The 265,742-nt window shown below is 36.0% G+C and overlaps 1 protein-coding gene and 1 non-coding gene across 4 annotated transcripts; both read right to left on the bottom strand.

Annotated features, from left to right (window-relative positions):
* Positions 1-22,434: 22,434 nt before the first annotated feature.
* Positions 22,435-164,271, bottom strand: NOX4 (NADPH oxidase 4). Of its 3 annotated transcripts, none has more exons than XM_061202735.1 (18): positions 163,745-164,271; positions 161,311-161,406; positions 139,693-139,803; positions 138,033-138,117; positions 133,706-133,803; positions 130,308-130,335; positions 123,759-123,831; positions 121,740-121,820; positions 107,750-107,966; positions 105,112-105,276; positions 104,927-104,989; positions 87,571-87,631; positions 59,003-59,084; positions 40,703-40,822; positions 39,041-39,149; positions 34,668-34,736; positions 33,183-33,283; positions 22,435-23,053 (listed from the first exon to the last, which is right to left on the bottom strand). In XM_061202735.1, exons 1-18 carry the CDS (start codon positions 163,799-163,801, stop codon positions 22,933-22,935), a joined length of 1,737 nt encoding a protein of 578 aa, XP_061058718.1. In that variant the 5' UTR covers positions 163,802-164,271; the 3' UTR covers positions 22,435-22,932. The 3 variants fall into 3 exon arrangements, with proteins under 3 accessions (XP_061058718.1, XP_061058719.1, XP_061058720.1); XM_061202736.1 differs by having other exon boundaries at positions 33,183-33,280; XM_061202737.1 differs by lacking the exon at positions 163,745-164,271 and having other exon boundaries at positions 139,693-139,799; positions 161,311-161,377.
* LOC133100205 (U6 spliceosomal RNA) lies at positions 105,636-105,742 on the bottom strand. Its single transcript, XR_009702443.1, has one exon. It is a non-coding gene; the product is annotated as a U6 spliceosomal RNA (small nuclear RNA).
* Positions 164,272-265,742: the final 101,471 nt, after the last annotated feature.

The raw sequence follows: 265,742 nt of genomic DNA, 5'->3' as shown, positions 1-265,742 counted from the left end.
ATAGAATATCATTTTGTTTCTCTAGAGGCTCAAGTTATCTACTTGAGTAACAGCAACATCTGTGATAAAACCACCACCACATTCATTCTGTGGTTTTCTCAATAAGGTACCAAAACGACATGACAAATTTCAAGATACTTAGCAGTTTCATTAAATTCTAATCAACATTATATTCTGTGGCATTGTTTTATAGTGTGCATTTTTTGAATTGCTTCGTTTGGGCTCTGCTCTTTTTCCATTGCTACATATATGTCACATTTTGTTACAGAGAAAGAAATAAGCAGCTGCCACTCTTTTTGTTCCTCTTTCTGTGTTTTACTTTTTTTTTTAAAAAAAGAGTATTTTTAGTACCCAACTTTTCCAACAAGTCAAATATATAATTCTCCATCTGTAGAAATAAATACGTGATGGGTACAAGTCATTTCAACCAGTGTCTCTAGCAGGCTGACAGCTGGCATTGATTGTGAATGTTTTTAAATAGGCTTTTCCTTGTTTATATGGGCTTTGATTTGTAGGAACAGTTTTCTTTGTCATCATAAAAAAAGACCGCATGGGGGTCACCTACTGTAAACTTGTGCTATTTGGGGGGCGTGTCAGTAGAACAAAGGTCCACTCACCTTCTGATTTGACTCCTTCTGAAAGCTGCTAAAATGCAAGTAAAAAGAGCTTTTTTTTTTTTTTTTTTTAACTTTGTGTTGCTTATTTTCAAAAGCGTTTGCCAGTTTGTACAATATAATGAATATAAAATTGCCTTTGGCATCCACTGGAGGCCTTAAGGGCTTTCAAATCCTTCAGCTATTTAAAACCATATAGAAATATTTTAAGTATGTTCTTTTAAATAAAAGCCTTATTAAAACTCTATATAACCCATGTTTATCTAATGGTTTTATGAGTTCTTTTCTTAATAGCAGTGTAAGAAATTATTCTTGTAACTTCATGTTAATCTGCCAAGTCTTGTATGCATTATTATGGTGATTTCTAATTTCTTATTTAAAAATAAATAACAAAGATGTTAAATGCAGTGAGTGGTTATGATGTTCCAAGAACTGTGCTAAACACATCATATATGTTAATTCATTTCATCTTCATGTTATCAATATGAGAATAAGTATTATTCATGTTTTCAAATGAGGAGACTGTAGCTTAAATAGGAGATGCACCTTCCCTGTTTACATGTCTGTTCAGTAGTTTAGGTAATTTAGCTGGGATTTGCATCCAGTTCTTCTTCATGATTATAAATTTCATTGTTTGTTGTTCAATTATGTTGACATGTCATAATTTACCAATTCACTGTTACTGAATATTCAGGTTTCATCTACTTTTTAAATTATGGTTAGTGCTGTAATGAAAATCCTGGTGCATTTGGCATCTGACTTCACTTAAATTATTTTCTAGGAGTAGAATCTCTGGTCAAAGCATATGAAGACTTTCATGGCTTTTGTAATGAACTGCCATGGTGCTTTTGAAAAGGGTTGCATAGATTAAAGAATGCAAAGAGATGGAGCCTAACAATAAGAGATCAAAAGGAATGAAGAAGAAAATGAAAAGGTGAAGAACTTAGAAGAAAGAAGAGGAGTTGCAAGTCTCTTTGAGAGGAACTGAAGACCCTACTTGCCACTTCACGTATTGCTTCTTTTCATAAATCTATCTTTTTCAAATTATAACATTTATTTAATGAGCATTTTCTCTTATTAAAATTAGAAGAAAATACAGACTGAAGCCATTTCAGAAAGACAGGGAATAACACACATGTAACTTGGTTCTCAAATAAGATATGTGTACATCTTGTCCAGGTAGAAGCGTGTGAGTACCTTTCAGAATCATGCAGGAATAAAAACAGCAAAACCAGAAATCCACACTTGGAAGAATAAGCACAAGGCATCAAAATAGTCTGAATCAAAGCAGAGTCAGTGTCAGCTATTAGGACGGACAGGAGATCATGAGACAGGGGTAGGGAAGGCTGGAAAGGCCCTGAAGACCAAGCCCAAGTCAAGTTTGTACCATTTATTTTTAGTGCTTTTTGAGAAAGTACTACATTCTGCCTGGGATTTGGTCAGTCTTCATTATTGGACCACGTCATTTTAAAATACTCTTGCCAGAGGAATTATGAACAGTAGATGTGTCTGTGTGAGGGTGTATGTGTGTGGAGAGAGGGAAAGGGAGACAGCGAGAAAATACAGAAAGAATGAAAATTTTTCTCTTCTCTCTGATACTGGAGAGAACTTTGTTGCTGACTATACAGAATTTCTTTTGCTACTGCAATAAATTACCACAAACACAGTGGCTTAAATCACTACAAACCGTTATCTTGTAATTCAGTAGACCAGAAATCTGATATGGGTCTCAAATGGCTGAAATCAAAGTGGCAGTGAGGCTATGTTCTTTGTGGAGACTCCAGGAAATAATTCATTTCCTTGCCTTTGTCAGCTTCTAGAAGCCACCTACATTCCTTGTCACATGACCTTCTTCCATCTTCAAAGCCAGATAAGGTTGTATCACTCTGATCATTAGTCTGTTGTCACATCTCTCTCTGACTGACTGCAGCCAGGAAAAGTTTTCTGCTTTTAAGCATTCATGTAATTAGTTTGGGCCTACCTGGTACTCCTAGAGCCTCCATCCCAAGGTCCTTACCTTTAATCATATCTGAAAAGCCCCTTTTGGCATATACGTATTATAACATATTCACAGGTTCTGGAGACTAGGGTAGGGATATTTGGAGGGGAGATGGGGAAGAGCATCATTCTGCCTAGTACTGACCTAAAAAGTAGTAAGGATTGGCCAGCTGATAAATTGCTCTTCCTGTGTGATTAACATGCCACAGACTGTGATATTCAGTACATTAAAGATACGAGAAAACCTTTAACATATGTGGGATCTGAAGTCGGACTCTATGAATTCGATTCCTGGCTCAATCTCTCATTAGCTGTATGACCTTGTGTGAATTATCTTACCTCTCTGTTCGTCAGTTTTTGCGTCTTTAAAATGTAGGTAATAGTATTTTCCTCAACATAGTCGGAGGAATAAACAAAGCATTTACAATAATATGTAAGTATTCAGCAAGTGTGATTTAATAAACTCTCATAGAGCACGTTAACTTAGCAAAACTGCCTTTAAAAAAGAGAGATGAAATATAATCATACATTTTGTTTGTGCAAAATTGTTTTGCATAATCATGAATATTAATATAACATACCTATTTAATGAAATGATATCACGATAAATACAAGTGTATATCAATACATTTACGACAGAGAAACACTTGAGACATAGAAATACAAATCATGCCAGTAGCAGGCTCCCAGTTCACAAACAAAACCACCTGTGAATGTGGTACTGAACTTGAATCTAATAAACATGTTAGGCCAACTGCCCTAGCAGGAGAGACTTCTCTTTGAGTTGGACAGTAATGATTCATACTTTGTTTGTTCATTTATTCAATGAACGAATATTTATAGGATTTCCACTCTATGTTGGTACTGTGCTGACAATATGAAGGTTAATAATATTTGATCTCCATTCTCAGAGAAAATACCTAAACAAATTATTGCATAACAAGTATTATCACAAAGGAATATTGTAGGTACTTTAGGAATACTATAATTATACCATAGAGGTACAGCTAATATGATCATGGGAGGTATAGAAGATTTCGAAGATAAACTGATCATTGATTTGAATTCATCAAGTTCACCCATGAGATGAAGTGATTGATAGTCTCAACAAAATCATGGCATGGATAAAAGCAAGTGTGGACAAATGATGGCCCATGGCCTAAATCCTGCCTGCCACCTGCTTTTGTATGTGCAGTATTATTGGAACACAGCTGCACTCGTTCATTTATGTTACATGCTGTCTATGGCTGTTTTTATGATATAATGGTAGAATTGAGTAGTTGCAACAGAAACCATATGGCCCACAAAACCTACAATATTTACTATCTGGCCCTTTATTGAAAAGGTTTGCTGCCCCCTGGTCTTAAACTAAATCAAGAAATTCAGAGTAGCTGAAGAGAGATAAAGGTAATTATAAAACCATGAAAGAATTCCACCTTAACAATTGTGACAACAATAGTTCATTAGTGTTCTTTTTATTCCACTGTTTTGCCGGTTTATTAAGGTATAAAGTCCTTTGGTACAGATAGAAATATAGATATAGCTATAGATACAGCTATAGTTACAGGTGCAGATATATATAATATATACATGCAGGTGCAGGTGTATGTATATAAACATATACATACATATGTGGATTAGGAACTATTGATAAGGTGGCAATATTGAATTTTGTGAATAATGCCTATGAAACTGCGAAATAGGAAATCTATTTTTCTGCCAGAGACCCTATAAAAGTCCTGTATTTCAGTTTTACTCATATTTTTATTACCTGCTGTCTCCATGTATGTGTCCTTCCTGTCCCATCTCTCTGTAATCTTGGGATCCCAACCCTTCTGAACTTCCGGGGGCCTCTACTTCATTAGTTTTCCTCATCCTTTCCTGTGTCTTCAGCTCTTCCCACTCTGTAGGATCCTTACCACTTCAACATTTAGACATGCTGATCTTAAAAAGAAAATTGTTCTCCACCGTTATCATTTCCACACAGCTTTTGCCCTATTTCTTTTTTATAGTCAAGCTTCTTAACTGTTTTAAATTTGTGTTTGTTATCTCTTTGTCTCCTACATACTACTCAACCTACCCCAATCTGTTTTCTGTCCCCACCTCTCCATGAAACTTTTCTTACCAAGATCACTAATGGTCTCTATGTTGCCAAATCAGAGGACATTTTGTGACGCATTTACTTGATCCTTGGGCACCATCATAAACTCCTTACTGCTTTCTTCGTTAACACTTTTCTCGTGGTTTCTGGGAGATAATCCCCTTGTGATTTTCCTTCTTCCCCACTCCGGCTTTTCCTTCTCAGCATCTCTTATAGGTTCAACTCTTCTACATCTGAATATTGGAGGATTCTTAGTTGGGGTTCTCTGAGAAACAAACTAGGCAGAAATTTTCATGCAGGAGATTTGTTAGGAAGTACTTGCAGGATTAACACAGCTAAAGGAGTAAGGGAAGCAGGGTGTGGAAGTAAGAGAAAATGTGATACAATAGAGTCCTCAGCCAACCCTACAGGGAGCTCTACACCTAAGATGAATATCTATATCTATGTCTATATCTATATTTATACCTATACCTATACCTATATCTATCTATCTATCATCTATTTATCTATCTATCTATCTATCTATCTATCTATCTATCTATCTATCTATCTATCGTTTATTATAAGGAATTGTCTGACACAACTATGGGAGGCTGATGAAATAAATCTGAAGTCCTTAGGGCAAGCAGTTAGGAAGGGAAGATAAACTGGAACCCCAAGAGCATGAAGTGAAACTTGTTTACAAGGGGGAGTTTCTTTACTCAGCAAAGGCCAAACCCTGTTTAAAAAGCTTTACAACTGATTGTCAGGTCCACTAAGAATAATCTCCTTTTTGATTAACACAAAATTAACTGATTAGAAACTTTAATCATATCTGCAAAATCCCTTCACAGCAGCACTTAGATTAATGTTTGACTGAATAACTGGAGAAAATATATGTATGCTACAAAATGCTTCCTCTGATTCTTGTGAGAGAACATTCCTTTTGGTCCATACTAGAAAGGAGATTATGGGAACTATAGTTTATCATAGCCATGTTGACACAGCAAAAGACATCACACATGGTAAGACCGAGCCCTCCATACTCTGAACCATTCTCAAGCCACAGCTGCCGTACTTGTTAATTTACCATCAAATGGACAAACCAGCAGCTTCTTAGTGGTGAACCATTGGATTCCATGGTCATGTGCCCACTGTCGCATACTCTTTGCCATATAGCGTTAGTATACAATGATCCCCACTGGAATCAGTGATCCCAGTTCTAAAACTATATCTCCTACAATTAGCCCTGACTTAGAGAAAGACGCCACTGAGCTTCTCAGAAATACTGGTGTCCTTCTCATCAGCAATTCCTTATCACTTTTGTAAACAGAGGTTTCTTGAAACCTTACCATGCAACATAATCAGCAGGTGGTTTTCCACGCCTTATCTATGATATCCTTTCTGACCTGCGCTTCGATCCTTCCTTCACCATCAGCCATGGACATTCTGACATTGCTCTTTCATTTAGTGTGGGCCATAAATTTCTCAAATATCCAAGAGTGATCCTAGCAGTACGTAAGCACCATCTTCTGGGATTCTTTCAAAGATGTTAAATTCTGTGTCGTAGGAGATGTTCCCATTTCAATGAATTCTTCCTTATCCAACTTTACGGTTCTTCCCATCTTTCCAGTTCCCTCAAGATCCAGACCCATGTATATTATTCCAGATCTCCCTGGGTATATATTAGCTACACCCTGTATCTTTTCCCCCTTTTAAATGACCTAGTGACTTCCCCAAGTAGTTTATGTTGTCACTTGACCCTTCTTATTGGTCTGATGTCCATGAAGAGAATTGGGGGCAATACTGAAAGAGGTGTGTGTAGTCTTGCAAAGCAAATTTGGCATCATTTTCAAGCAAGAGGGGAGGACTAGCCCTTAAGAGGGATGAGTAGGTCACTTCTGCAACCAGAGGGTTAAAGGGAAGCTGATGGTTCAAGATTTCCAAGTGCATCAATTGTAATGTCTCCCTCTTGACTCAGGATCCCACTTTATTCCAACCAGAACCCTGATCTTCAGGTATCAGAATTGATAAGTTTGAAGATGTAAACTTTGTAGCAACTCAGCTCACCATATAATTAAGTCCTGGACTGATCATCAGGTGTTTCTCTCCTGTGGTTGTAGGAGATGAGATTCTCTTTATTCTGTCGAGGAGGATCTCTGGCTTTCACATTTCAGCTTAAGTTGTAAGGTCATTGGCTCTCACAAGTCACCTTAAAATAACTATCTCCAGCCTTTCATTGTCTTCTTTCAAAGTATCAACAGTACTTAACAAGAGCCATTTGCCTTGAACTTCTCAAACTCCTAAGTTACGCTTTAGTTACAAGTACATTCCATTCTACTGGCAGCCTATTCCAGTAAAGACTGGTGAAGTTTGTTAACAACTGCCCACTGCAGCATGCTAGGACCTATGCACACTTCAACCACTACTAGTGATGGGGTCTTCATTGCCAATTAATTGGTAGGTTATCCAGCAGCAAGATCCTATTTCAGAGGCTGCTTCCTAAGACCATGTCTGGCACCAACAGTCTTCATCTGATTTCCCCTCAGATCTTAGCTGATCAAACAGCTATCTGGAGCTGGGATAGTCCTTCAAAGGGGCTTCAGCTTTTGTTTTTCTCCACATTGCATGTGAGCTGTCCCAAGGAAAGAGATGTAAACTGGAACAAAGGATTCCTTTCTGTGAGCACAATTCCTGAGGAAGAACTCAGCTCTGAGCAGTTAATAGCCAACACTGACAGTAGCTGGGGAAATCAGTGCCTCAGTCCTGAAGGAGCAATCTGTTCACAGCATCAACTACACATTGATTCTCTTATCTTCCCATTCTACTTTTTTTTGGAGTCTTCTTTTCCAAAATGTTCATAATTGTTGATGATTCTCAAGTTTTCACCTCTAGGCCAAGCTTCTTTTCAGAGTTCCTGAATGATATATCTAGCTGCTTATTTTTAAATTTACTCAAATATCCTAGAAGAACTAAAACTTACATCTAAAAGTGAAGTCTTAATGTCCTTCTAAAGATTAATTCCTCCTCCAGACTTCCACAAGTCAATAAAAGTCACCTATACCCAAGCCATTTCTCATGCAAGAAACTTGAAATCCCTTCTAATACTTCATGCTCTTTTACAATCCACATCTAATCTGTGAGTGGTACTCTTGATTCTACCTTCAAAATACAGTAAGTTTGTAATGCCTCCACTGCAGTCTAACCTGCCCTTGGTATTACAGTAATCTCTCTATTTTAGTTCTGGTCTAAGCCATCATCATCTGTTGCTGAAACTACTACAATAACCTCTTGTCTGGATTCTACTTGCTTCAACTGCCTTTTTCTAATCCACATAGCAACTGAAGTGGTTGTTTTTAAGCATGTTTATAACCCTTTAGAAGGCAAACAAAAGCATAAAATAGATTTGCTGTTGCTACAGCCATGTAAAGATGTGTACACATATGGATGTAGGTTGGAAGTTGATCATGGAGAAATAAACGTGGTTTTCCTAAGGGGGGTGGGGGGAAAGAAGGTTAACTTTCCTCTCCAGTTAAATTCCAAATCCTCAACCAAGGCCTCCCATTTTGGTCCCTGCCAGGTTTTCCAGTCTATCTCATGCCACTTTGCATCTTACCAGAAGTGCTCTAGCCATATAACACGTTTTTAGCTCATTAAAAGCGTGATTCTTTCTGCCATTTTAGGACCTCCCTCTGACTTCACTCCAAGCTTGCCCCAAATTCTTACTCATATTTTTAGATCTCTTCTTAAGCGCCACTTTCTCCAAACAGCCTTCCTAATCTAACTCAGATCTTTCTTTTATAACCTCTCATTACGTATTTTATTTTTCTTTCATAGAATTTACCACACTTTTCATTATATACCTGTTTGTGTGTATAAAGTTTAATGTATTTTCTTCCACTAAACTATAAGCTCCATGAAGACAAGTCCTGCAGTGATTTTCAGACATGATATTTCTAGTGCCTGACCCCTAGGAAGCATGTGATGAATAGTAAATGGAAGAATGAAAGTGCAACTCACAAAAGTTAGGTTTCAGCAAATAGATAAAAATAAAAAAATAGAATAAACACAGTTAATACTTAGAAAATAATAAGATCAGCTCCACCTCAGCATATCAAGGACTTTCAAAAAGTAAGGACTGCTTACAGCACTGGATAAAGTCACATAAAACCTGCATAAAACTAGGGAATACTCCTAATAAAAGAAGATGGAGAGCTGAAGCTAGTGAAAAGAGTGACCCTGAGAAGAGAGAAATTGCTCATAGAAAAAAATCCTTGATAGGAGGTGAAAGCATAACAACGTGATAAATCTGCTAGTGGCTCTAGAAGACAATGTTCTTAGATGCAGATGGTGAAGATTCCCATTAGAGCTTCCATAGCATGATAAGTCATGATGAAAAGGCCATTAATGATAGACAGTAGTGGAATAATTTATTTAAAAAAAAAAGTTTAGTTCAGAACCATTCTTGGTAGAAAGCAATGGTTGAAAGCTTGCGCTGGAATTTGGCATCCCCAGGCTTGGATTTGAGGGGATACAGAAATGAATAGACAGAAGTTCTGTCCTTCAGATGCCTAGAGTCCAGGAAGAAATGTAAGAAGTACACATACAAACAATAAAAGTACAGCAGATTTGGCTTACGGTCAAAGGAGAAGAATTATAAAAGTTGAAAGTTTTTATGGACTTAATATTTAGGTAGAGTTTTATCTTATGACATGTCAGAATCTGGTGTTTAATGCATTTGATCTCATTCCACTGTCACTAAAATTCTGAGTTTAGTATTATCCTCACTTTCCTTGAAAGATAAGGAAGCTAGAATGCCAAGAGGCCATGCCCAAGGTCATACTGCTGGTGTGAAGTTGGGATCCAAACCTACATCTGACTCCAAAGTTCATGTACTTTTCTAATATACCATGTTTATAGCTATTGCCATATGTGTGTTTCTGTGTGTTGTGTATGTGTGTGCATCTGGTGGTAGCATCAAGAAAAGTTCAAGGAAGAAAATACATTTAAGGTAATCTTTCTGGTTATTTATATGACTAGTATGTCTTGAATCAATGTTTGAAGACAAGACAGAAAAGAGTGTGTTTGAGAATGTTAAATTTGTTTCCTTTGACAATAAGAGATATTTTCTAGCAAAGCAAAAGGAAACAATGCTCTCCTGCTCCTCAAATGACTATAGATCACTGGGATGAGCATCCTGGAAACTTTTCTTTGAGATGCATCCCAGTTGCTGCCTAAAAGAATTTTGAGTGTAGCCATTGGTATTAAGTCAAAAAGAAAGCCAAGAGCTAGTGATATTGATTTTTTAATAAAAATGTTTTCAAATACACATGGAAAAATCATTTCTATTATGTAATGTGAGCAGTCTCAAATTTAATGCTATTCTATAGTTTGGCCAATGAATCAATGAGCTGGTGTTGAGGTTGTATCTACAACTAAGATGGTGGATATGGGAAGAGAAAAGGACAGATGCAAGAAATTCCAAAAAGGAAAAATTAAGAGGACTTGCTGGCATAAGTAACGGAGAAAACTAATTAATATTCAAGTTTTTAAGTCTGATATTACCTTTTCCCTAGCTAGTCAAGTAATTAATGTGTAAGTGCTAAAAAATAATCTTTTGATCATATAAATTCTTAACTGATTCCTTCTAGCTTTTCTTTAGAATAGTTTTCTTTCCTGAGGACAACAATTTTCAGATTCTTTCTATGCTTGTAAGTACCTATAACAGTACCCAATATTTCCTATTGGTTATGCTCCTTAGTTGTAATAGCACAATGAGAACTAGATTTAATTTAGCAGTTACCGAGAACCTATTGAGAATCAGACATCTTGCTAAGAACCAGAATATAAAGATGACTAAGACCCTGAGACTGTGCACTTCATTGAAGAAATGAACAATTAGTGGAGGTTACAGGCAAGCAAATAACTACAAAATTGTAATGGAAATATAATCAACTCAGAGCAATATTTTAAAACACACTTTCATAAATAAGATAATACAGAAAAAGTAATGAATTATCCATGGTCTACTACCTGATTTCTTCAGGTTGGCCTAATTTCTCCCATAATAATTGTAATAGTTACCTCTTTATCTATTATATGTTAGACATAATTCTAAACTCTATTATTTTATAATTGTTAGTTCTCATATACCCTGAAAATGGATATATTATCTTAATTTTAATAAGGAAAAAACTTGAAGAACATAAATCTGCCCAAAGTTCACAAAACTAGTAAAAGTGTAGGACTAGGACTTTTAATTCATACCTGCCTGCTATACCATACCGTTTCCAGACCTTCATATTTATTTTTCTGTATTTATTCAAATTATCATTGTTATTAATAGCAATGAGTACTTACTTTGTGTCCTTAAATACTTCATATCTATTAACTCATGTAACCCTCATTCTACAGATAAGAAAACTAAAGCTGATAAAAGTTTTTTTAAAAAAATGGCACACATAACAGAGCTCACATTAGTGGAGGCAAGATTTTAACTTAAGCAGTAAGAATCTAAAATCCAGAGGGTTTGCCTCAAAAGGAATTCTAACTATTGCATTATACGGCCAATGCTGGAATTCTGTAGGTCCAGAAAGACACTGATCTATGAAGTCAGCTGAAACAAATCATCAGCCTTCCTCTTGACAGAAACCTAAAGGCTCCTTGATAAAGTATAATACTAAAAATATGACACCCGATAAGCAATCAAATCGTTATCACTGTGTTGTGTATTGACTCTAAACTACTGTCTCAGGTATAGTGATTCTTCTGTGTTGAAATAAACCAAATATTGGTGGGAAAACTAGTAAGTGGTAGTTTTCAGAAGTGTAATAAAGAATGACTGATGGAGTAAAATTTGTTTTTCTTGGGAATATAACCTGTTCTGTAGGTTATGGTTGGAATTGTGAGATTTGATGAAAAGTGATGGGCTGGGGAATGCAGGGAAGATAACAAAGAGAAAAAGGAATATCTTAGAGAACAGTTAATTCTACCAACACAGACCACATTCACCACGATCCACTCAAGGGAAAGATGGGAACAGATAGGTTGAAGAAGAGTAGCAAAAAGAGAGAAACAGATGACGCATATTAGGGTTTGGGGTAGTATTTTAATGGTACTTTAAAAAGGGAATCAAAGAATGTTTGAATCCTGCCCTGCCCCTGTTTTGTGTCAGGTACCCCTTACTTTTGTGTATCTGATATTATATAAGAGGTATATACAATACACAGCATTAGAAGAGGAGATAAAGTGGTATTAGTAACTAGGCCAGTGCCTAACCCCAATCTGGGGTTCTCTGGTAAACCTAGGTTGGTGCATGAAACTTAAGGAATAGTTCCAAATGGAACTTTCAGCTGTTAGTAAAGGATGAGTCCAAATCAGGGCTCTTACTGCCCTTGGTCTGTCAAATGGAGAAAAGATATCAAAGAGAGAAAAGAGACCTAACAAAGAAGACAGCAACCTGCTTTAAGGGCTCAGCCATATGAATGCAATACAAGAAATGGAAGGGAGGGCTGAAAGTATGGGATAAGGTCCTGCATCCACTTCCCTCCCAGGCACATAAAAGAACAGTGAGAGAACAGATACAGTGGTCTCTCAGTTTGACTGGGAGATTAGTTCCACGAGCCCCCATGGATACCAAAATCTGCAGATGTTCAAGTCCCTTATGTATAATAACACAAAACAATGGATACGGTCAGCCCTCCAAATCTGTGGGATATGCATTCACAGTTTCAGCCAACCTTGAGTCTAAGGCAATCTTGATTCAACCTTGGTTGAATCCTCAGATGCAAAACCTGTGGATAGAGGGCCAACTGTAGTAAAAGTCATGCAGATTGTGTCAGGGGAGCCTAGTATGACTTAGGTTTGGTGATTCTTGTGGAGGACTCACAAGACTCCCCATATAATTGCACTCACAGCTAAGATTTATTACAGCAAAAGGATACAAAGCAAAATCAGCAAAGGGAAAAGGTGTGTGGGGTGAAGTCCAGAGGAAACCAGGCACAAGCTTCCAAGAACTTTCTCCCAGCAGAATCATATAAGACATACATAATTCCTCCAGCAATAAGTTGTGACAAACTTTGTGAAATGTTATGAACCAAGGAAGCTCATTAGAGACTTGGTGTCCAAGGTTTTATTGGGGGTTGATCATATAGACACCCTCTGCCTAGCACTCATCAAAATTCCAGACTCTCAGAAGGAAAGTAGGTGTTCAGTGTAAACCTCACTGTTTGCACAAAAGTTTAGGTACGCTGAGCCACTCTCAGCTGTTAGGGTGGTGGGAATGCTCCTGAATCTATGTTCTCAGATGGCCAATCCTGCAAGAAGGACTTCCTAAGAAAAATAGCAGTCTCAGGCCTGGTATTCTAACATTTTCTGAACACAAGTGTATGGCACATGTTTTTTACACATAATAACCATATCTACTATTAATAAATGCTGGCCGATAAAAATTTCACACTCTACCCATGATGTGCCTTCTGGAGAATATACATGTGTTAGACAAGCTTCATTCAGGCATGAGTTATAGTGGTGTTGGCTGTGAATTCAACATTAATGAATCAACCATATATATTAAATAAGGTGTCTTCAATCAGAAACACACATAAACAAGGTCATGTATTGATTGTTTGATAAAAATATTGTGATCAGAGGCTCACAAGAACCTAATTGGGAGCAATGGTTAAATATTCACTAATTCAGTGTGTGTGTGTGTGTGTGGTCTTCATAGAACAGAACTACCAGAAAAAAAACAGGGCTCAATTGTACCTGCAGGCATCACTTCCTATGTAATTTAACTACCAAAAAGCCTGCCATAAGGACTCCTGTTTCTTTAGTACATTGGTATGTGATGGGCAGCTACAACAACCAGGGGCACAGAAGGGCTGTGACCGAACAGAGCCAGTGCATGGATGATTTGCCTAAGCCCTGAGGCAAAGGAAACCTCGGAACCAAGGATAATAAATTAATTCAGGAGCTGAGTGGGAAACAGACAGAAGCAGAGCCTGGGTTCATCTAAGGACCCACACAAATAGGCTATGCTGAGTATAGCATAGGACCACAAGGTTCTATGGTCTATAGCTGAGCTAAGGAACCAACAGGAAAAAATATATATACAGGTTTCCTGATACATGTTCCAGGTTAAAGCTGAGTTCAAGGAAACAGGTGAGGGACTTCCCTCATGGTCCAGTGGTTAAGACTCTGTGCTTCCATTGCAGGGGGTGCAGGTTCAATCCCTGGTTGCGGAACTAAGATCCCACATGCCGTGAGGCACAGTCAAAAATAAATAAATAAAATAAATTTTAAAAAAAGGAAACAGGTGAGGAAATGAGTTGTATTGGGCAACTGAGGAGAGAAATTGTAGTCACAGTACAACTTCGGAGTATGGCTGTGGCTCCCATGGCTCGTCTGCCAGCTAATCTAATTTGGGACACACTTCCTGTTACTAACAGATAAGGGTTAAAGGGTACAGGCAACTATTCCAAAGGCAAAGCTTAACAGAGCCTACACAGTTGTAGCACATTACTAGACATATTATTTCCATCTACTTTGGGAGACCAAATGTATTTTTCCCCAAGTATCCTGCTAGAGATTTAAATAAATAATTAACCATTTCTCACCACCACCATAAAGGAAACCCAAGGCAAATAGAGAGCTATTCTAAAAACTTGAAGTCTCAATTTGTTTACTAAACAAAACCTCTCACCAAAGTCTTTTGTCAGAACAAGCCTGGAATTTAATTTCAGAAATCACCCTGTCAAAATGCATAAAAGGTAACTTGGAAATCTGTCACAATTAACAGTCACTCTAAGTCAAAAATTATTTTTTACATAATACCTTAGGGTCCATATGTGAAATGCAAAACCAGGTTTGGATATTTGCTTATATCTCCCAGTTGATGACATATTTATCACCAAGCTACAAACAGGGCCTCTGCAACACAAGCCACTTAAAAAGATTTCTTATATATTTCATTGCCTAATAAAAAGTCTGATGAGAAACTTTTACTGTCACACATTTTCATATTTTTGAGCTCTGGCAAACACATTCCTGACAACAAGGTAATCAATATGAATAAGGGAAGGCATTTTAGAGCAACTTTTAATCTTCAGAATTGAGGTTTGCATCAAGTCTCCTTGATTTGCACACGCCCCAAAATATATTTTCCCAATTATCTTTTGTGTTCTTTCCCCACTGGCCACTGCTGATGAGTAATTTTACAACACTAATGCTATTAAAACATGCACTCATGACCCCATTGTGACACAAAGCAAATAATGCACATGGGGAATGCAAGCACATAACTGCTAATTTTGCTTTTTAAATGCATTTGAACTTGACCTATTGGAATGCCCATTACAGTACGCATGACAGCTTGGCAAAATACAGGAGGCAAGACACCACCTCAGGAAAGCAGATTCCCTGAAAATAAATCACTTGAAAGATTGTAACGTGGTAGGAATTGACTGAGAAAAATTCAGTACCATGTAGTGAAGTAACCTGCTTAAACCCTACAAACAAGTCACCACTCCTAAAAGCTCTATAAATTAGAGCACTGTGGCATCTTATGTGATCCACGAATGACTTTTAGATTAAAGAAGACAATGAAAAATAATTTAATATCAAGAGCATACATTTAGAGATGCAGATAGCATAATGTCTTTTACTCTGAAGCAAATATCTTTTCATCCTGCTGATGCAAGAAGTTTTTCCAATTATGCATACCTTAGGACCTAAATGTGACCATGATCATGTATATTGAAGCATTTTTACTCATTCTGTCCACTCTATAATGGAATAAATTCTGTGTTCACAGCCAACACAGAAACACAAAATGGAATAAATCTTAGAGAAAATTCTGGGGTGCATTTTTCTGATGGGGAGGTCACACAGCTAGTTTTCAGATGGTACTGGAACACAGGTGTAAAAAATAAGACAGAGCAAACGGCTCATATTCCACCTATGTAAATGTCAGACATACCTGTGAGTTATTGTCTTATTATTCTTTATTTTGTGTAATGCACAAATTTCAAAAAAAGGAGATGGTGATATACTGGAAAAAATAAACAAAATCCTTTAAGCAGAAGTTTCTATATAGGTGTAAATATTTACAGTATAGTCAATGTTTAGGTAAACTAGAAATCCTCAGTGATCAACTATGAAAACTCAACATTTAGAATTCATAATGAACATATTATATTTTATTAATTTTTATGAAGAGAAATATGTATAGTTTTGACATCTTAAAATTGTATAAATATTTCAATGTTTTAATAAGCACAATTATGAGATTTGAGAATAATACCAAAAAACAAAGAAACCAAAGATAAAATCCAAATCCCAAACCCAGCATAGTAAATTCAGAGATTAGAATTCCATAATTCCCAATTATACATCCTGCTGAACTGAAAGTTACAAGAGTGTTGACAAGCTTGTTACTACACCACGTTCAAAATTTTTCAAAGTGACATTTCTTAAATATTACTTGTTTATTATCTTCATAAGTAAGACTAGTGTGATCATTTGGTCTTTCATTAGGATGAAAACAATACTAACACACTCAAAATCCTGGAAAAATTCTTGATTATTACTGCCAAAGGTGAGCAATTAGTTTACAATGAAAGGAATTTTAAGAATATTTATCCAACCTTTATTTGTTTAGCAAAACAATGAAGGTTTTCTACAAACGTACCATAACTTTACAATACAATTACATATAAAAGTAAGTGTATTTTTTCCAAGTCTTTACAAATATTGAATCTGAGTTAGTGCTTCTTCCCCAGCACCGCGTAAACTCACACTTCCATTTAGCCCAACAAGAATCAAATGCCACACCTAGAATGCTGAGTGTCTCATGTTGTGATGAGTGGACTATGCGTCCTCCAATTGTGAACCTGCCACCATTGAATGCTTATTAATGAAAGATGGAAAGTATCATTACACATTATTGCAGAATGTAATTTTCATATAGGCAATTTTCCTTCAATCCATCGTAAAAATATTCTCTCTCTCACATACACATGCACATTCATAATTTAAATACAAATATCTATAAAATAGTGTAAGCTTTGATGAAAATATATGATACAAAGTATCTTTGTTAAGAGTAAGAAAAAGATAAATTAATTTATTTCCATCTAGGAAAAAATAGCTATGATGCAGTGTTTTTTTCTTTTTTAGAATTACTTCTAGTTCTAAGATAAAGGCCTTGGTTTTAATCCAGTAGGATGTCTCAAAAACACCTGCTTTTTTCTCCATCAAACCTTAAATAAGCAAGTGACTTACAGCATCCTCCAGCAATTCTTAGCTCAACTGTCATAGATCAATACAGCTATCTCCAGCCACATTGGGCCTGACCAAAAATAGTCAAGAGGAATTCAGAGGGCAGTTATACTGGACAAACAGGTGACTTTGTTTATGGAAATCTCAGAAGAACAAAGAGAGATAGTGGTGCCAGTTTGCTTGTGAGTACTTCTGTACCTGCCCTGAAAATACAGATACTAATTCTTTCAGTTACAATGGAGTGTGACTCAGAAAAGCCTGTGTTTTCACTCTCTTGGAGTAGCGTTTTATTTTGACTGTGCTATCAAAAAACCTGTTAAGAAAGATTTGCTCAGGAAGTGTATCCTTCTTCATCACCCTTTCCTCCTCTCTCCCACATTCTTGCCCTACTGCATCCCTGTAAGTTTAGCAGAGGTAAATATTATTCCTATTTTTGTGCACATGGTCTAATACTTTCCAGGGGTAAAGGCTACAAGTCTTCTGATCTCTAACCCAGGCTCCTGTTCACTCCACCCATTGGAGGTAGCTAAATAAAATGATGAAACTGGCGCACTCTTGGGAAGAACTGCCGCCAATTATTTCCACTTTTTAAAGTGCTTTCTACGTTTCCCAACTCTGAATTTAGATTCAATTTTAATGACAAGAGAAGAACATAAAGACAGTTTCCTGCTAACGCCATTTGGCAAGCAGATAATCGCCATCTTTAAATACGGATGTAATTGTACCGAGTGGGTACCAAGTTATGTGATTAAAGACGCCAAGCTGACTCAAGAGCTGGTATTTTCCTGATCTGGATAGTCCCTGGGAGTTTGTAGAATAAACTGTGTAGCACGTCTAATCACGGAGAATGGAGTGCAACCCAGGTCACATTCCACACATGTGTGGTAAGGTATTTTGCATTCCTTAAAGCTCAGCTGGAGAGGATGCCCTGGAAGATTTAACTGCTTTCTCCCTAGCCAGTGGAGCAAGCAAGGCTCCCATTTTATGCCTTGTGGATATTTCTCACCAGTAAAATGAATTATATAGTCATCCTAAAATGATAACTAGGTTCAGATGAATGTGCTGATATAGCTGAACAGATACACTGTTATGCTACAGCGGAGAGAATATCTTTCTCAGCATCTGCGTTGTTAGGAAGATTTCATTCCCTGGGTGGAAGGATAAGCACTGAGAAATATGACCTTGCAATGACAGACATCCATGTGCAGTGTAGGTAGCTGCGGCAGTGCATGGCAGCCTCCGCTTCTTTATTGCCACATATACTAGAGCATTTATGTGGTGCTGGTTCTCACCTAAATATCGGGGTGGTCTCCAGGTCCACCAGTAGCTCATCAAACTCTAATTCTTATAGAGGCCAAATATAATTCTGATCAAAAGTAAAGCTTCTGCTAAAATTCTAGTAGCAATGAAAATGTGAAAGGATTCCTAAAAACAAACCAAACACTACATTCTCTACATTTTCCCAAACCAGAGTAATAGTTAGTTTTGCCCACATTTGAGAATCTACGTTATGAAAAAAAGCATAATCGTGTCCTGATCTGTTAAACAATTTCTCTTTCTCTGACTCCCTTTTTTTTCCCTCCTAGTTTTGCTCCTATGAGGCATTTCCTGCCCTTACCGATTCTTAAATTGCAGTATTAAGATACTGCATTAACATTATTGGGGATTTTGCAACAGTGTAAAATACAATTAAAAAAATCTATTTTCAGATTCTATAAGCAAGAATATCAAACTTTTGTATAGGAGAAAATAAAAATTCTGTGTATTTGCTTCAAAAGAATTACTGGTGTGTGTTCTAAAACAACATTGCTTAACTCTGCTAATTTTAAGTGATTCACATGGCCTTTTTTCTCTTTTCCCTTAATGGACCTTTCTTTGCTAAGTATTGGAAGTCTGCTTCTTTTCTTTGCAAAACCTCATCTAGCTAGCTTTTGCAACTCTGTCCTTTGAGAATACTACAGAATGAAATAAAGAAGTTGGGGTAATGGAGGGGAGATTTAGACAGAAGGAAATGGCGAGTTCTCATTGTTCTGTGGTAGCTGAAGTAAATGTCGATCTCATTATGCTTGATTTCATTTATTTCTTGTCTCAAGAGTTTACAAAAAGTTGACTTTCTTCTCCTGAACAAGAAGCATGTTATGGTCATGTGAATAGCGAACAACAGTCATTTGTTTTAATATTAACATTTCCCTGGGTGGTTAGAAAGCTGGTGAGGTTATGACTTCTATCTATCAATCAATTTAAAATTACAATATTAGCGTTTCCTAGGAACTATACTATTACATATTTCTCCACTACAAACTTCTGGAGAATATAATCCCTTTATCACAATTGTCATATTTTAAAAGTGATTATCTAGAAATATGTTCTAATAAGCAAAACATATAAGACTAACAAATTATAATCAGACGATATATAGGGAAAAAGACTTATTTTCTGTATCTGAATCTGGAATTAACACTCATACTTTATTTTCCCCGTAGCACTAAATAGAGTTTATAGAAGATTCAAACTAACAGCTGTGACTTAATAGATGTTTATGTCACAGGGAGGGGGAAAGTCCTTTTCAGTAGCAGAGATTAGAAAAGCTGGACTCCAGTTTCCACACTGTGACAAACTCAGTGGATGACTTGAAGCAAGCTTCCATCTCCCATTGGGTCTCAGATTCCTCAACTGCAAAATAAGAGTACTCCCAACTTCAGCATTTTATGTTGCTATAATATAACCGGATATGAAAGTATCCTGGACAGCACAAAAAAAAAGAATCTGTTTGTCATGAGTAGCACTTTAAAAATGTGTCTCACGGTTTGTTTAGAAAAATCACTGTTCAGCTGAGTTTACCATCCTTAAGGAAAAAAGAAACAAATTTTTTTTTTTACTTAAAATTTTTTCTCCTTAATATAATGAACATTCTTTAGCACTAACATTATCTATTGATGACAACCATGGCTCGTTTACTCCTAGCAAGCCTCTTTAACAATGACTTATAATTTAAATCCATTACCTGCTGTGAATGCTCCAAGTAAACACTGATTTGGGGGATTACAAGTAACACGGACATATGGATTAAGTCAATTCAGCCTACGCTTTGTCTACATTGCTTTTATTTTTTTGTTTTAAGTGCTTGCACTATCACAATCACCCTACTGGCATTTAAAGTCACTAAATAAAAAAACTATCAGTCATTTTACTTTTAACTTGAATTTAAAAAAACAAAAAAAATTTAAAAAAAAACGAACTCCAGAAAACAAGCCCTAAATGTATGTCTGGGGTGTGTGTGTATGTGAATCTGAGTTTAGTATTATTATTGATATGTAAAAACCACAGCATTCCCTTACATAAAACAGGAGACCCAAAAAAAGATTAAAAACTGCATGGAAGATTCCATTGGATTCTTTGTTTTGGGGCATATAAAGAGAATTTCCTTTCCTTTGTCCATATAGCTCATGTTTTAGTATAATCCTATAAAAAAAGGATAGTTTCATCCAAAAAATCAGAGAACAGAAAGGCATAGGATAAAAAAAAAACATCTATAATGATGATTATTTGTTCAGAGTTTCTTAAAAAGGAATCCTTGCTTTTGGAGATTGTGGGCCCCCTAAAATTATATGTAATACTTTGTAGGTGTGTCATAGTATTCATTTTAATCAGGTTCTCAAAAATATACATTACTAAAAAGACTGCGACTACTGACCTCGTCCGAATGAGAAGTCTTCATCCCAGAGTGAGGATCAATTGCCACAGTTACACACTAGCCAGTGTCATCGACAGCCCCAGAACTGAGATCCTTACGGCCACTCATGCTAGTGCACACTCAAATAAATTATGTTTCTTAAACTTGTGTCATCTTGTGAAGAAACTCTGCCTGCTTTATTTGTTGCAAATGTAAAGTCAGCTTATAGAGATTTCAAGGATACCTTTTCAATTTTAACATTGATTGCCATTAAAATTACTGTGTTAAGATTGGTCCAACAAGAATTAGCCCCAGAGAAAGAATCCTTCAAAACAAAACAAAGCTCTCTTGTACATGCATGACGAAGTCTTAGTTTCATTCCTACTTACAGAAGCAAAAATTACCTATGTTTAACACTCAACGTTGGAACATCCACTAGAATTTAAAATAGGCAAAGAAGCTCATCTAGTATAGCAGACCTACTTGGAAAGATCATTCTTCTTGAAAAGTTTTCCACCAGTTTTACTAAAATGAGGTGTATTAATATAATCACATAAATAAATTATAATTAGTAAAGAGTGTTGCATATCAAGCCTGTACTAACTCAAGTTTCTTTTTACTAGTTTTTCCTGTTATGTGTTTTTATGAAAATTATTTTTATTTTAGAAAGTGTTGCCAAGATGTACTGGTTATTAAATATGCCTTCAGAGCTAAATCTGCAGGAACATTGCACATTTCCCATATCTTTTTCTGACTCACTTTCCTTCCAGAGAAGGAGAAGAAAGAGTTCCAAGGAGAGGAAGAAATAGCTGTAAGTAATATGTTCATGGGCATTTAATGCTAGATGGTTTAACATGCTTGATTGCTACTGGTGAATCAGAGCTAAAAAATGACAGTAGCATCTATCATGTTATGTTATATCATGCAAAATTTTAACAAAGGCACGACAAGCTACACTGCTGATTTCAGCAATGTGCTATATTTGATAGCAATTGATAGATGTCTACAAAAGAAAATCACTAAATTGTAAAAATGCCTTAATTTTTAAGGTAGTGAGTTATATTCTCTGAGCTGAGAATATAATGGCCGGGGAGCATAAACTGATAGGATCACACAGCACAGTCCTAACAGTGACTTTAAACTCAGTAATTCTTTATCGGGACCCAGAATACCAGACAGTGCAACAATAATATTCTTGATTCTGCACTTAAATTTCAATAAGCAAATAAAGTATTCCTTCCTGTATAAAGAGTAAAATATAGGTTTCCTATTCAGGGTTGTGACTACACTTTCAATGTCTCCAGCATAAACCAATGTGTGACAAAAGAGAGAGAAATTATATCTCAGTGACCCTGGCAGACATAACACCCTTTGGTCTTCAAAGTGCAAACTAAACAAAGCCCCTTAAGAGGCTATGATAAACTGCACTGGGAAAAAAGGTAAATAAAAATAATAGAGGCCAAAATGCTGAAAAAGGAAAAAAGTTATTAGTCTATATGTTCCTTTATAATTTATAGTAATGATATGTTCCTCATTAAAATGCAATAGTAATAGATTAAATAAACTGGGGATAGAAAGGACCGATTAAATCATTGTGTCTAACACATGCCAAGGGAGGGCAGATTTCCCTAGACTAAGGAACAAAGAAGAAAGAAAAATATAAAAATAGGTATTATATCAACATCTGCAAAAGGTTCATTGAGCATAAAGTCTACGGATATTAAGTAGAGGTATTAGCATCAGTAGTGAGCAAGATTAGATACTGACACAAAGTACCCGTATCAATGGCGTCCTGTGCTGTATTTTCAGACTTCTAGTATATTTACCTGGAGCTTTTCTAAATCAAAGCTTCTCTGTTTATACTCACGTAGAAAATGTAATCTGAGTTTCAATGAATTTTTAATTTTGTTCAATCTTGCATTTGTTCAACCAAGAACAATTAAAAGAGGACCAAAGCTATCAGCCTCTCAGTGAGCAACACCTTACTAGGGAGTTCTTGAATCTGCCATAAAAATCAACAGTGTGCATCTAATAGTTTTCTTTTAATTTGAGCAGTGAAAAGTGAATAATCACATCAAATATTCTTCAGGGCCTCTTTGGTTTCCAGATTAAACATGTAATGTGACCTGTCATCTTGCCACATTCTCTGCATTTCCATTTTAAATAATCATAAATAAGAAAACCTTGCTACTCTTTGGCATGACACAGTTGTTTGATCCAGCTGCATTTCAAAGTCTTAGAAATTGCACTCATTCCTTCTTTAGAGTCCTTGTTCATCTCAAAGTTTTTCAGCTGAAAGATTCTTTATTGTATTCAAATCTTGTCCCATATGAATTGTTTTGATTACTCAGTTTATGAAGAGTCTTAGAAATTGAATTAGGTCCACAGCAAAAAACACCAACTGTTTTCCTGGAAAGACAAAGGGAGAAAATGGAAAATCAGGTGGAAAATTAGGCAGAACATGACAAGAAGTATCTTTTAGCAGCATGTTTAAGGTGTTAACAAAGTTAATTTCTTGCTGCTTTGCATACAAATAATTTTCCAATTATTACCAAATATAAGTGACCACCGGGAAGATATTTTATTTACCTCATGCTTTTCATGCTAGAGATCAAGATCATTCAGAGAATATAACTATGAGCACGTATTTGTTTGTTATCAGACAGACTGAGCAGTCTGCATGTCATTGATGAGGGCAGAAACGAAGTCAAGAGCAGCAATTGATAGATGTCAACTGCTCCACATTTGACATATGAATAGATTTCTATCCACCCTGGACCATATCAGTTCTTCTCATGCTAAATGTTTTACAGACATTTTTTTCCCCCTAAAGATCCCATGGATTTTCATGGGAAGTGGTGAATAAGCATAAAGAAAGGAAAGCTATTACCAATTTGAAAGGATAATTTTAAGTGACTAATTTATATCTACATTAAAACAAAAAGCATACTAATCTGGATACATTTTCTTTTTTATTTATGTGCCACAATAATTGTAACAAATACCAAGCAGGTTTTATTATTTGCTAACATAAAATTTTGGTAGATAAATTATACATATCCCTAACAAATAGAATAAATAAATCCCACAAAATGATTACTATTTCACATTGATTTCCTGCAAAGTTTGTTGATTTGCATTGAATTCTTCCTATGATATCAAAATGATTGACAATTCTTATCATATCTTGGACAAATCCAGTATGTATTCATTATCTGAGAATAATTGTTGCTGAAAAAAAGACAGTGAATCCATTTAAATGGGTACCAAAATTTATAATAAATACTGAAAAAAGTTTTATTAAAACTTTTCACCTTGAAAAATGAAACGAAGAACTACAAAATAAACTTTTACTTGCAGCCATGATGGAGAAATAGGGACCAGATTTACCCTCCTGCATTAAAAAAATAGGACAAAACAAATAACATATGAAACAATTGTTTTCAGATACTGGACAACAGGCAGCACAGAACTGTGATTCCTGACAAAAAAAGAAAAAACAAGGTGAGCCCGACAGCTATCTCTTCTTGTTGCCTGAAGGCAATTTAGAAGCTGTAGCACAGAAGAGGGAAACTCATGCAGAGACTGGCGGTCTTACTGAGTTGAAAAGAAAAAGAATGGAGTTCACGAAGGCCAAAGCAGCTAGAACTTGATATCAAAAGAAAGAAGCTCTGGAGATCTGCAGAGGAGTATCCTCAAGTCTTTGGCTGAGTACTAATCTCCTCATGTGTTAGAGGAAACCATGTGAAACTGGGTAGAGAACTACCAAGGAGCAGTAGGCCGAACAACTCTGAGTTTACACAAGGCTGTCAACAATTCATATTCCCACAAGCCAAAATGGAAAGCTCTATATATAATACATTGGCAATGGATAGTGTACTCAAAAAGTTATCACCTTATTTGCAAAGGGTAGGGAGGATGTTGGTAAAATTAGCCCAGATTGGAGGCTGCTCTGGACTCATACTAACAAAGCTTAAAAGCAAGCCTTGAAAAGATCAAACTGACGGACTTCCCTGGTGGCGCAGTGGTTAAGAATCCACCTGCCAACGCAGGGGACACGGGTTTGAGCCTTGGTCTGGGAAGATCCCACATGCCGCGGAGCAACTAAGCCCGTGTACCACAACTACTGAGCCTGCGCTCTAGAGCCTGCGAGCCCGTGCTCCACAACAAGAAAAGCCACTGCAACGAGAAGCCTGCACACCGCAACGAAGAGTAGCCCCCACTCGCTGCAACTAGAGAAAGCCTGCACGCAGCAACGAAGACACAATGCAGCCAAAATAAATAATAAAATAAATAAATTAAAAAAGAAAAAAGATCAAACTGAACCCAAGTGACAAAACTGTATGCCAAAAACAATTCCAACAATATTGAAAAGAATAAATAAAAATTTGGAGTTTGATGTCTAAACTTCAAAGTGTATAGCGTTTAATAAAAAATTACCAGGAATGTGTATAGCAAGAAATTATGAACTATAACTAGAAGTGTTATGGGTTGAATTTTGTCCCCTTCCCCAAATTCATAGGTTGAAACTCTAACTCTCAGTATCCCGGAATGTGGCTGTATTTGGAGATAGGGCCTTTAAAGATGTAATTAAGATAGAGCGATGTTGTTACGGTGGACCCTATTGCAATCTGACTAGTGTCTTTGTAAGAGGAGGAAATTAAAGAGACACTAGAGATGCACATGCACAGATAAAAGACTGACCATGTGAAGAGGCAGCAAGAGGGTAGTCATCTGAACGCCAAGGAGAGGTCTCAGAAGAAATCACCCTGCTAGCATCTTAATCTTAGACTTCTAGCCTTCAGAATAGTGTGAATATAAACTTCTATTGTTTAATCCATCAAGCCTGTGGGATTTTATTATGGAAGTCCTAGCAAACTAATACAAGAAGAAAGATAATTCAATAGAAATGGGACGAGAATGACAGAAATGATGGAATTATTAGACAAGGTCACTGAAACAGTGATGAGAAACATGTTTGATATGTTCAAAGAAAAACATCGACATGATGAGAAAGGAAAAAAGATTTTTTAAAGGCCTAAGTGGAAATGCTAGAGATTAAATGCAATATTTAAAATGATAAATATACTGATGGGTTAACAGAAGAATAGGCACTGAAGAAGAAAAGATAAGTAAACTTGAAGATATAGCAGTAGACTATATCCAAATGGAAGCACACAGAGAACAAAAATTGGGCAGAAAATGAAAAGAGCCTCAAGGTCCTGTGGGACAATACCAACCAGTCTTTCATATATGTAATCATAGTCTCAACATAAAAGAAGACAGAGGGAAAGAGAAAAAAAATATTTGAAGAAATAATTACCAAAATTTTTACAAATTTGATGAAAACAAACAGATCCAATGATCTACTGAACTCCAAGGAGAATATGCACGCACACACACACACACACACACACACACACACACACACAACAACATAAGGCAAGTTATAATAAAACTCTGGAAACCAGTTACAAAGAGAACAACACAAAAGCAGCTGACAGAGGGTGGGGGCAGAGACACACTACAAATAATAAACAGAAGATGAAGGATAGACTTCTTGTCACAAACTATTTAAGTCTGAAGGCAATGAAGTGAAATCTTCAAAGTGCTGAAAGACAAAAAAAAAAAAAAGCAACTATTCTATATCAAGCAAATTCTATACCAAACAAAAATAACTTTCAAAACTGAAGATAGAATGTAAACTTTTCTAACAAAAGGTGAGGGAATTCATCACCAGCAAACTAGCACTATAAGGTATATAAAGGGAATTCGTCGGGAAGGAGAATGAAATCAGATAGAAATGTGAATCTTCCCAAAGCTATGAAGGACACCAAAATGGTGAATCTGTGAATAAATACACTGTATATTTTGTCTAATTTTTAATCTCTTTAAAATATAATTGATATTTAAAACAAAAGTAATAACAATACATTACGGAGTTTATAGTATATGTAGAAGAAAGATGGATAAGAACAACAGCCAAAGAGATGCAGGGTGAATGGAAGTACATGAGGTAGTATAATATTATTTGAAGTACACTGTGATAAGCTAATGGTGTACACCATAAACCTAGAGCCATGCTTCTCCAATTTCAGCTTCATCAGCATCACCGAAGGCACTTCACAGACCACAGATAGCAAGGCCCTATTCCTAGATCCTCTGATTCAGCAGATCTTGGATATGGCTCCAAGAATTTGGTTTTCCAACAAGTTGCCAGGTGATGCTAGTCCAAGGATTGCAACTTGGGAACCAATTCCTTAAAGAAATAACTAAAGTCAAACAGAGAGGCATGGCTAATATGTCACTTTAGGAGAAAAAGATGGAATCATAAAATAACACTAATTGAAAAGAAAGTAAAGAAAGAAAGAAAAAAGGAAAGAACAAATGAGATAAATAGAAAGCAACAGTAAACTGTTGAACTGTAACTCAATCCATAGAAGCCAAGAAAACTCAATGAGGAAAAGATACTCTCTCCAATTCATGATGTTGGGAAAACTGGATATTCACATGCAAAAGAATGGAACTGCACCCTATCTCACTCTACTCCCAAAAATTAACTCTAAAGGAAATAAAGACTTGAATATAAGACCTTAAACCATCAAATCTTAGAAGAAAACACAGAGGAAAAAACTCTTTGACAGTGGTCTTGGCAATAATTTCATGAAACTGACACCAAAAATACAAGCGACAAAAGCAAAAATAAATAAGTGGGACTACATCAAATTAAGAAGCTTCTGCATAGCAAAAGAAATGATCAACAAAATGAAAAGGCAAGCTAGGGAATGGGAGAACGTATTTGCAAACTACATATCTGATAAGGGGTTAATATGTAAAATATATAAGAAATTCATATAACTCAATAGCAAAAAAATAATAATAATAATCCAATAAGAGGAAACTCTTTCAACTTTTCACCATTGAGTAAGATATTAGCTGTGGGCTTATTATATAGGGCCTTTATTATGTTGAGGTTTGTTCCCACTATACCCACTTTTTGGAGAGTTTTTATCATAAATTGATGCTGAATTTTGTCAAAAGCTTTTTCTGCATCTATTGAGATGATCATATAATTTTTATTCTTCAGTCTGTTAATGTAGTGTATCACATTGGTTGATATAAAGATACTGAACCATCCTTGCAATGCCCAGGATAAATACCACTTGATGATGGTGTATGCTCCTTTTAATGTATTGTTGAATTTGGTTTGTGGTGCTGGGAAAACTGTACAGTTACATGTAAAAAGAATGAAATTAGAGGCTTTTCTCACACCACATACAAAAAGAATCTCAAATTAGATTAAAGACCTAAATATAAGACCGGAAACCACAAAACTCCTAGAAGGAAAAATAGGCAGAACGTTCTTTGACGTAAATCATAGCAATATGCTTTAGGATCTATATCCTAAGGCAAAGGAAACAAAAGTAAAAATAAACAGGACCTAATTAAAGTGAAAAGCTTTTGCACAGCAAAGGATACCATCCACAAAATGAAAAGACAACCTATTGAATGGGAGAAAATAATTGCAAATGATATGACTGATAAGGGGTTAATATTCAAAATATATAAACAGCTCATAAAACTCAATATCAAAAGAAAAACAAAAACAAACAACACAGCTAAAAAATAGGCAGAACAACTGAATAGACATTTTTACAATGTCTATTCATTCATTTTTACATTTTAAATGTTGGCGAGGTTGTGGAGAAAAGGAAACCCTTGTACACTACTGGTGGGAATGTAAATTGGTATAACCAGTATGGGAAATAGTATGGAGGTATCTCAAAAAATTAAAAATAAAACTATCATATGATACAACAATCCCTCTACTGTGTATATATCCATAGGAAATGAAATCACTCTCTTGAAGTGTTATCTGCACTCCTATGTTTATTGCTGCATTATCTAGAATAGTCAAGACATGGAAACAACCTTAGTGTCCATAGATGGATGAATGGACAAAGAAAATGCAATGTGATGTGATACACACACACTGAAATATTATTCAGCCATAAAAAAGAAGAAAATCCTCTTATTTGCAACAACATGGATGAACCTTGAGGGCATCATGATTAGCGCAATAAATCAGACAAAGAAAGACAAATGCTGTATGATCTCACTCATTTGCGGAATCTAAAAAACCCAAACTCATAGAAACACAGAGCAGATTGGAGGGTGCCAGAGGCAGATGGAGGAGGTAGGGGATGACTGAAGACTGACAAAGGGTTACAAACTTATAGTTACAAGAGGAATAAGTTCTAGGATGTAATGGACAGCATGGTGACTATAGTTAACAATACTTATTGTATATTTGAAAGTAGGGAAGACAGTAGATCTTAAAAGTTCTCATCACACGAACACAAAATTTGTAATTATTTGAGGTGATAGATATGTTAACTAACTTTATTGTGATAGTCATTTTGCAACATATACATATCAAATTGTTATACTGTATACAATATTATAAGTCAGTTATTTTTCAACAAAGCTGGAAAAATGAAGAATATTTTTAATCTATGTAATGATAAAATGTAATTTATTTTGTAATGAATGCAATATAATAGTAAGATGTAAATAGTTTAAACACTACAACTAAACCCTAGAACTAAAAAACTTCAAAATACATGTATCAAAAACTGATAGAACTGTAAAGACAGACAAATCTAGAATTATAGTTAATGACTTCAACACTCTTCTTTTGGAAATTGACAGAACAAGTAGACAGAAAATCAGTAAGTGTACTGAAGACTTAAATACCACTATCAACCAACTGGAACTGATTGATATTTATAGGGTATTCTACCCCAAAACAATGGAATACAAATTCGTTTTTAGTGCCCATGGAACAGTCACCAACACAGACCATATTCTGGGCAGTAAAACAGGTCTCAATAAATTTTAAAGGATTGAAATAACAAGGAGTATATTTTCTTAAAACCCATTTGAACCAGAAATCAAGAACAAATACCCCTATATTTGGAAATTAAACAACATACTTCTACATAACCAATGGGTCAAAAAAGAATTCACATGGTAATTTAAAAAATATTTTGACCTATATAAAAATGAAAATAAAACATATCAAAATTTGTGGTATGTAGCTAAAGTGGTGTTTAGAGGAAAATTTATAGTGTTAAACACTTTTATTATGAAAGAACAATGATCTAAAATCAGTGATCTACAGTTCCACCTTAAGTAACTAGTAAAAGAAGAGCTAATTAAACCCAAAGTGAGCAGAAGAAAGAAAATAATAAAAAAGTATGAAAATAAATTCTTACACTTAATAAAATTTAGGTTACTATCAAAACCAGAGCTAGACACAATGGATTACTTAAAATGAATAAAACTGAACTACTGAATTTATACCACCAAAAATAAAAAAAGTCATAGTGCAGTTTTCATTAAGATGAAAAGGGAATGAGACATTTTGGCTGTCTGTATACAGTCTCTGTCAACACTGCATTATGACAATAAGATACCATTATTTTCTTTTTTGGCTTTCATAGGGCAAATATAGAGTTAGATTTTCAAATTTTGCAAACTTCCTAAAGGCTTATCTTAAATTCTTCATAATAAAATCATTATTTTTAAAGCACCGTATATGATCATTTTCTTTTTTACATTTTGTTTTCCAACTATTAACTAGTTTAACTCTAGGAGATCTTTGCGTAATTTGAGGAGTTCCCCAATGTCACTTTCACTAACAATGAAATCCTACAACTTTTAATTAACCTTTGTAATTAATTTGCACTAATTTTGATTAGGTTGCTGCAATCCAACAATCATCTAGAGATTTATCTACAAAAACTCTGTAGAGATGGGTAGAGATAGACTTAGATGCTAGCAGAGAATGTTCTTTGGGGGCAGATGTTGGGAACTAGTTCCATAAATGTTCAACATATTGGTGAATATTTTCCTATTATACCGATACTCGTTTTTCCATTCATTTTTAAAGTGTGTGATCTCATATAATGAAAGCTTATTCATGCCTTAGGGATTATTCACTCCTTGTATTACAGATACAGAAGGGTCGAGTGACTTGACCCAGGGACACAGGAGCAAATGTAAGAGACCAAACCTAGGTATCCTTAATCTGTTTTGTTTTTAAAACACCATGTGGCAGTAAAATATAGATATATCTCAGACATCAATCCCAGAAGAGTTTTCCCTACTCCAAAGGCCACATAAAGTTCTTTATTTCTCCCTTTCCATGATGCATACATTCAACTAAGTTAACGTATGATATGCATTTTTACTATAAATAACAGGAAACTGGATCTCAGGTATAATAAATAATTTTTAAAAAGACATACAAGGAAGAGACCACTCTCATACATGTGTGCAAATTAATATGCCTCTCTTCTCTATTTTTATCTCTTTATATTCTCTCAGCAATTTATGTACATGAAGTTAACCAAAATTTTACATCTAAAATGAAGTCTTCTATTTAAATAGTGCCTTTTTCCAGTTAACAAACCTTAAGACGTTGATCCATTCTTTTCCTAGCTACGCTACATAAAAATCCTTCAAAAAATAATGCATTTGAGGTGCCTGCCCAGAGCAGATACACAAAATGAAAGTGTACAAAATGTCAACCGTAGATGGTGCACACTTGCTCTTCTTAAATAAGCTTGCTGTTTAAAGAAAATGAACAAACAACCAAATAAACATACAAAATCCCTCTCAATATGAACAGTATAACAAATGAGGACTCTTGAGAACTAACCAAAGAAACCAAAAATCCCAATGTAATTTCTTGCAAATGATCCTCTACTGTTTGGGGGTTTGGTTTCAGAATTGAGCAAAAACAAACGAGCAAAACAAAGAAACAAACTACCAAAGTTTTCAGCACTATACTATGAAAACTAATAAAAGAACGCTTGCCAGAAGTCAGTTAAATGTCATTAGGGAGGACGGAGTCTGTGGTGCATAGCAAGACCCAGGTGAGTATGACAAGATGATCACATCTAAGGTGGATGATTCTGGAGAAAGGGAAAGAAATATAACAAAAACTGGGTTGACTTTTTTCTTTATTCTATAGTTCACCTTTAACTAGGGCCCTGAATGTTACAAAGGACCTCTGCTTTCCAAATAATGCTTTCCTCTTTAACCCAAATTACTTCATCAAGGGAAGGAAATCTAGGAGTGCTTTCAAACATGGTTGTAATCTGAATTACATGGGTCACTGTATTCCTTTTTAGATTTTGCTTCTGGGGCTTCACACCATGATTCCTAAAACAAAATCTCTGAAGATGAAGCCAAACGCCATGATGAATCCATGATTATTTCAGTAGATCACATTCATCCATAAATTTATAAATCAGGGCTTTAAAAAAATTCTCCATCTAATAAGCTGCCTCATTCATTTACAATCAAATATCCTTTTTATATTTATCAAAATGTATTTTTAAAATTATGAATTAATCAAATATATGCTAATAATTGTAGCATAATTCAATCTAGAAGAAAACGATGATCACTGGTGCCTTAGAGTCACAGGAAATTTTAAAAATTAAATCTTCTGTTTATATACATTCTTATTGCAGGTGTGTTTAGTTTAGCAACAAAAGTATGATTAGTTCAAGTGTAAAATTACATTGAATTTTAATAAAATTCTGCAGGATAAACAGGATAGAAATACAAGTTCAACTAGACAAAAGAGTGATGTAAAATTTCTAACTGATAGTGAAAGCTACAAAACATACAAATATACGAGGTTGGTATCAAGAAACTATGATATTTAGATTCCAGTAGATATGTTTAAAAGAGTTACATTAATTTTAAAATGTCAATATCTGCAGTATGTTAGAAATTATAGCCTTTGGAACTATTTAAACTTATGTGTGAGTGGGTATATGGTTTTCAAAATGCTTTTAAAATTCTTATAGACCATTGCCCTGCACTATGATAATTTTACAGAAGACAAACAGGCTCCCTAGTCTGTGCCCCAAAATGAATGCTTTCCTTCAACTGTATCGCTTCAGATCATAGACATATAGCCCATAATGCTAGAATTCTTTATAGAATTATAGCTTCAAAGAAAAAAATATGTTTGGTAATATTTCTGATTTAGAGACTGCATATTAAAGAGTTTTAAAAACTAACAGTTTTAAGAAATGTATTCATTCTGGTAAAAAGGTACCAAAAATCTGATTTTTAAGTGCATTCACTGTTAGAACTACTTGAAGAGCTCCCTCGCTTGCTAACGTGATTTAAAAAAACTTTCCCAATGATTACCTGATTTATGCTATTGGAATAAACACCCTTTATAATATGGATCTATGTAAATTTAAAAGTAGGTAGGAGAGTCTAGTTCATAAATAGACTATTTTTAAGCCAAATTTTAAGTATTTGGCATTACAGATGCTTGAGGTGGTTCCTGCCTTGCTTCCTCCTTTGGTAGTGATAATTGAGGGTTTAAGTGACTCTGTAATTTGTAAACCCATTACTAAGTAATCTTTAAAAACTTCACGTGATGACTTGGGAATATTTTAATTTGATCATTAGCCACATAAATTTTTTGAGGAATAGTACTTACCCTCTGTTATATTTTGCTATTTCATTAAACAGAAGTTTCCACTGAGGACGTCCAATAAAAAGTCTCGAATTCAGTGCTTGATATTTTTCTCCAATTATCTTCTGCCAAAAAGAAAGCACTATATTTTATATGACACGGAGTTGGACAAATAACTCATTTCTCTAACATCATCTTTGCTGGTGCTGTGGCTTTCTAACAAATTGCTGTGATATAAAGAATATAAGTATCATATAGCAACCTATTAGGTAAAGTCATTTACAAGCATCATTTCCTCCCTCTTTCCCTTTAAAATCCATTACCTTCTTGAATGCCATTATTACAAATGGCTGATTTTCCTAGACTTCAGTTAGTTGCATCATTTTTAAGCAACTGCAGTGTTAAAGAATGCATTCTAATTGCCTACTCTCAAAAAAGCTGCAGCACATAAGCTTTATTGAAGCATTTTTGTACTGCAAAGTTATCATATTTGGCTCATTATATGAGTAAAATACTGTAAATTGTCACCATAAATTTGGGGAAATGATCCTGGACATGATAGCCTAAAACAGAAGAGCTCCAAATTTCGGATCTATCAAGAAACAACTTCTAATGTACTGGTGCTTGCAATTAACAGACTATTAGATCTGAATTGGTGATAAAGAGAGTGAAGTGAGAAGAGAGGAGAAAGTGTCTGAGTCCCAGGCAGACAAACTGAGAATCAGATGTAATATATGCTCTGTACCTTAATTACAGCGAAACCATGAGGAATAATGATACTGACTTGCTTCATGAGAGTATAAAATAAAATGTTTTTACATACCAAGTAGGGTAGAAATCTGACTAAAAAAATAGGCTTAGATTAGTTTCAAAGTAACTGACAAGCATTCATGTTTTGTATTCAAACTATTATAGAAAACGTATGATGGAAAATACTACAAGAAAACTTGTGAAAGCATTCATGCTCAGGTTTATACAGCCATACAGCTCTTCAATGTTGTTTGTAAACAGTTTCTTCATCTATGATATGGGGATTGCAAAATCATTTACCTCTTGAATATGTTGGAATTACATGAGATACTGTATATGAAATGCCCAGCACAGCGTCTAGCAGTGAAGTAAATAATGCGTGATGACTGTTACTTTATTTAGTTTCCCTTGAAGAGAAACAAGCTTAATTGTGTATGATCTTATCTTCTCTCTCCACATAAAACCTCCCCTCGATGAACATAATCACAAGACTATTCGCTTATGTCCTCATCTCTAGATGAGGCAACTGTGGAGAGAAGAGAGATGAACTCAAAGGTCTGTTCCAGCTCCCTGTGAAAGGGAGAATACGGTTGACTTCAAGGACAAGCCATGAGTTTGCTGGACACATTCCACAACAGGCTTTCCTCTGGGAAACGTCTCTTCAAACCACCTGCAGAAATTTTCTTCCACACAGCCCCTACAGTAAATCTTCTATTCTCAAGAGGCTTGTTTAATTTACAATAACATCCAATCACATACCTGTAACCCGTCTGTCTGACTGAGGTACAGCTGGATGTTGACATAGTCAGGTCTGTTCTCTTGCCAAAACTGACAGGACATAAAAGTAAATAGACATTAGAATTTGTTCTGTATACACAGACTCTCTCCTATCCTAACATATGTGATTCTACGATTTGTTAAGATGTATCGTGTCTTATCACAGCCAACATCTATGAGCAAATGTACATATATACATACATATATATGTACCACAGACATGGCAGATTCTAACATTAATAACCTGTCACCTACTGGTTTAATTAGTTATGATGGAGGAAGTGGACAGGATTAGTTCTCTGTTATCTTCATAGATACAAAATCAAACACGCTAAATGTTACCCTAATATTCCCCTAAATCCTCCCCAATTATTTCTTATTTGATTCCCTAAGAGCCTCTAAATTTTACTCAAAAGTTCACTCAGAAAGAATATGAATTTTTAAAAGTAAAAAGTGATATTTAATAGGCATGCTAGGAATCACAAAAAACAAAACAAACAAAACCTGGTTCCAGTTCCTACCTTCTTCCTATTCAGCACTGGTTTCCCTTGTATAAAAATGTATGAGGCAGCAAATATACCTGCCAAAATAAAATAGTCTGGAAAAGCTCTCAAACATTTTGAAATCTTGAAAAATAAACTGACAAAGAAAACTATCTGAAGAAAAATGAATTCAACAAAGGGGGTAAAAGGGTTTTGTCCCCATAGGCATCCTTTTACCAGAAGGCAAAAATGAATCTGCTAATGACTCTGGCCTTGCTCTGACTGAATCCTGACTTCTGAAATCTACATTTAAAAAAATATTATTCTTCTTAAGGCCTCCTTTCACCACCCTGAAATAAGGAGATGCTGAAAGATAAGGAAAAGGAGTCAAAAAGTAAAAAAAAAAAACAAACAAAAGGTAGAAGAGAAGGAAGGAACACAATAACCATGGTGTGATCTGGAGAACAGAGGTGAGTATCTGATGTGTAGAACCTGAGGAAAGGCTCAGAAGAGACCAGCACTTCTTCAACAGCCAAACTATTTCTTGAGCATCAGTGGGCGTAGTAGGTTTGCTGGAGATGGTATGGCTTTGCTGGACCTTATTGCAGCAAAAGGATCAACTGATTTCAAGTACTGTTTTTACAGAGTGTGAAAGTAATAATTTTTTAATGAATATATATTGGGGCTCAAAATAGAAGGTTCAGGAATGCAAAAGAAGTCATTTTGCAAACAGGGAGTAATTAAGTGAGGTTACATCACTCCTCTGGCACCCTTTATAATAGTAAGGGCACCTGGCAGGTGGCTAGAGACTTGTTTCTACTGCCATCACTGTCTGACCTTGAGATTTCTAGGGAGTTACTCAACTTATAAAGGCTTCAGTTTCTTCATCAGGACAATGATAGGGTTGAATGACATTATCCTACAGGTTTCTTCCAGATCTAAAACTATACATTTTCTGACAGGTGGCAACTCTAAGTTATAAAATCCCATTTTTAAAAACATATTTTACTTTTAAAGTGATAAGTGATGATTCTCAGCACCCATAATAGTCTTAAAATATAATCATTAAATTCCATACCACAGCTGCCTCAAGTTATACCCAAACACTAAAGTCATTTTAAAGTCCTTCAGGAATTGAATCAGGGTTTATGAATTTTAATTGTGAGGAAACAGGAATTTCCAGGTGCCAGTAATGGATAGCACCTCACAAAACACATGACTTGCATTGATTTTTGTCTTAAATGTCTACCAGGATGCTCCTCTGAGATCACCCCAATAACTCCTGCATCAATAACTGCTGTTTGGAAGTAAGATCATCTATACGATTTTTCTAGATTCCACATATATGCATTAATATACGATATTTGTTTTTCTCTTAACTAATGAGAACATACTGTATAGCACAGGGAACCCTACTTAATGCACTGTGGTGACCTAAATGGGAAGGAAATCCAAAAAAGAGGGGATATATGTCTATGTATAGCCGATTCATTTTGCTGTGCAGTAGAAACTAACACAACACTGTAAATCAACTATACTCCAATAAAAATTAATTTAAACAAAAAGAAAAAAAATAACGTGTTTGGTGCCCACAGCCTCCAGAGAGAAGTATGCAGACTTAAATAATGTATTTAATGATTTCAATGTCTCCATTTTAACTTACCCCTCATTGAAAACAAGCAATAGTATCTACTAAAGAAACACACACACACACACACATACACACACACACACAAACACACTGAACTTGGTAACTCAGTTGCAAACACAGAAAATAAAAAAAGACTTCTTTTTAACATCTTCCTCAGAGGCACAATTGAAGGACCAGTGTTCATCCTCTTGATGTGAAAAATCGAAACAGGTATACAGAGGTGTGTGTAGAGATAATCATCACCACACTATTTACACTAGTTTTAATCTTTTATATTATTTACTCCATGGAATCCTAAGGGTAAAGCATATCCACCAAAAAATTTGAGAAGAAATCTTAAGATTGAACTACTTCGAATGTCCAGCAATTTATATTTTTTTCTTTCCTTTATTCCTTTCCTGCCCTGCTACTTGCCTTATAAAGCATCTATTATTCAAATGTGCCTTTCCACATCTTGGATCCAATTATAGCCTTTTATTAAAAAAGTATAGGCTCTCTATCAGTTCAAAACAATTTTTTTAAACTAGAAAAACAGGGAAAGGTAGAATTAGGGAATCTGAGAAGTAATACAAGTGTTTGATAAGCATAGGGAGAGAAGTTCAATCTCACTAGCATTCAGGGAAAAATACAGTGAGACGCCACTGTTTAAGAGATGGATAGAAATTTGAAAGATTGGTAATATAATGTTTGGAATAAATTTCTCTTATATTCTCTGGTGGAAATGTAAATTGTTTTAGCCTCCTTGGGGGACATTTTTTTAGTATACATTAAAAATTTAAATTCACTCCCAAAGTCCTCAGAGCCTCCAACTCAGGAAGTCCAGCCTCAGGCATTAACCTAGAAAAAATACCCACACATTTGAGAGTGGTATGCTCTTCTTGAAAGATTTTTCTCCCTTACCTCAGGGACAGAACTACCTCTTGGTTTCCTACTACCTTACTGGCCACTCTGACCAATCTCCTTTACTGACTTATCACTCATCTTCTGCCCCTCTAGAAACTGCAGTACCCCGAGGCTTGGTATATTCACACACACTCTCAAGATGATCTACAATCATATAAGTATGCTCAAATCCAATCAATGGCTTCTCATCTCTCCCTTTTTTTTCTCCTGATTTAGCAGGCCCTTGGTGAGCCCCAGGAATCTGCACTTTTTTTTTATTGTGGTAAAATATACATAGCATAAGACTGATCATTTTAACCGTTTTTTAAGTATACAGTTGATTAGCATTAAATACATTCACATTGTTGTGCAACCATCACCACCAATCCATTTTCAGAACTTCTTCATCTTCCCAATCTGAAACTCTGTGCCCATTAAACAGTAACTCCCCATTTGTCCTTCGTGGAAACCTGGCAACCACCACTCTACTTTTTGTCTCTATGAATTAGACTACTCTAGGTGCCTTATATAAGAGGAATCACACAGCAGTTGTCCTTTTGTGTCTGGTTAGATAGTAATAAGTTTATAGAAAGCAATGTGCAGAACAATACAAATAGTATGGTAGAATGTATAGAACGCTTGTGAGTTACATCTGGTTACACAGATTGGGTGGGGATTTTGCTTCATGTGGATTATTAGAAAAATTTGTAGCAAAGATGCATATGTGTATTACTTGAATAACTTAAAAAGTAAAGATAGATACATTAATAGATAAGTAACAGGTTACATGTAGGATAGACGAAAATGCCTGCTTTCATCTCTGTAAGGAATAAAACTTAGAATTTGGGATTTTTGAAATTCTGTATACTGTGCGAAAAGTCTGCTGATGATCTAACTTGGAATATCAAAGGTGGAGATAAGAGACAAGAGCTACTAGAACAAAGGATGAAAGGTGTAATAGTAATTGCCTGTTGATGTTTTCCTCTATCTGTCCTCTGTTACAATCTCATATGCATTCACATTTGCATGCATATGTATCCTATATGCATACATCACCAGCCATATGCATACATTTCTATGTTAAAACATTCCATGTTAAAACGTGTTCTAGATACACACACAAATTCACAGATACCAATATCTGAAAAGATGTGTACCAAATTATTAACAGATGTTACCTCTTTTTTTTTAAGTTTAAGGGATTTTTTTTCCTCCTCACAACTTATCTGCATATTTTCTGGTTTATTCTATAGTGAGCACTTATTACTTTTACAATTTGAAATAAAATAATTTATTTTAAATTTAGAAAGCTGCAAAAGTAAAAACAAACCTAATTTTACCTTGTTATACAACACACATAGTAAGTCTGCAAACCAACGGAAGGATTGGATGTCTCTGCACACCCAAATAAAATACAGTCTTCTAAGCCTGTATGGTTTCCAGTCATCCCTTTAAAATTAAAATAACATGATAGTGGTTATGATGGCAAAAAAATTAAGAATCCCTATATACTTGAAATTTTGCTTCTCATTAGTAAGCAACCTATAGAAAAAACAGTCATTTACATTCTAGCATCTGACATACCACTTACTTTAACTCCCAAATTTATTTAAAATGCAATATACTGACTCAAAGATATGATATACTCCATGAATTTAAGTGTTCATGCTTGTGAATATTATATGCATATCACCCATTTCCATTTGAAGGCAATAAACTAAACTCCTGGATTAGAATAATATCAGCTCTGCATCTCAGGAAAAAAAAGTTCTCTATTTTCAGTGAATTCTATCACTCAACAGGGCTCCAATGGTCATCTTGCCCTGGCTTCCAGGCAAAATGAGCCAAAACCATTTCAGGAAGTTGGTTGTTTACCCCCTTCATAATAATTGCTAAAGAAAGAGATTTCACAACCACCTACTATGTAATGCATTCTAGCAACTCACAATTCCAAGTCTGGATTCCTCCTTATAATTATGAAGTAGGTTTGAGGTTAAGAAAATATTCTTCCTTTTTTTAAACTTTAGGTGTCCAAATAACTTGCAAAACGTTTTCAGAAACAATTTCTGGTTTGGAATATAGTTATTTTTCTAAGAACCTCCAAAAAAGTCCCAAATTTATATCAAGTATTTAAAATTGAAATAAAATATCATTCAAACACATCACTTCAACTTATTATTTCTTTTTTAGTACTTCATAAAACAAACTTTTAATGCAAATTGTGTTCTCTTGAAAAGTGAACAGAATAGATTTTGTTTGTGGCTTTCATGACAATTACTGTCCATTAATTTTTGCTTATAATCCTAGAACTAAAATAACTGAATAAGTATATCCTGGTTAAGCAATCTTACCTTTCAAATTTTTATTCTTCAGTCTGTTATAAATTTGCTGAGTAACAGACCAAGGAATGATGTGCTCATTTGTCACCTCCTCAGAAAGGCTTTCCCTGACCATACTTCTAAAATAACCTGGGCCCTTTATTTCTATATCCCATTAATCTCTCTTCTCTTCATCATAGTTCTAATATTTTCTGAAATAATGTTATTTATGAATTTTTCACTGGTCTATTTTCTTCCTGCCCCATTTGAATGTAAACTTTTTAAGGGCAGAGACTCTCTTTAGTCATTGCTGTATTACCAGAAACAGTAAGATCAATCAGCACATAGGTGCTCAAAAATATTTGTTGACTAAATGCATTAGTAATGCCACTTGCCCCTGATGAGAAAGTAAAGAAACAGAGGCTGGTGGAATGACTTTAACAGAGGAAAAGGACAGAGGAATGCATAATTGTGATATTGACGTTATTCTACAAGAGAACACGCTGAAAGCCATAGACCACGTATTGAGAATCACTCAGTTATTCCCCTTATCAGTCAGTAAATGGAGTTCCTTGAACAATAAGTAAAAGAATTCTGGAAGGAATTACTTCTTACTGAAAGAGAGCTGTCTGAAATATTGACAGTTCTCTACTTGGACTAACATAATGGATCAAAATGACATACAGCAGAGTGTTGAGTATTGACGCAAAAGGAGTTACTCCAATGCCTCCAGCCACGCAGAGGCTAACCTCATAGTTCAGTGAGTCTTCAAATGGACTTCCAAAGGGACCATCAATGTAGAGCCTGTGGACAAGGCAGACAAAGGTGGAAAAAATGAAAATGAGTTAAATTAAATTTCTATAATATGTGGCAAACGTGATAAATCTAGTGTCTAGGCTTTGTGATGGCTCGGGCCTCATTTCATTGTTTCTCATAGTGATAAGCTTAAAGGAACAAGAAGTGTTGTTTATGAACTGTCAATATTAACACAAGCACATCTGTTTCAAAGCATGCCTATCTTGAGGGAAACATTCATTTAAAGTGTAGGGAAATGTATATAGGACCATGATAGTTAGCTAAGGGCTAGTTAAAGCTTTGATCTATTTTATTACTATATTGGGCTAAATTAAAATATCTTGTTTTATTGTGTCTAAATTCAATAATATTATTCTCCATGGTAAAGACAGCAGCAGAAACATTTCCTGAAACCTTTACCATGTGAACAGAAAAGAAACTAACCCTGTTCCTCTTCTTGCCCTGGTTAGGTTTATTAGTATAGAAATAGCCAGAGCACAATCTCAAAGGAATCTCTGATTACTCTACTTGTGATTGTATATTCAAATGTATGTGTGTATGTGTGTGTATGTGTGTGAAATCCTTCTTAACTACAATGAAACTTGAAAATTGTTCACTCAATATTCATCCTCCCATTCTTTCTTGCTTTTTTTTTTGATTGAAGTATAGTTGATTTACAATGTTGTGTTAGTTTCTAGTGATTCAGTTATACATATACATATATCTATTCTTTTTCAGATTATTTTCCCTTATAGGTTATTACAAAATATTGAGTATAGTTCCCTGGGTTATACAGTAAGTCCTTGTTGGTTATCTACTTTATATATAGTAGTGTGTATATGTTAATCCTAAGCTCCTAATTTATCCCTTCCCCCCTTCCCCTTTGGTAACCATAAGTTTGTTTTCTATGTCTGTGGGTCTATTTCTGTTTTGTAAATAAGTTCATTTGTATCATTTTCTTAGATTCCACATATAAGCAGTACCATATGATATTTGTCTTTGTCTGGCTTACTTCACTTAGTATGATAATCTCTAGGTCCACCCATATTGTTATAAATGGCATTATTTCATTCTGAGCCATTATTCATGGCTGAGTAATATTCCATTGTATATATATACCACATCTTCTTTATCCATTCATCTGTCGATGGACATTTAGGTCTCATTCTTGCTTAGTAAGAAAACATTAACGTTATTCAGGGAAGCAAAGTGCCCAGCCAAAATACGACATTTCCCAGACTGTCTTGCATCTATTTCGGTTGTGTGACTATGTTCTGCTTAATGGGATATAAATGGAAGTGTAGTTAGGAAAACTGGAAGGCTCCTTGAAGGAAGCTGTCTCAGTTGAAAGTTGCATCTCTATCCTTGTCCCCTTCTTTCCTCCTTCCTGGTGCCTGAAATGTTGACTTGATGGTCTAAACACTTATCTTTGATGACTATAAAATTGCCATACCCTCTATGGACTGCCTAGTTCCAGATATCTTTATGTTAAAAAAAAAGACCCATATATATAAAACACTGCTATTTTAAAGTTCTTTCCTATTACAAAAAAAAACTTTCTTAAAAAATAGTAACTGTCCAGGGCTTCCCTGGTGGCGCAGTGGTTAAGAATCTGCCAGCCAATGCAGGAGACATGGGTTCGAGCCCTGGTCCGGGAAGATCCGGAGCAACTAAGCCCGTGCAACACAACTACTGAGCCTGCGCTCTAGAGCCCGCGAGCCACAACTACGGAAGCCCGCACGCCTAGAGCCCGTGCTCCGCAACAAGAGAAACCACCACAATGAGAAGCCCGCGCACCCCAACGAAGAGTAGCCCCTGCTCGCTGCAACCAGAGAAAAGCCTGTGCACAGCAACGAAGACCCAACACAGCCAAAAATAAATAAATAAAAAATAAAAATAAAAAAATTAAAATTAAAATAAAAAATAAAATAAAAAAATTTTAAAACCTAGCAATTTAATTTAAAAGAACAGTATATAAAGGTAAAAAAAATAAATATTTTTTCTTAGTTGGCATTAAGTGGATAATAAAACTGAACAACTTCATAGTGTTTTAAAGATTACAAAACACATCTCTATAAAGTTCTGATTTGATCTCAGATCAATCCTGTGTTTGGCAAAAATGGACATTCCTCCACATATTCTATCTGGGTTGATGTCAAAGAAAATGTTACTTTTAATGAAATTTCAGAATATAACAAGCCTCTGGGGTAGTGAGGTTTTTATAAGAGAATAGCTATCTTTGAACTAAATTAGACAGCCCAAGGATTATTTTTCTAACCAAAATAAATTTATAGGCCTAATCTTTCTGTTTATGTAAAGATACTACAATGTAAAACCAACAGCTTTTTCCTTGACTATTCTGACATCAATAGAGCTATGTGACTGGCACAGTGCTACATGCTTTAGCTGAATTATTTGTAATTATTAAACAAGAGTTAAGTGGTATTATTCTACTTCCTCTAGAAGTTTAAATATTTCCTCAAGGTCACACATCTAAGAAGTGGTTTATATTAACCACCAGAATGAACTCCATTTCTATTTATGAAACCAAACAAATCAAAACTGTCTTCTTAAAAAAGTTCATTCTAATCCTTTCAACCAGAGAAATAATGAATTGAACCCTTTTTTCACTGAATATTAACTCTCTTTATGTCTGAAAATATTTTTACCTTAAAGTCTATTTTATCTGAAACAATATTTCTTTGGTTAGAATTTCTCTGCTGTATTCTTCACCTTCTTTAACTTTTCAGCCTGTCTTTACCTTTATGTTCTGAGCAAATCTCTTGAAAACAGCTTATTGCCCTATTTCATTTTCTTATTCCAGTCTGACAGCCTTTTCCTTTGAACTGTAGAATTTAGTTCAATGATGTTGAATTACGTACCACAATATCACCTGTACCGTTTGTCCAACTTTTTGTTTCTTCCCCTCCCTTTTTTTTTTTTTTTGACTACTTTTATGTTAAGTGTTGGTCTCTGCTTTTACCTTTCTGTAAGTAAATTACGATTTTTCCTAGGGTGAATTTATTTTTATTATGTTGCTTGAGATTCATTGATATCCCTGAATTTGAGCTATTATTTCTTCAAATATTACATCTCCTTCACTCTCTCTTTTTCTCCTTTTGAACCTCTAATGTAAAGGAATGCATGAGCTTCTCACTCCATCCACCATACCTCAACCTTTCTTTCATATTTTCCATACCTTTGTCTCTGTGTGTTGCATTCTGGATAATTATTTCAGTTCTACTTGACAATTCATTATTCTCTCCATGGCTGCGATAAACTGCTCAAGTTTATGATATTATATCTCTCACTTCTAGAAGGTCTATTGGCTCTTTTTCAAAAGTGTTTTGAGAAATTTGATTGTCCTTTGTCTCTTAATCATTATTTTAATACTCTCTTTTATTTCTTTTGACATATTAAACATTTGTTTTATACTTTTTAAATATACAATTTTACTAACATGTGATTTGTTTCATTTTTTTTAAAAATATGAGCTCTTTGATGCCTCATGTATAGGAATACTTTGAGGATTAAAACGTGTCCCTCCAAAAGAGCATTTTCATTTTCCTCTTCCAGGCCACAAAGGGGCGCCATGAATCTGGAATCACTTTAAACTAAATTTTTGTCTCTGTGTTTAGTGGGCTATATACATATTGTGAATTCACTGTTTCAACTCAAGTGAGAGGGAGCTTGTGGTTACTAAATATCAGGGGAGATTTCTTTTCTAATTCCCCTCAGAACCAAGGACAAATAAGTCAATTATCTCTACCACCTCCTTCTGCCGAGCCAACTATTTAATCTCTAGTTTATCCACTGGGCCATTTGCAGGGGTCTCTGATCTGCTCTCCAACCCTCCTCAGAGCCCAGGACTTATCTCTTGTCCACCACACATATGGCCTGTTAAAACCAGCTCTAACTTTTGGGGATAAATACATATGATGTCAGGAGCAAATAGAAGCTTTAGCACTCACTTCACTTATTCATCTAGGTAGGACATTCCTTATGGGTTATGACCCCAAGCAATTATTTTTATCTCTTACCATATCAAACATGTATTAAAATTACTAATGTTTGTGTGTTTAGATTTTTAGGCTTTCTATACTAGTAAGATTATTATTGAGCATCTAGTATGCTATATTATGTTTATTTTTCACTCTTAAATACACACATACACATACATAAACATATAGGTGGATCCCCACTATTGCAATTAGTTCCTATAGAAAGTTAAGGAGAATTTGTTTTTGCCCTTTGATTTTGTTTTTTTTTTTTTATTGTGCTGGCTAACTTAGGCTTGATCTGCTAATATGTGACTTGAAATGTTTATTACTATGCAAAAACTAGTTCAAATAATATAAAAGAAAAGCTACCAAGCTTTTCAAACTGTGCACACACTAGGTAGTTAAATGGAAACACGAATTATAAGCTGACCAACCCCTAGTGAATCTTCAAGTAAAACACCTAGCCAAATTTCACACCCCATTCCAACATATATTTAAACCCAGCTGCAAGCCACACTAAAATAAAATTACCTCTGAAAGCTTTTAGAGGGAATATATTCAGTTAAAATAAACACTTTGAGTTTAGATCTTTAGTTTAGACTTTTATACTACATCAGCCTTTCCAACAAAGAGTGCTATGTTTTAAATTGTATTTAATCTGGAATGTTATTTATTAAGATGATAACCGAATCTTTTTATTTTCTGTCCACTTATCTGCATTTAGGTGCAAATATTTTACAATTTCTTTTTCTCAAACAAATCATTCCATCCCTTTCCTAGCTTTCTTCTTTTTTCCACATGGCAACTTATCCTCCTGCTGAAAGCAAGGTGTATAGTTCGCTGGCTTAGTTGCTGGCTAATTTTAGTGTGAATAAACTCTTAAACCTCAGATTTATTTATGCTATATTTTGTTTTGTCATTTCTTTTCCATTAGTGTAGAGAGCTCAATTCAATTAAGAAATAGAAGTAAAATGTCATTATTATGCATCTTGTCTTCACAGACCAAAAAAAAAAAAAAAAAAGAGAGGGTAGGGGAAGAAACAGAAAACGTGGGACAACTAATGAGCACAAAATAATTCTGTAGAATGTAATTCAACGTAAATGAACTAACATCTTCAGCTCAACGGGAAAGAATGTCAGACTAAAATAAGACAATAAAATTGTGTCATGGGTTTTTTCAAGAGACTCAGCTAAAAAATAGGGTACAAAAAAGTTGAAAGTTAAAGAATAAAGATATAGGAGGAAAAGTTATTCGAAAGCAAAATATTTGTAGTCAACACTTAGTGCAGATAAAATAGACTTTAAGGAACAAACATTGTTACAGATATGATGTTACTGATCATTGGTAATTCAGCTCGGTGGGGTGTGCTTTCAGATTTTCCTTTGTTATCAAAGATGGGTGACCATGAGGCGAGAGACTTCTTTATTCTACTCTCTTCTTTTCTGTTCAGCATGCTGAGCACTCCTCTCTTCCCTGGTTACAGATGTGATAAAATTTGACCTTGAAAGGAATGAAAAGCCTTCCATTAGGCTTTGACTAATATGTGGTATGTTTCCATCCAAAGTGTGGTTCTTGGACTAACAGCATTAATTTTATATGAGAACTTGTTAGAAGACAGAATTTTAGATCCAACCTCAGACTTACTGAATCAGAATCTGTGTTTTATTAAGGCCTCTGGGTGGTTTGTAAACACATTGAAGTCTGAGAAGCACTTCTCTAATGCGTCTTTCCAGAGAATTCCGTTAATGTTGATAATAAAGTGAGATTTTTCCCTCTATTTTTCTTTTGTATTCTGTGAATATTATCTTCTTCGAGACTTTATAGAAAGTGATGATTTAGTTATTTCAAGATCTGGAGGGTAATGTCTGCTACCTGAATGTGAATCTTCCCCAAAATTGTACAATCAATAAGGAATGCAAATAAAATCACACATAATTCATATCAGCATTACCAGGAGACAGAGAATAACTATTGTAGAAAAATGATCACTAAATACCAACAGAAAAAAAAAAGTGGTTGAAAAGGAAGACAGGCAAGTAATGTCATATACATATATATATATATACATATATATAACTGTAGACTCTGAAATCAAAACCAAAACAATGACACAGAACTATATTTAAAAATATAATCCAAGAAAGTAAGAGTTCAGAAATACCATCAACAAAATCTCAACCTATAAAGTTAGACAGCCTTTGGGAATTAAGTGTAATATTACCATATTTTGTGAGTATATGGATTTTAATGTTTTGTCTCACCTTCCTCTGCCATCATTTTTCTCCTCCCTAGGTGATTCTGGAATAACGGAACCCCAAAATGCTGGATTTCAGCTGTGACACAACTTACCAGCTGCAACATTTTTCAGACAGAAAGAAATAATCACTCTACTGCTATAAGTTTCTATCATTGTAGCTTCTATGTTTACTCTTTGATTGATTAGAGGCTTTTAATAAACAAGAGGTAGATTATATAAGATAAACTCATAGAATAAATGGGTTTAACAAACAAAATACTACACATGAAAGTGCTTTGAAAACAATAAAATGCCATAAAAATAAAACATATTTTTATAAATACAGCTAGCCCTATTGTCTAGGAATCACCAGATTTCCTCCTTGGGTTTTACTACTAACTCAAAAACCCAGGAAAACCAGGACACTGTTAAAATAGTTTAGCTCAGTCGTTATCTCCAGTTGCTGGCGTACAATAGGCACTAAAAAATTTTGGTTGAAAGAAGTACTGAAAGAATAAAATATGCTCAACACGTTCATTTGCCTTTAATTTAGAGACAATACGCTTGCAACCTCGTTCACTAGAGGGGAGAATGCTCACAGTAGGGTAAAATTTTCTGTTCCCAAAACTTTCACAGCAATTACTTTCAGTACAGAGATTTTAACAGCAAAAAATAGCCTTTTAAAATCCAAGTAGGAGGGAAAATTGCAACTTAAAAGAGTTATTAAAGAAAATTTAAGGAAGATGAATAAAACTATGTGTTTACTATATAGTAATATAGTAAATTAGAATGTAGCCTCTAAATCGAGTTTAAATCATGGCTTCACCAGCTAGTAGCTGTGTAACCGTGAGCAAGTTACCTATCACTTTGTACCTCAATTACACTCTTTATAAACAGAAGGTGATGTAAATAATACACACCTCACTGGTTATTGTAAGGATTAAATGAGATAATCCAGGCAAGGTAAAGACCACTGATTGTCTACCCTTTATCTGTTTTCTCTCCCTTATTCCCAATTGGTGGTGGCGTTACAGTAATGTATCCACTTAAGAAAAAAAAATGACTATATTTCCCACCCTTTCTTACAAAGACATAAGACCCACTTTAGGGTAATAAGATGTAAGACGTTTGGGGTTGGGGTTCTTAGCAGCTCCTTGAAAAGGAGGATGCTGACTCAGCTTGCCTGCACCTGTTATGCCCTTTGCTCTTCTTTCTTCTGTCTGGAAAGAGAATACAATGGCTGAAGCTGAAAGAGGCATCTTGCAATAGAGAGAAGGAAAGGGGAGTTGCAGACACCTCAGATGTAATATGCTGACCCTGAATTAATATAAGCCACCACTTACCTTGGTACCTCTTGTCACATGAGAAAAACAAGCCCTCATCACTTTTAGCTATGTTTCTGTTTTATGTAGCTGAATGCAAATATACTTGATAAAACTTTTAACATGATGCCTGGACATAGTAAGCGTGTGATAAATGTTAGATTTTATTATTAATAATAAAGCGTTATAATTTACATACATTTAATGCTGGTGCAAATGTACATTTCTGGAAAATTATTTGCCTTTGTTATCTTCATCTGATTAACTTTTACTTTAAAAATGATTCTGATTTTTAAAAAAATCAAAAACTATCTGAGACCCTTACCTCCCAAAACCTAAAATAAGGTATCATAATAATAGATACTCCTCACTGAACATTTAATTTAACCCAGGACCTACCTAAATGTTCTATATACACCTTCACTCCTAATTCACACAACAACCTTCACAGGAAGGTATAATCTCCCTTTTACTGGGGTGGGAACCAAAACTCAAAATGTTAAGTAATTTCCTCAAGGCCACGTTTCTATTAAGAAGCGTTACTAAATTTCTTGTAAGACTGACTCCAAAGCTCATCTTCTTAATGATCACATATTAATGATCACAGTCAATTAGAAATTATTTTGGTTAGGGATAATACATAAAGGCAAAACAAAATATGAAAAGGGCACACTGTGTCAAGGAACTCCTGGAAATTCCTGCTTTGCAGGATGGAAGGGTTCAGAGCCAGCCTTCATGTAACAGTTGTTTCTGGGAAAAAGGTGAATGTGATTGTTTCCCTGGAAAGGACAGTTGCAGTTTTAGACTATTCCATTCCCAGGAAGTAATCATATCAATAAGAACAACAAGGAGTGGGAGGGAGTTAAAAAGCTTGAGAAAGTCTTTGAAATCTTTCTTTCTCTAATGGTCCTCAAATGTTAGTGTGCATCAGAATTGTTTGGACGGCTTGCTAAAACACAGAGTGCTGGCCTCCACCCCCAGATTTTCTGGGTCAGTAAGTCTGGGGTAAAGTCTGAGAACTTTGTTTCTAAAAATATCCCATGTGACATTGATGGTGCTAGAAGAGCAGGTAAGGAGGATAGAGAGTGAGCTGGTGCAGGTGGGGATTTTAAATATGGTGACCCAGGCAGGCCCTTAACATTTAAGTTAAGACTTGGTGGGAAGTGGTGGGTAGTGGTCCACACTGCTTAGACTTTAGGAACAACTTAAGGAAGAAAACTTCACCAGTAGAGGGCTAAGAAGTCTCCGTAATTAACGAGTGAGTGATTAATACATAATACAATCTCATGCATAAATAAAAGCAACATTGTTCGAAAAACTGCTTTGATTGATGTCTGTTTCTTGGAGTTCTGAATCATTTAATCAAGATTTTCCAATAGAAACCGTTAATTAATTTAGGGGTTGCAAGGAGAAAAATTCTTTGGCAAGAAGTTCCCATAAAACAAGTATATTATCAAAATTATACTACCATAACCATTATGAATTGATTAATTTTTAACTGCTTTTTTAATATTCATTTTTACTATAGGTTCATAAACTGTTTCTAAAATCATGGCTTAACTTTGATAACATCTCACTCTTCTAGAGCTGAGAATATTGTTGAGGAGCTATATATCACCTTATGCAAAAAGGAGGTTGTTTCTATCCAAGGATGTTAAGATAGGATTTTAAGATTTTTAACAAAGGAAGAACTTCAGGCCACTTTCTCTCTCAACTGATAGACAATTTCTGAGTCAAAGACAAATAAGAAATTAAAAAACTAAAAACGGCTGATGTCTGAGATGTATGACAGCTGAGAATGCAAGATGAGGCAGAACAAAGAAAGTGAATAGCTCTCAAAGGCACTAGATGGAGAATCCAATATGCTTAACTTAATCTCCTAGAAAGTGTTTACTTCGTCAACTTGTTCTAAGATTTCAGCTGCCTGACCTCCCAGCTACAGGTTCATCTTGGCCCCATCCTTGAACCAGTTCTTATTTGAGTCCAGAACCAGTTATTCTCTCACTCAGCACTGAGGCATCCTTATTCTTTGTCCATTAGTCTTGCACTAACAGAGTTCTTTGACTTATCATATGTCTGAGAAGAATCTTCATAATTTCAGCAGTGCCTCAGTTTTTGTAGAATTGTTCGGTGTTTTTTTTTTTTGGTGGTCCACCTTGCTTTTGCAGTCCTGATGGCAGGGTTTTTACTTGTGAATCCCAGCCCAGGGGCTGGGACCTACTATCTATGGATAGATCAGCTTAATTTTGACATTATGTTTGCCTAGGTTCGAAAATATTCAAGAATTAAGAATCCTAAAAATATCCATTTTTTTAGATCTCCTGCCAGCCAGGTGTTGGAATATCATCTACTAAATAAAAGAAAACCTAAGTTTAGGGATGAGAAAATGAGAGACAGTAATCTTTTAATATTATGTACATTATGAAGAATGTTATGACTAGCTGTGATTGTGGAAACTACTAGAACAGCTGTGCATCCATCATAAGTGGGCCCACAACAGAAAGAGTCCCTTCCTGATTAATCACTCTGCAATCAGATCCCATCACCCAGAGCCATCATTGTTGGGCAGAACATGTCCGTTCTGGAAAGATCTAGACTGGAATGAAGACACTAAAGCAGACCATGGGGTAGAACCTCACCACCCTGCCCTGAGGTGAGGCATAGCTTTGGGAAAAGGTAGAATAGAGCTGGGAATGGGGATACTAATGAGAATTCACATTTGCAAAAGGTCAGGTACTTTACATCATTTTATTTAACAATCACAAAGCTTTACGAGGTAGAATTATGCCAGGCACTGTGTGTTCCTCAAAGCAACATTAGAGGGAAGGTACTTATCTATCTACCCACCCATCCCTAGTTCCTGACACAGAGCTCCTAAACTCTTGTACATATAGGTACTAGGAAAATCTTTTATTCTAGTATTTATTCTTTGACTCTTATTCCTGACACAGAGCTCCTAAGACCTTTGTAATTTCCTCAATGATAGGAGCATCTGACACAGAGTTCCTATATTCTTGGAATTTCCTGATTCTAGGAATGTCTCTTGTTCTGATGAGACAATTCTTGGTGGGCTCCAGGATGCGGATGGTCACCAGAAATGCCAGGCCATGATTAGAAACTTGGAAGTTTCAGCTCCACCCCTCTATTCTCTGGAGATGGGAGAGGAGCTGGAAATGAAATTAATAACTGACCAGGCCTCTGTGATGAAGCTTCCATATAAAGGGGTTTAGAGAGCTCCCAGGTTGATGAACACATCTACATGCCAAGGGGGTGGTGCACGCCAACTCTATGGGGACAGAATCTCCTGCACTTGGGACCTTTCCAGACTTCACCTTATGTATCTCTTCATCTGGCTGTTCATCTGTATGCTTTTTCATATCCTTTACTGTGTAATAAATCCCTACGTGTTTCCCTGAGTTCTGTGAGCGAAGGACAGAATCCAAGGAGAGGGTCCTGGGAACCCTGACTTGTAGCTAATTTGGGCAGAAGCTGTAAGTAACTTGGGAACCTACTACTTGTGATTGGCATCTGAAGTGGGAGTGAGTGATCATATGGGACTGAATCCTTAACCTGTAGGGTCTGCAACTAACTCTGGTGAGTGTCAGAATTGAATTGAATTGCCAGACACCCATCTGGTATCAAAGAATTGGCTAGTGCGGGAAAAACTCCCACGTACCTGGTGTTAGAAGTATTGTATGTGAGAGTAAAGGAGAAACAGGGGGTTTTTCCTGTAGTGCTAATATTGTATTTGAAATAGAAGGAAAAAAAATCCTGCTCAGAAAGACCCCCCACTTGTCCTCAGTCATGGGGACAGTAAGCCAGCATGCGATACAAGTGAAACTGCTTGAACTCCTTCCTTGAAGTCCTTCCTCTTCCCTCCTCTCCCCTCACCCTTTCATCCTCTCCCCCCTCTTCTTTTTGCCCAATAATCATCCCATTCTGCTGACTGTGCCTCCTAACATTCTCAGACATCTATCTGCTTTTCCCTATTACTATTATGACAGAATTGATCCTTTATCACTTCTCCCCTGAATATGAAATACGATCTCTCAATGAACCACCCACTTTCACGGTTCCATATGCTGTTATGCTCTTTGTTCCATCTATAAAAAGCCTCTTCATCTGGTTCCATAGCACTTGTCAAGATTTTCCCCAAAGGGAAAATTAAACTTTACATGAATTGCCTAGACAGGAAGGCACTTTATCTTCTCTTCTCCCGTTGAATTTAGTACTTCTCTATAATTTATAGGACTTATCATATTGCTATAATTAATTTCTCCATTAAACTCTGATTCTGCTTTTCCCCCACGGGACTCTAGGTCCCTCAAAGCCATAGACTATGTCCTAATCATTGTTGTATTTTCAGTAATTATGACTTCTGGTGCATGTAGTTTTTCAATAAATATTTGAGGAATGGAAAAATGGACAGATGAATAAATGAGAGGCAGTATAGCACAATTAGGTATAATTTGGGGGCCAAACAGACCTGGGTTTGAGACTCAGCTCTGCCATGTGACTTTGGATAAGTCACTTAACCCCTTTAAATTTTAGTCCCTTAATCTGTAAAATCTGTAAAATTCGGAAAATGGTCCTACCTAACTCATAGGGGATGGTAAAGATTAAATGAAATAATGCATATAAAGCACATAACACAATCCTGGCATGTAAAAAGTGTTAAATGTTGCTATTTTTTATTATGAATGAGAATAACTTCGCTCAGGTAACAAATATATTACAAATGTGCAGATTGAACAAAAATTACTGAAGTGGGAGGGAGGGTCTCTGGAAGAAGAGGAACTCAAAACTTTCTCTGGGAAGAGAAAGGAAGACAATTTGGAGAATAGATGACATCTGGAAAGGTCATCTGAGGCTCTGCAATTTAAGTATATTATTCAATATCACTGTTTTAAGCCATTTTTAAACAGTCCATTGGAAATGACATTGAGTTGAGACATTGCTTTTATTGTCCAAATAATCAAGGTTGTCCTCTGGTGGCAAACCAAGCCAAAAAGAAAGAGCTCTGAATTTTGTCATAAATAGTATTCCCCTCTCTAAACAGTTCTGACATTAAGCATTCCAGAGAATTTGATCTTTATGAGAACCAAATAGAGATACGTGACATTTTATTCCTGTTTTCCACAATATTTTTATACGTATTATGATTAAACTTTCAGAGCCATTGGAATATGTTTTGCTGGCCTAATTGCCAACATGGTTGCAAGTCATTTGTGAGTAAAATTATGCCAAATGTCTTCAACCATTTTACATCCTGAAGCTGCATTTACAAGGATAAGAATATTTATAGCTACCCTCTATTCTAAATACATTATAAACCTAAAGCCTTCACAGTTAATAACGATGATGACAGCTAAGAAATGAGCAACAAAACTTAAGCTCATTATCTCCATTTCTTTCCTCTAACCTATGAATCAATATTTACTTTGTATTAAGTATGCATTCATTTCCTGCTTTTCACTCATCTGTCTATTTCTGACACATCTATTCCTGCTCTGCGAATTTTCATGGTGCAGTGTCTTCCATGACATTCTGATGAGAATGGATGTGCCTGGTTTTGGCAATGGGTCAACTTTGAATTCAGGAATGTAAGAATGTGACTAATTAGCATTCTTATATTTTAGAACAATGTTCCCCAGCATCATCGCAGGTAACGTTTTTTAAAAAATGGCTTTCCCTTAAAAAACACACGTACACACACATTTCAAGAACTAGTCAGTTCTCTTCATGAATTTTTTCCCTAAATAAAAGACACCCTTTTCCATGTTTCACTATCTGTTAGGTGTCTCGATAAGATGCTCAAGATTATAGGGACACTATGCTCACTAGAGAACCCACCCCCAATCCAAATTACCACAGTCCATTTATCAGCCTATATTAACCAGTGTAGAGTGAGTCTCACTTAAAGAAGGTCAGCTACATTACCCTCTGTAAATATCACTCTGTGACACCACATAATATAGGGCAAATAAGTCACTTCTCAACCTATAGTTTAGCTCTTAAAACTTATTTCTCACAAATGGAGTCTATATTCAATGAGTCAGTAAAAGAATCAGAATAATCTTAATGAAGTAAGAATGTAAATTGATACAGCCACTATGGAGAACAGTATGGAGGTTCCTTAAAAAACTAAAAATAGAACTACCATATGACCCAGCAATCCCACTCCTGGGCATATACCCTGAGAAAACCATAATTCAAAGAGACATGTACCACAGTGTTCATTGCAGCACTATTTACAATAGTCAGGACATGGAAGCAACCTAAGTGTCCATCGACAGATGAATGGATAAAGAAGATGTGGCACATATATACAATGGAATATTACTCAGCCATACAAAGAAACGAAATTGAGTTATTTGTAGTGAGGTGGATGGACCTAGAGTCTGTCATACAGAGTGAAGTAAGTCAGAAAGAGAAAAACAAATACCGTATACTAACACATATATATGGAATCTAAAAAAAAAAAAAAAAAAAGGTTCTGATGAACCTAGGGGCAGGACAGGAATAAAGACGCGGAGGTAGAGAATGGACTTGAGGACACAGGGAGTGGAAATGGTAAGCTGGGACGAAGTGAAAGAGTAGCACTGACATATATACACTATCAAATGTAAAATAGATAGCTAGTGGGAAGCAGCCACATAGCACAGGGAGATGAGCTTGGTGGTGACCACTTAGAGGGGTGGGATAGGGAGAGTGGGAGGGAGACGCAAGAGGGAGGGGATATGGGGATATATGTATGCATATAGCTGATTCACTTTGTTATACAGCAGAAACTAACACACCATTGTAAAGCAATTATACTCCAATAAAGATGTTAAAATAAATAATATGGTTATATCTGTAAGTGCCAAAAACTTATCTGGTAGAATTCAGCAGCCAATTCTATGTTTATTAATATAAAAACATAATGTCATTTACTATAAAGCAGATCTTGCTGCTGAAATTTTAACGAGATACAAATAAATTAAACTCTCAAACAATTACTAAAAAAACAAATCTTAATATAAATAGGTATACTGCATTGTGAATAAAAGCAACAAATACTAACAGTTTGATTAAACTTTCAGCTTTCTAGAAATCTTTGCGTGTCACAAAATTACAAATTCCTTGTCTTTTAGTTATCTTCAATAATGAATAAATGAGAGTATATCTGAGAGTGAATATAAATGAGAAAAAATGAGAGTATTAAAAACCATGAATAATACAAAATTAGTTTAAATTAGGTCTAGACACAAAGATTCCCTGCCCACTTGTATTTACTAATTGGCCCTTACCACAACTTTCTCTTCTACCGCAACATTCTTTAAGTGGGCATTGCTTACACGCACAGAGTTTTTGCTCCTATGCCCTTCCCTGGACCAACTCAACACTGCCTAGGCACAGCACAAACAGAATTATATTATCCCTTCTCTGTCCCCCAGCATCTCCTAAAATTCTGCCAAACTAGACATTAAATCAACTATGGGAAGATGAAAATGCTTAATATTCTGTAACTTAAATAAACTAATTGTATTTAATCCAGAATTTTATGTAAATATTTTCAGCCCCAGAAACCTTTAATTAGCATATTTTCATTTGATAGTTCAGAAATCTGAAGCTCATAAAGATGTTAAGTGGTCACCTAAGCGGTGCCTCACATCAGCATCTCGCAGTAATTTAGAAATATTGAATAAATAGTACTTCCCTAAATATTAATAAGGGTGGGTTGACGAAAGTATCTTGGCATAAAAGCTATCCTGCAAGATAAATGAACAACCTATTTCCTACGGTGTTTGGAAACATGCAAATCTAGTTAATTCTAGATGCAATTTTAAATAAATAGCAATAAATAACATCTGCAGCTAAAATGCAGTATTTACTATGTGTCAAGCTCAGTTCAAAATATTTTTTTATTACTTCATTTAATCTTTGTATCATGCTTGAGTGGTAAGTATTATTATCTTCTTCCTTTCACACAGGTGGAACTGAGGCACAGAGGGTTAGGTCACCCAGGTCACCAAGTCAGCAGGGAAGGCAATCTGCTTCAGTCTGCACACTTAACTGCCGTTATACGGTGTGTGTGGCATCAATGGATGACTTTTATTTCTTTAATCTGCAGACGTCAAAAAGTATATCTACTCCAAGGGTTAGACACTGACAAAGGATTGTCACATGATGTCTGTTAAATATTAGAATGGATCACGTCACTATCAGAAAAGAAATCTAAGAACAAGAAGGATACTTGTGAAATGATACAGCTAAGGAAACCTAGGGAAACAACTGTAGATAGATTACCAGTTGAGAAACCATTGTAAGTCTCCTTTAAACAATGGTGCCAGTCAGAGAGTAAGCCTAAGAGGCAGAAAAGCAAGTATTACTGGCCTCTGCAAAGAGCAGCTGTGGGCAAAAATACTGATAGACATGCATGGATCTCTTCAGGCACCTCCATGCTCCTTGCCAACATGAACATGAGTAATGTACCCATGCAAGGCTTGTCCAGGCACATGTATGTCCCTGTGAGTACTGGGAGGAGATTGGAAGATTATTGCTAGAGATTAAACCTGGATTAATATCTGAAACAATGAACAGATAATTCAGATTATATATTTATTTTGTGACCAGAATTAAGTAAATATTATCATAGCTATGTAATCAGGGAAAAACTAACTCAGGTGAAGTTCAGTAAATACTTGAATAAACTGCCAAACTGAGCAAAGAATGAATCATTTAGCATCATGATGAGTTTTGATTAAATATGTGTAAACCAAACTCTAATTCTTTAATTTGGTGACCGTTTTTTCTATTTCAGATAATAGTTTATTCATTCTTTAGCCTGTTGCATACTAGCTAGTAAAGAGAGTCAGATTACTCAAAAAGTAGAGGGTACTCCAAGCTTCCACAGGAAGGATCAAGATACCAGCATACATCAGCTTTTAGGGAAGAGAATACCTAATAAAAGCCTGGTACTTCCTTATTCTCTGGGAAGATGAGGCACATTGCTTCAACCAATTAATACACTTGTGGCATCTAAGAAAAAGTCTATCCCATTTAAGAAAGAGTTATCAAGATGCTAAAGAAGAATAAATTCCTGAAATCATATCTAGCATGTGGTTATTTTGAAAACCACTTATTAACATAGGCAGAACACTCTATGACATAAATTACAGCAAGATCCTTTTTGACCCACCTCCTAGAGAAATGGAAATAAAAACAAAAATAAACAAATAAGACCTAATGAAACTTAAAAGCTTTTGCACAGCAAAGGAAATCATAAACAAGACCAAAAGACAACCCTCAGAATGGGAGAAAATATTTGCAAATGAAGCAACTGACAAAGGATTAATCTCCAAAATTTACAAGCAGCTCAATATCAAAAAAACAAACAACCCAATCCAAAAATGCGCAGAAGACCTAAATAGACATTTCTCCAAAGAAGATATACAGATTGCCAACAAACACATGAAAGAATGCTCAACATCATTAATCATTAGAGAAATGCAAATCAAAACTACAATGAGATATCATCTCACACCAGTCAGAGTGCCCATCATCAAAAAATCTACAAACAGTAAATGCTGGAGAGGGTGTGGAGAAAAGGGAACCCTCTTGCACTGTTGGTGGGAATGTAAATGGATACAGCCACTATGGAGAACAGTACGGAGGTTCCTTAAAAAACTAAAAATAGAACTACCATATGACCCAGCAATCCCACTCCTGGGCATATACCCTGAGAAACCTATAAGTCAAAAAGAGTCATGTACCACAATGTTCATTGCAGCTCTATTTACAATAGCCAGGACATGGAAGCAACCTAAGTGTCCATCAACAGATGAACGGATAAAGAAGATGTGGCACATATATACAATGGAATATTAGTCAGCCATAAAAAGAAACGAAATTGAGTTATTTGTAATGAGGTGGATGGACCTAGAGTCTGTCATACAGAGTGAAGTAAGTCAGAAAGAGAAAAACAAATACCGTATGCTAACACATATACATGGAATCTAAAAAAAAAAAAAAAGGTCATGAAGAACCTAGGGGCAAGACGGGAATAAAGACGCAGACCTACTAGAGAATGGACTTGAGGATATGGGTAGGGGGAAGGGTAAGCTGGGACAAAGTGAGTGGCATGGACATATATACACTAGCAAATGTAAAATAGATAGCTAGTGGGAAGCAGCCGCATAGCACAGGGAGATCAGCTTGGTGCTTTGTGACCACCTAGAGGGGTGGGATAGGGAGGGTGGGAGGGAGGGAGATGCAAGAGGGAAGAGATATGGGGATATATGTATGTGTATATATGTATAACTGATTCACTTTGTTATAAAGCAGAAACTAACACATCATTGTAACGCAATTATACTCCAATAAAGATGTTAAAAAAAAAAATATATATATATATATATAAATAAATCCTTACATTTAAAGGATAGAAAACAGGAAACCAGATGAGGGATTAGCTGTGAAGAGCCTGAGACATTATAGTGCAGGAGATGCTCTAGTTAGTTAGGTTAGGTTTTTCAGGCCTTTTCAGAAATCCTAAAAAGGAAACATTTTTTCTTTGCCCTCCCAAAGCTCTCCCATCATTACGCCCATTCCCTTCACAATACCTAGGGAACTCCTATTGCTTACTTGGGATAATTTCTAGATTGAATGAAGGGCAGAATCTCGGAGTCTTGACTAGATGGAGGAAGTAGTAAATCTCGAAATCGTTCTGTCAAAAGAAAAATAAACAACAGGCTATGAAAAAGGTCATAAAATAATTTCAAAATAGAATTATTTCCTATTCTTTTAATTTGTTAACTATTTTGACTGCATATCTTGTATTAGAAATTTACCCACCATTTTATGTACTACCAAAATAGGTTTTTATTTCACTTTAATGACTATGCATATTTTTCTAATTAAGATATCATAACAACTGCATATATAAAAATAGCAAGTATTCATTAGTATAAACTAATACTAAAATCTTATAATTGAAAGGTTAGAGGAAACATATATGACCAATAAATATACCAAGAGATGCACAAACTCATTAGTAACCTGGGAAATGAGAATTAAAACCACACACCATAAGATAGCATTCACATTATGTGGCATTCAATTGACAGAAATTAATCTCACAAGACCAAGTGTTAGGATTGTATCAACATAAGCTCTTATATAATTCTGGTGGAAATGCAAGTTGGTGCAATAGCTTTGGAAAACAATTCAGTATTATCTTTTAAGTTTAACTTTTGCATACCCTATGAGCCAATATTTCCTTCCCTAGGTATATACTCTGCAGAAACTTTCAAATATGTCTCAGGCAGCAAGAAAAATAATATTCATAGCAGCACTGGTCAGAACAACATAAATGGAAACAACTCAATTGCCTAGGAACAGGAGAATGGATAATTTGTGGTATATTCACACAATAGAATATTCGTTGAAGTGAAACAATGAATTCAGTTACAAATAAAAACACAGTGAATCATATTAGTATGATGTTGAGTGAAAAAAATACCAGCAGATTACATATAGAAGAATATTATTTTTTGTTGAGTTAAAAACTAACTAAGCAATGTGTTATTTGTGTATGTTATATATGAAACAAAGAAAACCAGTGAAAAAAGGGATGATATACACAATTCAGGACAATGGTTACCTTTTAGAAGGAGTGAGGGGATGAAATAGGAGAAAAGCAAAAAGGCAGGTGAAAGAAATTGTTAATAAAGTCATATGTATTCATTATAGCATCATAAATCAGTGAATGAATGAATGAATGAGAGCCAGAAATTGTCCAATGATGACAGTGGGTCATGAACCAAGAATTTGATTAATGCAATTCTGTACTCATGAATTCATAATGAAGGAAAGAGGGAGAAAGGGAGGAAAAGAAAGAGGAAGAGAAAGAGACAGGGAGGGAAGAAGTGAGACAGGAAACAGAAAAGAAGAGAAAGAAAAAAAGGAGTGTGGAGAAAGGAAGAATCCTCAGTTCTACCTTGGAAATAGTTATAACGAAAAGCTATCTGCACTGATAGAGTAATCTATCACTCTAATACTGATCCCACATTTCTAGGATTAGATAGTCACTAGCTCTAGAGTCATCCCTAGGGAAGGCTTCCTTGATCCCTCCTCTTTCTTTCTTTCTTCCTGCCAAATCTGGAATAGATGGCCCTGCTGGGTACTCCTAGTACACTCTGTGCTACGCTCTCATAGAATCTATCATATTACATTTTTACTGTTATATACATTTGTCTATCCACCCCTCCCCCTCCTCCTAGTAGATGGGTATTGTGCCACCAGGATGCAGAACACTATCTGATACATATTAAGGTGTTAGATAAATATTTGTTGAAAGACTATTTCCGATTTCCATTTTTACTGGATACAGAAAACTGTTTGCCAAGGTTAACCTTAATGCCTTTTAGAAGAGCCCCACTGGTCATCGATCAACCATAAAAAGCCAGGGGACCTGTACTCTAGCCTTGACGGAGTGACACCATCAGGCTGAGAACAGAGTACAAAGCTGAAACGCTGCACTGCAGTAAATCCATCACTAGCAGAAGGTGAGCAATTTCCACAAAATACTGAAAATCTACACTTGATGATGACTCACCCTTTCCAGGCTACTGAATAGCCAGACATTAAACATTTGTGAGTACAGTGGTTACCAAGTATGGCTGAGAAGCAGGATGTGGATTTTATCCTCATATTTATTAAAATAGATCGAATCAGATGTTTAGCTGACCTCTACTCTACATTTTGTTTTCACCACTCTGACAGTTCTTACAATACGCTTGGAGAGGAACTAAGAAAATTCAAACAGAGGTGGCTGTACTCTACAGTCCACAAATCCAAGAAAGCATACTTTATTGTATTCTCCTTTAGGCACACTTACTCTTTAATTTGAGTTCATATTTTTAAAAATTAAATTCTATTATTAACTGATATGCTGCTATTTTTCATCAACAAAATTAATGACTATTTCAATGAATGACTAGTAAATTTTTCTGATGACATGACCCATGCTTTTCAGTCTACTTCCCAATTTATGTAGCATCCCATTAAATGAGTGATTTGCAGTGTTTCTCTTTTTCCTTCTTTTGCCCCCCATTTATGCCTTTCCTAAAATGGGTCTTGAAAAATAAAACCAAAACCCAACAGCAAATATGAACTTTACACATCAAGTAAAGAACTGTTCAATCAAACAGCTATATTAAATATGGTATATCCTTGGGTGCTGAAAATTAATATCAGTTAAAGTTTTACTGAATGTTTCCCAAACTGATTTAAATGCAAAGAAAAACCAGAATTACTAATAAAAATAACCATAATATAATACAGCTATAGATTATCCTTGCTTATATAATCATAAAATTCATTTGATTGTAAATCTGGAAGAAAATCTCTGGAGATGACATTATACTGATAGGACTAAAAAACAAACAAAAAACCGCCCCCTACACACACAGCAAAAGTAGCATATAAGAGATCATTTATTAAGCTACCCAAACTATGAAATCTATAATTAGTATTCCTACATCTGGAGCATCCTTTAATCTGAGTATCATAAATTCAAGGAATACCAAGTGAACATGAAGAATCTTGAGTAGCTAGCACGACTGTTAAAAAAAAAAAAAGTTCACATATACACAAACAGAAAATATACACAGTACCTTAAAACTGTCCTTTTAAAATTTTCTATTTTTATACCATATTTATAAATTCCTAAATGAGAATAATTAACTTTTTCCCATAAAAGTATAATGATTGCTTATTTTTTCTTTATGTGAATAAAAATAAATGATAAAAATTATCTTTAGAAAAGTCCAAGTAAATGAAAAATTGTTTCAAATGCTTACATTAATCCTTCTTTAGTCTCCTAAATTTCAGCTATTTAATTAGCATCCCATTCTTTATCTGATGCTAAGGAAAAGACCAAAATAAATTGATGTTTCCTTGTTAAATAGCAAAAATTTTAAAATAATGCTTCTTTTCTTAGAGTAAAATGTCACACCAGCTGATCTGCTTTCTCAGTAGGCCCAAAGTCTGTTTCTTAAGAAAATGGCAGTTATCCAAAAACTAGAGCTCAGTCCTTTCACAGGGCTTCTTAGAACAATTTCATTAAAGCCACTGAAAAGAACCAGAGGATTTTCTGCAAAGTGATATTTTGATGAGCTGACTAATGATGTGATAATGTCTGACCATAATTTTCTACCAGTAGGGGATATATCTTAATTAACACAAGCTTTTGTAGCCTTTCACCCACTGTTTCTTTCTCTCATTCAATGAACAAAAGGATTCTCAGGCAACCAGACCTGGATGACATGCTGCACACAATTACATTAATTTGGGTTCCCTGGACAACCAACTGTGAGACAATATACTTATTTATTTGAAAACAAAGATGAGAAAACTAAAATACTCTTTCCAATTTTAACAAACTTTTTTGTACATTTACTGTGACTCAAATTCTTTATTTTTCCTTTAGTGGAAAATAGGCAATCTGCAATCCTCCCCAACATGCAGAATGTAACAAAAGCAATAAAAATTTGCATAGCAACAACAAACAGTATGCATATATATTCTTGGAATGAGAAAAAATAAAGTCTTCTCTCTACCACTATAATAATAAGGAAGAAAAAAAGCAAAAAGCACAGTCAGCAGGTAGCCTCCAGCTGTCAGTTACATCAGAGTCTGCCTTAGGTGCAGGGGAAATGCCTTTCCCAGAACAGCTCAAATCCAGTGACTGAACAAGGCAGGGATAGTTTAGCTGTACACAGGCAACTCTGATGGGCAAAATTTCCTCCAAAACTTCCTGCCACTTTGGCTGAGGCTTCATAGAGACTACATGGTGGTTCAAGTTCTTCCTCTACCCAATTTCACTGCCTTCCTCTTCCCTTCACAGGTGTTGATCCGTAATAAGCATTTTATATTCACAAATTATTCTCAGAATCAGTTTCTGGTGAACCCAACCTGCAACAGGTGGGCTTGACAGACCTCCACTTTGTACTTAGAGCTCGCAACTAAGAGTTTGCATGCTGCGACTAAGAAGTCCGCATGCCGCAACTAAGAAGTCCGCATGCTGCAACTAAAGATCCTGCATGCCGCAACTAAGACCCGGTGCAGCCAAAATAAGTAAATAAAATAATTTATAAATAAATAAACATTTAAAAAAATTAAAAATAAAAGTAAATACTAAATTTATTTGTCTTTTTCAAGAAAGTTGGTGATGAACATGCAACTTGAACAAAGTGTTTGTATTTTGCCATCCATCCTGGAAGCCATAACAATTTCACTGAACACATGAAAACACTCAAATCTGTTGATAATGAATCAGCACCTACTTCAAAAGTTATTCATTATTTTATGAAAAGACTGGTCCAATGATGATAATTTAACACATAAATATGTAGAAGGTGCAGTAGGTGATCAATGTCATGAAAAAAAGGTAACTTGACAATAACTGGAATCCAGGCGGCTTGGTCTTTGTGCATAGTGCCAAGCTATTCATCAAAAGATAATAAAGCTATTTTAATTTTATAGAATTGCTCAAAAACTGACCATTAATACATGGGAAGGTGAGTTGGAGTGAGAAGAGATTATATTCGAAGTGTCCACAAACATCTTAAACTCTCTTACCCTCCTTCCACTGATTGTCTATCTCAACATTCTCTACTGCAAGGCAGAGTTTATCCCCCAAGGGTCTCTAACTTGTATTTTCATGTTAGGAGGAACAGGTACTTGTTTCATTTTTCTTTTTCTCTCCTAACTTTCCTTTCTATACTCAACTTCCTGTTCTTTCTTCTTGCTCTTTTTTTAAAAAATGAAACTTAATCCCTTCCAATGAAAATTCTTCTCTCTCACTTCTCTAGTCATTTTCTACCCACTCCATTTACTGTAACACAAAAACCCAATAATATCAATAGTTCCCAAAGACATCCTTTTCTTTGGAAAGGAAATTATACAGAAGAAAGTAAGCTGGTCAAGTCCATGTTCTGGTTAGTGAGGTAGGGACTGGAGGCGAGCTCTTCAAACACATACACTTTGACAACTTTTATACAAATACAAAAGAATGGGGTCTACCTATTGGAGTTAAAGAAGAAACAATGGCATGGATGAAGAGGTAAATTTAGGACCAACAATAAGACATGAGAAATGTTCCTTTTTACCTAGAAGTACAAAACACCAAGAGTAAATTATGAAAAAAAAAAATACAAAAGAGGAGAAAAAAACGAGATTATATTGATAAGGGGATTCTGACAGTGGCTAAGTGTATTTATTCAATTCATGCATTCTGGAATTAAGGTGGATTCAAAGACCCACTGGGCCTATGGTGATACAGACTAAAGCCAAAATTATTAACTTCCTATAAGACCTTACTGGTCTACTGTAGTAAGGTTTTGGTTCCTAAGAAAATGGTGTCACCTTAGAGTCAATGTTTAGTTCCCCCAAAGTTGAATATTTCTTTCACCCATGCACAGTCATCCTGCCAAATGGCTCCAAGCACCCTGCCAAATGGCTACAGGGTAAGAGGATCATTTAATAGTTTAATTTTTGACATGTAGAAGGGTTTTTTTCTCAAAGGGACTTAACCATCCCTTTATTAAAGGTGTTCACAATCTATGAACTGACTCAGATCTAGGAATTGGATGAAGGGCTGTGACTCTCTACTGAGATGATTCAGGTTATGCCTCTGTTTGCCAATCCTTGAGTTTTCTTTCCATTTGTACAAATCAAGTAAGACTTTACTAGGCTGTCCATCTACTTGAGTCCTAAGGACACCATGGTCAGTCAACATCAAAGATCTCAACAGGTCAATCCATTCTGATCACTGCTCTGGACATGCTGCCCATAATGGTAACCACACCCAGCTTGACTTTATCAGTTAAGTGCTGCCTCGTAACCCTTGCCTCTCAGGGACCTCATCATCTCCACTGAGTTCAAGGAGCCCAATGATAGCCTCTCTCGTTTGTCATTCTCAGCCTGCAAACTGTCACCATAGAGCTTTTCAAGAGTTCTATAATGCCTATCACCAATGTATTTCTCAAAGCTGTAGTGAAAGAATCGTTCATGGGCATTTAGTTAAGGGGTTGATAGCCATCATACATAATAAGTTCTCTTCAGCTTTCCAATCTCTCTAAGGTATTGGATAACTTCATCTACAATATATCTAAGAAGTCTATAAGCATATATACCAAAGAGTTAAGAATAAATATGGTTAAGGATTTGAGATGGAAGTTGAAAAGGCATTAACTTTTATTTTATCTGTATCTTGTTTGTATTTTAAAGAGAACTTATATAAGACTAATCATTTTTAAAAAGATAGATGTGTATACTATCACACACACACACACACGCCTTCAAGGGTACTTGTCATTTACATTCCCTACAGTACAACTTTTGTAACACTATCCACTCCTCTACCTCCTGAGGAAGACATAACACTGATGCAGGAACAGCATGCATGCATGCATACACACATACATGCTGCTTAAAAAAGAAGGTACAAATTAACATTTCCCATAATATTTAGGAAGTACTACTTAAATATACAAACAAAATTGGCGTATTTGAAAATATTTTTTTCAGCAAACATTTATGATCATGTACTAAAAATAAGGCACCAAGTTAGGTCCTCAATAAACTACAAGTCTAGTAAGGAAGACGTATGTGTTATCAAAAGAGATGTACACTGCAAATAAATAAGTGATAAACGTGTACTCTAATAGTCCTGAAGAATAGAACCACCAACTTTGCCTGGATACATCAGTAATAAAAAGCAAAAGAGGCAGAGAGGTTTTATAAAAAAGTGAAAGAAACCAAAAAGAAGTCCTTCTTATCCATGACGTTAGATGAAATGAATAATTTTGCTAGCATTTTTGCTGTCTTCTATATAATCAGTTAAAGCATCCTTTATTCATTTATTCACTCACTCAACAAACTTCCATTAAGTACCTATTATTTGTCACACACTATGAACAAAACAAATTGCAATTCTCAAGGGCAGCCCTGTTTATCACAAGGAAATGCCAGGACAACAAAAGAACTGCAATGCAATTACAGCCATGATGGGGCTCAGGGCAGGCTGCCCCAGAGTGTGCCACTTTGGCATGTGGATTATTCCAAGCTGAAGACAATCAAGGCCCAACAGATGCAAGAAGAGCTTCTTACCTCCCCCTTAACTACCTAAAAGAATTTAGATAACAGGCCTTACCAGGAAGAGAGGTATTACCAGCCATAACTTTTTACATCAGAAAGACTTATCTGCATGGCATGGGAAACATTTATTTACCAAACATTTGCTCTTCCCATCTTCCTGTGAATTGTCTTCCTCCCCTTTGAAGACCCCTACCTGCTTCTCCTTAGCTCAGCATGGCATATAAGCCTCAATTGCCTAACTGCCAAGAAGCCTCATCTCTTTGGGGTTCCCATACATACGAAATTAAATTTATTTTTCTTGTTAATCTGGCTAAGGTCAATTTAATTATTAGGCCAGCCAAAGAATCTAGAAGGGAAGAAGGAAAAAGTTTTCCTCCCCCTATCTACTTGAAAAAGATTTTAGAATGTAATTACAACATTACTTAAAGAGGGAAAGAAAAGCTGTTCTCCTAGGGATTCAAAGAAATTAATGGTTTGTCAAAATTTGGTGTTTTATTTTCCTTAGGAAAAGAAATATGTACACTAATCTTAGAAGAAACAAATTACTTCAAAAAATGAGAATTAAAGGGCAAACTTAGAGAGAAGTACATCCAAACCAACTAGAAAGATACGGAGTATAAATTTTCCTTTTCTGAAAAGTTTAAATCAAGTAAATGTTCTTTATTACCATGGTAACTCAGTATTGAATAACAATAGTTGCTATTTAAAATATTGCTTTCAAAGCAACATCAAAGGCATTCAAATTAATACTATTTTAGATAAATCAGAAAATCTAGCTGCAGAGCAAGAATATTTTCCTATTAAAGATATAGACAAATCTTCTGTTGATAAAATTCAAATGGAAACGGACTGAGATTTTAGAAGAAAAAAACAATCAGCTGCATGCTCTGGTTATATAAAACTACCTTCTCCACAAATATTAAGGCCAATATCAAAGGAATACAAAAAAACAGAATCTTATACTTGTGTTATCCAAGGGGGGAAAAAACAAGTCCACACTTGTAACTCAGAAGATAAGAACATAGAGCACAATATATACAACCAGAGCTAATAAATGAATACGAACACTAATAGGTGCTAGAAAGAAAACAAACATAAAAATCCCATATTTGGCATTTATCCTCCACAATATTCCCTGTGAGATTTTCTCAACTATCCCTCAATTAATCTGTTATCATTCCTACCCTATGTGGAATTAAATTATCCACATTTTAGGATATATTTCTCTGAAAAGAATTATACAGCCTTACATCAGCAATGAGCTGGTAAATGAGAAAATTATATCAATGCAACAGGTTGTAGGTGAGGAAACTAAAAACCACACTGCCTGACTGACTGGCCCAGGGCCATATGGCTAGCAAGAGGCAAAGAGATTTAAAAAGAAAACAAAAACAGAAACAAAAACAAACCCCCAAAACTCACAGTCAAGTGTTTTTTCCACTGCATTATATTGCCTCATTCTTGGGAGAGAAAATACTGTACTCCCTTTCCTGGCCTTCCCCCTCTCTTATTTTCTTCTTGCCTAAGGATTACATAATAAGAGAAAAACGCAGCAAGGTCGTATACAATCTGTGTGCCTCCACACCTGGTACTTTCAACAGTGTAAGGTCTGGAGGTAGGCCATGCAGTATTACACAAAGAAAAACTATTTAATGGATGCTTTTATTTTCAGAGCAAGCCCAGTGATAAAAGTCTATTCCTTTAATATTCATTATTCTAGTTCCTACTTGTTAAACATACTATTTAAAAAAAAATCAAAAAAATCAGCTTTTGAAAGAACTGCAAACAGACTTGTTGGCCTCTAAATACATCAATGAATCAATGTCTGTAACTGGCTTTCTTATAAAATATGAGTTCTATTGCCACTGAAGCTAAATACAGAAATTGACAGGGTGAAAAAAAAAAGAACAGAGGTTTAAGGAAGGTGAAAGCAAGTAACAGAGGCATTTTCAGTTGCACACATTATTGCTACTAAGCTTTCCACAATCTACCTCTTAAGGAGAATGTTTTCTTTTCATTTGTCACAGCAAATGCACTTTTTTGACAACGTTGGCGTTCAACAAAAGAAACACCTCAAAGTGATCAAGGCTCAGCTTGATATTAATTCAGTCCCTGCTTTCTGCACAAACTCAATACCCCCTGGGTGCATATTCAAGGAGGAATAGGCAATTTTATCCAAAGAAACTGGAGGGTTTTTTAATGTTTTTATGAAGTTCTAACCTAAAACCCTGGGCAAACAAAATTACTGGCATGAAATACAGGGTCCTTTGAAACCTATCAAAACCAACCTTCCAGTGGGAATCTTCTCTGTTCTTAAATACAGGACCTCCTGGTCAAAGACCAAGTCTATGAAATGATGCATTAGGGAAGAGCAACAAGCAAATATATGAATTCACTTCCTTCATGAGATTGTTTCATTGGGTAAATTTGAGTTTCCCCCCTTCTCTCTGGCTTTTTTATTGCATGTGCATTCTCGATGCCAGGACTGCTTGTCCTTCTTTTAACCAAATCCTATCCAAGATTTCAGGACCAACTAAGATTCCCATTCCTTGAAGAGGCCTGCACAAACTATGCCTACCAGTGATAACCTTTGTTTTTATTTTCAGCATAATAAGGTTAGGTACTGGAGCAGAGATTCTTAATCTCCTGTGGACTATACAATGAAGTCTAATTTGTTTGGCTGGGTGTTGAATATTCTTTAAACAACTGGCTCCTACATATCTCTGCGGCCTTATCTCCTAATATTTCTAACTATGAATTCTAAGCTCAGCTGCATTAACATCTTATTGTTTGCTATGACATCATGCCTTTTATGGCAATGTGTTCTTTCTTCCAACAATGTCCTTTTCTGCATAGAAAGCTCCTACTTTAACCTCTGTGTTCCAGCCCAAATGCACCTCATCATGCCCACATAAATTTTCTGATTTCCTAAGGCAGAATAAGTTAAATCCTCTTAAAGAACCCTAGTTATATATCCATGAGAGAAAATGTCAATATTTTGCATCCTCACCAGCAATAGATACTATCAATAAAGAAAATCTTTGTTAATTGATAGATGAAATATGGTATTACAGTTATTCTAATTAACATTTATTTGAATATTATTATGATCTACTCTGTTCACATAGTTTATCCATTTCTTTTTGCAGCTTACTTCTTATTGAACTAAACAAGCTCTTTATATATTGAAGGTTTTAGTGTGTATTTACTATAAATTTTTTTTGGTTCAATTTCCTTTTATTTTTTGGCATGATTTTAAAATTTTTATGTAGTTAAATCTACTTACTTTTCTCTGTGAATTCTTCCACAATAGAATGCTCTTTCAGATGGAGAGTTTAATTTCTATATTTTCTTCTGATGCCTTTACAGATTAACATTTTTATGTTAAAGCACTTAACCTATCTGGAAGTAATGTCGTCTGAAGTAAAGATTTAATTTTTTTAAACAGTTAAGTGCCAAATGCTTTAACTATTTACAAACTAACACTTCATATTGATTTACGGAGCTTCCTTTATCATATGATATATATTTTCATGTATCAAAGGGTCTGCTTCTAGGCTATTTTCCTTTGTTAATATATTTCTTGTCACTTTTGCTCTAGTGCCACAGTGCTTAAACTTCTTGAACTTTATAGGAGGCAGTGTAGTAAATTATAAATTAGCACATCCTTTAGCATAATATGAGCCTGAGTTCAAATCTCAGCTCATCCACTTAATAGCTTCATGTTCCTAGGCATATTATTTAGCCTTGTAAATTCTTAGCTTGTTTGTAAAATTCATTTCACTTTATAACATGTTTAAATAGAGCCAGTCCTATCTTGTTATTCAAATTTTTCTAGATTTTCTTGTTACTCATTTTTAATTGTTTTCTTATTCAGTTTGTTTATGTAAAACTTCAAGTGCTGTCAAAACTTGAGTTGAGATCAAGGTATCAATTATCTTGTGTTTAGAGGTTAAATTTATTTTAATAAAAGTTGCAAATCAGTGGCTTAATCTTAAAAAAAAAATAGTCCTTCCAATGGTTGACATATTTGGCTATTTATTGACCTCTTTCACCTTATAAATTTATTTTTCCCTTCTGAATATTTATAGTAGTTTGTTTTCTAAGAACTAGGGGAAATTGTGCCAAGGAGACAAAAAGTGAAGACAGATGGATTTGTTTTCAGATATTCATGTGAGCCAGTAAACGTGGTTGAAAAAGTAAAAAAAAAAAAATATTATTTTTCTTCAAATAATATTTGAAGTTTTCTTCGAATAATATTATTTTTGATCTTGAGTTCTGATTTTAATTGAAATTATATTAAGGCTGTAAATTATTTTGGGAAGAATTAAGAGTTTTAAATATTTTGCCTTTATATCTAGAAAAACTGCATGTCCCTTTCAACTTTTCTATTCTTTAAAAAAAATCTTTAATTTTCTTTACATCACTTGATTCTCAGTTCTCACTGAAGTTATATCATTTCTTTTTCCTCTGTGACTTCCTCTTAATGTGGAAAAATAGTGAACACCAAATGGATGCCTTTGATAGGCTTAGGAAATTTTTTCTTAGAAGTTTACATCATACAGGCCAAGTCCTCAAATAAATAAATAAATAATAAATACAATTAAGAACTTCTTTTTAAAGGATGATTTGAAAAATATTGCCTCTGTTTCTGCTCTGTGGAAGAAACAAGAATAGGAATATTTATTTATGTAAATTGATTCCCAGGCCTAAAAAAAGAGAAAAAGATAAATTCTCATTTCTGTTGAGTTTGCATCTTAACCTTGTTTGTCTTTTCCACTATGTTCGCTGCAAACTCTGGAAGTCTGTATGGTTGAGTACTATATCTCAACCAGCAAGGACACGACATTCCAAACCACCACTGAACAGTCCACCATGCTAGCAGCAGCAAAAGGTTTTCACTGTTATTGTGAAATTTTAATGTCAGAGGAATACGTCACAAATAAGAAGAAGGGGCTGGGCGAAGAAAGGATGACAAATCACTTGACTCTTCCTGAAGGACAGTCTAACTCTTAAAATGTATTTTCTTATTTGCTCCAATCAGAGGCATAACTTTCTGCTAGATATTGTCATTGAAAATATTGGGATATGCCAAGTTTTCTATGTGGACCTTCTTGGCTTTCCCTTCCTTCTAACTATGTGGGTAGCCACATCTCAAGACATTTTACTAGTTTCTCAATACAGTGCCAACAAAAAATAAGATTGCCTTCTATTTTTAAGCTCTTCATCACTCTACGACAGACCATTTTAACTTTTCACTTTATTATCTATCCAAAGTACATTTCTTGGTGTTCCCTAGCATTCCATGTCCATAATTTGTCACCTCCAAATTTTCTCAAAATCTCATTTCATGGAAGAGTTTAGTTTTTCCATTCTATTTATATTTGTTTATGAAATCCCACCCTTCTTCTCTGTTAAAGTTCAAAAATCATAATAAGAGCAATAGCATTTTTACTAGACTCTATTCCCAAAGTTCCCTTACTTGATTGCCTTTGAATCCGTGGAAGATAAGTATATTCCTTTGGGATTAACATACTTAATGTCTTAGGTGTGTTCATTTGGACGACCCTAAAGAACACTGTCTGTGTGATTATAATCCATTAAGTTACAATTTTGCTTTAAAAATTACAATTTGTTTAGAACACAGGAACTATATTCGTTTAGCTTCCTTTATAAAGTGCTTAGCAATCGCATCAAACAAATGAGTACTTAAAAATGTTCCTCATGATAATGATAATGGCACAGAATCCTTGTCTTTTTGGCTTTGGAATTATTTAGTCCGTTACCACCAGACTAGCTTGGCAAAATGACCTATTCTTTCTTGACCACCCAGTACATTATTGTCATATTTTTGACATTGCTTAAGAAATTATGTTACCAAGAAAATTCCTCACTATTCTTTTTTTTTGTTTTTTGGCTGCACGGGAGGTGGGATCTTAGTTCCCTGACCAGGGATTGAACCTGTGCCCCCTGCAGTGGAAGCATGGAGTCTTAACCACTGGACCACCAGGGAAGTCCATCACTATTCTTATTTTCCTTAATATTATATAGTAAATCAAGCAGAAAATAGTAGGTAACAGAGAATCCAAACTTAGGAACAAACAGTTCATAATAAAAACATAACAATCCATGCAAAAAAACCACTTTGCTATAATAACTCTACTTCCAGGTCCAGAAATTATATTATTTGCTTATTTTCAAAAATAAGAAGTAAAACCTTTTATTGGATAAAAACCCCCAAATTTTGTATTTTCCCTATCTTTGGTGTTGTAAGATAACTGAACTAGAATAAAACTTAATTAGTAGTGAATTCCAATCACTTACTAAGCAATCTCTATATTTTCTGTGGCATTATAAGTGAACTATCATCTACTAAAAAATGACAGCATAGATTTCATGTTCATAAACCAAGAAACCAAGGGGAAAACAATTTATCCTCTCTCCTGAGAAAAGATGGGCATTTATATGGTAATACAAATTTCTCATTTCCCTGATAGAAAAATTTCCTTGACTTCTGAGACTATGAAATATGCAATTTAACCACAGCTCATATTTATTGAATGATTTATTATATTATGATAGCAAATGAGTTATGTTAAATTCCATTATATTAGCTAATTGATGGTCCTCAATGATTTCCACATAGACTTACATGGCGCTAGAGTTATAGTGTTTCATTATACAAATAATACATACTTGAGGACATAATATGTTAATAGATACTTCAGGGCATAATATGTTAATCTTCACCCTGCCCTAGGTAAATAGATATCTATCTATTTACCTAGATAGATACACAAGTAATTGCATATGTATTTGCTACTCATCACCCCCTGCTAATAAAAGGACAGATCGATATAAATTCAATCCCTATCAGAGTTCTGGGGCAATTTAGAAATAAGAAGAATTTAGAAATAGGCCCATTTGCTATGTGCTTCTCTTTGTACACTAACTCTCTCTACTTACTGGTCTCCACTTTACTCAGTAATTCACAGCAACCTCTATCATCCTCAAACCTCTTCTCTGCATTTTCCCAAAAAGGTGGTTTTTATCAAGTTAGCAGTGATGCCCTCCCACAGTTATTGTTCAGTCCTACTTCTTTGGTCACCATAGACCATTCCCTCCACAGAACTTTTTATCTCCTCAGCTTCCTTGATGCTAAGACAATCCTTTAATTTGGTGTCTTTGTTTCTAACCTGGTCTTTCTCCTTTCCAATCTGTATAAAAAACCAGCAGGGGCACCCATATAAAGTACAAATTTGATTTCAGTTCCTGTTTTAAACCCTTCAATTTTTCACCAACATCTTTAGGAAAAAAGACCAAGCTTCTTAGTAATTTCTACAAGCTCCTCCATAACATGACCTCTGGATACCGTCCCAGCCTGCCTTCCAACAGCATGACATTTTCCTGACTTTCCATGATAATCCACCCCTCTGTGCTATTAGTCAAGCTATTTTTCTCCCTAGAAAAATCTCCCACTCTAGACAAGTCCTATTTTTCCATTACACTCACTTTGGCCCAGAAAGCCTCCCAAATCTCCCTCCCAATGCATCTGCATCCTCCATTTTGGTGAATACAGTATGACATTATGTATCTGACCCCTGCCCCACTTACTGGTGATTTTCACAAAGCAGAGGATACACCTTCTTGCTTGCCTACCTGCCTTCTCCCCTTCCTTCCTTCCTCTCTCCCTCCCTTCCTCTCTTCACTTAACAAATATTTACATTTATTAGGAACAACAATTTTAATGGACCCTTGAGTACAACGGTGAGCAAAAGAGATACAGGTCTCTATCATGATAATGCTTAGAGTATATCGAAGAAAACTTGTCACACCCATGATCACACTTTGAATATATAGTTACCAATGGAGATAAGTGCTCTCAAAAACAGAAATACAGTGACGGCAGCATATAAGAAACAACACCCAAAACTGAGGTGTCCAGAAGGCTTCTCAGATGAAGTGGCTCCTGGGCTATGATTTAAAGATGCTAGGTACCTACGTGGGTAGGGGTGGGAAGAAGTGGTGGAGAGTATTACGAGTATATGGATCATGATATATATATGGTGGGAGGTAACAAGGGAAACAAAAGGAACAGAAAAGCCAAGGTGCTCTTGTGCAGAGAAGAAAAAACTGAATCAAGATAAGAGTAGGTCAGGGTCCAAGCAGGGATGCTTTTCTAGGCCACTGTAAGGGTTTTTTGCTTTATCCGAGGAGCAATGGAAAGCTATTAATGTGTTTGAGGCAAAAGCAGTGACTTCATTGGATTCATGCTTCGAAGTTTCTATGGTTACAGTGCAGAGAATAGATTGGAAGTGACAACTATAGTGAATTTAATCAGGAGTGGACCAATGCTGGTTAAATCCAACTCCCCACCTGCTCAATAGCTAATCTGAAGAAGTGGACCATGCCAGGAAAAAACTCACAATTATTCTGACTTCTCTCACTTTAAATTTTGGACCACATATCCCAGTAGGACTCTTGGCACAACTCAGAAAGGCCATCATGCTTCACTCATGAATTTACTATTTAAAATGATACATTACACTTTCTTCCTTCTCCTCAAAATTCAAAGTACTTCTCCCCTTCCTCATTCTCAGTGAAAACCTTACTATTTATTTCACTAAGAACACAGAATGAGGGACTTCCCTGATAGCGCAGTGGTTAAGAATCCACCTGCCAAAACAGGGGACACGGGTTCCAGCCCTGGTCCAGGAAGATCCCACATGCCGCAGAACAGCTAAGCCCGTGCGCCACAACTTCTGAGTCCGCGTGCCACAACTACTGAAGCCTGCGCACCTAGAGCCCGTGCTCTGCAACAAGAGAAGCCACCGCAATGAGAAGCCTGTGCACCGCAACGGAGAGTAGCCCCTTCTTGCCTCAACAAGAGAAAGCCCGCACACAGCAACTAAGACCCAACGCAGCCAAAACTAAATAAATAAATCAATTTATTAAAAAAAAAAAGAAGAAGAAGGAATCAGAAGACAAATCCCATTCTTCTCACTCCAAGTCCACCAACCAATCAGTAGCCATGCTCTATAACCATCTTCTCTTGTCTTCCTATAAAGCATGAACTGCCCAGCTGCCTTACCTGAGGTCAACTCCTCCACTTGTACATTGTAATCTAGTCCTTCTGGAACCCATTAGGAGACCCTCATGGGCTTTGCTCCTATAATTATAACCTCTATCTCTCCAGCATTATCAATGTTTCCATCTCTACTTTAATCTTATTATTCATATTGTCCTTAGCCATATATAAACATAATAGTTCACATTAAATATATAAGTGTATATATAAAAATATATAAAATACATGTATATATTTATTTTATATGTACTCCAAACTCATATGTGCCTTGTCCCTATATCCTCCGTCCCTTCAACTACTGCCCTATTTCTTTACTTCATTTTATATCCCAACTCCTTAGAATTTGTCCAGAGGTATTTTGGCAAATATTTAATAGATGGGTCTTTAAAAAATGTTTTTAATCCCTACCTTATGGTGTTTGTCAATTTCTATGGAATGAATACTCACATTGTGGATGATTTAAAGCTATCAAACTTGACTTCACTGAACGCAGAGTTGGAAAATAAGCACCCTATAACCCAGTGAGCTCATAGGAGCTGGCCCCAACACACTGGATTTATCTATACTTACCATCTCCAGTTCTTCTCTTACTATTATTATCTCTTGAACCCACCTCAATCAGGCTTCTGTTCCCAGCACTCCACTAAAAACACGGTTCCTAAGGTCATTAATTCAGCCTTCATTTTACTCCGATTTTCAGCAGCATTTGTTTCAACTGGTCCATTCCTCATTTTTGAAACACTGTCCTGTGGTGTCCAGGACTCAGACTTGCCTGGTTCTCCTTTTACCTTAGTGGCCACTCCTTCTTAGTCACCTTTGCTGAGCTCTACATGTTGAAATGCCTCAGGACTCAGTCCTCTGTTAGATTTCTTCTCTATCTATACACATTTCTTAAACTAGTTACTCTTGATGGAAGAATACCACCTCTTAGGGGGACTTTTGAGAGCTTGTGGAGGCAATTTGGTTCTCACAATGATGATGAGAAGTTACTGATGGTTAGAGAGTAGCGGTCAGAGACAGCAGACATCCTGCAATTTGTGGAGAATACTGTGCAACAAGAAATTGTCTCACTCCCCATATGCTTTTCAAATGACTTTCTGGACATTCATGTACATGAAAAACTCATTTATAATTATAAAAAATGCAAAGTTTTTGCATGATTTAAATATGCACTGGAATTTCTGGGATTGCAACTACCCTGTAAACTAAATATTATTGTACTCTATTGTGTCTAGAACTTAACCAAAAGATGTTCACCATTTTGGAAAAGCACATCATAAAAGAACTGGGGCTCACAGTATTTGACTTGCATTGGGAGCCTGCATTTAGAACTGTTTTATTCATGATGATTCTGTATATGGGTACAAGTCACCTATTTCTTATGACTTCTAGTGTAGTCATGCTTAAGAATTTAAATATTGAATGTAAATCATTTACTATAAATTATTTACATAGCTCCTTTATACTAAGGTATATTGATTTTTTATAAATCATTTGTGTATATAATACCGGTAAATTGAATTTTAAGAATGTAAAGTGGGCATATAAAATGTTATAAAACAAGGTGTTGGATCTTACACGATTGAGAATTACTGCCCTAGGTGATCCTGTCCAGCTTCAAGGATTTAAATCCATGAAGATACTAATGATTCCCAAGTTTAGATCTCTAGTTTAGACCTCTCAAATTTAAAATGTACAAAACTGAACTTTGAATGTCTACTCTTGTCCCCCCAGTATGCCACAGTGTTCTATATCTCAATAAGCAGCAACACCGTCCACTTACTTACTGAAACTAAAATCCTTGGAGTTATCTTTGATTCCTAACTTTTTTACACTCCACCTCCAATGCGTCCACAAAACCGGTCAGATACACCTTCAAAATACATCCACTTCTCAAGACCTAGTCTCTGTCACCCTATGCGTAACTAGCATTTCCTCTTGTCTAGACATCAGCAAGAGCTTCTCAACTTATCTCCCGATTTCCACTCTTGACCCCCCAACATATTCTCTACATAGCTGCCAGAATTACCATTTTAAAATATGAGTCATTCCCTAATCAAAATCCTCCAATGGTTCTCCATAACATTTATAATAAAATTGAAGTCTGCAAATGCCTATCATATCTGGTCCACGGGTATTTCTCAGACTTTATTCCCTATAACATTTCCACTTAGTTCCAGCAACACTGCACTTCTTACTGGTCCTTGAACGTAAACATTTGACTGCTTCAGGACTTTTACACTTTCTCTTATCTTTCCCATATATCACTCCTCTCAGTGATTCAATGCTTTGTTCAGAGAGGATTTGCTGACCTTCTAAGTCTGGGTCCAGCCAAAACCAGGAAGGGCTCCATATGATTTAATTGAAAGGAATTTGATATAAGGAACTCAGGTGAGGTAAGAATTGGGAAGCTATATTAAAGATAGGGGAGAAATCCAAAGAGTAGCAGGAAGCTACTACCATCCATACAAGCTAGTGGGATATAGGGTGTAGGTGAGGCTACCAGAACCCATAAACCAGGCCCATAAGGCAGAAGATAGAACCACCACTGAGGCGAGGCATCTCAAAATGATGATACACCTCCCCCTTCACCAAAAAAGTTTGACCTGTTTTTTTTTTTTGATCTGTTTTCTACAGTGCTCAGAAGTATCCCCTTTTCCTCCTTCTCCCTAAACTCAGTATTTTTTTTTTGAAACAACAAAGCAAACAAACAAAACACACACACACACACACACACACACAACCCTTGGGTTGGCAAACACTAGGTAGTATATATTAGAACAAAATGGCTAATCATTCAAATGTAGACTTCAAAATCATGCCTTTTATCTCAATCAGATTAAAATCCAAGTCCTCCTGTAACCCACAGAGTCTGATCCCCAACTCCCCTCTCTGATCTCATTTCCCACTACTATCTCCCTTCACTGACTGTATTCCAGCCCCACTGGGATCCTTGCAGTTCCCTGACTATCCAAAGTTACCCTCACCTCAGGGACTTTGCACTTACTGTTTCCTTTGCCTAAACACACTTCTTCCTGAAATCCACCTGATTTATTCCCTCATCTACTTACATGTCTGTTCAGAAAGTCCATAATTAAATACCTTATCTAAATAGCACTACCACCCTTCATCATTCTTACCTCCCTTACCTTTATTTTTCTTCATAGCACTCATCACTATGTAACACACTATGTATTGACTTGTTTTTTTGTTTCTTGGAGGTCTCTACTGGCTAGAACACAGCATTGGTCAGTGCTGTATCTCCAGAGACTAGTGCAGTGTCTGGAGTAAATGCTTAATAAATATTTGATTATTACCCAAAATTACACATAGTTTAAATGTTATCTTCCACAAATATGACCATTATAATTTGCTAGTCATAGAAACAACAACAACAACAACAAGAAGTGTATTTCAGGTCACTACAGGTCTCTTCTTTTGGCTGCTTCATTTGCTTCTTGGGTACTCTACAGCTCGGTGTAGCTGATTAGTCTTACATTAGACCCATGAGGTGGTATTAAACCTGTTCTTTACACGTGCCCAGGGAGAACATATTTCAGGGAAGAAATAGTGACTGTAAAATATCTCTCAGTCAGTTTAGAGAAGTAAACCTTTGATACTCAACTTCTTAAGCATCTCTTTGGTATTTTCTATACTTATTACTCTTAATACTGAGTAATACTTAATAATCAATTCTTTTAGAATAAAAACCCAATAATCCTTGATTTCAGCAATGATATTCCCAATTTCCCTTTCATAATTATAATTCCATTTTTTTAAGACAGCTAAAACGTCTTTTGAACTAAAGTGCCAGACAGTGGCAGAACTATTTAGTGGTTCTCTATATGAATGCCTGACATTTTTTTCCAAATCAACAAATATTTAAAGTCAACAACCAAGAAAGTCTATTAATTGAAAAGCATCTAACTGGAACTGAACTCTCCGAAGAGAATGATCTTGTTTCTCCCTCAATGGCACTGTATATTAAATAAAAGGATAAAATTAAAACCATTAAGTGTTCCTAATAGAGAAGGTTGAAATAAATGATGAGATAATCAGATAAGCATTTATTTTAATGAGCCACTGACAATAGAAAATAACTTTATGAAGAAACTCAGTAGCAATAGCTAGTAATAAGCCATGATGGGGCTCCGGGTCCCCATCGCTGTGCAGCAGCCAGGTGGTGCCAGGGATTTGGATGTCCGTGTCTTTGGGGGACCATTACTTCGCCTGCCACGTGTTTTATCTTCTTCAGTGTACTTGAAAATTGGCAGTAATTGGAAGATTACTAAGAAGATGTCCATGTCACGCAAACTTCAGACAAGCATGTAGGTGAAGCCAGTGACTAACATTTATAAGTGCATGTGTGGCTGAGAATGCTAGTGGTCTGCATTGGGAGGATTATAGATCTTGTGTATGTGTATGCTTCTTTCTGTGAGTTTGTCTATATATCTATGCTTTTACCATTTTACCTAGTGTTCTGTTTGTCCAGGTTTTTTTTTTTTTTTTAGTACAATTTTTAGCGCTTGTTATCATTGGTGGATTTGTTTTTTGGGTTGTTGCTCTCTTCTTTCTTACTTACTTTTTTTATTAATTTTTAAATTTTATTTTTAACATTTTTTATTTTAATAACTTTAAATTTTATTCTGTTTTATTTTATTTTCTTCTTCTTTCTTTCTTTTTTTCTCCCTTTTCTTCTGAGCCGGGTGCTTGACAGGGTCTTGGTGCTCTGGCCGGGTGTCAGGCCTGTGCCTCTGAGGTGGGAGAGCTGAGTTCGGGACATTGGTCCACCAGAGACCTCCTGGCTCCATGTAATATCAAATGGCAAAAGATCTCCCAGAGAGCTCCATCTCAACGCTAAGACCCAGCTCCACTCAACGACCAGCAAGCTACACTGCTGGACACCCTATGCCAAACAATTAGCAAGACAGGAACACAACCCCACCTATTAGCAGAGAGGTTGCCTAAAATCATAATAAGGTCACAGACACCCCTTAAGCAAAATGAGAAGACATAGACACACAGCAGATGAAGGAGCAAGGCAAAAACCCGCCAGACCAAACAAATGAAGAGGAAATAGGCAGTCTACCTGAAAAGAATTGAGTAATGATAGTAAAGATGATCCAAAATCTTGGAAATAGAATGGAGAAAATACAAGAAACATTTAACAAGGACCTAGAAGAATTAAGAGCAAACATACAATGATGAACAACACAATAAATGAAATTTAAAATTCTGTAGAAGGAATCAATAGCAGAATAACTGAGGCAGAAGAACAGATAAGGGACATGGAAGATAAAAGAGTGGAAATAAATACTGCAGAGCAGAATAAAGAAAAAAGAATGAAAAGAATTAACGACAGTCTAAGAGACCTCTGGGAAAACATTAAACACACCAACATTCGAATTATAGGGGTTCCAGAAGAAGAAGAGAAAAAGAAAGGGACTGAGAAAATATTTGAAGAGATTATAGTTGAAAACTTCCCTAATATGGGAAAGGAAATAGTCAATCAAGTCCAGGGGGGACAGAGAGTCCCATACAGGATAAATCCAAGGAGAAACACGCCATGACACATATTAATCAAACTATCAAAAATTAAATACAAAGAAAAAATATTAAAAGCAGCAAGGGAAAAGCAACAAATAACATACAAGGGAACTCCCATAAGGTTAACAGCTGATCTTTCAGCAGAAACTCTGCAAGCCAGAAGGGAGTGGCATGACATATTTAAAGTGATGAAAGGGAAAAACCTACAACCAAGATTACTCTACCCAGCAAGAATCTCATTCAGATTCGACGGAGAAATTAAAACCTTTACAGACAAGCAAAAGCTAAGAGAATTCAGCACCACCAAACCAGCTTTACAACAAATGCTAAAGGAACTTTTCTAGATGGGAAACACAAGAGAAGGAAAAGGCCTACAATAACAAATCCAAAACAATTAAGAAAATGGTAATAGGAACATACATATCAATAACCACCTTAAATGTAAATGGATTAAATGCTCCAACCAAAATGAATAAACTGGCTGAATGCATACAAAAACAAGACCCGTATATATGCTGTCTACAAGAGACCCACTTCAGGCCTAGGGACACATAGAGACTGAATGTGAGGGGATAGAAAAAAATATTCCATGCAAATGGAAATCAAAAGAAAGCTGGAGTAGCAGTTCTCATATCAGACAAAATTGACTTTAAAATAAAGACTATTACAAGAGACAAAGAAGGACACTACATAATGATCAAGGGCTCAAACCAAGAAGAAGATATAACAATTGTAAATATTTATGCACCCAACATAGGAGCACCTCAATACATAAGGCAAATGCTAACAGTCATAAAAGGGGAAATTGACAGTAACACAATCATAGTAGGGGACTTTAACACCCCACTTTCACCAATGGACAGATCATCCAAAATGAAAATAAATAAGGAAACACAAGCTTTAAATGATACATTTAACAAGATGGACTTAATTGATATTTATAGGACATTCCATCCCAAAACAACAAAATACACTTTCTTCTCAAGTGCTCATGGAACATCCTCGAGGATAGATCATATCTGGGGTCACAAATCAAGCCTTGGTAAATTTAAGAAAATTGAAATCGTATCAAGTATCTTTTCCAACCACAGTGCTATGAGGCTAGATATCAATTACAGAAAAAATCTGTAAAAAATTCAAACACATGGAAGCTAAACAATACACTACTAAATAACCAAGAGATCACTGAAGAAATCAAAGAGGAAATCAAAAAATACCTAGAAATAAATGACAATGAAAACATGACAACCCAAAACCTATGGGATGCAGCAAAAGCATTTCTAAGAGGGAAATTTATAGCAATACAACCCCACCTCAAGAAACAAGAAACATCTCAAATAAATGACCTAACCTTACACCTAAAGCTATTAGAGAAAGAAGAACAAAAAAACCCCAAAGTTAGCAAAAGGAAAGAAATCATAAAGATCAGATCAGAAATTAATGAAAAAGAAATGAAAGAAACAAAAGCAAAGATCAATAAAACTAAAAGCTGGTTCTTTGAGAAGATAAACAAAATTGATAAACCATTAGCCAGAGTCATCAAGAAGAAAAGGGAGAAGACTCAAATCAATAGAATTAGAAATGAAAAAGGACAAGTAAAAATTGATGCTGCAGAAATACAAAGGATCATGAGAGATTACTACAAGCAACTATATGTCAATAAAATGGACAACCTGGAAGAAATGGACACATTCTTAAAAAAGCACTACCTTCCGAGACTGAACCAGGAAGAAATAGGAAATATAAACAGACCAATCACAGCACTGAAATTGAGACTGTGATTAAAAATCTTCCAACAAACAATACTCCAGGACCAGATGGCTTCACAGGTGAATTCTATCAAACATTTAGAGAAGAGCTAACACCTATCCTTCTCAAACTCTTCCAAAATATACCAGAGGGAGGAACACTCCCAAACTCATTCTACGAGGCCACCATCACCCTGATACCAAAACCAGACAAAGAGGTCACTAAGAAAGAAAACTACAGGCCAATATCATTGATGAATATAGATGAAAAAATTCTCAACAAAATACTAGCAAACAGAATCCAACAGCACATTAAAAGGATCATACACCATAATCAAGTGGGGTTTATCCCAGGAATGCAAGGATTCTTCAATATTTGCAAATTAATCAATGTAATACACCATATTAACAAATTGAAGGATAAAAACGATATGATCATCTCAATAGATGCAGAAAAAGCTTTCGACAAAATTCAACACCCATTTATGATAAAAACCCACCAGAAAGTAGGCATAGAGGGAACTTCCTTCAACATAATAAAGGCCATATATGACAAACCCACAGCCAACATCATTCTCAATGGTGAAAAACTGAAACCATTTCCTCTAAGATCAGGAATAAGACAAGGTTGTCCACTCTCACCACTATTATTTAACATAGTTTTGGAAGTCTTAGCCACAGCAATCAGAGAAGAAAAAGAAATAAAAGGAATCCAAATTGGCAAAGAAGTAAAGCTGTCACTATATGCAGATGACATGATACTATACATAGAGAATCCTAAAGATGCTACTAGAAAACTACTAGAGCTAATCAATGAATTTGGTAAAGTAGCAGGATACAAAATTAATGCACAGAAATCTCTTGCATTCCTATGCACTAACAATGAAAAATCTGAAAGAGAAATTAAGGAAACACTCCCATTTACCATTGCAACAAAAAGAATAAAATACCTAGGAATAAACCTACCTAAGGAGACAAAAGACCTGTATGCAGAAAACTACAAGACACTGATGAAAGAAATTAAAGATGATACAAACAGGTGGAGAGATATGCCATGTTCCTGGATTGGAAGAATCAATATTGTGAAAATGACTATACTACCCATAGCAATCTACAGATTCAATGCAATCCCTATCAAACTACCAATGGCATTTTTCACAGAACTAGAAAAAATTTCACAATTTGTTTGGAAACACAAAAGACCCCGAATAGCCAAAGCAATCTTGAGAAACAAAAACGGAGCTGGAGGAAGCAGGCTCCCGGACTTCAGACTATACTACAAAGCTACAGTAACCAAGCGAGTATAGTACTGGCACAAAAACAGAAATATAGATCAATGGAACAGGATAGAAAGCCCAGAGATAAACCCACGCACATATGGTCACCTTATTTTTGATAAAGGATGCAAGAATATACAATGGAGAAAAGACAGCCTCTTCAATAAGCGATGCTGGGAAAACTGGACCGCTACGTGTAAAAGAATGAAATTAGAACACTCCCTAACACCATACACAAAAATAAACTCAAAATGGATTAAAGACCTAAATGTAAGGCCAGACACTATAAAATTCTTAGAGGAAAACATAGGCAGAACACTATGACATACATCACTGCAAGATCCTTTTGACCCACCTCTTAGAGAAATGCAAATAAAAACAAAAATAAACAAATGGGACCTAATGAAACTTAAAAGCTTTTGCATAGCAAAGGAAACCATAAACAAGACGAAAATACAACCGTCAGAATTGGAGAAAATATTTGCAAATGAAGCAACTGACAAAGGATTAATCTCCAAAATTTACAAGCAGCTCATGCAGCTCAATGTCAAGAAAACAAACAACCCAATCCAAAAATGGGCGGAAGACCTAAATAGACATTTCTCCAAAGAAGATATACAGATTGCCAACAAACACATGAAAGAGTGCTCAACATCACTAATCATTAGAGAAATGCAAATCAAAACTACAATGAGGTATCACCTCACACCAGTCAGAATGGCCATCATCAAAAAGTCTACAAACAATAAATGCTGGAGAGGCTGTGGAGAAAAGGGAACCCTCTTACACTGTTGGTGGGAATGTAAATTGATACAGCCACTATGGAGAACAGTATGGAGGTTCCTTAGAAAACTAAAAATAGAACTACCTTATGAGCCAGCAATCCCACTACTGGGCATATACCGTGAGAAAACCATAATTCAAAAAGAGTCATGTACCACAATGTTCATTGCAGCTCTATTTACAATAGCCCAGACATCTGTCCATCAACAGATGAATGGATAAAGAAGATGTGGCACATATATACAATGGAATATTACTCAGCCATAAAAAGACACAAAATTGAGTTATTTGTAGTGAGGTGGATGTACCTAGAGTCTGTCATACAGAGTGAAGTAAGTCAGAAAGAGAAAAACAAATACCACATGCTAACACATATATATGGAATCTAAAAAAAAAAAAATGTTTATGAAGAACCTAGGGGCAGGACAGGAATAAAGACATAGACATAGAGAATGTACTTGAGGACACGGAGAGGGGGAAGGGTAAGCTGGGACGAAGTGAGAGAGAGGCATCGACATATATACACTACCAAATATAAAATTGATAGCTAGTGGGAAGCAGCCACATAGCACAGGGAGATCAGCTCAGTGCTTTGTGACCAGCAGAGGGGTGGGATATGGAGGGTGGGAGGGAGACACCAGAGGGAGGAGATATGGGGATATATGTATATGTATGGCTGATTCACTTTGTTATAAAGCAGAAACTAACACACCATTGTAGAGCAATTATGCTCTAATAAAGATGTTTAAAAAATAAAAATAAAAAAAATAAGTCCTGATGAACTTTCTGCTTACCCTGATGAATTAAATTATGACTTCATTATGCTTGTTACCCTTCAGATATAGAATTCTATCAATTACCATTCATTATTGAAGTTAATTCTTACTATATTGGGATTCTTACCAGAGAAGAATTTCAGTTCATTCTTTATTTGCCAAACAGTGCAAAACAATTTTTGTTATATCAACTAGTTCTGGGCTTATGAGAATTACTATTTCTATACTACACCAGTATTCTTCTAACAATGGACTACAATGATCTCTTTCGAAAGCTATCAAATGAATAATATGAATCTGAGCCTGATTTTTCATGATTCCAAATAGGTCATCACTGTTCAAAGATCTTTGGATTAGTTTCTTTGTTTGCCCATTAAATCCTATGTTGTATATTTTCCCCATTTTCTTCTCATCTCCATTTCCAAGCTGACTGCTCTTTCTAGAGACAAAGGATTTTATACACACTACTATTATTTAACTGTATAATATAAGCTCTTTCAACTGTCCTTTCTAAAATATCTCTTCCCTGTTACATAATATCTTGTCCTTTCCTAATTTTTACAATAATTAGTCCCCTTTCCAATACTAACTTCTTAAGCTGCATTTGCAAATACATTTCTTCTAGTCCTCAGTTTCCATCCTCACTCCTTTATTGACTCCTTCTCCTCTGCCTTACAGTACCAATAAGTCTTCCCTTGATCCTAATCTAATCAACTAGCAAGTTATCAATACCATTTACATTATGATGCTCCAAATCCTTCAAAGATTCCCTAACATCTCTAAGTTGTTCTAACATCTTGTCAAGGCATTCAAGATCTTTACCATGCTGACCCTAAAAGGTTTTTCCATCCTACTTCCCAGAACAATATCTTTGCTTCTGCTAGGCTGACTGACTCACACTTCTCAAATAAGGTTTAATCATTACCTTCCTTGATTTTTAACAGTGCTGTGGATTTCACTTAAATGACCTTCTTCTTTCTTCATTTGTCTGATTTTCAATGTTCAGCTCAAATTTTATCTTCTCTGTGAAGCTTCTCTTATTGCCCGAGATTACACTGAATCTGCCTTTTTCTGATTCTGTATAGTTTTCACAAACCAACTCCTAGTTTAACATTCAATTAAAAATTATTTTTTATTTACATTTGCATCCTTTCCTTTGAATAGCCAAAATAAACAACCAGCCAACAAGCTAACGTTTACTGAGCACTCACTTGTCAGTCACTCTGTTGGGCAAAGGGAATATAAGAATGAATAATGTTTATTTACTCAGAATTCTTAATACAATGCACCTTTCAGATAATAAAAAATTTTTTATCAATAAAAGAGTAAAACATCACCAACAGACCTGCTATTATAAATGACCACTATTCAAAAGATGTTGTAGAGTTGCTATATATACAGATAATACCAGGCAGACAGTCATGCAAGAACTGGAAGATTTGTGTGATCTCAATCCCAGGTGTCGATTATTTTGAAAGTAAAACCAACCACTAATTTTAAAATGACATTTTCTAAAAGACATTTCAGTGTTCCCACTATTTCCAGTACATCTGACAAGCAGGTAGAAATCTATGATTTACAATCACATGAACAACACACTATTAACAATTACTGATATCCAAGGTATTCCAATTCCAAAAATGCATCTTACAGAAGAAAAAAAGACACATGAATGTTAAAACTGTACAAGCAAAGAAGGAAAACAAAACAACAGCTTGAGAACACATACACATTTCTATACATGCTGGTCATTCCACTACTTAGACATCAAAATTATTGTATGACCCATTATTTTCAAAGCGTATATTTTAAAACTCTATGTTCTACATACCTGTCCAGTCTCCTACTATTTTAAGGTGGACCCCAAATGTTGCTTTGGTTTCAGTAGGACACTAAAAAAATAAATAAATACTGGAATCAATTCTGAATAATAATTATGTAGTACCAGAGTATGATTCAATTACTACTTTTATTCTCATAGCAAATCTCCAAAATCAATAAGAAATAGAAAGGAATGGACTAAAAAAAAATCTATACAGATCCTCATTAGTGGGAGAAAAAAAGCAATGCCAACCAGTCAATAAGACACTATACGTTTCTCAAAAAGCCCATATTTATTATATAAAACAAAAAATACACATAGTCTAAAATGGCTAGTATATTACATCTAACCATAAATCTTGCTTAAATATATTTTGAGTTAAAATATTTAAGAGGACACAGCTTTTAACCACGAAGGAAGAAATGGAGACTAATGATTTTAGTGTCTTTTTCTTTGCAGATATTCTTATACGCGTCACATCCTAACAAATTCCGGGGAAATGAAAAAAATAATTATCAATGTGACCTGAATTTTCTGTGTCCAATGAAGAAACTCCTACTGAAAGAGTTTTATTTCATTCCCTCCCATAATTCTCAGAAGAAATCTGGAGTAAAGTGGCAAGGGTACCTGAGGAGGAGAGTGAGCTGTGGTACTGGAGGTAAGAAAAAGTACCTGTGGTCCTATGTTTAGCAAATATAGTAAACAGCCGCATAGTAAAAATGAGAGAATAATTTTTAGTTCACAATAAGAAAATGCAGTATCTCCCTTTATTTTACAGAATCCCAATCCCTTTCCACAATTCTAAAATTCAGAAATTTTCAAAAATGAGTTTTTTCATAACACATTTGGTGGCACTATCAGACCTGAACTGATGGGAAGGTAATGATGGGAGGTTAATACTTCTGTATAAAAGTTCATACAGAACTATTTTCCTACAGAAATACCCATTTGTTTAAGAATGCTGCCTCATATCCTACTAGAGATCTTAGGTAATATATTAATTATGCATACCTTTTACAACCCTCAAAATTCTGAATTCTGAAAATACATCTAGCATAAGGGTTATGGGTAAGGGATCATCTGCATGTGACTAGCCAGTGTTCATTGAATATCATGTACCAAGGGCAGGGCTAAGTGCCTCATTTCTAAAAGCTCACAAAAACCCTGGTGAGTTGTCTTTTATAGTTAAGGAAATTGAGTAATTAAGACTTAAAATCAACTTTTAACAACCTTTATGGGAAAAGAATTTTTAAAAGAGTGGATATATATATAACTGATTCACTTTGCTATACAGCAGAAACTAACATAACATTTTAAATCAACTATACTCCAATAAAAATTTTTAAAAATAAAAAAAAATTTTTAAAAAGGAAAAAAATAAATCAACTTGCCCAAGACAGAGTTTGGGTCTGGGTTTGTCTGACTACACAGTTCGTAACTATGGCAGGCCACTGTCTCCACTAAAGCAAAGATATGGAAAATGGCTAAGGATTGCATGAGAAGTCAAATGGAGTAGGGGGAAAAAAAGGATTTGTTGAAAATTAGTGGAATCAATGTACACAATATGAATTAAGGGGAAATATGGGCTGAAGTTAAAGCACAGATGAAAGAATATGCCAGTGGCTCTGAGGGCCTTGTGATAGAGAATGGGTTACATGAAGTAAGTTGAAGATCTTCGAGCTCACTATGTTGACTAATTAACGTAGGTCACATAGGGATGCTCTAAGGAAAAGAAATAAAGGAAGGTGAAGACACCATGGAGATATGTAAACAACTCATCAAAGCAGATAAGTAGCTTGGAGGTCAGTGAAAACACTAAATAAAAAGTTAGGTATTAATCATTTCTTCATGACAAATCATAAACAAACTAAAAAGCACATGTTCAGGGTTGAGATTTATTGTAACATGGAATTTCCAAACCACTATTCCACAATCAGTGTTTCTAATAGGATTATTACTACTAACTGTAGTTTAAAATATTGAAATAAATGAAAAGAATATAAAAATCATATTACTTAAATATTATTTATATTATTAAAATGATATTACTTCATTTATAATTCTGACTCTAACGTTTAATTATTTAATTTACATTCTAGTTTTTAATAACTCCAAGAGCAATGTTTTGTCATTAGTAAATCTCCAAATAAGATGATGTGATCTGTAAAAACCCACCACCACTTTTACTTCGTACTATGAATACTTAACGCTGGCCAGAGCCTCTATGCTGTAAAAGTTGTAGCTGCCAGAAAGCAAGAATCCCAACAGAGTTCCAAGCTACCAATCTGATTGTTCCCATGTCTCTTGATGTTTCCCTTATTGTGAACTAAATCTTAGGTTATGAAAAGAAGATCTAAGCCAAGAAGATAGAATAGGGAGCAACAAAGTTAGTCTTTCTATGCCTGAGTGCGCATCTGGCTTGATTTAATCTTATAATGTATTCTAAAGGAAAATGTACATTTTGCCAAATATTCATAACTCTGTTCTATTCTTTCAGTGCAGACATTGTAAAAGATAATTACATATGATGTTTAACATTCCCTCAGGCCTTGTAGGAGCCTATAAACCTCCTTCTTCTAAGTGTTGGCCAAATGTATCAGGAGAGCTTTTAAGGCTGATCTGGTTGTGAACAGGTAGAACACAATATTGTTTCTCTCAAGCTCTTGGGAATGATGCCTTTATAAATTACTGATACTTCCTCAAACTAGCTAGGAATTAAGAAGACAGATTTTAACAGAGTCTTTGCCCAATCATATCACCCCAGATTTGAAGGGGGCCTGCACAGAATAGCACACAGAATGACTTCAGCATGTGTGGTTTGAAAACATGACTGAAAATCTTAGAATCACATTTTAGTACCTTTGCACAAATAATGTTCAGATTCATTAATGTTGTCTAAAGCACAGTGTAGTGTATTCCTTAATGTTGTTTCACTATCTTTTTAAAAGTGTTTAGAAAACTTCTCAAAGGGAAGAAATAATAAAGAATTCATATCTTTGGCTATCTTGTTTCTCTTAGAACATTAAAAATAAATATGCTAATGACAAATTTTCAGTTAAAAAATGTTGTAGGACATGTAGTAAAGTTCACATTATTAAAATTAAAACAGATATTAGGGGACTTCCCTGGTGGCACAGTGGTTAAGAATCCACCTGCCAATGCAGGGGACACGGGTTCATGCCCTGGTCTGGGAAGATCCCACATGCTGCGGAGCAACTAAGCCCGTGCGCCACAACTACTGAGCCTGTGCTCTAGAACCTGAGAGCCACAACTACTGAGCCCACGTGCCACAACTACTGAAGCTCACGCGCCTAGAGCTCGTGCTCCACAACAAGAGAAGCCACCGCAACGAGAAGCCCACGCACCACAATGAAGAGTAGCCTCCACTCTCCGCAACTAGAGAAAGCCCACGTGCATCAACGAAGACCCAACGCAGCCATAAATAAATAAATAATAAATAATAAATAAAATTTAAAAAAACAGATATTACTGTTTTTCCTCTATACATAGAAATACATTGATGAGACTATATGATACATTGTTAAGAATATTAATTTCTGGGAGGTAAAATTGAAGACAGAGAAAATAACTCATTTCATACACATCTATTTTTTAAATTTATTATTAATCTTTTTAATGTTTATAATTTTAAATACTTTAAAAGTTTAATTTAAAATATAAACATTAAAACATTCCTGAGTCTTACTTTAGTCTCACTTAAGTTTCCTAGATGAAGAGAATGGAGTTTGGCTGATGTTGACCTTAATATAAGTAGCAGAATACTCATCACTTAGTTTAGGGAGAAGAAAATAAAATGACAGAATTTGCAAGAGACCTGGGGGAATGTGTACTTTGATATCCTGGAGTAAAACAACCTTTTCTTTCAAATTATTTGTTCAAAATGGCATTGGGTTTTTAATGTGCTCAAATGACTAATGATTTTATAACAGTCCCACAAAAATATAAACAGATATTACATAATCATCTTACATTTGAGAACAAAATCTAAAAATGATGTCACTGCACAAGAATTTATTCAACACGGAAAATGAATTTAAAAGCCACAATGTGTTTATTTTAAATCAAGAGCTTTGCAACAATAAATAAAAAAATTCTAAAATGAATGTTACTATGTTAAATATTATATTTTCAATGTAACAAATTTCTTAAACCAGAGAAAATGATCACAGAATATGATGTTCTTTAATCCTTATTGTCAGGTCTTTATTTTTAACCCTCTTTTCCAAAGCTCCAGTTTCACATTTTCTATGCCTGCTAGATAATTTCTACTTGAAATTTGCTCTAAATGTAATATATCTAAAATTGCTGTTATCTTCTTTCCCAAATTATCTTCTCCTTCTAATTCCCCTAGGTCTGGACATGGAACCTACATCCCACCAGAACAGAGGTTCAAATCTCAGAGTAATACCAGGTATTTCTCTTCCTGCCAGCATTCAATCAATTTTCAAGTCCTTTCAAATAATATTACCAAAGAAAACGTCTGATCACAGCAATCTCCTATTGATTAACCTTTCGTATCCTCTTATGGGAAAACACGCACATTCTTTCTTTCCTACGGTCTCTGACCAACCACATTTATTCCAAATTCTTTCCAATTTTATATTCTATTTTTCCTCTTTGATTCACTCTAATCCAGCTAAGCCAACATGGATCAACTAATATATTTTCTTGTCTCTTCATTTTCCCACTTACTAGTATACTCATTTAGAATGACTTCATTCCCATTTCTCATATTGGACACTGGTAATTCTTTAAGGCCCATCTCAAATGCTACCACTTTCATGAAGATATCTTGATTTCCCATGCTACAAAAATCCCTCTCTTCTCTGAAATTCCAAATTACTTGACTTTTATGCCCTTTATTACAGTTTACCTCTTTAATTTTGTGTAATTTTTCCAGTATTAATGTACTATAAGTGTCTTGAGATCAAGTACTATTTCTAAATCATTATCATATATTCCATAGCATCTTACCCTTATTGGGTATGCATTCAAATATCAGTTAATAAAATATTGGAGAATTAACCTGAGAATGAATAAGGACTTCAACAATGGGCAATTCTTCTACAATTTATTCAAACATTCAACAAACATGTATTGAGTATTAAAAAGTTTCACAGACTATACTAGGAGCTCATGTAACTTCACAAATGAGGACTGTTCTAAAAGTAAGAGAGGAGATAATGAGCCAGGAGCGCAAAATCCATCACAATTAGTGCAACATCGTGACTCTAAACATTTTGACAAATATAACATTTCAATATTTACTGGTTTACTTGAAGGAAAAAGTTAGTGTTTACTTGTATAGTTTCATGAAAAAAATGCTAAATATTAAACAGAAAGATCCTGGAAAAGTATGTAAGTGAGATTTTTGCTAACGTCAATGGAATATGTGCATCTATCTCAGCTCCCTCAAAAGAAAAAAAACAGAACACTGAAATAACAATTTATGAATATAAAAATACACATGACAATATCAAAGGTAACACAGGGAATGATAACAACAATAGAGAGGTGTCAACACATTTTGAAAGACGAAATGTGGGTGACATGGTCGTTTGGGAACTGACTGAAAAAAATTCCAAAGCTGAAATCGCACAACCTTCAAAAAGGGGATCACCTTGAGAAGCAAGCCCATCTTTCTCACACCTCACTGGGAAAACGTAGGTCTCAGAGACCTCACAGACAATAGAAGAAAGCTGAGGTTGGACTTATAATTTTAAAAAAGAGAAGAAATGTGTTCATGTCTGTATATGGGATAACTTGACCCCCAAATTACCTCACCCCAAGCACAAGCCAGGCAGCTACGCTCCCACAAATCCAAACACAAGTAGGACAAGTAGAGGTGGGAAAAAGAGGGCTCAAGATACAGGAATAACCTGTACAGTGGAAAGCAGGGCTGAGATGTCATTCATTTGCTCAGGAAATATTTGATAAAAGTAGACTAAGTGCCATATCACATTTACATATCCCAAACTGAGCTCTACAAATTCTCATCAGAATGAGAGTTTTTGTAGATGAGAATTTGACAGGGAGGGCCCTCCCTATCTCAGATAATGCAGTTCCAGTTGCTCAGACCAAAAAATAAATAAATAAAATAAAATAAAATAAAATAAAAACCTTAACTCTTGTATTTCCTTCACATTCCATACCCAGTCTATCAAGAAATCCTGCTAACTCTTTCAAATATATTAAGAACCTGATACTTCTCACCAGCTTCACTGTCACCATCCTGGTCCAAGCATCATCATACCCCAGGTGGATGACCGCAACGGCCTCCTAACTGGTCTCTCTGCTCTGTCCTTCATCTAACCTTAACATAGCATTCAGAGTGCTCCTGTTAAAAACTAAGCCAGGTCATGTCCTTCCTCTACCCAGAGCCATCCAACGGCTCCTTCCTCACTCAAAGTAAAAACCAAAGCCCTTGCAGTGTCATATAAACCCTACATAATCTGACTCCTCATGACTTCTCTGACATTATTTCCTACCATCCTTTCTTTTCCTTAGTCTATTCCAGACACTCTGACCTCTGACCTCCCTTCTCCACTCACACCCTTCCCCACACCCACACACTCACACAGATACAAGTCAACAGATATCAAGTATAGCTCAAGGTGAAAACTGCCTGTTTTTTTAACAGAAAAATGACATAATCTGATTTTCATTTCAAAATAATCACCTTGGCAGCTTGTTAAGATAAATGGTAGCTGAGTAAGGGCAGACAGATGCAGAGCAGTCAGGAGGCTATCCAATGGTAGTAGATTGGACCAGGGTGGCAACGGTGGACATGGTGGACATATTTTGAAGGTAGAGCCAAGAAAATTTGTGGATGGATTTTTGTCTATATTTTTAAAAACTGATAAAAGTCAAGAATGATGTTCAGGTTTTCAGCCTGAGCAACGTGGACAATTGAGTTGGCATTAACTGAAGTGGGAGAAGATGGTGGGTGGGATAGGTTGGAAGGCCAAAGGTTAGTTCAATTTTAGACATGTTAATTTAAGATGTCTATTAGACATCCAAGTGGAAGTTCCTGGTAGACGACTGGATACAGGATCCTGAATTTCAGAGATGGGGCCTGGGCCAGAAATATAAATTTGGGAGATGATAGCATACAGATACATCAATAGGAAAGATCACCAGAGAAATGAATTTAGCTGGAGAGGAAAAGTAGTTCAAGGAATGGATGCTGGAGTGTTCTGATATTTAGAGGTCATGGGATGACAAGGAATAGCAAAAAAAGAAAGACCGAGTAAAAGTACCCAGAAACCTAGGAGACAAACCAGGTGAGCAGATGTCCTGGAAGCAAAATGAAAGCAGGGTGTCGATAAAGCAAGTGATCAGCTGTGCCAAATGGAGCTGAGAGGTCAGTCCAACTGAGGACTGGGAAATGACCCTCGGACCTAGCGATAACATGGTCACTGTGGACCTCAGAAATGTTTAAGTAGAGTGGTATGGGCAAAGTTGGTGGATTTAACAGAGAATAAGAGGAAAGGAAGAACTGAGAAATGGGGCAGTAGCAGAAAGGAGATGTTAAGTCAAGAAAGGAGCTTTTATTGATCATCTTCTCTTTGGTATCTAGGTAAAAGGAGGCATCCAAAAATACCAATTGAATAAACCAAGTTTAATATTAAACAACAGGTTTGCTCTGAATACATTGACCTATTTAAGTTCATATTTATCATGCAGGATCACATTAGGCACTGAAGGAGTATTTTCTTTTCCCCTGGAAAAAAGTCAATCTAGAGCAGTTAGATGATGTCTAATTTTCAGAGAATTCAGATGCCCTGTTAAGTTTCCTGAACATTAGTGACCTTCTGGAGCAATTTCCACCACTGTGCCTGCTCTATGGTTAAGACACATTGTTGCCTTGTGAATCTATTATCCATCCCAGCTGAGTTTCTAAATTGTCCAAGCAAAAGATTTGTGAAACCCTAGAGAAAAGTAATTTTTAAGAGTTAAATAGATGAGATCAAGACCCAAGATCAAAACAACTGATGCAGACTTCCTGGTTATATTTAAACCCATGGAATTAAACAAATAATAACAAAAATAGTTTGCCAGTCTTGAGAAATCCATGGCCATTTTTGTCTGGTTTTCATTGAAAACTGGAAGGACTATTCCCAAAGTGACTGGTTGAGAGATGAAAAACAAAAATCAGAAAAATGATGGCAAGTGCAGGCATGCTATGTAAAAGTACAGACAATAACAAACTAACAACTAGACTTTCCTGTGACTCATAGAAAAATATGTGAAATCAGGTTATCCAAGTTTAAAAATAATGAATCATACAATTTAGAATACAGATGTCAGGAAAGCACATGTGTGTTTCTGAATAAAAATAATAATGAAAGGATACAGAGATATTATGCAAACTTCAACAATTACTGCTATACAAAAGCAGATTCTGCATTCTTTATTTGAAAATCCATGAAAAATATTAATAAACATAATTAATATCTACCTCAGTTAAATACTAAGAGATGTTACATTCTGTAGTAAATAATAGGTTTCATGCTTTCTTAAGTCTGGCTTTTTAAAATCATCTCTGATTTACATATCAAATTAGATGAGAGCATACCTTAATATATTTGTTTTGGCAGAAAATCCAAAGTTTGGTAATTACAGAGCACAGCTAGAAAACACTTTAAGAGATCAACTACATAGTCAAAAAAAAAAAAGAAAACAAAAATCTACCCAGGTTTTAAGTCAATAAAGGTTTAAAGAAGGAAAAGAATCAGAAAACTTGAATTTTGGTTCCAACTTTGTCATCAGTTGTGTTACTTTGGTTTTTTTGATCCTTTAAACAATTTATGCTTTAGATACCTCCTTCCCTCACAGCAAAGAAACAAGTAAATCTGCTGTTTGGACTACAAATTTGTAAAGTTCAATAACTTTAGATAAACTATTAGAATTTATATGTGTCTCAAGTTTAAGTTTTAAAAATAGAATTATCTCACAAAAGCTATATTTTAATACACCTTTTATATATTTATAGGTATATAAATGTATAAAAATATATAAATTTAAATACATCTATCTAAGTGTTGTGGAAACTGTGGTGCACTGTTCAGGTCTTCTTCCCTTCTCCCTTTTCCCAATTTTCAGTATAAAAACACTCATTTCCTCAATCTCCCAGCCGCTCAAAGTGCTGCCTGCTGAGAGCTACTTCTGAGACCCTCCCCAGGAATTGCCATCCACAGACAAACGCTTCCCCACCCATGTCTAAGCGTCAAATCCAATGACTGTAATTTGGGAGTACAAAGATTTGTCCTCCTGACTTCAAGACAGGACAACTCTGAACTATCATTTTACCTGCAGATCTCCTGTGTGAGCTACTGAGGCCTCTGTGGAGACATATCACAGTTCAACTTCTGCCCTGCCTCCTTAGTCCCTCACTCCTTACCAGGTGTTGATCTGAGCACACTAACCAACAAACCTCTGGCATGCAAATCTCTACTCCCAGTCTGTTTTCCTGGAAACCCAACCTGAAACATCCTTCATCCCATGGGCTAGTAAACCACAAGAGGCAAATCATCAGTCCCCCAAATGACTGTTGCTAAACCAGTCTATGGCCAGAGCTTAGTCAGTTATTGCATGCTGGAGAAGGAGCAAAAAAAAAAAAAAAAAGTCAGTTTAATCCTGTTTTGACTGTCCACTCATTATTGGAAATAAAAATATCATACGACAACGCTTATATGTGGAATCTAAAAAAAAGGTACAAATGAACTTAGTTACAAAACAGAAGTAGAGTCACAGATGTAGAAAACAAACTTGTGGTTACCAGGGGATAAGCAGGGGGAGGGATAAATTGGGAGATTGGGATTGACATATACACACTACTATGTATAAAATAGATAACTAATAGGGACCTACTGTATAGCACAGGGAACTCTACTCAGTACTCTGTAATGGCCTATATGGGAAAAGAATCTAAAAAAAAGTAGATATATGTATATGTATAACTGATTCACTTTGCTGTACACCTGAGACTAATACAACATTGTAAATCAACTGTACTCCAATAAAAAAAAATTTTTTTTTAATTGTGGGATTGGAGTGAGAAAAACAACAACAACAAAAACAACTTCTAACTGACTGAGAACCTACTGTGTGCCAAGCACCATGCTTAGCACTTGATTATATCTTTTTAATTCATATTCAAAGCTTCATAGAGAAGTTACTATTATTATCCATGTTTTATAAAGAAGTAAACCAAAGGTAAGTGTGTTAATTATCTTGTCCAAGGTCACAGCACTAATAAGTGGGGTATTCAGGTCTCCAATCCCAGCTGTCCAGGATTCCAAAATCTATGGTCTAATACTGTACAGTGCCCTCTGATCTCCAACAACCTTTGTCAGCAAACGTTCCTGCTGGTTACACCCTGAGAGAATGCAAGTGCTATCGCAGAAAACAATCACAATTTTCTGGGAACACCCACCAAATTAGCATGGCTTCCATGTGTAGCAAAGTCAATGTCAAGTATAAGAAATGCTGAAGCACTTTAAGTAATGAAAAGTCCAACCTTTGAGTTCCTAATTAAATCAGTAGTCAAAACTTAGCCTTACTTTGACTGAAATTATGAAAAATATTATAGTGCTTCTGTACCTTATCTTTGCACCGACTTTTTTTTGTTATTTTCAGTTGTAAAAGCTTCATCTCTGTTTAAAAAATGAGTTGAAATTCAAGCTACTGAATTTGGGATCAATGTATTTTTTATAGATTTGATTTTTCCTTATACTGACTGACACAATATATTAAAGTAAATATTAGACTTTTCTAGCAGGGGAATTTGACTTTCAACTCTGCACAGTATTTGAAGAGCTTAGTAGTGTGGGCAATATAAAACTTTCAACTTCATATTTCTCTTGAAAATACATTTTTATAGTTTCAGTAAATTTCTCTTTTAAATGGTAATTCTTTTTTGTTGACTCCAACAAGTATGTCTAAGAGCAATAGTTTTAGAAATACGAATGCCCTGAACATGGCTAGGTGGTGAGGCATGAGAGAGACAAGGCAGAATAGCTGACAATACACCTTTCAGCCAGGCAGTCTGTGTTTCTATCTCACCTGTGCCACTAATTAGTTGTGTGTTATCTAATATTTCTGGGTCACATTATTTTCTGCATCATAGAGAGTTAACAATACACATCTCATAGGAATATAGTAGAACTAAATAATATAATATTTTCAAAGTTTGTTTAGGCATTTAATTAGTAGGTACTATTATCCTTGACAAAGATGGGGTGTGTATACAATTTTAGTGGGAATTGGCATATGGGAAGTCACTTTGTTTTGCTTTGTTTTATTTCAAAGGAACCCTTAAAACTATCCAGTGAAAATGCTTGAAAAGCACGTATTTTACATGTAAGTGCCAAACAGAAGTAATTGGACAAAAAGAAGGAAATGGCAGGAAAAGACAGTAAATTAACATAATAGTATAATGTAAAATTAAGCTTAGAAATGTTTTTGCTTTACTTAAATTCATTTCCAGGCAGCAGTACCATTCACCTCTTTTCCCTCTTACAAAAACAGAGACTCCCTTGGGGCATGGTATGAGTGAGACAGCTAGCAATCCTCCCAAATGTGGGAGGGCTATAAACCATTTCCTAAGCCTACACAAAGTACATGGTACACAGATGGTCTGGTGAAAAGAATCTTCCTTTGCCTTAAAATTTCTTTTGGAAGCCAACTATTGTTGCAATTTAAAATATCTATGAGATATAATTCTTTTTAAAACAATTAAACCTTTATTTGAGGTTTAATAGGGCATAATCAAAACATACAAAAAATGATGTTTAAAATAAGGATAAATGTGAATACAAAACCTAAACTTGCAAAGTCAAGATCCATTTTGACCTGCAGGTTGTTAGGCAAACCTAAGATATATTGATAACATTTGTCAAATAAGCAACAGAAATTAGGAGCAAGTAATTTTCCATTGTTAGCCCTGAGAATGGGGCAGTGGAGGTGAAAAACTGACCTGCTGTCTCTAACCAGATGTTCTCAGTAAATTGTTTCCCTTTGTCTTTGGTGGTTCTTCCCAAACTACCTCCGCCATAAGTACATTTCCCATTCCTCTTATCAGCTAAAGAGAAATAGTCATCACGACCTTAAAGATTAGACTCAGAACCTGACTGGAAGCCTGCTCTTTTTTTTTTAAATTATTAATTTATTTATTTATTTTTGGCTGTGTTGGGTCTTCGCTTCTGTGCGAGGGCTTTCTCTAGTTGTGGCAAGTGGGGGCCACTCTTCATCGCGGTGCGCGGGCCTCTCACTGTCGCGGCCTCTCTTGTTGCGGAGCACAAGCTCCAGACGCACAGGCTCAGTAGTTGTGGCTCACGGGCCCAGTTGCTCCGCGGCATGTGGGATCTTCCCAGACCAGGGCTCGAACCCGTGTTCCCTGCATTGGCGGGCAGATTCTCAACCACTGCGCCACCAGGGAAGCCCCAAGGCTGCTCTTTGACTGAGAGCCACATCAGCCATAAGCATTTCCTCTTTCTCCTTAAATCCTCTAGCTTTTCCTTTTCTCTCGCTTCACCTTCCAAGTGAGAGATGGGAGGAAAAGACAATCCATCTATGAAGTATTTCTCAAGGTTAAGTCCCAAACACGAATTATATATTAAGTGTTTTTCACTCTTTCAACAGATATATATTGGGTTACTCTGTGTACCAGATGCCATGCTATGAACGTAACTTTGAAAGGGTTCCTGGAGCTTATGGTCTAGGAGGAAGACAGGTATTAAACAGGTAATTTAATGGCACTAATTGCTGAAGAGAATATACAGGGTCTTATAAAAGGAAAAGGTCAAGAGAATGTATGGTATTTGGAGAATGAATAAGTGGAAGAAGCAGTGGTTGGTTTCTAGGGCAAAGAGATTAGTCTAGACAAAGATCTAAAAGTGAGAAAGTAAAAAAGGGTTAAATAAATGGGTGAATAAAATTTAATGGGATTATTTATTAAAGAACGTCTTAAAACCATTAATATGGTAAGAGAAACTATGAATTTTTAAAAGTGATATATACTAAGCACTATTTTCCAAACTATTTTAGGTCTTTTCTTTCTTGTTTTTCTTAGAGAATTTTCAGAGAACCATGTTCCTTGAAGAGAACTGAAGACTGGCCTGGAAGAAGGAAAAAGGAAAAATCTTTTCTTAATTGAAGAAAGTAAGAAAGAAGAAAAACTATGATGGATACAGAATCCCAGGCATCCAACCTCTTTGCCTCCATCCAACACACTCTGACCCTGAATCTTCTGAAACAAGCCTGTACTGGACACAGAGCCCTTGTGCTGAGGACTTACCAGACCTCCTTCAGAGTCAGGGTGATGGTCCTTTGCTGTAGGAAGCTGCTCATAAGGAGACTCAGGAGGACTGTATACCTAACAGCGCTTCACTGAGGTGAGGAGAAGCTCTTCCGTCTCCCCACCCAGCCAAGTACATCCTATTTCTCAAAGTAGTCACTAAACCAATATTCTTTCTCCAAGAATAATGTATTGTTATTCCTATTCTTACACCTTAGGATTCCATGGCGGGGGGGGGGGGGGGGGCGGGGGGGAATGTGAATAGTCCTTCATTCACACAACAAAATGTAAAGTACCTGAGAAAATTCTTATATCATTTTATCTTGTTTTATCTTTAGACTGCTATCCCTATCTTTTCTTTTGATTCATATCCTAACACTACTATTTGGCAGTTGATGAGAGCAGAGATCCACTCACAGACAGAACTAATAAGTGACAGAGTTGGGACTGAATTCTAAAGTTCCTGTCATTTGTGCGAATATTTAGTACCTTTTACCTCACATGTAATTTGTTCTCCCTTTCTTAGCTCTCTCTCCTATTTCCAGTTGCTGCTCTTCTGTCTGTTCCCTCCGTTCCCTTCTCTTTTCTTTTCCTCCCATCCGTGCCTCAAGCCAGCTACAGGGTTATCACAGCTCTTCCCCAATCAGCTTTCAGGAAGCAGACCAGGCCACATAAAGCATTTGCTTAAAGCCCTTCAGATTCTACACAACACTTTATTTGATTTCTCCTTTGCCCTGTAAAAAGTTCTAGGCCAGCTGAAAGAGACTAGATCTAGAAGCATCTACTCAGTGTGTAACACAGGTGAAAAGTTCCTGGATTTTCTGTTTTGAGAGAACATAAAAGTTTTCAGTGACAGAATATATACTAAAAAGTAAACAATCTTCTTTTTTTTGTTGTTGAAGCTGGGTGTTGGGAATGTGGGAGTTCATTATACTATTCTCTCTACTTTTGTGTATGTTGAAAAACATTTTTATAAAAAATCCCTCTCTTCTCTGTAGTTGACATTCAGCAACTGCCTTCTTTTCTTCTTCCATATTCTCTACTTAATGCTATGATGAAGAAACGATTTTCAAAATATAGTCTCATGTTGTACACCTTAAAATATATACAATTTTCATTTTTCAATTATACCTCAATAAACCTGGAAAAAAGTTTCAAACACAAAGAAAGGTTAATTTCTGAAGTAAATTTCATATGACCCCAAGATTGGGCCAAACTTCCTAAACTACTCTATCAAGACAAACTTTTACTTGTGTATTTCTCCCTTTTTCATTCTCCCCTTTCTTTTTATGTTACCAACTTTATGCCTACAGGATGTAGGGATGCAGAGAAATAGAAACATGTCTTGCAACTATCAGAACTAAAGCACAGTGCTTCTGACTGTAGTGGGTTCAATCATATGAAAATGGCTTCATGACTGAGCTGACACATCACACCTGAATGTTTGTTGATCAGATTTACTCCCCAAGCTTCCTGCTGTCCTAATAGAATGTGGGCAATCTTATTCAGCCACCCTGTAGGGTGTGCATATGCTACAGGAGTGAAGGGTGTGACATGGCTACTTGGCTCCTGATGACCTCAGGACTCCAAGGTCCCTGTTGGTTTTATATCTCATGAGGGCAGCTAAGTTTCCACTATTCCTCATGGTGACACATTTCCCCTTTCACTGTCACCTGCAGCCCACACAGCACGAGATGAAAGGGTGTCTATCATCACTATTGGAGAAACTACTACAACTACTATATATATACTACTATATGTATACTATATATATATATATATATATATATATATATATATACTATAACTACTGTAAACTACTATAACGACTATAAACTACTATACTATAGCTGTCTCCAAGGTAGGCCAATGTTGCCATCTTTCTTGATAAAATGGAATGTTGTTAATTATTTCACTAGATACCAAACTACATTTCCTCAATAATTAATAATCTAGGAAATACAGTCAATAACTATGTCATATCTTAGTATGATGACAGACGGTAACTGGACTTATCATGGTGATCGTTTAGAAACATATAGAAATATCGAATCACTATGTTGGGTAACAAGAACTAACATAGTGCTGTAGGTCAATTATACTTCAAAAGTAAATAAAGACACAAACAAACTCAAAGAAAAAGAGATCAGATTTATGGTTACCAGGGGAAGGTGGGTGGGGCGTGGGGAGGGGGAACTGGATGAAGGCCGTCAAAAGGTACATACTTTCAGTTATAAGATAAATATGTACTAGGGATATAATATACAACATGATAAATATAATTAACACTGCGGTGTGATACATATGAAAATTGTTAACAGAGTAAATCCTAAGAGTTCTCATCACAAGGAAAATATATTTATTTTCTACTTCTTTAATTTTGAATCTATATGAGATGAGGGATGTTCACTAAACTTATTGTGCTAATCACTTCATGATGTATGTGAGCTAAATCATTATGCTGCATACCTTAAACTTACACAGTGGTATGTGTCATTCATATCTCAATAAAACTGGAAGACAAATTAAAAATAAATAAATAGATAAATAAATTTGCTACATACAAACGGAATGCAAAATTTGGAGCAAACGAAGCAAAAAATTCTCTTTCTTTTTAAAGAATTGCTATTAGATAAATAACTTCTGTTTTTTCTCTAACCGTTTGACATTTCCTTTCTGCTTGTTTTATCCTTTAAATACAAAATTTTCTGGCCTAGCCATCTTCACAGGTACATGTTCTCAAGGGACAAGTTCACACTGAAAATAAAAATCATAATACTTGCTAACATGTACCTGACACTTCATGTTCCAGGCTGTGTCCTACATACTTTATTTGTAGTAGTTCATTTAAACTCCTAAATGTGTGAATAGCTGTTGCTTTTACCACAATATTACACTGAGAAATGAATGTACAAAAAGATGAAGTAACTTGGCCAAGGTTTCCAAGTTTTCAACTTGACTAATACATCAAATTTAACAGCGGTTCCAATCCCAGCACAGCCTCATCCCGAAACCTTAGCACTTTGACACCAGTTATTTTTCTGGCCTCTCCCCCATAATTTGTTCAATTTTATTTGCATATCTTAGCATATATTTTAAACATGTGGTCTCTGTCTCAGTTACCTTTGTTAGAAACTGAATAAAATCTTAACATCTATCATCAATGGGGAATATTAAATAAATTACAGTACGTTCCTACTGTGAAATATTATACAGTGATCAAAAAGAACGAGGCATATACAAATACAGTAACATGGAAAGTTGTCCAGGACATATTGTTGTGTAAAAAGAGAAAATGATAAAACAAAGGATCCAGCAAACAAATGCCAGACACCTATATATGCCAAAGTATACAGAAAAATATCTGGAAGACTATAGGTCAAACTCAAGAAAAGGACTGGGGAGTGGGGAAATGAGGAAAAGTTATAATGTGATCTTACATGCTTGTGAATTGTTTACCTTTTTATAATGGGCTCATGCCATTTGTATAATGGAAAAAAATAACGTTAAACAATGGGCTAACAATATTTGATAATGCCGTTATTTAGCTAGATTTCCCCTCATTATTATTCCATTTTATTTTTCTGACCTTATTTTCCTTTCTTTTCTCCATACACAACCTGGGTGCCAATTATACTGGGCTTTTTCTTTTCTGAACATTTTCTTATGCTTCCACCTCAACCCAGAGTACTTTCTTTTTCTATAATTTAAATCTCTCTAAAGAAAATCATGCACATATTATATTTTGGTACATACTTCATAAAAGGAAGAGTCCAAATATTCAGGAAATTTTCTGCACTTTGAATCAACAAGGTTTAATAAATTAAATATATTATTTCCTGAAGTTTAAAGTTGTAGAAAATAATAAATAGTTTAAAAGTTTCTGAATAATTATATTTCTTTGTAAAAAGATGGCTTACTTAAACATTAAGGATATTGTGACAGGTTTGAATGATTTTTAGAATGAGGTGGAGTGTACACACACAAAAAGAAAAAGACACATTTCATTCTAAAAATTAAAAAATCAAAAAACAAGTTTCTTACCATTGTGAGAGTAAATGGATGGTTTTCCAATGCAGACACACTGGGACAATGTAGAATAATATACTAAAAAGCAACAAACAATTTTTAAATGACCAAAAAAGAAATTCAAATAGTCTAATGATGCTAATTTTAAAAAAATATGTAAAGATAAAGGGTATTTTAAAAGTTTCTGGACACTGACTTACCTGGCCAGGTCTTGCTTTAAAATTTTCTTTGACCATTCGGATTTCCATGACATCTGAGGGATGACTTATGACTGAGATGATGGTGACTGGCTTATTGCTCCGGATACACCTGTAAAGCCTTTCAGCACAATACAGGCACAAAGGTCCAGAAATCCAAAGCCAGGTCTAACAGAGAATTTTTGAAATACACTTTAAGAAACACTTGTATTATAAGAATCTTTATATCCTGCCCAACTGCTTATTTGACACATTACAGTAATAATACAGTAATAATATATATTTTTTAGCATTCAATAATAAACATTTATTTCTTGGTAACATATCTGTAGGACAACTGGGGTGTTTGTTCCATGTGTCACATCATAGGACCAAAGCTTGGGAGCAGTGGCTACCCCAGGTATGCTCTTGCCATGGTGCTGGTAGAAGTACAAGAGGACAAGCCCAATCAGACAAGCACACACATCATATCCTCTGCTCACATCACATCCACTAGCATCCCATTGGCCAAAGCAAGTTACGTGGCCAAAAATATGGAACGCTTCATGAGTTTGCCTGTCATCCTTGCGCAGGGGCCATGTTAATCTTCTCTGTATCGTTCCAATTTTTGTATATGTGCTGCTGAAGCGAGAACAGTAATAATATTTTAATCTGTATTTTAAATAACGAAGTGTAAATAAAAATGCGTAAAAAACAAGAGATGCTCACTGCAACTTAAACAAGAGTAAAGTATAAAATAAAAGGGGTGGGATAGGGAGGGTGGGAGGGAGAGAGATGCAAGAGGGAAGAGATATGGGAACATATGTATATGTATAACTGATTCACTTTGTTATAAAGCAGAAACTAACACACCATTGTAAAGCAATTATACTTCAATAAATATGTTTAAAAATAAAAATAAAAAAAAATTAAAAAAAATAAATAAAATAAAAGGGGAAGTAATATCAAGACCCTACCCTCTAGCCATTGATAAGGGTATAACTACCATTAACAGGTAAGCATACATTGTTTCATATATCCTTCTGTGCACACCAGAAATATATAATGTATATATATACAATATCTTTATCTAATGAGAGAAGAAAGGGAAGTAAAAGCTCAAATAAATCTGAAGATGATTTTAACAAAAATGTACCAGTTCAATGTTTGTTAAAAAAATGAGAACCCTAGATATTGTTAATGCACACAATGTATATGCATAATGTACACATGCAAAATGTATACCCAATGTAAAATATGTATATGCACATATTTATAAATATGGGTATACCACATGTGTTGTTCACAACTTACTTTTATGTAATATGAATAGCAGATAATATTTAGAATTTGGAAACCATGACAATTTTGCATGTGTGCTGGAGGGATAGCCCTGATCCCAGGATAACTGCATAACCTGTGTAGCCAACCTTTCTCCTACAGCTGCATACTTTATCTCCCTCAACACCTGGAGGCCTCCAACCCAAACTTATTTTCATGGTCACTTTTTTAAACCTTATTTACAGAGTTATTCCAGAACTATATTCTTCCACGCAAATCATGCCTCTTCCTCACATTTGGTTAGGAACTGTGTGAAAAGTAAGCATCACAGGACAAGCTCTGCAACTTTGGGACAGTCACCATTCGGGCATCAGGTCGCACACAAGTAAAATGGGAGTCCCAATACCTGCCCTCCCTAACATATAGCATTGTGTGAAGCCCAGAAAAGCAATGAAGGTTGTAAAGTCTAATAGAAAGCTAGAGGGTTATTATTAATAATAAACACAAGACTAACACTCACTCACTCCAAAGTCATCTACAAACTTGACCTTTTGAGCCCCCTTTCTTCTTCTTAAAACAGACATTCAACATCACTATTCCCTGATTTTCACTTGCTACAGACAAAGAATACAGGGCATAATACCCATGTGGGCAGCTCCCATGGCCACAAGGGAAGATTAGGACCTTTATCAAACCACTGGCTGGGTATTTGGGAACGAAGTTTTCTAAGAGCAAATCAACAACCTGGTTTTACACTCTACTTCTCCCACGTGTTAATCTGTAGAGTTTGGTCAAGGTATTTTATGTGTTTAAGCCACAATTTCCTCATCAGAAAATTGAGGATGATAGTAATTACTTCAAAGAGTTGTGAATATTGAAAAAATTATGCATATAATATATTTTAGCATAGTTCCTAGCAGATGATATTAAGCATTCAATAAATTGATTTTACAGCTTAGTATTTATAATATTATATATAATATTGTACCAATATTATAATATACCATAATAATTATTAGTAGTAGTACTAGTTCTTTCACTATTGTTTTCCTTATTCAACTTATTTTTCTCAATGCATAAGGAAAATATCTTTGCTACCCTTCTTGTGGCAAGTACCAGTGCCACAGTATGCAAAGATCATATGATCAGTTAAGCAGGGATTTTCTATATTCTGTAATATCATAGGTCTTTCTTGTTGAGCTGTCGGCTGCCTATAATGAAACAATAGGTACTAACTTGCTATTGAAACATCCTGAAACATTCTCTTCTGCAAGAATAATTGCTTCGTTACCTTCAAAAGCATGTCTAAATACAATGTTGATCAATTGTTATGGAAACATGGACTTTGCAGAGACCAGTAAAGACATAGAATTAGTCTGACCTGTGGAAAATTAGCTTGGAACCTGGGCTCTTCCATACAAATCTTCACAAATGTGTTCTGGGTAAGCTCATCTGGTTTTGAAAATCCTCCAGGGAAAGATTCATGAAAATGTTCTGAGAGATACGCTGGTAAGTGAATATTCTGGTAGCGGGTTCCATTAAGATTGATGCAGCCAGGAGGGTGCGTATCTAAATTAGTTTGATACTTAAGCAGCCCTCTAAAGTTAAGAAAAAAATAAAAACAAGGAGATGAAAAAGAGATTGAAATCAGAGAACACAGTACAAGAAAAAACCTTATTTTCTTGTTAACTTTACATAGCATTTATCCAAAAAAATGCTTCTCATATATCTTACTTAAGAGCAATTGAGAAATCTTAAAATTTTTAATAAATTCTTTACTATGGAACTAAATAAAAAAATTTAGACCCCCCTCCCACAAATGCCACAAATACATAGAGAAGACACATGCAATCTTTCCAAATATTCTTGAATTTGACAGCCTTTACTTCAAGTCTATTAGGCATTCATACAATCACATACAAGTTTTCACTTCAATAAACACTATAATGATGAGTACTTTCACTATAATTTCAAACACAAATGGAAAAGTATGGGGATCATATTTGATTTGGCTAAGACTAGATAAAACAAGCCTTGTTGATTTACAGAGAAACGTTAAACAAACATAATAACAGAAATTGGAAGCTTGCATCTCCTGTGATCTGAAAACAATACACAGCAATCAGGCCCTAAACCTGCTTACTTTTCAATTTCTCCATAAACAGGACCACATAAAAGGCTCAAAATAATGAATCAGGAAGGAGAACTTAAAACCCTAAAATACCATTCTTATTATTTCATATTTTGTGAGATTTAAGATAAGCCTTCAACTTTCTGTGCTCTTTATTTCTTACAAGAAGTTAAGTAAGATCTACCCCACAGGGATAGTGCATGAAACCATAGATTATATAAAAAAAATTTTTTTTTGCATAAGCAAATCTTGAAGAAAAAAGTAAGAATTTGAAAAGCATTGAAAATGTTTATTTTAATTTTGAGATATTAAAATTTTGGTTTCCAAAATTATTTTTCCTCGTTGTCTGAGTATGTTTTTAAATTACCCTTCATGCTCCCAAATAATCAATTTTAGTACATTAAAAAAGTACACCTTTAAGTTCACCACAGCTATAATTTTACAAATGATATTACAAGGATGATATTTTCAAACAACAAAAACTATAACAAGAAAAATGATACTAAATAGGTCAATGACTTAGCAATGACTAAGGTAGTCTTTGGTGGAATTGTACCATCTACTCAACCTGATCATTCTCTCTTTTACCCCTTTTGCTTATGTTCAATTCCCTTTCTCTCTTCACTTTATTTTACTTTCTTCCCTAAAACCAGTCATTATTAAGTCACTGGAGAGCACAGAGAACACGTCAGGAGCATCTAAGTAGTGGCTGTATTACATAACATCCATGGTAGACCACACACACATTTTTTTTTCAGTAATGCAGTAGATATGGCCTAGGTATGGAATAAATGAATGCATATTATATAAATGTGAGCCAAGTACATAATCTTTTATAGAGTTCTAGTCATATAATACAATTGTGCCATTTTAATACTTGAAAAATCCATTAATTTGATGCAGCTTTTATTACAAGTAATGAGTTACCCAAACCTGTTGCTCTTATTAACTATCCCAAGAGTAGTGGCTGACGGGTGGGCAGGCCAAAAATCTCGAGCATTTTTTTCTATTGGTTGTTAAGTTGAACAAACATTGGCATAATGCAACTGGCACCATCCTAGGTGGTGCTACAGATAGTCAGATCTGGCCCCTAACCCTCCAAAAACTTAACATCCAGTTTAGAAGATATCTTTAGAGAAGCTGAACATAACTCAGACCACAAATAATAATTTGAGTAGAGTGATTTAATAAGAGCTTAGTAATGTATAGAAGACATGAGGTCCAGTCCAGAGCAATTTGTATACATTTCACATTACCCTCACCACAGCTACATGAAATACAAATTATTATTCCCATTTTACAAATTAAGAAACTATTTTAATAAATTAATACCCTAGGGTCACACATCTAATAAGTGGCAGAGCCAAGATCTGAACATAGGTCTGACTCAAATTCTAAGCTCTTCACCTCTTACTATACAGCATGTTAGTTCATTGGATCATTGGATCCTCACAACATACCTTTGAAAAGGTAAGGGAAGGGAAGATCAATATTTATTAAGAAAGTATGTCAGGAATTTTGTAAACATCTATTTCCCACTTAAACTTCAAAACAAAATAACATACCAGGTGTTTTTATTCCCATTACACAGATGAGAAACACAAGGCTATTGTTTAGGTCAGAGATTAATTGTAGTCAAAGCATGAGATTCAGAAACCTGAGCTCCCTCACTCCAAAAACCTACACCGTGCGTAGCAAATCAGTTGGTTAAAGAAGTAGACATCAAGGGAAGGGGTTCAAAACGAACAACAGCCTGGAAATTAGGTCAGACAGAGAGAGAGAGAGAGAGAGAGAGAGAGTGTGTGTGTGTGTGTGTGTGTGTGTGTGTGTGTGTGTGTGTGTGTGAAGGGGCTGCTTCACATCAGGCAAAGAAATGTTATTTATTCCTTCTCCTAAGTCATCACAGCATTCAGGTGGACATCACCCCATGTGCTAATGGTCCTTAGAACGACAAATGTTTTTACTATGCAGTACAAATCTTCAGGACAGCCCAATCAAATAAACAATGTTGCCATTCTTGGTATATAAAGTAGCATATAATATTCTAAAATCCCTTTTAATTTTGAGAGTTTTATGTTATTTTAAGCTATTATCAAGCTTAATGGCACAGGTTACCTCTGTCTATGCCCATTAAAATGGTCTTTTCTTTGTCTCAGATTGTAATTGTTGCCATGGAAGAAACATGGATAAGAGAGAAAAGATCTATGGGCAAACAATGATAAGAAACAAAAAATATCATTCATCAGAAAAAAATCAAGCATGGAATCTCTGGGTCTTTTGGATAAATTAGGTGGTAAAGATACTGACGGGTTCAAAAGGAAGGACACTAGCAGGTATTGAACTTAGTATTGGAAGGATAGGTAGTACATGCCAGACAGGTGCTTGATGCTTCAATACCTATTTCCAGAAACTTCATAATACGTTTGTGTGGTAAAGGTCAGTAGCCCCATCTCAGAAAGAGTGAAAACATTCAGAACTGTTAAGTAATCTGCCCAAGACCACACTGTCAGTCAGTAGCCAAGTCAGAGTACAAAGGCCATACACCTTCCCATGTACTAGACCTGCTCCCCCTGCAGAATCCGCATTCTACTAATGAACGATATTCTGAAATTGAAGGCCAATGTGTGCAATGAATAAAACTTTATGGCTCTACATGGTTATATATCTGGAAAAGGAGGCAGTATATTTCTACCAAACCAATAATTTTATGTTATTTTTCAAGTTCAAATAAATGCAGTAACTTACTTTTTCATTGTACTAGTAAAAAATAAAACTTTTTTAGTACTGGTGCAGAACTTTTTAGAAGTTTTAGAAATTTCTTTGGTACTACTGAAGAAATTCTTAGAATTTGTAACCCTAGAATATAATATTTCTTTAAAAATTATATTTCAAGTCCATAAAATAATTTTACTCTGAAGAATTTTGAATAGGAATGTATATTAGATATTATAGATATTAGATTGATAGATAAAAATCAGATATCATCTTTTTAATCCAATTACTTCACTGTAACCACATTTGTTAAAACTGAGTTCAATATTACATGTGGTCTTTGTGATTTCTTTGAATCCCTAGTACCTATATTTATTTCAGCAAACATAATATACTTGTCTTTCTTTAGAGTTTAATGCAATCTTTTCAAATACAACAGAGCCCACTTCAATTAACACTTTAAGTAATGCACAGCTGTATCTATCTGACGAATAATTCTGATCTTCTTCCTTGCCCCACATCACCACTGAGATATACCTATTTCACATTTATTATTATTTAAGTTTTGAAACTTATTAATTTAAACGATACGGCCTCTGTCTTTAAGAAGCTTAGAATTTAGTGCACTTCTATCCAACAGAACTTTCTGTGGTGGTGGAAATGGTCTAAATCTGTGCTGTCCAGCCATGGGCCACATGTGGCTATTGAGCAATTGAAACGTGATAGTGCAGGCAAAAACTGGAATTCTTCTTATTATTTCATTGTAATTAATCTAAATTGAATAGCACGACTTTAATGGGTATAATTAGGCATGAAAGCAAAAACAACAACTAAAAACCAAAATGAGTAATGCTATATAGATGTATAGTGACCCCTGGAGAGTACATAGAGATGATGAACTCTGATTATGACATTCTGGAAAGGGCTTCACGGGGAAGCAACTGAAGGATGTGCAGATTCCAATGTTAGAGACTAGGGAAATGGCATTCCAATATGAGGGAGTAGTATGAACAAAAGCACATTGTTTATTCCCAAATTAGTAGAAGGGATAATATCTTGTGCATTTATATATCCCCCTTATAACCACACTCACTGCCAAATCTCATCAGCCCTCCAGCAAGTTTCTTGCATGTAGTAAGTCTTCAGTGCGTTTCTAGTGAATTGATTTTAAAAGCAAATAATAACTACATAATTTGTTTGAATACAGCAAGTGCATCTAAAAGTTAAAATAAAGGGAACATTCTTATATTGTTGTACCTTTCATAATTAAATGAAAAATCATTTGAAAGTGAAAAAAAAGAAAAAGATGTTAGTGAATGGTAAGCAGAGAATATTGCCAAGTTAAGACAGTGATGTGGCAGGGGGTTGGGGAAGGAGGCACATGGCCTATGTGGGAATAGGAACACTTATTACTAATTTATTTTAGGTATATTGCATTATGTTCTAAAAGAGAGATTTTGAAGTATCTCTGGAATGTCTAGTGTTCTTCAATCATGAGAGATCAAGGATTTTATGGTGTATCAAAACACATGGTTGTGGACACTATTGTTTTTGCACTCATAAGGATTTCAAGATGTGCTTTCAACACTCAACAGTGTTTCCACAAAATAGGTTTCTTTCTTTCTTTCCTTTTTTCCTCCCTAGGCATTAGAGTTATACCACTATTTTTTAATGCCTGGCTGTGACAAAGTCATAGAAAATAATATAGTACACAGAATAAATCCTACCAGGTTAAAACATAGAAATCATAAGAACTTTTTACGGCAAAAGTTAAATATTACAAAACACTATGCCTGCCAAAAAGAGAATCACAAAATCATCTCTACTTTAACTGCAAGTTACAAATTTCTAACAAATGCAGTGTCGCTTATGAGACCTTTATGTTTGTGGTGATTTTAATCCTTTTTTAAAGTGGAGAAAAAAATCCTTGGCCCATGAGGAATCTATTTTTTACCTTGTATTCTATAACATACAAAATATTTCTTTTCTTTACAGAAAAAATATAACAACTTGTTTCTGACCATTCTTTTTACTTTGCTTCAAATACAAAAAAAGAGCTTAAGAAAATACATCCAAATTCAATATTGTAAAACCCACTGGAATTCACTGGATTCTGAGGAATCCGCTAGAATATACACTACTTAAGGTCAAAGATTTGTCCTGTGCCTCTATTTTTCTGGTGTCTAGAACAGTGCCTATAATCTGTAACAAGTGTTCGATAAATATTCACTGAATGGATTAATAAATGGCTAGAAGTATATAAACAATTTTTTGTTGTGGTTATTTTTGAAACACGTGATTGAGGAGTCACCCGGTTTTAACAAACACAGAAGTTAGTTTGAACTCATTCTAATTTCAATAAAGATGTCTAGACTTTAGTAAAATAAACCATGTGTGTTCATTCAACTTTGCAGGGAATAGCATTAAATAGGTCTGCAACTTACAGCATCCCTCTTCACCCTTGAGTACTGCAAAGTCCAACCTGAGATCTCAGCCCTGCCCTGAATCTGAGCCCATCCTAACCTAGGTAGACAAGTCATCGAGAGAGTCAAGCCTATCTGTTAGCAGCATCTAGAAATAGAGTGCTTTCCTAAACTAAGGATCCAGTGTGCCTCAGGGAAACCCTAAGAATCGGATACCCATCCAACCAAAGCTTCTACTCTCACCCTCACTTTGTCGGGTCTAGCCAGATTCTTGCCAGATACTTGCCTCTGCATTCTTTGCTGGGCTCTTGCTACAGATACCTGAGTGTACTCGCAACCTGCAGCTTGACTGGAGCACGTATTGTGTCTAACTCTTGCTGGTGGTGATGCCCAAGGTACGAGACTGGGCCACACAGACAGGGCCAGCATCATGGGTGTGTGACCTGTGTGCTCTCACAGGACCCTGATCTTAGAAAGGCACTGTAATTGGTTCAATGCTCTGTTGCCATCATCTTGAAATGCTTAATAATTTTCTATCAAAGGGCCCCGCATTTTCTTTTTGCAGTGAGCCCTGCAATTAAGCACCCTGCCACAGACACTATGCAGCTGGCAAAACAAAGCCTTGGAGTCTAAGGACATAGGATCAAGATCCCAACCTTCCCTAAGTGTGTGAAGTAAAATAGGTCATTTTAATGTGTTTTCTCAGCTGAAAGAGAGAGACAGTGCCTGTTACCCTCTACTTCACAGGTATATAAAGGAAAGGACTTTGATCTCTTGGGAAGGAAAAAATATGTAAGCATCTAATATTTGTTACTATTTCCTCTGCTTTCAGGCGTTACTAAAAGGGCAGTGGGAGAGAAAAGGATTACTCCGCATTTCAGAAAAAACACTAATGTACTGAAAATATTTCTTACAATAAATTTAGCCCTAGTTCCTTCTCCTTCTTCCCCAACTTTCTCACCCTGTACCTCTAGCCAGAACCACTTGTTATTATAAATAAGGTCCCAGGAGAAAAACTGAGGTTAAAATTATGTGAGAAAGTATTTGGGCTGAAGCTCACTACTTCTATCCTCAAAGTGGGGAGAAAGTTAACTCACAGTTTAGAAGATTAAAAATTCATTAATAAGTATAGCTTATAGCATAAATTCATTCATTTACATGAAAATGCTTCAAATATACTACACATCTCTATCTGTACAAATGGCATCCTTATGGGAGAAAACATCCCATGATCTCAATTCCCACCCCTACCTGGCTTTCAGGATAAAATATCAGCAAAAATAAATAAATCATAAGACTTCAGTCAGGAATTATTACATAGAAAAATCATTTTTTACACAAGAAGGAAAATTAATCCTATGAATGGGAAATTAGAAATGGGAAAAAACACATACATGTCTAAAGATCATAGTTGTATAGAACACTATATTTATTAACATATGGAAAATATGTAAATATTATGGGAGGGGGATTTGAATTCCACATAACAAAGACTTAATTCCTCAGGAATTTTATTCACCCTATATATTTTAAGTAAAAAATTAAAAAACCAAAAAAGTGAAAGAAGACAAATAAAAAGAGATGAAAAATTTTCCTCCATGATCCAAAGAATTTTTAGCCACAGAAGCACACAAAAATCTCCAGCAAAAATGTGCCAGTCTACAATACAACGAAAATAGTTAAGACTTAAAAGTAATTCTTCAGGCACAGGAATTGATATTCCAGTTGCCAAAATAACTTGTTACCTAGATAACACTAAATGTAAGTGACAGGCCCAAAATGGTAATCCAAGTTACATTTAAATAAATACACAGATTATTTTTATTGCTATCTGCAATACTTTAATATTCGAGGAAAATTGGAAGGGCCTAGAAGAATAACACATTCCTAGCTAAAAGCCAATTAATACAGTTCCACGTAATCCAGCAAACACTGAGTGAATGATGATTTAGGATTGATGATGAAAGGGAGTCCACTGATGAAGATAAGTAAGAAACAGTCCTACCCTCAAAAACACTATAATTTACCTAGGATACGGCACTCTGCTATATTTTCTTTTCTCTTTCATACTGTAACTCGCAGATGCATAATGGGGGTAGGCTGCAGAGAACACTGGAATTTTCTACTATTCAACTACAACTTCAGCTATAACCTGACTTTCTCCCTTTTACTAAGGTTTTATATAGTGTTTAATATTCTGTACTTTTGGCTTAACATACAGCTTCTGGGCCTTCCTTTCCCTTGGCGTCACCAAGTTTCCATTTGACATTCTAAGAAGAGCTGGTGCCTCTCCCCAGTAGGAAGATCCCACAAGCCCCTCCTCCTTCCACATCAGTGTGGGTAAAAGGAGCCCTCAGTACAAGTGCTTCTAAAAGAGAAGATTCTTGGGAATCGGCAACTTCTAACACTTAACTATATTGCATAAATACCTCCATCCCCCAAGAGTATATTCTTAATTTTCTCCTCCTAAGGGCATAGTAGAGGGAAGATAAACCAACACAATAAGCCTAATCTCATAAGTATTTGTCTACCTCGGGTTAATTTCTTGAGTTTCAATACCTATGAAGCTGACAGCGCCTCTGGTTCATTGTCATTGTTGACAAAGGAGGCTCACTGTGTTCCTCGGGTTTAAAGAACAAATGTTTTTAGAAACATACACCTAGAAAACCATTCCTTTTAAATTCTCTGAAAAAAATGATTCAAGCAGAATATAAATCATGCTCTACAACGAACTCTTGCCAGCAGTAGTCCCAAATGGCAGAAAGCTCTGTTTAAAAGAATAATCCAGGTCTCATTTTTGTAACAAAATATAGTCTGGGAAGTCCAGCTGGCTCAGTTATTCACTATTGTTTGGCTCTCACTGCCATCTACACATTTGAGAAGGACCTTCTCCCTTTCTTTCCCAGAATTCTCACATTATATTTCCTCTCTTACGTAAATAAAAAATAAAATACAATTACTACGCATGCAACACTTCCGAGAGCTAAAGCCAGTGAGAGTGTTGACTGTCTTAAAATTGAAAGGCTAGGGTGTCAAATCTCATTTACGATGCTTTCCCTCCACATGCCTTTCAAAGGAGTGGGCTTAGGCTCTGGGCTGAGACTCTGTGACATTCATAATTGCTTTTCCCTCCAATACCCTTTTATCAGTAAGTGAGAATGGCAGTATATCTCGCCTCCTGATGAGTCTTTCAAATGAAAATGAAGAAAGAAACGGACAGTTACATTCATGTCTGGAAAGAGAAAACATTTTTGGCTTTTAAAAATTTTTTCTGAATGTCTTCTGAATTGAAATATCTTCAGTACAGTGTACAAATGGCAACCTCCTAGAAAGGTGTATTAAAAATCAGAAAAAAAATTCCTCAGGAGAAGGCTTGTCTTGCAAATCCCAAAATAAACCTTTATCATTAAAATCAGTTGAACCTTTGAGACCTAACAACATTATAAAAACTGTTGCCCTTTAGGATTATTCTTTTGATCTGCTAAGCAGTTTTCATTATATGTTTATCAAATTACTTTGCTGATAGGAAAATCTGGGCTCTTCAAAAGTGCAGTGTCTTTATCAAAACAAAAACGATTCTTCAACAAATTAAATGTGGAGTTTCTTCCTTACACAGTTATTAGTATTAGTACCAGTATAATTTTTTTTCCTGCTAACATTTATTGAGTATATCTATATTCTGCCTACATTGCTGCATTCACCTATTTAAACACGAGACAACCCTATGATATAGATATTTTATTATTAATCCCATAAAATAGATGAAAAAGAAAGGGCAAATTATCTGGCAAGGTCATACAGCTATTAAGTGATGTAGCTCTTAATTGCCATGTTATACTGACCTCCTAGGAAAAAAAAAAATTAATGTATTTTAAAGATCTATTTGAACACTGATAGAACATCTGAATTTAGCGTATATGAAATGTGGGTTTTTTAGGGTGCCATGCAATACAATTGCTTATACTAATGAAAAAAACCTAAAACATAGGTAATAGGAATGAAAACTAGGTTAAGCTAAAGGCATGCATAATCGTGGAACATGATAATTGGATCCTAAATAATACTGAGTTGTAATATTTTGAGCAAAGAAGGTAAGACTTCCACTTTGCCAATATAGATTGCATACCCCAAGAACACCGTGTTTAATTTTGGTTTCCAGATCTGAAAGGGATACAGGGAAGCCATGCCAAACTGTAGCCAGTTTGATTTACTGGTTAGGAATGTGGGCTCTGGAATCTGATAGCTGGGTTCAAACCCAAGCTCTTCTATTTACTAGCCATGACTTTCAGCAAGTTTCTTCACCTCTCAGTGCCCCTGTTCTCTCACCTGGACAATGGGAATGATAATAATGATAATGATAATAATAATAATAACAGCAAATTTTACCGGAGTTGTTGGGAGGACTTAATGAAATCAACCATTCGTAAGATAAGTACTCAATGAATATTAACTATTAATTTATTCAAAGGAGAAAGTAACAGAGGAACAAAATTTAAAGAAAGAGAAGAACTCAATTTCCATGGCCTCCAGAGTCACAGACTTTTAAATCATTGGGTAGAAATTAAAGTAAAATTGATTCTGTTTCAAAAGAGAAATGACTTTGTGAAAGTGAGAGCTTTCCAAAAACAGAACGGGCTTTTCACAATTATATATTTATTTAGACATATTGTAGGGAGACTCAAAGATTCTTGGTCAAAATCATCTTTTGAGCTTCCTTCAAAGTTTCAGATTCTATAAAAATAAAATTGACTTTAGAAAATCATATGAAGAAATTGTTCCTCCTTACTACAGAAGTCTGCTTATATAAGGAAACCAGTCAACAATTTCAAACTGCTTCATTGTTGAAGTCAAAAATTTTCTAAAATTTCTAGCCCACATTGATCCTTCAATTCTCTGGGCTACCAGAATTCTTGAAAATAAAATATGTTCACACTTGGAAAATATGCAGTTTAAAATTGTCTTTAGCTCTTTCAACTCTTTTTTTTAAATGTCAAACCAATTACTAATTCTGGGAGACTAAGTATCATATATTATATCGTCCTTTCATACCTTATTATAGTACTTACCACATGGATAGAGAAAGAAGCAAATGCCCAGCAAATAGTGCTTTTCTGTTCAAACCTAAAGCATACCGTTTGACAGAAATCTCAATATAAATTCAAGAAGCTTGTTTTGAATAGCTGCACTTTACTTGTATAACCAAAAGCTGGAGAATGACATTATCAAGGTATTTCATAAATAAAGATATGTCTAAGTCTTCTACATTGGCACAAATAATAGCTTCAATAGATTTACCTGTAGATAGATCCTTTAAAGATAAAAAGGAACATTTTGAGAAATGTTCCATTTTAAGAAAGCTGTAAGATTTATCAGTAATAATTTTTCCTACACCAGAAGCATAATCTATGTAGCTTTATTAAAAATTAAACTTCATAGAGTTACAAACTTTTAGTTATAATATGAATAAGTTCTAAGGATCTAGTGTACAGCATGGTAACTACAGTTAATAATACTGTATTGTATACCTGAAATTTGCTAAGAGAGTAGATCTCAAAAGTTCACACCAGAAAAAAAAAAAAAGAGGAAACTACGTGGAATGATAGATGTGTTAATTCACTTGTACACTTTAAATATATGCAATTTCATTTGCCAATTATACTTCAATTTAAAAAATTAAACTTTATAAAAAATGTGCACTATAGAATGCTTAGAGTATTGTATATTTGTTGCACAACAGTTATTTCAGTATTTTAATAATTGTTTTCTTCATTTTTATCAATCATATGTAAAGAACTATTAATTCAGTTGGTATAATAGAGTGATTATATTGAACTCATTCTGTTGATGTCTTTGGTTATTTCTTTACGTAAATTAAAGTCACTTTCTGTTTATGACCCCTGTTCTACAGAAGTAAAATCAAATTTTAAATATACCTTCTTTTACTTCCAAAAAAATGGAGAAAGGACTCTTAATACTCCCTTAAACTTCAGAAGCCTGTTAGAACTCCTGAAACTTTGAAAAATAACTCTACTTTGAATTACAAAGAAACAGATTTTCTCAGTTTTAATTTAGTACAACATAAAGGCAAAAGAATGCATAACTAATTATACTAACAAATTATTATATTTTTCTCTCATCTGTTATAGCTAGAGAGAGAGAGAGGAAGAGAGAACAATTCCAGATAAATCAAGATATTAACCTTTTTAAAAAAACTTAAGACCAAATTCTTAGAAGTACTGAACTCTCCAAAAAAAAAGTATAACAATATAAGTTTTTGAGTCAGAATGCCTGGATTTGAATCCAGGATACATCAGTTAAGCAAACTTTAGCAAATTATGTACTCTCTCTAAATCTGTTTTCCCACCCACAAAAAGGGTTTAACAATATTATTTATCCTTATAAAACTATAATCCTTTAATAATATAAATCATCTAAATCATTTTGAATTTATGCTTGGCATATAGTAAGCACTTTGCAAATGATTTAAATTAGTATTATCATTAGTAGCACATCTGTTTACTCATAGTCTATTTTTATGATAATAGCCCTGGAAAGGCATGCAAGCCATTTAAAGAACAGAATATAAAGCAGATTTTCTCTACCAAGGGCTTTCTCGGTGTCCTAATGCTCTACAGAATGTGTTAGCCCCACAAAGGGAAAAGAACAGAACCCAGAGGTTCCACTGACTGTGGCCCTCTTCCCTGTGTGGCAGCCGTGGCTAGCTGGAAGTTGGGATTATGTGTGGCCATGTGTCTAATGCTCTACGACTATATGTTCTAGAACCATGATACAGAACAAATTGAACCGGGACGTAGGAGACAGAGATCCACATAATACTGATGTCTAAATCAATGGCCTCCAAAACTGGGGGAACAACATTTTGAACACGCACCTTGAAATAAATATATAATTTATGGATAAGATTTACTGTACTGACAAAGTACATTATAAAACATTCTGAAGAAAAAATTAACAGCAGGTCTGAACTTTTCTCCAAATACTGTTTCCCTGGAAATATTTTGAGGTAAGATAAACAGGGAGTGCCAGCTGTGTTACCAGCCAGCATTGATTATTACTGATGGAAACATCTGGACCTGGAGGATGCTGAGTGACCTCAGCTTCCGGATGCAGTGTGTTCTAGCAACTGAGGGCATCCCTTGAGGAGACTTGGACTGTTACCAAGAGACTGGTTCCTGTGGAGCATGAGCCTTCCCAAGGCAAGGTAGTCCTTGTGTATCCATATGGTCCTCATCTTAAAACTGAGTTACTACATGCAAGGTGAGGGAGAGAAGGTGGAAAATGGTCACTGTGCATCTAGAGGGAGCCCTACTGAGGAAGCCCCTGACATTATCCTGTTGACATTCCATGTTTCCTGTCCTGTATCCTTCTACTAAACCAAGTGAACCTGATGCCAGACAATAGCCTATTGTGTCATATTAGTGTGAGTGTCAAGACAAAACCACAGGTCCACTCTGTAATCATGCAGACATATACATACACAAAAATATATTATTTATTTACATCCTCTAACCTAATGAATTATTTTAAGCACCATACGTTTGAGTATACTGCTTGGGTCCACATACTTTTCAGAGTATTTGGGGTAAATTCTTTATAACAACTTGGGATGCTATCTCTCTTCCTTTTGTGATTTTCTGGTGTTTTTGACAAATCCTTGTCTTTGGGTCTTATAAATCTTTGGCTGTCTCTGCAAATATTAGTAAACTGGTAACTCCACTGTTACAAACTCTGCAGCAGCAAGACATAATAAATTCCTGAAAATTCAAACACTAAATATCTTCTTGAAGTTCTTCAGTTCCTACTCACTTTCTTTTAGGGCTTATCAGGATATAACTATAGGGGGCTTTAAAAACTACAACATTGTGGGAGAAGTAACTCTGTCTTTCCATTTTAAAATACTTTTATGCTAGTTTTGTTAAAGCATGCTATGTCGAAAATAGAACTATTTATTCCACTCTTGACACTACCCTCAGTTCCAAGTAACCAAATAATTTTACCATTTCCTATGAAAATTTCTATAGATTTCTCTTTTATTACCCCATTTTTAGGCACACATAGCTTTAAAAACACTTTTTTAAACTTACCCTGATACATGTAACATCAGCAGCATGTAGAAGACCAAGAAGAGATTATGAGTGTACCAGAAGATGTCATAGTTAGAAACTCTGAAAAAACAAATAATTTCAATTCCACTTTACACTCCATCTCACTAAAAAAATCGTGCATCCTTTCAAATACATGTCACAATTGAAAGTTAAAATATGAGTTCGTCTGAGATTTATCTATTAATATCAAAGTATTAACATACCACTGCAGAGAGAACTGACAAAAATTATCAGTAACGCTTTATCATTTTGAAGGTTCTTTGTATTTCAAATAAAGATACATAGAAAGAATTAAAATCAGCTGTTTATATTAAAGTTATTATGATGTAAGGCGAACGTGCAGGCAATAGTCTGCTAATACGTACTTCTGCTGTCCTTTTTATCAATATTCTCAATTTGCAAATGACTTCTAAGACAACCAATGTTTCTATCCCAATATATATTTTGAGAGTAGTTCAAAGGAAACTCAGATGGAGATAAACTAAATAAGTGTTCATTAAAATTTTCTCTTATCTTCCTGGACAGTGTATAACTTTAAAGTAACACTTTGTGTTAGTGCCCTGGGGAAGGACAAAGAGTCTGAAGAGGAATGGGTATAATAAACACAACCTAGAATGTTTGAGATAAGTAAAAAGACTAACAGCTTTTTTATTTCATATATCTCGGTAGATATTCAGGTATTAGAATCTTGGAGGTGGCGGGCAGGTATTTGTAAAAGCTTAGATGATTCTGATACAACCCCTAGAAACTTTAGAACCCCCAATTTAGGCAAGAGCCAATAGAGTCACATTTACATGGGTCACAGTTTTTGCTATCATAAACAAGATCATTAGCATCCTTGTAATGTACGCCTTTTTGCACAGATCTGATTCTTTTTGAATCTAAATTTCTAGAAGTGAAATTATGACATCAGAAGACACACATTTTGTAAGGCTTTTGATACACATTACCTATTGCTCTCTGAAACATGTTTATAAATTACGAACCCAATCATAGTGCAGGAGGGCCTGTTTCCCCAAACCCAGACTCCATTTTATACATTTTCAGTATTTTGTATAAGTGGAATTAGGTATTATTTCATTTTTGTGTTACTCACTTTGTATTCTTCTGTGACTTATCTGTTCATAATAATTACCCATTTCTATAGCATATTTCTCAATTGCTGTGGGTTAAACTATTCAAATTTAAGAATGTACTACTTCCATATGAGAGTAATAATTTTCACAATAGCATGTTTATTTTTCAATTTTTATAATGTATATTGACATTCAGGAGTTTTAGTTTTCATATTTTTAGGTAGCCAAATATTTCCTATATTTTTCCTTGTCCATTATGAGAGCTGATAAATATCCACTTAAAGTTTCTTCTAAATCTTTAGTGGTATAATTTTTTACAGTAAACTCTGTAATTTATCTAGAATTTAATTCACTTAAGCCTTACTTTCCTCATAAGTTTGTAATGGCACCTTTATTATTTAGCAGGTTCTTACATATAGCGAAGTCTTTTACAGCGCTTTCTGTCTACTATCATTTAGTTCAATGTCTTGGTCATTTTCGCAAGTAAGTCCTATTCTGGTTGCTTTTTTTTCATTGAAGTATAGTTGACTTACAATATTATATTAGTTTCAGGTGTACAATATAGTAATTCCCTATCCTGTTTTAAGTTACTGAAGCATAATCATTTTAATATTTAGTAAGCCACACCCCGCCCCCTTTTATTCCACTTTGGAACATGTATTTGGAAAGTCTCCATACACAATTCCTTACAACCCAGAATATTTGACTGAAAGAAAGAGATTTTTCAAAAACAGGAAATGATATCTAGAAATGCCTCTCTATTTCCCTCTTAGTTACACAGAACAGTCCAGTAACCAGAATATTGCATTGGCTAAACATTTGGGCTAATCAAGACATTTTCTACATATGAAAATGAAGATAATCTTAAGGAAGTCTAAATAATCTGACCAAGAAACATCAAAATAATGGCTCTGACACTCACCGTATTGCATATGTTGAAGCTGTAATCATCAGGAATAGCACCAATACCATGCAGACCCCTGTCAGGCCAGGAACTATAAAAATGTACATAAGTATGTTTAACTTAAGTCATGCTGAGAAAAAATGTACAAAAAGTTATTACCTTAAGATTCAAAGTACTAGGCTGATCTGTGGGAAGCCCAATTCAAATTGTATGTCTCCTTGCATGTTCCCTCTTAAAAAAGCCTTTTTTGAATTAGCATAAGTTTCAAGGTACTTAGGACAAAGCAGAGTCTTTTCCACCTTTAACAGAAGAGTCCATTTTGGTGTTTTCAAATATTCTACTCAGAATGGTGAGTATGTGCATACTTTTATAGGTACATACTATAACAAAAGTCAGTAATTAATACAACAGGACAGGGTTGACATTCAACTCCCTTGTTGTTTTGGTTTTCTCCACCATAGTACTAAACCCTCCTTATTCTCACCTCCCCGCTTTTACGGAACTAGTAGTTCCTTCAGTTTCAATGTCAAATAATTTCTTTTGGGCTTCACTATCTAGAATAATTTTCAAGAAAAAATAAACAAAACCTGAACCTTTCTAAAAACTGCAACTTCGAGTGTAGAACAAACAATGGTGAATTTGAAGAAAAAAGTTACAGTGTTGATGTTTTAAGAACACTTGCAGATGTATTTCCCCTCAGAATGGAAAACGTTTTGAAATCAGTGCTTCTGATAGTACATAACATTTTTTAAAGTGTGTAAACATGTCAATTTTCAAAATTAATACTGACATAATAGATTGCTACAAATCTAGTGTTAGCTCACACAGCATGTCCAAGATGAATAGGAGATATGTTTTATCAAAGAGTGAAAATCACAATAGCCTCATTTCTTATTATCTTATTACTACCAAATAAAATATTCTGTCTGTAAGTCACCTTTATTTACTCTTATAATCATACAAGCAACAATAAGTACTAAATGACCTAGCTGAGAGATTCCATCTTAAATCTTTGTAGAAAAGCTATTGAAACAATTCTGCCTCCAAAAGTATAGACATCCCCCCACTCTTCTTCTTGACAAGGAACCACCTATGAAACAGAAGGACCATCAGGGACTGTAAGCCACCAGCAGAAGCAAACAAGCTGGCGACAATATAAGAGCAACAGTGATGTGCACCATTAGGATCACAGAGGGTTTAGAATCATTGGAAAATAACGTTAGAAATCCCAGTACAATAGAAGCAAGTTTCCACTTGTAAAGGGACACATGAGAAATAAGGGTGCTGGTCTTTGGAACTTAATACTGGAGTATGCTCTCCTTTCACTCTTCCCAATACACAGATTTGGAAGCCTAACAATCCTTGCCTTTCCCAGATGTGCCTAATCCAAATCATCTCTTCTCTACACTTCTTTCGTAGGGTACTCCCTTTCCCATTGTCTTTCCCATTGCCCCAGGTGAGTACTTACTTCCTAGGGGGTAAGAGAAGAGCAAGATAACTACACTAGTTCACACGAAGGGACGAATAGCACAGAAAAATACTGTTTAAAAAGAACAGCATGCCTACAAAATGACCAAGCCTTTCCACTCCCAAGAATTTACCCCCCCAAAACACAAACATATATCCACCCCAAACTTGTTCAAAAATGTGCATAACCACTTTATTTTTAATACTCAAGGCCTGTAAACAATTCAAATTTCCATCAACAGATGAATGGATAAATAATTGTTTATCTGTACCTGGAAAATTAACCAGCAGTTTAAAAAGAAAAGAACTGCTGATACATACCTATGCATATATGACAACACACATGAATCACAAAATTTATTAGACTTAGTGAAAAAAGCCAGACTGCCCTCCCCCACCAAAAAAACCTGAAAAAACATTAAGCTCTATGATTTCTTTTATACAGCATTCTAGAAAATTCAGAGCATTCTTTAGTGATAGAAAGCAGATCTGTATTTAAGAGGGGTAGAGAGCAGGACAGAATGATGGACATATTTGTTATCTTGATTTTGATCATGGTTTCACATGTGTATACATATATCAAAACCAATCAATTAGCATGCTTTACATATGTATAATTCAGAGTGCTTCAATTGTAACTGAATAAATTTAAAGAAAAAAAAAAAAGGAGGTCTGTCTCTCTGGCTTCAACTAATTTCACTAAAATGTAAAATTTGTGGTTGGAGAGGCCTTTCCAGTAATTTTATTGAGGTTTCATGAATGTCTACTGTGTCTACACACAAGGTTTCCTATGTAGTCCTGAACATGCCAAGATTAGTTACAGAATGTCTGCAAATCACTTCATCAGGGCACCTGAAAAAACGGAGTATGTTTAGAACAAAGTTATAATTTCCAAAGGGTATTATTTAAACATTAATTCCTTGAGGTATTAATTTATATTACTCAAAAATGTTATAACCATTCCTTGAAGAATCACAGGGCACATTAATGTAAAGCTTCTGAGAAGTACTAAAGTCAAGAAACCAGTGTAAAGTTGAACAGGTACTTTCTCAAACATTTAACTAGAGCACACCTTTTAGAGCAGAACATGGAAAACATACTGGAAAGACTTAGAGAGGGTGAAATAGTTGACCTCAGTCATTTGAATTCAACATGAAGTAGAGGCCCCAGACAGCCTGGGGTATGTGTGTATATTCTGGGATTGCGGTCCTGTTAGTGTCCCTTAGGCCAAACCCCTATCTCACTGAATCTCATCTGTAAACTGAGGATCAATTCAATGCTTCTTAAGGTTCTTTCAGATTTATGAAGTTAACTTTTTTATCTAAAGAATTCATTTTTCCCTTCTGTCTCCCAGAAGTACAAAAGGAACAGAGTTTGTAATTTATAGAGTAACAGACTTCAGAGCAATGAAGAAGAAAAACTGACTTATAATTAGCAATGAAAAAAAATTGCAATTATGGTGGTCAAAAAAACAGGGTGGGGTGGGTAACTTAAAAACCAAAGGGGATTCTGGGGGGGAGATAAATGAGGGTTTTGGGATCAACATATACACACTACTATATATATTGAATAAAATAAGTAAACAACAAGGACCTATTGTAGAGCACAAAGAACTATACTCAATATCTTGTAATAACCTATAATGGAAAAGAATCTGAAAAAGAATACACGTGTATACATATGTATAACTGAATCACTTCGTTGTCTACTTGAAACTAACATAACATTGTAAATTAACTATACTTCAGTAAAAAAAAGAAAAAAAAGCTATGGTTTTCTTTACTGGAATTAAACAAACAGGTTGGCCAACCAATTATCTGGAATGTTGTAGAGAATATCTATGCAACAAGTAGTAGAGTTTAAAAATAAAAGACTTTTATCCATTCAGTGAATATTTTCTAGGCATCTGTACTGTACTGTTAAGTGCTAGAGGAAAAAATGAATCCTGCTCTAAAAGAAATCCCAGTCCAGTGTGGGAGACAGGGTAAGCGGGCAATTGCAACATAAGGTATTAAGTGCTGAAAGAATGCTAAGCATTGAGTGTTTTCGAGGTACATCAAAGGGCATCCTAACCTAGCGCTGGACGACAGCGCAGCCAAGTCCCAATAAATTAGCCTCTATTACCACACATATTCCAAGAGTCAGGAAGCACAGGTTAGAAATTATTGCGCTAATCTAAGCTCACTGGGGAAAGTTACTTGCCAAAGTGAAGTACGCTGTGAACTCTCAGTCTTCAAGTTATGAAGCAAAACCTATATTTGTTTCTTTAGGAAAAAACATGCTTGTTATGTTTACTCTTATTACTCTTTTATCTACGCATATTAAGTTAATTAGTAGCCCTTCAAATGAATAATTGCACTATATTGCCATTTCTAGATGAGACTGAAAGATCATTTTCATCCATACCCAGATATAGTCAGAAATATACCATCTTGTATTCATTATCCTGTTTTTACGAACATAATTGGAGACATAATTGTATTTGTTTGTGAGGGTTTTTCTAATTAAAATTAGATACTGTGCATTTTATTCTCATCATACAAGTACTACCAAATTTGGAGATATGTAGTAAGCATTATAAAATGTTTGAAAAATTCAATCTATTAAACTTCTTTTATTCTATAAATTCTTAATTGAAATGTCTTTAACATTTCTTATTTAGTGAGTCTAAATCCCATATTTTATGTCACTTGTGCTGCCACAGGCTTTATTTCCTACAAGACAACCTTATTTCTTAGGCCTAGGTTACATGGAAAAACTTTTAAAGACAGAGAGAGAGAAGACTCTATGTAACATTAAACACATTAAAATTCAAGAACTATATCAACTAATAGAAAACATGCTTTATCATCAGAACATCTAAAAACATGCATGCATTTCTTCATCAGGAACTTTATTCTTCCTAGGTATTGTGCCTGACAATATTCAAAGAGAGCTGTGAAATAGACTCAGTCAGAGATGTATTCATAACAAAAAGTTGGACTAAGTGAATTCAAAGTTGGACTAAGTGAACAGTGTCACTCATCCCATTACCATCCTTAGATTCTGCTTTGCTCTCTCACTTGCTACTATTCAGTGGGGTCGACCAGATGCCTGAGGAGCTCTAGCCTCATACTTAAGGGGGCGGGGGGTCTGTGTCCCTGTGAAGTAGATGGCTCCTGATGGCAAGCACAGTACTTCTTTCATGAAATTTTTTGGAACTAGGCCACTAAAGTGATGCTGACATGCTGATTTTGGATAATTCAAGTTGTTTGTATTGACAGAAATGCCACACAAAATATTTTCTCTGCATGCCCTACGGGCATCCCTTTTCCACCCTGGAGAAGCTCACCTTTGAGTGGAAAACACAGTATATGTAAGGTAATAATTATTCTACAGTATATGCAAGGAAATAAATTATTCATAGTATTTTCACTATGTATCTTTAGGGACCCAGGGCAAGAAGAGACCAGCTCTACTTAGTGAAATTTGGCAGAAATCTGTGCATGATAGGCATGTCAACTGAGACTTAAAGGACAGGCAAGAGTTGACCAGGTGAAAAAAAGAGAGTAAGAGAGGTAAAAGGTAAAAGGTAGGTAGTGGTGAGAAGTTATGCTCAAGAGTATAATGAGATGCTCACTAAAGGGTAAAACAGTAGTGGAAAGGTTAATAAAACATATTGGCAGGTCCCAACCTGGACTCTCTCTAGGCTGGAATCAGGAAATTGTGTTTTTAAGTATCATCTTTACCTAGCCCAATACACTCATGGGAACTTCTGGGAAAGAACATAGGATGATGGTGTTTCAAGCTAGGTGGAGAGATCACCTACTTATAAAGAAGTATTAATTTTACTAAGTTTCTTAATGTAATATCTTTGTCATATAAGAAATCCTCTTATATCTTTGTAAACTGAACTTTTTTAAGCATTTCAAATGTTCCAAGTCTTCAACTATACTCTGTGCTGTACAAGATAATATTAAAACAAAATTCTTGTTTATTTCTCTTAAAATGAATCATATGAACCAAAAAATACATTGATTCATACATTAAGTTTTGTTTTTCTGCTTTTTCTCCCTTCTACTTCTCACCCAGTTCTTAAGGCTTAAATAAAAACATGTTTTCAATGAGCAAATTTGTAAACAAAACTAAATTGTGTTCCTAAAGAGAAAACTGAAATGAGTACTTTGCAACTGGCAAGCATCATACATTGATAGGCAGAAAATATATATATATATTATCAATCTAAATATGTAGTTGTGACATGGAGGGGGAAAACACCCCAATTATTCTTATTTTCATCATAAAATTGATCAAAAGAAAAACAATGCATTTGACAGAGCCGTGCCTCAGTCCCATATGCAATTCTGATCCTTAATAAGGGAGTACAGCCAAGCCTTTATGATAGACCATTTCTGCTACACAATCGTCCTTGTCCCTGAAATACAAGTTAAAAATCCCTCAAGTACAGTTTCCTTTTCATTATTATAAGTGTAAGTTTGAGAAAAAGAAGAAAATAGTAAGAACTGTACTAACATCAGGGCAAAATTTTGAGATGTTCAAATGTGCTTTAACAAATAAATAGTCTATACTGAGATTTCATGGACAATATGTTTGAGAAGGAAAAGTAAATTAGAAATGAGAAAGAAGACATTTCAAGAAAGATAACTTATTTTAATGACTGTTTCTCCTCTTTTTCCATGGGTTTTAAGATCACAAAGTATCCTACTAAATTACTGAATTAGAAGAACTACACTGACACTCAGAGTGCTTGGTGTTTCTTTCTAACCCTTGAGGACACAGAACTGGTCCATATGTATTATCTCCAATAGTACTTGCCAAAGCAGTGGGCACATAGCAGGCCCTCAATAAGCATAAGGCATTTTGTTATTTTCTTTGAAAGAATATATGAAAGGCAAATGCATTTGCTTACTTTTACTCTTCATTCATCTGAACCCTGACTGTTTTCATTGCAACTTTATGCTTGAACTCCTAATCATTTGTTCTCATATGCAAATTTTCCATGTTATATTTTAGCATATATCTAAATGCTGTGTAATTTGATGATGCTTATTTTCCAAGATTTCCCTGAATCTTCAGAAGCAGAAATGAGTAACAACTTACCAGTTGTGAAGAGAAGTTTTCTAGGATCCTGAGAAAAAGGAAAAAAAAATTGACTGAAAAATAAAACACTGATAACATAAAACTCAGCAATGAGTCTGAGAGAGATAAGAGCCATGTATTAGGTATGTAAGAGACTGTTCTCCCAATGGAAATAAGACGCAATTGAATTTCATAATGTTTTTACAATGTCACAGGAGATTATAATACATACAAAACCCAATTCCAAGAAGTTTAGCCATCTGAAAAAGGAAGAAAATTGGATGAAGAGTCAGAAGGCCTAGGCTTTCATCTTCATGGCCAGTTATAAGCTATTATAAGCTCGTGGCAGTGGCCTGAAGCCCACCCTTCGACCATTTTGGGGCTCAATACCTTACCTATATTGTGGAAATGTTAATATATACTCTATCTACCACAACCGCCAAACTGCACCTAACAAGTGTCAAGGCAATGAGAATCAAAAATGATAAAATATGTAGGAGGGGTTGTACTGTGTAAATTCAGTACAGAGAATACTGAGAACTAAAATGTTTCAAAGGCTACTGTAAAAAGAAGTGATGATATTCAAATAAGGAAGACAGTTTCCTGCTACTCAGAAATATAACACATTAATATTGTTATTGTAATATTTCCTTTAAACTACATTCCTGTGGTATAATGGACTGAAGTCAACTCCCTTTCTGTCTTCTGGAAAACTTTAGATCAATTCCCAGTAGAATATGGATTAATTTTTCATCCTAAGGGTGCCTAATATTGCACAACTTCTTAATTCTTTCCTCATGCCTCCATTGAATCTGGGGTCAGGCCAGGCTATATACAAAGTAGGAAGTCATTTATATGATACAATTTTAGGGGTCTTGAACGAGGACCATTTGCCCAAGAATAGCTCCTCATCCAGTTTAGGTCAACTGAATTCTACCACTGATGTTAGAAACATGACTAAAGGCTAATCTAGAGTAACCTAATACATAAAAAATTAGTAAAAATACAAGATGGGCTGAACAAAGTGGTAATACCAGAAATATGAATAAATAACTATGGAACTCAGAAGATGGAACAATTAATATTGCCAGGGAATGAAGACAGAATAGAAGAAGAGTAAGAGACTGTTTCACAGATGACAAGATGAGGCCAACTGAGCTAGGCCGTCAGGAATGCACCACCATCACAAACTGGAGGATGGAGGGGTCACTGGAGACGTGGAGAAGACAGAGTGAAAGCACAGAGCAGAACAATAAGGTACATGTCATAAACCCATCATTTTCAAAGACAATTCACAGAAGAATATAACTGTTTATATATGTAATATCTGTGTGTGTGAGTGTGTGTTTGCGTATGTGTGTATTTTTTCATCTTCATCTAGTACATGGCCTGGTACCTACTAGGTACTCAAAAATATTTATGACAAGAAAGAAGAGAGGGAGGGGGAAAAAAAGGAAGATATGAAGGAAGAAAAGGAAGGAAGGAAGGGGAAAAAAGGGAAAATGTAAATTAAAATGAGTTAGCATTTTTCATCCATCAGATCAGCAACGTTTTTTTACAAACAAGTGAAGTGTAGAAATAAGCATTCTGATAAAATTGGTAGAGTGTATCAACCGGTGAAGCTTTTTTGGAAGGTAATTTGTCTGTCAAAACTAAAAATGTGCATAACTTTGAAACCAAAATTCTACTTCCATGAATCTGCCTAGCAGAAGTGTACAAAAAAATAAATTTATTGGCATGCAGTTCATGACAAATACTTGGAATCAAGCTAAACATCTGTGAATAAGGAAAAGGCTAAAAATAAATTGTGGTATATTCATATGAAGAGGATGAGGTAGATGTATACTTTCTGATACAGCAAGCCACAATACATATATTTACAAATTGCTGAAGCATATATATCATAAAATACCACTCAAAATATCTTATAAGAAAACATAAAATCATTAACTGTGGCTAGTTTTGGAAGAGAAGCTTTTGCTTTTCATTTACTTGGGAGTTTTAAAATATTTTCCATTGAGCCTATATCTCTCTTAAAGTGAAATAAATTTAATAACTAGAAATCTTAAAATGACTAAAATATTGGAACATTAAACAAAAGTATATTGTAATAAAATGATAAGATTATTGCAGTTATTGAAGACATGAATTTAGAAAGCAAAAGAGAGAAGCAAAGAAGGAAAAGATAAAAAAGGAAACGGCATGGCGGGAGTAAGACACAAGTAACCCCACGTGATTTGGGCAGAGGAGGATAGAGGAATGAGAGAAGTGATGGGAGACAGGGGGAGATGGAAGCTCTGCTCTGAAATCATTACATGTGAAGAGCTTCCACCGGCATGCTAAGGAGCTAGACTTTTCCATGGTTCTTAATGCTAGGTACACTCTACAATCACTAGTGAGCTTTTTAAAAATATTAGTGCCTGGCCCTAACCCAGATCAATGAAATTACATTGGTGTTTTAAAAAATACTGGTATAGTTATGGGATTTATCCAGGGCTGCTTGTTATTTTGGTTTGGTGATCTACGTCTATGCTTGTTTGTTGTTACTTTGACCTTTGTTTTGTTTTGGGAGGGAGGTCAAGCACATGGTCACAGCAGTATTAATCTAGAGAACTCTGGTGATATGTAAGGGGAAGATGGAGAACAATCCATTAAGTCACTACCACACTTAGCAGAACGGGGTGGGGTTCTGATCACATGGGACCCTGAACACTTCGATGTTGATGCAATCTTGGCTTTGGGAATCAGAGGCAGCCTGAGGACACGATGAAAATGCCGAGCAACACACGCCTAACTAGGGCTGTGCGTGTGTTGTTCATTGGTCCAGCCCAGCACCCTGCACATATAATTTCATTTCATGAGCAGCTTCACATGGAGAAAAGCACCCCTAAGTTAGATACTGCCCACTATAGAATTCAGCTCAAGGTCACCTACCATAAGGATTAAAAACAAAATAAAACAGAGTAAAGCATTAAAACTCAATAATATTTTTAAGTCAAATCAACTGATGGTCCAGGATCCTCAAATAGTCAACCTTCTTTTCTGCCTTTTTTTCCCCAAGCCCTGTATGAGTTACTGAAGGATTTTTACCCTGTAATGGCACTGTCAACAGTCTCCACTGAGCGACAGGAATTGGACAAAAGCTGTTGGGAGGCAGAAGGCAGACCTGAGTGGTAACCTTCTGACCACTGCAGAATATAAAAAGTAGACACTCTCCGAACTTTCATTTTCGGCGGGAGAGACTGTGAAATAGTAATTACCTATATTTGCTACTGAAAAGAATAAAACTCAACTTGACAAGTGCATTTTAAAAGCACTCAAAAGGAGCAGCAAGGTACAAATTTTCGGTGAAAATCACAGACCCTCATTAGTCATCTCACGACGAGTGAAAGGAAAATGAGAAGACAGAGACTACCCACCTCATCTCGGTATCTTGCTGCGTTCAGTTCAACGAAATCCTCACGGTAGTTCACTGAGAAGTTGAGGGCATTCACCAGGTGGGCGGCCACGTGCACACCTATAGAATCACACCAATCACTGGGATTTTCAGATATGCTCTATTAAAGGGAGTCAGTTCCTCTCCTTAAGTAAACACAGGGTCACAATTTGACAGCTATGGGCGCAATAAAATGTTCAATTAAAAGGGAAGTTTTAAAAGCACCAAGAATCTTAATTATAGACAGTTTTAGTATGAGAAATCATGTAAAGAAACAGAATTTTCAAAGGCTGGAATAAAATAACCCTAGTAAGTCAAGAGTTAGAAACACACATACACACCCTGGCACACATGCACACATGTAAGTGTATAATAATATGGGAATTATTTATTCATTTAAGCAGCTCCTGAATACAGTAATCCCCCCTTATTCACTGTTTCACTTTCTGCAGCTTTAGTGACCTGTGGTCAACTGTGGTCTGAAAACATTAAGTGGAAAATTCCAGAAATAAACAGTTTATGAGTTTTAAATTGCATGCTGCTCTGAGTGTAATGAAATCTCCACCCATCCCATTCCATCCCACCCGGGATGTGAATCATCCCTCTGTCCAGCACATCCTACCCGTTGGCCACTCAGTAACTGGCTTGGTTATCAGATCAACTTTCCAGGGTATTGCAGTGCTTGTGATCAAGTCGTCCTTGTTTTACTTAATAATGGCCCCAAACTGCAAGAGTAGTGATACTGGCAATTCATTTATGCCAAAGGAAGCCGTAAAGTCCTTCCTTTAAACGAAGAGGTGAAAGTTCTCGACTTAATAAGGAAAGGACAAAATTTCGTATGTTGAGGTTGCTAAGATCCTTGGTAAGAATGAATCGTCTATCCGGGAAAGTGGGAAGGAAAAAAGAAATCCGTGCTCACTTTGCTGTCACACCTCAAACTGCAACTCATGTTTAGTTAAGATGGAAAAGGCATTAAATTTGTACAATAAGATACTTTGAGAGAGAAGAGGGACCAGGTTCAAGTAACTTTTATTACAATTGTTATATTTTATCGTTAGTAATTGTTGTTAGTCTCTAAGTGTGCCTAATTTATAAATTAAACTTTATCACAGGTATGTTTGTATAGGAAAAAACAGTATATAGGATTCAGTACTGTCCTCAGTTTTAAGCATCCACTGGGAGTCTTAGAAAGCATCCCCCCATGGATAAGGGGGAACCGCTGTACTGTAGATTTTCCACATCTTTCACTTCTCCCATAGTTCCAAACCTGTTATATATCTTGTATACTTCACTGACACTCAACATAAAATATAGGCCCATGAAAAGGCTTTTAACCAGTTAACATTTTTCACAATCCACAGATTCAAGTCATAGTGTTTAAACCCAATAGCAAAAGTGTTGGTAACCACTTCATGGGACAAAAACTCAGGAAGATGATGATCAGCATTTAATAACCTACCTATAATGGCACAGTAATGAGTAGTCAGCTGACTTAGAGATAAAAGTGTTAGGAAGTTATTAGAGAGTTGAAGACAAATTCATTTCGGCATGGTCAGGGAAAAGAAAATTATCTTGAGAAGCCTGGATAAGAAAGAAGCTAATGACATTTTGCACAGAAATGTAATACCCTCCTCCCTTCCCAACCTTTCCTTGTAGGTGAAATAAAGTTAACATTAACAGCACATTGTAATGTATGGGAAAGAACAATATTTAATTAGTTAGAAAACCTGTTTTCTTGGCCACATTGCTTGCCTACTAATGCCTCAGTTTACTTCTCTGTAAAATGGTGATGACAGAAATAAGAGACTTAATGAGATAAGTGAAGCTAAATTGCTTAGGAAACTATTACAATTTACACTGATATATGGAGTGTTGCGATTCAAAAGAAGACATGGCCTGGAAACTAGAAAATTCTATGACCCCTCCAACCTAACATACGAGATGTACATAGGTAAGCCAAGAGTTCCAAATTACACACAAAGACAAATGAAAGTGAGAGAGAAGGGCTAGAATGCTAAATAACCTAAAAGTTATTTAAAGGATTAAACTCCTGCCAGTGACCAAATTAGAGGAGGGAAAAGGGTCCCATAAAAAATGGCCAGGGCTAGTGGGAAGCAGCTACATAGCACAGGGAGATCAGCTCGGTGCTTTGTGACCATCTAGAGGGGTGGGATAGGGACGGTGGGAGGGAGATTCAAGAGGGAGGGGGGATATGGGGATATATGCATACGTGTAGCTGATTCACTTTGTTATACAGCAGAAACTAACACAACATTGTAAAGCAATTATACTCCAATAAAGATGTTTTAAAAAAAAATGGACAGGAAACTGAAAGTGGGTTAACTAACAAGCAAGGACAGGGTTCCAAAGAAATAAACAAAGGGTGTCTAGGTGAGACTCAACTATGGCACAGATATAAAACATTATAGAAGCAAAACTGTCTGTGTCCTATAGCTTCAGCACTTCTAAAATCTATAGGAAAAAAACTCCTTCATTTTAAATGAAAGGTTGATACGTTCATTACATATTATATGGCTCAAAAGTGCAAGGGCATCCTTAGAGGAATTACCGTTCTTTCTGAATTCTCCTGAAAAAAAGTCCTAGGTAACAGCTGTATGAGATACAGCCTTAAGGGATACATTCACCTTCTTTAAAAGGCTTTTTAGGTTAAAAGACTTCAGGGCTTCTAATTTTAGGCAAGAGAGAGAAAGCATTGCACTTTGCATGGATTTCCCCATTTAATTCTCATAACGAAACAATGAGGTAGGTAGAATCCTCTCTATTTTTTTTTTTTTTGGCTGCACCTCTCGGCTTGCAGGATCCCAGTTCCCCAACCAGGGTTCGAACTCGGGCCCCCTGCAGTGGAAGCATGGACTCCTAACCACTGGACTGCCAGGGAATTCCCTCATCCCTATTTTACAGATAAGAAAACTAAGGTTAAGAAAGGTGACTTACCTAAAGTCAGACCCCTAGTGAGTGGCAGAAGGCAAACCCTCTGGAACACATATTCATTGCAATACTCCACACTATCTGAGTCTTTCAGCTGTTCTCCAACTGAACAGAATATTTGGACACAACTATCATTTAGAACAAATCAAGTTATGAATGTGCCAGCGTTTCCCGATCCTCCTCCATTTTGACCTTTCACTCTCTCGAGCTCTAATCCAACCCTAACCCTGACCACACCCTTGGTCCTCATCATATCCTGGACTCTTACTCCATTCCTAGCCTTGAGCTATACTGGAATCTTCAGCCCATCCCTGAGCCTCTCCCCATCTCTCACTTCCAGGGTGGGAACTACCAGTGGGAAGAGGTTGAGGGATAAAACACTGGGAAGATGCCTGTTTGAACAATACTTGGCAATTTTTAAAAAGCTTAAAGTTTAATGATTTCTTGGCAATAGCTATACCGAAACACTTCTGATTCAAAATGGCCATACACACATATCCAGATCAAATGTCCCAAGTATCAAAACACCTATGTCCTATCAAATAATGAACAGATGAAAATGTCAGGTGCTATGCCACTGAGATAATTTACCCCTGAGGTTGTAAATTATAATAACTAATTCTATCCTAAGAACTTCATAGGCATGTTCTTACTTTAGTCTTAAAACCATGAGTTAGGTGCTACTGTCGATCCATTTTACAGTTAACAACAAACTGAAGATCAGAGAGATTATGTCACTCGGTAAGGCAGAAGGGCAGCTGGGGATAGATCCTACAAAATCTGTCTCCAGAGTCCCTTCTGTACTTAATATGTTAATTAATTTCTGTTTCAAAAATTTGAAAAGTATCATATAAATGCTCAGGATAAAAATTTATTTTAAAATGACTCCTAAAAACCACAAGATTCTCACTTTATATTTTAACTTGCAATTGAGCAGGATAAATGTCCACAAACTTTGACATTTGCTTTTCTGCCCAAGTGTTAATATCAAAGAAACACTTAACAAATATAATTTTGATAGAATCATATTCTGTGAATGCACATTTCGCATTCTAATTTTCACACATTTAAGTTTCTATCATATCATTACTTTTAGAGGTTAAAAACTTTTAATCACTTTCTTCCAATCTTTCTAAATGAAATTACTTACTTTTAGAAAATAATCATTACCAGCTTGGGGGCCAAACTTTGCACATTTATATATATATATATATATAACACACCCATTTTCTGTAGCACCACTAGATAAATACACAGAAGAGGAAATTAAGTTATATAAAAAGAAAACCATAAACAATAAAAATACCATTCATAAAATGTGCTATTCTAACATAATATTTAACATCTTTTGGTTTTCTCACCTGAGAAAATACAGATAGTCACACCACAGGTTGTATGGAATGTTCTGCTTTTATCCAACAATCTTCTGGTTCTCCTGCTTGGAACCTAAATAAAAATCATTTAATATGATAAAAATGATGCAGCAAATAAGATATGCATGAGTCTTTGTAAATATGGCAGAGGCTTATCAATTAAAAATTGGTGAGATGAAGTAGTATACTATATCTAGTCAATGGAACACTCAAATCATTAAAGAGAATGTGAGAAGGCTTATTATTGATATGGAAACATACGCAAGACATATTGTTAGGTAAAAAAAGTTACAACACATACACTAAACTATGATCCTATATTGTTTAAAATTAATGACATTAGGTATGTTAACATATTTGCAGGCATTTATCTCAAACAGTGGTTGTTCTGGCAGAGTAACATTTAGGGGAACCGTCACTGATTACTTTGCATATTTCTGGAATGTTTTAATTTTACAATATATACAATTTCCTTTTGTGGTCAAAAAATAAGATTATTTTTAAATAAAGCAATTTTATCTACAGGTTAAATGCCTGCTTGATCTTACACAAAAACAAAATGTCAAGCATCTTTTGAGTACCTATGTTTCACACTGAGGGATAATTCTTTAAGACTTATTAAATAGTGAGAGACTTATGTGGGCACTTTTCATTTCCTGCCATTTATCTTCTCTTTCTTCACACCAAGCCAATGGCCAGCCACAGGGATCAAAACCTAGCATTTCGCAATAGTTGGCAACCTACAGAAAGAGCTATTTCCACAAATTACTGCATTAAAAGCAAAGAGTTTCTAAATATAATTACGTGAAAAGGTTGAGAAGTTTTACCACAGTAAATCCACTCACATGAACTTCACAGAACATCAAAATGACCTCATGTTAACAACTCCTTTTAAAATATCAGTATCGATCCAGCAGTGCCTAACTATCTTACTGAAGAATGGAATAAACACACACATAGCGCACAAACACACACACACACGCGCACACACACGAGGATAAGAGAAAACAAAAAACAATTTCAGATGAATTTTAACTTTCAAAGGGGTTTTCTGTTTTCTTAAATCCTTTGTTTTATACTAAATATCATATATGACATCACATCTTAATCAAGAAATCTATTTCAAGCCTTTTACATAGCTCAAAACAGGTATGTGTTTTAAGAAACTAACACCAATACCAGCAGTCATCCTGTGTATTAATCAAAGTCCACACAGCTCTAGTTTGCTCACTTGAATTTAATTAAATGAAACTACAAGCTCTCAGTGAAGAATGAGAAGGAGCTCAGAACTGGGGCTGATCTCGGCTCTACCATTCACTAGTCTCAAGGTCGTGGTCAAGTTACTTAAACTCCCTAGGCTTCAGTTTCTTCATCTGCAGCACCCACAGAATCATGTGAGGATTCACAAGGATTCAATATATGTGAATTTTATAGATGTTAGCACAGTGCCTGATACTCTGTTATCCTCTGCCCCTATCTACTGTTGTAGAATAGCTCACTGATCACCTTGACATGTGACGTGGTCTTTACTATCATCTTTGAAGAAATCACTCCAGCAGAAAGTCAGACCATGCAAACTAAGTAGGACTAACATGCCACTTTTACACTTGATTTCTATGCTGGAATCAGTGACGGATTTTTTTCTTACCTTCTGGGATCCTCGAAGGTAAGCCAGGAGCATCCGGCACATGGGTAAGAGGATAAGGCTGCAGTTGAGGTTAAGAACTGATGCGGAGGCTCTGCTTAGACACAATCCTAGCTGAACAAATAAGGCAAGGGGCAAAACACAGTCAAGGACAAAAGTAAACTACAAGCATGCTGCAGACCTCACCCTGCAGGACTGTGGCAAGTGCCAACTCCTTCAAGAGACCTGAATAACCCTCCACTTCCTCTCTCACCAAAAGAGAAACCGGTCTCTTTCTGCTCCGCACTGCCATAAAACTTAGCCTCCTCTCATTTCTACTAGTGTTCCAATCACCTCACTACATTGTTTCAGTGCAAGGTCAATTTCTTATTGTACCCACACTGGACTGTTCTGGGTGTTAAGAGCCCTAGAGAGCTTCAGTATATTCTGTACCTCCACACAGGTGCAGTGTTGAATCCTTTGTTCACTGGTAGGGTACCAAGAATTTAAAACAAAGGTTTTTCATTTGTGTTCTCTCTAGAACACTCTGAGCCTCCCCACAACTCCCTTCCACACCAGCACCCACCTTTAAGCTCTTCACTTTACTGACTCTACCCATCTTTCAGGGTTCATCTTAAGCACTCCTCCTCTAAAGTTCTCCCCTGACCCATAAAGGTGTGGTACATATATACAATGGAATATTACTCAGCCATAAAAAATGAAATAATGCCATTTGTATCAACGTGGATGGACCTAGATATTATCACACTAAGTGAAGTAAGTCAGAAGGAGAAAGACAAATACCCTACGATATCACTTATATGTGGAATCTAAAATATGACACAAATGAAATTATCTATGAAATAGAAATGGACTCACAGACAGAAAACAGACTTGTGGTTGCCAAGGCGGAGAGGAGTGGGTGAGGGATGGATTGGGAGTTTGGGACTTGCAGATGCAAACTATTGTATATAGAATGGATAAACAACAAGGTCCTACTGTATAGCACAGGGAACTATATTCAGTATCCTGTAATAAAAAATAATGGAAAGGAAGATGAAAAAGAATACATATATATGTATAACATATATGCATAATGGAATCACTTTGCTGTACAGAAGAAATTAACACAACATTGTAAATCGACTAACAAAATAAATTAAAAAGAAAAAGTTCTTCCCCAACCCAAAACCAAAAGAGATCCCAGATCAGCTGTGCCTCATACAAAGCTGATCATAATCACATTGTACAACATATTTTTCAAAGAATCAGTCCCCTTGGTATGATCCAATACTTTTGGCAACTAATTTTAAATCAAATTCTTGCTAGATTGACATCTACTGTTGTCTGGTACTAGCCACATTCTTCATATGATGAATGTATCACACGAAAACAAGAGATGGGGTCATATCTGTGTACTTGTCCTGAAATAAACACAAAACTACTTTATGTTAAGGATATCAACTAAGAAACAGGTGTAAGTCAGATGCTTTTCTTATCTTAAAATTGTTCATGCCCCTGAGATTCCCAGCTTAACTCTTGGCAACATAGCAACTCTGTTACACAGTGTTTATTGTCAGCATACGAACTATTATTCCTGAAAGGGAGATGGAGTAATAACTCATGTCAGGAAAGCCATAATTTTCATTGAGTTATATAAAAAGTAATTGATATTTCCAGTTAGACTATTTCTACACCACGAATTTGAACACCTCAGGGATACAGTTCAATGAGTATACCAGTCAGTAGACAAGTAGAAATAATCCTTACTGGACTATCTACAAAAATGTTAAGTATAATTTTCTCACCCCAATGAGCAAAATTAATATCATTTCAAAGTGATAGGTTTTGCTGTTTAGGCCTCCAGAGAAGGAATAATTATATCTTTTTGATATGGCATCTGCATGTAACAAGAAAATTTTAGCTTGAGGGATTTTGGATAATAATTTTATCTGTAATTTTAATGTACTAAGACAATAACTCACTTAAAATATATCAGCTAAATTCTACCATATACGTTCAGGACTTAAGAGCTACAAATGAATTATCCAAATTATCTTTGCAGTTTAGTGCTTTAAAGAGCATTCCTATATTTTTGCATTTTCTAACCATTTATTGCATGTCTGGAAGTGTTTTATTGCTGTGCTTACATTAACTCATACAGTAATTTAATTCAAAGTGGCTTTAAGTGTCCTGTTAGAATGAATGGAGTTTATTTTGGCATTCCACTTCTTCCTTATGATGCTGCAAAATCTAACTGGAAATTTTACCAAGGACTCATTTCCTCATGTATATTTATTCCTGAATATATTTAGCTCTTTAAACCAAGAAGAAAAATTCTTTTTATTAAGTTATCAGAGTACAAAACTCCCTCATTCAGAAGCAGTCAAGAGGGTAAGGAAACGGAGACAGATCTCAGTTAAGTGACAAAATCATAGGAAACCATTTTATCTACTTACTAGATGGGTAATAGTCTACAGCTAAGATTTGTTTTATTTAGTCATTATTAATTCATGACCTTCATAAGAATCAGCTACTTCAAATGTTCACTAAAAAGAAATGACTGCCTACGTTATGTGCCCAGCCCGTTCTATGTGGATGACGTGTTCTACCATTCCTAGAGAGCTCAACCTGCTACTCTAGTTTTCAAATCTCATTCAGGTTAGTTATCACTAGATGGCAGCGTTACTTTCACATCTTACCTGTGAAGGTCTCAAACATAATTAACTGAAAATTCCAAGCGTAATTTTTTAAACTATAAATATATTTTAGATGAATATGTATAAATAATACACAGTTTGGTCCTTGCTATGGACTGAATGTTTGCGTTCCCCCAAGTTCATATGTTGAAACCCTAACATGATGGTATTTGGAGGTGGAGCCTTTGGGAGGTAATTAGGTTAAGATAAGATCATAAGAGTAGAGCCCCATGATGGGATTAGCACCCTTATTAAGAAGAGGAAGAGACCAGAGCTTGCTCTCTCTCCTCCACGTGAGGATACAGCAAGAAGGCAGCCAACTGCATACCAGGAAAAGGGCTCTCAACGGACACCAACTCTGCTGGCACCTTGATTTTGGACTTCTCAGCCTCCAAAACCAAAAGAAATAAATGTTTGTTGTTTAACCCACCCAGTCTATGGTATTTTGTTGTAGCAGCTTGAACTAAGACAGTCCTATAAGAAAGTATGCCATTTGAAGCAAGTTGTAAAAGAATGTAATATCTGGGTATAACAAGTGCATGGTCATTTTCTTAAAATCTCAAACACTTTTTTTTTTTTTAATCCTAAATCTGTTACCTAATAACTATTCTCCTTGGGCTAGTTAACTGTCCTTATCCGTAAAGTTGAGAGGAATAAAATTTTCTTATCCATAAAATTAATATAATATAATATGATATGGTATAATAATCCTAGCTTGCAATACTTTTGTGAAAAGTAAAACTAGTCTAAAAAATGCAAGCACTGTATAAAATTAATTTATTGATTAGGGTCACTGTATCACATCCTTTCTCTAAATGGTCTCTTCTGTGCTTCCATAGTAAGTGTTATCTATTCCACTTACATTATTCATTCAAGATATATTTATTATGATATGCACATATCACAAGGCACCAGGAGTTCAATAGTGAACTAAAAACAAAAAATGCCTTCTTCCTTAGGATGTTATATTTTGGTAGGGGAAACAGATATTAATCAAATAGCTACATAATCAAATGTAAATTGTAACCAATACACAGTGACCAATGCTGTGAATGAGAAATACAGAGTATGAGCGTGCCTAACAGGAAATGCAATCTAAATAGGAAGGTCAGGAAGGCTTCCTTGATAAGTGAAAAGTGAACTGAGATCTGGAGGGTGAGCTGAAGTCATCTAGGAATGAGAAGGACATTTGTGCAGAAAAAACCAGCATGAGAATGGATGTGTGGCAAATGGGAGCATGGTGTATACACGAGAAATTAATAGTAGGCCAATACGGCTGGATTGGAAGTGGAGGAGGGTACAACGTAAAACCGGAAAAGCAGGTAGGGCTAGACCTTGATGGACTTTGTAGGTCATATTAAGAATGTGCATCTTTATCCTAAAGTCAATGCAGAGCATTGTGTTTTGAGTAGGGAGGTGGTAAGAAGCGATTAGTATTTGGTAATGATAACTCTGAATGAAGTGTGGAGAACAAATTGGAAGGACATAATTTGGGCAATGACAGTACTTTGTGTAGTTAATCATCACAGAAGTGAAATTTTGTTTGAGATGGGGACTACATTTTATAGTAATTATATCTGAGCCTTACATATAGAAGGGATTCAGTTTCAACTAAATATTTATTTATCAGTACATTTATTTTGCTAAATAATTTCTTAAAGCATATACATCTAAGATTGGAGAACTAAAAGGGTCTAACCCACATCCCACCATCCACCCAGTGACTAACCTCCTCTATGACACCTGACCGAAGGTAACCCACCCTCTGCTGAATGTGTCCAGAGACAGCAGACTGTTCTACTGTCAAGAACTTCTATTTTGTTTTCTTACACTTACATGAAATCTGTGTTTCTATAACTTCTACCCACCAGGCTACTCTGGATAACAATATTCCTAAATAGACATTAAAAAACTGAAGGTAAAAGTAGGATGGTTTCCTAGCTCAATCTTGTTTTTTTCAGGCTAAACACAACTCTTTAGGCCTCTAAAATTCTTGATATACATTTAAGACTCCCTCATCATCTCAGTGACCTTTCCCCATTCACCAGAATTCAGTACTTAAGATCATGCTCTCCCTCACCAAGGACACGGTCCAAGGCCTGCTGATTCTAAGACCTGCTGATTCTAAGACCTGCTGATTCTAAGACAGTGTTATATTGTGGGGCAACCATGCGGCATAATGGCTCATCTTGTGTTTACAACAATTTTCTCACATGACTTGCTGTCAAGCAACAAAGAAACAGAGGTGTGAGAGAGCAGGTACATAAATGTAAGAATTTATTGGTGTCAGCCCATTATGTTATATTGGGTGTGAATGCTGTATTTTGATACTTTTCCTTCCCAATTTTACCTTAGCTGAAAATTTTACAAATTCACGTTTCCTCATCTTCATACAAGTTCTTGACAAAGCTATTAAATTGTAACAAAATTCTGTTGAAATAGTTGACTCTAGAGAGGACTTGAAAACTACCTTTTCTGGTAAACTTTCAAATGAACATTTTGCTCTCAGCTGGGAATTTTCTCAGCAATTTTAGGCAAATATAAAACGACATTCTACATGTAAATATCTATGCAAAACTGGTATTCAAAGGGATTTGAAAAGGCCAGAGTAGTATTAATAGTAAGCTTTAAATAATTGGTCCATTTTCTAGCTACCTCTTGGTGGGTCAACAATTAGTCATTTCCAGGAAAAAATAAAAATAAATATTATCTTAGAGGCTTATTAAAGATTTTATATTCTGATTTGGCATTTTGTGTTTGTCAAAAAGTATGTAAATTTGTATTCATTAAGGTCAATTTTATTGACTCTTTTCCTTCAAGGAAATTTTTTTAATCAAACCAAATGAAGCCAATACAACACCTAATTCTTACATATTTTATAATCATAGAACTTAGCTCTTTCACGGGGCCTTACATATCATCCAGGCCAACGTTTTTGCCTCTATTTGCACTGTTAGTTCGTAAAGACACAAAGCACTAGACCCCAGGCCTCCGTTTATCCTCGCCGTTACTTCTCTGAGAACAGAACAGGACAGGTCACTCTCCAGAAAAGAGATGTGAATTCAGATGCCTTGTATAACTCTTTCCAAACCATAATACTTTCTTACTCTTTCAATTGCTTAGCCTCTTATCCAACCAGTAGGTTTTCCTGTCATTTTGTGTAAATCTTTATCTAAGATTTCCATAATCTAACTACACATTGAAATCACTTGATGGACTATTTAAAAATAAACATATCTCTGTTGTACTTCCTGAAATTCTGATTCCTTAGATCTGGAGTGGGGCCCTCAGGAGGTACAAGCAGGCTTGGCAATCACTGTTTTAGAATCCACTTTGAAGTCAGACAAACCTGAGTTTTAAGCACTTTTATTAGTTGTGCGGCCTTAGGTAATTTTCTTACCCTTTCTGTCTCATTTTCCTCATCTGTAAAATGAAAATAATCACCCCAAAGGGTAATGGTATTCAACGAACATATAGATACTAAGTGTAGTACCCAGCATATAGTAAGAAGTAAATAGAAGCTATCATCCTGGTCCCTGGCCATCCACAAATTAGGTCTAGTTACAGAATTTAAATGTTTTTATGGCATAGTTTCCTGAAAATCACTCTTTCCAAGCCTGTCTTTTCATCCTCAGCTCTCGTTATAGTTGGAGCTATGGGAGCTGAGCTTTATTCCACTCAACTGTATCTAAAGAAGTCAAAGAGAGTTCTAGGTAACTAGTAGGTGTGCAATAAGTATATGGCGGATGATGAATGAGTGAGCCTCTGAGAGGATCCTTCAATGCCCTCATTTTGGAAATAAAGGAAAAAAGAATCAAAACCAAAAGCGATTACCCAAGAGATCTGGTTAGCATCCAGGACCAGAGCACAGGACCTGCTCTTTCCTGCACACCACATCTCCCAGGATACCAACTCTACCTCCACTCCCCCAGCACCCACCCTTCTAGAGACTGGGATCAACTGTATGGAACTGAGCAACACCCAGTTTGAAGGAAACCCTCAGGGCCACTGTAGCTCTCTGATAAGACTGGATAAGTCATCTAGTCCAACCTTCTTTTCGATCCAACTTGTATCAGAAGCCTGTAAATAAGTCAAACTGATGACACCATAAGGCCAGTCAGCTATACTTTTCTATTACATGACTCAGTTCAGCTCCTGGATGCATTATCCAGACCAGCTATTCCAAGCTTTCCCTGCGTATCTCAGTTGCCTACCCACAGCTCGTGCTGTGGCCATTACTTCGCTTTGTGATGGCTTTCCACCTCTTCCACCCATTTCCGTGCTAACTACCAGATGAACTCTTTATCATTCTTCAAGTCTCAGCCCAGGGTCATTTTTCTCTCTTAGGCCTTGCTAGGGTCACATCCCCGACAGTATCCTCATTTACACCTCCAAATTTTTCCCTTTTTCGAATACCCTGAAAAATTTGGAGCATCCTTCTCAAAGCTTCCCTTCTGCCTTTCACCATACCTCCTCTGGAACACTTAACCCACTATATTGTAATGGTTTACCTATTTATCATATCCTTATCTCTCCCACAAAGCCAGCAAGTGGCAGCATAGTAAGTGGACAAGCCCAAACTGCCTCTTACCCTTGGGAACCTCAGAAACGCATGGTCAATACTAAAGAAAATTATTTCAGAAAAATACTCCTTGGGGAAAATATTCCCTTAGCAGTGAAAGCCAAAGAAAGTAGTCATGAGACAAATACATGAACAAGAAGAGACAACCCCATAAAGTAGTCTATATGATTTCCAAGGCAATAGTAGGAATTTTTAAATTGTCTTTATAGTAACCAAAAGGGTTCATGGCAGAAAATCAGAACAATTTATTTTTCCTCTATCTATAAATCAAAACTGTGGTTCTAATTTAAATGTTTAGTTTGTACCATTAATATATTATGATAGGGATATGAATTTAGAATATGATGAACATTCCATGGGAGCAAGATTGCACTTAAGAATAAAAAAATGACATTTCAACGAAAGGCTACTTAAAAAGTGGATTACCTAACTATTTTGATAAGGTTTCATTCGGAAACAATAATGAATAACATGTCATGAGCAACCAGAAAGTCGTTAATAATAATTGGAGTAATTATTTCTTAACATAATCCCAATATAGACTACCAATTCAGTGCTCTTGGGGTATATCCAAAAGCTCATGAATGTCCCTTCATGCCATAATAAAAAACTGTAATTCTTTCCAAATGATCCTAGCTGGTTTCTGTCAACTAAGTGCCCTGGAGACTTTTAACTATGATGTAATTTTTGACTCAGGTTGACCTTTCTTTCCATCTATAAACTGCTTTTTTTTAAAAAAACACTGTCTCTAAAAGAAACTATCTGTTCCAAAGAAGGAAGCTGGGGGAAAATTTTTTTTCCATATAGCTCAAGGGACCACCAAAAGTAGAGTGTCCATCCTGATACTTTATCCAGATATCCTTATGCTTAACTCAAATCTTCCCTTTTATATGTCATCATCCTTCATTCTACCTTTTCTAGAAATGAACTTTCTTCCATTTTCAGTGGGAATGTGGTCTTTCCTTAGAAATCTATTATGAATCGGAAGGAAATGTAGCTATTACACAGAGAGAAGAAAGCAAGATGGATACATGATAGTTCTGTCCTGATTTTGTCTACCTTGTCTTTCCTGTACCAAAAGCGCAGAGAGCAGAAGAGATTCACTTCTAGACTATGTGTCTGTCTGGAAAAGTTAAACTTCAACATAAATGGCAGTCAGAACTGCATATGAACACGTTCATGGGTTTCTAAAGGCAACGCTGTCTAGTGAACAGTCACCAGATTAAAAGGTATGAAATTTTTACCACAGCTAACACCTGTGACCTCTACCAAGGTCACTTGTCTCCAAAACCTAGCACTGAAGAATTTAACAGAACAGTAATAAAAATGTCCTCCACTTTCCCTCATGGAATTGTTCTAAAAGGTAAAAACATATAAAGTAAAAATTATCTGACCTCTTTAGCTGACAAACATTATTAAAATGGAATTTTTAAAATTCATCTATGACATCCTTGTGGATATTCACACCTATCCCTTTTCCTCTACTCCTTTCTAAGGCCCAACAACACGGGCCTCAAGAGTTACAGAGCATTTGGTTGTACGTCATTGTTACATTTTCCTCCTCCTACAGAAATGATCCATGCACAGGGGAAAGCACTGAGGAGTGAAATGTATTTTGCAGAGATTGGTTGGCTAAAAAGCTGAGAAAGGCCTTGTTTCTCCTACATCACAGGTCCAGCATATCTGATCACAATTACTAAGTATTTAGCCACCTCTAAGCTACTCTTCATCAGAAACAATCATTCTTATATCTTTCTTCATCTTCACACCACTTTCAATTTCTCAATATTCCTCCTAAAATTTGGAAGCCAAAACAGATATACTAGTAACCTGAGCATATGGAGTAATTTTTGGAAGGAAACAATACTCATAGCAATGGCACCCATTCACTTGGTTAGAATTTTAATCAGAATATCCATAATGACATGTATTAAAACTCATATATTGTATATAGGATATTCAAAATTAAGATTTTTCTCGCACGTCTGTCAAGCATAACCTACTTTTAAACATATCTATTTTATAACTGCCGAACTCAATCCTGTGAGTTAATAACATTTTTAATTGAAACTATAAAAGTGTCTTTAGGTTCTACCTTTGTCTTTGAAATACTAGCACTGTTAGCTAACTCAGCATCTTTTAACCATAACTTCCAAGTTTGAATCAAGTTCACTTTCTTCCAGTCTTTCTTTGAGGAAAAAATATATATATATGTAAATATAAAGACAAAGATATATATATATATACACTGTCTCCAAGAAGTTATCAATTCTAAGAGTAAGAACTCTGGATGCATTAAAATGGCCCAAATACCTAACAGAGTAGGTAAAGTAACGATGGACTGGATGGATGGATGATTTGTTACAGACCATTTACTTAAACTTCCTGATACACACATATTTAAGCATTAGACTCTTCTGACAAAGTCTTCAGTGTTTAATTGGTCAACTTACAGTGGCCACACTAGTTCATCTGCTGGTAGAACAACACATTAAATCGAATACAAGATGATATATTGGTATAAGAGAGAAGATGTAAATAAAGTTTAATCTTTTTTCCCTAAAAAACTAACATTAAATAAGACCAAAATATCACATCTTGGACTTTCTTAAAAAAGGAAAATAACAAACCAAGGGTAAATTTCTAAGATACTCACTGCAGTACAATCTGTGATACAAAGAATAGAACTAAAAAGGCCAACAGTGGAGAAATATAAAACAAATAATCATACACATTATGGGATACTATGTAGCCATTAAAAATAAGATAAATTAAACTTGTGTAATGGAAATGAAATAATAATATCTGTGACATATTTTTAAATTAATAATATACATGCATATAAATGTTTATCTACATATACAGGCATAAATATAGATAGAGAAATTGACATAGATTTTATACATACAGTTGGTTATCTCTTAGAAGTGAAGTTTCTAATTCTGTGTCATCAGCATTCAATATAGAATGATACATGCTCACACATTATTAAAAAATTTGCCAAATAAATGGTGAAGAAAGCAAACAGGGGCCTTGCACAGACCCATGAAGACAGTGTGCTGTGAACTGTGGTGCATGTTTAAGCACTCTGTACCTAACATCAGAAACATAGTTTTCTAACGCCTTTGTTTTTACAGAGAGGATTCACTGCTAGTGTCCTATAAAATTTGTCCCCTTCATGTGAACCTCAATCTTTGGTTTGCTTGATGGAAAGTTTAAAAAAGGCCAAGAAATTTGGAGCTAAAATTTGAAAACTACTGCCAATTGAAAAGCAATTAATTGTGAGCTTAAATATTTCTGAAACCATAATGAAGAAAAAATGTACACTGTAATTTGCAAACTATCTTTTTAAATACTTCAGAATTTATACATTGCACAAAATTAGGCATTAACACTTCTCTTAGTTACTGGAAACTTTTAGTCATTAGCAAACATTTACAAGGAGATTGCAATATCAAAACATTCTTAACTTCAACAGTGTTTCCTGAAACAAATGAGTCGAGCATTGTCATGAATTTGTCTACTATAACTTGCCATTAGAAAGAAGGGAAGTAACACAATCTGTGGTCTTCACACTCATTTCTTTTTCATCTTACTTAATCCTCTCCTCAAAATAATAATAATAATAATAATCCAAAAAGAGAGAAATTAGGTTAAACTATGCCAAATTGCCATTTTTGCAAGTCAAAATGTTTCAATATTGAAATTTTCATGTAGTTCAATCTAATAATATAATTCTCAATTTAAAATTGAGGAAACTAGGTTTTGAAGATTTCAATAAAGATACAATCATTGAGAGGTAAAGTCAAGATTTCAACTTAGGTCAATTTGTCCACAAAATCCATGTTCTTTTCACTACATTATACTTTTGCCATTGATACTCTGAAATTTTTACAGATATTACTTTTTATTTGAAATTTAAGCTAATAGTTGCTCCGTGCTAGGAAAAAGCAATAGCAGGCACTTGATTTTAATAAGAATTAGAATGAATGTCACACAAGACTTTAACAAATTAAATTTCATATATATAAAATTTGTGGTTGAACAAAGCATACTTTCTTCTTTAAGCATGACACACTCAAGCTTTAAAACCAGTACAAGTCTAAGACTAGTTTTCTTCAGGCAAACCAAAATTAAGGAAACCTTGTAGATCCATTACGATCCAGGAAACTAAACTTTTCCAAGATTTTCATTTGACTCATTTATCACTCTCTTAAGTTTTAAAAAATGTACAAATAAGATCCAAATAACTGAACAGTTCAATGATGGGTTCTACATAGTCCAAGCTAAGGCCCAAACCCCAGAAAATTCTATTGTAGGTAACAAATGTAATACAGAGAATGCCCAACAACAAATGCCATTTCTCAGGTGGGAGAAGAACTTTCTTACTGAAGCTCTACATTCTTGTGGTTTAATATAAGCCATTTTTTTCCCAGTTGGAATCCATTAGTATAGACCACTGATGATATTTGCTTGGTTTCCCCTTTAGATATTCTGAGCTATGGAAAAAGAAGAAAAGAAAAATGTATCTTCACCTATGTTTGCATAACTCTAAGCACCTTACAAATGTGCTTTGGAGCCTGTGCTTTTCAAACCAAGAGAATTAACAAAGCTCAAAGGCTCAAAGTAACTTAACAAAAGTAACTTGGCCAAGGAAAATCAGTGAGAACTAAAAACTCTCTCATCACCCTATCTCATCAGTATTTTCAATAGGCAGTTCTTATTTTCTTGCTCCACAACTGTCTCTTCTTAGGGCATCCTTGAAATCCATGTTCCTATATGAGGTGGGGTGACAGGGAGTTCACTCAGGATAAAATGCTAATTGAAAGGCGCATAACAGAGGGTATACTGGGGGAAAGGAAGTCAACAAAGAGAACCAAAAGTATAGCACGGTGGCGGGGGGGGGGGGACTTGAAATTTGAAATCGGCTATTTGATAACACTATCATAGGAAAAATGACTATAGTCAGAAAGGCATTTGCCATAGATCATTTCTTAAATTTATCTTGGTGTTGATGTACTTATTTTTTAAAAATCTCAGGTGTATAAGATGCTTTCACTTTGTGTACATCATTCATCTCTTCTTGCCTTAAACTATATCAGACCTCTGGTATTCCTGATATGTGTCTGGAGACTTTAACAATTTCCAAATCCATGAAAATCATCAAAGCATGCAACTTTTCCCTATAAAATATGTGTTGGATTCATTTATCCATAGATAGGAGTCATTGTCAAATTCAACTTTCCAGCTTCTAAAAATGTAAACAAATTCTACTGATCATGGAAACACCATCTTCTTCTTTATCTACTTTTTCTTTAATCCCATTGCCAGAACTGAAAAGAAACTACATTTCACAAGACTGTTTATTACATCGACATTTATCACATCACAAAGCTGCATTAAGACATGGATACTAAGAAGTAAGGTAGGCTCACTCCGCCTCTAGGTAATTTACTCTTATACTAAAGTCTCACTCTTAGTTCATGCCTCGGCAATTATTAATTACAACATGTCACGGCCCTTTAAGATCCCACTTCAATAATCAATACTGGAGTAAAGCATATTAGATGTTAAGGGCCACTTGTTGCTTTTCTGTCATGAAAATGAAATCTTCTCATTTCTTTGTCCAAACTGTCCTTTACAACTCCCAAAGGAGCTCTGTTAGAGTACCAATGGCTGGAGTCTTAAAAGCTGGGAGGAATGAATAGGAGACAGAAACCATATGTAATAATAACCATTATTTTTTTTACCTCTGTGATGCTTTCAATTCTTCAAAGCAGTTGCCTGTTAAGTCATACCTAATCCTCAGTACAATACTCTGAGATAAGTGGGATCATTTCATCATGTTTTAATGGGAGTACAGAACAGTTAAGTGAATTGCTGTATATGAATATGAAGGATGAGAGAAAAGGGAAGGAAAGAGGAAAGCTGGCATTTTTGGAACTCATTACATAATTGGTTTTGTGCAAGGTACTTCTTTAATCCATGAGCAATTTATAATTTCTGTGCTTTAGCTTCCTCTTTTGTAATAGAACCTACCTTGTAGACTAGTTAGGACTCTGACACTGAATATATAAAGAATTTATCACGTCTGGCCCATGAGAACATTTCAGTGAATGTTGGCTCTAGCTATTATTGCGGTTACTTCTTTTAATTTTCTTTAAGGTTCACAGTAATCTTGTGAAATAGGCATTATTTCCCTGTTTATCTGCTGAAGACTCCAAAATTCAATGAAGATTAATACAAGCTTTTCTGAATAAAATGTGTTCTACCTCAAGATAAAATTCCACTCAGCAATCATAACCAAGTTGCTACAAATTTTGTGCCAATTACAAATAGCAACTGATAGGCTTCCTTTGTCCACAAGGATCAGGGGGGCAGCCAGAGGTCAATCAAAGGAAGGGAAAAGTCTCTCTGTCTTAATGCCATCTGCCAGATGCTCAGCAAATTCCTTCCATCTTTATATTTCTCTGAATTCCTTTTAATATTTTTATTGATAAACATAAATAATTTCTATTACTATTTACTATTAATAGTATTAATACCATTAATGCTAAATAATATTACTTAATATTTATAGTAATGCTATCTTTTGCTAAGCACATATGCACCAAGTGCTAAACATTTCACTTGCATTTTCTCACGGAATCTTCACAACTAACCTAAGAGGAAGATGAGTTAAACTTAGTCTCAGAGAAGTAATTTGCCAAAATCATAAAGAGAGATAAATGCCTGAGCCAGGGTTCAAACTCATATCCATATAGCTCCAAAGCTTATGATATTGTCAATAAGGAATTAAGGATGATTGATTTTCCTCCACAGAATTACCTAGGCATTTTTAAAGTCAATTTTATGATCAACACAATGCTTAGCATGATGACCTAGAAACACTGACTAGAGTTTGAAGACCTACTGTCCACATTCAACTTTGCACTGAGTCCATAAAGAAGGCATTTCCCAATACTAAATCTGTCTATCGAATGAGATAAATGAGCTAGAACAATACCTAAGGTACCTATAACATTCTGCAGTTCTACAAGCTTCATTCCCTCAGGCTGGGTGATCCCTAGGAAAAAGCATACAGCCTCCAGGATTATGAGGGAATAAATTTCTGTTGTTAAAGCCACCCAGTCTGTGGTCCTTTGTTATGGAAGCCTGAGCAAATTAATGCAGTAGGAATCAGTTAGGATGAGGTGTATAAGTCTGCTTCAGGTTTAAGAATAATCTATACACTATATTCTTACCTTTACTTATTAATACAAAAACACACAAACATACATACAAACAGTCTTACCCAGAGCCACTGTGGTGGGATGCATAAGAACCTTGGATAGGAGTAGAAAATTCCAGGCTCTAACCCTCTGTGTCTCAGAAACCTCCCTGGAGGAGCAGCGTGATTGAGGGTGTGGTCTTACTATGAGACAAATGTGGGCTCAAATTGGGCTTCTCCAGCTGTTAGTTGTGTGACCTGGGGGAAGTTACCTAACCACTCAGAATCTGTTTCTCAATTCTGTAAAAAGTGATCATTCTTATCCTCCAGGGTTATTATAAGGATTAAATTAAATATGTAAGGATTAAATGAGATTATAAAAGAGCAAAGAACTAACTGTGTCTGGTACATAATATGTGATTAACAAATGGTTATAGTTGTTATTAGGTTGAATCACATCAATGGCTGATATTGGATTTTTTTTGTTCTATCGAAATGACAATTCCATATGGTTCAGCCTACAGTAATACTAATGTTGCCTAGAGGCAGAAGAGCCCAATGGTTAAGAGTACAAGTTCTAGAATCAGGATGTCTGGGCTAGAGATCTGGCTCTGTCACTCACTAGCAAGTTACAGAGCTTCTTTAATTCAATGTCTTAGCTGCAAAATTAAGAATTAAAAATATCTACTCCATAGGATGGATGAAAAGATTAAATAAATTTATCCAAGCAAAGCTCTTAGACTAATACCTGGTACTTAGTCCTCAATGAATGTAATCTGCTATTGATACTATTAATAATAAAATGAAGGAAGTAGATTTGAAAATCTCAGAAGCTAATTCCAAATTCCAATTCTATGCTATTTTGGATGGTATTGATAAAAGAGAATTATACAGTGGGTATTTAGGTGAATATAACAAAGAGGTTAATCATTGTGCTAAAATTCTGCCAAACATCATGGAATCAGAAAAAATTTAAATAAAAATAAATCTCATAACCCTTAACAATTTGTCAAAAACAACTGTAATACTGGAAATATATGTTATCTTGGGTGTAAATCAATAATTTTCCATAACTTCTTAAATTGCTAAACATCATTGCTAAATATCATTTCACATAAGATGAAAAACTAGTGGTCTACAGAGTATGGGGTTTAATGTGTCTTGCATATATCTATAGAGTTGTTAATTATAACAGGCTGAATATTGGACTGAGAGAAGCAATGAACCAGGATAGTGACCAAGCCACTAATTGAGTGAGTAATAATGAGCAAATCACTTCAACCTCATCTTTCTATTTGGGAAAATGAGGAAGAAATCTAAGTAAAGATTACAAAGCTCTCTTTCAAGTCTAAAATTATATGAGTTTCTATTGTAAATGGATTAAGTACATAATGATTGCATCAATGTAATGTAACTCATTTCACCTGTCAATAAACAAGAAGTAAATTGTTTTCAATAAATAGCAGAATGTTAAGAATAAACACAAATAAACAAACAAAACCAACGTATTTAAAACCATCCTCTGAATTGAAACCACAATATTCTGTGCAATAGAAGGAAAGAGTTAATGATCAAGCCTTTTCTGAAAATGACAGGAGGCATATATTCCTTCTCAGCAGAATTAAAGCTGCCTAGGCCAGCTGTAAAACCAACGGTGACTCAAAATCCTAGGTCTGTTTGTCCAGAGACTCCAATCTCCAACCTTAAGAAACTCACATGACAGCAGACTTCTGTCTCTGAAAAATGTTAATTATGATACAACTCTTAGGACTCTTGAGAGGGTAAATTGTTAATGTTTCTAAATCACTTGAAGCATAATGATTGACCAAAGAAAGATCATCATTGTAAGATTAGAAAAAACTTCAATGCTCACAACTTTCTTCTTCACAACTTCTTACTGAGATACCAATCAACATAGGTATCTCAATAAGAGTTTAAAAACAAGAAAGAAAAGATCTTCATGACCATGTAGCAGATCTAAAAGAATAATTGTGAGATGAAGCAAAAAAATTAAATTCTCATCATGGCACCGTGAGAAAAACTAGGTTTTTTCCCCCAAATGTTAGCTTTGGGGAAAAATATATAAAACAAAGACTAATTGAATCTGGTACCATAAAATGCATTCTCTTCGCAAACTAAAATGTTTATATCCATTAAATTATATCCTTTAATTGTTAAAATGTCAGAAATAGAACTCAGAAATAGGTGAACATGAATATGAAGGCTTCTATAGGTAGTATCCTGAGTTAAATTGCCCCAACATTTCAAAAAACTTAGGAAACTGAATTTCTCAGAGTCTGTCACAACACATCAGTATTTGCTATTAAAGTACTAAATACATTTTCCATTCTTTGAAAATAAATAAATCAAAGACAGATTTCAACTTAAGTAATCAATGGAGTCCTTTGTTTAAAACATCGTTATGGGAAGGTGAGGAAAGTTATTGTTTGGTTTGTTTGGGTGTTTGTTTTGGCTTTCCTCAAAAGACTTCTTTTTCCCTCTTAGCTAATTTTAAGATTCCAATATTCAGAGCATGTCATAATTAAACATCTCCTAGGAAGTACACAGTCTGATTAGCACATTAACTCAGGCATAAACCAGCCGTGACCATGTTGCCTCCAGGCCTGGGTCAGCCTAGTCTGGGAAAAAACAATTCTGATGAAAACTCCTACTAAGACATATTAAATCCCAACATTATTTTATTTTCCATCATGTAAGATCTTCTTTTCCCTTAACCCTTAATTTTGGTCTGAGGACAGTCACCAAGGCTACTAGTAATAAAAATGGATACTCCAGTTCTGAATTTTACCTTCATTCTCAAAGGCTCCCGCCCCAGAAAGCTAGGAAGATTAGGGAGAAGTCAGAGATATTTTTATAGTTAAATGCCAATAACTAGAGTGCACAACTTCCTGCCCAATATTAACTCCTGTTCAGGAGAGAGGGAACAAGAGGACTACCCATATGCTGATGTCTTTTTATTGGGCTGACTGGTGACTAGTTGTTTGCCTTAAAGCAAAACGGTAAATGCGTTTGGCCATGAAGGTAGGAAAATCTCCCCCCACCACAGCCAACACATATACTGTCCAAAATGGTAGCCACTAACCACACATGGCTATTGAGCATGTGAAATGTGTCTAGGGCCACAAAAGAACTGAATTTTTAGGTTCATTGATTTCATTAATTTAAATTTTTTTTGAAGATTTTTTTCATATGGACGATTTTTAAAGTCTTTATTGAATTTGTTACAATATTGCTTCTGTTTTATGCTTTGGTGTTTTGGCTGCCAGGCATGTGGGATCTTAGTTCCCTGACCAGGGATTGAACCCGCACCCCCTGTATTGGAAGACGAAGTCTTTAATCACTGGACTGCCAGGTAAGTCCCTTAATTCAAATTTAAAAGCTGATATTCATTTGTGTTATAGGAAAATATTTAAATATGTTTGTAACAACTTGGGTATGTGAATCCACTTTTTCATCTGTAAAATTTTATGAAATTTAAACACAGGTCAAGTATTTCTGATGAAAATTTAGTGACTGAATTGTGATGTACATAAGTGTAAAATATACACTATATTTCAAAGAACAGGCAAAAGTAATGTAAAATATCTCAGTAATAGTTTTAAAAAATACTAACCACATGTTGAATGCTTCAATCTATTACAGTACTTTGGATATATTATTTTAAATAAAATATATTGTTAAAGTTAAATGCCACTGGCTTCTTACTTTTTTGAATTACTACTGGAAAATTTTAAATTACATATGACTCACATTATATATCTATTGGGCAGCACTGATAAAGAGTAATACTAACCAGTGACATAAATATCTGAGATGGGCCAGTGAAGTGGTTTAGAAAATCTGTGTAGAATGAGGAAAAAGCAAAAGGCCAGACAGCACTGCATTCAAATTCTAGCTTTGACACTGACCATCCAAAGGAACCTGAGCAAATCATTCATTCAGATTCCTCAGCCTATACTTCCCCAGGTGCAAATGGGAAGAATAGTTTCCTAGCTTAAACACAGCATTTGTAAAGTGACTAGTATATCATCAGTATAAATAAACAGTTGAATAAATCATCTTTCAATAGAAAGCAGAGATGTCAGACCACCACTACAAAGAATTTACTGCTTCTGAATGTCTATGTCTTCCTGCAAATGAGCTATATCCTGTGGACCCTTTATTCCTATAATTCTAGTCCAACTTTATTATTACCTTACATTTTACAGATGAATAACAGCAACCTTAGACTAAAGGCTATTATCAAAATGTTCAACAAATGGAAGTACTGTTTCCATTTGTGTTTTAAAGTGGTAGCAATCAAATTCATTTCCAGAAATACCATCATAATTTTTATGAACTTAAAATTTACCTAAAAGGGACTTATAATATCAGAGTACCTATGTCCTTTTCAGGATTTCTACAGTTCTATCACGGTGGGACCATGTTCTTGTGAGTGTTTGGTAGGCTCTAAGAAAAACTGCTCTAAGGCATTAAGTTCATAATATATGGTTATTAAACATGTAAAACATGGGAGCCTGCAATATTTATTTTAAAATTAATTATATCTCATTGTTATACTGTATTTCTTTGCAATTTGAAAAATGCCTGCAAATTCTTATACTACGCAACAATGCCACAATCATCAAAAGATTAGAAAAGATAAGCCAAGGACAAATAAAATTAAATACTCCTTCATTAAACAAATAGTCAAACTATAGATAGAGTTCCTTTTTCAGTAAAAGTACGGATGATATCTATTCCAAATGGTGTAGATAAATTAATGACTAGAAAATTCAGATAGGTGATTACTGAAAAGTGAGACGTTTGTAAGCCATCTTTCTTCCTTCGCCATGATGCCAAGAAGAAAAGCTATTCCTTTCCACTATGACTCTTCATAAAATGTTGACTCCTGACTTGATGGGTTAAGGGTCAACTCACTATGATCATTCTTATGTTTCCATGAAAACTAATTTACAACGACCTTTCTCTCCTTCAGTCTGCCTCTTGCATTTTTTACTCATAGTCTTCCATTGAGTCCTTTTATCATTTTTGTCTTCATTCAACTGATTAATATTTATTGAGCCCCTACTATGTGCCAGCTATTCTGTAGGCCTCACCATTGAACCTCACTAGCCTGTCATATTATTCAAACAAAACCACTGAAGTGGGATGAGGTAGAGAGAGGTGAAACATATTTTTTTAATTAGTTGGGTTATATATGTGTGTGTGTGTATTCTTCATATCTGACTTGTCACCAAAATAAATTTGAAGCTGTTACACAGCATCCAAACTCATAAAAAATTAACTTGTTGGCTTCCAACATAATTAATTTTTAAGTAAGTTATCATTTTAGCTTATACAATGTCACAGAGCTGAAATCCAAAGTTCAATTATGACGTTCCAAGTTGTCTAGGCTTAGATTTTATATTATTACAACTACGTCCTGATCAAGATTTACCATTTTTTAAAGGCAAATTTTACCATCGTAACTCTCAAGAGTTTTCTCCAAGTTGTTCATAAGTTATATAATAGGTCAGATACAGCTCTCACTGAAAAACCTCATGTTTGCTCATTTATACCTAAGGGGGAATTTCTAGGAAACAAAGTAACATGATAGGCCAGTAAACCTTCCTGTGTTCCCTAGAGAAAATTTTTTCTTAACTTGTTTATTGAATGAGTTGTTGGAGTTTCCATTAGATTGTAAGCAACCTGAGGGCAAAGGGGAGGTGTTACTCTCTATGTGCCCATTTGAAAAGTAAAGGTTTCATGACAGTTTTCTGGATGGCTGGATGTCAGGTTGGTTGGACAAAAGAAAGAAATGTTCAGATTTAGGAATCTGCAATAAAATGAGTTTAATCTTTGAGACTATTTTTATCAATCCATCAGTTGAAAATACAGGTGTTGGGTGATTATGATGTGTCAATGTAGGTCATCAAATTGTAACAAATGTATCACTCTGGTGTGGGAGGTTGATAATGGGAGAGGTTATGCATGTGTGGGGATAGGAGACCGTAGGGGAAATCTCTGTGCCTTCCCCTCAATTTTACTGTGAACTTTAAACAGCTCTAAAAAAAATTCTTTAAAAAAACAGTCGTTAAACTTTAAAAATATCGACTGTGTGAACAACCGGTAACGAAGACAGTACCTTACTGTATAAAATGAAATATAAATCAATTAATTCAGCCTCAATTGATTGCAATCTTAATATGTGCCAAGCACTACTATAGGAGCTGAGGTTTAAAGATAAATGAGATCTATAACTGTAAAGCAGGAAATGGAAGGCTGGTTCCACTAAATTCATCTGAACTAATCAGAATTTTAAATAGTCATTAAACCATGAAAAAAAAAATGCATCTCCTATTTAGAGTGTATTTTCTTCCCCAATGAAAAAGAATGACAAAATCTGCTTTTTCAGATGCCCTAAGATTTTTCAATATGTTTTATATCTTTTGCTTTTGCTTAGAAAAAGCTGTCTCCTTGTATTGTACAAAGTAAGATGTCCTCAGTGCCACTGCCTTTTGTTCAGGAGACAAGTAGGAAAGGGAAGGAGAGGAAGAATAAGAACAGAAACATCATGGAATGGAGAAAAGAAAAATATCGACATGAGATAAATCAGAGCAAAGTTTTGCACAGTATCGTTCTCCTATTAGACCAGAACACTGGCACCATAACAAGCCATTAACCTAGGGCAAGCAGCTGAGAAATGCCCAGCAGTGAATAACCGCCTGAGACACATACTTTGCGAGAACTGACAGTAAAAGGAAACAGTGCAGAAATTCTCTGTAAGTTGATGGGCGGGCTGAAGTCTTGATTAGTAAAAACTAAAATCCTGTCATGGGTTGGTCCTCCAAGTGAAGGAGACCTCAGGACACTTTGCAGCTGGCAAGGAGTAGCACTTTTCTCAGATACTACTAGCCCAACAGGTCACTTTAGAAGATACTATTTTTGGCTCTTAAAAGAGTCAATCGTTTTAACTTGGACCCGTGTAAATGATAAATCACGGAAACTTGACCACTTTAGAGAGTAACAAACGTTTCTGAAATGAACAACCCACCCAATGTTTCTTTAATGAATGTAAAAACTGACCAAGCTTTAGCATCGTCTGCCCACATTAAAGCCATTCCACAGGTCACCCAAGTCCCACTTACCCCCAACATCTGGTGGAGGTAGTGATACTCTGGCCCTTGGTTATACAGCAGGAAGGTTTTCCAGAAAAGCAGGACATTCAGGGACAGCCAGATAAGCTAAATCATACGAAGGGTGAGAGAAAAAAATTAAAAATAAACATTACCTGATGAATGGAAACCTCAAGTACATTCATTGGACACAGTACTTTCAATGGAACCTCAATTAGTCATTGCAAAAAAGCATTATTGGAAGAGAACTTGGGAAATTTATTCTCCTCCGGGCTTTCATTTCTTTCCCTCAAAATAATTACTGAGAACCTACTCATGTTTCAAGCCCAGGGAAATAAGAATGAGCAAAAACAGAAATGTACCTGCCTTTGGGGAGTTCACATTTTATGAGAGAAATAGACATTAATCAAATAAACTCATGAAAAAATATATAAATACAGGCTATCAGGCTGTGCAATGGCCCAGGGGTAGGGGTTGATGGGGGAGGCTGGTGAGCTCAAAGGGCTGAGAAAAGGGTTTCAATCTCCTCTCTAACAAATTAAATGGAAGTTATAAAGCTCTCCAAAGCCTTTCCGATTCTGATGTTTTTTATGACTCGACTCTAAAACTCATATTATGTAATATGGATTGCAATAGTTACGGCTTAAGATTTTTATGATATGTTTAGAAAGTGAAGTGAGACTAGGAAAGAAGTCCAATCTTATTTCCTTAGCATTTCAAAGCTGTTTGAGGATGCAACCAGAAACATGCAAGCAGGTGTTAAGATAATTTTTTGGGCCTCCTGGGACACTTCTATTTAAAACTTTAAGAACAATAAAATAACACAAACATCCAGGAATTATTCTGTTAATGGCTGCATTCAGGAAATACCACACAATAAAAAGACAAATAATATAAATAATAGACAAGCCCATCTTTTGAGAATGTGTACTGTCTTAGCAGCACATTGGTAAATTCCTACACCCCTCGGATTATTGGGGGGAGTTGCCAACCATGGCTCCATTTGGGGTCTAAAGTTTTACAGCTCAGAACGCAGGGAAATTCTAGTTCAACAATAACTAAATGGTGTAGAGAAGGAGCATGGATATTGGCTTCTGGGAATCTACTACTTAATGCCTCCGAGACCTTGGGCAAATTTGTTACTGTTCATGTGCTTCAAATTCCTCGTGTATAAAATTAGGATGAAGTCAAGAATGGGCCTACCTATCTTACAGAATAGATCTGAGGATAAAATAATGAAAAATAACCAGAGAGGGGAGGGGGGGGAGGAAATGTAATGAGTTTCTGTAGAAGCTGAAGGTAATCAGTATTTCTTACAGTTATTTTTGTGTTAAAAGTAAATTTTCTTTAATGAGCACAGCAATGGTATTTTTATTTGTTTTTCATTTTAAAAATTGTCCTTACTTGCAGTAAAATTTGCATAGTCTGTGTTGGTTTCCATTTAGTTTTTGCTTTTTGAAATTTTGTCTATGATATTCAGAAGTTTGGAAAAGGATTCTATGCAGGGCAATTCCGAACAAAAGTTCATTATCATTCAGTTTTATTCAACAAATTTTTATTGAGCGTCTACAGTCTGGCATTCTTAAATTGCCTTCACATTAGCAAGCCTTATTTTCCAACAAAGTATCTGATCCTTGAGGGCTTCAGCTTCTTCAGTATTTCTCAGGGAATTGACCCAGCTGTGTGAGTGCACAGTAGACATTCCTAAAGGCCTGAATCAGAAGATGGTCTTTCCCAGTCTCACTTCACTTTCTAAACATATCATAAAAATCTTAAGCCATAACTATTGCAATCCATGTTAAATAATATCAGTTTTAAAGTCATAAAAAACATCAGAATAGGAAAGGCTTTGGAGAGCATTCTCAATTGACCAGCAAGCTGAAAACCACTCAGAGGAAAACCTATCTGACCTCACTCAGCCCCTGCACACCTGAGATTAAGCATTTGGGATGCAAACAGGTCTCCTAAAGATCGCAGATATCCCCTTGCAGGACAAAATGAGACTAAGAAATGAGCGACATCACCACGTCCCGGGCGTTACATGTTGTTAAACTTCAAAAATATCAATTGTATGAACAATAGATAATGAAAAATAGGACTTTGCTGTATAAAATAAAACCAACAGAAGCAATCTGGAAAAAGAGCAAAGGGGGGGAAAGATGTTTAAATGGTTAAGGAAGAAGCTGTGTTCACTAACAGCGATCTCTTCTCCCTTCCTCCACATCCGCTCTCCCATCAAAGTGTAGGAAAGTTGCCCAGCACTTGGAGGAAGGGAGGAAGCGGATGGTTATTATCTCCAGGTATTCCCGGCAGAAAGTTTTTGTTAGTTGAGAATGTTTGCGTTAGAGGCAAAACTTCTAGCTTCCCACCCGCGCTCGCTCAGAGAATGAATCAAAATCGCTGTCCCAGAGACAAAACGCCGGGAGAGCCTCGCCCGCCATCCTACCAGGCAGAGGTGTTTAACCCCTTCGTTGGCCAGCCAGCTCCTCCAGGACACAGCCATGCCGCCGGCCCCGCCGCGCCGCGCTCTCCGCCCGCCAGCCCGACAAGCAGCGGCGGCCGCCGGGGCAGCGGTTACAGTGGTGCGGCCTGCGGGGGGGCGGGGGGGGGCAGGGTGGGGACGGAGGGTCAAAGACTGAATGGAAGCCCGGCGCCGGCGCCGCGCCAGGCCGGGCAGGGTATGCGCTCCGGTGCCGGGTCTCCCGAGCGCCGCGGACTCGGCCCTCGCGGGGTCTGCGCTGCGCCCTCCGACCGCCAGGACACCCTGCGCCGAGCGCGCGCTCCCCGGCTGCGCGAGTCCGCCCCGCCGCGCCGGCCCCTTTGTCTGGGGGCGAGCCTGTTGCTGTGGCTGCCGCAGGGCAGGATGTCCTGGGCTAGGATCTAGGAGGCGTCCCCCAGCAGCCTCAGCCTGGCCTGCCCCGCTCCGAAAGACCCACCAAGATGTGGAGACTGGTACTCAGAGTGGACACCCTCGCTGCCCTCTTGGACACACACACACACACACACACACACACACACACACACACACACACACACACACACACACACACACACACACACCACACCTAGTCCTTTTGGACTGGTCGTTCCCCCCGCCCCAAGGTGATAAGGAAATTTGAGCCGGAAATTGTCTTTTGTGTACCAGCGTCCCCCTTCTCCCGCCCATCCTCAGCAACTCATCCCACCCCCAAACAAACGCCCCCGTCACAACCCTTACCTAAAGCCTCCCTCTACCTACCCCCTTCCTACCCCCCATCCCTAACACCGATGCAAAGCTTTTAAGAAACTTCTGAATAAAGAGTCCTGGGGAGAATTAGACAGTGGTAATGGTTGCACAACTTTGTGAATGAACTATAAACCACTAAATTGTACACTTTACACATGGGAATTTTATGGTATGTGAATTACATCTCAATAAACCCATTATTTTAGAAAAAAAAAAAGAGTCCAGGGCAGTTAATGGTTAAAACTGACGTAATTCTCAGGGGCTCTAGGGAAGCTCAGATTCACTCTATTTAGAAATGTGCGTTTTACTACCTAGTATCAGAGTCTGTTAAGTAATAAGAATCCTCTCAAACTTGTACCAGAGGCCTGGGTGATTAAAGTGTGGAATTTTCACAGGCTACCTAGCCTACACTGCAGCACATCAGTAGTAGGGAAAAAACAAAAAATCATGCATGTGAAAGAATGTCCAATGCAAAGTAAGTGTTGGATAAATGTTTGTTAAATCAGGAACTTTCTCAACTCTAGCAACTAATAAGTGGCAGAAAAAGTAAACCACTAGTAGCCTAATCTCATGGCTTTCAAGCTCTTTTTTATTTTAGCGAAATACATTTTACAACACGTGCTAAGATATATAATTATATGAAATTATAATATATAATGTATAATTTCATGAAAATCATACTTCCTTTACTACATGCAATGTACTTATCTCAATTAATTTCGTGAACTGATTAATGACTGCAACCCCCAGTTCAAAACACGAATAAATCAGTATCAGATCCCAGTTAGAATTCACAAAGTGCTCTAACAGTCCTGCCATCTCTTTGACATATGACTTTCCTGTTTCAGGCATGATCTGAACCTGAAAACTGCCTCAGATCTTTCTGGGGCTAGGGAGTGTGTTATTTATGAATAACACCCTGTTCTTCTTGACCATGTGTTACCTGAGGACAAGAAAAAGAGCACAGAGAGCACCCAGGGGTGTCACCACTGGAGGCAGGTCAGATTCTGGGACGCGCTGGTATTCCTCAAATTCCCCCCTGAGAAACCATCCTTCAGCCACAATTTCAATCGGTAGGAGTTGGGGAGATACTGGCACAATGGTCTGGTTCTTCTCATGAGTTGAGAGGAGGGAAGCAACTGAAGAACAGTAGAATAAAAGACAATTTTTTTAAAAGTTTAACTACTTCCAAAAAAAAAAAAAAAAGACAAAAATAATGGATCCAGCTCTTACTATGTACTTACTGTGTCAGCCACTGTCCTGGGTACTTCATATACAAAATCTCACTTCATTCCCATAACAGCTCTGCATGTGGATGTCAGTGCCCTTACTCCAGAGTTGAGGAAACCGAAGCTAAAAGAGATTAAGAAACTTGCCTGAGCAGGTGGGGAGAATGGGCAGATGTTGGTTAAAAGGCACAAACTTCCAGTTATAAGATGGATAGTTTGGGGAGATCTAATACACAGCATGGTGATTATAGTTAACCATATTGTATTATATACTTGACAGTAACTTAGTGAATAGATCTTAAATGTTCTCTCTGCGCACACACACACACACACACACAAATGGTAGCTATGTGAGGTGATAGAGGTGTTAGCTAAAGCTCGGATGATAATTATTTCCCTATATATAAATGGATCAAATCAACATGACGTACACTTTAAACTTAGACAATGTTGCATGTCAATTATATCTCAACAAAGCTGGAAAAACATTATGTTAACTGGAAGAATACGAACATCGCAATAAAGATGAAAAACAATAAATTAAAAGAGAAGAGAAATCTGTCTGAGATGACAAAGCAGGCTTTTGCTTATAGTTCAAGAAAACCCATAATCAGATCCTTTTCTCAACTCTTTTGTACCATGATAGAATGCTATACAAACATTTATTGTTATATTTATCACTATTATTTTATAGGAGCTCTGTAAAAGGGGACTAGGTCATAACTGTTTATGTTGCCTTACAAGGAAACAGTACTGCAAGCTATCCCCAGGGGACAGAGCTATTGCCATGTTGTGCAGGAACTCTCATTAATGAGGTTCTTTTCAATATAATTTTCTCTAGGCCCGACTGTTTAGTGCGAGTAGATACTGTCTTTCCCAAGATAAGGAAGGCTGTCCTTGAAAGTAATGAAGAGAGAATCCTGTAGCTGTATCAGTATTCCAAAAATCATAGCAACAACAACAAGAAGAATAAAAATCACACTTGTACCAGGAAAAAACTTCACAGGAAAAAATCAAATGACAAATACCTTTGGTCTTGGCTGAAATAATGGTAAAATAGTAGTGATCATCCTACATTGATTATAAACTCTGTTTGGCAGTTAGAGATGTTCTTGGTCTATTATTTATTACTTAATAAATACAGAAGCTTTGTTTTTTGGTAGACAGTGTCCCTCAAAAATATGAAATCCATGGGGAAACATTGATAAAAGTTTCCCCCTTTGGTCTGCCTTATTAGTCGGCTTCTTTATGTATCAGCTCAGAGGCACACCTTTGCCATGAAGCTTTCCCTGGCCCACCTCACCTCTATGCTCACACAGACTCATCCTGTAGTCTGCATTCTTCAATGTGTGTATAATACTCCAAACACATGATCATTACTCCATTTTCCACATATTATTTTAGTTGTATGCATGTGAGTGTGTGTGTCTAATTCCCCTCATCAACTGACCTCCTCAAGGACAGGGATCTTGTCTTATTCAATTTTTATTCCAGGACTTTGGACAAAGATTGTTACATAGTAGGAACTTCAGCATGTTTGATATATGAATGAATAATAGTTAAGTATATTATCCTTTTTTTTGTGCCTCTCTCAAACTCCAGTTTCTCAAGCGTAACTTTCCAATAATGTAAGAAAAGTTTCTGCCTAGCTCGATAATTAACTACCAGAAAAGAACCAACGAGGCAAGAACTCTTGCTATGGGCGTCACCTATGCCACTAGTCACAGGATATGCAGCTGGGACAAGTGAGCACCTATATTAGCTTCCTGGGGTTGTTGTGGTAACTATCACAAATTTAGTGGATTTGAACAACAGAAATTTATTCTCTCACAGTTCTGGAGGTCAGAAATCCCAAATCAGGTGATTGGGTCAAAATCAAGGTGCTGACAGGGCCCCAATCCCTTCAGAGAGTCTTGGGGAGAATCTGTTCCTTGCCTCTTCCCAATTCTGCTGGATGCTGGCGTACCTTGATTTATGGCTGCATCACTCCGCTCTCTGCCTCAGTGATCACGTGGCCTCGCCTCTTCCATTGTGTGTATGTCAAATTACCCTCTGCCTCTCTCTTATAAGGACTCCTGTGATTGTATTTAGGGCTCAACAGATAGTCTAAGATAATCACCCTACGTCAAGGGCCTTAACTTAATTATACCTGCAAAACTCCTTTTGCCTTATATAAGAAGTAATATTTACAGGTTCCTGGGATTAAGATATGATATATCTGGGTGGTCATTATTCAGACTACTCTAGTACCTAAAGTTACTTAATTGATGTTAATTTTCTTTCCCTGATTTCCCAGCCTGAGAGAAGGATTTTTGAGGAAATTCACCTTAAGACCTAAAAGTTGGAACTTTTACTAAGCTTTTCTGTCAAGAAGTCAAAAATTATAGACCAGGAATCATGCCAGATAGAACTCAGCAAGCTTTCTTAACCTTTGTGACTTAGACTGAGTTTAGTATTTTGGTTATCCCATATCTGATTATCAGGAGTCATTAGTATTAAACTCAAAAATGGAAAAGAGCCTGTGTGTTTTTCTTACAAACAGAAAAGAAAGTAGGAAAACTCTGTCCCAGTATGCAGCATAACTGGTAAAGTGGGCAAAAGAATCCTAAAGTTGTGACTAACTGACAGCCATATTAAAGAGAAAAGGAAGCTACACTTTATCCCTGGGACCCTTGGCAAGGAAGAAGGGCCCCCCAGGGAACCAGCAAGAAATGGCCCAAAGGCTTAACATTCACAAGTCTGGGGACAAGTTCCAGACAGTGACTCATTGTCATTTCTACACAAAAACAAGTGTAGACCATCTTCTGATTCAGGCCTTTAGGAATGTCTACTGTGCACTCACACAGCTGGGCCAATTCCCTGAGAAATACTGAAGAAGCTGAAATCCTCAAGGATCAGATACTTGTTGGAAAATAAGGCTTGCTAATGTGAAGGCAATTTAAGAATGCCAGACTGAAGAGGCTCAATAAAAGTTTGTTGAATAAAACTGAATGATAATGAACTTTTGTTCGGAATTGCCCTACATAGAACCCTTTTCCAAACTTCTAAATATCATAGACAAATAAAATTTCAAAAAGCAAAAACTAAATGGAAACCAACACAGACTATGCAAATTTTACTGCAAGTAAGGACGATTTTTAAAATGAAAAACAAACAAATAAACAAAAATACCATTGCTGTGCTCATTAAAGAAAATTTACTTTTTACACAAAAATAATTGTAAGAAATACTGATTACCTTCAGCTTCTACAGAAACTCGTTACATTTCCTCCTCCCGCCCCCGATTATTTTTCATTATTTTATCCTCAGATCTGTTCTGTAAGATAGGTAGGCTCATTCTTGACTTCATCCTAATTTTATACACGAGGAATTTGAAGCACATGAACAGTAACAAATTTGCCCAAGGTCTCGGAGGCATTAAGTAGTAGATTCCCAGAAGCCAATACCCATGCTCCTCCTCTGCACCATTTAGTCATTGTTGAACTAGAATTTCCCTGCGTTCTGAGCTGTAAAACTTTAGACCCCAAATGGAGCCATGGTTGGCAACTCCCCCCAATAATCCGAGGGGTGTAGGAACTTACCAATGTGCTGCTAAGACAGTACACATTCTCAAAAGATGGGCTTGTCTATTATTTATATTATTTGTCTTTTTATTGTGTGGCATTTCCTGAATGCAGCCATTAACAGAATAATTCCTGGATGTTTGTGTTATTTTATTGTTCTTAAAGTTTTAAATAGAAGTGTCCCAGGAGGCCCAAAAAATTATCTTAACACCTGCTTGCATGTTTCTGGTTGCATCCTCAAACAGCTTTGAAATGCTAAGGAAATAAGATTGGACTTCTTTCCTAGTCTCACTTCACTTTCTAAACATATCATAAAAATCTTAAGCAGTAACTATTGCAATCCATATTACATAATATGAGTTTTAGAGTCGAGTCATAAAAAACATCAGAATCGGAAAGGCTTTGGAGAGCTTTATAACTTCCATTTAATTTGTTAGAGAGGAGATTGAAACCCTTTTCTCAGCCCTTTGAGCTCACCAGCCTCCCCCACCAACCCCTACCCCTGGGCCATTGCACAGCCTGATAGCCTGTATTTATATATTTTTTCATGAGTTTATTTGATTAATGTCTATTTCTCTCATAAAATGTGAACTCCCCAAAGGCAGGTACATTTCTGTTTTTGCTCATTCTTATTTCCCTGGGCTTGAAACATGAGTAGGTTCTCAGTAATTATTTTGAGGGAAAGAAATGAAAGCCCGAAGGAGAATAAATTTCCCAACTTCTCTTCCAATAATCTTTACACACTATTTTCTTTTGTACACTGACATGGGATTTCATACTTCTCGAATTCTTTCTCTTCTCCAAATATATCCTCTTTACTCACAGTCTCATCCATGTGTGCGTGCTATTCTTGCCTCCTGGCACACCAGACCTAGTGATACTCACTTAGTCTCCAGACTCAAGATGAGAACCCTTCCTTCTTAGAGGCTCACATGGATTCTTCCCAGGGGGATCAGGAACCTCTTGTTTGTGAACCTGTGTCCACTGTGTGTAGCCCTCTCTCAGGGTAGTTATCAGGCTGAGTTTGTTGATGCATTTTCTAGGTTGTTTCTCCAACAAAAACTGTGAGCGCTTTGAAAACAGGAAATTTTTCTTCATTACCTAAATCCTGGGGTATGGTAAGAGCTCAAAATATATTTAGTGAATGAATCAATGAATGAAACTCTAGTATGCAGTAACAGTTCAGGTTATTTTCCAAATGGAAAATCAGCACTTGCAAAATTTTATTCTATTTGCCCAGAGTATAGTGTGGATGAAAAATGTTGCCTGCCATGTCAGTAAACAAAGGATGTGGCGACCATCAAGCCAGTAGCCACTGGGCACCCTGAGGGGATTCAGGATGGAGAAAAGCAGGATACTGTCCCTAGGTAGTTAGGGTGCATATCAAAGTAATGATTTCAATGAGCCCAGACTCTTGCATCTTCCCATACAGAGAAAAGCACCAAGTTCATTAACTTGAGATGCCTGGTTTTCTTTAATTAGCAGTAGTCTTTTGATATTCAACTACCTGGGTTTTTTTGTATGTGTGAACGCCTATATATCCCGTCTCCTCCCTTATCTCTTTGGAGCAGTCCCTCAGAGTGATCTGAGAGGCTGTCTTCTGGGCTTAAGTCCTCAGAAAATCCGCTGAATAAAACATAATTACCAACTTTTAGGTTGTGCATTTTTTTTTCAGTTGACAGTAGCAAAGATTTTATGCTAGACTTGATGGAAAACAAGTTCAGGAACATGAAAGGAAAACAAATTGACTTTTGTCTTTTCTTCCTCCTAAACAACTTTCCATGGAATTTAACCTTCAGACAAACTCTTTTCCTACTCTCCAAATATCTGAGGCTGGAAACTTCAAAAGCATTTCTTGTTATTATTCTCACGCTCACCTAGTGACTCACTCTTGCTTATACTGACAAAGCAACTTAAATGTCTCTATGTCCATATGCAATTATGTATAGCCTAGCTGATTAGAAGTAATCAATAGCTTGGAAAAATATTGTATGGGATCACATGTTAAAAAGCAAAATGATCTGACATCTTGGAGTGCCAGATTCATGCTCTACAATTGGAACTTTTGGTGAAGAGAAAAGGTTTACATCCTTAATTCCTTTTTCCCTTTTTCTCCAAGTTCTATCAGTTCTTTATCTGGAGCCTCTTTTGAATCAGATTCCCCCTGAAGGCAGCGCTATGCCTCCACTGGTCTTTCATAGTCCTTAGTTCACATTTACATATGCTCAGTTATTTACATATGTTCAATTACTGAACTGTGACGCAATTACTTGCTACCCAAATATTTCCATATCAATGGATTTCATTGGAGTGGCAGGGTTGGCAAATCTTCCACTATTCTCCTCATCTTCATTTTCATAATAAATAACCCTGATTTTCAGTTGGATCAAACCCACCCAGCTAGCAATTACATATCTCAGCCTCTCTTGCAGTCAGTAGTAGGTACTAAGTTTCTGCAAATGTGAGGTGAGCAGAAAGGATGTGTACATCCCTATCACAAAGGAAATTGCTTTCACTCCACTTTCTTTTTTCCCCTTTCCCACAGCTGGAAATACACTTCAAATAATGAAGGTAAGGATAACACTTTGAACGATAACAAAGAAATAATATATTAAGAATCTTGATTACCTTGTAAGTGAGTCACAGCTGCCTGCCTATATAGCTTGCTTCTTGATTATTGTGAGAGAAAGAAATAAAATTCTGACACACTATAGTTTAGGTTACATCTGCTTGGCTTGTACACTATTTTTATAGAAATTGGCTCCTGGAAGTGGAACACCATCATTATAAAAATCAAAATATTTGGCATTAGTTTAGCAAGTTGTGTAGTAGGTGAAGAGATATCCAGGCTAGAAAGAAGTGCCCTTTGTTATGCCATTAGTAAATACAAGCTAACTTGGAAACAGACCACATTACTACCAAGCTTGTAGCTCTAGAGGAATAGACTAAAAAGATATCAGATTTTTGGTGCATGTTGGCTGCTGCTTGGAATTTTTAGCAAAGTGCTACAAGAGACATGTGATAAAGTTAGACAAGAAATGGCCTATTTGCAAATAGAGGTGAAAGGGAATATAGTTCTACTAATGGAGAGTCTTTCTACCCTTGACCTGCACTTCAATGAATTAAAATGCCATTAATTTGGGACCCTACAGAATTGGAAAAGTAAACTGCTTCTATTCCTCAAAGAGCATGACATAACATTTTCATCAGAGCCAGACAAGGGGCAAAGATCAGTTTAAGAGTATTAGCTTCCCAACCAACTTGCCAAGACTTTAGTTTCAGATGGCATTAGGGTGGCTGACATTAAGTTAAGGGAAAGAGAGCTGAGCAGAGCAAAGGAGACAAGAAAATTTTAAAATAGTGTCTATAGGCTCTACAGAAATTTGTCCAGCAGATGTCTTCGAGTGTGGCTATTCCACATGGAACTGTCTAGAAACAAAAAACCTAACTAACGTTTTTCTTGTGTTTTTCCAGTTTTACTGAGATATAATTGACCTACATCACTGTATAAGTTTAAGGTGTACAGCATAATGGTTTTACTACTGTATATTGTGAAATGATTACTAAAAGAAGTTTATTAGTATCCATCACCTCATATAGATACAATAAAAAGAAAAAGCAAAAAAAAATTGTGTGTGTGTGATGAGAACTCTTAGGATTTACTCTCTTGGCAACTTTCATATATAACATACAGCAGAGTTAATAATATTTATCATGTCATACTTATATCCCTGGTACTCATTTATCTTATAACCAGGAGTTTGTACCTTTTGACCACCTTCAGCCAATGTGCACTCCTCCTCCTCACTGCCACACCCCCCACACCTATGAGTTTTCTATGAGTTTGTTTTTTGTGCGTGTTTTGGTTTTGTTTAGATTTCATGTATAAATGAGATCACATACAGTATTTGTTTTTCTCTCTCTGACTTGCTTCACTTAGCACAACACCATCAAGATCCATCCATGTTATGTCAAATGGCAGGATTTCCTTGTTTTTTCATGGCTGAATAATATTTCATTGTATCTATATACCACAACTTCTTCATCTATTCATCTGTCAATGGACACTTAGGTTGCTTCCATGTCTTGGCTGTTGTAAATAATGCTGCTATGAACATGAGGGTGCAGATATCTTTTTGAGTTAGTGTTTTCATTTCTCTACTAAGGTTTTGAGGGAATTTCATTACCAAAGAAACCACAAGCCTGGGGTACAAGAGCCTATGATTGTTAAATTTCTAACACAGTACTCAGTCTCCTAAAGCTGCCCTAAGTGGAGCACACTCTTTCTTGCTGCTTTCTGATATAGATAGTGGACAGGGAAAAACCTCCCCACCACACACAAAAGCAAAGCTTCAGGGGCCAATGAACAGGGGAGACACTTCAGGGCTGGCAGATGAATTAACCAAGGAACCTACTCCACTGGCAAGAAGCTTTCACAGTTCCTGCCCAGGATAATTTAACATCTGCTATGACAAAAACTACCATGAGCTTTCCATTTTATACATTTCTGAAAGGATGGTTTTCTTTCTTCCTTCTTTAATTAAAAAATTAATTGTGGTAAAATATATATAACACAAATGTATCATTTTAACCATTCTTAAGTGTACAATTCAGTGGCATTAAGTACCTTCACATTGTTGTGCAAACATTACCACCATCCATCTCCTGAACGTTTTTATCTTCCTGAACTGAAATTCTGTACCTACTAAACAATAACTCTCTATTCCCCTCTCCTCAGAACCTGGTAAAAACCATTCTACTTCCTTTCTCTCTGAATTTGACTATTCTAAATACCTCGTATAAGTGGACTCATACAATAATTGTCTTTTTGTGTCTGGCTTATTTCACTTAGCATAATTCATTCATAGCATCACGTAGCATAATTCAACCTTAGCAATGTTCATCTACTTTGTAGTATATGTCAGAATTTCATTCTTTTTTATGGCTGAATAATATTTCTTTGTGTGTGCTCTTGACTGGAATTTCCATAAGTGATGTTGTGATCCTTCTCAGGGTATCACAACTGGGGTGTTTTTAATTCAGTTATCCTGTTTCTATTCTATCATTGTATATTGGAGTTAGAGAAGACATATGAGTTGTGTTTAGTTGATGGGTTATCAGATTAAAAGGAACCACTTCCAGAACCTGATACAAAAGACTACCTACGGTTGTGGATTTTCAGCTGCTTGCAGTTACTGGATAGGATTTTAGGTGTAGACCTTGTAAACCTTGTAGAAGGTTTGAGTATATTTGTGAGGAAAGATGAGGGTACATAGATACCTGGGTGACTAAAAGAGAAAATTGAGACAGAGACTGCTAATTGTCCATGGATATTCATTCTCCCCTAGTCCACTTAATAACAGAACCTCCAGGCTTTTATCTAAACATTGAACTGTCCAGCAAGAGACTGCATTTCCCAGCTTACCTTTGAGGTAGGAGAGAGCATGTGACTAAGTTTTGGACAACATGATGTTCGTAGAAGTAATGTGTTAAAACTCTAGTCACATTCACTAAATAGGAAATCACTTACCTTTCATTTCCTCTCCCTTTCCCCTTTCTCAGAACTAGAACAAAATGGGCGATGAACTATGAACTGTCTTTTACCAGGAGAATGAGGACCATACTCTAAGAGATAGTTGAGTAACCCAACAGGAGAAACTTGGCCCCTGAATGACCTCCTGGAGCAAAATCTTTGCTAACCAAGATTGGATGGACTCCTATATGAGAGAGAAAAAAAATTACCACCTTGATGAATTCACTGTGTTTTTGTTACAGTAGCTTAGTCTATATCCTAAGTGTTATAATTGGATTGTAAAAATATGGATTGATAATGGAGGAATATTTTTGATATTGAGAAACACAGCCATATTAACATTCTAAATGTTTCTATTGCATCTTAATTTATTGATAAGTAAGGGACTGCATCTTAATCTTCATATTCCTAATATTTATCCTATTGCCTGACATGATAACACACATTGCTTTCATTTATTAATTAAATAATTCACATAATGACAATAGCAAAGTAAGAATGGTTGTATGATTCAAACAGCTTTTTAAATGAATGTTAATTCTGCCTCCTTTACCTGTTAATTGAACTTGTTTCCCTAGTGTCTAACCCTGTGCTAGATTTGAATTGAATTATATTACTCATGTTATCTGTCCTATCTAAATGAAAAATGCCCTTGATCCCTATTTATTTGTCCTGTAAAATTCTAATCATTTATTTTAACAGCAAATTCAGAAACAACAACAGTAGGCTAAGTATTTGGTAATTGTGGAGATGTGCTTTGTTAGCAGAAGACTTAAAACTTCCTTTTTATATTTTTGTAGACCCACAGCCAAATTTTCAGTGGCAAATTCCATACTACAGTGCAGTATTCCAAAATATTATGAGGTCACACAGAAATAAGTACTCAGATAATCTCTCCCACACAGACTTAATTCAAATAAGAAAAGCAGCCAATTCAATTTGTGATAATTATCTGAGTGGCAACACTCATTAATATGGTCTCTAACAGAATATAAATAAGAAATATGTGTGGAGAACACTGGAATAATATAACTGGGCCATAATATTCAACACAGTAGAAGGAAAAGTGATGCTCATTTCTTTGATTATTACCAAATTGTATTTCCTCCTTCAAGCTCATTAGTATTAGATGTTGTACTGTTTTCCTCAGTAAGTAAAAAAATCAGATTGTGAAACTGAAAATGTTATGTTAGGAAGGCTGTCTAATATTCTGGACAGAGCAGTGAATTTGGAGTTAGAAGGCTTTGGCTGAGTAATTTAACCTTTCCAAGCTTTATATTCTTAATATATAAGATTAGCAGGATGGACTAGATGATTACTAAGGTATTTTCTGGTTTTAGAGTTTTTTGATTCTATAAATTTCCCAGTCTATCCCGTAACATTAAAAACTCCTCCGACATACATTAATATATTTTGTGTTAGATACCACGTTATATCAAAGCTGAAGATAAAGGACTAAGACAGACATGATCTCTGTCCTTCTGGAACTTACAATGAAGTGGATAGAAAAATATACACATAATTATAGCACTAAATAATTAATTGCATTTGTGGGAAGTTCTGCCGAGAAAGGTAGACAATACTGTAAGATATAAAATAAACAAACTTACTATAGTCTAGAGTGCTAGGGAATCTTCTCTGATTAAGAAGTATTTAAGCTGATACCTGAAGGATAATAGCCAGGCAAAAAGGAGGGGGATCGGAGGGGAAGTCCAGACAGAGGAAATAGCATGAGCAAATTCCCTGTGATAGAAGAGATTTCTCCATCCAGTTAAGCTGCTGAAAGTAAACCAGTGTTGCTGGAGCAAACAGAGTGAGAACAAAGTGGTACAAAATAAGTTTGGAGTTGGAGGCAAGGTCAGGTCACTTGGAGCCTTAAAGATAAGCATAGTATGAATTTTGGACTCTACAAAGACATACAGAAAGAGATAGAAGGATTTTAAGTAAGGATGCAATCTGCTCAGATTTGCTTTTAAAACATTACCCTATCATTGAGGAATATTGGAGGTGGCAATTGTGGATATGAGAAGACCAGATCAGAGGCTACTGTAGCAGATGAGTGAGAGATGATGGTGAATTTAACAGGGATTTTATAGTTTACATGGAAATAAATGAATAGATTTTTGATATATATTTAGAAGCTAGGAACTACCAAAATTGTGATTAATTTGGATATTGGTATTGAAGAAACATGAGATTTCAAAGGTCATACTGTATTCTCAGCCTTCAGCAGCCAGCAGATGTGGATAACGTATACTAAACTAGACTACACCAGAGAAATGATCATTGTGGAGAAGGGAGGAATTAGGATTTCAATTTGGAATAATGAGTCTGTGCTGCCTATGCAATACATAAAGAAAATATTGAATAGCATTTGGATACAGAGGTCTAAATATTAATAGACATTTTTGGGATGTATAATATATATTGTTTTATGTATTATAAAGTGAGCAGTTAACACACATATGGTATTTATTTATTAATTAATTTATTTTTTAACATCTTTATTGGAGTATAATTGCCTTACAATGTTGTGTTAGTTTCTGCTGTGTAACAAAGTGAATCAGCTATATGTATACATATATCCCCATATCCCCTCCCTCTTGAGTCTCCCTCCCACCCTCCCTCTCCCACCCCTCTAGGTGTCCACAAAGCACCGAGCTGATCTCCCTGTGTGATGCAGCTGCTTCCCACTGGCTATCTATTTTACATTTGGTAGTGTATATATGTCAATGCTACTCTCTCACTTCGTCCCAGCTTACCCTTCTCCCTCCCCATGTCCTCAAGTCCATTCTCTATGTCTGCGTCTTTATTCCTGTCCTGCTCCTAGGTTTCGTCAGAACCTTTTTTATTTTTTTATATTCCATATAACACATATGGTATTTAAAATGATGAGAGTGGATTAAGTTTTCAAGGTAGAAAGCATAACAAGAAAAGAGAGAAGAGAGAAGGAGGGAAAGGGAATGGGAAAAAGCCCAGGACAGAGCACTGAGGATATTTAACATATAAGACTCATAGAAAAGAGGAAGAAAAACCAAGGAAATGGAGAAGTGATAAGAGATGTGGCAGAGGTTGGTGGGGGTAGAGGTGGGATAGAAGCACTTAGTGTCAAGAAGCCAAAGTAAGATGGTACTTCTAGAAATAGTGTACAATCACTTATATGAAGAGCTGCAGAAAAGTCAAATAAAGTGAGGACTGAAAGTACCTACTAATATAATTGACACAGGGGTCATTGGAGTGCTCAGAGGAGTAGTCCGGGTTGGGTAGTAGAAAACAAAAGTGAGTGGACTGAGAAATTAATTGAAGATAAGAAATGGAGATGGGTACCTTTTCCGATAATTGGCTATAAAGTGCTGAAAAGAGATTTGGACAGTAGCTGAAAGGGGTGATAACTTTCAGGGATTTTTTTTTTTTTAATGATGGCAGGATATGTTTAAATGGCAATGTAAGGATCCAATAGAAGGTAGGTGGTACAAAAAAAAAAAAAATAGAAGAAATTAAGAAGCTAGTTGATAGGAAATGTTCCTAAAAAGATAGAAGAGTATGAGATCCATAACACAGGTAGAGTTTAATTGGAGAAAGGATACATCTTTTAACAGAAGGGAAGGAGGAAAAGATGGTAAAGACACAGGAAAATTTATAAAGTTGGAAAAAGGAAGTTGAAGTCGTCTCCCTATGATGGCTTCCATTTTTTTCTGCAAAATAGAAAAAGTTTTACCTGCTGAAAGTGAGGCAAAAGATCAGAGGTTTGAAGAGAATAGAAAAGGTTTAAAATAGTAGTTTTAGAAAGTAGGAAAGACAGCTAATGAGAGAAACACAGGAATACTGCCAGTCCCTGTTGAAACAGTTAAAATAGGTAGTCTTGAATCATAAAACAACCTCTCTGCTTCATTGTGCAGTTGTAGTTAAATGAATTTCAGGAACATAGAGCCATTAACCCAGGGAGAGAATTGTATTAACTCAAGTGTGATGTTTTTTTCTGGGCAAAGGGGCAAGGAAATATAGAGATGGCAAAAGTGCTTGAAACAGGGGACTAAAGAATGTATGCCATGTATATAAGTGAAGAAGAGGAGGCTGATGGATAAAGAAAAAATAGGACAATTAACTGGATACTGTAGAATTCTGGATAGCAGAAGAGATGTAATATAAATAATTAGGAAGCTAATCTCCAAAACAATGGAGGTTGTGGTCAGAGGATTACAGAATTAGTTTTTCTACTTAGAGCAATTTTGAGCAGTGTAAATGACCAGTTGGTGGACATAGTAAGGGTGGCAATGAAATGGAAAAGAACACCACTGGATAAGAGAAGGATCTTCTGTCTTTACTCTTGCCTCATGAAGTGCTCAGTCTCTCCTAGCCTTAAACAAAAGTTTAACAAAAAATTAGAGCTTATTTTGAAGTAATGTCAAATCATCCTGCCCAGGATGACCATTTGTCCTGGAACAGCAGTGACCAAGGAGGAGAAAACACTAAAGTATTTGCTAGGAGTATTGACAGTTGTTCAATGAATACTTTCTGAAGGACGTGACATGTGAGCTGAGTCTTACAGGGTAAGTACTAGTTAGTAAGGTAAAAGGAGTTGTAAGGAAAAGTTCCAGACAAAAGAACAGGCATGGGAGAGATAGTTAAATCTAGCATTCATTTATAAACTGTCCTTCCATTCAAGGAAAGCTTTATACTAGCCACCCTGAGCAACACAAAGATGTTTCAGAACAGTGCTCAAATGAGGAATATTGAATGTGAAGCCTTGTTATTATATCTGGACTGATACTTTCTAGATTACAGGTTTAGGGATGGGGTCCAGACTTATTTCAAATGCCTCTGTTCACTTAGTACCTAGAACAATACTTGGTGTCTAGGAGGTATTTGTTATTTAAATGAATGAATAAATTCAACTGCTAGTCTGAGTCCCAGCATAAATTGTATTTCAGGGTACTTGTGATTAGAATATTACATTTGGAACTACTGCAAAACTATGCTTATTTATACCTTTAAACAATGATCATACAATCTTTGAGCACCTCAAATTTCAGAGAATTTATTTCATTTTAAAGACAGTTGGTTTGGACATTTCCAGATGTTAGAAAGATCTTACTGATATTGTGTCAAAATCCCCTGACTTTAATTATCATCTTAATTAATTCCCTTGTCTTATCTCTGAACTTCAAAACAATAGAGACTATGATTAATTCCTCTTTGACATGGCAAGAGTTCAAATATAACAAGGTAGAAATATTGCATATCACCTTTCCTTCTATGCCCACCTTGCTTCCACAACAAGCCTCTTTTCCCCAGGCTAAGTATAGGAATTCTTTCTTCCTTTCTTCAGTCACTCTTTACTAGCTGTTACTCATCTTTTAGGTCTTTTAGATTAACTACTACTCTCTCAGAAAAGCCTAACACAGGAAGATTAAGTTCCCTCATTATAAACTCCTGTATCACCTTAATTTTTTCCTTCACGGTGCTTTTTAGGTTAGAATTGTTAATATTTGTCTTCCCTGCTAGACATAAAGTACCTTAAGAGAATTGGGCCCACAAGGGGGGAAGACAAACAAAAATCACTGGGTAACAAAGATTAAACTCAAATGAGACAGATAACTGTTAAATGAGTAAACAAATAAAATTAGAAATGGCATAGATCATAATAAAAATGAAAATGCTTGATCAAGAATAATATGGGAATAATGGGAAGCAAGTGTCAGGAAAGGTCTCTCTAAAAACCAGATATTTAAGCTGAGACTAAGTAGAATTTAGTTAGGTGAAAATTTTGATTCAGGATATTCCAGAAAGAGAGGGTAGCATGGGAGAGGTCTCAGGGTTAGCATGTTAATATGGCTAGAGTTCACCTAGTGAGGAGACAGCTGGAGGGAATGTTCAGTGAAGAGAGAGAGCATGTTGTGTTATTTGATGGAAGTGTAAAGTTAGGAAAGCAGAGGGATCTTGAAACTGGATAACTTACTAGTGCAACAAAAACTTGACTGATTATCAGTTCTACAAATAGGGTCACCATTTGTAATTAGCATAAAAATATTAAAATACAATTCATTGGACTTTTGCTTCCAGCCAATATGGTGAAACAAGGAATAGAATTAGCTTTCCTGCTGAGTCAACTGAAAAACCAGAAAAAATATATGAGACAATGCTTTCAAGATATTGGACATGAGGTCATGAAGGGTAGTGATCTCTAAAAGTGGGAAACAATGCAAGGTCAATCTTATGATTGCCCCAGCCATTCCCTTCAGAAAGCTTCTAGGTTGAGATGTGGGGAGTGAGGATACAGATGGAGCCCAAGAGACTTCTTGAATTGACAGGATGAAACTGAGAGTCTGGGAGACCAAGGGGTTTCACATAGAAGAGAAGATGCACAAATAGAGAATTACAGAAATCTTCAGAGGCCACCCTCGAGTACTCATCAGTGTATGCATGTAAAGAAACCACATGAGAATGGGAAAAGAGCTACAAAAAGATAAAAGGGAACAATATCCACTGGTCAAACAGAGCCAGGAATAGTGCCTCTTCCCAACAATCAGTCTGGAAAATATGTAATGCACAAGATTTTGAGTAGAGTAAAGAGAAGGATCAGTTGTGGATTAGCCTTAGATGAAATGCCATGTTGCTCCACAAAACAGGACAAAGTCAATCTACAAAAGGATCACTATTTCCATGTAACTTAACTGTGATCTTGAAAAAATCCTCAAGAATATATTTAAGAATATAAAGCTGTCCAACATCAAATAAGGTAAAATAAAATGTCTAGCATCTAATATAAAATACCCAGGCATGCAAGTCTATACCTAGCAAATATACCTTTCATAAATAAAGGTGAAATAGATACTCAGATACACAAAAGCTGAAAGAATTTATCACTATCAGACCCACACTACAGTAAATGTTGTTGGAGGCCTTCAGGCAGAAGAAAAATGATACCAGTTGGAAATATGTCTATACCAAAGAATAATAAACATTGGAAATGAGAACTCTGTGGGTAAGTATAAAAATTTTTTCATATTATTTAAATCTCTTTAAAATATAAATGGATACTTTGAACAAAAATATGAAAAATGTAGTGTGGAGTTTATAACATATGTAAAACATCAATGAAATACTACTACACATCAAACGTTTTTCATTATTATTCTTTTTTTTTGTTATGGTGATCTGTGATGTTACTATTGTATTTGTTTTGAGGAACATGAACCATGCCCATATAAGATGGCAAATTTTTTTTTAACATTTTTATTGGAGTATAATTGCTTTACAATGGTGTATTAGTTTCTGCTTTATAACAAAGTGAATCAGCTATACATATACATATATCCCCATATCCCTCCCTCTTGTGTCTCCCTCCCACCATCCCTATCCCACCCCTCTAGGTGGTCACAAAGCACCGAGCTGATCTCCCTGTGCTATGCAGCTGCTTCCCACTAGCTATCTATTTTACATTTGATAGTGTATATATGTCCATGCCACTCTCTGACTTCGTCCCAGCTTACCCTTCCCTCTCCCCGTATCCTCAAGTCCATTCTCTACATCTGCGTTTTATTACTGTCCTGCCCCTAGGTTCTTAAGAAACTTTTTTTTTTTTTTTTAGATTCCTTATATATGTGTTAGCATACGGTATTAGGTTTTCTCTTTCTGACTTACTTCACTCAGTATGACAGACTCTAGGTCCATCCACCTCACTACAAATAACTCAATTTCTTTTTTTTTTATGGCTGAGTAATATTCCATTGTATATATGTGTCACATCTTATTTATCCATTCGCCTGTTGATGGACACTTAGGTTGCTTCCATGTCCTGGCTATCATAAATAGTGCTGCAATGAACATTGTGGCACATGACTCTTTTTGAATTATGGTTTTCTCACGGTATATGCTCAGTAGTGGGATTGCTGGGTCGTATGGTAGTTCTACTTTTAGATTTTTAAGGAATCTCCATACTATTCTCCATAGTGACTGTATCAATTTACATTCCCACCAACAGTGCAAGAGGGTTCCCTTTTCTCCACACCCTCTCCAGCATTTATTGTTTGTAGATTTTTTGATGATGGCCATTCTGACTGGTGTGAGGTGATACCTCACTGTAGTTTTTTTTTTTTTAAAGATTTATTTTATTGATTAATTGATTGATTGATTGATTGCTATGTTGGGTCTTCGTTTCTGTGCTAGGGCTTTCTCTAGTTGCGGCAAGTGGGGGCCACTCTTCATCACGGTGCGCGGACCTCTCACTATCGTGGCCTCTGTTGTTGTGGAGCACAGCCTCCAGACGCGCAAGCTCAGTAGTTGTGGCTCATGGGCCCAGTCGCTCCGCAGCATGTGGGATCTTCCCAGACCAGGGCTCGAACCCGTGTCCCCTGCATTAACAGGCAGATTCTCAACCAATGCACCACCAGGGAAGCCCCTCACTGTAGTTTTGATTTGCATTTCTCTAACGATTAGTGATGTGGAGCATCCTTTCATGCGTTTGTTTGCAATCTGTATATCTTCTTTGGAGAACTGTCTGTTTAGGTCTTCTGTCCATTTTTGGATTGGGTTGTTTGTTGTTTTGATATTGAGCTGCATGAGCTGCTTGTAAAGTTTGGAGATTAATCCTTTGTCAGTTGCTTCATTTGCAAATATTTTCTCCCATTCTGAGGGTTGTCTTTTCGTCTTGGTATTGGTTTCCTTTGCTGTGCAAAAGCTTCTAAGTTTCATTAGGTCCCATTTGTTTATTTTTGTTTTTATTTCCATTTCTCTAGGAGGTGGGTCAAAAAGTATGTTGCTGTGATTTATGTCATAGAGTGTTCTGCCTATCATTTCCTCTAAGAGTTTTATACTGTCTGGCTTTATATTTAGGTCTTTAATCCATTTTGAGTTTATTTTTGTGTATGGTGTTAGGGAGTGTTCTAATTTCATTCTTTTACATGTAGCTGTCCAGTTTTCCTAGCACAACTTATTGAAGAGGCTGTCTTTTCTCCATTGTATATTCTTGTATGCTTTAACAAAAATAAGGTGACCATAGCTGCATGGGTTTATCTCTGAGCTTTCTATCCTGTTCCATTGATCTATATTTCTGTTTTTGTGCCAGTGTCATACTGTGTTGTTTATTGTAGCTTTGTAGTATAGTCTGAAGTCCAGGAGCCTGATTCCTCCAGCACTGTTTTTCTTTCTCAAGATTACTTTGGCTATTCCAGGTCTTCTGTGTTTCCATACAAATTGTGGAATTTTTTGTTCTAATTCTGTGAAAAATGCCATTGGTAGTTTGATAGGGATTGCATTGAACCTGTAGATTGCTTTGGGTACTATAGTCTTTTTCACAATGTTGATTCTTCCAAATCAAGAACATGGTATATCTCTCCATCTGTTTGTATCATCTTTAATTTCTTTCATCAGTGTCTTATAGTTTTCTGCATACAGGTCTTTTGTCTCCTTAGGTAAGTTTATTCCTAGGTATTTTATGCTTTTTGTTGCGATGGTAAATGGGAGTGTTTCCTTAATTTCTCTTTCAGATTTTTCATCATTAGTGTATAGGAATGCAAGAGATTTCTGTGCATTAATTTTGTATCCTGCTACTTTACCAAATTCATTGATTAGCTCCATTAGTTTTCTGGTAACACCTTTAGCATTCTCTATGTATAGTATCATGTCCTCTGCAAACAGTGACAGCTTGACTTCTTCTTTTCTGATTTGTATTCCTTTTATTTCTTTTTCTTCTGTGATTGCTGTGGCTAAAACTTCCAAAACTATGTTGAATAATAGTGGAGAGAGTGAACAACCTTGTCTTGTTACTGATCTTAGAGGAAATGTTTTCAGTTTTTCACCATTGAGACCGACGTTGGCTGTGGGTTTGTCATATATGGCCTTTATTATGTTGAGGTAAGTTCCCTCTATGCCTACTTTCTGGAGGGTTTTTACCATAAATGGGTGCTGAATTTTGTCAAAAGCTTTTTCTGCATCTATTGAGATGATCATATGGTTTTTCTCCTTCAGTTTGTTAATATGGTTTATCACATTGATTGATTTGCAAATATTGAAGAATCCTTGCATTTCTGGGATAAACCCCACTTGACCATGGTGTATGATCCTTTTAATGTGCTGGTGGATTCCGTTTGCTAGTATTTTGTTGAGGAGTTTTGCATCTATGTTCATCAGTGATATTGGCCTGTAGTTTTCTTTTTTCGTGGCATCTTTGTCTGGTTTTGGCATCAGGGTGATGGTGGCCTCGTAGAATGAGTTGGGGAGTGTTCCTCCCTTTGCTATATTTTGGAAAACTTTGAGAAGCGTAGGTGTTAGCTCTTCTCTAAATGTTTGATAGAATTCATCTGTGAAGCCATCTGGTCCTGGACTTTTGTTTGTTGGAAGATTTTTAATCACAGTTTCAATTTCAGTGCTTGTGATTAGTCTGTTTATATTTTCTATTTCTTCTTGGTTCAGTCTCAGAAGGCTCTGTTTTTCTAAGAATTTGTCCATTTCTTCCAGGTTGTCCATTTTATTGGCATATAGTTGCTTGTAGTAATCTCTCATGATCATTTGTATTTCTGCAGTATCAGTTGTTACTTCTTTTTCATTTCTAATTTTATTGATTTGAGTCTTCCCCATTTTTTTCTTGATCAGTCTGGCTAATGGTTTATCAATATTTTTTATCTTCTCAAAGAACCAGCTTTTAGTTTTATTGATCTTTGCTACTGTTTCCTTCATTTCTTTTTCATTCATTTCTGATCTGATCTTTATGATTTCTTTCCTTCTGCTAACTTTGGGAATTTTTGTTCTTCTTTCTCTGATTGCTTTAGATGTAAGGTTAGGTTGTTTATTTGAGATATTTCTTGTTTCTTGCGGTAGGATTGTATTGCTAAAACTTCCCTCTTAGAACTGCTTTTGCTGCATCCCATAGGTTTTGGGTGGTCGTGTTTTCATTGTCATTTGTTTCTAGATATTTTTTGATTTCCTTTTTGATTTCTTCAGTGACCTCTTGGTTATTTAGTAGTGTATTGTTTAGCCTCCATGTGTTTGTATTTTTTACAGTTCTTTTCCTGTAATTGATATCTAGTCCCATGGCGTTGTGGTCGGAAAAGATACTTATACATCTTTCAATTTTCTTAAATATACCAAGGCTTGATTTGTGACCCAAGATATGATCTACCCTCGAGAATATTCCATGAGCACTTGAGAAGAAAGTGTATTCTGTTGTTTTTGGATGGAATGTCCTATAAATATCAATTAAGTCCATCTTGTTTAATGTATCATTGGAAGCTTGTGTTTCCTTATTTATTTTCATTTTTGATGATCTGTCCATTGATGAAAGTGGGATGTTTAAGTCCCCTACTATGATTGTTTTACTGTTGATTTCCCCTTTTATGGCTGTTAGCATTTGCCTTATGTATTGAAGTGCTCCTATGTGGGTGCATAAATATTTACAATAGTTATATATTCTTCTTTATTGATCCCTTGAACATTATGTAGTGTCCTTCTTTGTCTCTTGTAATAGTCTTTTTTTTTAAGTCTATTTTGTCTGATATGAGAATTACTACTACAGCTTTCTTTTGATTTCCATTTGCATGGAATATCTTTTTCCATCCCCTCGCTTTCAGTCTGTATGTGTCCCTAGGTCTGAAGTGAGTCTCTTGTAGACAGCGTATATATGGGTCTTGTCTTTGTATCGATTTAGCCAGTCTATATCTTGTGGTTGGAGCATTTAACCCATTTACATTTAAGGTAATTATCAATATGTATGTTCCTATTACCATTTTCTTAATTGTTTTGCATTTGTTATTGTAGGTCTTTTCCTTCTCTAATATTTCCTGCCTAGAGAAGTTCCTTTAGCATTTGTTTTAAAGCTGGTTTGATGGTGCTTAATTCTCTTAGCTTTTGCTGTTTGTAAAGGTTTTAATTTCTCCGTCGAATCTGAATGAGATCCTTGCCAGGTAGAGTAATCTTGATTGTAGTTTTTCCCTTTCATCACTTAAAATATGTCCTGCCACTCCCTTCTGGCTTGCAGAGTTTCTGCTGAAAGATCAGCTGTTAACCATATGGGAATTCTCTTGTATGTTATTTGTTGTTTTTCCTTTGCTGCTTTTAATATTTTTTCTTTGTATTTAATTTTTGATAGTTTGATTAATATGTGTCTTGGCATGTTTCTCCTTGGATTTATCCCATATGGAACTCTCTGCACTTCCTGGAGTTGACTGACTATTTTCCTTTCCCATATTACGGAGGTTTTCAACTATAATCTCTTCACATATTATCTCAGTCCCTTTCTTTTTCTCTTCTTCTGGGACAGCTATAATTCAATGTTGGTGCATTTAATATTGTCCCAGAGGTCTCTGAGACTGTCCTCAATTCTTTTCATTCTTTTTTCTATATTCTGCACTGCGTTAGTTATTTCCACTATTTTATCTTCCAGGTCAATTATCCTTTCTTCTGCCTCAGTTATTCTGCTATTGATTCCTTCTATAGAATTTTTAATTTCATTTATTGTGTTTTTCATCATTGTTTGTTTGCTCTTTAGTTCTTCTAGTTCCTTCTTAAATGTTTCTTGTATTTTCTCCATTCTATTTCCAAGATTTTGGATCATCTTTACTATCATTACTCTGAATTCTTTTTCAGGTAGACTGCCTATTTCCTCTTCATTTGTTTGGTCTGGTGGGTTTTTACCTTGCTCCTTCATCTGCTGTGTGTTTCTCTGTCTTCTCATTTTGCTTAACTTACTGTGTTTGGGGGTCTCCTTTTCGCAGGCTGCAGGTTTGTAGTTCCCGTTGTTTTTGGTGTCTGCCCCCAGAGGCTAAGATTGGTTCAGTGGGTTGTGTAGGCTTCCTGGTGGAGGGGACTGGTGCCTGTTTTCTGATGGATGAGGCTGGATCTTGTCTTTCTTGTGGGCAGTACTGCATCTGGTGGTGTGTTTTGGGGTGTTTGTGACCTTATTATGATTTTAGGCAGCCTCTCTGCTAATGGGTCATGTTGTGTCCCTGTCTTGCTAGTTGTTTGGCATAGGGTGTCCAGCACTGTATGCTGCTGTTCGTTGAGTGGAGCTGGGTCTTAGCGTTGAGATGAAGATCTCCGGGAGACCTTTCGCCGTTTGATATTACGTGGAGCTGGGAGGTCTCTGGTGGACCAATGTCCTGAACTCGGCTCTCCCACCTCAGAGACACAGGCATGACAGCCGGCTGGAGCACCAAGACCCTCTCAGCCACATAGCTCAGAAGAAAAGGGAGAAAGAAAGAAAGAAAGACAGAAAAGAAAGAAAGAAAGAAAAAAAGGATGGAAGGAAGGAAGGAAGAGAGAAAGAAGGAGAAAGAAAGAAAGGAAGGAAGAAAGAGAAAGAAAGAAAGAAAAAAAGGATGGAAGGAAGGAAGGAAGAGAGAAAGAGAAAGAGAACAAAAGAAAGGAAGAAAGAAAGAAAGAGAAAGAGAGAAAGAAAGAAAAAATAAAATAAAATAAAGTTATTAAAGTAAAAAAATTTAAGTATTAAAAATAAAAAAATTAAAAAGTAATTAAAAAAGAGAAAAGAAAAGAAAGAAAGAAGAGAGCAACCAAACCAAGAAACAAATCCAGCAATGGTAACAAGTGCTGCAAACTATATAAAAAAACCATAAAAAAGCAGACAGACAGAACCCTAGGACAAATGGTAAAAGCAAAGCTATACAGACAAAATCACACAAAGAAGCATACAGATACACACTCACAAAAAGAGAAAAAGGAAAAAAATATATATATCTATATATAAAAAGAAGGAAGAGAGCAACCAAAGCAATAAACAAATCTACCAATGATAACAAACTCTAAATACTAAACTAAGATAAACATAAAACCAGAAACAAATTAGATGCAGAAGGCAAACCCCAAGTCTACAGTTGCTCCCAAAGTCCACCACCTCAATTTTGGGATGATTCATTGTCTACTCAGGTATTCCACAGATGCAGGGTACATCAAGTTGAGTGTGGAGATTTAATGCGCTGCTCCTGAGGCTGCTGGGAGAGATTTCCCTTGCTCTTCTTTGTTTGCACAACTCCTGGGGTTCAGCTTTGGATTTGGCCCCGCCTCTGCGTGTAGGTCACCTGAGGGTGTCTGTTCTTCGCTCAGATAGGATGGGGTTAAACGAGCAGCTGATTAAGGGACTCTGGCTCACTCAGGCCAGGGGGAAGGAGGGGTACAGATGTGGGGCGAGCCTGTGGCGGCAGAGGCCAGCACAATGTTGCAATAGCCTGAGGCACGCCATGCGTTCTCCCGGGGAAGTTGTCCCTGGATCACGGGACCCTGGCAGTGGCAGACTGCACAGGCTCCTGGGAGGGGAGGTGTGGATAGTGACCTGTGCTCGCACACAGGCTTCTTGGTGGCTGCAGCAGTAGCCTTAGCATCTCATGCCCGTCTCTGATGTCTGCGCTGATAGCCGCAGTTCGCACCCCTTTTTGGAGCTCGTTTAGGTGGTGCTCTGAATCCCCTCTCCTCACGCACCCCAAAACAATGGTCTCTTGCCTCTTAGGCAGGTCCAGACTTTCTCCTGGACTCTCTCCTGGCTAGCTGTGGTGCACTAGCCCCCTTCAGGCTGTGTTCACACAGCCGACCCCAATCCTCTCCCTGGAATCTGACCTCTGAAGCTGGTGTAAGATGGCAAATTTTATCAATAAAAATTGTGTGTGTTCTGACTTCTCCACTGACAAGCCGTTCCTGCATCTTTCCTCCTCTTCTTTGACCTTTTTATGTTCTGAGACACAACAATATTGAAATTTGGCCAATTAATCACTCTATGATGACCTCTAAGTGTTCAAGTGAAAGGAAGAGTTGCACATCACTCATTTAAACCAAAACCTATAAATAATTAAGCTTAGGGAAGAAAGCATGTCAAAAGCCAAGACAGGCCTAAAACTAGGCCTCTTGCACCAGCTAGCCAAGTTGTGATTGCAAAGAAAATGTTCTTGAAGGAAATTTAAAATGCTACTCTAGTGAACACTCAAATGATGAGAAAACAAAATAGCCTTACTGCTGATATGCAGAAAGTTTTAGAAGATCAAACCAGCCACAACATTCCCTTAAGCCAAAGCCTAATCCAGAGCAAGGCCTTAACTCTTCAATTCTATGAAGGCTGAGAAACACGAGGAAGCTACAGAAGAAAAATTTGAAGCAGGCAGAAGTTATTAGCTCATAAGGTTTAAGGAAAGAATCCATCTCCATAACATCAAAGTGCAAGGTGAAGCAGCAAGTGCTAATGTAGAAGCTGAAGCAAGTTATCCAGAAATTGTAGTTAGAATAATTAATGAAGGTGGCTACACTAAACAACAGATTTTTCAATGTAGATGAAACAACCTTCTATTGGAAGAAAATTCTATCTAAGACTTTCATAGCTAGAGAGGAAAAGTCAATGCCTGGCTTTAAAGCTTCAAAGGACATACCGACTCTCCTGTTAGGTGATTTAAGTTGAAGCCAGTGTTCATTTACTATGCTGAAAATCCTAGGACCCTTAAGAATTATGCTAAATCTACTCTGCTGTGCTCTATAGATGAAACAACAAAGCTTGGATGATGGCACATCTGTTTACAACATGATTTACTGCATATTTTAAGCCTCTGTTGAGACCTACTGCTCAGAAGAAAAGATTCCTTTCAAAATATTACTGCTCATTGACAATGCACCTCGTCACCCAAGAGCTCTGATGGAGATGGACAATGAGATTAATGTTGGTTTCATGCCTGCTAACACAACATCCATTCTGCAGCCCATGGATCAAAGAGGAATTTGGACCTTCAAGTCTTGTTATTTAAGACTTACATTTCATAAGGCTATGGCTGCCATACATAGCGATTCCTCTGATGGATCTGAGCAAAGTAACTTGAAAACCTTCTGGAAATGACTCACCATTCTAGATGCCATTAAGAACATTTGTGATTTATGAGAAGATATCAAAATATCAACATGAACAGGAGTTTGGAAGATGTTGCTTCCAACCCTCATGGATGACTTTGAGGGATTCAAGACTTCAGTGGAGGAAGTAACTTAACTGCAGATGTGTTGAGAATAGCAGGAGAACTAGAATTAGAAGTGGAGCCTGAAGGTGTGACTGAATTGCTGCAATCTCATGATAAAAGTTGAACAGATGAGGAGTTGTCTCTTATGGTTGAGCAAAGAATGTGGTTTCTTGAGATGGAATCTACTCCTGGTGAAGATGCTGCAAAGATTGTTGAAATGACAACAAAGGACTTAGAATATTACATAAACTTAGTTGACAAAGCAGTGTCAAGGTTTGAGGAGACTGACTACAATTTTGAAAGAAGTTCTAATGTGGGTAAAATGCTGTTAAACTGCATTGCACACTACAGAGAAATCACTCGTGGAAGGAAAAGTTAATCAACGTGGCAAACTTCATTTTTTGCTTTATTTTAAGAAACTGCCACGGCCACCCCAACCTTCAGTAACCACCACCTTGATCAGTCAGCAGCCATCAACATGGAGGCAAGACCCTCCACCAGCAAAATGATTCTGATATTTGAAGCCTCAGATGATGGTCAGCAGTTTTTGTAATAAAGCATTTTTTTACATTAAGGTATGTACATTGTTTTTCCAGACACAATGCCATTGCACACTTGATAAACTGTACTATAGCGTAAACATAACTGTTACATGCACTGGGAAACCAAAAAATTCATGTGACTCACTTTATTGAGATATTCGCTTTATTGCGGTGGTCTGGAACCAAACGTACAATATCTTCGAGGTATGCCTGTATATGTATTACAAGGAGATTAAAGATGTGTGTATAGGTATATAGGTGACTTTGTGTTAAAAGTCATCCTCAAATCTATCCGTCTCTGCAAATCAGTATCTAAGTGGATGGGCCTACCTCACTTTGAATGTCTCTTATGTAATAGTCTGCTTTATTGCAGTTACTTTCATTTACTCTTCTCTCAATTTCTGCAGTGCTCAAGTTAGTGTTTTGCACATGGTAAGTATTAGAGAGTTCATAGTTGAGTTCAGTAGAAGTAAGCTTCTAGAGGGAATTATTTCTCTCCCAAGAACAGCAATGATGGGACTTTAAAAACAAAAATGGGGCTTCCCTGGTGGCGCAGTGGTTGAGAATCTGCCTGCCAATGCAGGCGACACGGGTTCGAGCCCTGGTCTGGGAAGATCCCACATGCCGCGGAGCAACTAGGCCCATGAGCCACAACTACTGAGCCTGCGTGTCTGGAGCCTGTGCTCCGCAACAAGAGAGGCCGCGATAGTGAGAGGCCCGTGCACCACGATGAAGAGTGGCCCCCACTTGCCACAGCTAGAGAAAGCCCTTGCACAGAAACGAAGACCCAACACAGCCAAAAATAAATTTATAAAGCAAGGTTGCTAAGAAAACCTTCAAATAACAGTAATGATCCTCACATTGCTCAGCATAGCTCCCACACCTAAATCAGCACACTTTCTAAAAAAAAAAAAAAAACAAACAAACAAAAAAATGATTTCTTAGAAAAATCACAGTTAATTCAAAGGTCAAAGAATCTAAATAACTTGAAAATAAAATCCAAATTGTTAAGCATTCTCTCTCACTTAAACCAATTCAAACCTTGTATCTGCCTTCATAGTTTATGTAGAGGGAGATTTATTTTTATACTAAGCACCCACTCATTTAGAATGTATAAAGCCAGGGAGATTACATAAACATGCTTTTAAAATGGTACAATGCAATAATTATTGATATACAAATTAACTTTTCCCTAACCCTGAAGATACTGTTAGATATAAGAATCTTAATACCATGCAGTTTTACAGGCCACCAGTCCAAACCTTCATTATGTAGAAGAACAAACCGAGGCTCAGAAGTGACTTGCCCAAGGTCACACAGTTGGCCTGTCTGTACTACAGATGTGATGTGTCCCATGAGTGAGCGCTATCTCTCTGAAAAGTGCTGCTTTCTGGCTGGCCTGGGGGCAGACAGCCCAGAGCTTGCAAATACACCTGATGGTAACTTTAGTCATCAGCACCTCTGAACCATTTTTTTCTTTAGCCTCCCTAGGATTACTCATGTTGAGAAAATAGAGGTAGTAATGTATATTTTAAAAATGATTGTTATATTGTTATGATTGTTATACACCTAGGACTGAACCAGATTCCAACTACTGAAACAGGCATAATCATATGACCAATGACATGTCATAAGATTCCCATTCTCTCAGACTTGACCAGAGACTGCCGACGTAGGGACATTTCTTTGGAAAGATTTATGAGGGTGAAGTCAAAGAGTGAGGACAGGAAACTAATACCAACAATCTACCAGGCACCATGCCAGGCCTGTTATAGATGCTGTATTATACAATACTCACAACATTCTGTAAGGTAGCTATCGTTAACCCTATTTTATAGACAGAAAAACTGCGGCTATGAAATGTTAAGCCAGTTGCCGAATTCAGAAAGCAACAAAGTAACGTTGTTATTTAAACCCAGGGTTGTATGACTGCATAGGGTTTCCACCATACTATCCAAACTCCCAGACAGAAAGATCCAGCATAGAGGAAAAATTGAGTGTTTTCATATTATTCAAGAAGCATAATTCAGATCCAAATTCAGATCACGATGTCACTGAGGACTTTATGAAAATATGTCTCTTATACTGCTTTTATTTTTTTAAAATGATGAATGACATGATTCTGCTCCTCAAAAAAAGAAATAATAGAATCAGAAACAATAAGCAGAATATATTTATAAAGAATAAATCATTCTGAGCAAACCTAATTACTTTCTTTCTTCCAACAGAATTACATGGCCAAAAGATAATGGAAGTATAAAAGAAACAATATATCTTGATTACTAATATAACAGATAGTGTCTCTTAGACATTAACTAGCACAATTAATTGAAAATAGTCTCAATCTCCAATAAAAATTGACTACAAAGGAACAAAAGGTCAGTGTCATATAATGTCAGGGGCCAGTGTGGGCTGCCTGCCTTGTCCAGCCCCAAATGCCATTTGTAAACGTTCTTGTAGAAGCAGCAATTGTCTGGAATGACAAAGCAAGACAAAATCCTTCTGCCTAGTGCTGGCTCTGCGGGACCCAACTTGCATTAGATGGAGATAAAAGTGGGGTGGGGGATGGAGAATTCACACACTAGGGAAATGAGTAGCAACTGCAAAGCAAATACATAACAATTCAGGATAGAAGTGTGCAAAACCACCCTGGAGAACCATCGTGACCTCTGGAACTGTGTTTGTTACTGAATGTAAACTAAATTTTACAACGTATCTGAAGAAATAATGTATCAGTCAGAGTCAGCCTTGAAAGCATGGAGAAAGGATCCGCTGGGACAGAAAGTGAACCATTTTAGACTAAGCAACGTTCAGTAACCTGCCCAAGGGCACACTTTCATTCAGGGACTGGGGGAGAACTAATCCTCGGATCTGTCAGTGTCTCCTGACTTTAACCAACAGCCCTTCTCTGATGTTACTCTGTATAAAGATGAACAACGCTGACTCACAATTCTCTACCTCCATTATGGTAGACTCTGCTGGCTTCATAAATCAAAGAGATGACCTGGGGGTGATTGGTAGTAGAAATGCCACAACCTCCTGTAATGGAGATAATTAGAATCTACAGAGCGGTAAATAGAGAGACAGCTTCCTGCTTTCTTCCTAGGAACCTGTGGACCTTGGTTTAATCAGAAGGCATGAAGAGCCACCTGCAATGCACCTATTGGGACTCTAGCTGGGATAGAGATGGCCAGACTTGCCAAAGTGATCACACCCTCAGGTTTATCCTAGGAGGCTCCCTCCTCATTACGATTCTACATAGAATGACCACTTGAGATACTTAGGGAAGAAGACAAGGAACATTCCTCATAAATCATGCAGAGCAAAGAAGCTTATGTTTGCTGTTGAGAGATAAAAAATATCCCGGGATGTAGCTTCTATTTGCCTAGGCTGAACGTAGGCAAACTCACCCTAGACAAAAATGTGAAGGCTACAGAATGTTCTTCCATATACCTGGGATCACATTTTGCCTATGAGTGTGATAGACAAAGACTACTACAGCTCCAGATCAATGCTTCTCAAAATTGTGCAGATGGGAGAGTGCCCCAAAATCATAGTACTTCCTACAAAAGAACATGAAAGATTGTATGTTTAATTGCTACCAAACCATGTAGTTTTGTACTGAATCAGATGTTGTTTTATACTTGAGTATAGTGTTGATGTATAATAGCAGACGCCAACAGTTTAAGAAAAATTCAGAGAAAATAAAAAAAAATAAGAACATTCCATAAGCCTGAAATGTTTGCTACATTTTTCTGAAAAAGGATCATTTTTCCATCTTAGCAGTAAGAGGCATCTAGTTTACCTGCTGTGTAGGCATATTATTTGAGGAATACTGACTTGGATCCAGGAAGTGCTTAACTTGCAAAAATTCTACTCCAGGATTTAAACTTTGTTCACTCCTAAAAGAAATCAATAAGCGATTGCCTCTCTTTGGGTTTGTAGTCCACTCCCTTCAGTATCTCAGAGTAGATAAAGTCTCATCTAATTTTAATACAGTCCTTCCTCTGCTGCTGTTTCACTGGTCCCAGGTAAACATTTTTGGATTATTTGACGTAGCATCATTTTTTTTCTAGAAATAACTATTTGTGTTATGTTAGTATGCAGCGATGGTACCAAGGATCTTTTGGAGTCCACATCGCCTTTTAGTGCAGAGTTTGGGGAAGGTTTTTCTGGTATAAACTTCCTAAGTAAGGGTTATTGTTTAAGGCTAGTCCTTTTCAGGCTGTCTAATTGCAAACATCATGGGCAGGCTCCTGTTTACAAATATCTGTGTATCAGAAGACAGTCCTCTCTCAAATCATACTGAATTTGATCAACTTTGAAGCTGGAGTAGAGCCTTCCTAAAACTGCTTCTTTGGAGCACATTTAAGGATTTAGAACCACTTAAAGTATTCTCCAGGATTCATATTCTCTGAGGCTTGCATTTATTTGGACAAAGGAAAGTTTTCCAAAGAGAAGAACCACTCTCCAAATTTTCCGTGGGGTCCACACATACCTCAGACTTGTTTCCAAACAGACCCTACTTCTCTTAAGATCATCACAGTTTAATGAACTCATAAACATATTAAAGGAACATCTTCTCACTAAGACCACCAATCTTCTTCGTCTGGAGACTATAAATATCATTAGTAGGTTTTTTCACTGCTGAGCTTGACACTGAGCTCAACAGAGCACTTTTAAAAAGAAATGTTTTACTTGATATGTTGTAGAATTTCATTATATATTGCATTATTTCTTCTTGATTAAACCAATATGTTCATTTTAATCTCAAGTTAAACACCCCTTGACCATTGAATCTTTTCCTAACCTACCATGTGTCTCTAAATCATTCTACGATTCCTTCCCACTAATCACACTTGCAGTTCTGGTCTGTATATAAGCACCACAGATGTGCAAGTGCCATCAGATTCCTTTCTCCTATAGGTTATTACAAAATATTGTGAATAGTTCCCTGTGCTATATAGTAGGTCTCAAGTACCGTTAGGGTAGGGCTCTGTCCTGACTTGTGCACCACTGCATGACCAGCATCTAGCAAAGTGCCCAGAACATACTTGACATTGAAAATATATTGAATAAATGAATTTACTGAAATCTTCAGAGGAATATTTGTGAAACTCTGTTATTATACTACCACACTGATGAAAGGAATTTCAAAAGAGCTTTGTCTTAATTCACTGGGTCCCCTGGAAAACCTGACTTCAAATCTCATTGAAAACCAAACACAAAACAAAAATTCAAAACAATGAAAAGCTCTCTAGCCAGTGAGACTTTACAATGACATGCCACAGAAATTAAGGGATCTGTTTATAATTTTTCAAACATAAGCAAAACAATTTTTGCAATGTAGTCAGCTGAATAAATAAAATAGCCTGCAAAAGAAATGTAGATTTTTCAGACATTATAAATCCCTATTTAGGTTCTGTATGATTACATATTTATGTGCCATAGATTTAAGACTGCAGAACAGATATTTTGTCCAACCTAAGGGCTATCTTTAGAGAAAATGGTACTCAAATTTCTTTATAACAGGATTTTTTAACGTGATGGGTCATGGATTAGCTTCATCAAGTCCATAAACCTCCTGAAATTCTGAGCAAAAATTTCAAGTATGTCTAAGTACATTTTACTACAGAGAAAGTCCATGGCTTCCTTGTCTCAGTTTCTAAGTCAAAAATGTTAACAACTGCTTCATTAGAGTAAGGTCTAAGAATCATAGTGGCAGGTAATATTACCTTCCCTTAGGTGATATTGATTATTCACAGGTCATTTGGATCACAAAAACTATAATTTTCAGAGGGTTGGTTCAAGAGACCCTAGATCCTTGCAGCATTCCCTGCAGTGTATACAAATGACTGATCACAAAGTATAGGCTGATATTTTGGTGATATGTAAGGCATAGGTGGTACCACATGTTAATTACTTATAAAAATACCAGACGGAATTTCTCACTACTTTCCTTGTCCAAGAAGCTGGAGACTTTAAAAAAACCCTCAATATAATGATTTGTATTAGTGCTCTTCAAACTTGGCTGTGGTTTCAATATGATCATTTTTATTAAGAAATTCATTAGTCATTGCATATGGGAAATTGAAAAACTTCTTGGTAAGAATATCACTATCAAGTCATATGTTTAAGGCTTCCATAACTTAATTACATATTTTCTGAAGAATACAAAGTTTATGATGTCAGGCAGGGAAATTCCATGCGTTTTCAGTCATTAAAGCAGTTCATTTTAAGTTAGAATCTCTAGGCTTTTTTTATTGAGATATAGTTGACATATAACATTATATTAGCTTCAGGTGTACAACATATGATTCAATGTTTGTATATATTGGGAAATGATCACCACAATAAGACACATTAACATCCATCATCATACAAAGAACCTGATTAAAGATCTTAATTTTTACAATTACTTGAATGCTGGTTAAAAATAAATTGTCCTGAAATACAAACTGACATTCTTAGGGAAAAAAATACAATTTGTAAGTCCCTCCTATTTGACATAAAATAAATGAGGCACTTTTAAATTTTTATTTTATTTAATCATCAGAACAATTCTGTGAGGTATATATTAGTATCCCTATTTTATAGAGGAGAAAACAAGTACAAGGTGGGTAAATAATCTGCCCAAGACCACTAAATAAATATGCCATGGTATAAATCTGTGTTTCTGTCAACATGTTCAATTTTTTCTGCTACTCAAAAGGTTTTTAAAAATTAAATTTGTTGGGATATAATTTATGTTCAATAAACTGCATCCACTCACTTAATAGTACAGTTCAATGAGCTGTGATAAATATATACACCCATGGGACCATCACCGCAATTAAGGTATTTCCAGGATAATAGTTCCAGGATATTAGTAGCATCCTCATAAGTTTCCTCATGTCTTTTTGCAGTCAATCCTCCTCTGCTCCTGGTTCCAGGAAGTCATTAAGATGGTTTTATTTTTTCACTTTTTAAAATTTTACATATTTATTGAATATAATACATAACCATAAATTCAGCTGTTTAAAGCATGCAATTCAATGTCTTTAGTATATTCACAGAGTTGTGCCACAATTACAACACTATTTTTAGGACATTTTTATCACTTCAAAAAGAAATCTCATACCTATTAGCAATTAGTCCCTGTCTTTACTCTTTCCCCAGCCTCCCCACCCCCAGGCCTCAACAAACACTAGTTTACTTTTTACTTACTCTGCACATTTCATCTAAATGGAATCATACAATATATGGTCTTTTGGGATAAGCTTATTTCACTTACCATAAATGAAAATTCACCCATGTTGTGGTATGCATCAGTTCTCTATTCCTGTTTATTGTGAAGTATTTTACTGTATAGATGTATCACACTTTATTTATCCATTCATTATTTGTTGGACATTTGAGATGTTTCTACTTTTTGACTATTATGAATAATGCTGAAATGAACATTCATATATGTTTTGTTTCTTTTAGGGTATAATACTTAGAGTGGGACTTACAGTTTCCTGTCCATCAGGTAAGGGGTTTGGAAGTTGTCACTTCTCTCCACACAACACGAAAAATGCTGAACAAACAAAAAATTAACAACTCTTTTTGCATCCATTGGAGAACTGAGGTCTCAGGGCAAACAACTAACTCCAAAATTGGAGGGACAGGCAGGTAGATATAGAGAATCAGAATTCAGTGAAGCAGAAACCCATGAGCTGAAATCTCTGGGAACTGGTACCAGGGTGGGTAAACCTAAACTGTAATTGTTAAATTGCTAGAGGCTCTGTGTGGACAAGTCTGAAAGTTAAAAACTTCAGAAGGTCCTAGTCTTAAAGGGATTCCCCCACTTGGGTAAATTTTACCTCCAGAAGTCTTGCAAAGTTCTCACAATGAAGGAAAACGCTTCCTCACACTTCTAGCAGGGGGAGGGGGACAGTTGCCTTTTTGAAACATTCCTGGAGAATTCTGTTCTTAACAAGACCATCCCTCAAAAGAAACTGTTTTACCAGAGCCTAACCAACTGGGATTTTACCAGAGCCTAACCAACCGGTATTTTACCAGAGCCTAAGCAACTTCGGGGAAAGGAAATACCCAACTGAAACCTACTCTACCCTTCAACATGAAGCTGGCAAATATCCAACTCTAGTCCTCTATAGCCTTCCTGTCTCAATTAAAGGTGCGGGGAACTGAGAAGCACTTGTGAAAGTCACAGCCTAGGGGCACAGGCTTACTAAAAGACTGAGACCAAACCATAGGCTATGGAAGGTTTATCTTCCCCCTAAACCTTATCACAACATCGATATGGTTCCTGTATAATAACAGGGAATACAGCTAAAAGAACCACATGTCCCGGGTTTTATTTGAGAAGTCTCTAGGGAAACCCAAAGATAATAGGGAGACAATAACAAGGACACCTGTGAAAATTTTAACCTCTGACATCTACAGCTACAGCAAACAGTAAACATAGTCTAATCCGTAGGCAGATAAACATAAAACCTCATACTAAAGATTATTTAATTCAGTTACTTTTACCCAGTTCATCATGTCTGGCTTTCAACCCAAAATTACAAAACATACTAACAGACCAAAAAAAAATTTTGCAGAGATAGAGCAAGCCTCAGAACCAGACGCAGATAAGGCAGGGTTATTAGAATTATCAGACTGAGAATTTAAAACCAGTATGATTAAATGCTAAGGGAGCTAATGGAGAAAGTAGACACATGCAAGAACAGATGGGCAGTATAAGTGCAGAAATAGAAAGTAAGAAGGAATGAAAAGGAAATGCTATAAATCAAAAACACTGTAACAAAAATGAGGAATGTTTTTGATGAGCTCATTAATACACTGGACATGGTCAAAGAGAAAATCAATGAGCTTGCAGAAGTGTTGATAGAGATTTCCAAACTGAAATACAAAGAGAAAAAAAAAGTGAAAAAGACAGAACAGAATATCCAAGCCCTGTGGGACAATTATAATTGGGTAACATACATGTAATGGGAATGCTAGAAGGAGAAAAAAGGGAGAAAAGAACAGAAGAAATAATTTGAAGCATTAATGACTGTGAATTTCCCAAAATTAATGATAGATACCTATAGTGGTACCTGGGTAATACAATAACTCTGTGTTTAATATTTTGAGTAACTGCTATAACTATTTCCAAAGTGACTACACCACTTCATTCCCACCAACAAGGTATGAAGGTCCCAATTTTCCACATCCTTGCCAACACATTGCTATCTGTCTTTTTTATTATAGTCATCCAACTGAATGTGAAATCTCTTTTGCATTTCTTTAATGTATAATAATGTTGAGTATCCTTGCATATGATTCTTGGTCATTTGTACATTTTCTTTGGAAAAATATCTACTCAAATCCTTTGCCCAGTTTTAATTGAGTTAGTTGTCTTTTTATTATTGAGTTGTAAAATTTCTTTATATATTCTGGACATCAGTCCCTTATCAGATATTTTCAGCAGGCTGTCTTTTTGCCTTCTTGATGGGATCATTTGTTTTTAATTTAATATAGTTCAATTTATGTATATATGTATGTTTATGTATGTATGTATACATGTGTACATGTTTACCACTTGTGCTTTTGATGTCATGTCTACAAAACAATTGTCTAACTCAAGGTCATGGAGATTTACTCCTATTTTCAAAGAGTTTTTATAACCTTAACTCTTAGATTTAGGTCTATGGTTCATTTGAATTAAATTTTGTGTATGGTATAAGCAAGAGGACCAACTTCATTCTTTTTTGTGTGGGTAGCCAGATGTCCTCACACTATTTCTTGAAAAGAATATTCTTTCCCCATTAATTTTTCTTGGCAACCTTGTTAAAAATCAATTGCCCATAAATTTATTTCCAGACTATCAGTTCTAGTGAATTTATCTATATGTCTATCTGTATGGCAGTACCACATTATCTTGATTTAAATTCAGAAAGTATGAGGCCCCCAGTTTTGTTCTCTTCCAAAATTGTCTTGACTATAATAGGTTCCTTTCATTGCTATATGAATTTTATGATCAGATTGTCATTTTCTGCAAAACAACCAGCTGAGATTTTGGTATAGATCACATTAAATCTGTAAATCAATTTGGAGAATATTGTCATCTTAAAAATATTAAGTCTTCTGATGTATGAACATGGAATATCTTTCTATTTATTTAGATTTTCTTTAATTTCTTTCAACAGTGTTTTATAATTTTTAGTATACAAGTGTGCTTTGTAAAATTTATTTCTAAGTATTTTATTTTTAGGATGCTATTGTAAATGGAATTGATTTCTTCATTTCATTTTCAGATTATTCATTGCTAGTGTATGGAATTTTAATTGATATTTATACACTGATACTTTACCCTGCAAACTTCCTGAACTCATTCCGTATTTTATAATTGTCTAATTTGTCATTCAAATAATTTTCCACTTAAAGATCCACCTGTGATTATGATCTAAAACTTTACCAAAAAGATGAGTATTGGAGTAAATTTTTAAAATTATAAGGTTGTAAAGAATATCTTGTAGTCCTTACATAGGATTACACTGCGTTGCATTTATTCATAAATTCAGTACATACTTATTAAATGTCTGTTATGTTCCTAGGTACTGGGTTAGGCTGTGGGTATAAAATGGTAATCAACACATTTCAAGTTTTCAATTAAATTATAAAGAAATAAGGGAGACAGGCCAACAGAAAAATTTTGAACCTTATAAGAAGTGCTATGACTTGAATAAATGCAAAGTATTGTAAAAGCACAAAAGAAAATCACTTCACTTGGTTTTCAGGAAATTAGGGAAAGTTTTTCAAGGCAAATGATATCTTCTGTATAAAACTGTGCTATGTTTTATGGAGAGATTTGCAGATGCTGCAACAACAAAAAAACACCCTAATTTTAAGGTGATTATGGTTTTGAACAGAAGATAAAATGTAGGTAAATGAAACATTGGATAAAAAGTAAAAAGTGACCTATACAAATTTTTATCATTTTAAAAGAGGAAATTTCCTCCAACTAAGGAAATCAAGGTATCTGCAAAGAAGCTGTGGCATATCAGCTGATATTCAAAGGACAAGGGGAAGCACTCCTGAAAGAAAAGATTTATGAAGCCAAAATTTCCAGAGCTAAGTAGTGGCCAACAATGCCACTTACCAAATCCTGAAATAAGGAACAGGACTACTACAGACAGTGCATTGTGACTGATGGCATCTTTAGAATTGGGAAGTGCTGAGGAAGGGGTAGCTCTCTAACAGAAGGGTGATTCTAAGTAGACAAAAAGACTTATACCCTACAGTTGTTGCCCTGAGGATTTGAGAAAAAAAATTTGGTAAACAGCTTTATTTTCCCCTTTGCTACATGTAAAAGTACACACTGTCATGTCAGTGCTTGATAAATATTTACTGATTTAAAAAGAAACATACTAATAATTCCCCTAAATGTCTAGCATTTAATAACATTTCGTTACATAACCCCATCAAAACAAAATATTTAGGAATTATATTCCAAAACATATATCTCTCACCCCATCAGCAAACATAAACACACATTCCAGATGTAAAAGAACGGTTTGAATTCTATAAATAAAATGAGGGATGAAAATGTTTGAAAAATACTAAAAAATGAGATGAAATTATTAGAGCTTTTGAATGAGAACCGTTAAAAATACTTAAGAACTTGATTGAAGGATTTTTTAAATGTTTTCCACAAAGTAAAAGTAAATTCCTAATTTTCTTGAATGTAACAATAATATCTACTAAGGAAAGTAGAATCAATCCATGGTGGTTTATCCACAGTTTATCACAGGGTACTTCTCAACAACCAATTACCCAGAAAGTAGGAAAAAGAAAAACAGTCTTTCAAGAAAGTAAACTAGATATCTCTGGAACTTGTGCTCTTGGGTAACAGGAAAGCCTCACTTAGAGTTTCATGTCTTTATATTAGCATCACTTATAATGAGCTTAACTAAATTATGTACATGGATTACCTGGAAAAAATAGATTAGACCCAATATGAGAAAGTAGAGACTGTCAAGTGGCAGGCATATTGATAACCACAAGGAAGGACAAAAGACACCCCCATGATGAGGGAAGAGACATAAATGAGAATATAAAAATCAAAGTATGGATGCAACAGAGATTATCATACTAAGTGAAGTAAATCAGAAAGAGAAGGAAAAATACCATATGATATCACTTATATGTGGAATCTAAAATATGACACAAATGAACCTATCTACAAAACAGAAACAGAATCACAGACATAGAGAATAGACGGGTGGTTGTCAAGGGGGAGGGGGATGGGAGAGGGGTGGATTGGGAGTTTGAGATTAGCAGATGCAAACTGGTATATATATTGATAGAATAGATAAACAACAAGGTCCTAGTGTATAGCACAAGCAGCAGTATTCAATATCCAGTGATAAACCATAAAGGAAAAGAACATAAAAAAGAATGTGTATATATATATATATAACTGAACCACTTTGCTGTACAGCAGTAATTAACACAACATTGTAAATCAACTGTACTTCAATTTAAAAAAAGAGAAAAAGCGAAAAAAAACCCAAAAACCCAAAAAGTATTTCTGAAAATTTGTTAACCTTAAACACAAAGCAGAGCACTGTTTAAGGCCTAGTTACTAAAAAGGTCAAGTAGGTTCAAGTTCTAAGTATTATTTTCCTGAACAGTATTTGAGAGGATACTTATTAAAGGCAAGAGATATAATTATTTAAAAGAACCTAAGGGGAAAGAAATTAACAAGGACTGATTAGCTATTAAGTATAAATGTTTACTTATGCTATATCATTTATTTCAATGAAATATGTCTAATTTAATCTATATTATAAGTGAAAAAACCCAAGGCTCAGAAAGTTTATCTGATTTCCTCTGGCTTTCAGATCATTGCAGAGAACTGCCTCATATTCCTATGTAAGATTTGCTTACTTATGTTGAAGTGCACGTTATGTACAGTAAAATGTACCCATTTTAAGTGCACATTCCAATGAAAATTAATGGATTTATCTACTCATGCAATCACTATCACAAGCAACATATAGAACATTTTCGTTACACCAAACATTTCTTTTATGCCATTTATGAATTGCTTCAATGCCTGGCCCTAGTCAATCACTAACCTTATTTCTCTCATGATAGAATAGTTTATAATTTCTTATATGCAAACTTTTATATTTTATATTGAATATAAATTTTTGTATTTTTATACTGAATATGCATGCTTTTATATTCAAAACGAACATGAAAAAAATCACATTCTTTTGTGTCTGGTTCTGTAATTCAGCATAATCATTTTATAATTAATACATACGCTACCTGTATAAGAAATTTGTCCTTTATAATTACTGAGTAGTATTCTATCATATGGATATACTGCATTTTTAATATAATCACCTTTGGCTCGATATTTAGATTAGTCCTAGTTTCCAGTTTGCAACTATTACAAATAAAAATTTATGAACATTTGTGTACAAATCCCTATGTGCACATATCTTTTTATTCTCTTGGTTAAATGTCTACCTGTGGAATAGCTGGGTAATATCATAGATGTATATTTAACTTTATAAGAAACTTCATAAGACAAATGGTTTTCCAGTTGCACCAGCAGTGAATAAAAGCTTTATTTATTCTATATCTAGCAAATATTTAGTATTTTTATTTAAAAAAATTTTAGCCATCCTAATGGCTATATCCGTAGGTATTTCATTTTGGTCCTAATTTGCATTTCCCTGAAGTTGAGTACTTTTTATGTGCTTATTAACCATTTAAAATCTTCTTTTGTAAAGCATCACTTAAAGTATTTTGCCCATTTTTATATTGTGCTGTTTGTCTTAATGTGTTGAAAGAGTTCTTCATGTATTGCGGATAAAAGTCCTTCATGAGATATATGTTCTATAAATTTTTTTTTACAATTTGTACTTTCTTTTCCTTAATGGTGTCTTTGAGGAGCAAAAGTTTTAAATTTTGTTAAAGTTAAATTTATCAGTTTTGGGAACTTATAATTTTTGTGTGCTAGATAAGATATACTTACCATAAGGTTTCAAGGATTATTCTTACATATTATTCTATAAATTTTATATCTTAGACTCCACATTCATGTATAAAATCCATTTCAATTTGATCTTTTCTATATGGTATATGGTAAAGATTGATGTTCATTTTTTTCCCACAGAAATATTCAGTTATTCTAGCACCATTTATTTAAAAGGCTCTCTTTCCCCATTCATTTATATTGGCATCTTTGTCGAAAATTTACCATATATATGTGAGTCTATTTTGGATACCATCTATTCTTTTCCATTGAACTCTATACCAATATCACATTGTCTTGACTAATATATATTTGTAAGTCTTGAAATCAAATTGTATAAATCCTTCAGCTTTGTGTTTTCTTTTTTAAAATTTTTTTTAAATTTTTAATTAATTTATTTATTTATTTATTTATGGCTGTGTTGGGTCTTCGTTTCTGTGCGAGGGCTTTCTCCAGTTGCAGCAAGCGGGGGCCACTCTTCATCGCGGTGCGCGGGCCTCTCACTATCGCGGCCTCTCTTGTTGTGGAGCACGGGCTCCAGACGCGCAGGCTCAGTAATTGTGGCTCACGGGCCCAGCTGCTCTGCGGCATGTGGGATCTTCCCAGACCAGGGCTCAAACCCGTGTCCCCTGCATTGGCAGGCAGACTCTCAACCACTGCGCCACCAGGGAAGCCCCTCTTTTTTAAAATTTTTGACTGATGTGGGTCATCTGAATTTCCATATAAATTTTAGAATCTGCTTGTCAATTTCTCTCCAGAAAATCTTGCTACTATTGTAATTGTGATCTAGTTGAACCATTGGATCAATCTGAGAAAATTAACAGTTTTTAGTAATACTATTGAAATTTTATTTTAAACTTTTTAATTTTCTAATTTTTAAAAATTGAAATATAGTTAACATACAATATTATGTTAGTTTCAGGTGTGCTACATAATGATTTAACATTTGTGTGCATCATGAAATGATCACCACAATAAGTCTAGTAACTATCTGTTCCTATACAAAGTTATTACAATATTATTGGTCATAGTCCTTATGCTATAAATTACATACCCATGACTTATTTATTTTATAACTGAGGTTTGTACCTTTTACTCCTCTTTGCCTCTTTTGCCCCTCCCCCCCCCGCAATTCTCTTCCCTCTGGCAGCCACCCATTTGTTCCATGTATCTGTGAGTCTGTTTTCATTTTGTTTTGTTTGTTTATTTCTTTTGTTCTTTACATTCCACATATAAGTGAGATCAAACATATTTGTCTTTCTCTGTCTGACTAATTTCACTTAGCATAATACCCTCTAGATCCATCCATGTTGTCACAAATGGCAAGATTTGATTTTTTTCTTACAACTGAGTAATATTCCATTGTGTGTGTGTGTCTGTATATATATATATACACCACACCTTCTTTATCAATTCACTTGTATGTGGACACTTAGGTTGTTTCCATGTCTTGACTATTGTAAATAATGCTTCAATGAATATAGGGGTACATATGTCTTCTCAAATTAGTGGGTTTTTTGGTGGGGAGCTGTTAAGTATCCAGAAATGAAATTTCTGGATCATATGGGAGTTCTACTTTTAATTTTTTCAGGAATAGACATACTGATTTCCACAGTGGCAGTAACAATTTATAATCTCACCAAGAGCACACAAGGGTGGGATTGTAAATTTTCATCCATATACTCACTAATACTTGTTATTTGTTGTCTTTTTGATGATACCCATTCTGACAGGTGTGAGGTAATATCTCATTGTGGTTTTGATTTGCATTTCCCTGATGATTAGTGATGTTAAACATCTTTTCATGTGTCCATAGCCCATTTATGTTTTCTTTAAAAAATGTCTATTCAGGTCTTCCACCCATTTTTTGATTGGGTTGTTAGTTTTTTTGACATTGATTTGTATGAGTTTTTTGTATATTTTGGATATTAACCCCTTATCAGATATATCATTTGCAAATATATTCTCCCATTCAGTAGGCTGCCTTATTGTTTTGTTAATAGTTTCCTTCACTGTACAAAAGCTTTTGAGTTTGACGTAGTCCCATTTGTTTATTTTTTGGGTTTTTTTCCCCAGCTTGAGGAGATAGATCCAAAAAAAATCTTGCTAAGACTGATGTTAAAGAGTGTATTGTCTATGTTTTCTTTTTTTTCTTCTAGAAGTTTTATGGTTTCAAGTCTTACACTTAAATTTTTAACCCATTTTGAGTTTATTTTTGTGCATGGTGTGACAAAGAAGTCCAGTTTGAATCATTCGCATGTAGCTGCCCAGTTTTCCCAACACCATATATTGAAGAGGTTGTCTTTTCTCTATTGTATAGTCTTGCTTTGTTGCAGATTAATTGAACATAGAAGCATGAGTTTATTTCTGGACTCCCTATTCTGTTCCATTGATCTACATATCTGTATTTGTGCCAGTACCATATTGTCTTCTTTACTGTAGCTTTGTAGAATAGTTTGAAATGAAGGATTGTGTTACCTCTAGCTTTGTTCTTTTTCTCAAGATTATTTTGGTTATTCAGGGTCTTTTGTTTTTCCATGCAAATTTTAGAATTAATTGTTCTAGTTCTGTGAAAAATGCCATTGGTATTTTGATAGCAATTGCATTGAATGTGTATATTGCCTTGGATAGTGTGGTCATTCTAAGAATATTAATTCTTCCAATCCATGAATACAGTATATCTTACCATTTATGTCATCTTCAATTTCTTTCATCAATGTCTTGCAGCTAACTAAGGCAACATTGAGTTGAGGATTCATATGGTTGGAACTTAGCAGTAAATACCTTCGTAGTTCACTTTCATTTATAGTTAATTTATTGTAAGCTCTCCTGTTGTAGGACTATTCCTCTGTCTACTGTGCCAATATACTCAACTTTGTGACCTGAAGGTACAGGCTCAGGGACTACGATGTGATCTTACTCTAACTTTGGTAGAAATGTGCACAGTGGAGAAAAAAAAGATTTGAAATGCATGGAGCCAGAAACTGGTGTGTGAAAAATTCTTCCAAATAGGAATATTCAGCACACAATATATTTCTTCCTCTCTGAAGCCTCAGTTGCAGTCAACTGAGTACTTAGGGCCTCCTGATGCCTCCAGAGCTGATCAAGGTGTTTGGGGAGAGGAAATTTCCTTTGTAAGGGAATCTCTAGAGTAAAATTTAAAGGCAGTAAATATTTTCTACACCTTTTCATATTTGAATGTGAGTATGAACTATATATAGTGATTAAGAACATGGAGTTTTGAATCATACAGACCTGAGTTGGAATCCTATTTTGCTATTTCCTAATTATATGACATTGAGCATGTTTCCATGAATTTTGGTCTCTTTCTCTATAATATCATATATATGTGTATGTGTATGTGTGTGTATATATATATATATATATATATATATATACACACACACATATATATTTGAGAGACTGATATTTTTATCTCCATACTATCAAAAAAATGTATGTATGCCATTTATTGCTGTGCTTTTGAAAGTTTTGTGTTTGATGTTCCATCTAACCCCTTTCTCAGGAGACCCTCAGTAAAGATTTACATTCTTTTCAAGGGTTTTTAGAAGTAGTTTTTTTTTAAGTGACTTTGTGACAAGGATGGCTTTAAGGTAGGAACAGGAAAGTACAAATATATTCAATTTACAACCATAATCAAGTTAACTAAAACCAAAGTGTCACTGCAAGAGGTGGCAAAAAAAAAAAAAAAAAAAAAAAAAAAGGAATGCATTGGGGAAATCAGGAAAAGCAGACTGAATATATGAACCTTCAATGTACCAAATAAACAATAATATTAGAAGACATTTAAGCAGGTAAAATACCTGGGAACAGATCCTAGACAGTCCTGAAGCCAAGGATTATTTGTTAAAAGCCACAAATATGATCTTCGGATACTTTATTTCATGTTCATTCCAGAGTATCTCCTGAGATATTTAGAAACTCAAGATTCTTGAAGAAGCTATAAAAAGAACGGAACACAAAATATCAACCACCAATCACTTTATAAAAGATAAACTGTGACAAGAGGGAATATACAAACTCTAAAATCCTGTCTCCAGACAGTTTAATGCTTTCATTTTTTCAATGACATACTGGAAATCTTTCATTGGTAAATATATCCAAGACTGGAAAATAAATCAGAGTTGTTTACCAAATTAGATACAATGTACAAATATTGGACATGATAAAGAAACCTGTGGGGATAACATTTATAGCACAAGGGCTCCCATGTTCTTGGGATAGTTGTTATAAAACCTATCTCTTTTGGGGATGATGGAGCTCACTTTCATATAGATAGAACACACAAAAGAAATGAAAATATAAGAGAAGAACTAACAATGGCAAATATCAGTTTTTAGCACCCACTATATACTGGTTATTTCACATACTGTATTGTCAAACATCACAGTAATTATGAAAATATGAGTTATAAACCCAATATTATAAGTAAAAAATAAAAAGTATAGAGCTAAAATGATCTAAAATGATCTATGCAAAGTTACATGAGTTGCTGAGATAATACTCAAATTTAGATCTGCTTGGCTCCAAATCCCATATTCTTTTCAGCCAGAGGCTATAGGCATGGTCAATGTAATAGACCCTTCAGAGTGTCAGTCTAGCACACAAAGAACCCTTAATTGCCTCCCCCTCACTTCCTCTACTACACACACATTCATATTTTATCGATACTGGTTCTTCTAGAAAACTGTTTTTTTTAGACTACCATTCAATTCTTTACTTCATATATACCACTTCTTTCCTTCTTGGTCAGAGTTTATTCGTTCGTGAGTAGATACCTGATACAAGTTGAGCTAACTGGGGTCCCTTCTCTGGCTTTTTGAAATTAATGACAAAGAAGTGAAATTAATGACCAAGAGGTAAAATTAAGAGTGACATATGTGGCTTTGTAGACTGGGAAGCAGAGGATGCCAAACTGTAGAGAAAAAGAAGAAACATATGTACAAAGAGAAGTAGAAGTGAGAAAGAGAGATTGCTGCCTGGGCTTTCAATAGTTTCTATTTCCAGCACCCAATCCCCGTCCTTCCTGGGGCCCAGCTGCACTCTTCCCGTTGGGTTCCATGACGTCGTTCCTTCGTTCCACCACAATTTCTTGTTCTATCTTGCTTAAGTTAGCTCCAGCTGACTTTCTTTATTGCAATCTAACAGTTCTAATACCAAACATGCCAGAGTTGATTTTCATCAAGAGGATAAACAGGCAAAATTTTACTGACCTCAAAGATCAAGTTGTCCGTAGGGGCTTAAGTCTCTTCTTACAAAGATCTGGGTAAACCTCTAACTCTGCATTTCTCTATGAGACCCCTGAGGCCACACATTTAGCCCCACCCACATACCGAGGACCAAACCTCTTTCCAGGCAACACTGATTTTAAGATCCTAGAGCAGGGGTTCCCAACCCCCTGGCCATGGACCGGTACCGGTCCATGGCCTGTTAGGAAACGGGCTGTGCAGCAGGAGGTGAGTGGCCGGCAAGCAAGCGAAGCTTCATCTGTATTTACAGCCGCTCCCCATCACTCACATTACCACCTGAGCTCCACCTCCTGTCAGATCAGCGACAGCATTAGGTTCTCAGAAGAACGCGAACCCTACTGTGAACTGCGTATGCGAGGGATCTAGGCTATGCACTCCTTATGAGAATCTAATGCCTGTTGATCTGAGATGGAGCTGAGGTGGTGATGCTAGTGCTGGGGAGTGGCTGCAAATACAGATTATCATTAGCAGAGAGGTTTGACTACACAGAGACCATAATAAATCAATTGCTTGCAGATTCATGTCAAAACCCTATCAGTGAGTGGTAAATGACAATTAAGCTGTATCTGGTGGCAGGCTTTATAGTGGCAAGTGAGTTGATGCACTTCAATTGTACAGCTGCATCTGCTGTCAGGCTTTAAGTCAGAATCCGACACTTATTTTAGTCCACACGTGGCCTGCCCATTATTTTATTTACTTCTTCCTTCCGCGCCTCTTTCCCGCACTGCACACTTGTCTCAGTCACAGCTTTGGTAAGCCCACAAGTTAACCCTAGACAAAATGAGTAAAAAACAAACGTCGCTGGAGAGCTTCTTTGAAAAGGGGGAAAGACCCAATGATGAGACAGCAGAAGACCCTAAGACTGCCAAAAAAAGAAAGCTGCATTTAAAAGAAAATACCAAGAATGCTACTTAAATTACGGGTTCATTGCAACAGGTGATTCACATTCTCCAAGCCCGCTTTGTATAACACGTGGTGACCGGCTATCCAACAAAGCCATGAAACCTTCAAAACTGCTTTGCCACATAGAGACCAAGCACCCTGCATTAAAAGACAAGCCTTTGGAGTTTTTCAAAAGAAAAAATACGTGAACACGAAGAACAGAAGCAATTATTGAAGGCCACCACTTCCTCAAATGTGTCTGCACTGAGAGCATCATTCGTAGTGGCTAACCTCATTGCTAAAGCTAAGAAGCCCTTTAGTATTGGTGAGGAGTTGATCCTGCCTGCTGTTAAGGACATTTGTCATGAAATTTCAGGAGAGCCTGCAGTTCAAAAGTGGCACATGTTCCTCTTTCGGCTAGCACCGTAACTAGAAAAATTGATGAAATAGCAGAGGATATTGAGGCACAATTGTTAGAGAGGATTAATGAGTCACCATGGTAGACAATCCAGGTGGACGGGTCTACCGATGTTGACAACAAGGCAACAGTGCTTGTTTTTGTGTGATATATTTTTCAGGAGGATGTGCATGAGGATATGTTATGTGCACTTTGGTTGCCAACCAACACCCTAGCTGCAGAGCTATTCAAGTCTTTGAATGATTACATATCAGGAAAACTGAACTGGTCATTTTGTGTTGGTATATGCATGGACAGAGTGCCTGCCATGACCGGACAGCTTTCTGGTTTCACTACTTGGGTCAAAGAGGTCACTTCTGAATGTGAGTCTACGCACTGTGTCATCCATAGAGAAATGCTGGCTAGCCGGAAAATGTCACCTGAACTTAACAATGTTTTAAAATTATCAACCGCATTAAAATATATGCCCTTAACTCATGTCTGTTCACACAGCTCTGTGAGGAGATGGACGCAGAGCACACACGTCTTCTCTTATACACAGAAGTGAGATGGCTTTCTAAAGGTAGATCTGTGGCCAGAGTTTTTGAGTTATGAGAGCCGCTCCAGAGATTTCTTTTAGAAAAACAGTCACCACTGACAGCACATTTCAGTGATACAGAATGGGTCGCAAAATGTACTTATTTGTGTGACATATTCAACCTGCTCAACGAACTCAATCTGTCACTTCAGGGGAGAACGACAACTGTGTTCAAGTCGGCAGATAAAGTGGCTGCATTCAAAGCCAAACTGGAATTATGAGGGCTATGAGTGAACATTGGGATTTTTGACATGTTTCAAACATTAGCAGAGATTTTGAAAGAGACTGAGCCAGGGCCTTCTTTCTCCCAGCTGGTGCATGATCACTTATCTCAGCTTTCAAAAGAGTTTGAGCATTACTTCCCAACCACAAAAGACCCCCAAACTGGGAAGGAATGGATCCGTGACCCATTTGTGAATAAGCCAGGTGAATCGACTCTGTGCTAGAAGAGGATCAACTGCTTGAGATCACAAATGCCAGTGACCTTAAAAGTGTTTTTGAGACAACTTCAAATCTCCATACATTCTGGATTAAAGTCAGTGCGGAATATCCTGAGATTGCCACAAAAGCATTGAAAAGGCTGCTTCCATTTCCAACATCCTGTCTTTGTGAAGCAGGGTTTCTGCAGTGACGGCAACCCAAATGAGATCACGGAGGAGACTGGACATAAGCAACACACTTCGGGTGTCACAGTCTTCCATCACCCCCAGATGGGACCATCTAGCTGCAGGAAAACAAGCTCAGGGCTCCCATTGATTCTGCATTATGGTGAGTTGTACAGTTATTTCATTGTATATTACAACGTAATAATAATAGAAATAAAGTGCACAATAAATGTAATCATGGCTTGAATCATCCTGAAACCATCCTCCCTCTCCCGGTCTGTGGAAAATTGTCTTCCACAAAACCAGTCCCTGGTGCCAAAAAGGTTGGGGACCGCTGTCCTAGAGCATTAATTCAAACGAATCAACATTAAGACTCACACAGACTTTGGGTAGACCAGACCTGAATTTGAATCCCAGATGCCAGCTGCCTGAGCAATTTTGAAAAAGTCACTTAGTCTCACTAAACCTTAGCTTTTTAAAAATGGAGATAATACGATGTATCTCAAATTATGGTTGTATGGATTAGAAAAAGACTATGTAATGTGCTAAACACAGTGTCTGACAAATAGTAGGCACTCAATAAATGGTATTTTTTTATTACTCGCCACAGTTCCAACCTTATTACCTTATTGCTAATAAGTGTCATTGCCATCTACGCGAATTCCTTAAATGGGTTTTCTATGTAATTGCTATATAATCTTCCTTTAAAACAGAGTTTTCCTTCTTTTCTTTCCTTTCCTTTCTCTTCCTTGCTTTCTGTTTTCCCCTTCAAATATCTTTGATTACCAAAAACACAAACTAAAGATATAACCGCTGCCTTTAAGGGTTCATAGTCTAGTGGGAGAAATCTTACAGAGATACGACAGTGCAGGCTGGTGTAACTATAAAGGGAAAACCCTCGTGCTAAGGTGACACAGGTAGGAATATCTCACTCAGACTGGAGATTCAGAAAAAATTACCTGGTGCCGCAGTTCCCTAAGTCATTATTTGGAGAAAAGCTGCTCAGCAGAGCTGTTAGAGCTGCTTCCAACCGGTTCACCATGAGTGAGAAATAAAATTCTTTTCCATTAAGTGGTTAAGATTTGGGAATTCTTTGTTATAACAACGAATGTTAATTATAATGACTAACTGAACTCCCAAGAACCAGAGCCCCATCTCTGAACACAGCCCCCAGGTTACAAATTCCTGCACATAGACTTGGGAACCACTTTCCTGCACAGATTCCTGACTAGTGTTTGCTCTAAAGGTTGTTCATTCTAGATAGCTTGTCCTAACTCCTTCCTTTTGATCATCCCAGGTTGCTTTTTCTGACCACTCTCCACACCCTTCCCCAACACAGGCCCCCATGGTGATGTCTGATTGTATCACTTGACTCACCTCACAGTGTCTGTCTTGTCTCCAGCTGCCCAACTATGTTGGGAGGAAAAATAGAACAAAGTCCTTATTACAAAGAGGCAGATTTAATTCCACTTTCTCACGTACTCCAAGTCTCAACTTCTGTTTTTATCCTTTTCTTAATTCTCCAAAAACACATTGGTCATGTTCACTCTCAGTGACACTGCTCTGTGATTAGATTAGACAGGAAGACTCTTTCCTAACTGTTCCGAAGAATGGCTTTTGTTCTGGGCATAAGCATAGACCTTGTTTTTCTGATTTAGTGTTTCCTAATTCTTCTTTATCTGTACTGGCACAGTCTACAGTCTTGATTTTTCTCCTTACTCTCCCCATCTTCCTTTCCACTGCCCCTCCTCTTCAACAAACAACCACCATCTCCACACCACACACACCATCATTGATGTGGTTCATTCTCATAATAGTCAGATTTCCCGCAGAATCTTGTTTTGTCCTGTACCCCATCCCATAGGACTTGGTTCAGGTTTCTCTGTTCGGCTCTTTTCAGAGCTTTCTCCCTAGGGATAGATCTAATTCTCTGAGTTAGTGAAAGTCTTGTTAGAAAAGGAAATTAACTTAGAATAGTCTCAGAGTTCTCCCAGATTCTGCTCTTTTGAATATTTTTACCCAGTAGGTTGGGTGCCCAGGAATCTTGCCTGGAAATATACTTGAGCTAGATGAACATTTGGGACATGGTGCTTTGGCAAGTTTGGCTGTCCCTACTGGGTTTTCTTCATAGTATGCTTCTATCGTTTTTGGTTTTGCTGTTCAGTTCCACCATATTTTGCACATAGAGGTGTCTGCATTATGCCTGCTTGTGCATACGAGTGGCTGATAACTACTAATTCTGAGAGAGAGGTCTTTAAGTATGATCTTGGATTTTAACTCCTTCCCAGCTCGAATGTGTTGAATTTAGAGTCTAATTTTATAAAACTGAAAAGTGACTTAAATAGAGCTCTCTTTGCAAGAGTTTGATCTTTTAGTCCTAGAATATTTTTATTTTTATTTTTGTTACATTTTTCTTTGTCAAAGTAATGTGAACACATTGCAGGGGGAAAAAGAAACAAATACAAGAATTATTCAATCTCAGCACCCTACAATAAGAAATGTTAGCATTTTTCTACTGTCTTTGAGCCATTTTTTAAATGAATACAGATGTTACAAACAAAATTATAGTCATAGCATCCTTAAATTTTATTGTAACTAATTATCCTACACCATTTGGGGTTTTAGTTATTTGACTGTTTGCTCTTCACCTGCCTTTCACCTAAATACCTGAGTCAAGAGATACATAAGTAAGTTCTCCAAGGGGGTTCTTACCAACTTTGGAGTGATACCCAAAACAAAATAATTGTCCAATAAACAGCATTAGTTTATCCACTAAAGGAGGGAGAAATGATTTTTTTTCTACTTCTCTCAAAAAGGATCTAAATAATGATGAACCACCAGATGCTATAACACAAATCTTCATCAGATCCTTAAGGTAATTTATTATCATGATCAGCCTTTCCTCCTTTCCTTTCTACTTTTTACTTTCCCACTTCTCTCTCTCTCTTATCTTCCAGGAGTAGGCACTGTGCTAATAATATCTGAAGATAAAGAGATGGATAAGATAGAATTTAAACAAACTTTTAACTAAATAGTACAGTATTTAAAGAGACTCTAAATTAACAATTTTAACAAATTTTTTTAGAAACTAGATAGCAGCCATATAAAAAAGTATAGCCCTACTACATCATAATATATTACAGATACTTTTTTCTAAAAAATAATTGAAAAATCAATAGAAAAAAGAAGAGCATATTTATTCCAGACATGGAGGAAGATTAATTTTCAAAGATGAAAGTACAGAGTGAAAAGGAACACATTACAGTCTCTTAGTTCAGACCTGAACTTTTTCTTATCTGGAAAACTTGACTAAGCTGCATTCAAGCTGTTCCAGGGGTTATCTATCTAATCACATTACTGTCCTGCTTAATCACCTTGGACAGAACCCTGTCACACACTCAATAAAGTCCAATGTTCTCGGCAGTTTTTCTTGATCTTGTCCTTCTCTACCTCTGCAGTTTCATAATAATTCATGATCTCTCTCCCTTGCCTCCTTTTTCCACTCCCACCACAGTTACCTAAAGATCTGGGGTTGTAGGATTGCTCCAAGGATTAAATCGATTTAGACATTCTGATACTTTAAATAATACCTGGTACATCAAAAGCAATTCAATAAATGTTACTGTAAATACTATTTATATTACATCTCACCCTATTAGCACTATTTCTACTACTATTCCTCCTTCTTCAATAACTACTACTTTTTTCTTCCTCCTCCTCATTATGATTATCATTATGACTCAGATTATGGTTATGATTTTGATTAGCTAGATCCTATAGCTAGCATAGGATGGGTATTACCATCCTCATTTTTCCCTTAAGGAAATAAGACTGGGAGAGCTTGAGTCAATTGCCTAAGATTAAAAGGTTATAAAGCAAGAACTCAAATCCAGGCAGTCTGACTTAAAACCTTGTTCTTTCTTCCATACCATTACCATTATGAATGAGAAGGGTGTGTTGTGCAAATCTTCATTTTGCAAACAATGATATAGTTCTTGAAGAACTTGGAGATGTACATCTAAATGACATAAATGGGATTATGTCTACTTCTGAAATTAGCAATCTAAAAGTAAACTGAACTGGTGTCAAATATTTGACTGAAACCCAAAAAAAGCAAGGCATATCCAGAGCCAACAAGAGCAGCTTGGCCCTTCATATTTTGAATTTTTGCCATTGTTTAAAAACATAAATACAGAATGTAACATGTTGGAAGTAAAATGTCAGCCAACGTCCTTAGTCAAAACTGGGAGTTGCTTTATTTTTACAATGTTCTAAAATGATGTTATGCAAACATTATGACCTACTGAATATATTATTTGATTTTTTCATATTGGGCATTAAAATATGTAATATGTCTTAATTTAAAAAGCATACTCATATTTTCAGGGAAAATATCCCTTGAATTGTATTATTTTATAATACTTATAAACACCCTTACACATATTCTATTATATAAGGAATTGTACTAAAGATAGGCATATATTTCCTTTTTTCTCCTCCAGTTTATCATAAGTGAGTTTAATTTTTTTATTGAAATACAGTTGATGTGCAATATTATGTTACTTTCAGGTGTGCTACATAATGATTTGATATTTGCATACATTATAAAGTGATCACCACAATAAATCTAGTAGCCATCTGTTCTCATACATAGTTATTACATGACCATATTCTTCATGCTGTATATTACATCCCAGTGGCTTATTATTTTATAGGAGTGAAATAGATGCCTTTCTGGTGATTGAATGTACAACAACGTGACTATACTTAACAATACTGTATTGCATACTTGAAATTTGCTAAAAAGATAGATCTTAAGTATTCTCATCACAAAAAAAAGAAAGAAAAGATAAGAAAATGATACCTATGTGAGGTGATGGATATGTTTATTAATTTGATTATGATGAATATTTTACGATGTATATCTAACATCAAACTGTATACCTTAAATATACACATTTTTTGTCGATTTACCTCAAAAACACTGAAAAAGAGATAGGATTTAGTATAAGAATTTATATAAGTAGTTGAAGAATTATGATATATAGTAATACAATTATCAAAAACAGTCAGATGTAAGTGGCAGCATGAGTTAGTTAACAACTCACTTTCCATTGTGTAAAGTAAATAGATACTATCTGAATTAACAGATCAAGAAATAGAACTATAAACATTTTATTAATAATAATAGAGATGACCACTAAGAGAAATAAAATTAGAAATGCTTAAAAGTAATTGCCTCCAGAGAGTATGGCTGGAGAGGAAAGGAGAAGGTATTTCTATATATGTATTTCTATGCTTTCATTTATAAATTTATAGATGCATTATTTTGAAAATAAAAAAGAAATCATAATTGCCATTTTTCTAATACTGCAGACTGTTTCATAATATTAGGACTATGTTTCTAAAATTTCTGGCCCAGGCAGAGGCACTGATTTGGTTAAATGTATCTCAATGCATTTCAACAAATATTTTTTAAGCTTCTACTGTGCTAAAACTATTTCATTCTTCCTTTAGGTCTCTGCTTAACTTTTCTTCGAGAGCTTATTACTAGCACCCTAGCTTAGTTTACATCTTCCTGGTCTCTCCTCCCATTTTATGTGTTTATTCATTGCCTGTCCTTCTCACCTAGACTATAAACTCTGTGATGGGAAGGACTAATACCTTTTAGCTTTTTCCTTCTCCAGAATAGTGTCAAAGCAACTTCTTAGAATGACCTGAGCAGCTTAGAAAGAAAATGATCAAACGGACAAGCAAATGATATTTGGAACCCACCCTCTAATTTAATTGGTTTGAGATGGGCTTAAACATGGGTATTGTTTAAAGCCTCCCAGGCAATTTTAATACACAGCCATGATTGAGAGTCACAGCTGGGGGAGTACAACTATAGTATATAGCAAAAAATTCCCAGTATTTCTCGGCACCACTTCATGCATGGGACCAAGAATATACGGGTCTTTCTCATCACCTTATCCACACAGGACAGGGGCGGGGGAGTTATGAACAAAGAGACATGGTTACCCTTCCACAGAGCAAAAGTAACTAAGCAGACAAAAAAGCTTAGAAATTTAACTTCTGGCAGTTGATCATTTTGCAAGACACTAGATGAGATAGAGGGAGAATAAGCATACATAATTTTTGTAGGAAAGCGTGACTGATTCTAGAGAAAATGCAAAGAGGTGGAATTTAGTAGCAAAAAAGAACTAATGTCTGGAGGGTGTGGAGAAGAGATCAGGGCCCTGGGAGCACAAGGTAGGTGCACTGGGTCTCTCACAGCGAGGCCAGGCAGTGAGGCTTTCCCTCTAATGTTGTAAGAAAGAGTGAGGTGTTTGATTTCTCTGTCTACCCACCCTAATTCTCCTGCTTTGTCCTCCCATTCCACCCCCTCCAGACACTTGGAGACTAATTACTTGAACAGCTTAAGAACCTTCACTGAACTCCGGTATTCTAATGAAAATGTGGGTGGAATGGTAACTGCAGCAGATACATGGTGAATTGGAACCACTGCTGTGTTTGGAGTCTGCAGACACCTGCTGGAGAAACCATAAAGCTTATCTCCAGACTCACCTGCCCCACTGGGAATTCAACCAAAGTTTCAATCCATATCAGACAACAAAAAAAAAAGGGAGTCTCATAAAGGTTTCATGTGTCCCAAGTTCCAAGACTGTTTTTGTCTTACATTATATACAGAATGTAAGTAGTTTATTTCCTTTTAAAGAACATGCTTAAAGGGATAGAGCTGCTGTTCATTGTTTATTGTAATTTCTGTGTAGAAATCATCTTGTCTGTTTCTTTACATATATAGTTTTTCTTTATATTTTTTACTGTCATTTGGCACTATAAAACATCGTTACTGTATATGTTATTAACAATAGATATTTTGCAGACTAAGTCATGGTTTGTAGATCACCTTTGTTTTTTTTACAAGTTAATTATTTTTAAAACAATAACCCCCTCTCTGATTTCACCCTCTTTTGTTCTCTGCTGTATTTCACACCATTAATCAGCCCATCCTTGAAACTCTCCTGTCATAATATTTTGTGGCAAACTTTGTTCTCTTCCTATGTGTTAGTATCATGTGAAATGCTCTACATGTATTATATAATACTGCATTGTCAAACTTGTTTTAAACACAAACCATGACAACAAATACACTTTATACCCCAATACATTCTTTATATTAATACATCATATACATATATGTATAAGTGTGTATGTGCTGAAATTTACCTCTAGAGTTCTAAAAAAGTTTTTAGTATTATTTATTATTCTTTTATTTCCCGTTATCGTTATAAAACCCATCAAAGAAGAAGTGATACTTGAATAGAATTTTTAAAGACAAGGTATTCTCCAGGTATTCTGTAGGAATTTGGGACGGGAAAGACATGCCAAGTGTAAGGAACAGGATGAACAGAGGTACATACAGAAGTACAATGAGGCATCATATAGAAGTTCTATAAGATTCTCCAAAATAAAATGTTTCCATTATTGATAAGGAGTCTTGTCTTGGCTTTAGTGTGTGAGTGTGTGTGTGTGTGTGTGTGTGTGTGTGTGTATAAGTAGAGGGAGTAGACATGTATTATATAATATTTAATAGCCATTATAATCTGCATATTACCATACTGATACTGCCCTGACACTTCTAGTGGTTGGTTTATTTATTCAAGACTTTAGCTCAACAAAAGGATGTTTAAATAATGATGTGGGAACAAAAAGCAAACTCGCATTATTTGATAATCTGTGGGACTCAACAAAAAATATGTGTGCTAAAAACCTTTGTGAAAGGCAGTTGTCATCTCTGAAATACACAGACTATTTAATCAAGAACAGGGCAGTCAGCAAAAGCGTATATCTCTTATTAACTAATTATTGCCCTTGTGTACCTTGGACCCAGCAGCTAGCCTACCATATAGTTAACAAAGACTAAACATTTATCAACTAAATAAACAAAATGAACAAATGGATGAATAAGTATGAGCATAGCCCTAAGCCAAAAGGAACACGATGGAGGTCCTGGGAGGGAGGCATGGGGTTGAGGTGTTGAAAAGAGAAAAGAAACCTACATCTTCAAGAGTAATAGAAACTTTACAAGTCCAGAGGAGAAATTTGAAGGAAGACATTCTAATATCAGGGGGAGGCAAGATAAAGAAATTAATTAAAACCATTCACTAAAAAAATGGGGTTCAGGGGACGAGTAATTGGCAGGATTAACTATATATATATATTTAGTCAGCTCCCTATTCATATATGTTGAGATTTCAATACAGCTCAACTTCCATTCGAGACAGATCAATAATAAATACAGTGAACTCTCACAAGCTTGGCTTTGAAATATGAAATCTCTTGGCACTATTATGGGACAATGAGGCTGGGGGAAGAACCAAACACAGTAACAATGCTCTGGGCAGAAGTTCATGCAAATGTGCATGATATTTTAATGGAAATGTGAGGTTGCCAATGCTAACTTCAAACGTGCAGTCACATTACCATGACAACCAGTAGTTCCCTAGAGTTCAGATATGGAGTAATGACTTGCTTATGCCTGAACATTTAACAGTTTTTCATGCTGCTAACAAAGATTAAATTGAAAAAGAACTCTGAGTCAATTCTGACAAGCATGGGAAAAATTCATTTCTGAAAACAAATGTTTAAAACAATTGCTGGCTGTAATTGCTTCTTAATTCTGAGGATCAGTTCCAAGGTGTGTGGCAATACAAAAGCCTAACCTATGAATTTTTCAGTGGTGAATGCTAGAATTCTTAAAGGAGAATGACTTTGCAGCATGAACTTGAATAACAATTATAGCCAGGGTAGTGTTGGAAGCACTTCACTGATGACTACTTCTCTGGGAAAGAAGAGACCCAAGCCAGGTCAATTAATTACATCTCTAAAGAAATCTTTTCTCCTGGAAGACTTTCATGCTGCATCATTGACACATCTCTGAGTAGTAAATCACATCCTTTAAACACTTATCATGTTCCCTGGTCCCTTGCCTGCCTTCTGTTGACTCTTTAAACATAAACAACTGCCAAGTACTGACATAATTTAAGGAACAAGAAAAAATAGGTTTTACTCCTTCTTTCTCTGCAGCTGGGACTGACTAGGTTTATTGGCACATGCAGAAAAGTAGTCAGTATTTCATGCTACTTGAACTTAGTCTCCCACAACATCTAGCCGGGATACCCCTGAAAGGAAAGAACACTTTGGGAGCTGTTCCTTAGGGGAGGGGGAACCTACTTGAAAGCAGGATACATGACTCTCAGTTATCCCGTTCAGGTTCTGAAGCAGAGACTTTTGTAGAGAAAAAGGGTTGACATTTCTGTCTCTAAGGACAAGGAAATCTGACTTGAAAATCCAACTTGATACTTGCCATGGGGGAGGTAGGAGAGGGACAAAGGAGAGGAGGGAGTTTTTAGGGATGTGACAGATTTCTGTTTCAGACAAAGCTCAGGTTAATATATGATCTTGTTTAATCTTTACCTCAACCCCAGGACTATGATGAATGGTTGTGCAGTTTGCTTCCTGTATTTGGAGTTAGTGGTCTCGTACCCTGACTATGACTACTAGAAAGAGGAGATGCCTATTTTGTTCAAAAAAAGGCCATCTCCTTGTCAAGCCACTAGCCAGAGGAAGTGCATCAGCTCAGAGTGGGTTGATGTTTACTAATTCACAGAAAACTTCCTTAAAGGTTAGCAGTGACTCTGCCACCCCATGAGATTTGCCTGGTTACCCCCATTTAAGAGATAAGGAAATCAAGCTGTGAAGAGCTTAAGAAAATTTCTGAAGGCCACTTAGTAAATGGAGAGTGGATTTTAATATCTTAGTGCTTCTACTTTCAAGACCCCTGCTCTTTCTTTTCTATCATACTTTCTGAGTCTGGGTTTTTGGTAACTAAGTCTGGTTTGGAATAAGTTGCTCCCTAACTAAAGATGATACTGCCTACAACTAGGTACTTAGTAGGTACTTACCTGGAAGCCAGCAATAATGCTTACCTCCTCCGCTGTCCCTACATTATCACCTGGGTTCAGTAGGAGCCCAAGTGTACCTCAAGTGTGATGATCTATCTTTTCAGAGAAGGTATTTATTATTCTAATGCCTATGGTTAGCCCACCTTCATTTCATGCAGCTCCTTTCATTGAGGTCACCCAAGGATTCCCAGGGACACATGGCAACTAGGTTTTGATGCCACGGGCTAATTTACATTCCTTTCATCTATTTCCAGATTCTGTGATTAGAATAAATTTACTACACTCTAGGAACCTCTCACTTAGGTGTATATCATACACACAATAACAAATGAGGAATAGAAAAAGGAACTGAGAAAGTGAGAATAATTGGAGGAAGGAGCCTAATTTAAATGAATGCTATGGAAAGCCAGTCTGAGAAAATGAAGACAAGGCCTAAAAGAAGTATAGGAATTATAGGACTTAGTGATATCCAGTAAGTGTTTAACAGCTGACTTTCCGTGGAACATAGAAACCCTAATTTGTAGCCTTACTAGCTTTCTGTGTTATAAATACTCCCACTGTGGCCAATTTCAAACTACCAAGTTGATGTCACTGAATGTGGACTTTGGAAGAGATATGAACACCATTATTTTATGTTTCTAATATGCAGATTTAATAGATGTAAGTCACCTAAAAACCGTAAATAACAGTCAAATGTAGCAAAATAATTAGAAAATTATCAGTTTTGAGAATTTATTGCCTCTGTCTTAAATTTAATTAATTGTAAGTTTAGTAAGTTTATATAATTTAATATTTAATAATTGCTGTTTTTAGGAACTGACTCCTGAAAATTTACCTAGGGCCTCTCATGAGCTGGTGTGAGCTGGCTCCAGCACACAACTGGAATGCAAGCCAAGAGTGGGCACAAAAGTAATGCAGACAAAGGAGACAATACACGGGAAGTGTCTGAATTGAGAAAGAGCTCTATGTATTAAGCCCATTATTAGCAATCCTACCATGCTGATGCTCTCCACCTGTTATGGGTTGAATTTTTTTCCCCCAAAAGATATGTTGGAGTCCCAACCCCTGGTATCTGTGAATATGACCTTATTTGGAAATAAGGTCTTTGCATGTCATTGAATTAAGATAAGGTTGATTAGGATGGCCCTAATTCAATATGAGTGGTGTCCTTATAGGAAAGGGAAATTTGGACACAGTTACCTACAGAGATGATGGCCACATGATGATAAAGACGTAGGGAGAATACAACGTGATCACAGAGACAGAGACTGAAGAGAAATAATTGCAAGCTAAGGAAGGCCAAGGATTGACTGCCACCATCAGAAGCTAGGAAGAAACAAGGAAAGATTCTCTCCTACAGTTTCAGAGGGAGCATGGCCCTCAATACACTGATTTTGGACCTTTGATTCTGACACATTTGATTTCTATTCTCCAGGACTATGAGGCAATAAATTTCTGTTGTTTTAAGTCACCTGGTTTGTGGTACCTTGTTACAGTATCCCTAGGAAACTAATACACTACCTGTCTTTTAAAATTTGTTCTAGCCTACTCTCAATACCTCTGATGACCATTTCATAAAGAATTAAAATACATTTAATCAATATGTAAAGCTACAATGACAGTCAGTGCTGCTTCAGTATGCAAGCAGAAGGTGGAAGAAAGCAAAGGGACACAGGCAGACAGAGTGCAACCCAGCAGGTAAATAGCTAGGAAGCATGGATTCTGTCCAAGTAAAACAGATCACTATTTTGTCAGAAGATTATTTCTCCACCCATTAGTACAGTCTATGTAGTTCTCCCAGATATCCATCTTGCAGCATTGCTGTGATGATTGGAGCTAATGTGGATGTCAAAACATAGGTTCTTAAAAATGGAACTAAAATAATGATAGTGATAGTAATAATTGCTAATGTTACTCATGTTATATTCATTGCATTGATTAATTTCTCTAGGCTTCAGTTTCTTCATGTGAAATTCTCTCCTCTACATTTTATAGATATATTCTTTTTTATTTTTAATTTTTTATTGAAGTATAGTTGATTTACAATGTTGTTACCATCTCTGTTATACAGCATACATTTTATAGATATATTCTTTATTCATTTGCTTGATAACTATCTATCTACCCTGTACCAGACACTGTCCTTGGTGCTGGAAAGGTACAGCAGTGAGGAAAACAAAATCCTTGTCTTTGTGGAGCTTACATTCTAGTGGAAGAGACTGACTGTAAAAAATAAGTGACTGTAAAGAACATCAAATTGTGATAAGTGTTATGGAGAATAACAGCAGGACAAAGCAGGATTGAGAGTGGCAGGAGGGTGAGAAGTGGCCTTTGCAATTTTATATAAAGTGGTCAGGAACGAGATGATTTTGGAGATTATGAAGGAATGAGCCATGTAGGTGTTTGAGGGAAGAACATTCCAGGCAGAAGGAAAAAGTACAAATGCTCTGAACTGAGGCAGTGCCCATTTTGTTAGAGAAACAACAACAAGGTGAGTGTGATTGAGAAAAAAAGAGTTACTTCCAAAAACCTCTAGGCGTTAGAACATCCTCAACAAAAACATTAATTAATAAGCAACTATAGTCACTTACATGCTAAATATTCTTAATGTTCAATTAATTGGAAATATTCCTCTTTATAAAGTCCGGTGAAAACAATAACAATGCCGATATAAGTGCACATGAGAAATATAACTGAAAAGTAAAAAAACAGTTGTGGCTTGGGGGAAATTAGAAAGGGTCAAAGCAAAGAATGGGACCTTAGGAAACTTTCCCATGACTAAATTCCACAGAAGATTTCATGTGGGAAGCAGAATATAAAATTCCAGGGGCTGGGGCAGAGAACTTAGAAAGGTGTCTCAAGGAACAATTCAAATAAAATCTTAGAGGAATGAAAGACCATTGTAGGCAATCCACTCCTTGTCCCCAGCCTTCTCCTTCTCTACCCACTCAAGCACTCAGCTAATCAATAAATCCTAACAAAATTCTTATATCCATCTAGTCTCTCTTCCATCCTCCCTCCCCTTCCCTCTTCTCTTTTCCTTTTTCATTATCACTAGTCAAGTTCAGGAGCTTAGGACTTTACCAACCTCACACACAAATCATTAAAATAGCCTCATTAATAATTTCCCTCTCTCCAACCTCTCCCTGATTCCACCACTGACTACACTGTCCTAGGAATTTATCACCTGTATATATGAGCAATGTGAAATGGTAGCATGTAGGACATTTAATCTTCTGAAAAGAGCTGTGGTGGAGGGCAGTATTCTTATAGGGAAGCAGTGGGCTTCTGGAGCTTCTAGCATCACAAATGCCAAATGACAGTGGCAGTGGTGTTTCGGTTATAGAAACCCCTCAATGGGACTGAGTATTATTTCTTCCTCTTCCACAGATATGCTCTCATGCTCTGTATTTTCCTTCATGTGCCATTTCTCAGTGAATTCCTTTACCTAGAAAAGAGTAAGTAAGAAAAAAATTTCAGGCTAGGGGATCGTCAATTTGTTTTTGTCCTCTGGGGCTAATAAAGATATCTCAAGACAGCAGATAGAATAGAACTCAAAAACCCAGGAGTATGCTAATTTTAGTATAGACTATTTCTTAATACTTAGCAAAGACTCTTTGAAAGTTCCATATTATCTCAGCTGTTGTGAAGGAAGAAAAAAGGGAAGAGGTCTCTGTCTGTGTCTGGGGTAAGGAATTAAAAACAGAGAAGCCAGCCTGGTGGTAGCAGCAGTAACTGAAGTAAGACAACTCCAAATAGAAAACGATCTCCAGGGAAAATGAGCCAAAGCTCATTTTCTATCTAGTTCTAACCTGCAGAGATTCCGGACTGTCTTCCTTTACAGCTAACAAATCTCCCTATCTATAATCTGGGCCTCTTCCCATCTATACCACCCATCAATGCCAACATGAATAATCTGTCCATATTTCGCTCCTTTTTGATTAAAATCCATTGATTTCATCCTATTACCTCCAGTCTAAAGTACTTAATATCATTAATAAGATTCATAAAAACTTGGTCTCAATTTCTAACCCTGTTTTTTACCTTCATGAAGTCTAAAAGTTAAGCACATGGAACTATGGTTTGTTCCTTATCGTCTGTTAAGACCCAGCTCAAAGAGGAATTTTTTAATGAAGCCCTTCCTGATATCCCCTGTAGAATGGAATACTCCTTCATACATAATCTTGTGACATTAGTGCTATTATGGAACTTTTCACCTATGATTTATTTATTTGTTTATGATTCTGTCTTTATCATGAGATCATAATTTTTTCTGAAGTGCTCCCATGTTTTATTTTCCATACACCATTTTCAGCTAGCACAGTTCCTAGAACAAAGTTGAACCTTAATACATACTTTCTGAATAAATTAATGAGTAGAGAAATTAGTCCAGGGCCATCTAAGTAGCATATCAAGTAAAAGTGTTAATCTTGAAGCAGTCAGGTACAGGTAGGAAGGCACTAATGACTTCTAGTCAAAGAAATGAGTAATGGGGCTTCCCTGGTGGCGCAGTGGTTGAGAATCTGCCTGCTAATGCAGGGGACACGGGTTCGAGCCCTGGTCTGGGAGGATCCCACATGCCGTGAAGCAACTAGGCCCGTGAGCCACAATTACTAAGCCTGCGCGTCTGGAGCCTGTGCTCCGCAACAAGAAAGGCTGCGACAGTGAAAGGCCCACGCACCGCGATGAAGAGTGGCCCCCGCTTGTCGCAACTGGAGAAAGCCCTCACACAGAAACGAAGACCCAACACAGCCATAAAAAAATAAATAAATAAATAAATAAATAAATAAAAATTAAAAAAAAAAAGAAATGAGTAATGAATACACCACTGATAATAACTTTGAGAAGAATCTAGAGAAGGATAGTCTTAGAAGTAAAGAAGGAACTAATAAAATGAAATGAAGTGAAGGGCTAGAGATTGAAAACAAATTACAATGAATAAATAAGTAGTTAGACCTCCGGTTTGTAACAAAGATCATTGTGAAGAAACAAATAGGATCATTTTGAAGTTTAGTGTGCCTGCATGCTACACTTCCACTCTTATCAGTTAGAGACATGATATAAGCTCGGCAAACTTTCACGTGTACTTGAACATTGGGACTGAAACTACAGAGCCATAAAGATAACCACAGAGAGAAATTAATTCCTGGAAAGACAATGACATTACTGGTTGCAAAAATGGTAGCATTGAATTGATTATTCATTCCTTGCTCTGACACAAAAGAATAAGTAATAAATTGACTTTTTGGCAACCGTCTAATTTTATGTCTTTACATGTAACATATGTAGGGATGCAGGAGGTTGTGCAAATTTAATCAAGACATCAACGTAATAATTCTCAGGTTTGCAGACTTTAGTTTAATTCACCTTCATGCAAACCATAGACATTTTCACGGGGAAGATTGCTAAGCTACATCCAGTGTGCTTGCCTTGGCAGAAGCTGACAGTGCTCCCATGCTGGGCTTCCAATAACCAACTTGAATTTACACATCAACACACTGCCTTCTAGTCCATTGGTTTTCATGAGAAAAAAGTATAAGAAGCCATGTATCAAATTCATTTGTGAGCAAACTCAATTGAAAAATAAAAGTTCACTTTAATGGAAAGAATGCTGGACTAGGACTCAAAACCTAAATTCCGATCTTGAACTGTTCATTATTCTTTGTAAATATTGTAACAGATAACTTGTTAGACTCAACTTCAGTGGAAATTTTTTTTAGAGGCAGTGAGGAGGAATGAAAAGCAAGTAATAGATTTAACGCTAGTAAGAATTTCATTCAAACAGAAAATTGTGGAGACACAATCATGGTGGGGTAGGGGAAAGAGAAAGGCCATGATAAGGTTGTTAGTCTGGGAGGGCGGTAGAAACTAGGGATCTGGATGAGATCTAGGAAAACAAGAGAATGAAAGGAGGCAGTCAGCATAAAGAGGTGCTGTGTAAAGTCAAACGATTTACCTTAATTTTGTTCAGCTTTTGATATCTCTGGTAACAACCTAAAATACCTTCCTGCTAAATTACCACAAGTTTCTACTCTTTAGGAAAATGGAAGAGATAGTTTGTGTATGGGAGGGAGATTTTGTGCTACTCTGACTTTTGGCCTGGTTTCTAGGTTCTGAGCTTGAGCAGTGACTCCTTGAGAGATTGACGTACTCCAGCTTCATCACTAACTCTCCCTCTAAGTCTCAACTCCAACTTCATTTGGTCTCTCTTGTGTATATTTTTGCCGTTCCAATATTTTCTTTTTTTTCTTCCAGTTTTATTGAGATATAATTGACGTACAGTACTGTACAAGTTTAAGGTGTCCACATTAAGATTTGACTTACATGTATCATGAAATGATTACCATATAAGTTTAGTAAACATCCATCATCTCATATAGATAAAAGAATTAAATAGAGAAAAAATTCTCCCCTGTGATGAGAACGCTCAGGATTTACTCTCTTAATAACTTTCATATATAACATACAGCAGCGTCAATTATATTTATCATGTTGTACATTACATTCCTAATATTTGTTTTATAACTGGAAATTTGTACTTTTTGACTGTCTTCATTCAATTCCCCCTCCCCCCTACCTCTGGTAACCAAAAATCTGATCTTCTTCTATGAGTTCTTTCTTCATTTGTTTTTGAAGTATAGTTAACCAACAACACTATGTTACTTCCTGCTACACAACATAGTGATTCAATATTTCTATACATTCAAAATGATCATCATGATAAGTCTAGATGCAATCTGTCACCATTCAAAGATGTTACCTAATTATTGACTATATTCCCTACACTGTACATTTCATACCCATGACATTTATTTTGCAACTGGAAGTTTGTACCTCTTAATCTTCCTTACCTATTTCTCTCCTCCCTGCACCCCTTCCCTTCTGGCAAATACCTGTTTGTTCTCTATATTTATGACTCTGTTTCTGTTTAGTTATGTTTGTTCACTTCTTTTGTTTGTTAGATTCCACATATAAGTCACGTCATCAGGTATTTGTCTTTCTCTGTCTGACTTATCTCACTTAGCCTAATACCCTATAGATCCATCCATGTTGTCACAAAAGGACGCAATTTGTCTTTTTTAATGGCAGAGTAATATTCCATTGTATATACACATATATACCACTTCTTTAACCATTCAGTTGCTGGGCCCTTAGGTTGCTTCCATATCTTGGCTATTATAAATAATGCTGCAAAGAACACAGGGGTACAGATATCTTTTTGAATTAGTGTTTTTGTTTTCTTCAGATAAATACCTAGGAGTGGAATTGCTGGATCATATGGTAGTTTTATTTTAGATATTTTGAGGAATTTCCATGTTATTTTTCATAGTGACTGCACCAATTTACATCCCCACTAACAGTGCACCAGGGTTCCCTTTCCTCCACATCTCCACCAACACTTGTTATTTGTTGTCTTTTTGATAACAGCCATTCTGACACATGTGAGGTGATATTTTGATTTGCATTTCCCTGATAATTCGTGATGCTGAGCATCCTTTTATGTGCCTGTTGGCCATCTGTATGTCTTTTTTGGGAAAATGTCTATTCAGGACCTCTCTGCCCATTTTATAATCAGGTTTTTTTTTTCATGTTGAGATGTATGAGTTCTTTTGCACATTTTGGATTAATTGCAAATATTTTCTGCCATACAGTAGACTGCCTTTTCATTTTGTTGATAGTTTTCTTCATTGTGCAAAAGCTTTTTAGTTGGACATAGTCCCATTTGTTTATTTTTGCCATTATTTCCCTTGCCTGGGGAGACATATCCAAAAAATCTTACCAAGACCAATGTCAAAGGGCATACTGCCTGTTTTCATCTAGAAGTTTTATGGCTTTAGATCTTACATTTAAGTATTTCATACATTTTGAATTTATTTTTGTGCATGGTCTGAGGAAGCAGTCCAGTTTGATTCTTTTGCACATAGTTGTCAAGTTGTCCCACTATCATTCATTGAAGAAGCTGTCTTTTTCCCATTGTATATTCTTTTTTTTTTTTTTAAATTCAAATTCCTTGCGTTTTTTCTTTTTCTTTTCTTTTTTTTTTAAATTTTATTTATTTATTTATTTATGGCTGTGTTGGGTCTTCGTTTCTGTGCGAGGGCTTTCTCCAGTTGCAGCAAGCGGGGGCCACTCTTCATCGCGCTGCGCGGGCCTCTCACTATCGCGGCCTCTCTTGTTGCAGAGCACAGGCTCCAGACGCGCAGGCTCAGTAGTTGTGGCTCACGGGTCTAGTCGCTCCACGGCATGTGGGACCCTCCCAGACCAGGGCTCGAACCCGTGTCCCCTGCATTGACAGGCAGACTCTCAACCACTGCGCCACCAGGGAAGCCCCCCATTGTATATTCTTGAATCCTGTTTTCATAGATTAGGTGACCATAGGCACATGGGTTTATCTCTGGACTTTCTATCCTGTTCCATTGATCTACATTTCTGTTTTTGTGTCAATAGCACACTGTTTTGATGACTGTAGCTTTGTAGTATAGTTTGAATTCAGGGAGCATGATACCTGCAGCTTTGTTCTTTTTTCTCAAGATCGTTTTGTCTGTTTGGGGTCTTTTGAGTTTCCATACAAATTTTAGAATTGTTTGTTCTAGTTCTGTGAGGCATGTCATTGGTATTTGAATAGGAATGACATTGAATCTGTACATTGCCTTGGGTAGTATGGTCATTTTAACACTATTAAGTCTTCCAATCCATGATCACGGTATATCTTTCCATTTGTTTGTGTTGTCTTCGATTTCTTTCATCATTGTCTCATAGCTTTCTGAGTACAGGTCTTGTACCTCCTTAGTTAGATTTATTCCATTCCTAGGTATTTTATTGTTTTTGATGCAATTGTAAATGGAATTGTTTTCTTAAATTCTCTTTCTTATAGTTCATTGTTAGTGTATAGAAATGCAACAGGTTTCTGTATATTAATTTTGTATCCTGCAACTTTACTGAATTTATTGATGAGTTCTAATAGTTTTTTTGGTGTCATCTTTAGAATTTTCTATCATGTCATCTGCAAACAGTGACAGTTTTACTCTTCCTTTCCAATTTGGATTTCTTTTATTTCTTTTTCTTGTCTGATTGCTGTGGTTAGGACTTCCAACACTATGTTGAATAAAATTGGAGAGAATAGGCATCTTTGTCTTGTTCCTGATCTTAGAGGAAATACTTTCAAATTTTCACCTTTGAGTATGAAGTTAGCTGTGGACTTGTCATAAATGGCCTTGAGGTATGTTCCCTCTTTACCCACTTTATTGAGAGTTTTTATCATAAATGGATGTTGAATTTTCTCAAAAGCTTTTTTGTTAATGTGGTTAACACTGATTGATTTCCAGATATTAAACCATACTTCTATCCCTGGGATAAATCCCATTTGATCACAGTGTACGATCCTTTTAATGCATTGTTGAATTTGTTTGGCTAATATTTTGTTGAGGATTTTTGCATCCATGCTCACCAGTGATATTGGCCTATAATTTTCTTGAGGTGGATATCTTTGTCTGGTTTTGGCATCATGATGGTGCTGGCTTCCTAGAATGAGTTCAGAATCATACCTTCCTCTTCAATTTTTTGGAATACTTTGAGGAAGATAGGTGTTAACTCTTTAAACGTTTGGTAGAATTTACCTGTGAAGCTGTCTGTTCCTGGACTTTTGTTTGTTGGGAAGCTTTTAAATTACTCATTCAATTTCATTACTGGTAATTGGTCTGTTAATATATTCTATTTCTTCCCACTTCCCAGTCTTGGGCAGGGCAAGCCCCCTGGTGCTAATAGGCTAGAGGGAGGATTCCAAAATAGTGCTTACTTTCCAGTGTCAGGGTGGTAGATCAAGAACACAAAAATGGCTGTCATGAGCACCTCCACCCCTCAGGGGAGTTTCAGCTGTCTCCTACCTCTCCAGGAGGGGCTCCAAGATCAGCAAGCACGTCTGACCTAGGCACCTCTCAAACTACCGCCTCTGCTGGGACTTGGAGTGTGTGATTTTGTGTGTGCCCTTTAAGAGCAGAATCTGTTTCCTATAACCCTCTGGCTCTCCCAAATATAAGCCCCCCTGGTTGTCAAAGCTAGATGTTCCTGCAGCTCATCTTCCAAGGGCAGACCCCTGAGCTGGGGAGATTGATGTGGGGCTTGGACCTTCCATTCCTCAGGAAGGAACTCTGAGGTTAATATCTCTCTCATTTTTGGGTCACTGACCCCAGGGTGTGGGTGCTGACCACACCACATCTACACCCCTCCTACTCACCTTGTTGTGGCTCCATCTTTATATCTTTAGTGTTGGAAAATTCTTTCTGCTGGTCTTTAGGTCATTCTCATAGATAGTTGCTCTGTAAGTAGTTGTAATTTTGGTGTGCCCGTGGGATGATGTATGTTCAGGGTCTTCCTACTTCACCATCTTGATCCTGCCCTCCAACATTCATTACCTAAGGTGTTTGATGATTTGGGTTTGCTGACTAATTTCAAATCAGAGACTTTTTGGTTTATTTTTCTTATTTTCTCTCCCAGCTTACATAGTGGGTTCATTCTTTCCTGTGTCACGGTTTTACACAGCCTGCAACCCACATTTCTTATCACCCATTCTTTTTTGGTTTCTGGACCCAATTCCATAGTGTGTGTTTGTGGGGGAAAAGTGGAATCCCACACCAGCAGAATGTCAGAGAATTCAACTCAATTCTGACACTCTCTACCTGGAGACAGCATCACATTCCACAGGTTAAGGATTCAGTCCTACAGGACCCTCCTCCACCCCCTTCAGATGGCAATTGCAAGCCCAGGTTGTTACCTATACTTCTGACTAACTAGCTGTAGATCAGATGTTTTCCTTGGGTTAAATCAAAAAGCGTTGGAACTGTCAGTCGCAACCACCTCCCTCACTCCACCTCTGAAGGTTGAATGAATTGGCAATGACCAATGATTTAATCACCCTCCGCTATGTAATGAAGCTTCCATGAAATCCCAAAATGACAGGGTTCAGAGAGCTTTTTGGTTGGTGAACACATGGAGATGTGGGGAGACTGGCACACCTGGAGCAGACAAGGAAGCTCCATGCCCTTTCCCACATCCCTTGCCTTATGAATCTCTTCCATCTGGCTGTTTCTGAGTTATATCCTTTTATGATAAACCAGTAATCTAATAGGTAAAATATTTCTCTGAATTCTGGAGCTCTGTTAGCAAATTAATTAAACCCAAGGAATGTACAACACCAAGAGTGGACGCTAAGGCAAACTGTTGTCTTGGGATGGCTATTGTGTGTCAATGTAGGTTTATCAATTGTAACAAACATACCGCTTAGAAGGGGAATGTTAAACTTTCATTGGGTTATTTGTATGGAAATATGTTAATATAAATGTTTCAGACATTACATGAAATTTCTAAAAATCTTATATGTTCTGGTATAATGTTATAAGTCATAATCCTAGTTATTACTTTAAAATGTATATCTCAGAAATAACTAATTTTCTTGTCAACTGCATTATTATGAACTTTCATCAAAAAAAAAAAAAAAAAAGAAGGGGAATGTTGCTAATAGGGGAGGCAATGGGTGTTTCCGGGCGGGAGGTGTATGGGAAGTCACTGTGCCTTCCTCTTAATGTGCTGTGAACCTAAAAATATATACATGTCCAAAAAGTTCAGTCCAATGTGTGTAGCTCAATACTCCCTGCAGTCATTACCTTATACTAGAGGGGATGGAGAGTTAACCCCTATCCTGACCTCTAAAATCATAGATTAACTTTGCTTTAATTTTATATAATTTAATCACAGATTCTGTACTCTTTTCTTTTTTTTTTTTGGTCCAGCATCTTTGCTTAATTATGTTCATGAGATTACTCCATATTTTCCCATGTTTTATACACATATTTTGTGCACTGTTTATTCTCATTACTGGAGAGTATTCAGTGTAGCTATTCTGATAGGTGCAGAGCACTATCTATGGTGATTTAAATTTGCATTTTCATGGTGATTAATGAGATGAAGCATTTTTCATATTTTGAATTGCCTGTGGATATTTTCTTAGTTGACTTGGGCTGCTATAACAAAATACCACAGGCTGCATAGCTTATAAAAAACAGAAATCTATTTCTCACAGTTCTGGAGGCTGGAAGTCCAAGATCAGGATGCCAACATGGTCAGGTGTGGGGCCTCTTCTGGGTCTCAGACTTGTGGTTTTATCCTTACATGGTGGAAGGGCCTAGGGCTCTCTGTGGGATCTCTTTCATAAAAGCACTAATCCCATTCATGAGGACTTCACCTTTAAGACCTAATCATCTCCTTAATGCATCGCCTTATAATGCCACCACATACATTAAGATTTCAACTTGAATTTTGGGGGGACACAAACCTTCAGACCACAGCCTAGACCATATATGGCTTACCTTCACTTTTAAATCTTCTATCTAACTAGAAAAAATTTTTGTATATGGTGTGAGATAGGCCCAAAATAAATATATTTTATCCATTGGCTATCCAATTGATCCAGCACCACTTATTTTAAAGACCATCTTTTTCCACTATAGCCCAGTGTTTGTTTTTCAAAAATCAGATGATGTAATATTTCTGGACTCTCTCTTCTGTTCCATTTTCAGTTTGTTCTTGCACTGAGATGTAGCAAGGTTATTTAATTATGGATTGGATTGCTTTAATAAATATAAAACCGTGAGGATTTTTTCATTTTTTTCCTTGTGTCAATTGGAATGCTGTATCTTTTAAAAGAATTTATCTATTTCATCTAAATTTTGAAATGTTTTTCATAAAGTTATTCAAGAATCTTCCCTTATCTTCTTAGGTCTGCAGAATAGTATTAATGACCACTTTTCATCCCTGATTTTGATTATTGGTGCTTTTTTTTTTTCCTTCATCAGTCTCATTTAGAGTTTATCAGTTTATTACTCTTTGTAAATAACTATCTTTTAGTTCTGTTTGTTTTCTTTATTATATATTTTTCTTGTTTCAGTAATTTCTGCTCTTATCTTTATTATTATATACCTCCTTTTTTTAATCTTTTGGTTACTTTTCTAATTTATTGAGGAAGATGGATTAGCTCATTGTTTTATCAATCTTTTCTATTTTTTGAAATATGCACTCAAAGCTATAAAATTGTCTGGAGACACTGCTTTAGCTATATGCCACAGTATAATGTATAGTAGTTTCATTATAATGCCATTCAAAAATATTTTCTTGTGTCTATTTTGATTTATCTTTAGTCCCATGAGTTATTTGGGAGTGTATTGCTTAATTTCTGTACATATGGGAATTTTTTAAAGGTTTTAAAATTTTTGTTTTGTTTTACTGCTTATTTTGATTTATTTTTGCTAAGGATCTCTAGCTTCTATGAATTGTGGCCAGAAAACATATCTGTATGATTTCAATCCTTTGAATTTGATGAGTATGCTTTATTGCCAGTACATGCTTAATTGCTGTTAAGTGCTCCTTGTGGGAATAAAAACAATGTGCCTTCTGCAGAATTACATTCTATAAGTGTTATTCTGTTGTTATGTTTTATATAGGCCAATGAAATCAAGCCTTTTATATCTTTTTCCTATCTTTTCCCATTCAATGTATCTGTATTTTTTTACATATATCTCTTTGAACAGAATAAAACTGAGTTTTGTTTTCATCCAGGCAGATAACAACTGTCTCTTAGTTACATAGTCTATTTACAGTCAATATTTCTTTTATATGTGGGTTTATATCTACAATCTTGCTCCACATTTTCTATTTGTCCTACCTAGTCTTATGCTTTTTTCTGTCTTTTCTTGACTTCTTTTGGATTAGGTTTATCCTCTACTTTCCCCTAAATTAATTCTATTTATCCCTCTTTTACTACACGTTAGTAGTTTTACTGATGTTATAACGTGTACTTGAGTTAATTGATAGTTACCCTCTTCCCAGACAATGCAAGCACCTTAGAACACCTCCCCCTTCAACTTATATGAATTTTTCCATTTATTTTAATTATATATTTTAATCCCCATGAGACAATATATTAGTGTTTTACACATTCAATATTCACTTAGATTTACCTGCATATTTTGTCATTGCTGTTGCTTTAATGGAGTTTCAGGAACTGAAATTTTCTTGGCCACCCAAATGACTCAAACTAGCTGTTTTACTTCTGATGCATCCTTAGACCTAGAGTGTATCCCCTCTGATTCCAACCCCAATCACAGGGGACTTATCAGGGCCACCTTATTTGGTAACACTGGCTTCCAACTTAATTCTCCATAGACGCAGAAGCCTTCCAAAAATACTGCTCAACCTGTCAGACACCTATATTAGATTGGCAAATGCCCACAGAGCAGAAGCAATTCGAAAAACCAGGTTTCTCTCTGGATTTCTGTTTTCTTTCAGAGGTTGATGCTAGAATTATTACTTTATTAGCTATCTGATGACTTTAAGAATGTCATGTTTTCAACATTTTTGTTATGTTATGACAGAAGTTTGTTACAAAATATTTAGTATGCTACTATAAAATGTCAATAATTACCTTTTATAAGCCTTTTTCTCATAATTAGACTAGTTGCCTAAGAGTTATTTTATTTTTCTTTGCACTTTTAAGTACCTGCCTTGGACTTAGCAAGCAAAAAGTCAATTTTATTAAATAAATCATTCACCATACTCAAATAGCTCCAAGGAAAATACCACAATACATAAATAGTGCTATCTCAGAGGTCCGTATGTTTAGAGGTAAGCCTTGGTGAAGACAGAACATAGTGTTTCTATGGCAGTGTTTGAATAACTCAAGTAATTACCTGGTACCAACAAGTCACTAACAATATTAATAGCAATAACTGAAATTTACATTTTCAATGAAGCTAAGTGCTTGTTAAGGAATTGAAGTGTATTGTAGTAAGGGTTATATTTTACACTGACTTCCCAAACTGGGCAGAACCAAATAATGTTTTCCCTCTTACACCCAAGAACCAGTTTTATGAGCAGCAACCTGCAGATCTATATTAAGATAAAAGAGAAGATGAGTGAAAAGTTAAAATGGAGCACATCTACTGCAAAATTGAGAAAAAATAAGTACAAACATGACAATTTAGACTAAATGGAAACATTTATTGATTCTACTTGCTATACATACCATGTAAGGCATTGTTCATTGCCTACAGTTGCAGGTAGGTATAAAGGGCAAATATGGCATTGCTTCCCAACACCCAGCCACGTATATTATAAACCATTTCTCCCACTCCTTCCATCAATATGATTATAGCTGTTCTTTCCTTTCCTTTTCCCCTGTCTTTCAGCCTTCCTTCCTTCTTTCCACCCTCTTCCTCCTCCTCTCCTGTCCTTTTCCTTCTTTACCTTTCCTTCCTCTTCATCTATTTTCATTGTCCCTTTAATACCTTTAAGTATCAGAAAACCACTGGATCCTTATTCCAATCTGGGTTTTGTCACTTGGGAAAGTCTCCAAACATTTGTTGCCACAGTTGACTAATCTATAAAATAAAAAGTCATTAGAAAAGTAACATTTAATATGTCTTGTTGTTCCAACAGTCTATAAGTCTATGAATTCTCCATGTTCATATACATCTGTATCTTTGGCCACAATTGTTGGTCTGGTTTTAGGCACATGATCCAAGCTGACCAAATGATTCTCTTCTCTGAAATGTTTGGACTTAGAACCAGATACAGCAGCAGTTAGTAACTCTTTCTAGGGGTCAAATTGTAAGATGTAAAACATAGCAATTACTTGCAGTCAACTTTGCTGCCAAGGGGGGAAAGTTCTACTGAAGAGAAAGATAAATTTAAATAATTTAAGTTTAAATCACATAAAAACAATTCTGAGCTTTGACAATCTCTTCTTATTTATTTAATTCTGAGTGATGCTATGTAAGGTAGATTTAGATTTACAAGATGAAGTCACAGGATATACAAGAAAATTAGATTTTTAAAAAATCTATTGTATGAGCCAATTTTCTTAAGCCACTTACATATCTTACTGAAAAAGAGAATGCTGGAAAGGCTCGGATAAATGATTTAGATAAAAGAGATCCAAGCAAGAATTACTATTTGAAGATCATTTATTATGAATCAGGAACTTTACAAATATTATTGTCATTCATGAGATAACCCAGAAAGATAAGAATTATTATCTCAATTTTAGGTATGAAGAAATTGAGACTCAGAAAGATTAAATCAATGCCAAATTTATACAGCTAGTAAATCACTGAGCTGAGGTTCAGCTCCAGCTCATTATGACCAGAGAGCACAAACTTTTTCCATTCTATGATACAGAATTTTCTCTCAATATGTCACTATGTAGATCTTAACCTTTACAATTAGGTTATAATATGTTTGGAAGTATAGGAATGAAATAATTTATGAATTAAATTCACATATCAGTTTTAAAATAATCCACATATCAGTAAGTTACTTAAAAACAAATCCAGAAGAATTTACTTTCCTAAGAATATATAATATTCTGAGGAGTATGTATGATTTTGTAATCTGTAAATTGCACATTTCTGATGGAAACTAAGTTTGAGATTATGTATTAATGCATATCTGTTAGTTTTGTGAGAATTTGCTTTGTGACACTTGGACGTCTTAATTACACAATACCATATGTATTCTTGTGGCTCTGGAAGATGAGTTTTTGTGACCCACACTGATTTTCACAGTTGAATGTCCCAAGCCTGCTCTTTTTGACAAATATGCTGGAATTTTTTCATGTGTCTCATGTTCCAAGTTATTACTTAAATTATTGCTAATAAATATAGCTGCCATTTATTTACTACAATTGATATTCTCAACAACCGTGAAATATAGGTACTGATATTGGCATTTTACATTTAGGTAAACTGACATACAGGAAGGTTTTCTTATACAAGATCACATGGCTTGTAAATAGTACAATCAGCTAACAAGCCCAAAGCCGTCTGACTCTAAGGTGAAGATGCCATAGCTTCAAACAACCTCAGTCAGTCAATGTTGGCTCCATAGACTTACTGAATCAAAGGGAAATATTTTTAAAAGATGTAAACACATTAAATCAAATTCAGTAATTATTTCTGGAAGTATGATCTCAAAATTGTATATATTACACGTTGATATATACAAAGTTTCCTTTAGAAACAATACAGTGAAAACTCATATCCACACAAAAACCTGCACCCAAATTGTTTATAGCTGCTTTATTCATAATTGCTAAAATTTGGAAGCAAACAAGATGCCCTTCAATACTCGAATAAAAAACTCGTACTTACAATGGAGTAAGATATGCAATGGAATATCATTTAGCAATAAAAAGAAATGAGCCGTGATGCCATGAAAAAGCATAGAACTTTAAATGCGTATTGCTAAGTGAAATAAGCCAATCTGAAAAGGCTACATGCTCTACGATTCCAACTATATGACATTCTGGAAAAGACAAAACTATGGAGAGAAGAAAAGAGATCGGTGGTTGCCAAGGGTTCAGGGATGGGAGGGGAGGAAGGAAGGGATGAATATACGAAGCACAGGGTTTTTTTAGGACAGTGAAACTATCCTGAATAATACTATAATTATAGACACATGTCATTATACATTTGTCAAAAACTCACAGAATGTACAACACAAGGATGAACCCAAATGTAAACTGTTGACTTTAGTTAGTAATAATGTATCTATATTGGCTTATTAACTGTAACAAAATTACCACACTAATGCCAGATGTTAACAATAGGGAAACTGGAGGGAGTGAGGGGGGAGTATGGGAACTCTGCACTTTTTGTTCAATTTTTCTGTAAATGTAAAATTACTCAAAAACTAGTTTATTAATTTAAAAAATATAGCAGATGCTAATGTTGTGGAGATCATGAGTATACCACCACAGATCAAATGAAAAAATGACTATTTATAAAATATGCAAATGGATTCTGCTGTTTGAAATAAAATTCCCAGAGACCATAGAACCACATATTTTAAAAATTCTTAGATTCCAGTGAAGTTGTTATATCCTGGAAAATAATGATGATGTTTATAAATGTAAAAGATGAAGATTCCATGATGGACTCAGGTAAGATGGATTCATGTAAGAGTCTGAGTAAATTTTTTCACATAATGTGAGAGAGAAAAATTGTGCTAGTTCTTAAATATTATATTGTTTGAAAAAAATATGTGATTGAAATATGTAAGTGTAACTAATTTAATAACTAGAGCAAAACAACTAGCTATTAGACTATCTCATATATGATAAATAAATTTATATTTGTCTTGGGTAAAACCCTTTCATTTGTAAAACTCCCATTGGGAATATGGAGGCTTACTCTATTGGGGGGATTATATTATATTCAGGAATTTACGGTATTTTTTGAGTGCGTATCGTACATTGGGTTGTGGGTTAGACACTGTAAGCTAGGTACAAAATAATCAAGACACCAAGATACAGTTCCTGCTCGGAATCCTTAAATATGGTCCAATGATAATATGGAATGGCACGGAGATAATTCAAGTGTAACTCTAGTCAGTGCTTAATGTTTATAAGTAATAAGTGTGAAACAGGGAGTTTATTATGCTAATTTAAATAAGGAGAAATTGCCTCTGTGTAGAAAATTCAGAAATGTCTCTGTGGAGAAGGCAATATTTTCAATGGGCTTAAATGGATTTGAAAGATGGAGAGGGAAAAAGTGGAACTTCAAGGTGGAAAGGATTTTCACACAGATGGAGGTACAGAAAAGAGTAAGTCACGTCCAAGGATTGACAGTTGATTCAGTTTGGTTAGATCACAGGGATCTGAATACAGAATGGAAAGGAGAATTTTTATGCAAATTATGGATAAGGGTTAGTCCTGTGTTGCTGTTACCAAGTCCAAGCTTATACTGCTTGCTCACTGTGCAACAGGCCAATAAATCAAGAGACATGGTGTTGGGGTAGGTAATGGAGACTTTATCTGAAAAGCCAGCAAATGGAGAAGACGGTGGACTAGTGTCCCAAAGAACCGTCTTCCCTGAGTTGAAATTCAGGTTTCTTTCTTACTAAAAGGGGAGGGGGTAAAGTCAAACATTTCCTGGTTCCTGTCACCCTCTGGATGGGATGTGTTCATTTTTTCCTTCCTGCAGTCATTCACAGGTGGGCCTGATCAGGATGTTTCCTGTGAGCTAAACAAAGGCATCTTAGCTTAATGCTCATATCCTGGGAAGCAGGGTTCCCAGAGATGGGCTATTATGTGTAATTTTAGCTTATAGGCAACATCCCTTCAGTGATTAACTTGTAATACAATACAGTTTTCTTCCCTATTACTGGGCTCTGACATAGAAAAGTGAATGTTAGTCCTTCATTCAGTTAGAAATTTGATGGGGGGCGATATTGAAGATATTGAAAGTTTCTGAGCAAGAAGATACCCTTCAGAAAAATGAATGTTATTCATCTTTTTTTGCGATAATAAAATTTATGTTACTGCATCATACATTTTCATGTCTATTTGCCCTTTAGACCATAAGATCCTCAGAAGCAGATGTCATTTTATTCATCTTGTTATTTTCAGCACTTAATACATAACTGGTACACAGTGTAAATTCTATAAATGCTTACTAAAGAATAATTGAATGGTACTTCTATTAATCATTTAAAAAATAATTTTAAGAACCCTAGAAGTATTGGTTTTAAAATAATCAAGTCTGAGTTGATCCAAATAACCATTGATTTACTACTTCTGATTGGGCTCTTCCTCTAACCTCCTTTGTTGGACAGCAGGAGTAGATAGGAAAGAGGCAACAGAAGGAATGAAAAGGTCATGGTTCAAAGGTAAACTAACCACCTAATAAGCCAACCACTGCTTTTCTTTAAATCCAGCATCCTTTCAATATACTGGACCTGGTAACTGGAACCTTGGATGGTTCCTTGTGCCCGAAAAGCTTTTGTCACATGTCTCAGACCCCAGCTTCTCTGAGACTGTGGCCTTTCTCCTTCAAGGTCCCTGCTGGAAGTGAGAGTTCAACCTTGAAACTCAGGCCAGTGCCTGGAATCCAGCAAGTCACCTGCTGACAGGTGTTCTTCAGGAGATTCTCCTGGAAATCTAAATGTTGCTACTTAAAGGTTTTACCTCCATGTTCTCCCCACCCCCACTTTCAGGGCACTTCTCTGAATCCTACACTCTGTCCTCTAGACTGCCCTTCCCCTCAGCACCTGTCACTTGTTTCTATCCTCAGTGCCTCTGCTCCTATACAGGAAGATTTTGTTCTTGGTCTGGTCCCAGACTGCTATAAATAACTGAGCCATGTACAAGCAGCTCCCAAGATGTTACTGAATATAACATTAAAGCAATCTTTATTTTTGATTTAAAAACACACAAACTAACCCCGCTAAATTTAAAAATACATATGCAAAATAACACTTTTTTTTATGCTTTATCAAACTAGCATAGCAATATTAAATGACAAGTCAATTGGCTTAAACATGATCAGAAAATGCGTACTTGAAGCTAATTGCTTTTTAAAATATGACAAAAGGTCTTAGAGAAATCAGAGGTAGTTTTAATATAACATATTCTGATGTCTGAGAAGGGTTATCCTCAACACTGCATAAACTCAGGTGAAACTTAATATTGTTTATTTTTAACATTTCCAATGGTTATTAACTAACAGACCATCAGGGTTGGAAGAGACTTTAGAAGTCAGCAATAATTTCCTTTTTGAATAGAATAACTGCAGTAAACTTATAACCTTTTTAAAATAAACTGATTAGCTAAGCTAATTCCTTTCCCACACTGAGGTACTATGCAATCTATCTGAAAAATTTGACTGCATCTATTCCTGTTGCAGCAAACATAAAATTTCTTTTGACATCTTTTGCTGGTAGCCTTTTTAATAGCAAAGCTTTATCCTGAAAGGAACATAAAATATTTTCTAATAGAAACAATATTATAATGAATTTGCTGTAATAAGTTGCCTCCTCCATAGTGAAGACTTTCCCCTGAGTGATGCTGATGACTTTTGTACTACCATTAGCCCTCTCCCCATCTCTGTTGTGGCATTACCTCAGGAATTGCTTTGGTCCCTCAATTGTCTGTCTCCCCACCTGAGGGAGCATTCTTAAGGGTTGTATCTTTGTTTACCCAAAACCTACTACTGTGCTTTGCACACAGCAGGGTTTCAATAAATACTGTTTTAAAAATAGGATAAAGGAATACATGAAGGAAAGATGAATAAATATGTATTTGTATCAACACAGAACAGAATGTATATTTGGAATTGAGTCAGAGTTCAAAATCAGCAATGCCTTTGAAAAATAACCTGACTTTCACATTCTTCCTTTTCTTCTGGTGTCTTTATGGCAGACGTAATGTAAGCCAAACACTGCATCTTCTTTGGGGTAGTGAATTCTTACTCATTCTTCTTCGGACAAAAATGTAAAAATTATGTGAAGCCTTTCTCTTTCATTCCCTTGGCCAGGACTTTATTCCTACTTCTATCATTGCTTATGACATTGTATTGTCATTTTCTCTTCTAGTAATATCTAGGCCCTAAATGAATATTAAATGTGAATCTTTATGCATCATTCCAAGGTTATTCACTGTGTTTTGTAACTTTGGATTTAAATTTGCTGCCTTTGACACATTCTCTATGTTTATAGATACATTTGATGGATATATATTTATTTTCTATTGTTATCAGTTTCACGCCATAGGTAATTAGCCTTTTAAATTGACTTATATTACTTTTTACTCTACCACATTAACAAATATTATTACAATGTAGTAACAGTGGTCTGACACCTGTGGTAAATAAATAAACTTGCAAGTGTATGGCACCAATAATGAATATACTGCTGAGTTTTGGTAAATTAATTCACTACCGGTTCAGTGGTTTGCATGTCAGTTAACAATCGACAGTCTTAAGCTGACTGAGGTAACCACTTATAGGGAAGTAATATGTATTTTATATTTTAAATAGTACAGTCTTGTTTTCATTTTTCTAAGTAGCAATGTGTAGTTCAACAAATTCAGCAGTTAAAATGTCCAAAACAAAATTCTCTACCTAAAAATACATGACTAAATATGATAGATAGATAGATGGATAGACAGACAGACAGGTAGACAAGTAATGTGTACACATAAATGGATATATAATTCTATTTATCTCATTCTATCTATCGATTTATTGATCTATTAATCTGTCAATCTGACTCTAGAATACTATACTGTGAAATGAAATGGGAGCTTACTCATATGCAATGAGTTGTTTCATTGTTTGTTTGTAGTCTAGTAATCTTTGGGACATGCAAGGCCTTGTGGCCTAGGGGTTTTTAAGTTATTTCTGGTGGCACCGCCTCTATCCATCCTCTCATGTCCCCAGGCTTGTGATCCCAACCAAAGCTTCACCACTGTTGACTAGCCAAATATTGCACTGTCAAGTTTCTGGCATCACCTGAGATTTCAGACAGCACTGGCTTTGATTTCCCTGGCAATCTTTTACTATCCAAATTTCCAAAGGCAAGAATTTAACATCATGACATTTAATTCCTTGTGTATCACAACTTTGATTATCCTTACTTACAATACATTTCCTCTACCCTTACTTATGACTGTATCTTGGATCTTTTCATCACAGTGAAATGCTGTACAGCAGAATACTAAACTATGACATTCCACTCTCTCACTACAACTTCCTTTTCCTCCCGTTCTCTCCCTCTTTTCTTGCTACAAAAACTTCCATTCAGTCTGGTTACATTTTCATCCCCTTATCCCTCAATTTTATCCCATACTATTGTATTCCATTGGTCTCTACTTCCTCTCCTATTCAACTTAAGCCCTATAATAGTAGCAGACATCATTTATTGAGTACATATTAAGTGTCAGACACTGTGCTAAGTATTTCAAATGCATTATTTAATGTCAATTCTCACAACTCTGTGAGGTAGATACCATTATCTTCACATGAAGGAAATGTGATGGTGAAAAATTAATTAAAAGTCATTCAACTGAGTGTCAGAATGAGATTTGAATATAGCTTTGTCAAACTCCAAAGCACATTATGCAAGAGAAAGAACTTAACTCATTTAAGATAAACTCACTCAGAGGTTACTGTACATCAGGCCTTATTTTTGGCCCTGGGAATACAAAGATTGATAAGAAACAAACCTTTTCCTCAAAAAATTGAGGTTAGTTGGTGGTGAAAGCCTGCATACAATCAAATAAATACAAAGCAACATAATGCAATAATAAAGGAATACACAAGGTAACATGGTAGCAAACGGGAGAAAATTATTAACTTTTTAAACAGGAATCCTTACAGATGAAGCAACAATTCAGCTTAATCTTAAAGAACAATTTGAAATTGACTAGGTGGAAGACAATTTTAAGGGGCATTTCAGGAAGAAGACACACCACGTGCAAAGGTGTGGAAATACACCTCAACCCGCATGGTCTTCTACTGCTAGAGAACACAGGACTGGGAGGTGAAACTATCATTTAGGCAGAGGGAATATCTACAAGAATCTTGAATGACTTCTACGGTATTTGGATATTTTTCTGTAGGAAATGGAGATATGTCATAGGGTTTTATGGTTTGGTGTATGTTTTAGAAGGAGAAAGCTCCCAGGACACTGGAAATGACAAAGTTTGGGAGCAGGGAGACAAGGGAGATATATGAAGAGTTGAGGAAAAAGACTGAATAAATGCCTGAAACCATACGGGGTCAGTGAAAAAAGAATACATTCAAGAAAAATACTGGAGGTTGAATTATGAGAATTTAGAAGTGTATTGTATGCAGGGGTATGGAAAGGAGAGGAATAGAGGCATCTTGATGACTCAGATTTCTGTCTGAGAAGACTGTTAAAGTGGTGATGCCATTATAGGGGTAAATTAATTAAGGAGAAAAAGCACATTTTTGGGAGAAGATAATGTGCTTAATTTTGAAAATATGAGTTCCAGATACTAAAGAGAGGATTTCCAGAGACAGAGATTCTGAGAGTCAAGAGTTAAAAGGGGCTTACTGGTGAGAATGGGTGATGTGAAGACAGACACCTGGAACACAGGTTGGGGAGAAAAAGGACCTAGCATCTAGCAAAGGAGACTATAAAGGATTTAGATAAAAGAGATCAAAAAGTAAGAAAATTTCCGAGTCACAGAGGTGTCCTCTAAACCAAGGGAGGGGAACAAGAGAGGTGGGAAAAAGAAGTTTCAAATAGAGCAAGAACAAATAGAACCTTTGGATTAGTGTAGTAGGAACAACTTCACTGGAATTTTGGAGACAAATCAATTAATAATTAATTGAATAGTTAACTAGTTAAAACTATTTCTATGTGTCCAACTTTGTTTATCAAACAGTATAATACGTTTATATTGATTTGTACCAAAATATCCCTATATATGTATATCAATATAAATAACTCTCCTTTTAGGTTTTTCTCTTTTTTTGGATATGCATTACTTTTATTTTTTTAATATTTATTTATTTATCTTGGCTGCTCCAGGTCTCAGTTGCGGCATGCCTGTGGGATCTATTTCCCGGACCAGGGATTGAGCCCAGGCCCCCTGCATTGGGAGTGCGGAGTCTTACCCACTGGACCACCAGGGAAATCCCTGGATGTGCGTTAATTTCAGATTTTGAACAGATAGCTACATTTTCAATATACTTTATGATGATTTTTAATATTAAAATACACTCATCAGTAACTTTATTTTTCTCATTGCAACACTTGCCCTCTGATTTATGAAAAAGCATAAAAAATGCTTTCCTTGTTATTTCTTATATCTACTCTCATGCTTCCTATTCCTATCATATGATTCCACATGATTATAATTAGTTACTTTCTCAGTAGTGAATAAACAATCATTTGCTTTTACTCTGCCAAACATATACCACATTTAACAAAAAATATACAATCTTGTTAAAATTGAAAGAATTGAGTTTAAACTTTTGTTGCTTGACCTTTTCTGATTCAAATAAATTTATGTTTATAGCAAATTATAACAAATGTTAATTGTGTAGTAGACACTACTTAAGTGTCAAGGTTTGGGAAAAGTAATTATTTTAGGCTAAAGGTAGCCAAAAGTTTTATTTTTAACATGGCTTTCAAAAATGTTGTTAAAAAAAGAAGTATTTAGAAATACATTCCAGGAAACACACACTTTAGACTAAAATTGTTTCTTATTCTGAAATGACAGAAACATTGATGATTGTGCCCATTTTAAGTCTCAACAGGTCATAAGGTTCCTTTGCAACCATGCAATAATAAATTACTAATTAATAATAAGAACTTGCTTCTTCAGCAAGTGGTTGCCTGTCCCTGAGATAGGTCAATGCGGAATAAAATTTTCACCTGGGTTTAGGCTGCAGATTTCTGCACTGAGGATACTAACTAAAAGGCTGTTGCTTGACATAACTAGACAGTGATCTTTGTGAAATAAAACGGTTGGCTGATTTCATTCTGTTTACTTTTGCTTAGGAGGTCACCTGAGGGTGGGAGGGAAAACTCTCTTGAGCAGCAGTTATTTTTACAACAGTCTGCATCAGTTGAATCCATGGGCAAGTCAACTACATTTATTAAGCACCAAGAATAAATACAGTGCTGTGAAAACAGGTGCAGTGCTTCTACCCACATAGAGTAAACATTATAATATCAATGGCTGAATATATATACACACATAAAATTAACTAAAAACATTTAGTTGCAGAGGGGTCCCACTTCCATGATCACAACAAACACTTTAGTTGTAGTTGATTAAAAGTGCCCCCAAATCCCTGGCCACGTTTTTTGAGAGGTGGAATTTCTTTCTCTACCTCTTTAGTTTAGGCTGACCCAATAACTTGTTTTGACCAATAGAATCTGGCAGTAGAAGCCCTGTGGAAATATCAAGACTGAATCTAAAGAGATCTACAACTTATACTTTTGAGCACTTGGATGCTCCCTCTTGGAACCAGCTACCATGCTGTGAGAAGTCCATGCCACATGGAGAGGCTGTGTGAAAAAGAATCATGATAGTCTGGTCAGCAGCCTCATCTTCATCTGAGATCCAAGACAACAGCCAACATCAATTGCAGCCATTTGAGTGAATTGTCTTGGATATTCTAGCTTAGCAGTGCCTCCAGATGACTGTAGAACGAGCTGACATCTGGTATAGTATGGCAGAAGAACCAACCAGCTGAGCCCAGTTAACACAGAATAATGAAGAGTAATTAAAAGTTGTCATTTTCATCCACTAAGTATTGGGTGGTATGTTACACAGCAATATATAATTGAAACACTAATTATTATCTGAATATTTTGCCTTTTAAATTTCCCAAGGATGCTTGCTCACTAAAATTTTGAGTTTTTGTTTTTGATGAGATTCATTTGATCAGAATGCATGTACTTAGAGATCAATGAGATCTGGCTAAAATAAAGACATTATTCCTTAGTAACTATATGACTTTGAGCTAGGTATTAAACTTTCCTAAAGCTCAGCTTCATTCTCTGGAAAAAAAAAAAAAAAGGTAAATAACACCAACTTCTTACAGTTGTTGTAAGGATTAAAAATAATTAAGGAAAAAATTTAGCACAGTTCATGATCCACAGTCTGAGATCCACTTACAAATATCGGTTTTCTTCTCATTTACCATATCCACATATAGCCATATATTTATTTATTTTTCTTTCTTGCATTCCCAGCTATACATATTTCCATTTTGTTACCTCTCAAAAGACTGAAAAAAGCAATCAACAAACATATTGGCAAACTCATAAACAAATGATTCTGCTTGATGTTTGGAAGTTGCCAGACCATCCTTCTAAATTCTCTCTATTTCAAAATATGGCTCTTGCAACTCTTCAGGCAGGTACAAATAAATTCCACTAGAATAAACCTGAGTTGCCAATCTCTTTATAGCTCCAAGTGGCTCCTGGAGAGAAGGGATAGTGTGGCTGCAAATTATACTTTTCACCTCCCTTAACACTGATAGCTATTCATTCCTGATTTCCCCCCTCTCCATGCCCCATTCATGACCTCACTAGCTATTGAAAATTTACATGGTAATTTGACTATCCAAATTATTGTTCCTTTCAAGAATGTATTGTTCCTCTACTTGACACAACTTCTGTCCTCACAAAACATTCTGCCATTGCACATATTTTGAACTCCAGTGTAATTATCCATCTCCTTTAGGAAACTTTCTAAATAGAGTCCATTTCATCATGATCTCTCCTTTCTTTAAATTCAGGAAATTTAGATTTCACAAATTGGTTAGGGGGCATTTAATAAGGTACTGTCGTGTGGCATGTCTTTTGTACTCATGTTATTGTGTAACTGTTCCACGACTCTCGTTATTTACTCAGCCAGAGTGAAAGCTTCTTGAGAGCAAAGTCCAACAGTTACTAAATGTGTGACATTGAGCAATTTACTTAACCTCTTAAAACCTGGAAAATAGGGGTTATAAATACGTTCTCTCCCAGTTACTTGAATTTAATGAGATAAAATACATGTAAAATACATAGTTTAGCACATAATTATGTTCATTATAAGTCAGTTAATTTTATATGCAGTTTTTGAATATAATGGCTGACAAATGCCTGATGGGGAATAGATTGAAAGACATAATGTTTGATGGCGTCCTTAATGTGCTCATCATGTAAATAAGAAAATACTATTGCACAGAGCTGACCTGATGTAGATGAAAAGTAGGTCACTGCTATAGAGATGATACACGGAATACCAGCATCCATTCCTTGATTCAGTGATTGTTTCTTTCGGGAAGATCATGATAAAATCAATTATACCTTAGAGTTATAACCTTCAAATATTAAAACTTCATTCTGATTGTTTTAGTTCCAACACAGGAAATAACATCACATGAATGAGAATGATGTTTTGCTCTTGGATGCAGGCCTAAAATAAAGATCCTGGGCAAATGAGGACAACAGGAAAACTCTAAGAACATCAGTGAACAGTGGTGAAGAAAAGCAAAACAGAACCAATGTGAAGAGAGTGGGAAATAAAAAAGATGAGCTGAAAAATCATTAAAGTCAAAGTTTACCAACTTTGCAATTTTTATGACCTCAAGGGCACTTGAGTTTGGAAAGGACCTAACAAACATGTAGCCCAACCCCACAAGTCATGATGGAGGTGGCATGTTATTTATATTGAAAAGGATAGTAATTCACAGCAAAAAGATTTTATGTGCTGATCAAAGCAAGTTGCAACTGCTTGCATAGCTGTTCTGGGCCCCCTTCATATAGTCTCTGCACATTTCTCCTTTGTTCCAACCTTGGGAGGATGCTCTAAGAAACAACAGCAACAACAGCGGAGGCTAGTGCTTGCTTGCTGAGAGCACATGAGTATGTCATTGTCTTTTGAGGCTCTTTTATAATTTCTGTAGAACCAGGGTCATTACTTAAAAGGATTGGTTACCACCTGGTTTTGATTGACCTCAATAAAGGAATATGGAGTTTGAACAAGAATAAGTCCCTGGTCTCCATCTCCTTTCAGATGCCTTTCCATTAACTAATAGGAGGGGAGTAAATGTTACATCTCTCATTACAAGGATTTAAATTCTAGGAGCAATGAGCGCAGTGTGGGTATCACGGTGGATGATGAGGAAAATAATGTCACTGTGCATGAATGATCCAAGCCCCCATATAAAGATCACCAGGGATAACTGTTGATCACACAAAGCTGAATTTATTAAGCTTGCTGAGCACAACATTAGCAAGAGTATCTGTGGCTCTCAAAAGGGAAAATTTAGAGAAAGGTACTTATAGGATTTAGGAGAGAAGGAGATAGATAGACGTAGCGGTTTTAGAGCAGAAGTTAGTAAGCCTGGTCTGGGCAGGGATCAGTCAGAATTTATAAACAAGGCAAATTACTGACCGTCAGTGGTCTTCTCTTTGAAATATGTGAGTTTAGAGATAGGGTAAACCAATTCATCTGTGGTCTTATTCTGGAACATATGGGTCTATGGTGATGTTAAATCAATTTGGGCTTATGTGTGTTGCATACTATGATTTAGTACAGATTGTTATGCAAATCATAGTACAGTTTGTTTTGTAAACTGTCATTTCTCCTTTGACTTCTCAGAATGTATGTAATAAGTCCTTAAAAGAAACATTCAGCCTCACTACTGTGGTGAATTTCTAACAAGGGAGAATGAGAAAAAAATTCTTTTGTGTCGGAAGGGAATATTCCAAACTTTTGTGTGAAAAACCAATGCTGTTGTTATTTAACTCATTCCATTCAAGTAGCTTACTGAAGAAATACCTGGTAAAAATACATCAGATACTGAAAAACTGTGGGTAATTTCCATTTCTGGAATATATCAGATATATTTTCATGTAAGATAAATTGCCAGGAACATCTGGCATTGTGAATGATTCAGCCATAGTTTATCAACCTGTTTCCTAACAATGTCATCAGAATGACTGCAAAAGCTGTCACATTTGCCTTTGAGTCTCAGGAGGGTATTGTGAGCATCCCAGAATATGACAAAAGCAATTATATACCATTTGAGGAGCAAAATAAAGTTTTTTTCCTGATGCACTGGCAAGGAGAGTTTGAAATATTTGAAAGAGGAGGTAAGATAGCAAATGGGTAGAGTAAATACACTGTACTACCAGGGAATCTCCTAATTCACTCACAAAGAAGGAAGAAGGAAACATAGGGAGTCAGTTTGCAATCAAACCATTATAAATATCTCTGAGGAAGCTCGGCTGTGAAAACATATTTCCAGCTTTATTACCACAATTGTACTAAAGAAAAATAATGCCCCAGCCTATTAAAAAAACATTGTTCGAGTAGAAACAATTTTTTCCTGAGTAATTAAATATATTTGGCCATAAGCCCTTGAATAAACATAATACTTGCTGGTTTCATTTACTAGTAAAAACAAACAAACACACAAACAGTGTTCAGAACTAAGCCCAACACAGAAACACTTATGATTCCAAATCATAGCATATGCAAAAATCTATTACTGTGTGTTTATTCCAAGGAGAGCCCTATTTAGTGGGAATAATTATTTAAAAATTATTCCTCCATGGCCAAATGAACTTGTGTTAAATGTGTAATTATGACTCAGGTACTCTTTAGAGTTTACAATTCATTCTTATATTATTTTAAAAGTTTATCCTCACAATAGCCTTGAAAGCAGACAGAATCAACTCTGTGTTAATCAAGAATATTTTAATTTCAAGGAAGTCAAAGTACTTTAAGAAAAAAAAAGGAAGATAATTGGTTCATATAACTAGGAAGTCCAAGAATTGTAGCTGCTTCAAGCATGGCTGGAGCCAGGGCCTTGTAGGGATATAATTCTCCTTCCTTCCCTTCAGTGCTTTCTTTTGTGTTTTGGCTTCATGTTCACTCTCCATTGGTTAAAATATATGGCCACTGCAGCAGCCCTTAGCCCATACTACAGCTTTCCTCCAAAAGCTCTCTTCTCCCATACACATATCAAATTTCATAGTCTCCGAGTGGCCTTGTTTGGGTTAGGTTCTCATCTCTGAATCAGTCACTATATCCAAAAGGATAAGGCACTTTGACTGCCATGTGGTTATATGCCTGTGGCTGGGGAAGGGAGTGGTTGCATAAGGAAGGATTAAGTTTTCAAGGAAAGAAATACTAGGCAAACAAATAATGTATTTCTAATACAACCTCCAAAGTACAAATGAGCAAATTTAGGCCCAAGGAAATTAAAGAAACTAGTGACCCTAATTAAAGGAACTAAATATCCTTAGTGTAAAGTTTAATCTGCTTTAGTTGAATCATAAGATTCATCATAATCTAATTCCAGGTAGTCTCTCAAAGTTTACTTACTTTATTCATTTAGATATACCCTTCAAACTGTAAGCATCTTTCAGGTTCTTAAGGTGATGGTTTCCCTCATCTCCAGGCTTTCTATCTCTTCCCCCTTGGTGTGCTCCTTTTCATCTCTTAATTTTAACTTCAACAGGAAATCTTTTTACCTTTTTAAAATGCCTTTCTTCTAACACCTTCCACTGTTAGCTGCTACTGCCATCAGCTCTTGCAGTTCCCTGTATTTGCACAAACATAGCTCTTGGCTTATATATGTATAATTTGTCTACCTGGTTGTTAGCCTGCTAGACTATGAGCTCCATGAGGGTAGGCATTTTTCACCACTATACTGTATGCCTAGCAGTGCCTGGGACACAGTAAGTGCTCCATAAATATCTATTGAACGAAAAAAATGAGCACTGGTACAGTCAGTTTTTTTATTCCTGCACCAGAGCTCATTAAATCACACCACACAATTTTACTAAAGTGCAGCAAAGTCCAAAAAAATTAAAAGACAAAAATGTCAAGCTTAATTTACTACCACAAACAGTGCAGGAATAGCAAAATTCAGCAATTTCACCCTGGTTATAGAACTCAGTTCCTGGCTGTGCAATGCCCCTACTAGACTCTTGATGCCTAATGAGAAAGGGCATTCCCTAAGCAAGGAATGAAAAGAAGTGTTAGCCATAAATTAGAAGTTTGAGTTAATTGCTGGAATGTTTATAACTCTAAGAAGAAAGTCACTGCTACTCTCTGGCTGATTTTTAAGTAAGGTGAAAATTAAGTAAATAAATGAGGCAGAACCCAATAGCAATCATTTTATGCTAACAGTCATAAAGTTGGGGGGTACAGTTAGAGTTAGAAGGAAATAAATTTGCTTTCCTGTAAAAAACTACTTTGTAGCAGAAAAAACTTTTAAAAACATTCAACATCTATTTATGATAAAAACTCTCAAACATACCTGAATATAATAAAAGCCATATATGACAAACCCACAGCCAACATCATACGCAATGGTGAAAAGCTGAAAGCATTTCCTTTAAGATCAGGAACAATACAAGGATGTCCATTCTCATCACTTTTATTCAACATAGTACTGGAAGCCCTAGCCACAACAATCAGACAAGAAAAAGGCATAAAAGAAATTCAAATTGGACAGGAAGAAATAAAACTGTCACTGTTTGCTGATGACATGATACTATATATAGAAAATCCTAAAAATGATGCCAAAAAACTATTAGAACTCATTAATGAGTTCATTAAAGTTGCAGAATGCAAAATTAATATACAGAAATCTGTTGCATTTCTATACACTAACAATAAGTTATCTGAAAGAGAAATTAAGAAAACAATCTCATTTACAATTGCATCAAAAATAATAAAGTACCTAGGAATAAATCTAACTAAAGACGTAAAATACCTGTACTTGAAAAGCTAAAGACACTGATGGAAGAAATTGAAGATGACACAAACAGATGGAAAAATATGCCATGTTCATGGATTGGCAGACTTAATTTGTTAAAATGAACATAGTACCCAAGGCAATCTACAGATTCAATGCCATTCCTGTTCAAATACCAATGGCATTTTTCACAAAACAAGAACAAATAATTCTAAAATTTGTATGAAAAGACAAAAGATCCTGAATAGCCCAAACAATCTTGAGAAAGTAGAACAAAGCTGGAGGTATCACACTCCCTGATTTCAAACCATACTACAACGCTACAGTAATCAAAACAGTACAAAAACAGACAGTAGATCCATGGAACAGAATGGAAAGCCCAGAAATGAACCTACTCTTATATGGTCAATTAATCTATGACAAGGGAAGCAAGAATATACAGTGGGGAAAAGACAGTCTCTTTAATAAATGGTGTTGGATAAAGTGGACAGCTATGTGTAAAATAATCAGACTGGATAACTTTCTCACACCATATACAAAAATAAATTCAAAATGGATCAAAGACGTAAATATAAGACCTGAAACTGTAAAACTCCTAGAAGAAAACATACAAGCTTTGACTTCAGTCTTGGCCATATTTTTTTTGGATTTGTCTCCTCAGTTAATAAACACAAAAGCAAAAATAAACAAATAGGACTACATCAAACCAAAAAGTTTTTGCACAGTGGAAAAAAAAAGGCTGCCTACTGAATGGGAAAAAATATCTGCAAACAATATACCCAATAAGGGGTTAATATCCAAAATATACAAAAAACTCATACAAATTAACCTCGAAGAAAAGCAAAAAAAGAAAAACTGATTAAAAATTAGCAGAGGACCTGAATAGATACTTTTCCAGAGAAGACATTTAGATGGGCAACACACACATGAAAAGATGCTCAGTATCACTAATTATGGGAAACGCAAATCAAAACCACAATGAGATGTCACCTCACACCTGTCAGAATGGCTGTTATCAAAAACAACAAATAACAAGTGGTGGGGAGTATGTGTAGAGATGGGAATTTTTGTGCACTATTGATGGGTCGGTAATTTGATGTAGTCACTATAAAAAACAGTATGGATGTTCCTCAAAAAAATAAAAATAGAACTGTTATATGATCCAGCAATTCCACTCCTGGTTATTTACCTGAAGAAAACAAACACACTAATTCAAAAAGATATATGCACCCCCATGTTTGTTGCAAAATTGTTCACAATAGCTAAGATATGGAAGCAACCTAAGTGCCCATTGATAGATGATTAGATAAAGAAGATGTAATATACATATATACCACATATACATGCATACACACACATACACACACATATATATATATATATATATATATATATATAATGGAATATTACTCTACCCTAAAAAAGGAAATCTTACCATTTGCAACATCATGGATGAACCTAGAGGGTATTGTGCAAAGTGAAATAAGCCAGACAGAGAAAGCGAAGTACTGTATTATTTGACTTACATGTGGAATCTAAAAAAGAAAAGAAACAGAGTTGTAGATACAGAGAACAAACAGGTGGTTTCCAGAGGGGAAGTGGGGAAGAGGGTGGGTGAATATCAATGAGGAAAATTAAGAGCTACAAACTTCCAGTTACAAAATAAATGAGTCACAAGGATAAAGTGTACAGTTTGGAGAATATAGTCAATAATAATGTAATATCTTAATAATGTAATATCTTTGTATGGTGATGAAGGTGGTCAAAATGTACAAACGTCCAGTTATAAAATAAATAAGTACTAGGGATGTAATGTACAACACGATTAATATAATTAACACTGTTTTATATTATATATGAAAGTTGTTAAGAGAATAAATCCTGAGAGTTCTCATCACAAGGAAAAAATTAATGTTTTCCTTTATTAAATTTTGTATCTGTATGAGATGATGAATATTCACTAAACTTACTGTGGTAATGATTTCATGATGTATGTGAGTCAAATATTATGCTGTACACCTTAAATTTATACAGTGCTGTATGTCAATTATATCTTAATAAAACTGGAAGAAAAAACATCTACTTTGCAGCTTTGGAGTCTTTTACACTACAACTCTGCCTTCTCATTTTCTGGTCTTCTTTTATAGAAAGGAACAGGTTTCTTCATTCCTTTTTGCCTGAGAATGTTCAGTCTTTCTTCTTCTTCATCGGATAGAAATTCTCTTATTCAGTTCATTCTATCTTCTTCCCTTCTGGCTCTCCAAACCATTTCAATTTCCATTCCCCCACCATGTCCTTCCTCGTACACACATTTTAAAAAACTAATTACATTATTGGAAATGCCTACTTTGCAGAACTTCAAATATCTAGGAATCTTCATGGGAACAGCTTCCTTCTACTCTTGTTCTTAATCACAGATAAAGCAAACATTTGAGACTTCTTCATTTGTATATAAATTAATACACTCCCTCAATGCCCCCACCATAGCTCTTTGTTTCATTATTGACATACCATTTACCAAACTGTATTTTCGGTGGATATTGTTGGTATTTTCTGTCCAACATCTTCTCTCTTGGAAATGCTTGTCACCCATCCACATGTTCTTATTACTTTTTAAAAAATTAGCTTTATTGTGATATCATTAATGTACAGTAAAATTGACCAATTTTAAGAATATAAAGAGTTTTGCTAAAGCTATTGGTGTAACTGCCACCAAAATCATAATATTAAATATTTCCATCACCCCAAAATTTCCGTCATGTTTCTTTGTATTCAATCTCCTCCTCCCATTTCTGGCAACCATTTATCTTCTTTTCCTCACTATAGTTTTGCCTTTCCCAGACTTTCATATAAGGGGAATCATATAATATACAGTTTTTTTTGTGCCTAGCTTCTTTCACTTACCGTAAGCTTTTTGAGATTCATCTGTGTTGCCCTGTGTGTCAGGATTTCTTCCTTTCACATGGTTTTAATGACCTTGATTTTACATGATTTTGTTACCCAAATCCTGATTGATTGGTCCAAGGATGGGTCACTGCGCCAAGCTCAACCAAAAAGAGTTTTAGAATATCTCTTTCTATGTCTGAAGTCAGGAAATGTAGAACTAACAAACTGAAGACAGCACTATATCCTAAAGTAGAGAAAGCTAGTCTAAAGTGAAAGAACAAAGGACACAAAAAATCCTGGAAGCATTTGAGTTTCTAGCTCCAGGTTTTTCAAAGACTAGCTATATTCCTGTCCTTCCTGTAGCTTGGTTGTTGAACATTTGTTTTGATTTTATAAGTCAATAAAGCAATAAGTCAGTTGGCTCTGGCTTTTTTGTCACATAGAACTCAACTATAGCTGTTGGATACTGGATTATTATAGCCTCTAGCATATGAGCTCCTTGCAGATAAGGGCCATGCCTTACTCACATTTGCACTTCCATCATCTGGCCACAGGCATTCAGTATGTCTGTTAAAAAGTTTAACTAGCTTTATAGTAACTAGACTTATTGCGGTGACCATTTTGCAATGTATATAAATGTCAAATCATTATGTTGTACACCTGAAACTAATATGTCAACTATATTTCAATTAAAAAAAAATGTTTAGCTAGCCTAAATCAAGCCATATATGATCATCATTATTTGTTGAGCACATACTAAGTGTGTGACACTGGGGTTAGTGTTAGGGGTAGAGATGCTATGTTTGTCTCCCATCTCTCCAATCTCATTTCACACCAACTTCACTCTTTCTTCTCCAGCCACACTGGCTACTTCTATACATGGGTTGTTTAGAGGCTTGGCTATTCTTCCCAACCATTCTACCTCTTAACTCACTGTCAAGGAAAACTTTCCTTGCCATGGAATTAAGACTTGTTCAAATCTCCCATATATAGATCCTCAGAAGAACATGCACTGGTATCTTTAAATAGCACTGGTTAGAACTGCAGTTTTGCATTTATTATTGTGATTATTTATTTAACTTCTGTCCCCTCTGGTAGCTTAAAAGCTTGAAGAGTGTAGGGCTCCTATTTATATTCATACACCATTATATCTCCAAAGCCTAATAAAGTGCCTGGGACATTAGGGGTCCAATATATGTTGCTCAATCTATGAATGTATGAATAAGATTGAGACTTGCTTTAAGGAGATTATAATCAAGTTAGTCTATACACATTTTTAAAGTGCATTAAGTCCTCTTTTTATTTGCTAAATCTGGAAATCATAGATGAATCATGGAGACAATTAGGGAAGGCTTCATGAAGGAGACAGTACAAGAACTGAATATTATTTGAAAGATATCTGCAAGTATACTAACCTACTTTTGTTGTAGTAGCTAATATTCCCATTATCTCAGTGGTTTATAACAACAAACATTTATTTCTTAGGTTACCTGAAGACTATGATATGGCTGCAGCTCTCATGAATGACATGCAGCTTGGCTTGGCTCAGCTCAGTTTAGCTCCACCTGTTTTCTCATTCTAGAAGGCATGTAAATGGAGTAACCACTATCTGGGACTGACTGTTTTAATGGTGGAAGCGCAGAGTTAGAGGCACTGAGCCACACCATGAATGAACATTCTGCTCATTTCTATTAGCCAAGTCAAGTCATGGGCCCAAGGCCAAGATCAATGGGAAAGGAAATGTGCTCATTAACCATAAGTAAGGAGCATGGTAGGGGGAATTGTGAGGACTGGTAAGAACAAAAGGACAGATGAGAGAATGCTCTTGTAAACAAATGTTTTCGAGGACTTCAACTTATTTTTTATTAAACTTCCTATCTTAGAATATTTTTAGATTTATAGAAAAGTTGTGAAGGTGGTACAGAGAGTTCAACACACCCACATCCAGTTTCCCCTATTGTTAACATCATATATTCATATGGTACATTTGTCATAACTATGGAAGCTGTATTACATTATTATTAACTAAAGCCCATACTTTATTCAGATTTCCTTAGATTTTACCCGGTATTCATATTCTGTTCCAGGACCTTACCCAGGAAGTCATATAGCATTTAGCCATTATGTCTCCTTAGGACCCTCTAGGTTGTGATAGTTTCTCAGACTTTTTTTTTTTTTTTTGATGACTTTGACTATTTTGAGGAATATTGGTCAGGTATTTTGTATAACGTACCTCAACTGAGGTTTTACTGATGTTTTCATCATAATCAGAAGACTTATATGGGTTTTAGAGATGAAGATCATAGAAGTGAAGTGCCATTTTTATCACATCACATCAAGGATACATACTATAAACATGACTAATCACTATTGATGTTAACCTTGATCACCTGGCCGAAGTAGCGTTTGTCAGATTTTTCCTTTGTAAAGTTCCTCTTTTTCCTCATTTCCATATGGTACTTTTTGAAAAAATACTACTATGCCCACCCAGTACTTAAGGAATAGGGAGTTTTGCTTCACCTCCTTGAGACTGGAGTATCTACATAAATTATTTGGAATTCTTCTGCACGAGAGGTTAGTCTATGCCCTCCCTTTGTTTACTTATTCAATCATTTATACGTATCAGTATAAACTCATGGATATTTATTTTATAAACCTAGAGTAAATTTCCCTGGATTTTTTTTTAAAACAAAGTCCAAACTGTGATCATATTGTTTCACCCTACTTTCTGAAAAGATTGATTTACAACTGTTGGTTTTGTAACAGAGAAGAACAAACCTAATAAAATAAAAATTAAAAAAAAAAAAAAAAGAGGAACAAACCTGACTCCATACTGTATCTATTCCTTTAGCTCTTACCTTTGTGCTCTGTTCCTTGTACTTTGTCATGCCGGCTCTGCATCTCTGTAAAAGAATATTGCCTTTAGCCTGAAATGTACATGAAAGCCCAGTCTCAAGGCTCTGCCTCCGAGGCTTGACCTTTAAAGATGTTAACACTTTCCATTCATATAGAGATAAAAAGTTGCAGAACAGAAAGTAACATTTGCCTTGTTGGAGGTTTACAGGAACATGGTGGCCAGACCCGCATGGACAGATTCGAGAACAAAGGATTACCTTATCCCCTCCAGGGTCTGGCCAGCACCAAGAAGTTTGCAACAACCAGCCACATCCCCTTTCCTTTTAGTATAAAAGAAGTCTGAATTCTAACCTGGGTAAAAGGGTTCTTTGGGACACTAGTCTGCCATCTTCTTGGTCTGACAGCTTTCTGAATAAAGTCGCTATTCCTTGCCCCAACACCTCGCCTCTTGAATTATTGGCCTGCCGTGTGGTGAGTAGTATAAGCTTGGACTCTATAACAGTTTTTAGGGCATGTCTGCATCTGGAGTCTACTGAAACAGAGCTGCAGTGTAGTGTCACACATCTGGGTGACACACATTCTAGAAAACCAGTGGCTGAGTTACTAAGGGACTGGATTTTGAGAGAAATGCTGAATATACATATCCTTTTCCACCCTTATATTAATGATATATACAGGTAATATTAAAGCTAGGAAATGATGACTTTTTTGAAATATAAGAAAATATGCAAAAGATTGGCTTAGTGTGGAGCTGTCGCATTTTACATGTTATGCTACAGGGTAAATGTGAGATACTGTAGCTGTAAGATCCAAATGTGAGATACTGTAGCGGTCCAAGGAAGAGATCTTGGGCTTCCAAATGGCTGTAGAGAAAGTAAATGGGCTTAGTGTGAAATATAAGAACAAAATTTAAAGCAAACATACAGAGAAACTACGGTAACTCCATTTTCTAAACAAAAATTAGAATAGGTGTTTTTCATTGATTTGAAAACAGGACAAAATTTGTCTGGTTTGGGAAAATGCAGAATGCATTTCTGCAGAATGCAGCTAACATATTGAATAGACTGTTAGGTATAATTATAAATATTCATTTACTATCACAACAGCCTATCAGATAGGTTTTATCATCTACATTTTTCAGCTAAAGGAGAGAGACACAGAAAAATTAAGTAACTGGCATACAGTAAGTTTCTAAATCTGGCACCAGAATCAATGCCGTTATCTCTACCCTGCCTTGCCTCTCTGGTAGGACATTGTTAGTACATGTGATGGACACAGGGATGAACCATCCAGACTTCCTTCAAGGAAGGATGTGTGCCCTCATTTCTGGGAGTGCTGTCTGTAGACAGACTTCTGCAAAGTGGGTAGAAGAAGTCAGCCCCTTTGGGGAGTGCTCAGATCAGAGACTCCCCCTAGCACAGTCATTTTTGGGGCAACAAAAATCCAATGACTACAGGAGTTGGGGTTGTAATGGCACAACCGTTGTGTCCCAAAGGGGAGCATCTTTGATAGGCCATTTAAGCTCTGGAGCTACCTGTAGAATCTGTCAGGGATCTTACAAGGTCTGCATTGCAGTTTGACTCCTGCCCAGTCCTGCTTTCTCTCCTTTCTTTCCACAGGTCTTGATCATAAGGGCACTTCCTACTAAAACGCTGTGCACTAAACTCTGTCCCAAAGTTAGCAGCTTGGAAACCAACCCATGACAACACGCCTGCATGTGAAAGGCTATGGAAAATGAAGGCGATTTTCTCTAATTCCAGATTCCCCATCTACGTTAATAGAAAGGAAATAATAATAATTAACATGGCAATAGCTATATGTGTCAGGCATTAGTCTAAATACTTTATATATTTTAAATAAGAGTATTTTCCCAGAAAATGTGTGACGGTGGTAATAGTATCCCTATTTTACATAGGAGGAAACCAGTTCACACAGAAGTTTAGTAACTTGGCTAAGGTTGCACAAACAGATGTAATTTGGTGAATGGAAGTAGGTCTGCTCTATTCCACATATAACAATTGTTGCTCCCAGAGCTAATTAAAGACAGAGCTGAGACAAGACCTGGCCCAGTGCTTTTTCCCTTTTTCCAGGCTCTTTCCGGTCCACAATGCCATGGGGGTTGTTGAGAATACCCTAGCTTACATGTGTGAATGCACTCTGAAAAGAATAAAAATTGACTTAATTTTCCTCTCTTTTGCCTTTTTTGACTGAAGGCTAATATATTAGCCTAAATGTTACCAACTTTTTAAAGTTAAAAACCAACAGACCTACCTCAAGAAAGAGATAAACTTTTTCTAACCTGTCAATTATCTACATACTCGAATAAATCCTCAAATCAGAAGTCAGTAAGTTTAAAAGGGACAAATAAAGAAAAGACAGCCTTTTCCTATTTGCTTCGAGCAATGCTCTCATACTGAGATATTTACTAAGGGCAGCAAATAAGGTCAGAGAGTCCCATGTGGGAGATGGTACTGACAGGGCAAAGGAAAATTTCACCACTAAAACAGTCTGAAAGTGAACTCACATTCACAGAGTTGGGATGGGTGATGGTGATAAATGGTAGCAACCAAATCTTTCAGTAACATCCATGTAATAAACATTTATTTAGTAACTACTACAAACCCAACAAAGCCATTTTCTTAGGACTGCACAGACACAGCCTATTACTGTCCATGTTCCTAGCCCCCAACAGACTATGGGCTGCTTGATACCATAGTCTATGCCCTACTCACTGTGTATCCTCAGCACCTTTTACAAGTGTGATGCAAAGTAGGTACAAAATCAATGTTTGTACAATAAGTGAATTAACGGAGGGGGCTTCTTGAGGATATTGAAAATAAGTAAATATTTTCATTTAAGTATTCTGCATTTCAGGCTAACAGGAACTAGAGTAATGACCATAGTTAGGCTCAAGGGTGTCACTTGCATTTTCCAGCGCAGTCATATTTGGAAGAAAGAAAGAAAGAGAGAAAGAGAGAAAGAGAGAGAGAGAGAGAAAGAAAGAAAGAAAGGGAAAGAAAGAAAGAAAGGAAGGAAGAAAGAAAGAAAGAAAGGGAAGGAAGGAAAGAAGGAAGAAAAGGAGAAAGGAAGGAGGGAGGGAGAGAGGGAGGGAAGGAAGGAAGGAAGAAAGAAAAAGAAAAAAAGAAATGAACTAAAGAAGGAAAGAAGGAATAAAAGATTTATAAAAGCATTAGATTAAGTCTTAAATGGCAGACTGTAACTCTCCAGGGAGAAACAACTATTGCCAAGAAATTAAATTTTAATAAAAACTTAATTTGCCTTATGTTGTATTTGATTTGCCACACTCTTTGATTTCTTGTACATTGGCATGGTAATCAGATAAACACAAAGGTGCTACACTTGCTTTTATGGTCATATTTTTCTCCTTTCAGTGAGGGTAAGGTTGAAAGAAGCCCCACTTCAGATTCAAACAAGATTAAAGCCAACGCTAAAATTGTCAGTTCAAATAGAACATGATGCACGTTGGTGAGAACAAATCTTAATCTTTCAAAATTCAAAGCAAATGTAATGCTCCTTGTTGCTTCAGGAAGAGTTAGAATTTGTAAATAATATTTGTGTAATGGACTTCATTTTAATTACAGTCTTGTTCTTTCCACATGCTAGTGTTGAGGGTGGAATGGGAATTCCTTTCCATACCCCTGTGTTCAAGGACACCATGCTCTGTTTCCAGGGCTTAGGAGTGTCCTGGGCAGTTAAGAGAGGAGTAGCCACAGCACAGGTAGCTCAGGTGTACTCAACAAATCTTCTGGCTGATCAGCACCTCTCCTGGAAGGTTCTCAGACATGGAGCAAGTAGGTGATGACGGACTATCCTGTCTAAGAGTTCTGAGATCAGCTAACACGGAACCTCACATAGGTGATGTGCAGTACCTCTGCAAATGGTCAGAAGCGTAGGGCTACAAGCTTTCTCTGGCATCCATGGAGCTGTGAGCACTGGTGACTGAAATGTACTTGGCAGTCTCTTGATGATGATTCTGGGTCTCTCCTCATACCACCCCTCTATCTGTCCTTCTTCTCAGGCCCCTATGACTTCCTCCAAGGTCACTTTCCATCCAGATCTCCTCCATGCTCTACCCCTACCTTTCAATTCACAAATTTCAGCTAGTTTCCCTTAGGAGTGGGGCTAGACTGGCTTACCATAAAGGAGACACCTAAGCAAATGGTTTTGCCAACTATTAATCCGAATTGAACTCCATCAAGAAACATTTTGAGCGTTAGCTATCTACACTTAGATTAGTTTCACTCTCAGATTTGTCTCCTGTTCAATGTCCTATGGACTCATATTTTTGCTAAGACGTGGTATAAGTAAAACACTAAAAGAGCTATTTCACTATAAACTTTGTAAATTATTGAGAAACAAACATAAATGTTTTATGGTCATGTGGAATGGTCATACTAAAATTAAGAGAGAGGTACTCTCCCCACTCCTCCATGAGAAATGCAGCTCAACTTCAGGTCATTGGCTTTGAAGACTATACTGGGCGCCAGCTTGGTGCCTCCAGGATTCCAGCATGTCAGCAGCACCTGTACTCAGTAGCTCATGCCTGTTGTGTTCAATTTATCCATGGAAAGGGAGCTGGAGCATGAAGAGTGGGAAGAGAATTTGATAGAAGCAATAAGGCCACTGACCAAATTTATCCATGGCAATTTGAAGTAAAATATTTGTAGCAACGTTACAGGAAATGACTGAAACATAGGCTGCATACAGGTGAACAGGAGAAATAAGCAAAAGATAATTTAATGAATCTTAAAGTTGTAGATAACTGAGACCATGGCGAACAAACAGAACACAAGCAGACATTCATCACAGTGTAAATCTGTCCAAAATGGCTGTATCAA

The sequence above is a fragment of the Eubalaena glacialis genome, chromosome 10 (assembly GCF_028564815.1).
Source record: "Eubalaena glacialis isolate mEubGla1 chromosome 10, mEubGla1.1.hap2.+ XY, whole genome shotgun sequence".
NCBI lineage: Eukaryota > Metazoa > Chordata > Mammalia > Artiodactyla > Balaenidae > Eubalaena > Eubalaena glacialis.
This window is presented reverse-complemented; position numbering and strand designations above follow the sequence as displayed.

Excerpts from the sequence above, each read along its gene's own strand:
- NOX4 (XM_061202735.1), bottom strand. The coding sequence starts at position 163,801 with ATGGCTGTGTCCTGGAGGAGCTGGCTGGCCAACGAAGGGGTTAAACAC. Across the intron at positions 133,804-138,032 it reads GACTATCTGTATTTTCTCAG|GTGTGCACGTGGCCGCCCAC; the intron begins GTGAGAAAACCA and ends GTGATTCTATAG. Across the intron at positions 121,821-123,758 it reads GCTTCAACATATGCAATACG|AGTTTCTAACTATGACATCT; the intron begins GTGAGTGTCAGA and ends TTGTTTTTTCAG.